This window comes from Dreissena polymorpha, chromosome 14, assembly GCF_020536995.1.
Source record: "Dreissena polymorpha isolate Duluth1 chromosome 14, UMN_Dpol_1.0, whole genome shotgun sequence".
Taxonomy (NCBI): domain Eukaryota; kingdom Metazoa; phylum Mollusca; class Bivalvia; order Myida; family Dreissenidae; genus Dreissena; species Dreissena polymorpha.
In genome coordinates this window covers 11,579,925-11,813,107 of record NC_068368.1, presented here as the reverse complement: position 1 = coordinate 11,813,107, position 233,183 = coordinate 11,579,925, and the positions used below count along the sequence as shown (strand labels likewise).

Sequence of the window (233,183 nt, the reverse complement as noted above, 5' to 3'; positions counted from 1 at the left end):
GAGAATTAAATGGCATTTGTGAACTCAGAGTTCTATTAATTAAGCTCGATTGGTCATTGTCGGCTCGGGTACTACTTAAATGCTCCCCGGGTACTCTTATGTATACTTAAATGTACCCCGGGTACGGAAAATTTACTGAAACGTACCCGGTAATTCTTACGCTAAATTGGTCGTTGTCGGCTTTTTTCTCAAATTAATTATGTTCATATTTATGTCAATATTCTGTTAAATGACTTTTGTATTATCGAAACTCCAACTCAAAAAGCATGTTGAGGCAGGTTTTGTTCAAAGAAAATTGTGTTCCCTATTCCGTAGCGCATTTTAAGACATCGGATTTTTGGCGGGAATAAAACATGGGTACATTCTAATTGGCCGGGTATATTTTCCGTAGCCGTGGTACATTTAATCTAGTGTACTTAGGACTATCCAGTGTACATTTAAGTAGTACCCGAGTCGACAATGACCAAGCGAGCATTAATTAACGTGTTTAATGGTTGATTTTAAGCGAAATAAAAGGAAAACTCATATAATACGTAGGTACAGCAACGCTTACCTATTTTTTCAACCAATGCTTGTTGCATTCAAATAATAACGGCTGTATTTATGACTTTAAATGATTTTAAACTTGTCTAGCCAGTGACCTATACAAACAAATGTTGTCTAGCTTTTTCTGGACTAAGTCTGTTCAGACCTTTCATGTACTTAAAATCTTATGTAATTTTTGGCATTGATGTCACATCTCTGTAAAAAGAAACGTGTAAATATAGATAAAAGGTATATTGTTGGAGCAGCGAATTTCGTAATGTTCAATAATCTTATTTTTCCACATTGATCTTATCTTCAAATTCAATTTCTTCTCCTCAAGACATTTTAAATAATTTAAAATCCTTATATTGTTTCAAAAGAACCAAACAATAAACTTCAAATGATTGAGAACATGTCTATGGGTTGTTTTTTCTAAAGCTTAACGTCTGAAATTTGTTTTTTGGTTGATTCAATTGAATTGTTTTGCACCAATATTGTTTTTTGTAAAGCATTTTAATATTGTGTATGACGAAAAAGCGCACACAGTGATTACCCAATTTATTTTAAAAGACATCACACAGACTTTCGTCCATAAATAAGATAGCCTCATCATCATATTATTGATGAAACATATTTTCCCGTCAAAAAGAATTCCCGCCATTCTGTCAAGCCAATGTTTACATCTCGTAAACTCACGTTTATCTCCAAATTCGATCACGTGTCCCACAAACAGCAAGGAGATTTAATATGGCCGACTTTGTTCGAAATAACAATACAGATTCCACATTTTATTGATTTAAAGTTGTCCATTAAACTTAAAGATGGGTTTAACCAAGGAGGAAGCGTACGAATTTCTGGAATTACCAGCTGGTATGGCAGTATTTTGCATTGATACAACTGCAGATACAGATTGAAATCATTTTTTTAATCAACTTCGTGAGTTAAAATTCTAAACATGCCAAATTGAAGTCGTCAGCAAATTATTGTTTGATCTACGGTAACAGTTGACATGACGAAGTTCTGAACTTGATAAAGCTGTTTATTATTTTCAAGATTTGTTTACGTACAGTTTTTTGTATTGTCGTTTTATTGTGTGTTTTAATAGTGTTTCAGCTTGGGCTTGAAAAGGATAGTTCGCTCTTTGAGGTCTTCTTGAATGCTTTGAGCTGGTATGATAACTTTTGTACAGCTTGATGTTCTTCCTGGTGAAGATTAAAACCATGTAAAACAAAATATAGCGTATGTATATCTATAAAATCGAGTTAAATAGACATAATGCATCGAAAAAACAAATTAATTTACCTGTTACCATCGACACCAATTTACATGTCTTTTGTGGAGAGATGCTCAAAACAATTTTTTTGTAAATACTCTATCAAACCAGGGCTTGACACTAATTTTTTTTTTAACTAGCCCATTCGGGCTAGTGACTGCACAACCTACTAGCCCTGACCAATCTTTCATGTGCCCTGACCCAAGTATAATCAAAATCTTTATATTTATCATTCAACTTGTATTTTCTTGCGCGTGGAGATGCACGATTATGATTCAATCATTCTTATTAGCTTGCCTTACTAATGCTAATGAATTCAATATTCATCTACTTAAGACATCTATTTGTAATCTTTACGCCATTTCGGGAGAAATTTCCTTGTTTTTTAGGGAGGCTGTTTTCAGAGAAAAACCAAGGTATTGTCATAGCCTGCTCGTCGTCCGCCGTCTGCCAGAGTCGTGCTAAAACCTTTACATTGGCTCTAAAATCAAAGTGCTTCCACCTACAACTTTGAAACTTCATATGTAGATGCACCTTGATGTGTTCTACACGCCACACCTATTTTGGGTCACTAGGTCAAAGGTGAAGGTCACTGTGACCTCTTAAAAAAAAATTCTGACAAGCTTTCGCAGCCGAGCTTGGCACCGGCGGTGTTCTTGGTTTTTTCCTCATACTTTCTCTTACTTTCCTCCTTCCCGTTTCTTTTCTTATCCGAGGAACCCCCATCCCCACCCGTAAAGCCGAACTTAAACAACGACGTGAACGTTAAAACCTTTTTTACGTAGATTGCCGTGGTTGCCGTCTGACAACAAATGGTAGGTGAATCTTAGGTTTTGCAAAATAACGTGTTACGGTAGTCATAACAATTGTACAGGGTTAACTCTCTACTATAAGCCCGGATCGACCATTAATATTAGTTTTGCTAATTGAATTGCGATAAAAAGATTGTCAAAACACTTCTAATCGATTAAACAAACTAAAATTATTTAAAATTGATAAATAACTAATAATTTTATAGTAACTTTGTGTTAATGTCGAATTTTATGCCTTCATCCATCCCGGTTAAAAATAGGAACTGACGTGTTTTACCAGGAAAACCGCCAGGGATTTTCTGAATTGTCGGCCTCTTTTTGATTGCAATCAGGGGGTTCCAAATCTATTTAGAGTTACGATCCGTTTGTTGTCTCCGACTTCACTCTGGGATTTAATTGTCATCTGATCATACTGTATTAAGATTTTTGTATCTTTGAGAAGCTTATTTAAAACGCAGTTTATTGATATAGAACACATAATTACGCCCAAAATACACACGACCGGTCGGGCATGTTCCTGGGACATTGGCTAGCCCGGACCTAGGTACAGGCAGTGAATGTTGTTCGGACGTGCCTTAGTGTTAAGCCCTGCAAACCAAAAGCAAACGTTTTGAATTTACAATTCAATTAACATGCCAGACATCCCAATCTTGGTGTGAAAGGCCTGCTTTTGAATAGTTGCAATAATTCAACTCTCAGCTTTATAACTCAAAGGGTTGCTGAGAGTAACAATGTGCTGTCTATTGTCATAAGTTGCCAAAATTGATCACCACTGCAAAGTCTAAGGAACACTGATACTTCAAAAACTGATCAACATTTACCTGTCTAAAACACAAAGTCATGCAAATGGAACTATTAAAGCAAGAATAAAAACTGCTTTTTCATTAGCTCACCTGAGCACAAAGTGCTCATGGTGAGCTTTTGTGATCGCCTTTTGTCCGTCGTCCGTCGTCAACATTTTGCCTTGTGAACACTCGAGAGGCCACATTTATTGTCTGATCTTCATGAAACTTGGTCAGAACATTTGTCCCATTGATACCTCGACTGAGTTTGAAACTGGGTCAAGCTGGGTCAAAAACTAGGTCACTAGGTCAAAAAAAGAAAAACCTTGTGAACACTGTAGAAGTCACATTTGATGCCCAGTCTTTGTGTAACTTTGTCAAAATGTTTGTCTAAGTGATATGTTGGTTTAGTTCAAAAATGGTTCCGGTTCCTTGAAGAACATGGCCGCCAGGGGCGGGGCAGTATTCCTTATATGGCTATAGAGAAACCTTGTGAACACTCTAGAAGTCACAATTTTTGTCCAATCATCATGAAACTTGGTCAAAACATTGGTTTCATTGATATCTAGGACGAGTTTGAAAATTGGCCAGATCGGTGAAAAAACATGGCCGCCAGGGGGCGGGGCAGTTTTCTCTATATGTATATAGTGAAAACATGTGAACACTCTAGAAGTCACATTTTTGGTCCAATCTTCATGAAATTTGGTCAGAACATGTGTTTTCTGGATATGACGGTTGAGTTCCAAAATGGTCCAGATCGGTGGAAAAACATGGCCGCTATATGTATATAGTGAAAACATGTTAACAGTGAAGTTCATAATGTTAAAGAAAGATAACCTGTACATACTTTCTAATAGTTAACTCCCTTGTATAAACCTGGGACTTCTTTCATAAAATGTGGTGTACATAAAGACAGTAGTTTGCATGCAATTTAATAAACCTATGTCATAAAATAACTGTACATGTACTAATGCACTGAAGAGCCTTATCTTTGATCTTTACTGATAAGCCAAGTTAACCTACTGGTGTATTTAGCAGACTACTGTGCTATGAAACTGTTTCCATGGCAACCTTGTTATTTGGCATTTTCTAAATTAGAAAGACTCTTGATTGAAATAACTTATAAATTCTTCTTATTTTTTACATTTGAGTCACTGGAGTTTTCCACTCTCCATAAATTGTGTTCTTATATTAAGTTAGACTTATTTTATAAACTAAATTTTTGAAGCAACTTCTAGACTAACAGTAACTAATATTTATATCAGTTTTTTTGACAGATAGTGAATTTCTTTTAACATTCATTAAGGTATTTGCTGTATTTGTTCATTTTTAAAGATGCATAGATTCTTTAGACTAAAGTTAGTTATTTTCATTAAAGCTGCTTTGATTTTCACTTATAGATTAATTCTTTGAGTGTATTCAGGCGTATCTGACCAGGGCTTGACACTAACTTTTTTTACCTACTGTCCCAAAGGACCACCAGCTTTCAGAAATTACTGGTCCTGCAAGATATAAAGTGGTCCGACAATTTTTGTATGTTATTTTACCTAAATTTCAAGCTTCTCTTCATTAGTTTTAGGTTTTTTAGGCGGAGGTTCAACCAACCCCGGAATGATTGCGATAACTTGTAATCTTGAAAATACGCACGTTTACTCTCTGGCAATATCAAAACATTATTCGGCGCCCTCCAGTGTAAATTCGCACGGTAAATAAAGTATCTTCTGATGGTACTAAGATCGATAAAATGCTGATTATTGCTGCTTTTTCAAAATAATAAATACCATTTTTTTCATTTCTCGATCCAAACGCTTTGAATGTTATGTTAATTTGTGTATTGATCACGGCAAAGTCCAGAGACATTTGTGGAACGCAAATCGATTTTTTTATCCAACAACATGTTTTTGTTATCCGGGCATCTAGAAAAATTGGAATTTCCAATATGTTGCTATTTTTATCCTGGTCTCGAGTCGGCCCATAAAATAATGATGAAATTATCGGTTTATTATGAACATATAAAGTTGTTTTATTGATTAAAACGGCTTTCCACCAGTATTTCACAATAAGCTGGCCAGGATTTTAACTGGTCCGACGGATCAACCAATTTCTAGTTTCACTGGTTCTCCCTTTTTTTTACTGACCCCGGGTCAACCGACCACCGTTATTGTCGAGCCCTGCTGACTGGATGCCTTTAGTAAATTGAATTACAACCAGTAAGTGTGTTAGAAATAAGCGTTCTTTATTCGTTCGATAAGCGTTCGATAAATATTTCCGTATTGTATAAGTGCTCACAAAGTTACATAACTCGTAACCGTCCCGTGACCAGTTCACTTGCGTAAGCGAACGAGACCGCACTACCACAGTTGTTTATAGTAAAACATTGTGAATACTTTTAGTCACATTTTAAGTTCAATCTGAATGACTCTTGCTGATCTTTACACATGGTGACAATCTTTATATGCATAATATTTTTTGCTCATGGTGAACTTTTGTGATCACCTTTTGTCAATTGTCTGTCTTCCGTTGTGCGTCATGAATATTTTCCTTGTTAACACTGTAGAGGCCACATTTATTGTTGGATCTTCATGAAACTTTGTCAGAAGATTTGTCCCAATAATATCTTGGACGAGTTCAAAAATGGTTTCAGTCTGTTGAAAAACATTTCCACCATGGGGCAATTTGTTGTTCATTCTTCATGAAACTTGGTTAGAACATTTGTTCTATTGATATCTTGGGCTGCAAAGAACAGGTCATTTCTTTATATCTCAGGTGAGCGACTTTGGGCCTTTCAGGCCCTCTTGTTTACTTTGTTATTTTTTCTTACACTCTATCCACCATTATTGGAAAACTGTCGTAATGTTGCCAACAAAAGTGTCGCTATCTGTGAGGTTGTAGCACACCAATCTTGTGCACATTGTGATATTTGATGTAACCTAAGTCGGTTAATATACACTGTTCCAAATTTCAAAAGTAAAATGTCAGCAACAAAAGTGTTTTGAAACTGTTGTGTTGTTTAGGTTGCATGAAAAGGATAATGTCAGTTGGCTGCAATTCAGGTAAATTAAATGTGTTTTTGAAGTTTATTCATCAATTTCCTTAAATGGTAAAGAACGATGTCTGTTACGTGATGCGCACGGAATCTCTGCTCTTAACTGCGATTATGTTCATTAAGGGGTGCATATGGACTCACAGAGCCGGCAAAGCAAAAATTATCAAAGGCTCTAGTAGCACATTTATATGGACTTTCTGGGGTCTCGATCTGCAATTTTTGGGGCTGAAATTCGGCCCCATTCCCCCTGTCAAAAAGTATATTTTTTCCCCCATTTCAGATGAAAATTCCCCCTTGGATCAGAAAAAAATTCTTAGTGCTGTGATACCTTTCCACGCACCTGCTTTAACTGGGACCCGTTTCTGATTCAATAACATGTGGTTTAAAATACAGAATAAACGAAAATAGCTGAAAGGCCAGTGATTATTTCGGGAACCAAAGCTTATACTTGCATACATTTGCATACAGTCTTTTTTAGCTCACCTGAGCAAAACGTGCTCATGGTGAGCTTTTGTGATCGCCTTTGTCTGTCGTGCATCGTCAATATTTGCCTTGTTAATCTCTAGACAGGGCAATTTACTCCTTTGCAGATTCATTTTCATGTTTAATGTGCATTAATTTAAGAATTGATAGTGTTTTAAGGTACATTCATTTTCATATTATTTGTAACCTTTTGTATGCTTATTTAGATTACAATATTTTGCAAACAAATGATTTTTGACTTTCAAAGAAAAACCTCTGTTGTTCAGGTATCAACAGTGCTGTTCTATATACATTATATTAATGATAACTAATTATTTTCATACACTTTTTCATCTAAATGAAAGAACATCTTTTTAGCTCACCTGAGCACAACGTGCTTATGGTGAGCTTTTGTGATCGCCTTTTGTCCGTCGTGCGTCGTCCCTCTTCAATATTTTGCCTTGTGAACACTCTAGAGGCCACATTTATTGTCTAATCTTCATGAAATGTGGTCAGAAGATTTGTCCCATTGATACCTCGACTGAGTTCGAAACTGGGTCATGCTGGGTCAAAAACTAGATCACTAGGTAAAAAAAAAGAAAAACCTTGTGAACACTGTAGAAATCACATTTGATGTCCAATCTTCATTTAACTTTGTCAAAATGTTTGTCCATATGATATGTTGTTTGAGTTCAAAAATGGTTCCGGTCCGTTGAAAAACATGGCCGCCAGGGGGGGGGCAGTATTCCTTATATGGCTATAGAGAAACCTTGTTAACACTCTAGAAGTCACAATTTTCGCCCAATCATCATGAAACTTGGTCAAAACATTGGTTTCATTGATATCTCGGCCGAGATCGAAAATGGTCCAGATCGGTGAAAAAACATGGCCACCAGGGGGCGAGGCATTTTTGCCTTGTATGGCTATATAGGGCTATAGTAAACACTCTAGAGGCCACATTTATTGTCCAATCTTCATAAAACTTGGTCAGAAGATTCATCCCAATAATATCTTGGAAGAGTTCAAAAATGATGCCGGTTGGTTGAAAAACATGACCACCAGGGGGCGGGGTATTTTTCCTTAAATGGCTATAGTAAAACCTTGTTAACACTCTAGAGTCCACATTTATTTTCCGATCTTCATGAAACTTGGTCAGAAGATTTGTCCCAATAAAATCTTGTTATCTCAGGTGAGAGACTTTGGGTCTTTCAGGCTCTCTTGTTTTTTTTGGGATGGGGAACTTTTAGCTGAAAAAGGGGGAAAAAGTATACTTTTTTCATGGGGGAAGTAAAAAGTGCAAAACGAGGGCCCTGAATGGTGTGAACAGTATACATATATTTCTCAATTTCATTGATAAACATTGAAACATTTTTGATTTATGAATAAGAGTTTTTAAGACAGTTTCAATGTTTTTAAGTTTTAAACTGTATTGACAGTAAGAAGATAATACAAACCAATAAATGGTGTCAAAGGTATATATTTTGTGTTCACATATTAATTGGTGGAAAATCCTCCTTTTTAAACAAACAACGCTAATTTTCACAATTAAATTCGCTATTCAAGCTCCCTCAGGCTTAATTTACCATCATTAAACATGTTCATTTACATGTAATCAAAACGTGAGCCTGCCCTTCTCGAAATAAAATACGCTTTTTAACAAAATACACTTTAAGAAGTGCATTTATTCTGCGCTTTCTCCAAAAAAGTGTATTTTTTCTGCGTCTTTCGTTTTAAAAGTACACTTAAGTGCATTAAAGTGTATTTTTCGAAATTAGAGCGCGTTTTTTCATAATCTTTTGAATTGCCAAGTGTATTTTTTCTGTACTTTTATATGATTGAGTGCGTCTTTTCAATGGAAGTGTATTTTTAACTATATCTTTTCCAAGACAGTGTGTCTTTTCAATTTAAGCGTATTTAAGTGTATTAATAAGTGTATCTTTTCTGGGTCTGAACATATTTTATACTTTTCATACATTATATATTAGTAGTAAAAATTTTGTAGTATTTACAAAAACAACACAAATACAAGTGTTATGTATGACATTATCAAATGTTTATTGATTATTTGAAAACATCAAGAAAATAATACTATTCATAATAAATTTTTTAACAACAATGCTTAACAGCTTTAAAAAGCACAAGTTCAACTAAATCAGGCTGTGGGTCACTTATTAAAAATATTGAACGTGTCAAAAATATTATGTGGGCTTCTGGCAAGCCCACATAATATTTTTGACACTTTCAATATTTTTAATATTTAAATTATATTTTCTCAAATTTCTTATACTGATATTTAACCCAAATAAAATTAATATCTACCACATTGTCTACTAAACACATTTTTTAAAGGCAATTTAAATAATATTTATAATAGAATTATAATTTTCTAACACCTTTCAGTATGTCAAATTGAAATATTCACAAATACATATAATATGCTAAGGGTTATGTGCATGTATTGTAATTTGTGATTTCATAAACAATAAACAGATTGTCATTTCTCAGTAATGATATTCAATTTAAGGTCACAAAGAGAAGAATTGTTATCAGTGATGTGTATTATTCCATAAATATTTTGGTGTTGAAATTTGCCTTTATCAGTAGATATCTCAAGCTGACACAACAGATAAAAGATCAGCTCTCCCCCAATTAAATCAAATATGCATCATAAACACTAATCTCTTATCAGTGATGCAGCAATGCCTAACAAAGGGGTGCATATCATCTGCATACTTTTGATTGGTTGATAGTTTTTGTTTTGAAAACAAGCCACTTTTGATTGGTTTAGGACACAGGAAGTAAATTTGTTTAAACAAGCAGGTGTCAGCAACTGATAATGAGCTACATTTTTAGACATGATTTAGCAAATTAAGATTTTAAATTGTACTTGTAGTGTCAAATGTCTTGAAATACTGTCAGCATGAAGTATTGTGTGATGAAAACAAAGTGTATTTACTACAATGTAGTAAATCAAAGGAGGTCCAAAGTGGCTGGATACTGAAGAACAGTTGTAACAGGTTTGTATTTTTATTTCTGCATCCCTTTTTTAATTAAGTTCATTGAATTAATTATGATCATTATCATGTTTATGTATTGTCTCTGGTATAAGGATAAGTAAATGCATTGTAATTTTAAGGAAAACTAACACCAATTGAAACAAAAATAGATAAATATACAAATTAAAAAGTGTTAATGTTGTGTACAGTGAATTTTTATGGCTGTGTTTTATGGTTATTGTCATCTTAAACTTTATTTATAGCTAAGTCTGGTCATTACTGAATGGACTTCTTTCCCTCATATTTCAATGAGAACTTTTATATTTTGATTTTAAAGGTAAAACTCTTGCCCCAAGGAAAGAATGTGCATTATCACCTGCTAAAAAAGGAAGAAACAGGGGGATACTGACTGATGTATGGACTTTAACACCAGGTTTTTACCCTTCAAGAGTTGGCCAACTAGAGTGAAGCAGGAGAGTGGGCTGTGCTTGACTAAGAAAAGCTGGATTTGTTGAGAGGTAAAACTATACAGGTTATTGCATTTAAAATGCATCACACTTCCAGCCAGTCCAGACAGCCAAATGAGACCATGCATCTTAGTTCATTTTCAAACTGTATTGTCTACAAAACGCTATTTCTTTGATGATAAGAGTTAAGTCACATGTGATCACAGGATTAAAAAATTGCAAAAATAAACAAACAAAAACAACAAGCAAACAAACTTGCATTGATTTAAATTTCTAATTATAATCGCAACAAGATTACCATTACAGCAATATTTCATAGTTAAGTGAAACAAAAACCTTACAATTTAACAAGTATGAAGAATGCATCGCCCTTTTGATAGTGTGTGATATCATGTTTATCTTTTGCAGATCAATACGCATTCAAGATCCTTAAGAAGAGAAGGACACAAGCAACATCAGTGGTAGATGTCACTCCAGCCCCTGCTTTTCCGGTCTCGCCTGCTGCTTTCCAGGTCCCTCCAGCTGCCAAGATCAGGTCTAGGCACTGGCTGCCATCCAGGTCCCCCTGGCGGTTGCGGTCGTGTTCTCAAATGGCTGCTGTACTGGACTACTGGTCCCACCACCATATTCGGTCAAGGTCTCTCCAAATGCTGAAGTCCAGGTTCCTCCGGCCACTGCGGTTCAGGTACCCCCAACAGCTGTGACCTAGTTCCTTGCAGCAGCTGCGATCTAAATATATTGACCCACTGCGGAACACTGCGGTTAATCGTTTTTTCCATACAATCTTCCACAAATGCCTCATTTTATAATGAAGTGTACAATTCTTATGTTCATATTTGTTTGTGTTATAAAGATGATTTTCCTGCACATTGTGTTTTTTTCCCTTAAAACTGCATGGGGCTATTACTTTTTTTACTGAAACATATCAGCACAAAATTGTAAAAGACTTTAACATACTTTAATACAAAAAAAGTGTTTAAACCCACAGGAAACCACCTTGCCAAAAACCCACAAAAACTTACTGAGCAGGTTATTGTTTGCCAAAACCTAGCGAGTGTGCGTTTCATTGTCCATATGCTTATAAATTTAATAATTAGAATGAATTATCTTTAATGTATTTTTTTTAGATATATAAACTCAAGAAACTTACATAATTTTTGCGCCACATTACAAGTTTATTTGAATTTGTGTCACTCCTAAGATTTTCCCACGGCCTCCGAATGTCTCTCTTACCCTCTGAAAGTGTTTGTGTTTAGAAATTATTTATAACGTTATTTTTAATAAATAAATCTATTTCAGACTATAAAATACTGTTCTAGCTGTTGATATGTCCCCTTTATAGTTAAAACTGAGATTACTTGTGAGTAAATAGTTGTAAATGGTTGTATATATTTCCAAGTTTGGAAAGTTATGTAGATCTCAAATGTGCTTTCATGTCCATAGTGCTTATATATTTAATACCGTAAATTTGCGGCCATAAGTCGACCTAAAAACGCTTCCAAAATTGACTTTAAAAGTCAACTCGACTTATGGATGAGGTACTAAATAAAAATTAAAAACAACATATTTCTGTGCCGTTTTTTTTAAAGTAATAAATCTCCGAAGCGGAGGAATGATGACTGTTTACGGTAAGGCCGACTCGTCTTTTACTTGAATGTCCGCCGATAACAAAATACTGCATGTTTACATTGGTTTTTAATTCATTAATCTTCGTAATAAGTCCAGATAAAAACATGTAAAAATAACTTCGAAAATATTAAACATTTGTGACGTACGGTAAAGTGGCGAAATGTATACATACGTAACATAGCAATCGTCCGTTGTCTGCTAAGAACTGCTGACACTAGTACCCATTTAAAGTTAATCCGTGTAAATACAAACTGTCAACAGGTGCAGGTGTCTTTATGCCACCAATTATCGCTTCTCGGCCTTTTGACAAAGATCCAAGTGTAAAGTGTAGTGTTGGCATCCTTTTGATCATTTGTTTTTTTTTTTTGAATCAGAGTTTATTTACAGGTCCTACCGGCCTCTTCACGAGGTCTTTGAGGTTCGACCTGTTGATCATTTGTTTTTATTGCGTCACGCCTAAAATAGTTATCTGTTAATGATATGCACAACGGTTCTGCTACAAACTACTTCTGACCAATCAAAAATAATTACTATATCGTTGGATACGCCTTTAACCAATCGCTATTGTTCAACTTCACATGGTATATTTTTTGATTGGATGAAGGTGTGGTTTCGTTGATTTATTCACAACTGTCCCACAATTTATGCATAATCGTTTCGTAAATAAATAGATCTTATCTGAGTGAAGATTTCATGCATTGTTTGATTATAATAATATTACGCACTCACCCTGGATTATTAAAAAGTGTAATTGGACATATTAAATACACAATTACTTTCGATTAGCTGCTTAGTATTATTACAGGGTAGATAAGACGTTTTTCCAGAATGCAGGTAATATTCCTCGGGTATCTCGTGATTTACGAATATGTATATAACAGTCGAATAGGGAGCGATGCGAGTGTTGGTAAATTTACGTGTTTCATGCATAATGGCGAAAGCGTTTTTGATTATTTGAGAGCAAGTTACAATTATTTTGACCATATAATGAATTTTTGCGTTCAATATTTTCACGAATTTTCACATCAATAGCACTAACATTTGAATACAAATATATCTGCTCATAATATAAACGCTGAAAGTTATTACGTTAAATGGGAAACTTATTTTGATTTGTGAAATATATATTAAGTTCGAAATAATCAATGATATGTTATTATGATTTTGAACAATAAAATATATTTTTCGTGATAATAATTAATTGAAACGTTGAATGTTTCGTTTTAAATATATTCTTATTATTAATATCCAAAAAAATGTCAACGGCCAGTGCAAAAGCCCTCAGAACCATGACTAAAACGTCACTTAAACATGTCTGAGATATTGAGGAAATTTACCCCCCGACTTATGGCAGAGTCAAGGCAAAAAACCATTTTTTTTAGCCACATTATACCCCTCGACTTATGGCCGAGGTAGACTTATGGCCGCGAATGTACGGTAATAAGAACGAATTATCTTTGATGTCATTTTAGGTTTTTTCATATAAACTCGAAAAACTTACATAATTTGTGCGCCACATTACAAGTTTGGCAAGAAAAAATCTTTAACAATATTAAAAACCATGTGAGGATTGAGAAAGATTTAAAAAAAACTATTTTGCTATTTGACAATTTGGTAAGCCTACATGTATGTCTTTGTCTTTCAACATATTTTATTTGCCATTGTTATTTATTGTGATATTGTTTGAAGAAATTGTATATTGACATGTTTTTTTTCAATGCATTCTTTGTATGGAACAATGTAAACCAAAAAGTATAGGGACAGGGGGAAGCAGTTGCAGAGGAAAGCGGAAAAGCTTTTAAGCACCCATAGAATGGCCTTAACTACTTGTTTAGTTTAAAATGATTTATGTGAATAAATGTGTTTATTTCAAAGTTTATTTGCTGTTGTTCTCTCAGATCATATTTAAACCGGCCACTTTTCATATCCAAATGAATGTTTTTTTAATAGACATTTTCAAAGATACACTTAGGTGCACTTTATACACTAAAAATACACTTGAGCGTTTTTTTTTCTTCAAAAAAATACACTAGAGCGTATTTAAAAAAAAAATACACTTGAGCGTATTTTTTTCCCCAAATTTTTCAAAAAATACACTAGAGCGTATTTTTTTCAAAAAATACACAAGAGCGTATTTAAGTGTATTTTTTCATGTTTTCCTAAGTAAATTAAAACGCTTAAAATACGCTTCAAGTGTACTTTTTGGGGAACAAAAAAAAGGTAAGCGAATTAATACACTTAAATACACTTAAGCGTATTAATTCACTTAAAAACACTAAAGTACACTTTAAAATACACACAAAAGTGCATTTATACACTCAAAAAGTGTATTATTTGAACAGAAAAATGCACTTGTTTAGTTAAATGCGCTTTAAAGCGCATGTTATTGGCACCATATTTTTTTCAGCAAAAAATACGGTGCCAATAACATGCGCTTTAATGCGCATTAAAAGCGCATTTAATGCGCATTAAATACGCATTTAGTGCACTTTTTCGAGAAGGGTGGTATGGACATTACCAGAATTGTGATTTAGTTACATATACTCTGAGATCATGCATTCAGCTGCAACACATATAACAATACACCAGTATCTACCTGCTTTAATGTGCTACCTGTCATGTAAAAGACTTCCATAGAAACAAGTACAATGTATTCAACGCTTTGCTTTAGTAAGTACATGTAAATGTATAAGAAAATGTGTTTTTTCTACAGTTGACAAGAAGATATGTGCATTCCTGTTATTTGCATGCAAAGAATTGGCAGAAAAAAACATCTACAAACTGCAGCAGATGACATATGTAACAAACAACAAAATTTAAATATTCATGCCTTTTTCTGCCTATCTCACGGGTCTGATAGTTGGACCCATTCCCAATGCCAAATATGCATATTTTTTCCCAATTCTCCAAAAAAAATAATCCCAATTTAAATTTTTTTTTTTTTTTTTTTTTTTTTAAAGAAGTGTCTTATGACATATGATTATTAGACTCTATATCTCAATTTTCTTTTTTAAACAACCTACAAAATAGATAACCATAATTTATATGATTGTTATCCAAAATGACTGGAAAACCCCCTGCCCAAATAAGGCTTTTGTTGATGAAAATTCTTCCCAATTTGGAAGATTTCGCGACTCGAAAAATCCCAATTTTGCTAGGTACTTTTCCCCAAAATAGACAGAAAAAGGCCTGATATTAAACACCTGTTATGCAGCAAACTAATATTAAATACATGGAGCTTAATAAAATAAAGTTGATGTATATCTCAAAAACATTTACACAGTAATGATTTTATGTAGTGACAAAGTTACAGTTGGGGGTATCGGTGTGGTGTGCACACATTTCTTGTTGTATTCAGCAATTTCAAATGATAAAATAATGTAACTAATTTCACTATATTACCAAAAACATGACTTCTGTTTAAATGCCAATCAAGAGAAAAGTCTTCCTAAAATTCGATCCTTGGCTGACCCCTGACATGCAATCTTTATAAAGATAAACCCATTTATGCCTAGGCTCCGTGTCTCTCGAAGCAGCGCAGACCCTCATCATTTTATTGGGGGCGCCAAAAAAAAAAAGAATAATTTTCATTTTTTTTCATTTTCGTTCATATAAGATGTAATATCAAGCAAACGAAGCATATATATACATGTATTTCTTATTAAAAGCTTTAGTAGCATTCCATTTTAGTACCCCCCTACCCCCCAAAAAATAAAAATAAAATCTCTACCTACCGACCCTGTTGTTTTTTTCCAAGGAGACCAGAAACGGACCTATTTTTATGCCTCCCTTCGAAGAAGAGGGGGTATATTGTTTTGCACATGTCGGTCCGTCCGTCCACCAGATGGTTTTAGGATGATAACTCAAGAACGCTTAGGCCTAGGATCATGAAACTTCATAGGTACATTGATCATGACTGGCAGATGACCCCTATTGATTTTCAGGTCACTAGCTAGGTCAAAGGTCAAGGTCACAGTGACTCGAAATAGTAAAATGGTTTCCTAATGATAACTCAAGAATGCTTAGGCCTAGGATCATGAAACTTCATAGGTACATTGATCATGACTGGCAGATGACTCCAATTGATTTTCAGGTCACTAGGTCAAAGGTCAAGGTCACAGTGACTCGAAACAGTAAAATGGTTTCCAGATGATAACTCAAAAATGCTTATGCCTAGGATCATGAAACTTCATAGGAACATTGATCATGACTGGCAGATGACCCCTATTGATTTTCAGGTCACTAGGTCAAAAGTCAAGGTCACAGTGACTCGAAACAGTAAAATGGTTTCCGGATGATAACTCAAGAACGCTTACGCCTAGGAGCATGAAGCTTCATAAGTACATTGATAATGACTGGCAGATGAACCCTATTGATTTTCAGGTCACTAGGTCAAGGTCAATGTCACAGTGACTCAAAATAGTAAAATGGTTTCCGGATGATAACTGAAGAATGCTTACGCCTAGGATCATGAAACTTCATAGGTATATTGATCATGACTTGCAGATGACCCCTATTAATTTTCAGGTCACTAGGTCAAAGGTCAAGGTCACAGTGACTAGAAACAGTAAAACAGTTTCCGGATGATAATTCAAGAATAATTAGGCCTAGGATCATGAAACTTCATAGGTACATTGATCATGACTGGCAGAGGACCCCTATTGATTTTCAGGTCACTTGGTCAAAGGTCAAGGTCACAGTGACAAAAAACGTATTCACACAATGGCTGCCACTACAACTGACAGCCCATATGGGGGGCATGCATGTTTTACAAACAGCCCTTGTTTATTTTGGCCCTAGTGGACTCTCCCATCGTTCTAAATTGGATCAATTTATTTCCAAACTAAGGGATGTTAAGTATATTTATTTCTATATTTATAATATTTCTTACAGAAATTCCTTTAAGCAAACAGCGGAGACCCTGATGAAACGCTGCATATGTGGCGTCTCATCTGGGTCTATGCTGTTTGCCATGGCCTTTTTTCTAGACGCTAGGCATAAATGGTTTAAAGTTTGACTTTGGGGCAGCGATTCCTTTAGTTCATTCATGTAGCTGGAGCAGTGTTTCAAAGTCTGGGTCCAAATTCATTATTGATAGGTAGCCTTAAAGGGCTGGGATGTGGGCATGAGAGGAACAAATTCAATGGTAGGGCTGCATTACCAGGTGGGGCATCAGAACAGGGCTTAACATTTATGGTAGTCCAATAGTACAACCAACCATAATATTGTTCCAGAAAAGTAAACCAAAAATCTTCTTGTCCGACAGGACAATTGAAAATGTGCAAGGTCTTCTCTTTCTCTAATAAACTAGGTTTAACAAATCCAGTACTTGATGTTAACATTTAATCCTGATCCTGATTGTCACCATTAGTTCCCTTATAGTTTATTTAGAAAAAACATTCTGGCTTGAGGTATATTTTAGTCAGGTTAAAAAAATTGTTAGCTGGAAGTGTTTGTTATAATAAATTAATATTTTGTATGCACAATAACTGGCTGATAAACTTCTCATGCCCCTATAGGAAATATAATATAAGTGTAACCGGGATTTCAATGGATTGTCAATACCATGAGTCAAATGACCCCATAATGCATGACATTTTCAGGGCTCAGATGAAATTTTCAGGGGTCAAAATAATGCAGCACAGTGTTATTGTGTTTGTGCATACTAGTTAAATTCTCTGCAAATGTTTCTATGAATGCATTTTAGTCACATACAATGCAATTTCACACAATTTCTATTGTATTAAAATCAATTATTGAATTAGCTTTATTGACACATCTGCATCCAAATGATGCAAGGCAGATTATTTGCAGGAGTCAACAGTGAGGAAATTGCAAAATGATTGCATCAAAAAGCAGGATTCTGCTTCATATGAAATCCCTGGTGTAATCAATAATGCTTTAATTTTTAAATTGATAGTTTAAAATGTTATGGTTTTTGTTAAATAAATTATACTGAAAGCTTTAGGGACAACACAAGGAAACTCTATAAGTTGTGCTATGCTACATGTACAATACACATGTTGTAAAATAAGCATGAAATTGCTTAGAATGTCAATCTACAAATGACTACAAATATTAAATTACATTTTAAGGTCGGGACAAACAACATTTTGGTGAGGACAAGTGAAATTTAAGAACACTAGTATGACAAACCGATTTAAAAGATAATGTCAATCCATAGGGAAAAATAATGGGCAGGCTGAGCAACCCGAAATAGCTGTTAGGGTGCACCACCCTGCTAATTTATTCTAGATCTCTTCCTTAAGGATGATCAAAGGATATGTGCTCAGTGTAGTGTACAGATGAGCTATGGGTACATGGAGCTTTCTGCATGTGCTTAAAGTGTCAAACCAGGTTATCCTGTGCAGTCTAACACTTTTCACTTTTATTGAATTTCATTGAAAGGAAGACTTTCCTAAATGATTCTCTGTGAAAAGGGGGCTTAATGCATGTGTGTAAACTGCGCAGGCTAATCAAGGACAACACTTTCCGCTTTTATGGTATTTTTCGTTTACAGGTAGTCTTTTCTAAGCAAAATTCCAGTCTATGCGGAAAGTGTTGTCATTAGCCTGTGCGGACTGCACAGTCTAATCTGGGATGAAGCTGCATGCACATGCATTAAGCCCTATAATTTCCTCACAGCCGGGGTCATATGAGTTCATAGGATTGCATGTGTAAGAGAGTCATGAAAGTGTAGATAACCTAAATACAGACACCTTATCAGTGGTAGAAGTGATAAAACTAATTGCCATAGCTGGCTAGAACATCTGATGTACCAGAACATTGAAAATGGAAGGTGGTATTAAATTACATTGTTTTTTGTGTTTTATATGTTTTGTGACAAGAAAATGAGTGAAAAACATGCTGGTTAAATTTTCTATTAATTTTTGAAGAATTATCAGATAATAAAACAATTCAGTTGTTTAAAATTTGAGTGTTAAAATACGTTCATAAAAATGCTGTTTAAAAATTGTGTTAATTTTCAGAAATTTTATAACATTAATAAAACTAAAATGACAGGTGGGATTTTTTACTTCTTTCAGCAGATTTCTTCCCCTTTAATGTCAAATTTATTCAACAAATAATTGTTAACTTGACTGGTCTGTGGAAATAGAGTTTAGTTGAACCTTTTAAGGGGGCAGGGCATTTTACTCCTCGGACATAGTTCATAAATCACACCTCTGTTAAATGCCATGTATATCACAATTATGAGTTTTAAAATATGTGTGCATTGATTAAATACTGGGTCAAAATTATGTTATTTAGTATACTATTATTTTTGTATAAACTGTACAAACAAAACTGTTTACATTAAGGTAACTTAGTAAATTTCTGGTGTTCCTTTGGCGTAATGACTAATATTCCTATTGGAGAATTGATTTAAATAGTGACAATATATGTTAATTCTGAACACTTGTGAATAAATATTGAAATTCTACCATAATAAATATATAGGTATATTTTTTAGACATGAAACAGTACTCTATATGAACAAGCTCCAATTGCCGAGGTCAACACCTCTAGTTATTTTGCTCCTTTTTTTTTATCGAAGCTTCTAGTGTCTCCTTTTTGGACAAGTTGGGTAGGACATATCCACAACCCTGTGTTTTCATCGCCATTTGTTTGTAATTTACTATTCTAGTGCGTGTTTCAGTGGTTGAGGGTTATTGTCTGTTTGCAGGTGTGGACCAGGACTCAATACGGACCAGCTACAAGAGACTGGCCCTCAAGTGGCACCCGGACAAACACAGCGGCTCTCAAGATGCCCTCACAGTTAGTTTATTTATTCATTCTTCAAATTGTGCTCCTGGGGTCAAATCTAAAATTTGAGTGGGGTAGAGCTTTCTTTGCATCGTGGTCTGTTCGGCCTATATCAGCGTGAAGAATGTCCTCTGGTAACTTGATATGGACCCCTTCAAGGCATGGGTTTCGGCACTATACATTTGTACCAAGCCAGTGGGGGCTCCACAGGCAGTACACAATCAGAAAAAAGTTGTTATTGTTGATTATCATAAGAGTGGAAAGGATTGCAATGTTGTTAAGTGGTTTTTGGCCCAGTGTCTTTTGCAGTGGTTTGTTTTCTGACTTCCTTGCTGTAGGAGACTTGCCGTCCTAGGCTTCTGAGCATCTCCTGCCCTTGGTTTTTCAGTCTGTTTTATCCTTCTCATACCTCTTAAGACTCCTAGAGAGGTGGCTGATATTTCTCTGTCCTCTACTGCTCAATCTGTCCAGCTTCGGAAACCCTGTCAGGAGTTTATACTCCTGCTGGCATAGCTCTCTAGGTCATAGAGGCAGTCTAACAATCAATTATAGACCTTGAGGTTAAAGTTGTTAAAGGCTTCATTTTCAACTCTATGGAACTGATGAGCAGCAAACAGATGAGTTACTGGCAGGCTGTTCTGGTTTTATGCTGTTTGAATATTTTCACTTCCCTTTTGAGTGGAAAAGGTTTCAAACCAAACTTCTAGAAATGGAGTCATAGACCTGGGCCTTGTCTTTTATTTAAAGATGTTTTACCAAATTTACTTTCTACTGAATGTAATTATACCACCTGAGGTTCTGAAGACCCAGTTTACCGTGTGAAAACTAGAAGTCATATTTTACCACCTAGTCGTCATTAAACCTGTTCTAATGTGTTCTTCTCCTTGTTCTTATTTGTCATTTGCTGATTGCTTGAATCATTACCTTAACAACGTAAAACCCACTTAAAACAGTTCAGTTCAGGTGAGCGACATAGGGCCTTGCTCCCTCTTGTATTTAATTATATTAACTACTGATGTTTGCTTTTTAATTTCTAATTACATTACATATGTTATTTTCTTCAGAAATTCAAGTTGATCAGCAAAAGTTACAAGAGACTGACAACTGGTGAAAACACAGACAACATGACCTTGGTATGCCTGGCGTTACATTCTTAGTTAACTGATTGGCACCAAATTAGCCACGTTTTGGGAAATCTGGGCTTAATGCATGTGCATCAAGTGTCGTCCCAGATTAGCCTGTGCAGCCTGTGCAATATGCACTGGCTAATCTGGGACAACACTGTCTGCTTTTATGGAATTTTTCGTCTTTTACGTTTCTTCTTAATGAAAATCTTCTTAATCTGTAACACGTGTCGATATCCATTCTCTTAAAAAATTAATTGTAATTATGTTTATTAGTTTGTGTTAGCAAATTTTTCAAATCAGGCCTGTTAATTTAGTTTTCAATCGCAATTGACGTGTTTTATTTATTTCCCTATGCACCATAATCGAGTCAGATTTCCAAAGCTTACATGCAGAAATTAAAATTTCAAATCAGAAAGTGTTATCGTTAAATGAGCGAATTCGGGTATTGGAATTGTCTAAGAGTAAAAGTGCACGTAACATCGCGAATGAGTTTGGAGTCGGAAAAACCCAATTTAATAAATTTAACAATAAGAAAAAACAAATAAAACACATTTTAGGTAAAACATTATTTATTTGTTTTATTTTTATTTAAATTTATTTGATTACAAAAGTGGAAATAATTGTGTCAAAAGGTGATAATCCTACATCTGGATTTAAAATGAAAGGTCCGCATTTTCTTTCCAAATGGCCTTTTTTTATTAAAAGACCATTTTATTAAGAGACCACTTTTGGTTACTCCCTTAAGTGGTCTCTAAATACAAGATTGACTGTATACTACTACACCCTGGGAAGTCAGTTTTAAATTTTAAGTTTTCATAATTAGGAATGTGGGTAACATTAATTGAATTTGAAATCAAGACTGGTAGTCAAACCTGCCATTTTATTTTAATACTTTATCATTACTAGGTAAAAATAAACACATGTGTGAAAAGAAGGATATTGTTTTAACTCGTCATTATGTAGGGTAAATACGGTTGATTTTGCCACTTAAGACAGAGCCTTACAGCTTCCCATGATCAATTGATCTTGGTCCGGCTAGCTACATTGGTAGAGTGTAGGACAAGAGCGCCAATTCTTTCCCACGTCTGGTCACATTACTCCGGTGGAATTGGTCATGTAATCCTTTTTTCCGCCATTGTTCCCAGACTTTAAATTCAAGTAGGGCAGTTGTAAGTTACTTGCATAAGTATGTGCTATAGAACTGGACGGGCAGTTACCCAGGAAAATGTGGGTTTGTTTACGAACGGCCGTGATATCACTGAATTAGTGTTTAAAAATACAAAAAAAACTTTTTAAAAAGCACCAGTTATTAAAAATGACTCGATACTTTTGTTTTACAGGACAACATGTTGGCCCAGTTTGAGGAAGTGTTCATGACTCGTCATGTCAGTAAGTATCTCACTGTTGTTTATGACCCGTCATGTCAGTATCTGACTGCTGTTCATGACCCGTCATGTCAGTATCTGACTGCTGTTCATGACCCGTCATGTCAGTATCTGACTGCTGTTCATGACCGGTCATGACAGTAAGTATCTCACTGTTGTTCATGACTCGTCATGTCAGTATCTGACTGCTGTTCATGACCCGTCATGTCAGTATCTGACTGCTGTTCATGACCCGTCATGACAGTAAGTATCTCACTGTTATTCATAACCCGTCATGTCAGTATCTGACTGCTGTTCATGACCGGTCATGACAGTAAGTATCTCACTGTTGTTCATGACTCGTCATGTCAGTATCTGACTGCTGTTCATGACCTGTCATGTCAGTATCTGACTGCTGTTCATGACCCGTCATGACAGTAAGTATCTCACTGTTATTCATAACCGGTCATGTCAGTATCTGACTGCTGTTCATGACCGGTCATGACAGTAAGTATCTCACTGTTGTTCATGACTCGTCATGTCAGTATCTGACTGCTGTTCATGACCCATCATGTCAGTATCTGACTGCTGTTCATGACCCGTCATGACAGTAAGTATCTCACTGTTATTCATAACCCGTCATGTCAGTATCTGACTGCTGTTCATGACCCGTCATGACAGTAAGTATCTCACTGTTGTTCATGACTCGTCATGTCAGTATCTGACTGCTGTTCATGACCCGTCATGTCAGTATCTGACTGCTGTTCATGACCCGTCATGACAGTAAGTATCTCACTGTTATTCATAACCGGTCATGTCAGTATCTGACTGCTGTTCATGACCCGTCATGACAGTAAGTGTCTCACTGTTATTCATAACCCGTCATGTCAGTATCTGACTGCTGTTCATGACCCGTCATGACAGTAAGTATCTCACTGTTGTTCATGACTCGTCATGTCAGTATCTGACTGCTGTTCATGACCCGTCATGTCAGTATCTGACTGCTGTTCATGACCCGTCATGACAGTAAGTATCTCACTGTTATTCATGACCCGTCATGTCAATAAGTATCTCACTTTTGGATGAGTTGTGTTTATAACTTGCTGAGAAATAGTGAATAGGGTGTCCGTTGTCAATGTTTTTTGGGGGGGTCAAATTGGGGGCTAACATTGTGTTGAGAGGCAGCTTCAACTATCACCATGGGGATTACTTGACCCTGTCAACCAGCATAAATCAGAACAGCCTGCGAATAAATTGCAGTTAGTTTAATGCTGTTTTCTGCTTATAAGTATCTAAGGTTTGGAAAGGAAGCCTTTAAATCTTGAATCAAGTAATAAAGTCCATTAATTTAATTTTATTTTCTAAGTGTGAATCTGAGCGGGAAAGGGTGAAGGCAGGTAGGAATGTATATATATATCTTTATGACACAGTCAATACTGTAAAACATTATGAAGCAAATTCAGTTAACATTTTTCTTTAACGCCAATTGCCTATTTGAGTCACTTGTTTCTGGAAAAAGTGGGCCGTATGCATTTGTGAAAAGTGATGTCCTGTATTAGCCTGTGCAGTCTGTACAGGTTATTCAGGGCCAACACTTTCGGCTTTTATTATATTTTAATGCCCCCGAACGAGGGCATATAGTGATCGCACTGTCCGTTTGTCTGTCCGTCTGTCTGTCCATCACACTTTGCGTTAAGGTTTCGAAAAATGCTCATAACATCTATGTCACTTCAGATGTAACCTTCATATTTGGTATGCATGTGTATATGGACAAGTCCTTTCCGTACGCTCAACAATTTTGACCCCTTTGACCTTGACCTTGAACTTAAGGTCCGCGTTTAGGTTTTGAAATCTGCGTTTAGGTTTCGAAATATGCTCATAACTTCTATCAAAGCGTTTATAGGGGGCATATGTCATCCTATGGTTACAGCTCTTGTTTATAGGGGGCATATGTCATCCTGTGGTGACAGCTCTTGTTTATAGGGGGCATATGTCATCCTATGGTGACAGCTCTTGTTTATAGGGGGCATATGTCATCCTATGGTGACAGCTCTTGTTTATAGGGGGCATATGTCATCCTATGGTGACAGCTCTTGTTTATAGGGGGCATATGTCATCCTATGGTGACAGCTCTTGTTTATAGGGGGCATATGTCATCCTATGGTGACAGCTCTTGTTTATAGGGGGCATATGTCATCCTATGGTGACAGCTCTTGTTTATAGGGGGCATATGTCATCCTATGGTGACAGCTCTTGTTTATAGGGGGCATATGTCATCCTATGGTGACAGCTCTTGTTTATAGGGGGCATATGTCATCCTATGGTGACAGCTCTTGTTTATAGGGGGCATATGTCATCCTATGGTGACAGCTCTTGTTTATAGGGGGCATATGTCATCCTATGGTGACAGCTCTTGTTTATATGGGGCATATGTCTTCCTATGGTGACAGCTCTTGTTTATAGGGGGCATATGTCATCCTATGGTGACAGCTCTTGTTTATAGGGGGCATATGTCATCCTATGGTGACAGCTCTTGTTTATAGGGGGCATATGTCATCCTATGGTGACAGCTCTTGTTTATAGGGGGCATATGTCTTCCTATGGTGACAGCTTTTGTTTATAAGGGGCATATGTCATCCTATGGTGACAGCTCTTGTTTATAGGGGGCATATGTCATCCTATAGTGACAGCTCTTGTTTATAGGGGGCATATGTCATCCTATGGTGACAGCTCTTGTTTATAGGGGGCATATGTCATCCTATGGTGACAGCTCTTGTTTATAGGGGGCATATGTCATCCTATGGTGACAGCTCTTGTTTATAGGGGGCATATGTCATCCTATGGTGACAGCTCTTGTTTATAGGGGGCATATGTCATCCTATGGTGACAGCTCTTGTTTATAGGGGGCATATGTCATCCTATGGTGACAGCTCTTGTTTATAGGGGGCATATGTCATCCTATGGTGACAGCTCTTGTTTATAGGGGGCATATGTCATCCTATGGTGACAGCTCTTGTTTATAGGGGGCATATGTCATCCTATGGTGACAGCTCTTGTTTATAGGGGGCATATGTCATCCTATGGTGACAGCTCTTGTTTATAGGGGGCATATGTCATCCTATGGTGACAGCTCTTGTTTATAGGGGGCATATGTCATCCTATGGTGACAGCTCTTGTTTATAGGGGGCATATGTCATCCTATGGTGACAGCTCTTGTTTATAGGGGGCATATGTCATCCTATGGTGACAGCTCTTGTTTATAGGGGGCATATATCATCCTATGGTGACAGCTCTTGTTTATAGGGGGCATATGTCATCCTATGGTGACAGCTCTTGTTTATAGGGGGCATATGTCATCCTATGGTGACAGCTCTTGTTTATAGGGGGCATATGTCATCCTGTGGTGACAGCTCTTGTTTATAGGGGGCATATGTCATCCTATGGTGACAGCTCTTGTTTTGGTTAAAGGAAGCCTCTTCTTAACAAAAATCCAGTTATGGCGGACTGCATAGGATTATGTTGGACAACGCATTACACACATGCTTTCATGCCCTGGTTTCCCAGTGCTCATTGAATTTTTTGCGTTTTTATGTCCCCCACTATAGTAGTGGGGGACATATTGTTTTTGCCCTGTCTGTTGGTCTGTTGGTTGGTTGGTCTGTTGGTTGGTTGGTTTGCGCCAACCTTAACATTTTGCAATAACTTTTGCTACTAGTATATTGAATATAGCAACTTGATATTTGGCATGCATGTGTATCTCATGGAGCTGCACAATTTGAGTGGTGAAAGGTCAAGGTCATCCTTCAAGGTCAGAGGTCAAATATATGTGGCTCAAATCGCTTATTTTATGACTACTTTTGCAATATTGAAGATAGCAACTTGATATTTGGCATGCATATGTATCTCATGGAGCTGCACAATTTGAGTGGTGAAAGGTCAAGGTCATCCTTCAAGGTCAAATATATGGGTCAAAATTGCTCATGTAATGTCACTTCTGCAATATTGAAGCTAGCAATTTTATATTTGAAATGCATGTGTATCTCATGGAGCTGCACATTTTGAGTGGTGAAGGGTCAAGGTCAAGGTCATCCTTCAAGGTCAAACATCATATAGGGGGACATTGTGTTTCACAAACGCATCTTGTTTTTTTTTAAGATTCCTTCAACGGCTCAGGCTACGATTCATCAGACGATGACGATGATGACGACGATGATTTAGATGAGGATACACACTACTCGAATCTCTTTCCGGATAAAATCAAGCTGAAACAAGATCAAAAGAAAGCCAGGGTTGGAATGGATGTCACTGACAAATTGCTTTCAGCAGAGGTTTGTTGGCCATCATTGGTTTAATGATTTGAACTTGTAATTCTTTCATCAATTTTAAACTCGACTATTATATATGAAATTTATATAGTGGAGCTATCCTTCTCACCCCGGCCTCGGCGTTAGCGTGATCATGAGCGTGAGCATGCAAATGTTAAAGTTTGCGTACTACCCCAAATATTTCCTATGTCCCTTGACATATTGCTTTCATATTTTGCATACTTCTTTACCAACATGACCCCAACCTATAAACAAGAGCAGACAACTGTATCAAGCATTTTGTAAGAATTATGGCCCTTTTTATGTCCCCCACTATAGTAGTGGGGGACATATTGTTTTTGCCCTGTCTGTTGGTTGGTCTGTTGGTTGGTTGGTTGGTTGGTCTGTTTGCGCCAACTTTAACATTGTGCAATAACTTTTGCTATATTGAATATAGCAACTTGATATTTGGCATGCATGTATATCTCATGGAGCTGCACATTTTGAGTGATGAAAGGTCAAGGTCATCCTTCAAGGCCAGAGGTCAAATATATGTGGCCAAAATCGCTCATTTTATGAATACTTTTGCAATATTGAAGATAGCAACTTGATATTTGGCATGCATGTGTATCTCATGGAGCTGCACATTTTGAGTGGTGAAAGGTCAAGGTCATCCTTCAAGGTCAGAGGTCAAATATATGTGGCCCAAATCGCTTATTTTATGAATACTTTTGCAATAATGAAGATAGCAACTAGATATTTGGCATGCATGTGTATCTCATGGAGCTGCACATTTTGAGTGGTGAAATGTCAAGGTCAAGGTCATCCTTCAAGGTCAGAGGTCAAATATATGTGGCCCAAAGCGCTTATTTTATGAATACTTTTGCAATATTGAAGATAGCAACTTGATATTTGAGATGCATGTGTATCTCATGGAGCTGCACATTTTGAGTGGTGAAGGGTCAAAGTCAAGGTCATCTTTCAAGGTCAAATGTCATATAGGGGGACATTGTGTTTCACAAACACATCTTGTTCCACTTAGAATATGCATATTATTGATAACTCTATGTTAAAGTTTGCGTACCACCTCAAATATTTTCAATGTCCCTTGACATATTTCTTTTATATTTTGCATGCTTCTTTACCTTCATGACCCCAACCTATAAACAAGAGCAGACAACTGTATCAAGCATTTTGTAAGAATTATGGCCCTATTTTGTCTAAGTAACTGAATATTTTGTTAAATTTTGTGTTTAGATCCACTTGACTTCTAAAGTATCAAAGCTATTGCTTTCAAACTTCAAATATTTTCTAACTATCATGAGGGTACTGTACCTTCCAAGCTCAATATGACCTTGACCTTTGAATGACCTTGACTCTCGAGGTCAAACTATTAAATTTTGCTAAAATTGCCATAACTTCTTTATTTATGATTAGATTTGATTGATACTTTGACAAAACAACTCTTACCTGACATACCACAATAGAATGCACCCAAACCATCCCCCACGCCCCCTTCCCCCCCCCCCCCCCCCCCAATTTTTTTTTTTTTAAAGATCATCTTATAAATGACCACCACACCCTAACACTATCCCCCCCCCCAACCATCCCCCCAATTTTTTTTTTGAAACATGGTTAAAAAACACAAATATTTATTTATATTATTTTAATTTTGAAATACCGTCCAACCATCCCACCCTAGAATCCCCCCCCCTGAAAAATAAATATTTTTTTTTTCTTGCATTTTTTTTTGCATTTTTGGAAGATAATGTCATAAATGACCACACCTCCACACAATACACCCCTCTCCTCTCCACCACTCCCTCCTTTGTGATTGAAATTGAGATAGGTCCCTTCACCTTTAAAAATAAAAATAGATGAGCGGTCTGCACCCGAAAGGCGGTGCTCTTGTTGTTATTCTTGAGTTGACCCTGGAAATGTTATTTCTGGTTTGTTTGTTTCAGGACAGAAGAAAAAACGCAGAAGAGCTTATCACAGAAGAAGAGAAGGAGAAGCGAAAAGCCGAGAAAAGAAGGGCAAAGAAAAAGGTACTTGACAGGGTTCGCACAGACCTTGAAAAGTGCTTGAAAATCAAGGTTTATCTTGAAAAGTGCTTAAAAACGATCTGGAGTGCTTAAAAGTGCTTATTTTCAACCATAGCCTTGAAAAGTGCTTAGAAAGTGCTTGAATTTGGCTGGAAAAGTGCTTGAAAAACGGATAAAAATATTTAATATCCGTGTGTCGGAAGTCATAGTTTTTTTCACGATTTATGACAGTTCCGATCTGTTCATACGGGCAGGTACTGGATAGGTACGGGTTGGTACGGGTTTTAGAACGTAAGGGAGGCAACTACTACTAATCTTCCGCCAATTGGTCTACTTCGGTTTTTGTTGTATGCATTATGGTATTACGGTGATGACAAATTGAAATATGTAGGCAAATAAGTGCATTTTTCAGAAAGGGTGGCTTTTGAAGTACCCTTGGGTTGTTGACAATGCCGATTCTAAAGTCTAAGCATCTTTAAAGAACGCAGAACAGGTAACGAGATCGACAGTATGGGTGAATCGGCGTTGAAAAGCCACCTAAAATGCAGTTTGTCTGTGAAGCAAATTCATTCTGTTAACCCAATTCATTCAGACGTACTGCAAAAGACAAAAAAGTTGCACTTGACTGATTGTCAAATAAATTAGATGATACTGTGAAGAAACTGCAATCTGTTTACATGAGTGCAGACTCTCAGTCTGAACATACACAGTACACTATTGCATCTATAACAGATTTTACATGTACATGTGTACCTGCTGTAGAAAATTACTTGATAAGTATAATTTTTACAAGCCTCAATTAATACATGGCATTTTATATTGCCGTTGCGAGATTCTGTACATTTGTAGTTTTCTATTTTTACTTCAGAATTAATTTGTATCAGATGCATAATTGTCTTTAAAATTTTGTAGCAGCTATATTATACCACTGGAATATATGTTATGAACATTTAGAATACATAATGATATTCAATACAAATAACAGGGTTTTTTGGTATGTGTAATGCCTTGGTCAATTACTTTATCATAATGAAATATCTTACTTTTGATTCACATAGAATGTTAGGCAAGAAGAGACCAGTTTAGCGAAAATATTGTCAGTATTGGGCACAGAATAATATACAGTTTTCAGTAGGTCGGACTAAAAAAGTGCTTGAATTTGGTTTTTTTCCCTTAAAAAGTGCTTAAAAAGTGCTTGAATTTCATTGGAGAAAATCTGTATGAACCCTGCTTAACTTCTAGGGATGCAAAAATGAACCTTGCTCTAGGAAAACTTCTGCTTAATGCATTAGCATAATTGCTGTCCCAGGTCAGCCTGTGCAGTTCACACAGGCTCACCAGGGACAACACTTTCTGCTTAAACTAGAATTTTGCTAAGAAGAAACTTCCATAACAAAAATTCACTTGAAGTGGAAAGTGTTGTCCTTGATTATCCTTTGATTATCCTTTGAGACTGCTGCTTAGGCTCATGTATGACAACAGTTTATGCACATGCATTAACTCTTTGCATGCTGGGAAATTTGTCGTCTGCTAAAATGTCGTCTGCTGAATTTCTAAAATTTTCTTCGATTTTTTTCAAAGAATACTATCAGAATAGCAAACAGTTTGGATCCTGATGAGACGCCACGTTCTGTGGCGTCTCATCTGGATCCAAACTGTTTGTAAAGGCCTTTAAAATTCGGTTCCTGCACTGAAAGGGTTAACTCTTTTCCACGCAGAAGCTAAGTGAAAATGGCTTTTGCAACCAGCATTAAACCAGAGCAGCCTGCGAATAACTCGCAGTCTGTCCAGGTTTTTGTTTGCTGTGACTACAAATTCGTCAAAATACGTATCTAAAGGGTAATGGGTTTAAGTCCAGTTTTTCCAATTGCGGCTCCTAGGGAATAAAAATATGAAAAATCATTTTTGAAAAGTGGCCACTGTATTTGGCAAGTTGTAAAGTGTGAATAACAGTACAATATCAAGAAATAAAGTTGAAGAAAAAATATCTTCCCTGGAACTGTGGAAATAAAATCTAGTGCAACCGCTGCGCAATGCATGCTGTATATATATTTGTAGCTAAGTATAAATGCTATGTTAGTAACACCTGTGTTTTTTAAATTATCATTAGAAACGCTTTATTATTTAACAAGATTGTTTTAAAAAATTTCCTATTCAAGAGCTGAATTTGGCTGTTTAAACATAATATATGCACTCTTTCTTTTATGTATGGCATTTTTTTGTATAGTCGTCGTTTTGTCCTAAATGTGAACTAGTCCTGTTAAATTTCATAGAAACAACAACAACACATTTAAATGCTTTGTGTGTTTTGTAGAGACGGCGAGAGAAGAAGAAACAAGAGAAGCAGGACACAGATCAGGTAGAAGGGATTGTAAGTCTGAGGAAGAGAGAACTAAATACTATACAAAAATATTTCAGCCGCATCATGCAAAAATGGGTCTAATGCCATGTGTGGCCAGTGTAGCTCCTGACCAGCCTGTTGCCCAGTCTGAGTCAGGAGCTGCTCAGTCTGCTTTTCAGTTACGCAAAGTTTTTTTGTCGCACGAGCTGACATGATAGCTGTCATGATTACACAATTGCTGGGGATGGTCTAGAGCTACTGCGGCAATATATGGCATAAAACCCATTTTCGCACAAAGCTGGTCATGTGATGATTTGAAAAATGGAAAATGTTTTCATATTATTTTTGCCATTTGGCTGTTCTCCAAAATAAGACTGTAAATGACCACATTTAGGGTGAGAACATTTCTTATTTATCCTATAAAATATTTGAAATTTGAAGCATTTGAACATAATACCGGTACTGTAAATTTGGCTACCGTTATTTTAAGCTAGAGGAAGATCTGTTATATCTTGATTGTGTTATTTGAATGCATACATGTATATAAATTTGATGAACTTTTTTACAAATGTAAGTTTCTGCAAACAACAATTTTTTACTGGGAATAATTCTGACATTAAAATCATAAAAACAGCTTTTAACCCTTCCCTTTCCCACTCAGAAGCAAAGTGAATATGGCTATATGCAAACAGCATAAAACCAGATTAGCCTGCGAGTAGCTCACAGTTTGTTCAGGTTTTATACTGTTTGCTGCTCATCAGTACTTAAATTTAACTTTCTAAATATGTGTAAGAATAAGTATCTAAGTGGTAGAGGGTTAAATAATGAATTTGAGCTGCACATTGTGAAGACTGTGCTTAATGCCCAGTCCTCACATGCTATCAATGAACAACACTCTCTTTTTAAATCGATTTTTTCATTGAAATAAAACTCTTCTAAATAAAACTTAAGTCTTTGCAGATAGTTTCATCCCAGACTTCACAGGCTAAACTTTGACAGCACTTTACCCAAATGCATTTGCCCTTTCTTACCTAGAAGCAAAGTGAAAATGGCTATAGGCAAACAGCATAAAACCAAAACAGCCTTCAAGTAACGTGCAGTTTGATCAGGTTTTATGCTCATCAGTAGCTAAGGGTTGGAAATGAAGCCTTTAAAACTTGAATTTAGTAAAAAAAGGTATTCAATTAAATGAAACTTTCTATGGGACTACAAATGCATAAAAAACCCGTATCTAAATGGTAAAGGGTTAAATACGTATCTAAGTGGTAAAGGATTAAATACGTATCTAAGTGGTAAGGGGTTAAATACGTATCTAAGTGGTAAAGGGTTAAATACGTATCTAAGTGGTAAAGGGTTAAATACGTATCTAAGTGGTAAAGGGTTAAATACATATCTAAGTGGTAAATGGTTAAATACGTATCTAAGTGGTAAAGGGTTTAATACGTATCTAAGTGGTAAAGGGTTAAATATGTATCTAAGTGGCAAATGGTTAAATATGTATCTAAGTGGCAAAGGGTTAAATATGTATCTAAGTGGTAAAGGGTTAAATACGTATCTAAGTGGTAAAGGGTTAAATACGTATCTAAGTGGTAAAGGGTTAAATACGTATCTAAGTGGTAAACTGTTAAATACGTATCTAAGTGACAAAGGGTTAAATATGTATCTAAGTGGTAAAGGGTTAAATATGTATCTAAGTGGTAAAGGGTTAAATACGTATCTAAGTGGTAAAGGGTTAAATACGTATCTAAGTGGTAAAGGGTTAAATACGTATCTAAGTGGCAAAGGGTTAAATATGTATCTTAGTGGCAAAGGGTTAAATATGTATCTAAGTGGTAAAGGGTTAAATATGTATCTAAGTGGTAAAGGGTTAAATACGTATCTAAGTGGTAAAGGGTTTAGCCAGATTTTCCCAGAGCGAGGCTCATTGTAATTTTGACTCTTGCAAAATGAACAAGTTTCAATCACAGCTTCAGTTTGATAAAACTGTTTTATTCATGCCTATTTTTGCTGTTTCTAGGATGACAAAAAGCCAGGAAAACCGAAAACTAAAGACTTAAATCCGACTTCTGACAAGTCTAAAAAGATGGACCACAGGTATGGTGTATTGATTGAAGAGACTTTGAATGGAGAAGGAAAATAGATTATTTTCAAATGTGCTCATACTTTGACCTTCAACTGTTTACCACTCAGTAGCAAAGTAAAACCAGTGTTCTCCTAAAGCACCGGCAGCTTGCAATTTTGCAGGTTACCTTCTATCTAGATGTCGACTACTTTCCCCAAAATATCAATTGAAATGGTGCAAATGCACCTGTTTTATTTCTTAGTCGCCGGCTACTTTGAAAATATAACTTGCTTCTGAAAATTTTCTGGAGAACACTGATTATTCAGAACAGCCTGCGAGCAACTCGCAGTCTGTACAGGTTTTATGCTATTTGCTGCTCATCACTATCTAAGGGTTGGAAATGAAGCCTTTATAATTTGAATTTAGTAAGAAAGGTCTTAAATTAAATTTAACTTTCTAAGGGACAGCAAATGCGTAAACATATGTATCTAAGTGGTAAAGGGTTAAAGTTTGTTGGCCTTATCAGTAGCCAAATTAGCAAATTGCTACTGAAATCTCAAATTGGATACTAAATTTTTGTCCCCTACGGGTGAAACCAGAGGGACTTATGGTTTGCGCTCTGTGTGTTAGTCTGAGAGTCTGTAAGTCCGTCACACTTTTCTGGATCCTGCAATAACTTAAAAAGTTCTTGAAACATGAACAGATGGCAATATGGAAATTATGCTTGTCATTTCATTTTGTTCCTACGTCAAGAATTCTGGTTGCTATGGCAACAAATAGACTAGAAATATTGCTGAAAATGGTGGATCCTGCTATATATATTGATATTTTTTCATGAAACTTGAAACCTGGATTGATGGCAATATGGAGATTATGCACGTCATTTCATTTGGTTTTTATGTCAAAATTTCTGGTTGCTATGGCAACAAATAGACTAGAAATATTGCTGAAATGGTGGAGTTTCATTGGTAGGGGACTTGTATTGCTTGGCAATAGTCTTGTTTATAATTATTTGTAAATAAGCAGATTTTTACCCTTGCTGAGCAAACATTCAAAGTAACCTGAAATTTGGCTACTTATTAATGTATCTTTGCACCAACCTAGTTTAAAGTTTTGTTATTGACATTAAAGCTAATAAAAATGTAAAGCCTGAAGTAGATGTGAGAGACTCAATTTATTAAGTCGAAGCTCTGAATTAAACCTTTATTGAATGAGAGCTTTCATAGTATCTTAAAATTGTTGTAAGAACAAAGAAAATAATTCACATAAATGGTTTTAATAACAGTTGTTCATGTTATTAGAGCAACTGATAAAGAAAATAAAATATGGAAAAGAAAGCAAAACATGCAATTATACTTAACTTAAATGCATTAGACTGCACCAAATATGAGGGTAGACAGCGCTTTTGCTCTTGCTGTATTAATGAAGTGAAAATCTTTGTCAATTAAAAAGTTGTTGTTATTTACAGGGGAGATGCATCCACTTCCTCAGATGAAACGGTGAGTAACTCTGGGGGGTCCAAATTGGCAGCGTGGGGGTCCAAGTGGGCAAGGGTGGGCGTCCGAGTGGGCAGGGTGGGTGTATGAGTGGGCAGGGTGTGGGTCCGAGTGGGCAGGGTGGGGGTCCGAGTGGACAGGGTGGGTGTCCGAGTGGACAGGGTGGGGGTCCGAGTGGGCAGGGTGGGGGTCCAAGTGGGTGTCCGAGTGGACAGGGTGGGAGTCCGAGTGGGCAGGGTGGGCGTCCGAGTGGGCAGGGTGGGGTCCAAGCGGGCGTCCGAGTGGGCAGGGTGGGGGTGCAAGTTGGCAGGGTTGGGGTCCAAGTGGGCAGGGTGAGTGTCCAAGTGGGCAGGATGGGCGTCCAAGTGGGAAGGGTGGGGGTCCAAGTAGGCAGGGTGTGGGTCCAAGTGGGCAGGGTGGGGGTCCGAGTAGGAAGGGTGGGGGTCCAAGTGGGCAGGGCGGGCGTCAGAGTAGGCAGGGTGGGGGTCCAAGTGGACAGGGTTGGGGTCCAAGTGGGCAGGGTGTGGGTCCAAGTGGGCAGGGTGGAGGTCCAAGTGGGCAGGGTGTGGGTCCAAGTGGGCAGGGTGGAGATACAAGTGGGCAGGGTATGGGTCCAAGTGGACAGGATGGATGTCTAAGTGGCCTGGGTGTGGGTCCAAGTGGACAGGGTGGAGGTCCAAGAGGGCAGGGTGTGGGTTCAAGTGGACAGGGTGGAGGTCCAAGTGGGCAGGGTGTGGGTCCAAGTGGGCAAGATGGAGATCCAAGTGGGCAGGGTGTGGGTCCAAGTGGACAGGGTGGAGGTCCAAGTGGGCAGGGTGGAGGTCCAAGTGGACAGGGTGGAGGTCCAAGTGGGCAGGGTGGAGGTCCAAGTGGACAGGGTGTGGGTCCAAGTGGGCAGGGTGGAGGTCCAAGTGGACAGGGTGGGGGTCCGAGTGGGAATGGTGTGGGTCCAAGTGGGTAGGGAGGAAGTCCAATTGGGCAGGGTGGAGGTCCAAGTGGACTGGGTGGAGTTCCAAGTGGGCAGGGTGGAGGTCCAACTGGGCAGGGAGTGGGTCCAAGTGCTGGGTGTGGATCCAAGTAGACTGGGTGGGGGTCCAAGTAGGAAGGGTGGGAGTCTGAGTGGGCAGGGTGTGGGTCCAAATGGGCAGGGTGTGGATCCAAGTGGACAGGGTGGTGGTCCAAGTAGGAAGGGTGGGGTCCGAGTGGGCAGGGTGTGGGTCCAAGTGGGCAGGGTGTGGATCCAAGTGGACAGGGTGGGGGTCCAAGTAGGAAGGGTGGGGGTCCGAGTGGGCAGGGTGTGGGTCCGAGTGGGCAGGGTGTGGATCCAAGTGGGAAGGGTGGGGGTCCGAGTAGGAAGGGTGTGAGTCCACATGGGCAGGGTGGGGTCCGAGTAGGAAGGGTGGAGATCCAAGTGGGCAGGGTGGGGGTCCGAGTAGGAAGGATGGAGATCTAAGCGGGAAGGGTGGGGGTCCAAGTGGGCAGGATGTGGATCCAAGTAGGAAGGGTGGGGGTCCAAGTGGGCAGGGTGTGGATCCAAGTAGGAAGGGTGTGGATCCAAGTGGGCAGGGTGTGGATCCAAGTAGGAAGGGTGGGGGTCCAAGTGGGCAGGGTATGGATCCAAGTAGGAAGGGTGGGGGTCCGAGTGGGAAGGGTGGGGGTCCGAGTGGGAAGGGTGGGGGTCCAAGTGGTCAGGGTCCAAGTGGGCAGGTCGGAGGTCCAAGTGGGAAAGGTGGGGGTCCAAGTGGGCAGGGTGGAGGTCCAAGTGGGCAAGGTGGGGGTCCAAGTGGGCAGGGTGGAGGTTCAAGTGGGCAAGGTGCAGGCCCAAGTAGGCAGGGTGGAGGTACAAGTGGGCAAGGTGCAATTCCAAGCCGGAAGTGGGAATCCAAGCAGGAAAGGTTGAAGTCCATGAGGGCATGGTGGGGGTCCAAGCATGCAGGAAATGGGTGGCAGGGTCCTGCACCCAGCGGAACCACTGACTTACATGTTGAGCTATATTGGTAGTGGTATCATCATGATCATGATGATTTTGGTTATAATGCTGCAACTACCATTGATAATAGTGATGTGGTGGTGTTGATTTTTTAAGTGTCTTCAATAAATGTTTACAAAATATTGAAACGCGTTATTACTACAAAATGTTAGAAATAGTATATGAAGAGAGAACATATGAACCTATTTTCAAATAGAGAATAAACTCCTTAATTCACACTGTCTACATGGGAAGGCGAAGCCATGATTCATTATTAATGTCATTTATGCACGTTTACCTGAATGTAAAATTTTCATTAGAGAATCCTGCATATGAACCAGAGCTCTGGAAAAACTAGATGTTATGCACGTGGGTAAAGTGTCTTCTTAGATAAGCAGTCTGCCAGGCTAATCACAGACCACATTTTCTGCTTTTATGGAATTTGTTTTGAAAGGAAGTATCTTTTACGCAAAATCCTAGTCTTTGGGGTCTTTATCGTTCCTGATAAGCCTGTGCAGTTTGCTTTAGGCACATGCATAATGCCCAGTTTGAGTAAAGTAGCAGCTTAAAGCATGAATATAAAAGTCAGGAAGACAAATCCACCTGTCTGAAAGTTATATCAACAGTACCGTAATTACTCTATGTTTTCGGACACTTAAAAATAATAAATTTTTTTCGTGTCCGAAAACTTAGAGTAGAAAATTGAAGTGTCCGAAAATAGCGTCAATTGTATCAACGACTACCGGTAATAGCACGCGCTGGTAAAATACCATGCCGTATAGTATAAATTACAGTTACATATGTTTGCATTGCATTTTAAATACTTTTAAATGTTTAATTTATTTGACAGAAAGTTACTACAAGGTTGTAGTTTGACCAACGAGTTCAAAGATGAGCATGTGATGTACCGATACTATTTTATTAGCTCATCTATTTTTTGAAAAAAAATTATGAGCTATTGTCATCACCTTGGCGTCGGCGTCGGCGTCAGGTTAAGTTTTGCGTTTAGGTCCACTTTTCTCAGAAAGTATCAATGCTATTGCATTCAAACTTGGTACACTTACTTACTATCATGAGGGGACTGGGCAGGCAAAGTAAGATAACTCTGGCGTGCATTTTGACTGAATTATGTGCCCTTTTTATACTTAGAAAATTGAAAATTTTGGTTAAGTTTTGCGTTTAGGTCCACTTTTTTCAGAAAGTATCAATGCTATTGCATTCAAACTTGGTACACTTACTTACTATCATGAGGGGACTGGGCAGGCAAAGTTAGATAACTCTGGCATGCATTTTGACAGAATTATGTGCCCTTTTTATACTTAGAAAATTGAAAATTTTGGTTAAGTTTTGTGTTAAGGTCCATTTTATTCCTTAAGTATCAAAGCTATTGCTTTCATACTTGAAACACTTACTAACTATCATAAGGGGACTGTGCAGGCAAAGTAATGTAACTCTGACTAGCATTTTGACAGAATTATGTGCCCTTTTTATACTTGGAAAATTGAAAATTTGGTTATGTTTTGTGTTTAGGTCCACTTTATTCCTACAGTATCAAAGCTATTGCTTTCATACTTGCAACACTTATTAACTATCGTAAGGGGACTGTGCAGGCAAAGTTATGTAACTCTGACTGGCATTTGGACGGAATTATGGGCCCTTTATACTTAGAAAATTGAAAGTTTGGTTAAGTTTTGTGTTTTGGTCCACTTTACCCCTAAAGTATCATAGATATTGCTTTCATACTTGGAACACTCGCAAACTATCATAAGGGTACAGTAAAAGGACAAGTTGCATAACTCTGGATGTCATTTTTACGGAATTATGGCCCTTTTTTGACTTAGTAACTTTGAATATATGGTTAAATTTTGTGTTTCGATCCCCTTTACTTCTTAAGTATCAAGGCTATTGCTTTCAAACTTCAAATACTTGCATGCTATCATGAGGTTACTGTACCTGGCAAGTTGTATTTTACCTTGACCTTTGAATGACCTTAAATTATTAAATTTTGCTAAAATTGCCATAACTTCTTTATTTATGATTAGATTGATTGATACTTTGACAAAACTACTCTTACCTGACATACCACAATAGACTCCACCCAAACCATCGCCCGTGCCCCCCCCCCCCCCCCCCCCCCCCCGAACCCCCCCCCCCCTTTTTTTTTTTTTTTTTAAAGATTATCTTACAAATGACCACCACACCCTCACACTATACCCCCCACCCCACCCCACCCCCTCCCCCAATTTTTTTTTTAAACGGTTAAAAAACAAAACTATTTATTTTGATTATTTTATGTTTGAAATACCGTCCAACCAAGAATCCCCCCCACCCCCCCTCCCCCCATCCCCCCACCCGAATCCCCCCCCCCCCCCCCTAATTTTTTTTTTTTTTTTTTCAAAATCATCTCACAAATTACCACCACACCCTCACACTATACCCCCCCCCCCACCTCACCCCCCCCCCCAATTTTTTTTTTAAACGGTTAAACAACACAAATATTTATTTTTATTATTTTATGTTTGAAATACCGTCCAACCATCGCACCCAAGAATCCCCCCCCCCACCCCCCCCCACCCCCCGAATTTATTTTTTTTTCCTTTTTTTCGCATTTTTGGAAGATAATGTAATAAATGTCCACACCCCCACACAATGCACCCCTCTTCACTCCACCCCTCCCTCCTTTGTGATTGAAAATGAGAGTCCCTTCACCTTTAAAAAGAAAATAGATGAGCGGTCTGCACCCGCAAGGCGGTGCTCTTGTTATAGTTATTTTACTGAGAAGGGGTAGTACCATTGCTGAATTTGCAGTAGATAATTGAACTGTTGATTGGCACTGCCCCTGGTAATTGTCATTATAACGCTCATGCTATTGGGCGAAACCATTGTTTTATACCGGTTTGCAATGTAATTTACCCAATAACGCAAATGTAATGGTCTGTTACCCTCAGGCATGCACCTGCCATGTTTTATGATGTTAATCTGGTTGTAAAACCCCATGATGGAAGAGTCATTAGATATCGAAAACAGGACCGAAATTTGGTAAAAAGGCGCTGTAAAATATACTGTCCGAAAACTTAGAGACATTAATTATGGACGAAAACTCGTGTGTCCGAAAATTAATAGTCACGAAAAATAATTATTTTTCCTTAAAAAAGGGGTGTCTTAAGAGTGTCCGAAAACATAGAGTAATTACGGTATCTTATTTCAGAGCTTTGACCCGAACTCAGCATTCTTTACTAAGGTGGTCAACAAGAGCAAGAAATCACCCATAGTCGAACCTCACGCCGGTAGAAAGAAGGACAAAAGTGATGAGGAATCTGAGGAATTGGATCCAAAGACTTTACGCTCAAGACAGTTAGCAAGTATGTTCATTTAACCATTTACCTCTTAGATACGTATTTGACCCTTTACCACTTAGATATGTATTTAACCCTTTACCACTTACATATGTATTTAAACCTTAACCACTTAGATACGTATTAAAGATCATTTTTAGTCCCTTAGAAAATTAATTAATTAAATTTAATTAAAGACCTTTCTCACTAGATTCAAGTTTTAATGTCTGCAGCACTTGTTTTTCCAGTAAAAGGTAACGAGATGGCTCATCATGAACATTACACAGCTGCAATAGAACTATTCAGTGAAGCAATACGCTTAGACCCAAAAGATTTTAGGTAAGTCCCTTACAAGGTTTGTTGGTTGGTCTGAAACTTGCAACATTTCAAATGTAGTCATCTACATATTTCTGGATGAAGTACCCTGAAACTTGAGACTTTTCTTTCATGGACATGGCTGCTTTGGTTGTGACAAAGCTGTGTGGGGCTATTTGTGGCGTGGGGTTATTGGGGTTGTAGAGTCATTTGGGGTGTGGGTTTGTTTGTGGAATGGGTTATTTGGGAAGTGGGGTTATTTGGAGTGTGAGGTTATTTGGGGTGTGAGGTTATTTGGAGTGTGGGGTTATTTGGAGTGTGAGGTTATTTGGAGTGTGGGGTTATTTGGGGTGTGGGACTACTTGAGGTGTGGGGTTATTTGGAGTGTGGGGTTATTGGAGTGTGAGGTTATTTGGAGTGTGGGTTATTTGGAGTGTGAGGTTATTTGGAGTGTGGTGTTATTTGGAGTGTGGGGTTATTTGGGGTGTGGGACTACTTGAGGTGTGGGACTACTTGAGGTGTGGGGTTATTTGGAGTGTGAGGTTATTTGGAGTGTGGGGTTATTTGGAGTGTGAGGTTATTTGGAGTGTGAGGTTATTTGGAGTGTGGGGTTATTTGGAGTGTGGGGTTATTTGGAGTGTGAGGTTATTTAGGGTGTGGGGTTATTTGGAGTGTGGGGTTATTTGGGGTGTGGGGTTATTTGGAGTGTGAGGTTATTTGGGTTGTGGGGTTATTTGGAGTGTGAGGTTATTTTGATTGTGGGGTTATTTGGGGTGTGGGACTACATGAGATGTGGGGTTATTTGGGGTGTTGGGGTTATTTGGGATGTAGAATTATTTGGGGTGTGGGGTTATTTGCGGTTTAGGGTTATTTTAGTGGTGGGGTTATTTGGAGTTTGGAGTAATTTGTAATGTGGGGTTATTAAGGGTGTGGTGTTATTTGCGGTGTGGGGTTATTTGCGGTATGGGGTTATTTAGGGTATGGGAATATTTGTGGTGTGGAGTTATTACGGGTGTGGGGTTATTTTTGGCGTGGTGTTATTAGGCGAATATGTGACAAAGCTCTAGTTAATTAAGAAATGTAGAGGTGAATCAATAACCAACATTATAAGTTTCTTCCACACTATGAAATACTGTAAAAACCTAAATGTTTGTTGGCATGAAGTTGTGTGAACATTGATGTATGATTTTAGAGAAAAAAAGAGGAACTTGTGTTCGTCATTTCCCAATGTGTTTTTTGATAAATTTATCGACTTGTCAACCCACAAAATCAACGTTAATTGATGTCCAGTGAATGATAAGGATTCTATAGTACATTTGGCCTGATGAAGATTATGTTATTATAATACAAACACAAACTGAGCATTTTACAGTATGTTCAATAAATTTATTTAATAACAGTATTATTAATAATAACAGCACGAGTTCATTTAAAAATAGCAGTCAGTTGTAAGTCTTGTTGATTGACACCTGCTTAGCAGCCTACCTATGTTGCCACAGTTTGGTAGCTTATGCAGCTTTCTGGTAATCTGAAAGTACAAGAATGGAAATATAATATTAATTGGTAGCACATTAATAATATATATGTGTTCTAGCATTTGACCTACTACATAGCGCCCATAACACAACACAGTCAAATAAAATAAGCATTTGTGTACATCAAATGTCAAATTGATTTTCATGTGCTTAAAAATGTTCTCCTTTTAAGCTCACCTGATTGCTCAGGTGAGCTTTTGTCACCGGTCTTTGTCCGTCGTCCGTCTGTCCGTCCGTCCACATTTGTTCGTAAACACTCTAGAGGCCACATATATTGTCCGATCTTCATGAAACTTGGTCAGAAGATTTGTCCCAATGATATCTCGATCGAGTTCGAAACTGTGTCATGCTGGGTCAAAAACTAGGTCACTAGGTCAAAAAAAAAGAAAAACCTTGTAAACACTATAGAAGTCACATTTCATGCCCAATCTTCATTTTACTTTGTCAAAATGTATGCCTTAATGATATGTTGGTTGAGTTCAAAAGTGGTTCCGGTCCGTTGAAAAATATGGCCGCCAGTGGGCGGGGCAGTTTTCCTTATTTGGCTATAGAGAAACCTTGTAAACACTCTAGAAGTCACAATTTTTGCCAAATCATCATGAAAGTTGGTCAAAACATTGGTTTTATTGATATCTCGGACGAGTTCGAAAATGGTTCAGATCAGTGAAAAAACATGGCCGCCAGTGGGCGGGGCATTTTTCTCTATATGTATATAGTGAAAACATGTGAACACTCTAGAAGTCACATTTTTGGCCCAATTTTCATCAAATTTGGTCAGAACATTTGTTTCCTTGATACAAGAGTTGAGTTCGAAAATGGTTTCGTTCAGTTGAATAACATGGCTGCCGGGGATTCTTATATTTATATAGTAAAAAAAGCTTGTGAACACTCTAGAAGTCACATTATTTGCCCAATCATCATGAAACTTGGTGAAAAGATTGGTTTTATATATATCTCAGATGAGTTCGTGATCGGTCAAAAAACATGGCCGCCAGGGTGGTGGGCAGTTTTCCTTATGTGACTAGAGAGAAACCTGGTGATCGAACACTATAGAAGTCACATTTTTTGCCTAATCATCATGAAACTTAGTCAATACATTGATTTTATTGATTTCTCGGACAATTTGAAAAATGGCTCAGATCCGTGAAACACACTTTTCAGCTCACCTGATTGCTCAGGTGAGGTTTTAGGATTGTTCTTTGTCCATCGTCCGTTCGTTTACATTTGGTTTGTAAACACTCTAGCATTCACATTTCTCAAGCATTCTTTATCAAAGTTGCTGAAAGATCTCAGTCAAGTTTGATAATGAGCAAAATCACATAATAAATGCCATAATTATTGCCCTTAGATTGTCCAAATTTTCATTATGTTATACAAAATCCTTGTAAACCATCTAGAGGTCACAATTTTATTTCTGAATTTATGAATCTTGGTCATATTTATATTTGTAAGCAAAGTTTGATGTTTGGTTAGAGGGGTCAACTCGAAATATAGGTAACCAGGTCAAATCTTACAAAAATAAAAACACTCCATGCGCCAGAGTTTTGGTTCAATAATGATGAAACTTGACCAGGATGTTTGTCTGTACAATATCTAGTTAAAGTTTGACATTTGGTAAAGATTGAATGAACTGACTCTTCTCAGGTGAGCGAACTAGGGCCATCATGGCTCTCTTGTTTAAAACAGTACATCCTGTAGTGAATGAATTGATTAGTTTTTAGGGTATACAGAGATGACACAGCATAGTTTTTGTATTGGAAATCATATTAAAGGAAAAGACATTCTGATAAACAACTGTCTTTGTGTTTTTTTTGTTAGCTTGTGAATGTGTAATGGTTCGTATTTTTGAAGGAGTCTCAACATTATCAGAATCTCAAGTTCACTTTCGTTTTGATGAGTGAAACAGGGATATCATGTCTTATTTATATAGAACCAATACATGTAAAATGTTTAATTATTTCCTATAATTTCACAGATTTTGCTAAAAACAATCGATTCTTACCTTTTTGATTGTCATGGTTGTCAACGTAACAGTCTTGAATTGGCTTCGTAAACTGTGACTAACACCACTTAAACACTGAAAAAATAAGTGAGAAAGGGCATATGCAACCAGGATAAAACCAGATTAGTTTGCAAGTAACTTGTAGTCTGTTCAGGTTTTATGCTGTTTGCTGCTCAACAGTATATTTTCTTTTAGAAATTAGGACTTAAAAAACTTGAATCTAATAAAAAAAGGTTTATTATGCCTCCCTACTTAGAAGAGGGGGTCAATTGTTTTGCTGGATGTCGGTCTGTCGTTTGACTAGTTTTTGTTCCGATCAATAACTCGTCAACTAATTGACCGATTGGCTTGATACTTAACATGTGTATTGGCCTTGGACAGTAGATGACCCCTATGGAAAATGGGTGTCACTAGGTCAGAGGTCAAGGTCACTGACACAATAAGTGTTGATTGTTTCCGATCAATAACTCTTCAACCAATTGACCGATTTGGCTTGATACTTCTCATGTAGATGACCCATTGAAATTCGGGTCACTAGGTCAAAGGTCACTGTCACAATAAGTGTGAAAATTGTTTCTGATCAATAACTTGTCAACAAATTGACAGATTGGCTTGATACTTCCCATGTGCATTGGCCTTGGACAGTAGATGACCCCTATTGAAATTGGCGTCACTAGGTCAAAGGTCAATGTCACTGTCACAATAATTGTGAAAATCGTTTCTGATCAACTTGTCAGCAAATTGACCGATTGGCTTGATAATTCACATGTGCATTTGCCTTGGACAGTAGATGACCCTTATTGAAATTGGGGTCACCAGGTCAAAGCCCTGCTCGGGGGAGCATATGTCTCTGACTGTGGAAGTCTTGTTTAATTTGGTCTTCTAAGGGACTACATATGCACCTTAATGAGAGGGAAAGTGTTAAACAGTGTAGTGTGATTGCTTAATTATTATATGAGTTTATTTCTGCATATTAAATTCATACAGATTGAAATTAATTATTCAATTTATTCAACTAATGTTACAAACATTTTCCTTAATTTTTCAGATTCTTTGGTAACAGATCTTTCTGCTATGACAAAGTTCAACAATACGAAAAGTAAGTTTAATAGTTTGAATCTGTTTATGCTGACACAGGCAAAAATACTTGTTAATCTTTTTGAGCTGTGCTCTGGGAAAACAGGGCTTACTGCATGTTTGTAAAGTGTCATCCCAGACGAGCCTGTGCAATCTGCACACTTTCCGTCTATACTTGATTTTCGTTTAGAACAGCCTACTTTTTATGGAAAAAGCCATTAAAGGGAAGTTTCTTCTCAGATAAGTTGGTAAGGACTGCAATGGCTACCGTATTACTCTAAGCAGTGATTCTTTTTTGTGCAAAATCAGGGCCGGTATCTGGCCCCATTCCCAATGCCTGGAAAGTATATTTTTGCCAAATGGGACCTAAAATTTCCTTGTGGAAGTTTTTTTTGGTTAATATACATTAAGTCTATCTCCCATCCAGCTCTACAAATAACATTAAATTATTTTATAATGAAAACATTTGTTAGCAAAAAAAACAACAACACTAATTTCCCAATTTGTGTCAAAACTGTGATTTTTCCCAATCCAAAGGGACCTGGCCCCATTCCAAAAATGGTGAAAAAAACACTGCTAAGTTTTCAGACTCTCTGAGTTTTTGGACACCCTCTTTTTTAGCAAAAATAAAAAAAAAAATTGGTGAAATTCGAGGCCAGTATATGGCCCCATTCCCAATGTAAAAAAACGTATATATTTTTCCCAAATGGTACTTAAAAATTCCCAATTGAAGATTTCTAAGGATTTTTTTTAGATCTCAACATTGGTTCATCTCCCATCCACCTCTTGATGTTGAACCTTAGCAAATATATTCCTTAAAGAACTTAAATTCTCAATTCTGAAGCATTTGTTTGCAAAATAACAACAACTCATTTCCCAATGCCATGAGTTTTCCCAATCTAAAGGGCCTCAGTCCCATTCCCAAACTGGTGAGAACACACACTGCGTACAAATTGAGTGGACTAATAATTTTGACGACTGTTAGTATGTTTGACATGCTTTGTTTGTATCACAATCTTAAAAAAAAAACACTAAAGTTTATGTCAAGTAATTAAGTTGACTTTTGAAACTCCCATTTCTTTGTTTGAAGACTTAAAGTTTGTATGGTTAATGCTTTTGTATATGTTTCAGAGCATTAAAAGATGCGGAAAAAGCAATATCTTTAGCAAAAGATTGGCCGAAAGGATATTTTAGACAAGGCCGAGCATTAGCTGGTTTAAAAGTAAGTTCTGCCTCACACTATCATCATGGTATTTCATTTGACCGGCGCTCAGCGAAAAAGGCATTTAAGGCATGTGCATAATGTTTCCTCCCATATTAGCCTGTGAAGTCCGCATAATCAGGGACAACACTTTACGCACATGCATTAAACCCTCTTTTCACAGAGTGCTGTCCATTGATCATTACTAAAAGGGTGATACACCATTATCAGTGTGACATTGAGTTTGTTTTCAGTAACGCTTGAATTGAAATTAGCTTTTTTAGCTTACCTGAGCACAACGTGCTCATGGTGAGCTTTTGTGATCGCCTTTTGTCCGTCGTCCGTCTTGAACATTTTGCCTTGTGAACACTCTAGAGGCCACATTTATTGTCCGATCTTCATGAAATTTGTCCCATTGATCCCTCGACTGAGCTCGAAACTGGGTCATGCTGGGTCAAAAATTAGGTCACTAGGTAAAAAAAAGAAAAACCTTGTGAACACTGTAGAAGTCACATTTGATGCCATATCTTCATGTAACTTTGTCTAAATGTTTGTCTTAATGATATGTTGGTTGAGTTCAAAAATGGTTCCGGTCCCAGTGCTCCAGCTAGGCCTAAATCGAAGTGCGCCGCGCCCTGCCCTCCCGAACCTCCGCCCTGCCCCCCCCGAACCCCCGCCCTGCCCCCCCCCCCCCCTCTAAAAAAAAATAATTTTTTTTTTTTTTTTTACATATGATAATTCATAAATCTCTTATTTGATTGTAATTATTTTAATCCTCATTGTAGACATTATATTTGAATGGTTTAATAATAATGGGAATAATACAATTATTTATAACATATAAATTAACATGCAATAGGAAGCATTCCAGAAACACCCGCGCGCTCGAATGTGCCCTTTTCACAAAATTCTGCGCGTCGAAAGTGCCCTTTTGACAATATACTGCACGTCGAAAGTGCCCTTTTGACAAAAAAGCCCCCCTGCCCTTTTCAAATCCTAGCTGGAGCACTGCGGTCCGTTGAAAAACATGGCCGCCAGGGGACGGGGCAGTATTCCTCATATGGCTATAGAGAAACCTTGTGAACACTCTAGGAGTCACAATTTTTGCCCAATCATTGTGAAACTTGGTGGAAACATTGGTTTCATTGATATCTCGGACGAGTTAGAAAATGGTCCAGATAGGTGAAAAAACATTGCCGCCAGGGGGCGGGGCAGTTTTCTCTATATGTATATAATGAAAACATGTGAACACTCTAGAAGTCACATTTTTGGTCCAATCTTCATGAAATTTGGTCAGAACATGTCTTTTCTGGATATGAGAGTTGAGTTTGAAAATGATGCCGGTTGGTTGAAAAACATGGCTGCCAGGGGGCGGGGCATTTTTCCTTATATGGCTATAGTTAAACCTTGTTAACACTCTAGAGTCAACATTTATTTTCCAATCTTCATGAAACTTGCTCAGAAAAAAAAAAATCCAATGATATCTTGGATGAGTTCAAAAATGGTAACCTTTGCTTGAAAAACATGGCTGCCAAGGGGCGGGGCATTTTTCCTTGTATGGCTGTAGTAAAATCTTGTAACACTCTAGAGGCCACATTTATTGTCCAATCTTCATGAAACTTGGTCAGAAGATTCATCCTAATAATATCTTTGAAGAGTTTGAAAATGATGCCGGTTGGTTGAAAAACATGGCCACCAGGGGGAAGGGCATTTTTCCTTATATGGCTATGGTAAAACCTTGTTAACATTCTAGAGCCCACATTTATTTTCCGATCTTCATGAAACTTGGTCAGAAGATTTGTCCCAATGATATCTTGGATGAGTTTGAAAATGGTAACCTTTGCTTGAAAAACATGGCTGCCAAGGGGCTGGGCATTTTTCCTTATATGGCTGTATATGACTATAGTAAAATCTTGTTAACACTCTAGAGGCCACATTTATTGTCCAATCTTCATGAAACTTGGTCAGAAGATTCATCCCAATAATATCTTCGAAGAGTTAAAAAATGATGCCCTTTGGTTGAAAAACATGGCCTCCAGGGGGCTGGGCATTTTTGCTTATAAGGCTTTAGTAAAACCTTGTTAACACTCTAGAGGCCACATTTATTGTCCAATCTTCATGAAATTTTGTCAGAAGATTGGTCTCAATGATATCTTGGATGAGTTCGAAAATAATTATGTTATCTTGAAAAACATGGCTTCCAAGGGGCCGTTTCATTGAAACTTGGTCAGAAGATTTGTCCCAATAATATCTTGTTATCTCAGGTGAGCGACTTTGGGCCTTTCAGGCCCTCTTGTTTGTTTATTGTTGCATATAAGAATTAGCAGCCACTAATTAGTGTAGATAATTTTGTGAGTTTAAGGGTAATTACTTTTACAGATGGTATACAGGGCTTTTTTCTTTCTGTAGCGCCCCTTCCTAAAAGATAATTTCTTTAAAATGATGCAATTTTCCACATATTGCAAGCTTACATTGGGAAACATTTTCCCCTGTCCCCAGTTTCCGCAGTTTTGCTGATTAATATTTTCCACCAAAATGGAAGGCTAGGCCTGTTCCCCAAATCAAGAAAATACGTCCTGGTATAAATTACATATTTAATTAAAATAAAAATACACTGTGAAATCAGTACTATTCATGGTACATTTATGTTTATGCTTATGTTTATGTTAATGGATTATTATGAGCCCTCTTAACCATGAAATCATATATCCAATAAACATTCAAGTTGAAAGTGTTACATCAGATCTTGTACGCAAATTCACAAATTTAAGATCAAACAAAGATTGTATGTATAGCTAACTTTATTTCAATCAAAATAAACATATCTACAGTATTGCATTCTTTTTCAGATGTTTCCTGATGCTGAACAGGCCTTTACACAAGTTTTAAAACTCGATAAAAATTGTGAGGACGCTGTCAAAGAGTTGTTAGAAGTCCGGTCACATCAAATTATGGTGATTGTTGAGTGTACTCATTATTGAGTCCCCTTCTTTAAAAAATTGGTTTTATGCATTGTCGTTAAGTTTCATCCCAGATTAGCCTGTGTTTAGGCAGAAATTGTCCTTCCTGATTAGCCTCTGCAGACTGTACACAGTTATCTTGGTGACACTTAATACACAATCATTAAATCCATTTTTCCTGAAAAAGGCTCCATTTTACTCATTATGCCCCCCTTCAAAGAAGAGGGGGTATATTGTTTTGCACGTCGGTCGGTCCGTTCGTCGGTAAGTCAGTCATTCAGTCCGTCCACAATGGTTTCCGGATGATAACTCAAGAACACTTAGGCCTAGGATAATGAAACTTCATAGGTACATTGATCATGACTGGCAGATGACCCCTATTGATTTTCAGGTCACTAGGTCAAAGGTCAAGGTCACAGTAACTGGAAATAGTAAAATGGTTTCCTGATGATAACTGAAGAATAATTAGGCCTAGGATCATGAAACTTCATAGGTATATTGATCATGACTGGCAGATGACCCTTATAGATTTTCAGGTCACCAGGTCAAAGGTCAAGGTCACAGTGACAAAAAATGCATTCACACAATGGCTGCCACTACAACTGACAGCCCATATGGGGGGCATGCATGTTTTACAAACAGCCCTTGTTATTGTATATATTGGCTTGCATATTAAGCCATATCATAATAATTTATGTTACCGAATGTAAAAAAAGGTCAAAGATAATATGTTATTCATATTGTGGTCCATGAAGTGTGTACATAGCTATATATACTGAAAAAAATATGATAATTTCTCTAATCACATAATTTGTATGCCCTTCATGGAAGAGGGCGGCATATAGCAGTCACACTTCATGTCTCCCTAGGTGTGCGGAGCTCTGACACAACAATACTGTCTCAGCCATAACTTCACCATATATTGATGGATTTGGAAACAACTTTGCACAAATGTAAAACATCAAAATATGAAGTTTTGCTTATTACAATTGTCTGGTTACTTTAAAGGTCAATGCCACACTTTAAAGGTCATAAGTCAAGTTGGGATATTGGGAACAGCTTTAACATTTCTGTCTCGGCCAAACATGTTACTGCTGCATTCATAGATGGATTTTAAAATAACTGGGCACAGATGTAAAACTGTCATAAGGCAATGTGTTGCATGTAATACTTTTCTTTCTTCTTCAAAGGTCAAGGTCTTTCTTAGAGGTCAAAGGTAATTTTTTGCCCATAAACACCTTGTTTCATCTGTAACTTTGTCATTAATTTTGCACTTTTACAATTACTTATCACTTATGACCATTATGAGCAAACAGAGTGTATGTATTGATTATCTAAACATTGAAGGATTAGGTTTCACTAAGAGGTCAAATTTTGCAGACTGTTCAGACTTCATGCTGTTTTCTTCTCATCAGTTTCTAAGGGTTGGAACTAAGCCTTAAAAACTTTAAATCTATTAAGAATGGTCTTTAATTTAGTTTCATTTTCTAAGGAAGGGTAAACAGGTCAAAATGTTTATCTGAAAAGATTAAAAGCTTAAGTAACCTGTCAGCATATTTGCACAGAAGACTGATTTGCGCTTGTGGCCCCTAATGAGTGAAATGTATTGAACTTGTTTTTCAGGAGATGGGTTTTACCCGGCCCCAAGCTGAGGCTGCTATAAAAAGATACGGCACAGTCCAACAAGCTTTGGACTCATTATTAGCTGGCGTCGGTAAGGCAAAAGGTCTTGAGCGTAATTATTATATTTCATAATATATTGTGTGTTATGTTTTGATTTGTGTTAATTTTTAATTTAGAAGTCCTTAAGTAATTCCCTGGTATAGGAAAATAACAACATTTAAAAGATGCTTGATTATTTGCTTTAGATTGAATTGAAAAGTTTTCAGTTTTCTTGCATCAGAAAGCAGCCTAATGTGACAATTGACATTACTGTTCTCAAGTTTTTTCCTGTTTGCAATTTTAATGTGTAATGCTTGGGCATGCTAATCAGAAAGAAAACTTCCTGCCTAAACTCTATTTTTTACAGAAAATACTTCTTTTTAATAAAAAATAATAATAGAGCAATGTTTCTTTCCTGATAAGCCTGTGCTGACTGCACAGGCAAATCTAGGAAAACACTTTAGGCACATGCTTTTTAAACATATTTCTGGTTTCATTTGCAGCGGAGAATGCGCTTGCCCTTGACCGGGAAGTTTATGTGTCCGATGATGATGAATCTTTTACTCCTGCGGGACTGGGAAATTCTCGGACCCAACTCTCAGACACAAAAATGGAGTAGGTTTTGCTAACCCTTTACCACATTTTGACGTTTTGTAATCCTAATTAAATGGAAGAACATTGATATATTCATATGTTTAAGGCTTCATTTCCAACTATTAGTCACTGATTAGCAGCAAACAGCATAAAACCTGAATAGGCTTTCACTAACATGCAGACTGTTCTGGTTTTATGCTTGTTGCATAAAACCATTTTCCCTTTGCTTGTGAACTTGGAAAGGGCTGCCACAAGATAAGGCCCATTTTACAGTGCCCAAAATTCAGCAAACAAAAGATTTGAAAATAAACTTTTATTGATGTGATTTTGATTAGAATGCGAAGAGTCATACGGTTTGGTAAGTCAACTATAATGTCTTTGAAGACTTTGCATTAAGCTCTTTATATTGAACTGTTCTTCTTTTTTAGTATTTTTGTACTGACAGAACAAACTGCATATGATCTAGGCTCTAGGAAAATGGGGCTTAATGCTTGTGAATAAGGTGTCATTCCAGATAAGCCTAATCAGTGAAAACATTTTGTGCTTTTAAGTTTTTTTTGGTTAGCAAAAATCCAGAAAGTGTTGTCCATGATTAGCCTGTGCAAACTGCACATGTTATTCTTGGACAACACTTTAAGCTGTTGCATTAAGCCCAGTTTTCCCACAATGAGCCACATTTTTTATTAGTTTAAACCTATTTATTTTAGCTTGATTGCATCGAAAGCCAAAGGCTCATTTAAACGCTCTCCAGTCCTGGGCCTAGAACCAGTACTTGGTGTCTTTGGGGGAGAATTAAAGAACGCTCCCACAGTGGGTATCGAACCCATGACCTCCCGGTCGCTAGGGGGACACCATATCCATTACAAAAATTTTATTGACAGGAGTATGCATAACCTATAAACTCTCATTCTATAAAGATATATAAATAATGAAATGGTGTCTGCTTAGCAACCAGGAGGTCAATGGTTCGATACCCACTGTGGTATTGTTCTTTAGATCTCCCCGCAAGACCAGGAAATGGAATCATGAGCGTTTCAATAAGCCTGAGGCTTGGGATGCAAGCAAACTAAACTTAGTAGGTTAAAAATTAAGTAGGGTGGTCAGTGATTTATTTACCTGTGAGTCCTGTGTCCTGGACTAACAAAAACCTCCGAGACTGCTAAGTTTTGAATTATGTGAGCAGGGTTTTACGGGACGCAATATTCTGTGTCAAATACGCATAAAATGCCAGTCAGGACTCGTCATATTTGTAAATTGGCGTCCCATGGGACACACAATCATTTTGACGTATTGGTTCTAGCAATGTCAACAAGAAACTCTGAAAGACAACTGCAATACGTAATTTTCTAGAAGGATGTACGAGTTGTCTCGCTTGTTGATTTATGGACCAATCTTGTTATCACGCACCTGCTGTTACTAGGTGAAAAGTCCCGAATTGAGATTACATTGCGTAAATGTGAGCTATTTATGTCACTTACTGAGGTTACGATAGCTTATTATCTGGCAAGCAAGATTAAACTATAAAAATAAATACAATCTTTAATTTTATAGGTCTGTGTTAAATCTCGGCTATTGTTTACGTAAATAATCGATTACTATCCTTTTAACTAACACAGCCAGCATATTTAGCATACATTCGCTGCTTGTAACTCATATGGCATGCATTTAAATATTCCCTTTTTTTGTCTGCAAAAATGTCAAAACAAGGTGACCTACGAGCATTCTTTCAAACGAGTTCTAAAGATGCAGAATCAGCCAAACAAGTGCAAGGTTCCTGTGGGACTGAAACAATGCCCCCTGCCACTTAAAAGGCTTGAACGTTTTTGCCGGAATGGCTAAATTAGTATCAATGGCTTTCATTCAGAAATGATTTGATGTACTGTGAAACATGCATGTCTACGAAGGTAACATCAAACCCATTTACAGATGTTTTTTCCAATTTTCCATACTTGCCATGAATAAAGGACCATGCACGTGTGAATGACAGGAGTGCTATACTACTTATATATCACTAAGTTATGTTGGGACCCCCATTTTTATTGACAGGACCGCTGAAAATTATTAACTTGAGTCCTAGGGACCCCTAAAATTTGACATGAATGTAAAACCCTGTGTGAGTCCAAAAAAAAACGCATTGAAATTTTTCAAAAATTAATAGCGTTTAATATTTGGACTCATTCTTTCAATTCTGGGACTCACAGATTTGCAATTTATCTAGTCCCAGGATTTAGATGAGTAAATTTGTAAAAATATCACTGGTTACTTGCATAAGTATATGTGCATTACACTTGCATGAAAAGTGGGAGTTAATTGACTGCCATGATATTACTTACAAATATTTTATGCCCCCCCCCCCCCCCCCCCCCCCCTTCGGAGAAGAGGGGGTATATTGCTTTGCTCATGTCGGTCTGTCGGTCCGTCCACCAGGTGGTTGTCAGACGATAACTCAAAAACACTTGGGCCTAGGATCATGAAACTTCATAGGTACATTGATCATGACTCGCAGATGACCCCTATCGATTTTGAGGTCACTAGGTCAAAGGTCAAGGTCACGGTGACCCGAAATAGTAAAATGGTTTTTGAATGATAACTCAAGAACGCATACGCCTAGGATCATGAAACTTCATGGGTAGATTCATCATGACTCGCAGATGACCCCTATTGATTTTGAGGTCACTAGGTCAAAGGTCAAGGTCACTGTGACCCGAAATAGTAAAATGGTTTCCGGATGATAACTCAAGAATGCATACGCCTAGTTGTGAATATAAATTAAATTAAATAATGTCTGTATCTATTGAGCCTTGTTCTTGGAAAACGAGGCTTAATAAAAGTGTGTGTAAAGTGTTATCCCAGATTAGCATGTGCAGTTTGCACAGGCTAATAAGGGATGACACTTACTGCATTAACAAGATTTTGTTTAAAAAAGAAGCTTCCTTATAACAAAAATACAATAAAAAGTGTCATTCCTGATTAGCCTGTGCACAGGCTAATCTGAGATTGCACGTGACACACATGCATTAAGCCTTGTATTCACAGAATGTTGTTCAATGGTTAATTTGTGCATTTCAGCCCTAAAAACCCAGAAGGTCTTACTGCCTTGTGGGTGGGAAATGTTTTACCTGATGTGGGAGATAAAAAACTTCTTCAGTTATTTTCAAGGTAAGTTAGCAGAGATGTATTTTGCCTAAGTTATCATACATATAATATGTAACCCAAGCTGTTTGGTAAGAAATATTTTAGCCTAGCTCTGTGAAAAGGGGTTTCATGCATGTGCGTTAAGTGTCTTTCAGATTAGCAAGTGCAGGCTTCACAGGCTAATCAGGGAAGACGCTTTCCGCTTTTATGATATTTTTCATGTATAGAAAGTCTTAGCAAAAATCTAGTTAAGGTAGAAAGTGCTTATTAGTGATATAAAAGCTTTACAAACATTTTATAATGTTTTTGATTTCAAATAACTATTTTCAATCAACACAAATATTGTTTATTTATTTTTCTAAGTCAGGAGTTTTTTGCTTGTTTAAATATGATGCATACAATCTTTTTTTGATATTTGACAATACAGTCAATCTTGTATTAAGAGACCACTCAAGGGAGTAATCAAAAGTGGTCTCTTAATAGAATGGTCTTTAAATAAAAAAGGCCGTTCTGGAAGAATGCTTACCCTCTATTTTAATCTATATGAAGGATAATCTCTTTTGTCAACAATGATTTTAACTTTTATAATAAAATTAATATAAACACAGTACATAAACAATATTTTACTTATAATGTGTTTTATTTTTTCACTTATTATAAATTATCATTTATTATAAATGAATTGTGTGTACATATTATTTGCAAAAACAACATAAACAAGGTAATATTTTTCGCGTTTTTTTCACCTGACACATAATTTTCCACGTCTTCAAGCACCTAGGCTTTACGCTTAAGAATGTTCTGAATTTGAGTTTAACCGACTCCAAACTCATCTGCAATTTTACGTGCACTTTTACTCTTTGACAATTCCAAAACCCAAATTTTCTTGTTCAACGTTAACACTTTTCGTTTTGACATTTTAATTTCTGCATGTACGCTTAAGGAAATCTGACTCGATTATGATACATACTGAGCTGAAAAAATTAAAACACGTCAATTGAAAACAAACAAACAGACCTGATTGGAAAATTTATTAAGTAAATAACAATGTTATTGGCTAACAAATATCTACTAATTAGCATAATTACACATTGGTAATGTACGGAATTCGACAGATGTTGCCGATTAATAGTTTATTTTCCGCACTTCTCAGGAAATGTTTGTCGCATACAGTGCATTGTTTCTGCACCTGTTATCTATACTCGAGAAAATCGGCGTTGTCTCTTAACGTTCCACATAGTAAACTTTTTAAGTTGTAGGCTGTGCGTAAAACGTTCCTCTATTATTGAACTCAATAAATTGATATGCAGTCTACAACAATACCGGTCAGAACCGGTCAACGAGACAAAGTATAATCATAATGGTTGGTGTGAAAACAAAGCAGCGGTGTAACAGTACATCTTATCGGCTTAGATAAACAATTAACACGGATTTGTCCCTGAAAGATCAATACATTAACCACTTTTACCTCCTAGTGGTCGCATAATTCAATATTTGGACATCAAAATACATAGAAATCAGCGGTCGCTGGTCGCGTAAGACAAAAGTCGCTGAATACAATATCATTATATAGCGAAAAAGCTCCGTGGGATTTCAAAATGGTCGCATAAGACAAAGGTCGCTTAATACAAGTGGTCGCATCCACAAGATTGACTATATATTTATATGGGTATGTGTATAATTGATAAGCATTATTTTCTTTTTCAGATATGGCCATGTAAAAAGTGTACGTTGTTTACCTGAAAAATATTGTGCATTTGTAAATTTTATGACGAAAGAAGCAGCAGGGAAAGCTATGGTTGGTTTACAGGTAAGAAATGCACAAAGTTTCAAATACTGTAAATTTATCATGCTTGCTATGGACTGTTGAATGTTCCACTAAAACAAGACTGTTGATTTTGCAAAATGAATCTGCATTCTATGTTTAGCGTAAACAAGACTGTTTCTTGTGCAAAAATGATCAACATTCTTTTTTTAGCCGGATTTTTTTCGAAAAAATCTCGGCTTATAGATTGATGTTGTCGGGCAGGCGGGGGGGGCGGGCGGGCGGGCGGGGTGGCGGCGTGCTCGAAAATGTTAAAGTTCTTATTTCATGGTATAACTTTGGTATGCTTGGACCTAGAGTCTTCAAACTTGACATGAAGGTTGGCCAGGATTAACAGATGACCACTGGTCATTTCAAGGTCATTCATTTGAAGGTCAAGGTCACTGTGACCTTCAATATAAAAAATGTTAAAGTTGTTATAACTTTGGTATGCTTGGACCTAGAGTCTTGAAACTTGACATGAAGGTTGGCCATAACTAGTTAGTAACCACTGGTCATTTCAAGGTCATTCATTTGAAGGTCAAGGTCACTGTGACCTTGAATGTAAAAATGTTAAAGTTGTTATAACTTTGGTATGCTTGGACCTAGAGTCTTGAAACTTGACATGAAGGTTGGCCAGAACTAGTAAGTAACCACTGGACATTTCAAGGTCATTCATTTGAAGGTCAAGGTCACTGTGACCTTGAATGTAAAAATGTTAAAGTTCTTATTTCATGTTATAACTTTGGTATGCTTGTACCTAGAGTCTTCAAACTTGAAATAAAGATTGGCCAGTACTAGAAGATGACCACTGGTCATTTCAATGTCATTCATTTGAAGGTCAAGGTCACTGTGACCTTAAATGTTAAAATTGTTATAACTTTGGTATGCTTGGACATAGAGTCTTCAAACTTGACATGAAGGTTTGCAAGCACACTTAGATGACCACTGGTCATTTCAAGGTCATTCATTCTAAGGTCAAGGTCACTGTGACCTTGAATGTAAAAATGTTAAAGTTCTTATAACTTTGGTAGGTAAAAATGTTAAAGTTCTTATTCCATGTTATAACTTTGGTATGCTTGTACCTAGAGTCTTCAAACTTGACATAAAGGTTGGCCAGTACTAGAAGATCACCACTGCTCATTTCAATGTCATTCATTTGAAGGTCAAGGTCACTGTGACCTTCAATGTTAAAATGTTAAAATTGTTATAACTTTGGTATGCTTGGACCTAGAATCTCAAACTTGACGTAAAGGTTTGCAAGCACACTTAGATGACCACTGGTCATTTCAAGGTCATTCATTTGAAGGTCGAGGTCACTGTGACCTTGGATGTAAATATGTTAAAGTTGTTAATACTTTGGTATGCTTAGACCTAGAGTCTTCAAACTTGATATGAAGGTTGGCCAGAACTAGTAGATGACCACTGGTCATTTTAAGGTCAAGGTCACCGTGACCTTGAATGTAAAAATGTTAAAAAATAAAAAAATTGAGATCAAACTTTCCTAATTGTCAATTCAAGTTCATATTTGTGACCTTAAATGTTATTGTTGTTCATGTATATGCATGCATTCAAAACATAACACAAGGTTTGCTCATGCCTTGAAAAGTACTTACATTTCATTTTGACCTTTGAACAATATTTCAGTAATTTAAGTATTGCATTGACAAAAACACGAAAGGTACTTTCCTGTCATTTAAATCAAAAATCCGGCTTCAATGCGGTCATCTCCGACCGCGGAACTCTTGTCTTACTTTTAACAGGGCTTCCACTAGCTTTCAAAAGTTGGAAGTCCTGACTTTCAAGCCTTAAATTGTGGCAACCCAGATGATTAAGTTGGAAGTCTCAATTTTTTTCAATGAATACTTTAGTAACCCTACTGTATGTGTCAATACATGTTCCATTTTTATTCCCCAGAAGGGGGGCATATAGTGATCAGACCCTCTGTCTGTCTGTCCATCCGTCCCGCTTTCCGTCACACTTTGCGTTTAGGTTTTGCGTTTAGGTTTGGAAAAATGCTCATAACTTCTATGTCGCTTCAGATGGCAACTTGATATTTGGCATGCCTGTGTATCTCATGGAGCTGCACACTTTGAGTTGTGAAAGGTCAAGGTCATCCTTCAAGTTCTAAGGTCAAAAAAACAAATCCAAGGGAAGTAATAAGCTTCAAAGGGAGATAATTATCTGTACCTGCCAAATGATAAAAAAAATAATCTATAAATCAAAGCTGCAAAGAGGGGGGTTTTGTGTTTCTGACAAACACATCTTTTGTTCTACCATTACTTTATATTGCAATATAATTATTATTTCAATGTTCAAAACCAAAATATGACTAGTATTGACGCTAATGTGTTGAAGAAATATATCAACACAAATGTCCGCCACTTAAAATGTTAGAGTTCAGCTAAAACCTTATAATGAAAACCAAATTCTGTTTTCTCCTCCCACAGGGAGTAGAGTGCGGAGGTCAAAGACTGTTAATCAAATTCCCAGATAATCCTATCACAACTAATGGAAACGACCAACATGGAACCATCACTATACGAAAAAATACCAGCAGTGCTCATAAAAGGTAGGGACAGGCTTAGTGTGTTAGTGTGATACAGGCTGAAGTTAGAAAGTGTGATGAATCATGGATACTGTAAAATCATCAATATTATCTTTTGGACATTAATTTTTTGTTGATTTTGGGAGTTCACCAATCCATGACTTGAACACAAACTAACCGGGAAACGACAGAAACATTTTTTTCCAAATCAAAAATCAATAAATTTACATGTCCACAAAAAAATCATTTGTCGTAAAAAACACAAAACGACCTGCTGACAAGTATACATGATTGTACAGTATAAATGCAAGAGATGAGAGTCTGCTGTGTGATGTTTATTACACCAGTGTTATGTAGTAGAAGTTGGTTACACTGGAATCATCATGAACGTCAGTCCGTTTCTCTGTTCTGAGGCAAAACTTATCTGATATTAAAATTTCCAGCACTATGTAATGGATTGTTCAACATTTTAACTTTAATGGTCATTTCTTTATCAAGTAATGCTTTTGCAATTGGAATTTACTTACCTTAAACATTTGGTCTTTTCAAATTACAATTTTATTTTCATTAAAATTTTTATACAATACAACATGAGGCACTGAGGTGGGTTCATCACTACTGATGCAGGCTCTTGTAATTCAACGTCTAACTGTCTCACAATATAATATTAGCCTCTTTGTGGGAAAACTGGGCTTAATGCATATGCGTAAATTGTAGTCCAAAATAAGCATACGCAGTTCACACTGGCTATTCAGGAATGATACTTTCCTATTTTATGGAATTTTTTTTAGCAAAAAATCCAGTCAAGGAGGAAAGTTTTACCTGTGATAATCCTGTGCAGACTGCACAGTTTTATCTGTGACAACATATTACACACATGCATTAAGCCCTGTTTTCACAGAACATGGCTTATAAATTATTTAATACATAACAGCAAATAGTAACAAGCATGCAGTAGTATGGAGTAGGAAAGGCTTATCAGACAGTGTTAATAAGTAATTAATTTTATCCCACTTTTACAGTGAATTCAGTTGATTAAAGCCCTGTTGATTAAATATCATCTATAATCAATGGCAGGAAATGACGTCAGTATTTCGACGAAATGACGTCATAAATCCAGCGAAATTATCCAGTCAAACTTATTTTGTTTACACAAAAAGGTTAACAAAATAAAAAGTGGGATAAATAGAATAATAGATTAGTGTTGATTATAGATCAGGTTTATCATGCTCGGCAAGAAAACGAAAAAGCACTCACCAAGGCTCGTGCTTTTTGTTTTCTAAGCCTCACATGATAAACCTGATCCATAATCAACACTAACCTATTATTCTCTATATAAATACTTGGCTTGTGGTAAAAACACAGCAGGACTGATAATATTTACTGTTAATAATAAACAAAATATATGAGCTGTGCTCTGTGATAAAGGGGTTTAATGCATGTGCTAAAAGTGTCATCCCAAATGAGCTTGAAGAGATTTTCTTTAAATGAATTATATCATAACAGAGAAAAGTGTCATCCCAGATTAGCATGTGCTGACTGCGCAGGCTTATCCAGGACCACACCTTACGTACATGCACTAAACCCCTTTTTCACAGAGCAGGGCCCATATGATTTTGAACTATAAGTTGTAACATTTTTCAAATAAATTTCTGAAAAATTGTGTGTAGTATCTTGATAAATGCCATCATGAGACTGTTTGGCCTCTTCACCACTTAAGTGCTAAAATAGATGTCTTGATTGGGCCTAGATTGAATTAGGGTTTACCTTAATATGGGGAAATATGGGGTTAACAGTATGGCAAGCTTGTGCAATACAGGCATGTAGACCGGTGGAATTTCTTCTCACCTAGAACTTTGCATATGTAGTTTGGCTGTGTTAGTCAGTTTTTATATATAACTGGAAAAATAACATAATAACTATTGTGCATTTGATTAGATATAATAACCCTGCTTGTTGCTTGTGCACAAATAATATTCACATGTCATGATTTACTAATAGTTATGTGATATAATGTTTGTTATTGTTGGACTATTTGAACAAGAATGCTTGAGATTTATAACATAGTTCTTTATTTCAATGAAAAGTTTACAAAAGGACAGTGGGTTTGTGTCTCGGATATGTTTGAGTGCATTTGATGCATTTGAGTGGTGTTCTGAGAAAACTTGGCATAATGCATGTGTTTAAAGTGTCGTCCCTGATTAGCCTGTGCAGTCCGCACCAGCTTATCAGGGATGACACTTTCTGCTTAAACTTGATTTTTGGTAAGGAGGGACTTCTTTGAAACTATAAATACCATAACAGCGGAAAGTGTTGTCCTTGATTAGCCTGTGCAAACTGCACAGGCTTATCTGGGACGACACTTTACGCACATGCATTAAGCCCAGTTTTTTCAGAACGCGACTCATTTCTTGAATTAGAATGATGGGATATCTGATTCACCCTCGCAGTGAGAAAGTATTAGGCCCTTCTGAGTATTAAGCATCATTCCTGATTAGCATGTTTAAGTCACCAACTAAAGAAGACAATATCCACCATATTGGGATTTTTTTGTTTATAATAAGTTGCCTCTTAGCACACATAAAGAGATCAATCTACATTAACATTCATACATTTACCCATTTTTGTCCTGTCACGTTAGTTCCCTACAGCAGAGTTTAGATAGTGTTTTTTAGTTTTCTTGTTTTAAATAAACCAGTAGTTTCTAGCACAAGTAGAACAAGTAATGAATTTAACCCCCATTGGACCATTTTAGCCTTGTTCTGGGATATGTTGACTTTATGCGTGTGGGTGAAGTGTCATTCCAGATTAGGCTATGCAGTTTGCACAGGCTAATCATAGGGGACACTTCTTGCTTGTATTGAATATTTCATTTATATTTAGTCTCTTTTAAACGAAAATGTATTTTACACAGTAAGTGTCATCCCTGAAAATCCTGTGTGAACGGCACAAATGAATCTTTGACAACACTTTATGTACATGAAATAAGCTCAGGTTTCCCAGAGCTAGTCTCGTCTAATGTATTATTTCCCATGTTTTCTGACGAGTAGATGTTCTATTTGGCAATTTGAGATATTTTTTTATGCAAAAGCTGTGTCATTCATAACAATGCAAAGCCTCACAATATTTAGAGTCCACAACGGCCAACAAAGTAAGTATTATTGCTGTTTTTTTTTTTATAGGATTGCGTAATGTTCATCACTCTAACAGCTCTGTACATTTAATTGTCTTAATAGTTCAGCCAAATAGTGGACCGTGGTATGTATACCTGTGGCTGCATGCTATAAAGGGCTTCCTAATGTTGTCAGTGACTATATGAGCTGTGTTCTGTGAAAAAGGGGTTAAATGAATGTGCGTAGTGTCGTCCCAGATTAGCCTGTGCAGTCTGCACAGGCTTAAAAGGGACAACACTTTCTGTTTATTATGATATTTTCTGTTTAAAGAAAATATTCTCTTAGCAAAAATCTAGTTGAGGCGGAAAGTGTGGTCCCTGATTAGCCTGTGCCGACTGCATAGGCTAATCTTGGACAACTTCACGCACATGCATTAAACCCCTTTATCACAGAGTAAGGCCCATATATTTTGTTATCTCATGCAAGCGAACTGCCCTTTCTAGAACAATCAATAAGGTTTGGGCCTTTTAACTTTCAAACACCCAATCAGTGTCAAGCTTTCTTTCTTTCTCTGTTAATTTTCAGCTGACCAATCAAAGTAAAGCTTACACTTACAGTCACTCTGTCAACCAATCTAGCTTACTGTCTTGCTCATGTTTTTATCTGACCATACCAATATTACTGTATTTCTCTTTGAAATGACAGCTTACTAAAAATGTAAACCATAATATAAGATAAAGCCACAAACATTTAATTGGACCACTTGTGTGAGGAAAGGTCTTCAAATAAATATTACAAAATAACATATCCATTTATTTTCCCTATTTCTCATTCTGATTCGACACTTTTTCATAGTATGTGCACTGGAAATGTAGGATTATGTACCATTTATTGTATTCATTTACATATGGCTTCAGTTTTGTCACTTTTGCTTTATTATACTTATATGTTTTGTTATTTTGTGGTATAAAACATGGCACTTCATGTTGCAGATAAATTATAGCCTTGTTATATATCAACCTCGTTAAGGGAAAACCGGGATTACTGCATGTGCATGATGTGTCGTCTCAGATAAGCCTGTGCAGTTTGTGCAGGCCAATCAGGAACAACACTTTCCACTTTTCCCAAGGCGCGTCTCTGTAGCATAAAACATGAACTCAAAATTGCACTATGCATTGCAGTTAACACAAATGATTGTTTCAATTAAGAAAAGCAATACAAAAGCGGGTCATGCAATGCACAAGTAATACAATTGATAACACAAAAAAAGAGAAACATGATTATATTGTTTTCAATGTTGTCTTTAATTTTGGTGGCAGTAAACATGGAATTGTGATGTTGTAAGACATCCTATTACATTTGTAACTAAATTAAACCAAGTTTCAATAGCTTAAAATACAGGGGCCAATTGACCACTCGCCAGCTGTCAATCAAACTCACGTTAAAATCGATCAGATTTTGTTTATTGCGGCCACATGGTCCGAGAAACAAAGACTGTCAGAGTAATGGAATAAGCTTTATGAAAACACAACTTAGTGGGCGGAGCAATCGCGTATTTGGCAACTGGTCATTTGACATAGTGTTCAATACTGAACTTGAAACTAGTTTTCTATCTAAAGTTGTATGTTTCTTCATTTAAGTAATATGAAATAAACAAAATAGAAATAATTCAGTTTATTTTTATGCCCCCGGATCGAATGATCGGGGGTATATTGTTTTTCGCCTGTCTGTCATTTTGTCGGTCTGTCTGTCTGTCATTCTGTCCCAAAACTTTAACCTTGGTTATAACTTTTGTAATATTGAAGATAGCAACTTGATATTTGACATGCATGTGTATCTCATGGAGCTGCACATTTTGAGTGGTGAAAGGTCAAGGTCATCCTTTAAGGTCAAAGATATGGCTTCAAAGCGGTGCAAAAGGGGGCATTGTGTTTCTGACAAACATATCTATTGTTTAATTGTGCCTTTTGCAAACTTAATAAGAACTTAGAAATTATTAATCCAAGTATCAGTTTTTGTATTTCTTTTGTCATCAGTATGTATTAATAGAAGTCATAGAAATATGTCAGTACATTTGTCCCCTTTTTTAAGAAGTAATATGTGTATGTGGCAAGAAGGAAATCAAACAGTGCCTTTTCACATGTACATACCACATTTGAACGAAGCAAATTATAACACAATGATTCAGTAAACAAAGTATTTTGTGTCTTCTTTACATGCATTATAGGATAAATGAGCAAAATAGAAAATACTCTTTGTATTTTATATTACCTGTGCACGCATTAAAAGAACCTAGCAAAATAGAAAGCCTTCATTGAATTGAACCTGATTGTGGGAAAACTGGGCTAAATGCATGTGCGTAAAGTGTCATTACTCTATGTTTTTATTTCTTCTTGCAGTTTATGCCGAAAGTGTCATCACCAATTAGCCTGTGCAGACACTTTACGCACTTACCCAGTTTCTCAAAACAAGGCTCAATTTTACTTATAACAGTTTGCCGTTTCTCTTCCATAGGCCTATTTTAATTGGTCGTAAACGGCCCTTTTAGCCACTGTTGTAAGTATGTGCATGCAAATCGAGTTATTTTTACTCTGGGACCTGCTTATGGACACTGGGCGGTGGGCGAGGAATTTGGAGGGGGGATATGGTCGTCCATTTACCCTTTTGTGTTTTAAATCATTTGTGCCTCTTCTGGGCAAACTTGGCTAGATGTGTGTCAGTTACGTGTCATCCCAGATAAGTCTGTGCAGTTTGCACAGGCTAATGTGAGACAACACTTTCCAATTTTCCAATGGATTTTTTTCATTCCAAAAAATGTTCTTCTAAATGAAAATCCCATATAGGCAGAAAGTGTCGTCCATGAATAGCCTGTGCTGACTGTACAAGCTAATCTGGGATGACACTTTACGCATGTATTAGGCCCAGTTTTCCCAAAATAAAGCACATTTTGTTGAGACATTTCATTCCCAATTGGTATGTTGTTTTAAAGTATTGGTGCAACAGTTGTGGTTGGTTCTATGTTTTTCTATTGGAACTTGTTTTTCAGGCAAATGTATCCGGATTTGGATCGTCAGGGCCAAGGACCCATATTCACCAACCGATTCTTAGTCTGAAATAAGGAGTTTTCCTCAGATTTTAACCCTTTACCACTAAGATACGTATTTTGAGGCATTTGTTGTTCTTAAGAAAATTACATTTAATATGTTCTAATTCTTAAATATTTGTCTTTGTTCTAAGTCTGTTCTTTATTCTTAAGATTTATTCGCAAGTTAAAGAATTGGTTGGTAAATATTGGCCCAGATTATGATTGCGTGAAAAAAAGTTATATTGACATAAATTAGCTATTGATTTATTTTGGTATAGTACCTAAAATGAGGAGCATTTTTACATCGGTATGATTTTCTGAAAACTGGTATCAGTCTCTTTGGTTGTGTTAGCCACTTACTGATCAGATATGCACTTTGACCCATTAATAGTCCTTTAGAAAATCAAAATTACCCAAATCAGAATAAAGTAAAGACCTTCCTTACAAGATTCAAGTGTTAAATGATTCATTCCCAACCCAACAATACTGCTAAGCAGCAAACAACATAAAATCATAACAGCCTTCAAGTTACTGGCAGGCTGTTCTGTCATAATGCTGGTTTCATTGAAGCATATTTCACTTTGCTTCTAAGGGGGGAAGATATCTTCATAATGCTTTGACCTAAGATGGTGAAACATTGGTATAGTGGTATTTTCTGAGAAAGGAAAGACACCTATTGATTGAAGAACACTTGGTTGAAGGTCCATATCATATGGTCTTGGGTAACAGGAAATTGGTGTTGGCATTATTGTTATAAGAACTTTTGACCTGCAATCATTCTTATTTATTTTGTGTAAATTAAGCAGGAAAATACGACACATTTTTATTTTGAGTTCAACAGGTCAAAGGTCACATCAGATTGTGTCCAGGAATAAGAATCTTGGAGATATCAAGAGAATGCATTGACCTCCAGTCATCTTAACTGGTATGCAGGGTATTGTAGAGGAAGTAGTGACGAGTATTGATTTTAAGGTTATTAGTTTAAAGGTCCAGGTCACAAGGGCTTGTAAGAGGAACATCTTTTCCACACAATAAATTGAGAACACGTTGACGTACGATCATGTTGTGGTTGTTACTTGAATAAATTGAGGTCATCAGAGGTCAAGGTCACAGGTGCATGTATTCGGGAATTTTAGAAATTGGTTCCCATACAAATTGGTTTTCGCATACTATCTAGAGAATTTTTACGATCATATAAATTAGTATGCTGATCATTCTAGACAAAGACTGAACTCTTGATTTTCAGACCTTTAGGGTCAATACAACAGGAATGACTGCTGAAGTTTGGAGGCGTACATGCTTAAAAGCATATCTTGTTTGTGTTGTTATTTTTTGTGGGAGAATGGCTTCATTTCAATGTGGGAGAATGGCTTCATTTCAATTTCTCCGTTCAAAAGTCTGCTTTGGTTTTCCATGCTGGATAAACCAAGTGTTTCTTATGAAACAAACAATTTTGTAATTTATGCTGAGCATTGAAAAAAGTATTGTGAACACCTCTTTTGGTTTGGTACGGTTACATGGTAAATTTACAAACATAAAAACAAATGAAAATATGAAATATTTGTAGAAAATTATTTTATTTGTTTGGTTTTGAACAAATATCAATTGAAATAACAAAATCATTTAGGGATTTAATGATAATTGCTAGCCCCTTTTACTTACTTGTTAAAGTTTGGTATTGTTACATGTTTTCCACTGATGATAACTTGGTAAATTTACATGCATAAAAGAATAATAATTTGATTACCTGTAATATTGGTAGAAATTGATTTTGTGTTTTTTGGTCTTGAACAAACATTAATTGAAATAACAACATAATTTAGTGTTTGAATGATAATTGCTAGCCACTTTTTCTTAGCACATACTTCAGATCTTGAGGTTTTAGGTTCAAGGCAATTCCAAATGTTGACACAACTTTTTGTATTAGTTGTGAAACTTGATTTCATCCAACGATGGAAATGATGATTTTACGTGACTCTCATGTTAAATTGGTTGTTCACAAATCATTTTGAAGTCATTTTTGTGTGAAAATGTTAAATTTGTTGTTCGCATGCCATTATGGAATTATGATAACAGCAATTTAAGTTGAACATGCCCCAAAATAGATGTTTTTTTGTTGTCCATCAATTGTTAACCTAGAATGAGTTCAATATTTCATTGACCTAATTCATTAAACAAACAACAACATAAAAAAAAAAACAATTTAATGTCAGAAATAGGAATTAATGTATAATGAAGTTGAAAAAGATGCCTGAAGGTTGGGTTAACCAGGGACCAGGTGGAGGCATTTTATGTTAGTCGTGTTCTGAGAAAACTGGGCATAATACATGTGCGTAAAGTGTCGTCCCAGATTAGCCTGTGCCGTCCGCACAGGCTAATCAGGGACTACACTTTCCGCTTTTATGACATTTTTCGTTAAAATGAAGTCTCTTCTTAGCAAAAATTAAATTTAGGTGGAAAGTGAAGTCCCTGATAAGACTGTGCGCATTGCACAGGCTAATCTGGGATTACACTTTACGCAGATGCATTAAGCCCATTTTTCCTGGAACAAGGCTCATATAAACATTATAAAGCAGCAGCATCAACTTGTAACACTGTTATATCGATACTTGGAATAAGATATCCAACTTGGAATGGACACCATTTTGGTGATTTTCTTTAAACACTTTTTGTTGCAAGTTTTGAATGCATTTTTAGCTCACCTGATTGCTCAGGTGAGCTTTTGTGACCGGTCTTTGTCCGTCGTATGTCCGTCCGTCCGTTAACATTTGCTCGTAAACACTCTAGAGGCTACATTTCTTGTCCCATCTTCATGAAACATGGTCAGAAGCTTTGTCCCAATGAAATCTCGGCTGAGTTCAAAACTGGGTTGTGCCGGGTCAAAAACTAGGTCACTAGGTAAAAAAAAAGAAAAACCTTGTAAACACTGTAGAAGTCACATTTCATGCCCAATCTTCATGTAACTTTGTCAAAATGTTTGTCTTAATAATATGTTGGTTGAGTTCAAAAGTGGTTCGGATCCGTTGAAAAACATGGCCGCCAGTGGGCGGGGCAGTTTTCCTTATTTGGCTATAGGGAAACTTTGTAAACACTATAGAAGTCACAATTTTTGCCCAATCATCATGAAAGTTGGTCAAAACATTGGTTCAATTGATGTCTTAGACGAGTTCGAAAATGGTCAAGATTGGTGAAAAAACATGGCCGCCAGTGGGCGGGGCATTTTTCTCTATATGTATTTAGTGGAAATTTTCCCTATTTGGCTACAGAGAAACCTTGTAAACACTCTAGAAGTCACAATTTTTGCCCAATCATCATGAAAGTTGGTCAGAACTTTGGTTTTATTGATATCTCGGACAAGTTGGAAAATGGTCGGGATCGGTGAAAAAACATGGCCACCAGTGGGCGGGGCATTTTTCTCTATATGTAGATAGTGAAAACATGCGAACACAGTAGAAGTCACATTTTTGGCCCAATTTTCATGAAATTTGGTCAGAAAATTTGTTTCCTTGACACGAGAGTTGAGTTCAAAAATGGTTCCGGTCAGTTAAATTACATGGCTGCTGGGAGGGGGGCAGTTTGCTCATTATGCCCCCCCCCCCCCTTTCGAAGAAGAGGGGGTATATTGTTTTGCTCATGTCGTTCTGTCCGTCCACCAGATGGTTTACGGATGCTAACTCAAGAGCAATTATGCCAAGGATCATGAAACTTCATAGGTACATTGATCATGACTCGCAGATGACCCCTATTGATTTTCAGGTCACTAGGTCAAAGGTCAAGGTCACGATGACCTGAAATAGTAAAATGGTTTCCGGATGATAACTCAAGAACACTTATGCCTAGGGTCATGAAACTTCATAGATACATTGATTATGATTTGCAGATGACCCCTATTGATTTTCAGGTCACTAGGTCAAGGTCACGGTGACCCAAAGCAGTAAAATGGTTTCCGGATAATTTAAGAACGCTTATGCCTAGGATCATAAAACTTCATAGATACATTGAGCATGACTCGCAGATAACCCATATTGATTTTCAGGTCACTAGGTCAAGGGTCAAGGTCACGATGACCCGAAATAGTAAAATGGTTTCTGGATGATAACTCAAGAACGCTTAGGCCTAGGATCATAAAACTTCATAGGTACATTGATTATAACTCGTAGATGACCCCTATTGATTTTCAGGTCACTAGGTCAAAGGTCAAGGTCACGATGACCCGAAATAGTAAAATGGTTGCCGGATGATTACTCAAGAACACTTAGGCCTAGGACCATGAAACTTCATAGGTACATTGATCATGACTTGTAGATGACCCCTATTGATTATCAGGTCACTAGGTCAAAGGTCAAGGTCACGGTGACCTGAAATAGTAAAATGGTTTCCAGATGATAACTCAAGAACGCTTATGCTTAGGATCATGAAACTTCATAGGTACATTGATCATGGCTCTAAGATGACCCCTATTGATTTTCACGTCACTAGGTCAAAGGTCAAGGTCACAGTGACCTGAAATAATAAAATGGTTTCTGGATGATAACTCAAGAACGCTTATGCCTAGGTTCATGAAACTTCATAGGTATATTGATCATGACTCACAGATGACCCCTATTGATTTTCAGATCACTAGGTCAAAGGTCAAGGTCACAGTGCCAAAAAACGTATTCACACAATGGCTGTCAAGGTCACGGTGACTCAACTTAGAAAAATGGTTTCCGGATGATAACTCAAGAATGCTTACGCCTAGGATCATGAAACTTCATAGGTACATTGATCATGACTCGCAGATGAAATAATGATGAAACTTGACCAGGATGTTTGTCTGGACAATATCTAGGTCAAGTTTGACATTTGGTAAAGATTTAATGAAACGACTCCTCTCAGGTGAGCGAACTAGGGCCATCTTGGCCCTCTTGTTGTATAGTATGTATAACAAGCACCTCTCTGTGCCATTTTCATAAATAGTGATGTTTTTTTTTAACCATTTAACTTTATTGTTAAGCTATGTTTATGAAGGCATGGACATGGTTTCATTGTTAAAGAGTTACAAAAAAATTCCAAATAAACATCCAGTGTTTAATTAAAATCAATTTATATGGTGCTGTCTTATACATACAATCTTGTATTTTACTGATAATTTGTCAAAATTAATGCAAACAACAGGTAAATTAATACAAACAACAAGTAAAGCTGCATGTAAAGCATTGTTGCTAAAGCACAGTTTAATGCAAGTTTGATGTCTTATTCCAAGTTCACATGATAAGTGTGTTTCATTATTAATCACTTCAAGTAAGTTGCAGGCAAGTTATAACCTTTTCATCAAGATTCTGATTTTGTCCATTGCAGCAATGGTACAGTCACCATAGGAACAGCCTTGAAAACAACCAGTCAGCAGTCCAAGGTGTCCGGTCCAGTTAACGGGAATGAGTGTTACTTTTGGCGAACAACCGGTTGTACTTATGGTGATAAGTGTAGAAACTCCCATATACCAGCACATAGAGGAATTGACAAGAAGCCCTGGCAAAAGGACCAATAAGTTTGACCTTGAAATCTGTGACCTTGAAAAAAAGTTTGACCTTAAAAATGTGACCTTGAAAAATGCGACCTTGACAAGGCAAGCATGATTGATATTTTGCTTATTTAACCATTGGTGATCATCAGATCAATATTATCAATATGTTTTATATTAGATGAGGTTGTTTGTTGTTTGTGATTGCACAGAACATCTGGAACCTCTTTAGAGCAAGTTTAATATTTCAGTTGTACTGGCCCTAATGAGAGTGGTAATTAGAGCCTCGATAAGGGAAAACTGATGGGCTTTTTGCATGTTCCTAAGGTGTTGTCCCATATTTAGCCTGTGAAGTCTGCACAGGCTAGTCAGGGACAACACTTTCTATTTTTCTGTAAACTAAGTCTCTTTTTTAATAAAAAAAGCCAGTTTAAGCCAAGTGTCATCTTGCATTAGACTGTGCAGACTGCACAGGTTTATCTTTAAGATACTTTAAGCACATTGATTAAGCCCTTAACAAGGCTCCTGTAGTTGGCTCTGTCATAGTTTTAAAGTTGCATTCTTAAATCATCTTATCTCAATTGGTCTGGTTTAGTTGTAAGTTTTAAAGTTGAATTGCTTACATTTATATCAATATCGCAATAAGTATGGTTATTTTTTACGTTTGAATGATAACAATTCCTGATGTGTGTAGCACAATTCTGCCAACTTCATTATGGTTTAAATGATAATTATCTGATGTAATTTTTTCTTTATGTTTGATACAATGCAAAACAAAGTGATTATCAAAGCTTTACACGTTTTTATGTAAATTTGATTTGATTTCAGTGTTATTGAAAAAGCAAAAAATACATTTTTATCCTGTAACACTGTTTAAATATTAAAAATAAGATTGTTGAAATATGATGTTCAAATATGAATGCGAACATAGCATTATTGTTGCAAATTGTATGTAAACATTGCTTCATCGTTCTCATTCACAATTCATTAATTAAAATTTTAATAGAATATATAATAATTAGGGATGCAACAGGTTACAAAAATCATTAACCGGTTAACCTTTTGCAGTAACCGGTTAGTAACGTGTTAGCCGAAACACCTTAAGTAGTTAAAATGTTAAATAATACATAAACAATGTCATACCGCTTGTACCTGTACTCTCTATAGAAATGAAAGTAATTTGAGATCGCCTGCTTTGATAGCATTTCTGTTTCTTATTAAAATGTATTGTAACATTTATTTTTATAATTTTGTAAATGTTTGCAATACATTGTATTTATTTTTCCTTCGTAAAAGAATATGAGTAAAAAATTACACAATGTTAATTTTCATGTGTCATAAGCTTATTTTGGGTTGGGTCACGTTCACGCCTTATCACTCACAAATGTTGTATTTCTTAGTTTATTCTGTTTTAATTGTATGATTAATGTTTATTTATTAAATTTCTTTAATTATTTACTTTCTTTAATAAAATTTGCATCAGAATGTAGTGGTGGCATCGTGGATGACGTAAATTTTATGATTTTAATTTCTGATAGAACAAATAAGACGTTAACTCAACAGGATTTTAACTACGAATGCAATTCTTGATAAAACTGTTACTTATAAATTCTTATAAATTCTTCATTTTCTTGGGCAATCAGTGTTGGATATTGTTAAACAAATCATAAAAACAATCCATCCAATGTCTCAACTGAATTTTATCGCAAGTTTGATAAACGTGTCTTTTGCGTCTTCGCTAATAGCCCCTCTCCCCGCAGTTCGTTAGTTTAATGTTTGCGAGTGAAACGAAACAGCAGTGCCAATTATCAAAATGTACCCCCTGTTTGTTACCACAAAGGTACTAATTTATTGCTTTATTGCCTTGTTTTTCGACCCGTTATTTACTACCGTTGATGGTACAGCATGTTGTTCTTACTAGTAGCCAGCACAAATTGGCAGTATGTCGTGCGCAAAACGTAAAATTGTACGATTTTGTATTTTGAAAAAGAAAAAAAAAGTATTCCAAGAAAAAAAACATACTAAAATATTTTGTTTAAGGTTAACCTTTTTCCGAAAATGTAACTGGTTAACTGGTCGTTTTGGTTAACCCGTTAACCTCTTGCATCCCTAATTATAATTGTTGATTTATAACTGCTAATCATATTGGGGCCAGATAAGTGAGTGATAAATAGTATCTTGTGTATAAATGTACGAAATTGTCATGGATTGGCTGACAGCAATAAATTGTTTGTTTCTCTTCCTGCGACCAAGGCAAATAAAGGATGTATTTACTTTTTGCGAATTTTAATATATGTGTTTTGTTATATTTGTTTTCATTTTCCAAAGTCATGTTTTTTGTTTGTTGCCAGTAAATAAAATGCCAGTGTTTTTTGGGTACAAGTATGTAACTGGCTACTTTAAAAAAAAAACATTACCAAAGAATATAACAAAACAAATTGACCAGTGACCATGATTGTTTATTGTGTCGATTTTATACATGTGTGCGTAATTACATGCTAAAGGTACATCAATTAACAAATAAAATAGACAACCAGTAAGTGTTTTTATATTGTTAATGGGTTGTGGAGATTTTGTCTCTGTAATGGGGGATGAAACAAACAGTATATTATTTAAGGCCTTTGTGTAATCATTTGTGTTGTCTCATTCAATACAAAATTATGCAATCATTACTATAAGGTGATATATGTGGACTGTTTTTGACAGGAAATATTTTTGATACAAAAAATATATTAATGAATAAACATCATATGTTTTTAAGTGTAAGAGTTAGGCAATGCTTTGGTTTTCAAATGTCTTTTTATGCCCCAGGTAGGGTGGCATATAGCAGTTGAACTGTCATTCCGTCTGTGCGTCCGTCCGAAAACTTTAACATTGCTCATAACTTTTGCAATATTAAAGATAGCAACTTGATATTTGGCATGCATGTGTATCTCATATAGCTGCACATTTTGAGTGGTGAAAGGTCAAGGTCATCCTTCAAGGTCAAAGGTCAAAAAACTAAATCCAAGGGAAGTAAAAAGCTTTAAAGGAAGATAATTTCTATTTTATAGAATTTGAAAGGTACAGATAATTTTCACAAGGGAAGTAATATTTTTTATAGGGATATAATTAAAAAAATATATTTCAAAGCGGCGCAGTAGGGGGCATTGTGTTTCTGACAAACACATCTCTTGTTCTTTTTTGTTCAGTTGACATGAAGAAAATGTACATTTTAAACTGATAATTAATTAAGCACAATGTACTGATGTGAGTGTGTCATATGGATTTGTGTTGTAAAAATGAAAACTGCTAAGACACCATGTTTGTAGGAAATAATCCACACACAAAAATTGTGTCGGAAAATAAGCTTCATTAAAAGGAATACATATAACCATATGTTTATATTGTTTCTAATAACATATTAAGGTTGTACAATTGCTTGTCTGTTTAGAAAAGTGCATATCTTGCACAACATTTATCATCAGGATCTTTTTTTGTTGAATCTCTGATTTTTCATACGGTTGGGCATTTTAGTATGAATTTTGTGCAAGCAAGCTGCAAAGTTAATTGAGATCCTTTCAAAAAACAGTTTTATGTTTAAGAAAGAACATTCTAAAAATGATTTGTTGCAAACATAATTAATGTAATATTTCTTTTGAATCTTGTGTCTACCTAGAAAGTTTTGTTTCTGTGTATTAGAAAAGTAAAGTTATCAGTGAACATTTTAACTCCATGAAAGCAATGTTGTTCCTGACTATTTAAATATTAATAAATAAGGGATAAATAAATTAAAATCCTCTAGCAAAGATAATGAAACTGCTCTTTTGAATATAGGCACTCTGTGAAAAGGTGGTTTAATGCATGTGCGTAAAGTGTCATCCCAGATTAGCCTGTGCAGCAGAGACTTTCTTTAAACAGAAAATATCATTCAAACGGAAAGTGTCTTCCCTGATTAGCCTGTGCAAATTGCACAGACTAATCTGGGACTACACTTTACGCACATGCATTAAACCCCCGTTCCACAGAGCACATCTTATAGGTTATTGGGAAAAGTAGACTTGCATTGAACAGTGTTAAAGCTGTGTGTATGACAACATAAATTAAGACGGTTCAACTTGACAAAGTGATGTGCAGTGTCCATTGAATAGTCAATTGTAAGGTGAGAAAAGGCTATGAACATGCTTTCACAATGTTTTAACCATCAAATAAACCAAATATATTGAACATGTTTTTGTTTTGTTACTAATTTGTAGAATATTGCATTCAAATGACTTGTCCATCTGCATTTTCTCCTATTCTTCAATGACTATATTGCTTGATGGTGAATATTTACTTGCATAGTTAAAATTCACCCTGACATGAAATACCATAATTAAATTTATTTACTGTATATAATAACAGTTTCTGTTGGAATAATATATAATTTGAACCTTACCAGCTTACTCAACTTGTAAAGCACTGGACTTCAAATTCAAGGTCACTGGTTCCATTCCCAGCTCAGCCATATAACTTTGAGGGATTGGTAATAAAAAATATTTGAGCTGCACTCAGAGAAAATTGGGCTTAATGCAAGAGAGTAAACTATTGCCCTAGATAAGCCTGTGCAGTCTTAACAGGCTAATCAGGATCAACACTCTCCTTAAATGGTATGTTTAATATAAAAGTAGCCTTTTCTTAGCGAAATCCAGTTAGGGCGGAAAGTGTCATTCTCGATAAGTCTGTGTGGACTGAACAGGCTAAAAATCAGTGATGACACTTTCACACACTCTTTAATCCTTGTTTAACCCTTTATAACTTAAATAGGTGTTTTGACGCATTTTTAGCGCCTCAGAAACTTTAATTTATGTGAAGACCTTTCTTACTAGATTCAGGTTTTAAATGCTTCATTTTCAACCCTTAGATACTGATGAGCAGCAAACAGCATAAAACCTGAACAGACTGTGAGTTACTCGCAGGCTGTTCTGGTTTTATGCTGTTTGCACATAGCCATTTTCACTTTGCTTCTGAGAGGGAAAGGGTTGACCAGAACAAGGCTCAAATATGATAGGACCATTTTCCTCCAACCTCTGATTTAAGTATATAACTGACTGCTTTGATGTGACTGAAATATTTTCAAATGGCGAGAATAGACAGTCAAGAAAAAACTTATAACATTTAAAGGGGCCTTTTCAAGTTTTGGTAAATTGACAAAATTAAAATAAGTTGTTTCAGATTCGCAAATTTTCGTTATCATGATATTTGTGAGGAAATAGCTATACTGAACATTTACCATGCTCTAAAATATCCATTATATGCATCTTTTGAGGATTTGAAAACCTGAAAATTATAAAGCGTTGCAACGCGAAACAATTGAATAATTTGCAATGTTCTGTTGTTGTCTTCATATTTTGTGAAACTACAAGGATTGCTTATATAAAGTAAAAAATATATCCCCTTATAGCATGAGCATGGATGGCCGAGTTGTCTAAGCGGAAGACTTTTTACTCCAGGGGTTAGTGGTTCGAGCCCAGTTATGGGTTACTTGTTTTTAGCTCACCTGTCACGAAGTGACATGGTGAGCTTATGTGACCGTGTGATATCCATTGTGCGTGCGTGTGTCTGTCAACAATTTGCTTGTGTAAACAGTAGAGGTCACAGTTTTCATCCAATCTTTATGAACTTTGGTCAGAATGTTTATCTTGATGAAATCTGGGTTGGGATTGAATTTGGGTCATCTGGGGTCAAAAACTAGGTCACTAGGTAAGGTAAAATAATAGGAAAACCTTGTGTAGACAATAGAGGTCACAGTTTTCATCCAATCTTTATGAAATTTGGTCAGAATGTTTATCTTGATGAAATCTGGGTTGGGATTGTATTTGGGTTATCTGTGGTCAAAAACTAGGTCGCTAGGTCAAATAAAAGAAAAACCTTGTGCAGACAATAGAGGTCACAATTTTCATCCAATCTGTATGAAATTTGGTCAGAATGTTTATCTTTATGAAATTGGGGTCAAAAACAAGGTCACTAGGTCAAATAATAGAAAAACCGTGTGTAGACAATAGAGGTCACAGTTTTCATCCAATCTTTATGAAATTTGGTCAGAATGTTTATCTTGATGAAATCTGGGTTGGGATTGAATTCGGGTCATCTGGGGTCAAAAACTAGGTCGCTAGGTCAAATAATAGAAAAACCTTGTGTAGACAATAGAGGTCACAGTTTTCATCAAATCTTTATGAAATTCGGTCAGAATGTTTATCTTGATGAAATCTGGGTTGGGATTGTATTTGGGTCATCTGGGGTCAAAAACTAGGTCACTAGGTCAAATAATAGAAAAACCTTTTGTAGACAATAGAGGTCACAGTTTTCATCCAATCTTTATGAAATTTGGTCAGAATGTTTATCTTGATGAAATCTGGGTTAAGATTGTATTTGGATCACCTGGGGTCAAAAACTAGGTCACTTGGTCAAATAATAGAAAAACCTTGTGTTGACAATAGAGGTCACAGTTTTCATCAGATCTTAATGAAATATGTTCAGAATGTTTGTCTTGTTAAAATCTGGATTTGGATTGAATTTGGGTCATCTAGGGTCAAAAACTAGGTCACTGGGTCAAAGTGAAAAAAAATAATTTGTAGACAGTAGAGGTCACAGTTTTCATCCAAACTTAATAAATTTTGGCCAGAAGGTTAATCTTGATGAAATTTGGGTCATCTGGAGTCAAAAACTAGGTCACTAGGTCAAATAATAGAAAAACCTTGTGTAGACAATAGAGATGACAGTTTTCATCCAATCCGTATGAAATTTGGTCAGAATGTTAATCTTGATGAAATCTGGGCTGGGATTGTATTTGGGTCATCTGGGGTCAAAAACTAGGTCACTAGGTCAAATCATAGAAAAACCTTGTGTAGACAATAGAAGTCATAGTTTTCATCTGATCTTAATGAAATATGGTCAGAATATTTATCTTGATAATATATCTGATTTTGGATCGTATATGGGTAATCTTGGATCAAAAATTAGATTACCGGGCCATTTTTAGTAAAACTGTGTAGATGAAAGAGGGCATGGTGTTCATCACGTCTTAATGAAATTTTGTCAGAATGTATTAATAAATGAAATCTGGCTTGGGATTGTATATGGGTCTGATATAATTTAAGATGATGTAGCAAGGTTAGTCAGCGATTCAGGGACATCTTGGTCCTCTTGTTTCTTTTTATACACCAGTTGAAAACGGGACGTATTAAAGTTGAACCCTTGGCAGGCGGCGTCCACAGCAGAGTCTGCTCTATAATATAAATAGTTTGTATCAGATCTTCACCAAACTGGTCAGAAGTATCTAGACAATATCTAGGTCATGTTCGAATATGGGTCATGCCGGGTCAAAAACTAGGTCATGGGGTCACTTAGTGCATTTCAAGGATTTAGCATGGTGTCCACTCTCTTTTTGGAGTAGTTTTCATACGATCTTCACCAAACGTGGTCAGAAGTTGTATCTAGACAATATTTAGGTCATGTTCGAATATGGGTCATGCCGGGTCAAAAACTAGGTCACGGGGTCACTTAGTGCATTTCAAGGATTTAGCATGGTGTCCACTCTCTAATTGAAGTAGTTGTCATCCGATATTCACCAAATATTGTCAGAAGTTGTGTTTAGATGATATCTTGGTCAAATTCAAATATGGGTGATGCCGGGTCAAAAACTAGGTCATGAGGTCACTAATTGCATTCAAGCATATTGCATGGTGTCCGCTCTCTAATTGAATTATTTTTCATACGATCTTCACCAAATTTGGTCAGAAGTTGTGTCTAGATGATAATTATGTAGGTCAAGTTCAAATATGGGTCATGGTAAAGTTATCGAGTTGTCCAAAACCTTCAAACGGGCGTATCTTGTGACAGTTTGGCACTCTTGTTTTGATTTTTTTTACTGGAGATGTTAAGGTCCAATCTTTAATTTATCAATATAAAGCATTAATTACAAACTTCAATACATGCCAAAATCTGTGAAAAGGCCCCTATAAAGAAAACATTACATTTACCAATGCATAGGGTAGGATTATATGGAAGGGAAAGACCGTCAATATTATTTATCACCAGAAATGTTGCACGTGTTGAGTATTCAGCTGATATATTCCATGTTGCAACTATAGATTATACATACATGTCAAATAATATCCGTTCTAATAAACAAGGTTTTATATGTAATGTTTCAATTTTTAACAATGATAAGTTTTAGGGTAGAGACATCTCAAATGTCCATCTTGTGCATTGTCCAATTTAATTTATCAATTAATAAACATTAAATGTTCAAAATGTAAAATATACATTTACTTGTATTTAAAAATCGCAAACATATCGCACTAAACTTTGTCACAACTCTATCGCTTCTATACAAAGGTGAATATACTAAAGTAAACAAATTTGCAACAGTAACTTTAACGAACTGCCAATTTCCACTATGAACATGTAAACACGTCTAGATTGGTTAACGCGTATCTTTACATCTTGCAATGTTACAAGTTTACATTTGCACAGTTGTGAAGTCAGTAATCTATACGCGGTGAAAGCGACAAAATTATTTTTCGTCTTATCCAGGAACCAATGCGTCGCTTACAGGCCGGGAACCATTCAAGAATGGATCCGCTTTTTTGTACTATTGAATACGACTAAGGTTTGCCGTAAAGAGGCTTTACAATAGTAGGTTTTTCTCTATATCCGCCCATGGTCTGTTGGCGATATTTTATACGTATGTTGTCCACGATGCGATCATCATCAGATACTTACATATGCTATCATTATATCCGACAATCCGTTCACTATCAAAACCAGGGAGATACTATAGAGTATTTTTCTTCCCCGCCTAATGCGGAGGAATAAAGTTTTGGCGTCCCCGTCCGTCTGTCTGTCTGTCACACATTTTCAGGGTTATATCTTACAAACTATACGATTTCGGCATGAAACTTCATGGGTGTATAGATATCAATGAGAATAGATGGACTGCACAAGAACACTAACATGACACTTTCTTAAATAAGATTTATCGCCATTTGTTGTTTTTGTATGATGTAACTTTTCAGGCTATATCTTAGGTACTTTACCAATTTAAAAAAAGAAGCTTTATGGGTGTATTAAAAGGACCTTTTCACGTTTGGTAAATTGACGAAATTGAAAAAAATAACAGTAATACTTGTTGTGTAGTATCACTGAACATTTACCATGCGCTAAAATATCCATAATATGCATATTTTGACGATTTAAAAACCTGAAAATTATAAAGCGTTGCAACGCGAAACGATTGAATAACTTACAGAGTTCTGTTGTTGTCGTCATATATTGTGTCACTACGATGATTGCTTATATAAAGTTTAAAATTCACCCTCACTGTGTGAGCACGGATGGACAAATGGTCTAAGTGTTAGACTTTAATTTCATGGGGTCAGTGGTTTGAGCCCAATAAAGATTACTTTTTTTTTCTTCAATTGTATTCTTATTTTTCACTGGAGCTTTTTAGATCCAATGGTTACATTTTTCAATATTAAGCATTTAATGACAAACTTCAATACATGCCCAAATTTGTGAAAAGATCCCTTAAATATCAATAAGGACACATGCCATGTGCTCCAGAACCATAACCCTGCACTTTGTTGAATAAGTGTTATTGCCTTTTTTTCTTTATCACACCTTAACACAACGTGCTCGTCGTAAGCGTTTGCGATCGCCTTTTAATTAAAAGACGTTTAAATATTGTAATCACTTGTAACAGCGTGTATTATATGGCAATTATGAAAATATGCAGTAATGTAAGGAATTTTATTTTGTATAATGAATTTAAAGATTAATTTATTGTATTCCGTACCAAATCGCAGCATTATGTAACAAAACGTCGATAATCTAATTTAAAATATGGAATTATAAAAAAAGACGCATACTGGAGTAATGGCTGCTATCATAATTGTCTTTCTTTGATTAACGATTGCCATTTCGTTTTGTGTACCATTAGTTTTAGCAATAATAAAAAAACTAATGATACATTAACGATATATTTAGTGTCCATCCACAATATTACAATATTGTATACCAAACAGTGCCACTTTTAACAGGCGTTTACACACGGGTTTGACATAATACAATCACACCATTAAGCACTTGAGTTTTGAAGATATATCAAGTTTTGAAATACATTTGCAAATATCTTTAGTGCATAAAAGACAGTTTTCTTGCGTTTTGTGCCGATATCTTAAGGTATAAGTAAAAATCCTTGAATACGTCTGAAATCGTTGAAAAAAAAAATCACGTTGCTTGAAGCATAACCGTATAGTACAAATCGAATTTGGAAAAAGAACTCAGGCATATTAAATAAAGTAATTCTTATGTATGTCAGGTTGACATAAGTAGCATAAAAATCTGTCTTTTATGCACTTGTTGAAATTCTTAAGAAAAATTGTTTTCAAAAGTTATTTGAAATTAAGCACCACTTACCGTCGTTTTACATTTATTAAAATTAAAAGAGAGAACCACACAAAGTCACGTGATCCTGAACGCCTTATATTATATATTCAATCGAGACAAGTGTCGAAATGTCTTTACATCACCATGGTCTGAAAAAAAAGTTCACAATTCACATCCGAAATAAATATACATACACAAAAGTTTAACAACAGTAAATACATTTATCTTTCAGAAAATCCGACACACATGGCAATAAACAATTTGCTTTTCATATAATTAAGACATGCTACGTAATAGCTCTCCGCAAAACTGCCTCTTTTTTATTCACCCCTGATACACATTTTGATTGGTCAATACACAATCAATTACATGTCATGAAATTTGATTTTAAAAAATCCGATTTCAGTTGGACATGAAAGGATCATGCTTATTTATCTTGGTAATGATTACTAGCCTACAAATTACTTTTATTTAGCGATTAGTCAACAAATTGTAACCATACTGATCCCGATTTTCATCCTCTTCATTTTCAGCAGCACCCTGTATCTTTTTTGTGATCCTGGATTTGTTTCTGCTCTAGAGCAATAACATGGTGCATGATCAACGGGGTTTACAGATGATTACACACGGGCTGGACAGAATGAAAACACACCGTTTAGAACGTTATTTTTGCCAATATCTCAAGTTATTGAAATATGTTTGCAAAATTCTTTTGTACATAAAAAAAATATTTTGAAGTTTGTGCCGATAAATTAAAAATTTTGAAACCATTATTGAATACGTCTGAAATTAGTGCCACAATTCCCGTTACGTGCAGCACAACCGTGTTAATCAATGTTGTAAATATTGAATTTTGGCCAAGAACACGGTCCTATTTAATTAAAGCATACTTATGTTTTTCACATTGCCATTAGGCGCATAAAAACTGTTTTTGGTGCACTAGTTGAAATTCTTCAGAAACAATCTTTGAAAAAGTTATTTGCAAAAAGCACTACTTACCCGTGTTTTCACATCCATTAAAAGCCATTTGTGAACCCCATAAAGTCACGTGATCCTGCACCCTGAATAATAATGCTACTATGAGCCTCGATCTTGGAAAACGGCGCTTAATGCATGTGTGTAAAGTGTCGGCCCAGATAAGTATGTGTCGTCCACGCGAGCATAAAGTAATTGTGAAAATAGTTGGTGGCTGGTAGTTTTTTTTATAGCAACGCGGTAAATATATCTACTGAAATTACGCGTGTCGGTGTACAAGCATATTCCTATATTTGGTAATCCAATCATCGGGCCGGGGGCCCGTGTCGTGCTAACCGAATGGTACCTACCGGCATTCTATACATAGATGGTGACGTCACTACGTTATTGTAACCTCTATATTAAGACGCATCACATTCCCCTTGTTTGGGGAATTATGCTTCCGCCAAAGTAGTTCTGCGTAGGAATGAAAAGTTAATAATGAAAGAAAAATCTATTTTTATTGTGTGTTTAAAACGGAACGTTGATTAAAGAAATGTTATTTAATTATGTTTAAATGTGATTTTGAATCTCTGTTAAGACTGATAGCGATTATCAGAAGCACGATTACCTGACCTACTTTTGCTTTCACTTTTCACTCGTAAAAGAAGTGCTACCCACAAATCCTTTCGCGTTAGTACACAGGTCAGTAAGACCGGTGAGTACACAATGACCTACCGGAAGATGTCTGCTTCATTGAAAAAACCTTCGAACGAAATTGTATATGGGCCAATTGCGTTTGCTGAGTTGGAGATATCGGTAAGTTTTAATTGCCATCGTCTTCGAAAACCGTAGTTGGATTCTTAAACGTTACGAAAATTATTTCCCGTCTAGATTCTCCAAGAACCTTCTACGACAAACGCATGGACGTTAATCCCGGGTGCCTACTCTTTTTGCGATTCATTGAAAAGAGAAGCCGTAGGCATTTCCTCGTCAAACAGGCAAAACACATCGATTTGCTTTCAAAAAGTCCACCATGGTACAACTTACACAGGTCTCCACGTCCCTAAATAGGTTGTGATTGTATGTTTCTGTACTTTTGTGGATGATTTAATCCACGCCCGATTTTAAAAATAATGAAAAATGTGTTGAAAATACATATACAATCTACTCGCCCTGAAAAAATATCCTTAAAACTTCAAAACATCCAGTCCTTAGTGCCACCTTGAAAGTTGCATTTTCTCACTTATTGATGGATCGTAAAAAAAAGAGGAGGCGTCCGTGATTAACGGCCGTGAAACATCTCGTAGGCACGTGAGTCCCATTTGTTAGGTGAGAGATTATAAGATATTATACTAATAAATTGCGCGGGTTGTTTTTTGTAAAATGTGTTATGATGTTTTAGCATAATGTAAACTAGTCAACATTGCTAACAGGTTAAATATCGTACAACTTGGCACGCATACATGTATAAATGATCTGATTTTGCAAACAAATGATAGGTAATCACTTGATATTTTCATAGGTTGGAGTATACTTTTCATGCTCTCTGCACCGGTCGAACATTAGGATATATAATGTAATAGTCTTTACAAATCTAATTTTGCACACAATTTGCGATTCGTGCATGGAAGAGACCGGTTACTCACGTTTGTGTTTCGGTTCGTGGTCGTAAAGTTTCGGTTTCACCGTGCTCGTTAGGCGCGGTTTCACTCGAAGACATTGTTAAAAATAGGGTGTCTCTTACTGAAAGTGCACGGCTTGCAAACCGTGGCTCCAAATCTTAATGAAGGTGGTTAAATGTGTGTGCTTTCCGAATTGCACTCCTGACAACCCTTGAGTACGCGAAGGTAACCCTTCCTGCCCGGTATGGTGAACACCAATCAAACTCACATGCGTCGGGAGCGGGACATTCACCCGGATCGCTTAGGTGAGAGGCACGTGTGCCAACCGCGGAGCATAGAAACGTTGTTGTTTTTTTTTTCAATAATATAATATATATTTAATATAATACCGATCGCCGTGGCCTAGTGGATAAGGCGTCTGCCTCAGGATCGGGAGGTCGAAGGTTCGAGCCCTATGGGGAGCGTTTGTCGAAGGATGGATGTTTGTCATGGGACTTGTTCCGATATGGCCGGCTCGTGAGCCGTGAGCGTTAAACATGAATGGTTACCGACTTATCCGCCTGGCGCCTGGCATGGTGATAGGAGTTGGGAGGTACATGGTATACACGCAAAGGTGTCTCATAAGCCAAATTGGCTGGCCCTTTCAATAGGGGTGACACTATAATAAAAAGACCTTTACCTTTTTATACGCCCGTATAAAATACGGGACGTATTATGTGAAACCCCTTGGCGGCGGGCGGGCGGCGGGCGGCGGGCGGGCGGCGGGCGGCGGGCGGCGGGCGGAAGGCATCACTTTGTCCGGACTCTAATTCAAATTGTATTCATCCGATCTTCACCAAACTTGGTCAGCAGTTGCATCTAGTTGATATCTAGGCCAAGTTCGAATATGGGTCATGCCGGGTCAAAAACTAGGTCATAGGGTCAATAAGTGCATTTTCAAAGGGGCCACTTTGTCCGGACTCTATTTCAAATTGTATTCATCCGATCTTCACCAAACTTGGTCAGCAGTTGCATCTAGTTGATATCTAGGCCAAGTTCGAATATGGGTCATGCCGGGTCAAAAACTAGGTCATAGGGTCAATAAGTGCATTTTCAAAGGGGCCACTTTGTCCGGACTCTATTTCAAATTGTATTCATCCGATCTTCACCAAACTTGGTCAGCAGTTGCATCTAGTTGATATATAGGCCAAGTTCGAATATGGGTCATGCCGGGTCAAAAACTAGGTCATAGGGTCAATTAGTGCATTTTCAACGGCGCCACTTTGTCCGGACTCTAATTCAAATTGTATTCATCCGATCTTCACCAAATTTGGTCAGAAGTTGTGTCTAGATGATATGTAGGTCAAGTTCAAATATGGGTCATGCCGGGTCAAAAACTAGGTCACGAGGTTACTTAGTGCATTTCAAGCATTTAGCATGGTGTCCGCTCTCTAATTGAAGTAGTTTTCATCTGATCTTCACCTAATTTGGTCAGAAGTTGTGTCTAGATGATATGTAGGTCAAGTTCGAACATGGGTCATGCCGGGTCAAAAACGAGGTCACATAGTGCATTTCAAGCATTAAGCATGTTGTCCGCTCTTTAATTTTGAAGTAGTTTTCATCTGATCTTCACCAAATTTAGTCAGATGTTACATCTAAGTGATATCTAGGTCAGGTTCAAATATGGGTCATGCCGGGTCAATAACTAGGTCTTGAGGACACTTTCAAGCATTGAGCATGGTGTCCAAAACCTTCGAACGGGCGTATCTTGTGACAGTTTGGCACTCTTGTTATAATTGATAGTTGTTGTGTATACTATTAAAGTCACCTCAGTCCTTTCCTGACAAGTCGGAGTTCGGGTCAGTTCTCTAGATGTATCGCTAAGAACGCGGTGTTTGGCTAGATTATGATACCTACTAAGAACGCCGCCATCTTGGAATTATCTATCAGCGTTCCGTCTCTTCAATATTCTTGAGGCACATATTGCCAGCTCTTAAAACGACCATTTATTCCATTTCAGAATGACAATTTATTTTCGAACATTACAAGCCAAGTTCTGAGAAAAAGACATTGTATCAGTTACAATACTTCCGTCATTTTACGAAAAATACCTTCGTGTGTACTTAATTACGGTTTAATTTTATATTAATTGCAAATCTGCAGAACGTTTTCCTGGAAAAGCACTTTATTGGAATGAAACAATAAATGTATCTAAGTCGACTAATTGTATCTTAGTTTGTCACTAATCATCTGTGAATCAAAATCGATAACTTAAAAAAAAATCGCGAAATCTAAAAATGTAATTGTCAGGTACCTGAATTTCGCTATTTTGAATTTTCAAATTAATATGAGATAGCCGGGTTTGACGCAAACTTTTTTTATAGCAATTCACTGACACAATAGCGACTTTACAAAAATGGCAAGTAACGTAACACATGCAAGTTATATCAATAGTACCTGACGTCCATGATTGACGTCATAAATGAAATTTAGTGATTTGTTATTTGATAACGCAGAAATCGGTTCTTTGAAAATAAAAAATAAATAGTTTTTGTTTACTTGCATATGGCTTTATGCATGTGCGTTAAGACTCGTCTGGATTTTTGTTTATTAAGTGTTATTCCTGTGTTGACTTCACGGGCTAATCTGCCCACTTTACATGCATTAAACACCGGATTACCAGAGCGCCACTCATATTCATTGAGGCACATTACATGAAAGTTTAGGTTGGAACTATTTAAAACTGTTAGGCATCGCATGCTATCGCGCCTATTGAGACCGTTAGATTTTAGGCGGCAAGAGAGGGGGTCAAATTACAGTATTTTGATATTAATCTGCAAATAATTTAGCATAATATTTGAAATTATTTGTATAATTTGAATATAGATTACAAACCACAGAAAGTGTGCTAAAATATCGCGGGCATGTAATATTTTGCGTATGTAACGAAGTCGTTAAATATAACAACAACAACAACACAACAGCAGCGAAGATTTGTTCCTTTCTGATTAAATGAAAATGTAGCGGTCGTAACAGTATGATGAATAGTAACAAAACAAGAAAAACAAAGATACAACTTTCACCTTAGCTTCCGAATGAAAAGGTCGTTCAGTCTCGTAAATAGTAATGATAACGTTAATCAAAACAATAGCATACATAAACGTCTAGCCAATCAGAAATAACATTAACATCAGGCAAGCTCCCTTGATACATATTTCTTATTTTCCGATTGATATAGGATAGTTTGCAATATTTCTCCATTTCTTGTTTCACTTATGTGTACTTTTCTAAAAAAAAAGCTTTTCTTTTTGAAAGCCTTTTAGATTTTAATTCAGTCAGCTGTTCCTTTAACATTTACTTCAGCAGAAACTTCCCGGTATCTTGCCAATAGACTTTCATTGCCGTCGGCGCTCTAGTTAAAGGAAATCTCTTCTTAGAGGAAACCCAGTCTTAGCGAAAAGTGCCGTCCCTGGATAGCCTATTAAATCTGTGGGACGATTCTTAAAGCACATTCAGCTCACAGTGCCCAGACCGGGCCTCTATAGGTAAAGATAGTACAGTGTAATGTTAAAGGGTGACGTTGGGAAATAAGAGCAATCACGATTTTTCAATGCAGTTGTATAGGCCCATAATTATAACGTTAATAGTAATTTTGTTATATATTGTTAGTTTAAAACAATATTTTAAAATACGTGTGTTAACCGCGCTAATAATTAATATGTCATGAATAAACGTTCTTTATTTGTTTGCTAGAAGAAGGCACCCTCTTTTTAAAGGAAACCTGTCTTTTATTTACATACATATTATTGTTATATAAATACTTATATCTTTTATTAAAATTACACAATTTTGTACTAAAGCTACGAACATTAGGAAAAAGTAACGCACCATTAAAGAGTATGCACGCATCATTATTTCGAATAGTCACAAATTAACAGGTTAAAGCGGCGATATCAGATTTTTAAAATTACGGGGCTGATTACAGCGCGTTTTTTACCCAGAATTAATGGCATACATTGAAAATCTGAGTGTTCGTGTTTGCGATCCACCGAGGAAAACTCTGACCGGTCGACCAATCGGAGCCAAAAGACAACCCATCCCAACCAACTTAGATCGGGCAACACCAAATGATGCTAAGGAGAGGACAATTGTGAAAATTAGAGGCTTGTTTTTTAATACCAACGTAATTACTATAAAAGCAGAACCAACTCGTCTTCATATGCATGCATCTCCCTAAATGTCATGGTCCCAACATCATGTCCATGTCGTTCTATCCGAATGATTCTTAATTCGGACGTTCGCTTCATTCAAGAAACCTTCGATCGAAATTTCGTAAGAGACGATTACGTTTGCTGAGTGGGGAATATCGGTAATCATGTTCGTGTTTGAAAGCCGTAGTTGCATTCTGAAACGTTACGGAAATTATTTCCCGTTTAGAGTCTCCAAGAAACTTCAACGACAAACATACATCTCATAGTCACGCGAGGCGCGTTTTGGGGTTATGTTACTTGTTTCACAGAAAAATTGTGTTGTAATTTTCGCGTTAAATTGGCCTTTTCGTGTTTCAGATTCGCAAATTTTCGGTTTAGTTGTGATATTTGTGAGGAAACAGTAATACTGAACATTTACCATGCTCTAAAATAGCCATTATATGCATCTTTTGACGATTTAAAAACCTGAAATTTATAAAGCGTTGCAACGAGAAACGATTGAATAATTTGGAGAGTTCTGTTGCTGTCGTTATATTTTGTGAAACTAGGAGGATTGCTTATAAAGAGTAAAAAATACAGAGTTTAGTGTATGAGCACGGATGGCCGAGTTGTCTTAAGTGTTGACTTTTACTACAGGGGGGCGTTTCATAAACGATCGTACGACAATTTTAATTTACGAGATAATTTTGTAATCTTAATAAGTAGACGAACTAGCTCGCAATGCTTGTCAAATATATACGGCGCTTGCAATGCCAATGTAACTAATTCAAACCTGAAAATTATAAAGCGTTGCAAATCGAAACGATTGACTAATTTAGAAAGTTCTGTTGTTGTCGTTATATTTTGTGATACTAGGATTGCTTATATAAAGTATAAAATACATCACTGATTGTATGAGCACGGATGGCCGAGTGGTCAAAGCGATAGACTTTTACTCCAGTGTTCAGTGGTTCGAGCCCAGTTGAGGGTCAGTTTTTTCTTTCTTTAATTTTAATCTTGTTTTTTTACTGGAGCATTGTAGATCCAATAGTTACATTTATCAATAAAAAGCATTTAATGGCAAATTTCAATAAAAGCCAAAATCTGTGAAAAGGCCCCATTTACACGTTACTACACATACAAAGTATTTTTCTATTTTGCACACATATACATAATTTGATATTTCATTCAATTATTACGTGACATGTTTACTTGAGGTCTATGCAAATTATATTTTATAACACTCCTTAAACAGTAAAATGTGTTCTTATAAGAAGACATTTTTTTTAGAAATCTGAGCCTGCGCGTTGATTACTTTGAATGTAATGTAACGTAATTCAATCCATTGTCGGTTGATTGTTGTCGATTCTTCTTACAATCCGAAACATGCCAGTAGCGCACAGTTCAAAGCTCACTCGGTCTGTTATCGGAGATATTTTACGAGCCGTTTCAAACTAAAAATTGGATCTCAAAAGACGTTGAATTAGGTGCGATTCCGACGGAAAAGTCCGATTTCTCCTGTTTATGTTTACGTTTAAGCCCCAGATTGCGGAAAAGATAGTTGTTTTGCATATAAATCGTATAGCGAGTAATAAACTTTTCAAAAAATTATTGAAATATCTTTTTATCGAAGTTGACATCGAAAACCTTGTCAAAATCGGTTTTGAATCGATAAAATAATACCTAAATGATCATAAAAACATGCAATAGGCGAAAATCATTGTAGCGTGGCGATTTATGCAAATTATTGCTATATTAAGCTTTCGCTAAACATTATTAGCATATGGAAGATAAATACATAGATTTAGCAAAAACGAAGCGTCACAACTCAGTTTCCGTCTGAAACAGATGTTTTTGCATTTTTCTTACCTTCTCTCCGCTAAATAAGCCCGTATCAGCCATTTTGTTTGTTTAGGTTTGAAATAGGTGTCCGTCGAATCATGAGTATTAATTAGGTCGTTTTCGTACTTTATTGTTCTCGACCCAAAATAAAAATCGCTATATTGTTCGTTTTCAACCGATTTCAGTGGATTTTCAGTGATATCATAAAAAAAAACACGTTTTCTTACGATCCAGTCCATATATATTATCGAAGGGTATTACCGGTGTAAGGGTAATTCCGGTGTATTCCGAATATCAAATGTCACACGTGCCATTACGTCACTATCGTGATTTGCATACGCACTGTGTGTATTTCAATTACCGGCATCTGTCAAACCGAAAATTAATAAGAAAATGAGCTTTTTGAGGGTAATTATACGATTTTCATGACACACCAGCTAAAATTTTATAATAAAAACCAACCTTGCATTGAAACTAACTCATTGTTTATCAGTTTTCTTAAGTTAAACATGCTGCTGTCATGGACGCTGATGTTTACAAATACCAACCGGTGTAATGGTAGATTTCTCCTCTAAAATGTGTATACGATAGTACTCGCCCAAACTTCCAGCTTGTTGTTTAATTCAAAATAACACAAACACAAATGAAATATATATTTATTTATTTTTTAACAATAACATGCAGAGATTTACAGGTTTAAAGAAAGATTATTTTTTTTAATACAGCTTCAACTTTCTGGGAGTAAGAGAAAGGGTCAATATGACCCTGGTCTCATTGCTGAGGCATATGGTGCTGTGAAGAACAAAGGCATGTCTGTGTACCGGGCAGCACGTCTCTATGGCATTCCAGAGAGTACTCTTCGTGACCGTACACTTGGACTACAGCCAATCCCCTGCTCATCAGAACCCCTACCAAGACCGGGGCTCCAAACTTTCTGTAGCTGAAGAGGAGCAGTTTGTTTGTCATATCAAGAACATGGCTGAGATAGGTTACGGCTACTCCAGGAGTGAATGAGTGTGTTTAGCCACTGATTTCGCCATCAGCCTTGGGAAGAAGAAAAATTCTGAACCATGTCTTTCAGCTGATTGGTTCAGTGGTTTGAAAAAGAGATGGCCAGACATTCATGTTGCAAAACCGCAAAAGTTGTCTCTAGCCAGGGCTAAGGCCTCTTCTCCTGAGGTACTTCAACACTATTTTTCAGACCTGAAAAATATCATGGAAAAATGTCACCTGACCAATAGGCCCGACTTGATCTGGAGCATTGATGAAACCGGATTATTGCTCGAGCACAGTCCAACAAACATTGTTTGCCAAAAAGGATATACTCCTCAGTCTGTCACCTCTCCTCGTGGCAACACTGTCACCATTCTTGCAGCTGGCAATGCCACTGGGTCCAGGCTCCCCCCATTCTACATCTTCTCTGGCAAAAGGTGGATGGACAGTTTGTTACTGGACACTACTCCTGGCTCAGCTGGCACATTAACTGAATCTGGCTGGTCAAATTCAACTGTCTTCTTGGAATTTTTTGAAACCCATTTTCGAAAGCATGCCCATGTTGGCAAGGAGACCATGCTTATTCTTTTTGATGGTCACAAGTCCCATGTTAATCTCACCGTCACTAAATGGGGAGACGATAACAAGGTTAAATTCTTTGTTCTTCCACCACATACTTCCCATCTGACACAGCCTTTGGATGTTGCTTGTTTCGGACCTTTGAAGAAAGCCTATCACTCTGAATGTCAGTCATTTCTTAGACAAAATCCTGGTCTGAACATTACTCGTTACAACATTGGATCACTTTCTTCCAAAGCATACAACAAGGCCATGACTCCAGAAAATCTTATTTCTTCTTTCCGTAAAACAGGCATCTACCCATTGAATCCCAGTGTCATTCCAGCTGTCAAAACGGCTCCGTCTAAAATTTACTCTGCTAATGAGTGTCTTCATCCTGTTGCTTCCAGCCCTTCCTGTTCTTTTCTTGAAAGCAGAAAAATAAAAACAGCCACATCTAATCCTAGAAAACGAAAAGCTCCAGAAACAATTGTTGGTGACCTTTCAAAATACTCAAATAAACTGAGTGAGCTTCCAAATGTCTCGGTACAATCCAAACATAATCAGCCTGCACCAGAACCCTCAACTTCAAGTTCAATGATTATTCCAACTGATTAAGACTCAGATGAACATGAAGAAAATGATCTCTGCTGCATATGCAAACAATTCCAACCAGAGTCACTACATTTGGACTATGTGTTAGACATTGTTCAGTGGGCTGAGTGTTCCGAATGCCAACACTGGGTGCATCTTAAATATTGCACCAAAGTCAAATGTGTGAGAAGAGGAGCAGATTTCAAATGCCCACACTGCGACCCTTCAACCTTCATTGTAGAATCATAACTGAAAAAAAAAAAACAACATCTAATCAAAATTGTTACATGTTATTCATGATCAAATTATTTTCATTTAATGTTTAAATCTTTGATATTTCATTAAAAAAATGACATACCTGTTATAAGACTTGCAAATTCTGCATTTAAGATGGGCATATCTTCTTTTGACACTTTATATCAGGAGTGAAAATGAATGTGTGACATAAAATAATAGAAGTTTTGACCAGTACTTGTTTATGACTATTTTGTGGAGGTGAAATACACAGTGCACCGGTAATACCCACTTCCTGTAAAATATAGGTCAGCTTATAGTGGCTTGAAAAAACACGACAAATATACTGTATGCTGAGTAAATTCTGTGAAATTTTCATTGAAAAATGTAGAAAAGACATCCACCTACCGGATTGACACGCATATGCAGGTATGTACAAGTTATTTTGAATAATAATACTGTTCTAAATGTTAATACACCGGTAATACCCTTCACCATGATAAATAGCAATGACCGCGAACGTAAATGCACATGAAGTGTCGGTAACACCGTGCTCGTACACTCTGGATAAGCAAACTATTATTTGCATAAATTACGATGGATTCCGGAGATAATCGATATATCGCGATTGCTTGCTCGTAAAGTGTCGGTAACACTCGTAGATATTTTTACAAATAGGACTTTCTCTTACCGAAAGGTCACGGGCCCTGAATTAACTGTGACTCCTAAACTTAGGATGGTAGTATTTGTGTAATTCAAAGTTGATGGGGTCCTTCCGCGCTTGATGTTGCATTCCTTACTGGTTTACGTACTTGTTCTATTATGAAACAGACTATATCTACTACCCTTATTGTGCAATCAACCATAGCTTCCAACAATGTTTACTTGGAACCATATTTCTGATGCTGCAATTTTATATCAAACATCGTAGTGGTCACACGTCTAACGTTGTTTATAGCATTAGATAATAATCAATTGAGTTGACGTTGATAAAAGTCGCATACACAATTATATGCACAATAGCGTATCAATTACAAAACAGTACTTGACTAAGGCCAGCATTGTTTTATTACCTGTTTTACGGGAGCGACCGACCCTATTTTTCGACAAATACAAATAAAAGTCACTTTCGTTTTTTTTTTACATTTCACGCGCCGACCTAGTATTTTATCCAAAACTAGAAAAAAAATTGCGCAGATTTCCGAAAGTGTCGTTTAATTTGTTTATAATACGGGTTGTTTCGTTGTGCCAATTCGACTTGTAAAGCGTCAGCGATTTTCATTGGCTATTGCAGCCAATACCACACGCCAATCGGTGAGTATTTAACAAATGATTTTCATATTGCATTTCCGAAATGGCAGACATTAACATCAACGAGACAAATGTAGCATATTTTAAAATCAAATTAATTAAAAACGGAGCAGAAACAATTTCAATTAGAAAAGATAATCTTTAGAACACCATTGTTGACATCATGCCCATAGTATGTGATACGAAATTCAAAATAATAATGAGTTTTGGCAGATGATGCAGATGTGTCACCATCGATAACTTTCTGTGTGTTAAAAAGGTTTGGGTAGGTTATATAAATATGCGTATTTATTAAAATGCATTTCCTGTAATATTTTTATAGATAAAAATCAACATCCCGAAAATGTCCAAGAAGTACTACTTTACGTTTCTTTATAATGAACATGAGGACTGAACCACAGGTACTTGCATCAATAATCCCTTTTCCCCACTCACCATACATATTCTTTATTTAGAAAAAAAGTATGCAACACAGATTCTAAAGAAAATAACATTGGGTCCCGAAGTTCGTATGTCCGTCAAAGTCACAAGAAAGTTTTATTTATTTTTCTTGACATTTTTTTCAAAAATGAGTTATTATTTAGCCGAAATAAATATGATGTTCTATCAACTGTAAATAATGTTTTCATACTGCAAGATTTGTACTGCAAGGAATGCAAATAAATTTATCACACCTCAGGCTCTGTTGATAAATGTGCTCAGGGCCCTCGTTTGGCCGTTTTTGGGGCCGAAATTCGGCCCCATTCCCACCTTAAAATAGTATACTTTTTTCCCCTATTTCAACTAAAATTGCCCCCTCCAAAACATTTTTTTTATTTTTATACTTTTATACCTATGTTGCCAGCTGGTATCTTGCTATGAACCTTTGATTAAATGTATAGTTATGTAAATTACATTAAAATAGAGCAATATTAAGTGTTGAATGATTGGTGAAAAGATCTTGTAAAATTCCCCTTTTCGCCGAAAACGAAGTGAAATTCCCCCCTCTAAGGGCCCCGGTCCCAATTCCCGTAAGTGTAGCAAGGGCCCTGGTACTCAATCGGCTCTATGTTTTTGTTCCAAGGGTTATTATTATCTTCACATTTATATAGCTCTCTCTGTTTATTATATATCAAAAACATGTTATTGCTGTTTCTCCTTAAAATAATACAGACAACACATTCCATAGAAATTTTCATTTGAACTTAAACTGTGAATAAGAGAGGAACAAAATAATATGTTCAAAAGTTTACACCATTTTATTTTGACAATACTGTGTGTCTTTTACGAAATTTTTAAAATAAAATACTATTTTAAAATATACAATTACATAGTTCAAAGTTCAAAGGTGTGTTCTATATATAATTAATCTTGCGAGTAAATTATATACAGTCAGCAGAGTAATTCTACGAGAACAATTTAAATCCTTGCTACATGTGCTATTTAATTCTTTATACGGCTCTCACTTAAGAAAATGTTCAATGAAATAAATCTAGGTTTCTATGTATATTGTGCCTTTTACCACCATATTAGGTTGGGGCTAATGTGAAGCCAATGGACATGATACAAACCTACCAATATTACCGCCATACAATGTCACATACAAAATAATTATCACCTAATCCATGCCTTTTGAGATAATAATATTGTTTAACTCTTTATTATATAAGTAAATATTACGCATGCTAAACAAGGACGGTTATTTTTACTCCAAATGTATGATTTTATCACACCTAGAAGAAGAAAAAACTAACATGTTACACACCAAATATTGAACCCCTGACCCTTGCGGTGTCTGTGTTTTTAGAGATTATCAAAGACATTAATCTATATAAATCAGTTGATCCCTGAAGCGCAAACAGTTTTGACCACGGAGACATGCTTTAAGGAAACTTAGCAAAGAACCACTATATGGTTGGCGTGCAACGCAACAAACCAAGGGGCGTTGCGGTTTCAGAGAATGATTATATTATTTATATTTATATGCAAAACAGTAACCCCTAGGGAGGGCAAATTTTCTGCCTGATTTGAACAAACTTCAAAGAGAACCTCATAACGATGTTACACACCAAATATTGTAGTCATGCCTCTTGTGTTCACTTTACATATATAAACACTATAACTCTCTTTGAATATAAAATGAAATGCAGCACATATTTTTATAAGTCTATAACTCACGGTTTCTTAAATAAAATATTCACATTTTATGTGCTAGAACTTTCACTACACAAAGTTTGGATCAAGATCAATTCAAGCGCAGTCTGATCAGAATCCAAAGTGTTCGCTTAACATCTTTAGAAGTACTGACTGAATGACAATTTTGTTGAACAGTTTGGATCCTGATCAGACTGCTCTTTTGGAGCCAAAATCGTCGCAATCGCCCTAAGGTCCAATTTCCTGTTATGTGGCTCATTTTTTCTCATGATTGATACAAATTATAATGATATAAAGCAAGTCTGTTGTATATTAAATAGTATTTTTTAGTGTGCATATTCCTTTCATGGATGAAAGTTACAAAGTTGGTCGTTATTTAAAGCTATTAAACAATTTGAAAAGTTTTCAATTCTTTTTTATTTAAGTCAAAAGCATGCTATATTTGTTATAAACATACATATGATTAACACTCAACAAAAGTTTAACGATCACTATATTACACTACACACCTGGCGTGGTTAATGGTCTCTATTGAAGCAATATAGTATAATACATGCGAAAGGTGCTTTTACATATAAATATATATAAAAATATGTTAACTATTATTATAAAAACATTCTACAACAGTGTAATAAGATATATAAAACACTTAAAGGTTAATGCAAGTATAAATAAGGTTAAATTGGCTTAATTTTAAAATTTCAAAAATAAAATAAATAATCAGTTTAGACAGTTTTATTTTTATTTTTTTGGTAGACTGCTCACTTTTCATGATTTTTTTATTATTTATCCCCCCCCCCCGACTCAATTTGTTTGAAAATTTTCTCATAAAACAAATAAAATAAAAATGCTGGCCTTATGCGAAATTTGGGACTAACTATGAATTATGACAGCAAGCACTTTAACTGAACGGCATTCAATTGTGTCGTGGTCTTGTGCCTAGTGGGTCGCCGTAATACTTGTTTCAAAACTAAACGTTGCTTCGCCTTTCTATTTATCAAAGTTGATTGCAAATTGATACAATGTTATTTTTATCTGATTAAGAAGGGTTTTGTTTTCCACCGAAGCCAACCCAGTCCCTTACTAACAAATCGTTACTGGGGTCAGATGTTTAGATAATGTGCTCAGCATACGGTTCTGTTCTAGATTATTATCTGTCCTACTAAGAACGCTGTCATCTTCTAAATAACTGCCATTTTCAGCGGTTCGCCTTTGCAAAATGCTGGAGCCGCATATAACAAAATCTTGTTTTTTTATTGATTTCATTTCAGAATGGCATTTTATTTTTGCACACTACTAGCCCAGTTCCGAGAAAAAGACATTATATCAGTTTCAATACAATACTTCTGGCATTTAATGGACAATATAATCGTGTGTAAATAATTAGGGTTTTATCTTATTTCAATTGTTATCGGCAGAATGTTTTCCTGGAAAAGTACTTATTTGGAATGCAACAATTAGTGTATCTAAGTCGGTTAATTGGGTCTTCGTTCGTTGCTATTCATTTGTAAATCAGAATCGATATTAAGGAAAAAATATCGCATTACAAGTATCTAATATATGAAGGCCAGTTACCAGAATTTCGCGTAATTTTGAATTTTCCAATTAAATTTAGACAAGGAGAAATAAAATAAACTAGTTCCAAGAAATTCGCGCTTTCATTACGATTTAACTTTAAATATATTTTTTAATAAAAGTTCTATAACAAGTGCCTAGCGTTAAGGATTAAACTATTTATAATTTGTTTAAAAGAAATTTAAGGATTTATTTTTTGTTAACCCAGAAATCGGTTATGTGACATTAATATTTGAGATTGTTTATTTAAATGTTTCGCCTTTTCAACAACATTTGAACCTTGTTCTAGAAACACCGGGCTTTATTCATGTGCGTTAAATGTCGTCCCAGATAAGCCTGTGCAGTCAAACTAAACACATGCTCAACAGGGAAATAATTTCTGGCTGCACTAGATTTTCGTTTTGAAGGGACTTCTTCTAAGCGAAAAATCAATTAAGGTGAAAAGTGTCGTACCTGATTAGCATGTGCGGACTGCATTGGCTATTCGGGGGCGACAATTTACGCACATGCATTAAGCCCCGTTTTTGAAGAGGTAATTTTATTCCTGTCGTTTTCCTTTGATCAAACTTTTTGATGAGCTTTTCTAGGTACACAAACTTATCAATTGGCTGATAACTGCCCTCATTGATTCACAGTTATGTTGACAATATTTGTATCTTCTTTCGGCCGTTCACATTTTTTTTTATTTATGCTTCTGTATTGGATTGAACAAATTATGATTCCGAATTTCCGAACTTCGCCAGGCACAAAAACGACAATTTGTTGCATAATCGATGTACCATTTATACATTAGAGAAACGTTTTATGCTTAATCCGAAATGCGTGGGAATCAGGTACTTATTGAACAGCCACTACTCTGTCAATATCCGATACAGCCTAATTAACGTAGAAAAGTGTTCGATACATGCTAACATAGCATTACTTTTAATGAAAGAACGTGGTGTTTATAAATCTGAAAACTTTTCCGTGCATAAGAAATACTTTTGAGTATGATAATACACGAAAGCCTTTCCAGCAAATGAAATACATACGTAACGCGCTCTTGGAAAACGGACCTAAATGCAATTGCATTGATTTTGTCACAGATTAGCATGTGTAGGCGGCGCCGGCTATTCAGGGACGCCACTGTCCGCATAGACTGGGGTATCCTACAGAAGAGACTTTCTTTAAACGAAAAATACCCTATAAGCGGTTTTTATTTTCATAAGTCTAAACAGCCTTAAGGACGATTCGCTAGTGAATGTTGCTCATAGAATCGGACGAGTTCTCCCTGAGGTGAGACCTGAAAGAAAGTGCGTACATCTATAATAGAGTATCGCTGTGAAAAGACATGGCTTAATGCATGTGCATTAAATGTCGTGCCAGATAGCCTGTGCAGTCCGCAAAGGCGATACCGGAACGACACTTTCAGCTTTGATTGTATTTTCGTTTCAATGAAGTATTTTTTAATCGAAATCCGTCTCGGCAGAAAGAGTCGTTCCTGATCAGCATGTGGACTACGCAGGCTAATATTGAACGATTCTTTACGCCCATGCATTAAACCCCGTTTTCTCAGAACGAGTCTCAATAGGCAAAGAAAACAACAGGTAATGTTTAAAGGCGACGCTGTTTAAAATTAGAGATCACGTGGTTTCATTGCACTGGTAGATCTATTGGCCTATAATCAAATCGATAATAGTAATTAAGTTATTCATATTATAATTTTTACTTAGATTTAACAAATACGTTTAAAGCACCACGCTTACTATTAATATTTCTGAAATTAAACTTTATTAATGTGTCATTTTTTTCGACGAAAACACCTCCTTCATAAGAAAAAACTGCTATAATTTTACAGATATGTTTAAATAAATTTGTTTCTAAGTAAAAATTGACAGTTACACAGTTTTGTTCTAAAATAACAAAAAAACGCATGTCGAAACAGCCTGAACGAATCATTTTTACACGAAGTCGAAAAGTGATATCAAAGCAAATGCTTACCGAAACGATATTTTCATCATTATTAACATTAGCCAAAATCTGTGAAAAGGCCCCATTTACACGTTACTACACATACAAAGTATTTTTCTATTTTGCACACATATACATAATTTGATATTTCATTCAATTATTACGTGACATGTTTACTTGAGGTCTATGCAAATTATATTTTATAACACTCCTTAAACAGTAAAATGTGTTCTTATAAGAAGACATTTTTTTTTAGAAATCTGAGCCTGCGCGTTGATTACTTTGAATGTAATGTAACGTAATTCAATCCATTGTCGGTTGATTGTTGTCGATTCTTCTTACAATCCGAAACATGCCAGTAGCGCACAGTTCAAAGCTCACTCGGTCTGTTATCGGAGATATTTTACGAGCCGTTTCAAACTAAAAATTGGATCTCAAAAGACGTTGAATTAGGTGCGATTCCGACGGAAAAGTCCGATTTCTCCTGTTTATGTTTACGTTTAAGCCCCAGATTGCGGAAAAGATAGTTGTTTTGCATATAAATCGTATAGCGAGTAATAAACTTTTCAAAAAATTATTGAAATATCTTTTTATCGAAGTTGACATCGAAAACCTTGTCAAAATCGGTTTTGAATCGATAAAATAATACCTAAATGATCATAAAAACATGCAATAGGCGAAAATCATTGTAGCGTGGCGATTTATGCAAATTATTGCTATATTAAGCTTTCGCTAAACATTATTAGCATATGGAAGATAAATACATAGATTTAGCAAAAACGAAGCGTCACAACTCAGTTTCCGTCTGAAACAGATGTTTTTGCATTTTTTCTTACCTTCTCTCCGCTAAATAAGCCCGTATCAGCCATTTTGTTTGTTTAGGTTTGAAATAGGTGTCCGTCGAATCATGAGTATTAATTAGGTCGTTTTCGTACTTTATTGTTCTCGACCCAAAATAAAAATCGCTATATTGTTCGTTTTCAACCGATTTCAGTGGATTTTCAGTGATATCATAAAAAAAAACACGTTTTCTTACGATCCAGTCCATATATATTATCGAAGGGTATTACCGGTGTAAGGGTAATTCCGGTGTATTCCGAATATCAAATGTCACACGTGCCATTACGTCACTATCGTGATTTGCATACGCACTGTGTGTATTTCAATTACCGGCATCTGTCAAACCGAAAATTAATAAGAAAATGAGCTTTTTGAGGGTAATTATACGATTTTCATGACACACCAGCTAAAATTTTATAATAAAAACCAACCTTGCATTGAAACTAACTCATTGTTTATCAGTTTTCTTAAGTTAAACATGCTGCTGTCATGGACGCTGATGTTTACAAATACCAACCGGTGTAATGGTAGATTTCTCCTCTAAAATGTGTATACGATAGTACTCGCCCAAACTTCCAGCTTGTTGTTTAATTCAAAATAACACAAACACAAATGAAATATATATTTATTTATTTTTTAACAATAACATGCAGAGATTTACAGGTTTAAAGAAAGATTATTTTTTTTAATACAGCTTCAACTTTCTGGGAGTAAGAGAAAGGGTCAATATGACCCTGGTCTCATTGCTGAGGCATATGGTGCTGTGAAGAACAAAGGCATGTCTGTGTACCGGGCAGCACGTCTCTATGGCATTCCAGAGAGTACTCTTCGTGACCGTACACTTGGACTACAGCCAATCCCCTGCTCATCAGAACCCCTACCAAGACCGGGGCTCCAAACTTTCTGTAGCTGAAGAGGAGCAGTTTGTTTGTCATATCAAGAACATGGCTGAGATAGGTTACGGCTACTCCAGGAGTGAATGAGTGTGTTTAGCCACTGATTTCGCCATCAGCCTTGGGAAGAAGAAAAATTCTGAACCATGTCTTTCAGCTGATTGGTTCAGTGGTTTGAAAAAGAGATGGCCAGACATTCATGTTGCAAAACCGCAAAAGTTGTCTCTAGCCAGGGCTAAGGCCTCTTCTCCTGAGGTACTTCAACACTATTTTTCAGACCTGAAAAATATCATGGAAAAATGTCACCTGACCAATAGGCCCGACTTGATCTGGAGCATTGATGAAACCGGATTATTGCTCGAGTACAGTCCAACAAACATTGTTTGCCAAAAAGGATATACTCCTCAGTCTGTCACCTCTCCTCGTGGCAACACTGTCACCATTCTTGCAGCTGGCAATGCCACTGGGTCCAGGCTCCCCCCATTCTACATCTTCTCTGGCAAAAGGTGGATGGACAGTTTGTTACTGGACACTACTCCTGGCTCAGCTGGCACATTAACTGAATCTGGCTGGTCAAATTCAACTGTCTTCTTGGAATTTTTTGAAACCCATTTTCGAAAGCATGCCCATGTTGGCAAGGAGACCATGCTTATTCTTTTTGATGGTCACAAGTCCCATGTTAATCTCACCGTCACTAAATGGGGAGACGATAACAAGGTTAAATTCTTTGTTCTTCCACCACATACTTCCCATCTGACACAGCCTTTGGATGTTGCTTGTTTCGGACCTTTGAAGAAAGCCTATCACTCTGAATGTCAGTCATTTCTTAGACAAAATCCTGGTCTGAACATTACTCGTTACAACATTGGATCACTTTCTTCCAAAGCATACAACAAGGCCATGACTCCAGAAAATCTTATTTCTTCTTTCCGTAAAACAGGCATCTACCCATTGAATCCCAGTGTCATTCCAGCTGTCAAAACGGCTCCGTCTAAAATTTACTCTGCTAATGAGTGTCTTCATCCTGTTGCTTCCAGCCCTTCCTGTTCTTTTCTTGAAAGCAGAAAAATAAAAACAGCCACATCTAATCCTAGAAAACGAAAAGCTCCAGAAACAATTGTTGGTGACCTTTCAAAATACTCAAATAAACTGAGTGAGCTTCCAAATGTCTCGGTACAATCCAAACATAATCAGCCTGCACCAGAACCCTCAACTTCAAGTTCAATGATTATTCCAACTGATTAAGACTCAGATGAACATGAAGAAAATGATCTCTGCTGCATATGCAAACAATTCCAACCAGAGTCACTACATTTGGACTATGTGTTAGACATTGTTCAGTGGGCTGAGTGTTCCGAATGCCAACACTGGGTGCATCTTAAATATTGCACCAAAGTCAAATGTGTGAGAAGAGGAGCAGATTTCAAATGCCCACACTGCGACCCTTCAACCTTCATTGTAGAATCATAACTGAAAAAAAAAAACAACATCTAATCAAAATTGTTACATGTTATTCATGATCAAATTATTTTCATTTAATGTTTAAATCTTTGATATTTCATTAAAAAATGACATACCTGTTATAAGACTTGCAAATTCTGCATTTAAGATGGGCATATCTTCTTTTGACACTTTATATCAGGAGTGAAAATGAATGTGTGACATAAAATAATAGAAGTTTTGACCAGTACTTGTTTATGACTATTTTGTGGAGGTGAAATACACAGTGCACCGGTAATACCCACTTCCTGTAAAATATAGGTCAGCTTATAGTGGCTTGAAAAAACACGACAAATATACTGTATGCTGAGTAAATTCTGTGAAATTTTCATTGAAAAATGTAGAAAAGACATCCACCTACCGGATTGACACGCATATGCAGGTATGTACAAGTTATTTTGAATAATAATACTGTTCTAAATGTTAATACACCGGTAATACCCTTCACCATGATAAATAGCAATGACCGCGAACGTAAATGCACATGAAGTGTCGGTAACACCGTGCTCGTACACTCTGGATAAGCAAACTATTATTTGCATAAATTACGATGGATTCCGGAGATAATCGATTTATCGCGATTGCTTGCTCGTAAAGTGTCGGTAACACTCGTAGATATTTTTACAAATAGGACTTTCTCTTACCGAAAGGTCACGGGCCCTGAATTAACTGTGACTCCAAAACTTAGGATGGTAGTATTTGTGTAATTCAAAGTTGATGGGGTCCTTCCGCGCTTGATGTTGCATTCCTTACTGGTTTACGTACTTGTTCTATTATGAAACAGACTATATCTACTACCCTTATTGTGCAATCGACCATAGCTTCCAACAATGTTTACTTGGAACCATATTTCTGATGCTGCAATTTTATATCAAACATCGTAGTGGTCACACGTCTAACGTTGTTTATAGCATTAGATAATAATCAATTGAGTTGACGTTGATAAAAGTCGCATACACAATTATATGCACAATAGCGTATCAATTACAAAACAGTACTTGACTAAGGCCAGCATTGTTTTATTACCTGTTTTACGGGAGCGACCGACCCTATTTTTCGACAAATACAAATAAAAGTCACTTTCGTTTTTTTTTACATTTCACGCGCCGACCTAGTATTTTATCCAAAACTAGAAAAAAAATTGCGCAGATTTCCGAAAGTGTCGTTTAATTTGTTTATAATACGGGTTGTTTCGTTGTGCCAATTCGACTTGTAAAGCGTCAGCGATTTTCATTGGCTATTGCAGCCAATACCACACGCCAATCGGTGAGTATTTAACAAATGATTTTCATATTGCATTTCCGAAATGGCAGACATTAACATCAACGAGACAAATGTAGCATATTTTAAAATCAAATTAATTAAAAACGGAGCAGAAACAATTTCAATTAGAAAAGATAATCTTTAGAACACCATTGTTGACATCATGCCCATAGTATGTGATACGAAATTCAAAATAATAATGAGTTTTGGCAGATGATGCAGATGTGTCACCATCGATAACTTTCTGTGTGTTAAAAAGGTTTGGGTAGGTTATATAAATATGCGTATTTATTAAAATGCATTTCCTGTAATATTTTTATAGATAAAAATCAACATCCCGAAAATGTCCAAGAAGTACTACTTTACGTTTCTTTATAATGAACATGAGGACTGAACCACAGGTACTTGCATCAATAATCCCTTTTCCCCACTCACCATACATATTCTTTATTTAGAAAAAAAGTATGCAACACAGATTCTAAAGAAAATAACATTGGGTCCCGATGTTCGTATGTCCGTCAAAGTCACAAGAAAGTTTTATTTATTTTTCTTGACATTTTTTTCAAAAATGAGTTATTATTTAGCCGAAATAAATATGATGTTCTATCAACTGTAAATAATGTTTTCATACTGCAAGATTTGTACTGCAAGGAATGCAAATAAATTTATCACACCTCAGGCTCTGTTGATAAATGTGCTCAGGGCCCTCGTTTGGCCGTTTTTGGGGCCGAAATTCGGCCCCATTCCCACCTTAAAATAGTATACTTTTTTCCCCTATTTCAACTAAAATTGCCCCCTCCAAAACATTTTTTTTATTTTTATACTTTTATACCTATGTTGCCAGCTGGTATCTTGCTATGAACCTTTGATTAAATGTATAGTTATGTAAATTACATTAAAATAGAGCAATATTAAGTGTTGAATGATTGGTGAAAAGATCTTGTAAAATTCCCCTTTTCGCCGAAAACGAAGTGAAATTCCCCCCTCTAAGGGCCCCGGTCCCAATTCCCGTAAGTGTAGCAAGGGCCCTGGTACTCAATCGGCTCTATGTTTTTGTTCCAAGGGTTATTATTATCTTCACATTTATATAGCTCTCTCTGTTTATTATATATCAAAAACATGTTATTGCTGTTTCTCCTTAAAATAATACAGACAACACATTCCATAGAAATTTTCATTTGAACTTAAACTGTGAATAAGAGAGGAACAAAATAATATGTTCAAAAGTTTACACCATTTTATTTTGACAATACTGTGTGTCTTTTACGAAATTTTTAAAATAAAATACTATTTTAAAATATACAATTACATAGTTCAAAGTTCAAAGGTGTGTTCTATATATAATTAATCTTGCGAGTAAATTATATACAGTCAGCAGAGTAATTCTACGAGAACAATTTAAATCCTTGCTACATGTGCTATTTAATTCTTTATACGGCTCTCACTTAAGAAAATGTTCAATGAAATAAATCTAGGTTTCTATGTATATTGTGCCTTTTACCACCATATTAGGTTGGGGCTAATGTGAAGCCAATGGACATGATACAAACCTACCAATATTACCGCCATACAATGTCACATACAAAATAATTATCACCTAATCCATGCCTTTTGAGATAATAATATTGTTTAACTCTTTATTATATAAGTAAATATTACGCATGCTAAACAAGGACGGTTATTTTTACTCCAAATGTATGATTTTATCACACCTAGAAGAAGAAAAAACTAACATGTTACACACCAAATATTGAACCCCTGACCCTTGCGGTGTCTGTGTTTTTAGAGATTATCAAAGACATTAATCTATATAAATCAGTTGATCCCTGAAGCGCAAACAGTTTTGACCACGGAGACATGCTTTAAGGAAACTTAGCAAAGAACCACTATATGGTTGGCGTGCAACGCAACAAACCAAGGGGCGTTGCGGTTTCAGAGAATGATTATATTATTTATATTTATATGCAAAACAGTAACCCCTAGGGAGGGCAAATTTTCTGCCTGATTTGAACAAACTTCAAAGAGAACCTCATAACGATGTTACACACCAAATATTGTAGTCATGCCTCTTGTGTTCACTTTACATATATAAACACTATAACTCTCTTTGAATATAAAATGAAATGCAGCACATATTTTTATAAGTCTATAACTCACGGTTTCTTAAATAAAATATTCACATTTTATGTGCTAGAACTTTCACTACACAAAGTTTGGATCAAGATCAATTCAAGCGCAGTCTGATCAGAATCCAAAGTGTTCGCTTAACATCTTTAGAAGTACTGACTGAATGACAATTTTGTTGAACAGTTTGGATCCTGATCAGACTGCTCTTTTGGAGCCAAAATCGTCGCAATCGCCCTAAGGTCCAATTTCCTGTTATGTGGCTCATTTTTTCTCATGATTGATACAAATTATAATGATATAAAGCAAGTCTGTTGTATATTAAATAGTATTTTTTAGTGTGCATATTCCTTTCATGGATGAAAGTTACAAAGTTGGTCGTTATTTAAAGCTATTAAACAATTTGAAAAGTTTTCAATTCTTTTTTATTTAAGTCAAAAGCATGCTATATTTGTTATAAACATACATATGATTAACACTCAACAAAAGTTTAACGATCACTATATTACACTACACACCTGGCGTGGTTAATGGTCTCTATTGAAGCAATATAGTATAATACATGCGAAAGGTGCTTTTACATATAAATATATATAAAAATATGTTAACTATTATTATAAAAACATTCTACAACAGTGTAATAAGATATATAAAACACTTAAAGGTTAATGCAAGTATAAATAAGGTTAAATTGGCTTAATTTTAAAATTTCAAAAATAAAATAAATAATCAGTTTAGACAGTTTTATTTTTATTTTTTTGGTAGACTGCTCACTTTTCATGATTTTTTTATTATTTATCCCCCCCCCCCCGACTCAATTTGTTTGAAAATTTTCTCATAAAACAAATAAAATAAAAATGCTGGCCTTATGCGAAATTTGGGACTAACTATGAATTATGACAGCAAGCACTTTAACTGAACGGCATTCAATTGTGTCGTGGTCTTGTGCCTAGTGGGTCGCCGTAATACTTGTTTCAAAACTAAACGTTGCTTCGCCTTTCTATTTATCAAAGTTGATTGCAAATTGATACAATGTTATTTTTATCTGATTAAGAAGGGTTTTGTTTTCCACCGAAGCCAACCCAGTCCCTTACTAACAAATCGTTACTGGGGTCAGATGTTTAGATAATGTGCTCAGCATACGGTTCTGTTCTAGATTATTATCTGTCCTACTAAGAACGCTGTCATCTTCTAAATAACTGCCATTTTCAGCGGTTCGCCTTTGCAAAATGCTGGAGCCGCATATAACAAAATCTTGTTTTTTTATTGATTTCATTTCAGAATGGCATTTTATTTTTGCACACTACTAGCCCAGTTCCGAGAAAAAGACATTATATCAGTTTCAATACAATACTTCTGGCATTTAATGGACAATATAATCGTGTGTAAATAATTAGGGTTTTATCTTATTTCAATTGTTATCGGCAGAATGTTTTCCTGGAAAAGTACTTATTTGGAATGCAACAATTAGTGTATCTAAGTCGGTTAATTGGGTCTTCGTTCGTTGCTATTCATTTGTAAATCAGAATCGATATTAAGGAAAAAATATCGCATTACAAGTATCTAATATATGAAGGCCAGTTACCAGAATTTCGCGTAATTTTGAATTTTCCAATTAAATTTAGACAAGGAGAAATAAAATAAACTAGTTCCAAGAAATTCGCGCTTTCATTACGATTTAACTTTAAATATATTTTTTAATAAAAGTTCTATAACAAGTGCCTAGCGTTAAGGATTAAACTATTTATAATTTGTTTAAAAGAAATTTAAGGATTTATTTTTTGTTAACCCAGAAATCGGTTATGTGACATTAATATTTGAGATTGTTTATTTAAATGTTTCGCCTTTTCAACAACATTTGAACCTTGTTCTAGAAACACCGGGCTTTATTCATGTGCGTTAAATGTCGTCCCAGATAAGCCTGTGCAGTCAAACTAAACACATGCTCAACAGGGAAATAATTTCTGGCTGCACTAGATTTTCGTTTTGAAGGGACTTCTTCTAAGCGAAAAATCAATTAAGGTGAAAAGTGTCGTACCTGATTAGCATGTGCGGACTGCATTGGCTATTCGGGGGCGACAATTTACGCACATGCATTAAGCCCCGTTTTTGAAGAGGTAATTTTATTCCTGTCGTTTTCCTTTGATCAAACTTTTTGATGAGCTTTTCTAGGTACACAAACTTATCAATTGGCTGATAACTGCCCTCATTGATTCACAGTTATGTTGACAATATTTGTATCTTCTTTCGGCCGTTCACATTTTTTTTTATTTATGCTTCTGTATTGGATTGAACAAATTATGATTCCGAATTTCCGAACTTCGCCAGGCACAAAAACGACAATTTGTTGCATAATCGATGTACCATTTATACATTAGAGAAACGTTTTATGCTTAATCCGAAATGCGTGGGAATCAGGTACTTATTGAACAGCCACTACTCTGTCAATATCCGATACAGCCTAATTAACGTAGAAAAGTGTTCGATACATGCTAACATAGCATTACTTTTAATGAAAGAACGTGGTGTTTATAAATCTGAAAACTTTTCCGTGCATAAGAAATACTTTTGAGTATGATAATACACGAAAGCCTTTCCAGCAAATGAAATACATACGTAACGCGCTCTTGGAAAACGGACCTAAATGCAATTGCATTGATTTTGTCACAGATTAGCATGTGTAGGCGGCGCCGGCTATTCAGGGACGCCACTGTCCGCATAGACTGGGGTATCCTACAGAAGAGACTTTCTTTAAACGAAAAATACCCTATAAGCGGTTTTTATTTTCATAAGTCTAAACAGCCTTAAGGACGATTCGCTAGTGAATGTTGCTCATAGAATCGGACGAGTTCTCCCTGAGGTGAGACCTGAAAGAAAGTGCGTACATCTATAATAGAGTATCGCTGTGAAAAGACATGGCTTAATGCATGTGCATTAAATGTCGTGCCAGATAGCCTGTGCAGTCCGCAAAGGCGATACCGGAACGACACTTTCAGCTTTGATTGTATTTTCGTTTCAATGAAGTATTTTTTAATCGAAATCCGTCTCGGCAGAAAGAGTCGTTCCTGATCAGCATGTGGACTACGCAGGCTAATATTGAACGATTCTTTACGCCCATGCATTAAACCCCGTTTTCTCAGAACGAGTCTCAATAGGCAAAGAAAACAACAGGTAATGTTTAAAGGCGACGCTGTTTAAAATTAGAGATCACGTGGTTTCATTGCACTGGTAGATCTATTGGCCTATAATCAAATCGATAATAGTAATTAAGTTATTCATATTATAATTTTTACTTAGATTTAACAAATACGTTTAAAGCACCACGCTTACTATTAATATTTCTGAAATTAAACTTTATTAATGTGTCATTTTTTTCGACGAAAACACCTCCTTCATAAGAAAAAACTGCTATAATTTTACAGATATGTTTAAATAAATTTGTTTCTAAGTAAAAATTGACAGTTACACAGTTTTGTTCTAAAATAACAAAAAAACGCATGTCGAAACAGCCTGAACGAATCATTTTTACACGAAGTCGAAAAGTGATATCAAAGCAAATGCTTACCGAAACGATATTTTCATCATTATTAACATTAGCCAAAATCTGTGAAAAGGCCCCATTTACACGTTACTACACATACAAAGTATTTTTCTATTTTGCACACATATACATAATTTGATATTTCATTCAATTATTACGTGACATGTTTACTTGAGGTCTATGCAAATTATATTTTATAACACTCCTTAAACAGTAAAATGTGTTCTTATAAGAAGACATTTTTTTTTAGAAATCTGAGCCTGCGCGTTGATTACTTTGAATGTAATGTAACGTAATTCAATCCATTGTCGGTTGATTGTTGTCGATTCTTCTTACAATCCGAAACATGCCAGTAGCGCACAGTTCAAAGCTCACTCGGTCTGTTATCGGAGATATTTTACGAGCCGTTTCAAACTAAAAATTGGATCTCAAAAGACGTTGAATTAGGTGCGATTCCGACGGAAAAGTCCGATTTCTCCTGTTTATGTTTACGTTTAAGCCCCAGATTGCGGAAAAGATAGTTGTTTTGCATATAAATCGTATAGCGAGTAATAAACTTTTCAAAAAATTATTGAAATATCTTTTTATCGAAGTTGACATCGAAAACCTTGTCAAAATCGGTTTTGAATCGATAAAATAATACCTAAATGATCATAAAAACATGCAATAGGCGAAAATCATTGTAGCGTGGCGATTTATGCAAATTATTGCTATATTAAGCTTTCGCTAAACATTATTAGCATATGGAAGATAAATACATAGATTTAGCAAAAACGAAGCGTCACAACTCAGTTTCCGTCTGAAACAGATGTTTTTGCATTTTTTCTTACCTTCTCTCCGCTAAATAAGCCCGTATCAGCCATTTTGTTTGTTTAGGTTTGAAATAGGTGTCCGTCGAATCATGAGTATTAATTAGGTCGTTTTCGTACTTTATTGTTCTCGACCCAAAATAAAAATCGCTATATTGTTCGTTTTCAACCGATTTCAGTGGATTTTCAGTGATATCATAAAAAAAAACACGTTTTCTACGATCCAGTCCATATATATTATCGAAGGGTATTACCGGTTGTAAGGGTAATTCCGGTGTATTCCGAATATCAAATGTCACACGTGCCATTACGTCACTATCGTGATTTGCATACGCACTGTGTGTATTTCAATTACCGGCATCTGTCAAACCGAAAATTAATAAGAAAATGAGCTTTTTGAGGGTAATTATACGATTTTCATGACACACCAGCTAAAATTTTATAATAAAAACCAACCTTGCATTGAAACTAACTCATTGTTTATCAGTTTCTTAAGTTAAACATGCTGCTGTCATGGACGCTGATGTTTACAAATACCACCGGTGTAATGGTAGATTTCTCCTCTAAAATGTGTATACGATAGTACTCGCCCAAACTTCCAGCTTGTTGTTTAATTCAAAATAACACAAACACAAATGAAATATATATTTATTTATTTTTTAACAATAACATGCAGAGATTTACAGGTTTAAAGAAAGATTATTTTTTTTAATACAGCTTCAACTTTCTGGGAGTAAGAGAAAGGGTCAATATGACCCTGGTCTCATTGCTGAGGCATATGGTGCTGTGAAGAACAAAGGCATGTCTGTGTACCGGGCAGCACGTCTCTATGGCATTCCAGAGAGTACTCTTCGTGACCGTACACTTGGACTACAGCCAATCACCTGCTCATCAGAACCCCTACCAAGACCGGGCTCCAAACTTTCTGTAGCTGAAGAGGAGCAGTTTGTTTGTCATATCAAGAACATGGCTGAGATAGGTTACGGCTACTCCAGGAGTGAATGAGTGTGTTTAGCCACTGATTTCGCCATCAGCCTTGGGAAGAAGAAAAATTCTGAACCATGTCTTTCAGCTGAATGGTTCAGTGGTTTGAAAAAGAGATGTCTGTGTTTTTGAGATTATCAAAGACATTGTCTATATAAGGCAGTTTTCCCTGAGGTACTTCAACACATTTTTCAGACCTGGAGACATGGAAAAATGTCACCTGAGCAATAGGCCCACTTGATCTGGTTGGCGTGAAACGCAACAAACCAAGGGCATTGTTTGCAAAAAGGATATATTCAGTTATATTTATATGCAAAACAGTAACCATTAGGGAGGGCAAATTTTCTGCCTGATTTGAACAAACTTCAAAGAGAACCTCATAACGATGTTACTGGACACCAATATTGTCGTCATGCCTCTTGTGTTCACTTTACATATATAAACACTATAACTCTCTTTGAATATAAATGAAATGCAGCACATATTTTTATAAGTCTATAACTCACGGTTCTTAAATAAATATTCACATTTTATGTGCTAGAACTTTCACTACACAAGTTTGGATCAAGATCAATTCAAGCGCAGTCTGATCAGAATCCAAGTGTTCGCTTAACATCTTTAGAAGTACTGACTGAATGACAATTTTGTTGAACAGTTTGGATCCTGATCAGACTGCTCTTTGGAGCCAAATCGTCCGCAATCGCCCTAAGGTCCAATTTCCTGTTATGTGGCTCATTTTTTCTCATGATTGATACAAATTATAATGATATAAAGCAAGTCTGTTGTATATTAAATAGTATTTTTTAGTGTGCATATTCCTTTCATGGATGAAAGTTACAAAGTTGGTCGTATTTAAAGCTATTAAACAATTTGAAAGTTTTTCAATTCTTTTTTATTTAAGTCAAAAGCACTGCTATATTTGTTATAAACATACATATGATTAACACTCAACAAAAGTTTAACGATCACTATATTACACTACACACCTGGCGTGGTTAATGGTCTCTATGAAGCAATATAGTATAATACATGCGAAAGGTGCTTTTACATATAAATATATATAAAATATGTTAACTATTATATAAAAACATTCTACAACAGTGTAATAAGATATATAAAACACTTAAAGGTTATGCAAGTATAAATAAGGTTAAATGGCTTAATTTTAAAATTTCAAAAATAAAATAAATAATCAGTTTAGACAGTTTTTATTTTTATTTTTTTGGTAGACTGCTCACTTTTCATGATTTTTTTTATTATTTATCCCCCCCCCCCCCGACTCAATTTGTTTGAAAATTTTCTCATAAAACAAATAAATAAAAATGCTGGCCTTATGCGAAATTTGGGACTAACTATGAATTATGACAGCAAGCACTTTAACTGAACGGCATTCAATTGTGTCGTGGTCTTGTGCCTAGTGGGTCGCCGTAATACTTGTTTCAAAACTAAACGTTGCTTCGCCTTTCTATTTATCAAAGTTGATTGCAAATTGATACAATGTTATTTTTATCTGATTAAGAAGGGTTTTTGTTTTCCACCGAAGCCAACCCAGTCCCCTTACTAACAAATCGTTACTGGGGTCAGATGTTTAGATAATGTGCTCAGCATACGGTTCTGTTCTAGATTATTATCTGTCCTACTAAGAACGCTGTCATCTTCTAAATAACTGCCATTTTCAGCGGTTCGCCTTTGCAAAATGCTGGAGCCGCATATAACAAAATCTTGTTTTTTTATTGATTCATTTCAGAATGGCATTTTATTTTTGCACACTACTAGCCCAGTTCCGAGAAAAGACATTATATCAGTTTCAATACAATACTTCTGGCATTTAATGGACAATATAATCGTGTGTAAATAATTAGGGTTTTATCTTATTTCAATTGTTATCGGCAGAATGTTTTCCTGGAAAAGTACTTATTTGGAATGCAACAATTAGTGTATCTAAGTCGGTTAATTGGGTCTTCGTTCGTTGCTATTCATTTGTAAATCAGAATCGATATTAAGGAAAAAATATCGCATTACAAGTATCTAATATATGAAGGCCAGGTTACCAGAATTTCGCGTAATTTTGAATTTCCAATTAAATTTAGACAAGGAGAAATAAAATAAACTAGTTCCAAGAAATTCGCGCTTTCATTACGATTTAACTTTAAATATATTTTTTAATTAAAAGTTCTATAACAAGTGCCTAGCGTTAAGGATTAAACTATTTATAATTTGTTTAAAAGAAATTTAAGGATTTATTTTTTGTTAACCCAGAAATCGGTTATGTGACATTAATATTTGAGATTGTTTATTTAAATGTTTCGCCTTTTCAACAACATTTGAACCTTGTTCTAGAAACACCGGGCTTTATTCATGTGCGTTAAATGTCGTCCCAGATAAGCCTGTGCAGTCAAACTAAACACATGCTCAACAGGGAAATAATTTCTGGCTGCACTAGATTTTCGTTTTGAAGGGACTTCTTCTAAGCGAAAAATCAATTAAGGTGAAAAGTGTCGTACCTGATTAGCATGTGCGGACTGCATTGGCTATTCGGGGGCGACAATTTACGCACATGCATTAAGCCCCGTTTTTGAAGAGGTAATTTTATTCCTGTCGTTTTCCTTTGATCAAACTTTTTGATGAGCTTTTCTAGGTACACAAACTTATCAATTGGCTGATAACTGCCCTCATTGATTCACAGTTATGTTGACAATATTTGTATCTTCTTTCGGCCGTTCACATTTTTTTTTATTTATGCTTCTGTATTGGATTGAACAAATTATGATTCCGAATTTCCGAACTTCGCCAGGCACAAAAACGACAATTTGTTGCATAATCGATTGTACCATTTATACATTAGAGAAACGTTTTATGCTTAATCCGAAATGCGTGGGAATCAGGTACTTATTGAACAGCCACTACTCTGTCAATATCCGATACAGCCTAATTAACGTAGAAAAGTGTTCGATACATGCTAACATAGCATTACTTTTAATGAAAGAACGTGGTGTTTATAAATCTGAAAACTTTTCCGTGCATAAGAAATACTTTTGAGTATGATAATACACGAAAGCCTTTCCAGCAAATGAAATACATACGTAACGCGCTCTTGGAAAACGGACCTAAATGCAATTGCATTGATTTTGTCACAGATTAGCATGTGTAGGCGGCGCCGGCTATTCAGGGACGCCACTGTCCGCATAGACTGGGGTATCCTACAGAAGAGACTTTCTTTAAACGAAAAATACCCTATAAGCGGTTTTTATTTTCATAAGTCTAAACAGCCTTAAGGACGATTCGCTAGTGAATGTTGCTCATAGAATCGGACGAGTTCTCCCTGAGGTGAGACCTGAAAGAAAGTGCGTACATCTATAATAGAGTATCGCTGTGAAAAGACATGGCTTAATGCATGTGCATTAAATGTCGTGCCAGATAGCCTGTGCAGTCCGCAAAGGCGATACCGGAACGACACTTTCAGCTTTGATTGTATTTTCGTTTCAATGAAGTATTTTTTAATCGAAATCCGTCTCGGCAGAAAGAGTCGTTCCTGATCAGCATGTGGACTACGCAGGCTAATATTGAACGATTCTTTACGCCCATGCATTAAACCCCGTTTTCTCAGAACGAGTCTCAATAGGCAAAGAAAACAACAGGTAATGTTTAAAGGCGACGCTGTTTAAAATTAGAGATCACGTGGTTTCATTGCACTGGTAGATCTATTGGCCTATAATCAAATCGATAATAGTAATTAAGTTATTCATATTATAATTTTTACTTAGATTTAACAAATACGTTTAAAGCACCACGCTTACTATTAATATTTCTGAAATTAAACTTTATTAATGTGTCATTTTTTTCGACGAAAACACCTCCTTCATAAGAAAAAACTGCTATAATTTTACAGATATGTTTAAATAAATTTGTTTCTAAGTAAAAATTGACAGTTACACAGTTTTGTTCTAAAATAACAAAAAAACGCATGTCGAAACAGCCTGAACGAATCATTTTTACACGAAGTCGAAAAGTGATATCAAAGCAAATGCTTACCGAAACGATATTTTCATCATTATTAACAAGTCGTTTGAAGGTATTGTATGTTATCTAACATTTTCAAACAGACTTGTGCATTATTGGAAAACGTCTCTGTTTCTATATCAGCAACTTGCACCCGAGCTATATTTGAACGCAGGAGTTGTAAATTCTTTCAATAGACATCATATTTTCCTTTCGTCAAGGATTGCATTCGTATAACGAGTCGGCCTCAGTGCATGTATTTTATACCCGCATTAAAAATGACGGCGACATTAAACCAGACTTTCACGTGCGCAGGAACCAACCACGTACCAACGTGGAAGGATTACGTCAAAGCGGGAGTCATCGTCGTGGTCGCAATCGGTATCGTCGTCGGCAACATATTCTCCGTCGTGGTTTTCAACAGCCCAAAAAGCCGCCGGCTGTTTATGAAAAAGGTGCGGATGACGATGAACTCTTTGATCTGCACTGATCTCGGAATGGGTTTGCTCGTGTGTCCGTTCTGTGTCTATTCCGCCCTCTACCACTGTTGGCCGTACGCCGAAACGTTCTGCAGAATCGAGGCTCTGTTCCTATCTGCGCTGTTCCATGAGTCGACCCTGTCGCTCGTGCTTATCGCGCTGGATCGATATTTCTCAGTTCACCATTACCTGCGCTACAACAGCTTTATGACGTCACGGAAATACGTCATCGCTATCTTGGGAACGTGGCTCGCGACATTCAGCGTTTATTCCGTCGTGATTTTCTTCGGAGACCAGTTTTACTTCGACGAGATTGGGATTAACTGTGAACCGTACTATGTCAACAAGAGCGTGTCTATATCAGTGATTGTGATTTTCTACTTTGTACCCGCTTTCCTGTTCATGTACAGCTATGGATCGATATTCACTGCAGCGAACCGGAAGGAGAATATCCGCGTCTATGGCCGACAGAATCGATTAACCGACAGTGTGAGTATTTATTTGTTGACAATTTTTTAGTTGTAGCTCCACTAAGACGGTGAGCTTTTCCTATCGGTCACTGTCCGTCGTCGTCGTACGTCGTCATCTTCAACAATTACTTCAGCAACTTCTTTGCAATCGCTTGACTGATAATTTGTCTTAATTTTACTGGAATTTTCTTGGGGTGCTTGTTATATAACTGTCCTTATATCGTTTGGAAAAAAAAAATCTGATTTATGGGCGGATTTTTTTAAATAAAATCGTATCGTCCTCAAAACAAAACATATAGCGGATATTTGTTGGTTCGGTGGATTATCGATTTTAATTCACGAGTGATCATAGCAAATAATATTTTCACGAGTGGCGTAGTCCAACAAATTTTCTTTTTATTTTATGCTCTTTTTTACAGTTTATACACATTGTTGAAGTGTTTAACTAAAGAATTTCGCTGGGAAATGACGTCATTTCGTAAAAAAATTACGTCATTTAACATAAACAGTAAAATTTTTCGATAATTTTCTATGATAATTTTCATTGTTTGAAACAGTGAAATTATCAGTTTTAATTCACTGATATTTCTCTATAAACCACCGGAAAGCATAAAATAAACAGGATAATGAATAAATGCGTTAAGGAAGGTAATCTTAGTTTTGAACGTATTATACAGTATTGGCCATCGTTGCTTCAAAGGGACCGTTTCAAACTCTAAGGTACAAATGGTCTAAAAATTTTAAGTACAAATCCAGTTCAAATAGCATTTTTGAACAGAAATTTATAGAATCTTATTGAATAGAATGTAATATATTAGTTTTATTTGGATTTTTCTTTTTATCGGTAGCGTAACAATTGTTCTTTCTTTATGCAAAATATGTTATGCTTAACCTTTTTAACAATGATACAGGTTTGTTTGCCAGTTAAACTGGTATGGCTAGTAGTTGTAACAGCTCGTCGGCAAGATATACTGGGTTGCCATCCGTGTATACCAATCTGTCTACCAATTACATAAGTTTGTCTACCATATATACCAAATTGTCTACCAATTTCATAGATTTGTCTACCAGATATACCAATCTGTCTACCAATTACATAAGTTTGTCTACCAAATATACCAATCAGTCTACCAATTTCATAGGTTTGTCTACCAGATATACCAGTCTGTCTACCAATGACATAAGTTTGTCTACCAAATATACCAATCAGTCTACCAATTTCATAGGTTTGTCTACCAGATATACCAGTATGTCTACCAATTACATAAGTTTGTCAACCAAATATACCAATATGTCTACCAATTTCATAGGTTTGTCTACCAGATATACCAATCTGTCTACCACTTTCATAATTTTGTTTACCAAATATACCAATCTGTCTGCCGATGACATAGGTTTGTACACCAGATATTCCAGTCTGTCTGCCAATGTCATCGGTTTGTTTACAATATATACCGATCTGTCTGCCGATGACATAGGTTTGTATACCAGTCTGTCTGCAAATGACATAGGATTGTGTTCAAGATAAACCAATCTGTCAACCAATTGCATAGGTTTGTCTACCTGATATACCAGTTTTTCTTCCGATGACATAGGTTTGTATACCAGATATACCAGTGTGTCTGTCAATTACAAAGTTTTGTATACCAGATAAACCAGTTTGTCTGCCAATTTCATAGGTTTGTCTACCGGGTATACAGGTTTTCTTCCAATAACACCAGTTTGTCTACCGGTTTAACCTGTTTGTCTACATTGAAAACCGGTTTGTCTGACAAGTATCCGATTTGTCTACCAGGTATACCGGTTGATATTACAGACATTAATGGCCGTTTAAGTTTGGATCCTGCGACAGCTCAGAAAGTATTTAAGATGAGATAATGAAACTATCTGTATTCTGATAGAGGACAGAATGAACAAAGTGGACGCTATTTCAGTTTTGGCAGTTTATCTGTCCGTCCTTCCGTCCTTTTCTCAGTCCGGAAAACCATGGATTCTACATTTAGTATTTAAAAAGGTTCTTACGTAAGGTTGAATCAACTTGCTATTTTCATAGAAGGCCATACAGGGAATATGGACGTGATTTAAGTATTTCTTAGGATAACAACTGTGGATGTTTTGGTGACACAATTATTGAAAACAAAAATCGGGAACATGCGCTTCTTCAAAACGTATTAAAGCAAGGTTTATGAAATTCGATATGTGCATAGACGGCCATGTGGTGAATATGCACGTTGCTTCAGTCCAACTCAAAATTGAAGTTGCTATGGTTACAGAAATTATCTACTTTGAAATGATACAAAATTAAACTCTGGATCCTGGCATAAATAAAGGTACCGACGCTAGGTTGATAAAATTATATCAATACAGTTCTTACTCCGAAAACATGTGATATTTTTTCAGTGAAAAATATTTTGTAAAACTGCAATCTGTTTTTGCCATGCGGTTATCGGCTTCTTAAGCGCTTTACCGTTTACTGAAAGGGTCATTAGTTCGAGCCCAGTTGAGGGTTACCTTTTTTATTTCTTTAATTTTTACTGCAGTTATTTAGTTAAAATGTGTACATTTATTAATTTAAAGCATTATATGACAAACTTTAATTCATGTCAAAATCTGTGAATAGGTTACTTACAAAAAAGTTGTCAAAATTTTTATCTCGAAAATATCTAGCTGAAATTTAAAGATATATTACATGAAATGAAAACAATTGTTTGATATCCTGTAGGGATAAAAGTAAATTGACACAGACGAACGTTCAGGAAAAATGCTTATGTGTAAAAACACTACATTAGGTATACATTCGAATCCTAAATGCCCCAAAAAATGGTAGCACTTTAACTTTTTTTATTTATTTCTAAAATTACTTTTTTATGGACGCTGATGCTAATTTGTATGGTAAAAACAACATCAATAAAACTTTTTAGAATTATACTATACAAGTAGCTGTAACATTCCTCAGTTTAAATTCTCTTGAATATAATTGTGTCTTGCTCTGAGAAAACTGGGCTTAATTCATGTGCGTAAAGTGTCGTCCCAGATTAGCCTGTGCAGTCCGCACAGGCTAATCAGGGACGACACTTTCCGCTTTAATGGTATCTTTAGTTTCAAGAAAGTCCCTACTTACCGAAAATAAAGTTTAGGCGGAAAGTGTCGTCCCTGATTAGCCTGTGCGGACTGCACAGGCTAATCTGGGACGACACTTTACGCACATGTATTATGTGCAGTTTTATCAGAACAAGACACAAATTATAATGTGCCTCGTTCTGGGTACATTGGTTGGTCTACATGCTTATTCTTAAAGTGCAATGCCACATTAGCCCTTTGCAATAAGACCCGTTTTCGTAGAACGAGACTCAAATGCACAGTTAGTTCAAAACATAATAATATGACCTTAATGCAGACAGCGATTATGTTATCAGAACATTAATAATGGCTTTTATTTCATTTGTTAGCATGACTTTCATGTCGACATTAGCTACTTTATATCCCTCGTCAATTACTTTTTAATATAACACTTTCGACGACGTAAACAAACGGCACGAAATTGTATCATTGTCGTCATGAACGCTAATTATTTTGATTGCCTAGTTTCTATGTCTTTCCTGCAATTTACCAAGATTGTGTCATATGTCACACGTAACTTATAGATCGTGAAGGGTTTATATAAAACTAATATTCACGGAGAGCATTATAATTGTTCGTGTCAGTATTATATTGAAAGCAACGCGCTTTTTGTTAAAAAATTATGTTTTTAAGCGCATACGTTTCATAAAGAACAAAACACACTACAAGTTTATTTACATCGTTTCTTTAAGAAAATATTTCAACAATTTAATCAGAGAATTTAGTCCAAAAGACATGCAATAATAATTACCTTTATATTTATTAAGTTTCGCTATCAAGTTAACGGATTTTGTGTTTTGCTTGGCGAATCTTTCTATACGAGTATGCCAATTAATCAACACAAGTTTATGCTAATTATATGAGCCTAGATGTGAGAGAACAATGCTTAATGCTTATGCGTTAAGTGTCGTCCAATATTAGCCTGAACAAAATTAGCCTGTGCAATCTAAACGTCCACAATCAGGGACGACACTTTCCGCTTTTACCTGATTTTCGTTTTAACGAGACTTTCTGTAAACGGAAAAGTCGATTATAACGAAATGTGTCGTCCCTTATTAGCATGTGCGCATTGCTCTGAGATACTGTTACGCCCATGAATTATGCCCAATTTTCACAGGACGAGGCTCATATTCCGTATTGGATCAATATACATGTAAGTCAGCCTTTTTAGGTCTTTACCGGCTTAAAATGGTGTTGAGATTAAAGTCGATATAACTTGATGTTCAAAATTTGAGGAAAATATCATGGTCCGTATTTATAAACATTCTTTAGCTATTGTTTTACTGTAAATGGAAAAGAAGTAAAAAAGCGTGTGTTTTTGTTTCGCATACTATGCTTTGGCAAACAAGAAAATTAATCGCTAAAATATTAATACACTTCTGCATTAAATAAAGTGATGTGATGCAGTTTTTAAACGCATATTTGCGTGTGAGAACAGACCTTTTTAAACAAATGAAAATTTTAAGATTTGTCTTAAGTCTCCGCTAGGATTCTTTATAATTACCATCCCGGAAATCGTTCTGAAATTGTATACGGACGAAAAGAGCACATTCAGATATAACCTATTGCGGCCGTCACCAATAAATGATTCATGATAGGTCAAGTTATAGGTTGCAGTAAAGCATCGTCTAGAAGATCAGGGAAATAGTTTCCAGATTTTCCGTCCGGTATCTAATGGGAAAAACTTTTCCCGTTGTGTTTTTCTTCATCATGACATCCAACTTTTCAATGACAAACTGGTCGGAGCGACTTTTAATTCAAAACGAAGAAGCCGTACGCTGGCAGAACAATTTCCTGTAACCATTTCCGCGTTCGTCTCGGTATTCATGTCAATACAAGCGTCCATTGATATATAAAAATTGCTTGATTCCAGATCGTCATATTCGGCAATTTTGCCAAAATGAGTTTTCTTGCTCAACGTTTTCGAATTCAAAACGTACTTATTGTGGCTAATGATTGAAATACATTACTTAGTTATTTTGCCACCGCATTTGTTACCAGATTTACTCATTACGGCAACGTTTTCGAATACAAAAAAATAGTATTGTGCCAATCGGAAATCGAGTACAAGACTTATTAATTGTGTCAATGTATTCGAATACAAGGATCCCTTATTGGATCAACATTTTCGAATACTAGACTAACTTATCGCGCCAAAAGATGAGTGCCACATTTCAATATAATTTCGAGGTATTGATTTAGGATAAACTGTCGTATCTGGACCCAAATTCATCAATCAACTCTTAGACTTGAGTCTAAAAATAAAGAATAGTTTTACTATCAACAATGTCAAAGCTTTGTAATAACGTGTGTCGTACAGTGTAATAAATAGAGAATACATAGTTGGTTCCGAGATGGAGAAAGTTTATCCGGTGAGGATTAGAAAAAGAAAATAGGACGAGCTTTAGCGGATATCAACTAGTTTATTCGACCCTGCTTTATTAGGTTTTCATCACTTTATTGCACGAAGTCTAACGATTTTAATAAAACAAGTAATATTTGCTAACAGGTTTAAGTTTAATATTATTAAAATGAACACTTCTGTTTTGTACAAACTTAGTACATTTATTATACTTTTTTTGCAGTGCTAACGTAGCGTAGTACTAATTGCCACAACGTTGTACGCACAGACACTTATAAATATATATAGACTGACAGGCTGCTTGAGTGACTGACAGACTGCCCGAGCGACCGACCGACTGATCTTTATTTATACTCGGTGTGCGGTTCTTACCATTCACCGAGTCTTCACACTTGGATAATTACCCGATGACTCGTTTGAATGGCTAAAGAAAGCTAGACACTCCATCTTCTTATTAGCGCTCCGCTGCGCCGTTATGACCGTCCGCCGCCTCGCAGCCCCGGACGGTTTTCGAAGCACTTTGTGCATACTCAGTACCGGCGCTCTGGGTGCATTTTGGAAAAGTCACAACCTCGATGTTGTGTATATTTCTTTTGATCTTGCAGTCAAGGATAACCCATGAAAGTGCAAGCATTTATTTCCAATAGGGTCCTTTGGTTTTGCTGAAGAGACAGCAATCAGAAGAGACAGTACTTGGATACAAGAAATCCCTAGTAATTTGCGAATAAATCCCTTGAGTCTTTTACGTGCTCAGTGTATAACACCGATACGCGCGAGAATTACCTGGGTCCATACCAGTACATCTCTGTTGATTATCGTCCCGATCATAGTTCCTCTGTGGGCAACCGCCTTACTGGTCGCGACGCGTACCCTGCGGCTGAAGCAACATGAAACTGTCCTGTTTATACAAAAATCTCACTTAAGACATATTGATAAGGATATTGCAAGATCAACACTTCCATACATTTAAAACAAATCCACACACAACACATATTTTTATCTATGGGAAGGATATACATGTCTTTAAAATATTGTAATAAAAAACGATATATACAAAAATATGTGAATAATAAAGGCTTTTTAAATGGCGAGCAGAGGGCAGTGATCCTTTAAAATATGTGAGCATGTTAACATGACTGACAAAGTCTCATGCGTCCCAGTATTTAGAAGAATATTTTAAATATATATTTAAGACAGATAATGGGTTTACTGAACAAGCATACATTTGTATACAAATATTTAAAATGCATAGCCGATATTTAAATAGAACACAAAGTCAAATGATCTGAAGAACATTATAGTTGGTTCAAGTATCGTGCGTATTTTTTTTATTTGAATGCTACGGAACTGAATAACAAACGGACACACATGCACAATTAATGAAGTACAACACAATCATTTTAGGTTGAGTAGTTGTGAAACATTTCAAATAAAAAAACAAGACATGTGAAAATCTACGTAATATGAACATGGATGAAGAATTAAGAAGAGAAATAGAGGATACTTGTTCATGCCAGTGTGAACATATATTTTCTATGATCACTCGTGAAATAACAAACGATCTTACACTGACATGAACAAATTTTCTGTTTCTTGTATGCTCCTTTTTCAAGAAAATAATAAATAGCTGCTTCCCTTTCGCTGAAAAGTTACCCTTCTCTCCCGTGGCGTGCCTCAATACATTTTAAAACACAAAATGACGCCATTAGTGTGACGAAATTACGTCATTATACCAGCGAAATTCGCCAGTTAAACTCTTTTAAAATGTAAATAAACGGTGAAAAGCAAACAATAACAAGAAAATTTGTTGGATTCGGTGGAATGTCGATTTTAATTCACTCGTGGTCATAGAAAAAATATATATAATTATGAATGTTAATCTAAAAAGGAGTTCCGAAAATGTGTTATTTTCACCGGTGAAAATAACAATTTGTTTATTTTCACTGCTGTTATTTCACTGCAGAAATGTCATATTGTATCAAAGGTATAAAAGAAGCAAGAATCACAGTGAGAGAGATTTCACAGCATGAACATGGACGTTATGAATAACGTGCCAGAAACAATTCAATTTATAGTACGATTCTACAAGCTATGTAAATTAAAATTTATTTTATGCTTTCCTGTGGTTAATAGAGAAATATCAGCGAATTTAAACGAATAATTTTCTGTTTCAAACAGCGAAAGCTCACAAAAAAACTGCGCCACTCGTGAATATATTATTTTCTATGATCACACGCGAATTACGATCGATATTCCACCCAATCCAAAAAATATCCTCTATTTCGTTTATGCTTTCCGTTGTTTGTAGATAAATATCAGTGAATTAAACCTGATAATTCATTGTTTTAAACAGTGAAACTAACTAGTCGAAATTATCGATAATTTTTACTTTTATACTGTGAAATGATGTCATTTTCACGATGTTATGACATCATTATTTCAGCAAAAAATACAAAAATACTCATTTTCAAGCTTAAAATAAAAAAAATTGTTGGATTGGGTGGAATATCGATTATAATTCACGAGAGATCATAGAAAAAAAATATCTAAATTTTATTTTATATGATCAATCGTGAATTAAAATCGATATTCCACCCACTACAACAAATATCCTCTATATTATTCAAATTTTAAAGAGCAAATACATTTGACTGTTACGTAAGACATAAAATGCTTGAAATTGACAAATTATATAAAGAGTATGTCAAAAATTTATCAATATCAAAATATCACAGAATGGAGAATTTATATCAAATTTGAATGGGATGAAACATTTGAAAGTTTGCTAAGCCCGCAACAAGTCGATTTGTTGCACGTAAAAATGTTAATACGAAATCAACAGTGTCATATTTTTAGGTTTGTGCCTGATGTGTCTTGTTTGTCCCGAAACTGATTTTTTTTCACCGAAAAGCTATTTTGCTACACGTTTTGATTAAGCCTATTTTTTACGCCATGGATATTCTATTTGTGTATATGCGTTTTTATCTCGATGTCGAAAATTAGGTTCAACGAATGGACATAACGGAACACCGTATTTTATATATGAACATGTATATGGGAAAACGTGGTTTAATGCATGTGCGTAAAGTATTGCTTAAAATTAGCCCGTGCTGTCCCTATAGGCTAATTAGGGACGAAACATTCCGCCTAAACGGGGTTTTCTTTAAGAAACACTGTCTTTAAACGAAAAATGCCTTAATGCAGAAAGTTTCATTCCAGATTGCACAGGCTAATGTGGCAGGACACTTTGCGCACAAGCATTAAAAAGTTTCATTTCAGATTGCACAGGCTAATGTGGCAGGACACTTTGCGAACAAGCATTAAACCCCGTTTTCTCAGAGCCAGGATCTTATCTTTTTTTTCACAGCGAAACAACGCCGTTTCCCAAATTCTCCGGACGTCCAAGTACCTCGCGGCGATAACAATGGGATTCTTCGTTGCTGTGACGCCATGGACGCTGTGTACGCTGGTCGTCTCGTTGAGTGACGTCACGTTGAACGCGGATCTGGATTTCGTGGTCACGTGGGTTGCCATCAGCAATAGCTTCTGGAATGTCGTCATCTATTGCGTCATGAATAGGAAATTCAGGTGCGAATAATGTGTCATTGGTCTGTCATATGTGTTTCGATATCAATTTAAACAACAGTGTCTGATGACATCGCATGTTCCTTTTTATTTACATGACTTCATGTCATCGTAAGTGAATTATTGCCTATGTTTGGATAATATAAGTTTTTGTTTTACAAATTTAGTTATTTAATTAACTGAACTACCCCGAGGCTACATTACACTAGTCTGTGGTGCAACTAGTAGTCATCGAAAACAAACTTTTGTTCATATAATGTCTAAAATGGGCGTGTTTGCTTTTATAACAGCCTCTCATTGAGAATTTGATAAACCCATAACAATCCATCAGATATATAATTGGCCGATTTAGTATCAAATGCAACTTGTTACGCCGTCTAGAAAATATTTAAGGACACCTACATATTAATGTTAAGGTATTAAATATGTAAAACTTAATTACACGTTATAAAACACGAATGCCGTTTAAATCGCCATTTTATATTGAAGTCATTTCCAATCTCGTATTTCATCAAGGAATATCATAACTCAAGAAGAATTTAATAACTTTGCTAGGATGGACTTTCTAAACGACCAATATATCATTATTTATGACGCACGACCTATTTTTTTGTTTACTGATCCACCGATATCTGAGCCTCGCTCTGTACAAACTGGGCTTTTTTTAATGTGCGTAAAGTATCGTCCCCGACTTGCAGTTCGCACAGGCATATCAGGTACGACACTTTCCGCTTACATGGATTGTTTTATGGAATTCTCATATAAGCCTGCATAGGCTTATCTGCGGACTGCACAGGCTAATCTGGATCGACACTTAACGCGCATGCAATAAGTCCGGTATTCCCATAACGAGGCTATTTTGTTTTCCAGACAGGCTGCAGTGTCACTTACCGGTAAAGGAAGACGCAGGGAAATTTCGTTTCCGGAGCGGATACTAGGCTGTCGGCTGGACTCCAACTCGATGAGTATCGATGTTAACCCAACGGCCCCGTGCGGGCTGTCGCATTCTGTGCTGACTCCGCAAACTACACAGAACTATTTAGGGATGCGGGCGCACCAGTTTGACAGCGAGCTACGCGAACTCGTATCGTCCTCGGAAACTTCTTAGTTTTTCTCACTTTTTATGACAACTCCCTCACGAATAAAATATTTTGGTATACATTGAGCAATGCATATTTCTATCCGTATTGCTTATTCCGTTAAGGGAAAACTGTACGTTAAGCATGTGCGTAATGTGTCGTCCCAGATTAGTCTGTGCAGTCCGCACAGGCTTATCAGGGACGACACTTTCGGCCTTAACTGGATTTTCGTTTAGAGGCGACTTCCTTCTAAAGACAAATTCCATAAAATGGGAAAGTTTCGTCCCTGAATAGCCTGTGCGGACTGCACAGTCTAATCATCGTGTGGGGAAAATGAAGGACGGCGATACAGAAAACTTCCTCCAGTCAGGTCCATTGTGTGCTGCCGACAGAAATTCATCCATTGTAAGGGACGTCCACTCTTTTACATTATCCATCCAGCTTTTGTTCTGGCTGCCTCGACGTCGACCTCCCTCAAGCATGCCCTCGAGAACAGTCTTGCACAGAGAGTCGTGCAGGGTGACGTGTCCAAACCAAGCTAACTTTCGTCGTTTAACGCTCGCCAGTAGTGCTAAAAGTTAAGTTTGAAATACATAACAAATTAATTCATTGACAATTAAATATCCATGGACAACAGCAAACGAATCTTCTGTTTCGACAACTCGTTGCATGGATAAAGGAGATAGGAAGATATTGTTTATCACGAAGGGAACATTTTTCTGCAAAAAGGGAAACATAGGCCAACAAAAAGTGTATATGAATCGATATGTATTTTTCATTCAGAAACGCAGTTATATTTCCTTTATTGTCGTGTATTTTATTAAGCTTATTTGCATTATTAGAAGCATTGTGCTATTTTGTGGACAAAATGCTATGTCGATCCAAATATGTCTGGACTTTTTTTTTTTAGAACGTTGTTATTTTTGTATTATTTAACTAAAACTCTGAATGCGTGCACAACGAACATTACAACTGCCATAGCACATCAAAAGAGAATATGTTAGTATCGTGAATTCTGTATTTTAATAATAAAACTATCTTTTGCATAGCAATACCCTATCATTTTCCTTTAATTACGTTTCCACGAAAATAATGTCTTTGTTTTTGTCATGATAATTATTTCCGCTTGCAAATAATTGCATATTTTCAGTAAACATGACAGAGAAAAAATGTTATGACGTCACGTGAGTATTCTCCTTACGTTGCGTAGACTTAAGTCTCAGATTTAAGAACATTCTTTACATTTATGTATTCAAGAACTCCGTTAAATTGAGTACGTATTTTTGTATTACCATTAACCACCTCTATCTAAAGCATACTTCATGTAGAACAATCGTTAATGACACATTCAACAGTGGAAGCCTGTATATATTCAAACGACGTTTTTTTTCTTGGCTGTAAGTCCATTACATATTCTTAACCCACTTATGCCTAGTGGACTCTCTCATCCTTCTAAATTGGATCAATTTATTTCCAAAGTTAGGGGTGTTAGTATATATATTTCTATATTTAGAATATTTCTTACAGAAATTTCTTTAAGCAAACAGCTTTGACCCTGATTAGACGCCGCATCATGCGGCGTCTCATCTGGGTCTACGCTGTTTGCCAAGGCCTTTTTTCTAGACGCTAGGCACAAATGGGTTAGTTTTAGATATGGTTTGATGAGTACGGGCCATGGAACGTGCTTAGTCATATAAGCTTCTCGTTCTGGGAAAACGTCGGGATAAATACATGTGCGTAAAGCGTCATCCCAGATATGCTTGTGTAGTCCGTGGAGGCTAATCAGGGACGACACTTTCCGTCTAAACTGAATTTTCGTAAAGAAGATTCTTCCTTTTAATATAGAATCCTATAAAAACGCAACACGTCGTCCCTGATAAGCCTGTGCGGACTGCGCAGGCCAATCTGATAGGACAGTTTACGCATGTGCATTAAGGCCCGTTTTCAAGAGCGATGGTATGGTGTTGATGTCCTTAAGTTCCAAAGCGGAATCTGTTATTAAATCAAGAACTGTTCTTCGAGAGTCAACTAACGATAGTGTGTTGTTTATAGAAAAAAACAACGTTTTTATAACATGATTTTGTTAAACGAATTTAGCTTTAAGAAACCACGCTGTTTTGCTTAAATCTGAAGAAGACCGCACGAGATGTTGCAAGTAATTGATTTTTAGTTATCGATACTGCGATTTCTTACAAAGTGTGCATTGTATATAACTGCATTTATATCCGGTACATGTAGACGGACGTATTGCGTTTGATTAGAAAATGTGAATGCGTTCATTAAAGGAATGTGTTGAGCTACGCACGTCGGGAAATTGAAGTTGGTAAGTCGATAACATTATTTTCGTTTACAACATCACATCAACGTACCGAGCATACTCGTTGATATATGGTTGAGAAATAATAATAACAAAAAATATACTTTTTTGGTGGATTATAACTTTTTTTGTATAAATTATGCATGGTGTAGTTCCAGAATGATGTATATACATTATATTAAATTATCCGCGTATTAACCCATTTAAGCCAAGCGTCTAGAAAAAAGGCATTGGCAACAGCGTAGACCCAGATGAGAAGCCGCATGATGCGGCGTCTCATCAGGGTCTGCGCTGTTTGCTTAAAGGAATTTCTGGAAGAAATATTCTATATATAAAAATAAATATTCTAAACATCCCTTATTTTGGAAATAAATTGATCCAATTTAAAAGGATGGGAGAGTCCACAAGGCATAAATGGGTTAATTCTGTATTACTATCCGCCACATCGTCACCAAGAACGTCATAAAGAGTTGTGTATTTATCCAAACATCTGAGTTTATTTAAAAAAAAATTAATGAGCTGAGGAATGGATTAACGGGGCTTCATGCATGTTCGTTAAATGCATTCTCAGATAAGCCTGTGCAGTCCGCACCGGCTAATCAGGGACGATACTGTCCGCTTTTGTTGTTTGTTTTTTTCGTTTAAAGGAAGTCTTTTCTTAGTGACAATTCAGTGTAGGCAAAAAGTGTCGTCCCTAATTAGCATGTACGAACTGCCCTGACTAATCTGGGACGACACTGAATGAACATTCATTAAGCCCCGGTTTTCCAGAGCGAGGCTATATATATGAGCCGCGTTCTGAGAAAACCGGGCTTAATGCATGTGCGTAAAGTGTCGTCCCAGATTAGCCTGTGCAGTCCGCACAGGCTAATCAGGGACGACACTTTCCGCATAAACTTGATTTTCGGTAAGGAGGGACTTTCTTGAAACTAAAAATACCATAAAAGTGGAAAGTGTCGTCCCTGATTAGCCTGTGCGGGATGACACTTTACGCACATGCATTAAGCCCAATCTCAGAACAAGACACATATATATTCTAATTGTGGTGAATGTGAACGGATCCCTTCATTTAAATGGTGAACAGAAAGACTCGGGTATGTTGTAAAGAAGCCTGCATGAACAAGTTGCATTCCATTGATTGTGGAAAGACAAATGATTACGACTTTGCTTTTTTTATTTAGTTTTTTTAAGGCTTTGGATCAAGTACATTACAAGAAAACGTATCTTGTAAGACAATAGCAAACACATAATTATTAAAAAGAAAATCCAAATGTAAAATACAAAATCACATTGCAAACATAAAATTGTCTTTATAAAGTGATTCTGTTGGGTACCAATATTGCAATGCTGTGGACGGAAAATAAATCTATCAGAAATGTATTATTATTACTTGTAAAAAGCATATAAAAGACACAAACTGAAAAAAAGTAAACCGTTTCTCCAAGAAAGACAACTCTTATGTCAGCACATGCGACAGTAGTCACGAGTTGCATACCTTTAAAATCGAGATATTCGTTGATTTTGAGTGTGTGCTTTTAATATTTAGCCACTTTGTTGGTGGAAGAATGATCCAATGGAGTAGGTATTTGATTAATTAATTTGTTTCAAGTAATTTGACATTTTATATTTCCTAGGAAGGAGAAAATGTCTTTAAAAAATCCTCATAATGAGATTCTAAATATTAAGTTACATCAGCGGCAATATAATTTTGTTATTCAAGACGTTCCTCCGTTTAAACATTTTTTTACGCGTGGAGGTATCATTTTACGTGTCTTTTCCCCACCTGTCGAAACCCGCTTTCAGTCTTTAATCAGGCCACTACATATAAAGCTACCAGATATATTTTTCATATCACATCAGCAGAATTTGTTACATCAGTCAATGTTTGGAGGTAGGTCATATTATTATGACTTCACAATAAATTTTATCGTTTCTGGGGTGAGTGGTATAATACAGATTAACAGGCTACTGCATGAACGTTTTGTTATTATCAGACTAGGCACGAATAAAATAAAAACAAGCAAATTCGTTGAATTTATATCCCCCGCAAAATAAATTTTGTGTATGGATGGGTGTAGAACTAAAAGAAAATGTGTAAGTGAAGGGTTGTGCCTTTTGTCAATTTTTTAAAACTCATTTGCACCTGTGATGGGTTTGCAGACAATAAAATGCAGACCACTGCCTGATAACTGAGAACAATTACATCAGGCCATTTTGAGAATCCTGGACAGGCCCGTACCCAGGCCATGGGCCCAGGGGGCCGGGCCCCCCCAGCTGGCTGTCGAACTATGATTTTTTTTAATAATCGGCCCACTGCAATTTTTTCACTCGTGCAAGGGCCCACAGTACACTTTCTCTCAAAACAGAAGAGCAGCTTTGTTTTATCGTCCCAGATAAACAAGAGGATTAACGCTCGCCAATCGAGATAAGCCTCTAGGCAATGTTTTCTTATCGCCTTGTACACACATCCCCGATCAGTCCCCCATTGTGATCATGAATGCTTCATCTATCGATGGTTGATGTAACATGTATTTTGATACGTGCAGCGAATGGAAGCAACTGCTACAGGAGTTCATAGACTATGGTCTGATAATTGCCGACGCAAGTTTTTTTCCTTCTTTGAGAAGGACCAAGACGTATTTTTCCCTTCTAAAAGTTTAATTGTTTTTTTTTTTAAACCTTTCATTGGGAATTTTTAGGTCCCAATATATACTTTTTGCATTTAGAATAGGGCCCTGAATTTGAACCGGAACAAAAACACTGACAAAGGTATTAAAACTGAGTATTTATAATTTTTGAAAGGAAATCACTGAAAAAGACTATGATGAGATAGTTAACATGTTTGTTTAAAAAAAAACAACAGATTCATAAATTTGCCGAGCAACAGATAAGAATTTGGCAGAATTCAGTATTTAAAATAATTGAGTACCGAGAATTGAGTATTATCAACCTATTAATGGCTCATTGGTAAAAAAATGAAAATTGAAACAACAAATCGATCTCATAATCTAAGTTAACCTGATCCAGTGTAGAAAAATATTGTATAATTAAATTATCTCTTTCCTTGAATTTGTTTGAAAACAGTAAAATATGTTAAATTGATTATTTAAGACTTTCATTATTTCCCCCAAAAATTCGGCGTTTCGCGCATTTTTTTCCTCAAAATTGGCAAGGTCTTTCCCAAAAATCAGATTAAAAAAACCCTGTGACTTTATTGATTTGTGAAAAAAATGGTGGAAGCAATACAAGAGTTGATGTGGATAATCGTCAGTTTAAACCTGTAAGTTTCGGAAATCTAAAGCTTTTAATATTGTTGTGAATTCACACCAATGTTTAAAGCTTAAGACTTCCGAAATGTGCTGATTTACTTGTTATATTCCAGTAATTCATATCACAAATACGTTTTTTATAAGCATTAAAATTCACCTTGCAAAGTGCCAAATTAAAAAAAAGTATATATATAGGGAGGGGGGACCCCTCCCAAACCCTCCCCGGTAGGGCCCCCCCAGTAAAAATATCCTGGGTACGGCCCTGATCCATTTTAGTGGGGTAGAATCTTTACCAAATAAGGCATATTTTATCAAAATGTGTTAGTTTGACTTTTGTTCGTGACTTTGACCATGACCCTAGTAACCTGGATCTTAGATTTAACAATCAGCTAGATAATGGAGAACAATTGTGGACAGTTATTACAGAATCCCTTGATGCATATTAAAGGAATGACTAAATAATGAATAATTCATCAAATTTGTGATCTCTGACCTCAATGTTTTGACCTTGACCTTAGCCCCTAGGAGTATGGTTGTTGAATGTGAAGCACCCCTAGATGATCGAGAACAACTATGGCAAGTTTCATGGCTCTGGCTCTTGTGTTAATGGGGATAAAGCTCTAAGCTTATATTAAGGTTCATGTAGAGGCTTCAATTTGAAAAATGTGGGACCCCTAGCACTGAACTCAAATTTTACTAAAGGAAGAGTGCCACATTAAAAATGTATATATATATGCTTTAAAGGATGTTTTTCCTTCACACTGCTACAAATTTTGTACATCAACGTATCATAACATCCACAAAATCAATTAAAATACAAAGCGATTTTAACAATAAAATATACTTTTTTTTTTCAAAAACCTGAATCATGTTTATTCCACGTATTTCGGCGGAAAATTATATAACTAGTGATTAATATCGACATTGACGAGGGCAAGTTACGCTTAAATAGTAAAAAAAGTTTACATATCTAGAAATATCAAAACTCGAACACATGTCATTTCATCACCATGGGGGCAGCCATTTTTAAATTAATAAAATAGAAAGAAACATGCTTAAAACTCACTCATCGTCTAATTGACATTCCAAACGGTTGACGATGACAAATGCATTGGATTGTAATCTTTCCGTTGATGTTTGCAAACTGCACGATCAGACCTCATAAACACTCAAAAGAATAACTATGTAAGAAGCATTTCACCAATGTTTACAATTGTTGTCGAATCACATTACTTATATTATTGCGCATAAAATAGTACGCTTACAGACTGACAGAAAGATCGATACGTAACTCCGTTCAATTCATCACGGTATACTATTATAATGATCATATAAAATAATACATCGCTTTAACAATCTAAAAGTAGAAATAATTATTTTAAACGGATTTTTTTATAACGAAAGTGAAAACAACGGAAGTTGGATGGATATTCTGTGAGATGCACATCGGCTCCAGAAAAACAATACAAATAAACTAAAAAGACGTGTGTGGGACAATTTTCAGCTGGAAAATATTTGAAATAGGGTAAGTGATGATATCTCTACGTGGTCATTTCTGTTATTTAGTGCGATCTCTTGCTGATTAATGTTAATAGTTGTTTTACTAGTTGCCACCCAACTGTCAAAATAAGATATGTGTTTTCTCAGGTATGTGTATACACAGCCCCGGTTTTCTCACTGCAGAAACTGCACGTGGTTTCGACCGATTTGTTTTGCACATTTTTCTACGGAGCACAGCGATGGCCACGCTTTCAAAATGGGTAGAAGGAATCGAAATATAAAATCAATCGGTTTGCCAATTTCTTTATATTCCTTTACAATTTTATATGTCGTCTGCAATATATTTCAATTTGAGATGGTTTAAAATTTGCAATTTGGTTGAGAGGTAAATAACAAAATTGTTAAGCCTTTGAAATAGAATTGTGTCTCTTTTTATCCACCATACCTGGAGTTTTAAAAAGTAGTTACGTTTTATTTATTTTTAGAACTTTGTTTAGGAAATTTATCCAAAAAAGGCAGTTGAATAAAAACTCATTTGTTGTGATATGACAATAATTTTCTGTGAAATGTTGCTAACTTGACCTTGTATATGTATATAACTTTGTATTTATTCAACTTAAGGTAGTTCATATTCTTCCTAACTTTAGATTGAGATTTTGTAAATTAGTGTAAAAATGTATTGGTTTTAAACCAAAATATGAATAAAGCACACAAATATTGAATGTCAAAAATGTGTTTATGTTATTCTATCCGTCTTAAGCTTTAAAATGATATATAGTTTGACCATATTGTACCACATAGAATGAAGAAAAACCAAAGCGAAGTTTTAATGAATTTTATCCCCCCCCCCCCATGAACCTTAAAAAGCTTTTTTATTTCAAGATACAAAGGGCCATAACTCCGTTATTAACATATGGTGTACAATGAAATCCGCCAAAGCACTTCCAAGATATGGCTCCGGACACAAAAAAGCCATTTTTTCAAGACACAAAGGGCCATAACTCCGTTATTTACAGATGGTGTACAATGCCGTTTGGCGTGCATCATCCTCTTATCCATATATACTCATACCGAGTTTCAATGAAATCCACCAAAGCACTTCCAAGATATGGCTCCGGACATGAAAGTGACGGACGGACGGAAAGACGGACGGACGGACAACGCCAAAACAATATCCCTCCGCCTATGGCGAGGGATAATAACGCCTAGGCAAACTTCGCCCATATTTTCCATGTCAATGGCGGAGGGATATTGAATTGGCATTGTACGTCCGTATGTCACTCAGTCATTCCGTCACTGTGTTCATCCGTCTGTCACAAAACATGTCATGGTTATATCTCAGGAACTATATAATATGTCAACATGAAACTTCATGGGTCTATAGATATCAATGAGAAGTACCAAGCACATGAGTAATAACCCTACACTTTCTTAAATAAGAGTTATTGTCTTTTTTGTATGATGTAATTTTTCAGGGCTATATCTCATATGCAATACAAGACTTCACTATGAAAATTCGTGGGTGTGTATAAATCAATTAAAAGCAGTGCCGTGCACAAGACCCATAGCCCTACACATCCTTAAATTATAGCTATTGCCCTTTGTTGTTTTTGAATTGTGTAACGTTTTAATGCAATATCTAAGATACGCTACACTATTTCAATATGAAACTGCATGTTTGTATAGATATCAATGAGGAGGATGGTTATGCATAAAAACAATGACCCTACATTTAAATATTTATTTAGAATTATATTATATATCAAGGGATTTGCACCAATCCATAAACAAAGATTATTTGTCGGGGGATATCAATTTAACAAATTTAATTGTTTTATTCTAAGCATCACATGATTAACAAAAGATCTGACTGTAACCTGTTATTCTCTTCATATCCCATAATTATCCGCCACCACCACATATTTTTAGTTTACTGTTAAAGCTAACCATAATTTGTAACAATGTCTTGATAGAAATACGAAAAGCAAGTGATTTATTAAAGTATCAAATTATTATGAACTCCAGCACTGTATTTTTCATCAGTTATTTTAATCCGTACATACAGCACAGGTTGAATAGGGATTGAAAAACATCATTTTTTCTATACAGAGTTCAACTTCTTTTTTTTTCTTGGTTGAGCTTGACAACATATTGAAGAAAAATAAAATTGTCATTCTTTAGCTGATTATATGATTGTGGTACGCCCGTCATCCTACCAACACAGGCCTAACGGGCGGTCTGAAGATTCCTTTGTCGACCAACACTTCGATCCGAGCATTCCAAAATGTGAATTCCTTAAGCGTGAAGTCAACGCTGACGCCTGTTGACGTTGACGGCTGTTTCCCGATGAAAATGGTGTGCGCGTAGGCTGGAGACGTTGGCCGGTGCGGCGCGGGCGTTCTGCTATAACCAAACAGCACGTTGTTCACGAAGATTTCAATGCCCGTATCGAGACTCCGTGACAGCAAGAAATTGCATAACCAGTCGGCCGGAAGCGCTTCCCGCCCGACGCTCGCGAACCAGGACATGTTGAATGTGGTCAACACAAACTGGAACTTTCCATAGCGGTACAAGATCGCGATGCCGACGCCGTCGGGCGTCTGTCCGCCGCTTGTAAGGATGTACGTGTTCTCCTCGATTTTGTGGAACTGCATGGTGATCTGGAGAGTCAGTCCGAGGGTGGTGCAGGCCGCTGGGTTGAGTAGACAACTGTCCGGAGGTGCGGTTATCATAATCAGGCTGTCAAGCGGTCATACTTTTTCCTACTTTTTCCTACTTTTTCCTACTTTTTCATCAGGATCCTACTTTTTCCTACTTTTTCACCAAATCTTCCTACTATTCCTACTTTTTCAGTTTCAATTTTTTTTAAAGAGTTTATTTAGTATACTTGCAGGATGAATGAATCTATAGCATGACTGTACCTGTTAATGTGCATTCATCTAGATGAGACCTGACAACCCATGCTGACTGTCTGCTAGCACCTCTTCAGGTAAGCATAGATATTGCTTATGTAACTTTTGAAATTATTGACAAAAGGTTATTTTAAAGTGACAATAGTAGTGCCTTGTTTACTTCCTTAGCATTTGTACACTGCAGACTTCACTAACTCACACAGTTCCCAATGATGCAAGAGCTGAGGGAACCCATTGTTTATTCCAGTTTTTTTTGTTTCTATTGACAACAATTTAACCAAACCTTTTGCATGATTACATGATATTGCTGTTTGGAATGTAGAGATATAGAGATGCATGTATTGTATGAGTGGTTATGTAATTTGAAATTTATTATGCTCCCATCCAAAAAATTGGGGGGGGGGAGCATATAGTCGCCGCTTCGTCTGTTTGTTTGTCTGTACCAATTTTTGTCCGGGCTATTTCTCAGCAACTAATGGCTGGAATTCAATGAAACTTAGTGGGAAGCTTCACTACCAAAAGAGATGTGCATGTTATCAGCTTGTTCTTGTCGGATGATTTTTCACAGAGTTATGTCCCTTTGATACTTTCCATTTACTGTACATATAGGGTAATTATTGTCTGCATTATTTCTCAGCGACTAAAAACTGGAATTCAATGAAGCTTTATGGGAAGCTTCACTGCCAATATGAGATTCACATACTATTAACTGGTCCTGGTCTGATGATTCATTACAAAGTTATGCCCCAAAGATGAATCCTTTTAATTTTTAATATGGTGCAATTTTAGGACAAAACGCTTTCGGGGAGCATCACCCGTCTCCATTCGTTTCTTGTTACACAAGTTATTTGGAAAAGATAAAAATGGTGCTTTGCCAAGTTTTTTATCATTTACAAATAATTAATGTAATAAATTCCGCATTACATGTCAACGAATTGATGTTCTATTGATAGCATAGGTACATCATGTCGATAAATTAAAGATAAATGCACAGAGCCTAAATGCCCTGATATATTTTCTGATGATGCCATAGCTAGTGAGGTAACTTCAAGGTGTTATAGCGTGCTATTAAAAATATTAAACAGCATTATTACACTCCTGGGACATCATCAATGATGTAAAAACCATTATTTGAAACTGGAATAAACAATGTAGTGCAACTGTTTTATTGACCAATCAATGATGTCATAAAAGATGTCAGGTGATAAGGTCCTATCTCCAGTTGCATAATCTGCTCTGCAATGACCAGTCATTTTGAATGTAACTTAAAGTAATTATAACTGCACCCTAATGTTTAAAGGTTTCAAAATGTAGCTGTAGCAGAGCATTGACACTGGTTTATATACTAGTACTAATCTTGTACAACAAGTTGGTGTATCACTAAATAAATTTGGTCTTCTGCTTAAGGATATAACATGCACAATACATTACCATTTTTATATCCATACACAGAAGATCTCTAATCACTTATTTGATGATACACCAACATGAACCGCATCTAATTTAACTTCTTTAACAGGGTAGCTTTGCTTAAAGCTTAATTATCATAGATAAACTATAAGAGCTAAAATGCCTAGTGGGAAAACAAAGTTTAACCCTTCATGGATGGAGAAGTTGGACAATAGTGGAAAAACACTTGGATCGTGGTGCAAGAGAGATACCGGCAATGAGTTTGCAGGATATTGTAATGTCTGCATGAAGTCAATCTCGTGTAGTAATTCTGGTGCTAATCAACTGATAAGTCATGCAGATAGACAAAAACACAAGGAAAACATGAAACACATGAATGATAATTCACAAAAGCGTTTTTTTGGAAGTGCTCCAAAGCCAAGCACCTCTCAGGGTGGTGGGGATAAATCTATCTGTATGCAAGTACATCCATCACACAAGGAACAGGTACAAAAGGCTGAAATCCTTTGGGCGCTTAAGGTAGCTTCAAGTGGGTACCCATACAGAACATGTGATGGCACTCCTGCTCTATTTCAAGCAATGTTTCCTGGACCTGTGTCAAAAGATTTTTCCATGAGTAGGTCCAAGATCTCGTATATGCTATCAGACGGACTGAAACCATATTTCAGGAAGGAAATCTCCACTTCAATAAAGGCAACATCTTGTATGTACAGCTTACAGTATGATGAAACAGGAAATGCTCAGGGAAAAAAGCAGTGCGATGTTTTAATTAGGTTTTGGAATGAGAAGACAGGAGAGGTTTGCACAATGTTTTTGAAGAGTATCATGTTTGGTCATGCGAAAGGTAAAGATGTTGGGCAAGCACTAATTGATGCTCTTGTAGAAGAGCCAGAAATCCCTGTTGGTAACCTGATATCATTAGGAAGTGATGGACCTAATGTTAATAAGACTGTCTGGAACTACATCAATGACTACAAGAAATCGGAGGGATTAAAGGAAATAGTTGAATTCATGCCTTGCTCTGTGCATGTGGTGCATAACGCTTTTCGGAAAGGGTTAGATGCTTTTGGAGAAAATGCAGAAGAACTTGCTTGTGACCTCTTTCAGTGGTTCAAATCCCACACCTGTCAACGGGAGGATTACAGTCTGACTCTTGAGGACCTTGCAATGGACGATGATCTCTTTATTCGTCATGTGCAGTGCAGGTGGCTGACACTGCTGCCAGCTCTTATTAAAGTGGAGAACCAGTGGGATGCGATCAGGAAATTCTTTTTAAAGGATTTACCAAGAATAAGTAAAGATTCCAGGACTGATAAAATGTTACAGAAAAACGCAAGGTACCAGCGCATTGGTCAGAAAATAAAGTCCAAAGGTACTCTTTTGGAAGTTCAGTTTCTTATAAGTGTAGGACCACTCTTTAATCGTTTCCTTACCATGTTCCAGAAGCAGGAACCACTTATTCATTTGCTTTACTCTGAAAGCAGAGACATTTTGCAGACATTTCTGAATAGGTTCATAAAGCATGACCTAGTTGCAAGTGCAAAAGGATCACAAATCTGCTCCATTGATGTCAGAGATTTGAAGAATTGCCTAGATTTGCATGACATTGAAATTGGTGCTGAAGCTCTAAAAACTCTCAAGACGCTGGACTCTGGTAGACAGAAGGAAGTGTTGATGGATGTAAGGAGTTTCTATCAGGAAGTAGCAGCATACCTTGCCCAAAAGCTACCGATCAAAATGCCAGTAGTGAAGAATGCTCAGTGCCTGCATCCTGAGGTCCGTGAACAGGAGTTGGCTTTCAAATATATGAAGAAGCTTTCCACACTGATACCCTGTCTATCAGATAATGAAGTACCATTGGTGCATGATGAATGGAAAATAATGATGTCAGAGAATGTTCCAGAAGAAAAGATATATAACGAGGAAGGTGAACTTCGAAGAATAGATCAGTACTGGAACTACATATTCAGTCAGAAAAATATGAATGGGAAGCTCAAATACCCAAACGTGAAGAAACTGGTTGCATCATGCTTATGCCTTTGCCATGGAAATGCTGATGTTGAGCGTAGCTTATCAATTAACAATAAGTTGCTGACAGAAGAAAGAACGAAATTATCAGAGGAGTCATTGAATGGCCTTCGACTGACTAGGGATGCTGTTTCTATGTATGGTGGAAAAGAACTTGATGTGCCTATTACAAAGGATATGCAGTTGTATGTGAAACAGGCCTATAGTAAATACTCGGCTCGAATGGAAGAAGAGAGGATGGAGACAGAACTAACATTAAAAAGGAAAATGGACCTGAAGAAAAAGAGGGAAAGTGATGAGAAGCTTTTAAAGGAAAATGAAGAAAGGAAAAGGAAAATAAATGAAAAGGAGGAAGAAGTGAAACAAGATGAGGCCCAGCTGAATGACAGGTTTGCAAAAGCTACTGACGTGTTTGAGGAAGCAAATAAGAGGTTGGCCACAGCAATAAAAAACAAAGATTTTTCTGTGATGAATGTTGCACAAGGATTGCTTGAAGTTGCGAAGGCAGACTTAGACAAGGTCAAAGTATCAATGGAAAAATGCAGAGAGCAAAGATCAGAAATTGATAGAAAGAGAAGGAAGCTGATAGATAGTTATCAGAGCAAGCAAAAGTCATTAGTGGGCAAAAGTGACCAGAATGAGTGAAATACTAACAACTTTGGTGGATGGCTTTTAGTGACAGATTTATGGTGTTGGTATTTAGTCTGTAATAATTAACCATGTATTGCTTATAGATCTGTTTAGGCATGATAACTTGTTTTATAATACATAGGCAAAATGCTTTATTTCTTGCAAACTACGTAGTTACATGTATGCTTACAAGTATGCCTTAGAAGTCTGCAGTGTACAAAAGCATGGCAACTTATTATCCTATATCTACTTTTAGAGAATTGTCATTTTCTGTTGGAATCTGAATCTTGCATGATTGTTTTTTAATTGGATAAAGATTACAAGTCTGAGAAGTCTGCAGTGTACAAAAGCATGGCAACTTATCCTATATCTACTTTTAGAGAATTGTCATTTTCTGTTGGAACCTCAATCTTGTCATTATTGTTTTTTAATTGGATTACTTGAGTAAATTGTCATAATATAATACTAAATTTTGTTTGTATCTGTGTCTTTAATCAATAAAAAAAATTTTAGGTTGCCAGTGACAGTTTGATATGGGTGTTGGGCCTCAACCAGATGCAGTGCACAATGTCATGTATAGTGAGTACAGAAATACTGTGTTATCATGGCTCTGGTAAGACTTATGTATTCCTACTTTTTAGGAAAAAGTTCCTACTTTTTCCTACTTTTTTCCTACTTTTTTTGCAAAAGTAGTTCCTATTTTTTCCTACTTTTTGAACAAAGGTCACTTGACAGCCTGCATAATGTAAGACCCGGAATTGCTCAGGTGGACGCCAACGTTATGAATGGGCCGCGTGCCGTGTACAGTGAGGTTGTAGTCGACGCCGATCACGACAGCGGCGTGGTTGATGTTTAAGAGGTTCCAGCCGTAGCTCGGTATTTTCGCCGGCGTTTGGGTTGTTGTTGTTGGTTGTGGTGGTGATTTTGTTGTTGTTGTTGTTAACTGTAGTGTTGATGTTGACGATGGAAGTGCTGTTGTTGAGTGTATATTTGGTGTCATAGATGTTGTTGTTGCTGCTGCTGTTGTTGTTGTTGTTGTTGATGTCGTCGTGGATGTTTGAGGCGCTACAAGGTATAAACACAATTACAAATAGTACACGTAATAGTTTGGCGTAAAAGCGACTGTTGTTTTTATCGAATTTGATTATTTCATCTATTGCCATAAATCTAACCATAAAGTGTTTAAAAATGGAGTGGAGACAGTTTCACATATCAAAGTCAATTTTCCATAACCCTAAAACTATTTAATGCAAAACGGTTAATAATAACTATTTGCGTTATTCTATTTAGAGGCCATCAAAACAGACCGTCATCACGTTTGAATTGTCAGAATAAAAAATTCTCTTACATTTGGAATGTTAAAAAGAACGTAATAAGAAAAGTCAAATGTTTACCGTTTTAAATATTAAGTCCACCATTCATTCTTTAATCTTTTTCTTACTGATATGAGCAAATTGGATCAATTTATTTCCAAACTTAGGGATGTCTAGTATATTTATTTCTATATTTAAAATATTTCTTACAGAAATTTATTTAAGGAAACAGCGCAGACCCAGATAAGACGCCGCATCATGCGGCGTCTCATCTGGGTCTACGCTGTTTGCCAATGCCTTTTTCTAGACGTTAGGCATAAATGGGTTTATATTTCGTTTACAAACTTAATACTATTAACCACCACTGAATACATGGCATCTCATATTAAGAGCCTTTTCAGAGTTCGGATGCGTAGTGGAAATCGTGTCCGCCTAGCGATATGAGGTCCCCGCTTTCGATCCCAAGCCTGTACGCGTTTTAAGGTTCTACGCTAGTAACCGGCCATAGTGTCTTAATCAACCAAATATTTCTATGTAATCGAGCTTAATAAAAAAAAACACTTTAAGCCTTAGATATAGTCTATGTAGACATAATATAGATGACCTGCATATGCGCCGATGCTGTCTACTTACGTGCACGTGATGTCGATGCTGCAGTTGTCGTATCCGGTGCTTAAATTAGAAGAACAGATCGCCTATTAAACAGAAATTTTATTTATCTTTAAAATATTATTACAAAGCCTGTAAAAATAACGAAAAGGTACTTTTAAGCTAAGATCACCTCACATATGTGACACCCCCTGTTGTTTAAGATTAAAATACAATCTGACAAAAATATATTTATATTTATATGGCCTTTGTGTCTTTTTGGCGTGATAAGGTATTACATAATAACTCACAAGGGAGACTATTCATATCGCACATGGGAGACAACTCCTCAATGCTTATAATTAATCACTCACAAGAGGACATGAGAGATCGCAGTGATGATTTAAGCATTATAACAACGGCAAACGAAATATATATATTTAAGTATCTCAACATAGTGACTGCCATTTGCATTTATCTCATATTTATTAATTTCACCACTTTGAATGAATTAATAAAATTGACTTATTTATGTTACTGCACGGAAAAGAGAGAGGGTCTGAAACAGAAAACAATTACGATTAAATTGATACTAACCTGGTTTAATACCGGCGTTGACCAGCATCGTCCTATCAAAGTTCCAGGAAATGATGCCCGTGACCATCATGTTGACATTGACTGCGAACTGCCCGTGACTGCAGGCGATAGCTAGAGGCAGAGAGGTGGAGCCTCCGCTAGGGTTGGGTCTACCATTGGTCCCCAAGGAATGTTCGTTCACCAGAAGTTCCACACCCAAGCGCGGGTTCCAGGTGATCTCGAAGTGTTGCCAGACATTTAGAGCAGGTGTGTAGGTCACAACTAGCGTCCAGGTGAACGTAGACGAACTGACGATATAGTAGAGGTGGTTCTGAGAGTAATACAGTGCCACGCCCTTATGACCAGGCAGGTTCCCGCCGCTTGACACTATGTACGTGTTGTCCAGAAGTGACTTAAAGCTTACGTCCATGGCGAACGTGAAACCGGAAAGGCAGAGGTCGATGTCGGTGATACACGACGCCGAGGTGGCGGAGACGTTCATCTTAATGCAAACGTTGGTTCCCTGGATGGTCAGAACTGGTTCCGGTTTTCCGGGAACCGCAGTTAAGTTGACATTTCCTTGCACGGCGAAGCTGATTGAGGGAACGGCCGTGATGACAGTGTTGTTGGTGATGTTGACGAACGACAGCTTAGTAGCCACAATCTGGTTTGCTGTGGTGTGAGTAAGGGTAATGATATGAGTCATGTTCAGAGAAAACAGGGCTTAATGCTTTTGCCTTAAGTGTCATCCCAGATTAGCCTGTGCAGTCCGCACAGGCTTATCAGGAACGACACTTTCCGCCTAAACTTGATTTTCGGTAAGGAGGGACTTCCTTGAAACTAAAAATACCATAAAAGCGGAAAGTGTCGTCCCTGCTAAGCCTGTGTGGAATACACAAGCTAACTGGGATGACACTTTACGCACATGCATTAAGCCCAGTTTTCTCAGAACGCGGCTCATTTTTTTTACTATGTATAACGTAGACTACTAGTGTTTCTCAAAAATGCTGTAAACGTATGAAAGAAAATTAACACACTCATTTACATGACCAAAAAACATAATAAAGAGTAGACAAATTGGGCTTGCAATGTTCTTAACCACTGATAAAAGCCAGTAAGACGGTCTCTGACTGTTTATATAATACAGGCATGATAATAAATTTGACTAACTACAAAATATGCACCGTATGAAATCTGGGATTCATAATGAACCGCTCGTGAAAACACGTATAACGCCGCGGATGAGGCATTGTGCAAACTCACGTGTCTGACCGCACTGTGTCCCGAAGTATCCTGTCGGACATTTGCAGACGTTCTGGCCGATGCACGTGCCGTTGTTCTTGCACCAGTTGGCCGTGCACATCGCTTGTAACGGAAACAGGGCGATATTATTTTCATGCCATATGTATGGCTATCAAACATTTAATGTGTGTTTGGCACATCGGCTTGATTGTTTTTATTTATTACAAAGTTGCAACGTAAGATGCAAGATAACATTGGTCTACGAATCAACACGGACATCGTAGTGGTCATTTTTCTAAATCACATGTTGAAAAGAACGATATAACTTTTAAAACGTATACGTGTCTTAAGTTTTTAAATGGACTTATTCACAGATTTTCAAGATTTAGAATTTTATGCGTAACGTTATACACATATAATAATAGTAATACACATATTTTCCAAATTATCGATGAGTAATTTACTGATTTTGAATAATACCTCAGTGATTGGTAATAAACAAATCAATATTTTACAGTTTTCTTAGTCAGAGACGTTATTTAGTTTGTTTAAATATCATGTACCATGGTGTACCGGGTACACTTGTGCTTGGATCCATGACATGTTGCCATTTTGTCAAACAATGACACGTTTTTTCAAGTTATGGAGAGAAATAGAAAATAAGCATCCACGTGTTGCAAGGCGAACGCTTACATCGAACCAAATGGGTTTACTGTAATGTATTTACAAAAAGGATGCCTCCTTCATTGATGTAGTTTAAGATTATGACTTCCATTTGAGTCATCATTTCGCAGCGTATTCGATTGATAATCAAACAGTAAATATATAACACGACTGAAAGATAAGTACCAGCACTTTCAGTCAGTGTCTTATTTCACAAGTAAAAGCGGTGAAATTATTTACTCGGAATGAACTAAACGGTTGACCAGTTAGTGCAATGTGACCTAAATGGTTTATCAACTGGTGTAATGTGACCTAAAGGCTTGACAAATAAGTGCAGTGTTACCAAACTATTTGAATTATTAGTACATTGTTACCTAAAGGGCTTACTTGAATGTGACCTTAATGGTTGACCAATGACCTAAATGGCTGACCAATAAGTGCAATGTGACTTAATGGTTGACCAATTAGTTCAGTGTGACCTAAAGGGTGGATCAATCAGTGAAGTGTGACCTAAAGAGTTGATCAATTACCGCCCTAAATGGCAAAACGAGTTAATAAATGAGTGCAGAGAATTTATTGCGTGCGATACATGTACAGTTGTATGCATGTACCTGTCGGATCACAGCCTTGAAGTTCCAGTTTGAAGCAAGCTCTGATTTCCTGACTCACTGAGACTATCCTGATTGTGTCGGTTACTATCACGGGATTGGTGCTCACTGTGGAATAGTGCGTCCTATTTAGAGCCGGAATGTTCTGAAAAAGATACATGCTATGGACCACGAAACAAACAAACAGCTGTATATTCAGTAAAGTACATACAATAAAATAGAATAGACGAACACACTAATCAGGCATAATGCTAGAATTCTGTGTTTGCAATTCAAAATTTCATGATGTGACAACCCCCTTTTTTCTAAAGAATTAATGTTTAAATGAATAAAATAATATGAAGCCAATATATGTTAAAGATTATGTTATGTTATACCAACTCTTTGTTAAAATCACTCCAGAATATACTAAGTCATTGATCAAGGGCTATCACTCAATAATTCTTGCAGCGGTTTTGTGAATTGAAAAAAATGTGTCAAGATACAATGCGCATAAACATTATAATGGCGTGTTGTGAGGATCGGACGAAATTGGTTGGACTTCAAAGAGAGGGCCCGGCTAAAATGACCAACTTCCGGAAATGTCATTTGTATCGAATACACTATCCAGGTTGTTTATCGAATTTTGTCTAGAAAATATAGTTTCAAATACTAGTATGTTCATGAATTGGAGTGAAACTTTTAAAGCGGAAAAGAAAACTGAAAACTATAGATCGTCTATAAGGCAACACGAACTTAGATAGAAACATAATCTGCAATTTTCGAGCGGATATAGAATGGACACAAAACAAGTAGTGATAGAAAATTGTTTTGCACGAATACAAATATAAAAATAATAATGATTACGTCGGCAAAAGTCCGCAGACTTCTCGTAGAGTCAACTGGTGCGATGTACTGAAGATTGAACTCTCGCATGAACATTCTTTCTGGATCACTCTGAAGGCGTGTTAGAAAGCCGAATTCAAACACACTGACGGCCGTCGGCTTGTCTAGCGTGATTTGCACCCAGGGTGACTGGTCTGTCTGGGTCGGACACCAGCCGTCTTCAAGGGAACGAACATACATTGTACTAATTAATTTATTAGGCAAACAAAGAGAAAACTGTTTTATAAATATTCGTCTGCCACTCAAATGAATCCAGCGGCCACCAAAGAACTAACTGATATTCGGCCAGACTCACCTGTGCCCAGCTTCTCTTTTGGATGGTTTGGATCTTGCGAGGAGACCAGGATGTTTGAGGCCGGGATCCTTCCGTCCGCCAGACCCAGCTTCTGTGGGGAGCACTCTGAGGTCAAGAAATAGAACGTGAGTTAGAGAATCAACACCATGTAAAGAACAATATAATAAAGAACATAATTATTAGGGTTAAACAATATATCGTGTTGTCAAAACGCTTCTCATATAAATAAACCGGTAACAGACCAACATTTTAATGTCAAGTGTCCTTCCGTTATTGTTCCTCGTCTTCCCACTCAGTCTTTACTCTATTCATGCTCTATTTTTCATATATCTAAACAATCTTCACTTCGCTCACACTTCAATTTTAAAACGTTTTATCTATTGCCTTAACTGGTTACATGTGCTTACTTCTTAAACGCTCTAAGGACATCTATGGAGAATAATTTATATAAGTTTTCAGTAACTTGTTTTCTTATCCATTATTGTATGAATGTATTTCACATGTCATGCTCAAATTGTCATTATCATAAAAAACTACTGCTTAAACCAACTAAGAAAATGAGTTCCAGTAATAATTTAAAAATATGCATGTACGAACATATATTTTGGTGGTTCATTACCAAGGTTCACAATAAAACCGTGAACGATAATGATTTTATATTTACCCAGGCACTGGAAATAGCACACGGCTGTATAACTAAATAGATTCATTTCGACAAACAACACTAGGCAAATCGAACGGCGGATCGATCTTTGTTCGTTCACTTGTTACTTTAGTGGCAAAATAATCCTCACGGCAGGCTTGGAACTTTTTGTGTGTGTGTGTGTAACATTCGTAATATGTAAATTCTAACATACGTTTCAATTCGCAGTTCATCCCCTCCCATCCTGTTTGGCATGCGCAGTGACCCTCATACTGACAGATACCGTTGTTCTGGCAACCTCCCGGGCACAGCTCTAAAAATGTGTATATCTTTGCATGAATATCAACAAATAACTTTCGTCGAAGTTGAAACATATATCGCTTAAACACAATTCCCACAATACGATTCGCTCTTACCGAACTGACGTATGCATCTGCTTTAGAAATCAGAAAAACATCGTGTGTGTGTGATTTTGATTTGTAGATTTAATCAAGATATTTGATTTATACCGCTTTGATTTTAATCATGAAAAATGAACAATTTATCTTTTTCGTCAAGTCCCAATGAAGGTGACGGACTCCTTTTTTTAAATTAAAGAAGTAAACACAGTTCAAAATCTAACCCTTGTTTTTTAGCATTGCATTCACCAGAGATCCTTTCTAAGTCCTGTACTTTACTGGTCCACTTAATGACGCATCCCTTGGTCAAAGTGTATATTTAGCTCTTTATGCGTTAATATGCTTCTATAACTTTTATGGTCCATCTTTCAACGATTTGATTAACCAAGTATTATAATAAGAAAAGAAATTTATCATAGAATATACCACATATAGTTCGTATTGGCGAAAATAGTGGATTTTGTACAGATTAAAATGTTCCTTATGATATAAACTTTTTGCTCCAGTTTGTTATCAATTTGTATAAATAAACTTACAAAACAATTTGCACTAATAGTATTTTTTTAATGCAAGCAGTTTTCTTTATGTACACAGAAATCAACTTTTAATTTGATTTTAATTGCAATTCACTTTAACAAAATAATTCCACACTAAAGTGCATTTATTGTGGTAAATAAATTATGATACGGAAATTAGAAGCGACCGTTTACCATCGAGTGGACATCCGATCAGTTCAAGCTTCATACAGGCTTGGGGTCCCTGATGTGACAAGACTTCAAACCTCAGCTGCGTGACTGCGATGCCTTGACTGAAACCCATCTGACTGTACGATAGACTGGCATTGAGTTCCATAGTCTGTAAACACAAACATTAACATTATACGTCGTGGTTTATTACTCTTCCGCGTCAGAGTATTACACAATTGATGAGTGTGTCGTTTTTAACAATGGAAAAACGAAGTGAGGTATCATGAAAAACTTTATATAATACACGGTATAGTTGACAGGGTGTATGCACATAGTTACGTCAAACCAACATCCAGTATGGTGATTTTTGCTTACGTCTAGTGGAAGCGTCTCATCACATGTTGGCGCAAATTTAAACTGTACCACGGATTTTCCATTTTACAACGCGCAAAAGCAGACAATTAAGCAGCGACACCTGTGCACACGATGAGACAAGACTTACAAGCTGACCGCCTGGAACCGGAAATTCCTGAATCTGATTCCCGCCATTCGGGATGTACTGCACGTGCACGCGTTTGGAGTAACTGATCGGGTTCAAAGGATATATGATAATGCCCTTGATTCCATATCCGTTCCGGAAGTGAACATTGAGTTGCGCTTTATTCGCTCCGGTATTGGCACACCATCCCCCTTTTGAAACAAAATAAAGGGATATAGTATTTGAATATTCTCTCGTACATAGGCCCGCCTAATGTGGTGAATGAAATACATATTTAGTTACTTATAAAGTAATTTCCCATATATAGATCTTCCCGGATTAATGCACAAGTATCTATGATGCGCAGTGCAAAATAAATTGGTAGATAAAGTAAATAACGTTAATTTTAATACAAGTTGAATATCAAGCTTGTTATTTGTACTAGAAATTAAAATGACATTAGGTGGGTGCACTGTTTAAGGTGAAAAACGTTTGGTTTACCTGCAAACACTTGAGACGCAGGCTGTGTCGGCGACTGTGAGGTGGCGTCGATGTCATTCTGAAGGTTAAGGACTCCAGCAGACGACACTTGAGTTGTACAACCTGAAAATAGCAGACGACACTTGAGTTGTACAGCCTGAAAATAGCAGACGACCCTTGATTGGAACAGCCTGATAATAGTTCGTTGGTAAGCAAATGTATGAGCTAAATTGACAAGAAAATTACCGCAATATTCGGGACATGCTGAAGGACGAAATAGTTCGACATTGGCGATATACAACATTAGGCTACCCGGTTATCCATTTGTAAAACATGTGAAATGTCGCACAATTTGAGTTATGTGTATGCTGTAGCATTCGTTTGAAAACCATTCTTACAATATAGCCCTAACATACATTATAAAAGCAAGCACATTTACGTGTGGATACTAGAAAGTTGCGAAAGTATCCCTATATTCGTATTGTCAGTAAACGGTATCAACGTGTGATACCATTCATACCCTTAGCCAGAGGGTGGGGTGGGGGGGGGGGTAGCGTTTGGTGCCTTCGCATCCACATTTTTTTTATCAGTAACTGAGCATAGTCAATGAAAGTGAATTTTCATATAAAATGCTCTATAACTTCAGTCTCTAAATACAGATAAAAAGTCACCAGAATGCAGGATTTTACGTTCCTTTTTCAAAATTTTCTAGGGGAAGGACCTCCAAACCCCCGATTGCAGGAGGGGGACAGCCTCTCCCGCACCTACCCCCTTCGCCACTTCGTTGCTCAAAAACAATCGTTGATGGGAAAATTCGCACCCCCTTTTCAAATCCGTGGCCACGGGCCTGCCATTAGATACATGTACCTACCATGTTAAACATTAAATGTCCCTGTAAAAATAGACGCGTCGTGTAGTGTTTTGCCGTGCAAAGCTTACATGTAAAGAATCCAAACTCCTCGCATGTGTTACCTATCTATGCTGGTTTACTGCATTTACAAGTGAAAACGGCAAAATCTTAAAGGATTTTCTTTTATTAATTTTTGCTCATGAGATGAACATTAGTGACATTTTCTAGAAAAAAACATCTACACTTTGTATAAAAAATATATGGTTTACTGTAAAAATAAAATTGAAAAAAAAAACATATTGGTACATCAAAAGAATCGACAATCATCAAGTGGTGCAAAATAGCGACATGGATTTGATACAAGATATGTTCGGATGCTCAAACCAGCCTAATCTGTGCGCAAAAGGTGCTTTAGAATTAACATTTTTAGATATTGCCATGGACCGTACTAACAACCATTCGACCAACTGACCGACTAACAGCTTCACAGCGATATATTCTAGTTCTTCAAAGGGGCGGGAAAGGAGTTAAAAATCTTATCTGAAAATTTTGCACTGACGTCTGCATTAAAACTTGAGCAATTACTTTGGTCATTAGATAACTACAAAAATGACTGGCCATGACAATGCAACTCGCTTGGAGATCTTATCAAGTCACACTATATAACAATTGCTTACAGAAAACGGTGAAGCTTTTAATTATCATAGATGCGCTACAAGATGTAGAGTCATTGGGGAGAAAACAATGTGTGGAATGTGCATCATCACTTTATCTGCAATCACCGCCGGTTACATGCTACTCAATGTGTGATAATTGTCCAGGTGTTACATCCGGAGAAAATTGAAAACTTTAATTGCACTTTGTACATACTTATGCGTTTGATTATCTCAAGTCCATGTCTGATTGTGTGTCACCCCGCAGTGAATACAAACAAAAGCCATTTTAAAGAGCAGGTACGCGGAAAATAATGAATGCAATTTAAAATGGCGACAGTTGTAATGAAAATACGTGATCAATTGATAGCAAAAATTAGTTTGGTTATTGTGACCAAGCTCATTTATTTATCTTCTAAACGGGTGTGCTATCTTTAAAATAACTCATCCCCCAAGTAAGCATTAATGGCATTCTTCGAAAGACACAATTTTCATTCAATTTATTTGTATGAACTGTCAAAGCCAATACAATGGCGGACTACTACAGCGCTGACATTATCGCTACCATTTGCACTATTTCTTGTTTACATTCATATCCACCAGGCCTGGTGGGTTCAATCACACTCGCTTGTTAACGAGGCGCGTTAAAAGTGTAAAACGACGATCTGTCTCTGCGATGGCGAAACCCGGGAAACGCTTAATTCCGAAATCTCTCTGTACATAAATGACGAATTGGCGCAAAGATCACACTGTGGCAGAACCAAAAGAAAGGTCGCCCAGAAAGCCTCTGGGGCTTCAAGATTGAGATAGCCATAGTCATTTACACCCATTAATAAGTAGGTTCCTCTCGATTTTGAAATAATAGCTGTCACTGGTTTAAGCTCTGCCCGATATTAAATTTTACTGCGTTTCTTGAAATTACATAACGTTGCTACGCAGTACTGCTTGTTTTAAAACCAAAGACAATTTTATATTATAACTGAGCCAATGTAGTTTCTAAAACGCACCACAGCGTGTTATCACTTGTTTGAAATATTTTATATGACAAGACAATTAAATAATTGTGTTATAATGCATTCGTAAAAATGCAAATTATCGCATTATTCGAAATATAAATGCACATTATCGCATTATTCGAAATATATTTATATATTTCGAATAATGCGATAATTTGCATTTTTACGAATGCATTATAACATATATATATGATTAAACATTCGACCTTAACTTCACTTGTAATCTTTGTTCTAAACCTGTTCTTACTAACTATCTAGACATAACGGTTGTGATAAAGACGAGCACATATTCGCAAGATGTGTATACACTCATCGCCGACTGCCCATATCTTTCTATTGCCAATAATTGGTGTTACGTATAAATCCAGGGGATAACTGTCATGCTATCAATAAAGTCATTGCCCTATCTGGTAGACGTTTCGTGTAGTGATTTGCCCTCCACTACCCCTGCCAATCGTCCGCTACAATGCAACCAATCTTTCTGACACGTCCTCTTCTTAGTGGTTTCTTTATCATGCGGGTTCATGGAACCCACATTATATCAAATCATCATCACGGAAAATCCATCCCGATGTTCATTCCTCGACAATTTGTTTATTTCATTTGAAAGACAGTTGTCTGCTGGAGGTTTAATAAGCGTCGCTGACTTCATTAATGCCATTTGCATATTTGAATTACGGAAATTGCAGAACGTCACAGTAACTAATGGTTCTGAACGTAATGTAACCAATCTGTTTGGTACTCTATTATTTTTTCAGGACGTGGTTCTTACGTTGAAAAACATTTATTGTTAACTCTTCCTGCTGATGTTATTACTTTCATTATTCATCTAAACGCTCGAGCTATACTACTAACCCTTTTGTCTGCGTCCCCGTAAAGCTCTGGTTAAGAACGCACATAATCTTCATATCACTTTTCCTACTACACGTATTTAATTGAAACTTCACGCATTCCTCGGGATCATCATATAAGGATACTGATCTATGCTTATAACCTATGAACTGCAATTAAACAGGAGCTTGCCCATTTGTACTTGAATCAAATCTGGTTAACGTTTGCATTTAACAATTGAATATCTTTATATCTACTACAGATATTCAATTAAATATATATGTATGTCTTAGTGGTCTTTATATATTGTTACTGATTAAGGGCCAGAACTCTGAAATGAAATTCAGTAGAATAATGCCCCTTTTATTCTTATAAAATTGAGGTCAAGGTTCGTGTTTGCTAATCAGTAACTTTAGTTTATATTTACATTATGTAGTTGACATTGACAAAACCTTAACGAAACTTTGGAATCGAAAGCTTGAATGGAGACCGTGCAATTTGGGCTATTTGGATCAAGTGTATTATATTACATTTAGATAAAGAATTTCTTTTAAATAACCTTCGTTTGAATGGAGATATTTTTACAAATGTTTGGTTGTTGACAGGTCACATGCGGATCAAGCATAAAATTGCGCAAAGGTCATGCTTAATTCAAATATGAAAACGGATTTTATGCTATAACTTAGTTTGGATGGATATATTTTGCTGTATTTGTTTGAAAAATTGGGAACATGCAGGCCTAGCCGGGGATTGCATTGGGCCAGTCGGTTCAATATCACTGTTACTAAAAATAAACAAAAATGTCTCCACCAAAAAAGTTAAATTTTTTCTGCGGTACTTTGCTTTTCTATGGTTTGTACCATCACGTACACCTTGTTATCATGGAATTGCATTTGAGCAAGTCAGGTAAAAGTGAAGGTCACTGTTAACCTAAATGTTTAAAAATTTACTTTTCCTTAGATAGAGTATGCGTGGACATGCTTGTGGTAGGTGGCTTGTATTTACACCTTGCAAAGCTGTTTCAATTTAAATATTTTTGCTGGTAAAACAAAATCTTGTTTGAATCCTCTAGTATTTTCTTGTTGGAATCTTAATTTTTATGTTTAATTTTGCATATAGTTAACCATATAACTATAACAGATTTTCAGCATATGTATTCCCATTTATTTTATCAGGTTACTCACTAAATATGTACATACAACTATACAAGCGGACTATTTAAGTCGAGTGGGCTGTTTTGGAATGCTCTTTGGAAAGCTCTTGTTTTCTTCACAAACAGTAAATACATCAAGAACAAACAAATCACAGCAAATTCAAGTAATAAGCGTAAATAAACCAAACTGATGTTGCACTGTTCTGGCAAGAAGGCTTTCTTAAATGTGTTGAGTGAAAGGAGAACAAAATGCTGAAACAAGAAAAGTCTTGTGAATTGCAAGCATTACCAAAAATTCCAAAAATGACTTGTAAACCGATGATAATTTTTTTTAAGAAAAACAACAACACAGAAAAAATATTTTAGACGTAAATTCACTAACCATTAGCTTCCGCAAACGGCACGGTAACGCTCAATAGCAACAATAAACGTATCATCGTCAACTGACGTGACTGCATGACGGAAACTTAAAAACGTCCTCTCACTTCTTTGCGAAACCTTAAACACACCCAGATAAACATACGCTCTTAGTAAACATCTATCCGGATAACAGCCGCAAAACTTCATCTACAGATATGTTTACCCAAAGATAGAGCAGAAATACAAAGTGATTCAAACATGTTTATCGTGTTGTTTTACTTCCGTTTTCGGAAACGTGCGATTATCAGAAATATTCTAACAGCATTTATAAATGATCCAAATGTCTCAACTAAATTTCTTAGTATATGTACTTATGGAAATAACATTTACGCGTTGCTTACTGATTTGAATGTAGATAATAATGCACCGCTCTTGCGTCCTGCTCTTTACGAAGAAGAGGCTTTGCCAATGTCCGCTTGTACGTCCCGTGAGTGCTTGAGCCCTAGTGAGCAATGTCGGACCGTATTTGGTACAAAAACGAATATGGTACAAGTTTGTACCATATTCGGCCGAATATGGTACAACTGTCTAATTGTACCATATACGTATCTGCAGTTTTGGGGTAAAATGCCTGACCGAATATGGTACAAACTTGTACCATATTCGGATGAAAAATGTACCACATTCGTTCCGAATATGATACACACTCATCATCGTAATCATCATCATCATCATCATCATCGTTATCTCATCATCATCATCATCATCATCATCATCATCATCGTTATCTCATCATCATCATCATCATCATCATCATCATCATCATCATCATCATCACATCAATTATCAACACCCCAATGATCATCATCGTTGTTATCTTTACCAACACCACCATCATCATCACCATCAAAACCAACATCATCATATCCATTATCATGATCGTAATGGTGATCACAAAAGTTTTTTTTGTGATGATAATGACAGCGATGTTTTCGGTCGATAATGAGGATGTTGTGATGATGATGACGACGATGAGAATATCATCATCATCATCGGCCAATAAACATCGCCATCATCATCATCACAAATATTTTGTTATCATCATCATCATTATCATCATCGTCGGCCGATAAACATCGCCGTCATCATCATCTAAAAACTTATCATCATCATTATAACCATCATCATCGTCCGATAAACATCGCTGTCATCATCATCCCAAAACGTTTGTTATCATCATCATCATCATCATTATCATCATCATCATCATCATCACCACAATCATCAAACCCCAATCATCATAACCACTGTCATCATCATCACCACCACCATCATCATCACAATTTTTTTACCATCATCATCATCACAAATGTTTTGTCATCATCATCATCACATATTCATTTTACATTTTGTATTTTATCATTTGTTTCATTCAAGAGATTCAACAAACTTGTACTTTTTTCATTTATTGGTATACTGACAGGATTTTTCAAAGTAATATTGAAGAACATAGAACAGCATTTAAATTTTAATCCAACTGTAGCATTTTGACAAGACATAATATACATATATACATTCATTTTAGTAGCAGCCAAAATATCCCAAATGTGCTTCGTAAAAAGTTACCAGTAAATGAGCAAATGATAACAAATTTCCGGTAGAAGAACATAATCATCAATCACAAAAATAACATAACAGGTTTCCAAACACCGATATACATGTATATTTCACCTGTAATGTCTGTACATGACATCTATGATATCATACCAACCGATTCCACTAACACGCAAACGCAGCCATGCGTTTGCCCATTTTGGCCCCTTGATGATTTCTTTTATTGCCGAAATAAGACCGCTGTTTCTGCCCGCTCTTGTTAATAGGAAACGAACGCTAACAGGATTTCTGTTACTAGTATCTAGTCCAATATCCGGCCGAATGTAAATTCTAGGTGTTTGCAAACTCATTGACCTTATTAAATCTCTAAAGGGTTTGCCGACCTTCGCCAACACAAACTGGATTGACGGGTTTGATTGTATGCAGAACTTAAAAATTTCAACTTGAATGTGAAGTGGTAACATCAGAAATGGAAAAGTCGTTCGCTTCTGTGCCCTCCTATTGTTTATCATATCTTGAAGCTCTTTCAGGGCTGAACACACAGAGACGTCACCGTTGTCGCCAGTCACCGTTGTCGCCGGAGTCACCGTTGTCGCCAGACGCAGCGTTGTCGCCGGAGTCACCGTTGTCGCCGGAGTCACCGTTGTCGCTGGAGTCACCGTTGTCGCCGGAGTCACCGTTGTCGCAAGAGTCACCGTTGTCGCCAGACGCAGCGTTGTCGCCAGATGCAGTGTTGTCGCCAGACGCAGCGTTGTCGCCGGAGTCACCGTTGTCGCCAGACGCAGCGTTGTCGCCGGAGTCACCGTTGTCGCCGGAGTCACCGTTGTCGCTGGAGTCACCGTTGTCGCCGGAGTCACCGTTGTCGCAAGAGTCACCGTTGTCGCCAGACGCAGCGTTGTCGCCAGATGCAGTGTTGTCGCCAGACGCAGCGGTGTCGCCGGAGTCACCGTTGTCGCCAGAGTCACCGTTGTCGCCAGACGCAGCGTTGTCGCCTGACGCAGCGTTGTCGCCAGACGCAGCGCTGTCGCCAGAGTCACCGTTGTCATACGACTGTTCTAAGCGTGATATTATGTCCTTGTACACGCGTTGATTGATACGGATACTAACGTAATGCATGCCAAATCCTTCTGGGAAATACCCCAATGCAATTGTTCCAACATCACCATCGAACTTTCCATCTGCTGACACAATTGATGAGTGTTCTAGTCCTCGGGTAGAAACTACCAGGCACTGCAAATTATATTCTCTCATAAGTGCAATGAGCGTGAGGTTGTCGCCGTATGGCCCATTCTTAGACATATTCTTAACGTATTCATCAAATGTTTCATCATAGACAAAAGTTTCATAGAAATATCTGTTTTCTACAATGTGATGGACTGCTTCCTTACGTAAAGCATCTACGTCTTTGTATATACCAATTTTACCAAGTTGATGCGATATAGCAGCAAATTGACAATTTCCATCCGGATTTGGGTCCATGGCAATATTCACCCCATCCAACAACTGCAGATTTTCATGGTGTGTTAAAACATGATAGTACTTAGTTCTGTGATTTTGTTTCTCTGAGCGGTTCTGTTTTAATGAATGTTTTTTAATTTTTCGTTGTTTCTCTAACGCAACAGTTAGGCTAGTCATGTTTTCGACCCCAACCGATTTGCTTACGAATCCAAGTTCGGGTTTGTTCGGTACTTGAAATGACACGATATAAACACCATTTCGTTTTACTTTTTCTACCTTGCCTTCGATAACATATCTTTTGGTTGGCACCCTGGATTTTCGAAAGGGATAGCGAATTAATACTGTCTCTCCTACTTTGTACTTGCTTGGGGAAGTTGCGTTTTTCAACAGCGACCTGTAAGCCTTTTTATTTGCTCGCCGTATGGTTTTCTTTATTTCACGAGAACTATGACGTTCTTTGGTAAAAACATGACTTCTTTCGTAGTAGGCTTCAAAGGGCGTGAGACCCCCAAGAACTCGTTTGAAACTTGTGTTTATGGCATAGGCTAAATCTTGAAGCCCTTCGACCCAGTTAAATCCACGTTTACTTTTTGTTGCAAATAGAATCTTGGCCTTTATAACACTGTTTGACCTTTCACACTTGCCCTGTGATTGAGGATGATACGGCCTACTATTGATCATTTTGATGTTGTACTTGTTCAACAAAAGTTTCATACTAGGGCCTTTAAATTCCAGTCCGTTGTCACATTGGATGATGTCAGGGGCAAGGTTAACCATCAACACGTCCTCTAATGCCTTTGCAACTTCACGCGAACTCTTCGTTTTCAGGGGTTTTGGCATAACGTACCTAGAATAAACGTCCACGACTTGTAGAATATAACTGTATGTGGACCCCTTGTAGCTAACACTTTGATTTTTCATGTTAATTATGTCAATCTGCCATCTTTTGCCTGGTTCCTCTTCTGTAATTGTCTTTGGCTTTGGCTTGTTTGTAAATCTCGGATACTTCTCATGGTAATACTTGCTATTGTACAGTATTTCAAGGATAGCTTGTTCCGAGAACCCCGTGTAATTTACTTTCAGTTTGTTGTAAATAACCCTTGCTCCACATCCTTTGTTTTCCATGAACATCTTCTCAACAAATCTAGGAAGATCTTCTTTCACAAGGACTTGCTTTCCGCCACACAATAAAGAACCCCGGTCACCAAGCTCGAAGTCCTTACGTTTTCTAATCATGGCCAAACAATTATTCTCTTCAGGTGTCCGTTTCTTCACAGGGACATCGAACGATCCGTTTAAACATCTGACAATAATGTCGTACTTCGACCTGGGCAAGCACCCTAATTGCTTCCTTTTTCTCCTAATTGCTTCCTTCATCTGAAATAATATAATAAGTTATTATACATTTATACTTCATTAGTTAATAGAGCTTGTATTGAACACCGCGTGTCGAAAACGAATGTCTCACGACATGAGCTGAGCTAAAATCACTCGTCTGATAGCTCCGCTAAAATTTACAATCCGAACTTCCGGGCAATATGCGCAATAAAAGTAGCAAGTACTTCATGTAAAGTTTCATTGAAATCCAACCGAATTCAAATTCAGGGGAAAAATAGCGGGCAAACTTATGGCGGTCAACGGACAAACGGTCTGTAGAAACCAATGCTACGTGGATGGAAGGGATATAAAGAAGGGGCCCTGGGGGCCTAGGTCGCTCACCAGAAGTCACGACTAGGCAGGGTTCGAAGGTCAAAGACCTATAAACTCCATAAAATTTAAAATGTTCAAATCTACAGATTACAGGAGCTCGATCTGATTTTGGTGGAAAATACACTTTCGAAAAAATGACTGTAGCTTAAATATTTTAGCAGTTTAGGAGTTACGCACCCGGAAGGAATGCCACGGACAATTGGATAGACGGACGGACAACTGCAAATGCACTCTGAGGGGGGGGGGGGGGGCATAAAACATAAAAATCAATGCATGTTAAAACATCAATGCATATTAAGACAACTGAAAATTAAAATTATGTACAGTGCTTACTGTCAAGAATTCTTTTGAAGTTTGAAGAAAGTTTGGATTTCAATTCTTTCTAGTCGAAAATCACAACTTTTCTTGCCGACCGCCAAGTCAAATATGGTTACTGACTTCTGAGTAAGACTCGTGTGCAAAATTCCCGCCTTTTTAAAGCGGCACGTTATCAAAGAAAAAATCGGAAACTTCAAAGCTTTGTCGGCTTCTCAGCAATATGACGTCGGAACGACAAATCAACTTTACAAAGTAATGTTTAGGAATACAGTCACACCTGTCTAAAGCAGCCAGTCAAACATCCTTATTTTTGGAGAGATATATTCATTTAAAAGAGCTCAAAATCTCTTAAATCGGATTTTGGTGAAAATACACTTTCGAAAAAAAAAGTTTTAAAAATTTGAAAATTGCTATTGATGATCTCCACGAAAGTATCTGGCCCGCCCGGGAATCATCCCAGGCCGCCTGCGTGCCAATCTGACGCGCAACCGACTGAGCTAGCCGGCGAAACAGTTACACAACCAGCAAAATCCATGTAAAGTGTGGTTAGGTTAGCTGTTTCTGTTACTGCTAGTTACGACGACGACGACGACGACGACGACGACGACGACGACGACGACGATGATGATGATGATGATGATGATGATGATGATGATGATGATGATGATGATGATGATGATACTTTTGTCACTTCCAATATTAGGTTAATACAATGTATTTGAGTTTGAAAAAAAGTTTACACATCGGCAGACTATTTCATTTATTAAGAAATACATAATTTATGTACCATATACGTAGGCCATTTTCATTTTTATGAGTTTTTTTGGTATGTACCAAATACGTTTTGGCGAGCATAGAAAAACTTATTCCAACCGAATATGGTACAATGTTTGTACCATATTCGGTCGAAAATTGTACCATCTTCGGTCCGAGTATGGTACATTTGTACCATATTCGGCCGAATATGGTACAAATGTACCATATTCGTTTTTGTACCAAATACGGTCCGACAGAGCAAGTACGAACGGCAATTTCCTTCGTCAAGCACTTGCCACACATGAGCAACGCTATGTGACATTCCGAGGCGCGCAAAACCTGTGTAACTTTCTTTAAAGTCAAGGTCATATTTACATGTCTTAGGTCAAATATATGGACATTTAACAGCTTGTCTGGTCTTTAACGTTATAATTTATCAGGCAATGTAAAATTATTTGCCGTAATTATTAACGTGACTCGCACGCGTTGTCCCCAGCTTAAAGGTCAATAAACACTAAAAAGGTCATCGGATAAAAATGGGAATCTAACATTTGTATGTGTTCAAACATGTCTTAAGGTGGCAAACTTATCTGTTATCACATGTAATATTATTCTAGTTTTGCATTATGCTTACTTTGTGGAAATTAATTTAATTAACTTCTTTTAAAGATTGTGCAAACAATATCTATTTATGATTATTGAAACAATATCTATTTTATGATTATTGCTTTACGGTTACATTCTGAAGAATTCAAACAAGTGCAAAAGGTCTGATAAGACCTTTATCAGAGGGGGTAATCACGTAATAGTCAATATGGCGACGTCCATGCCGAGGCAGGTATTTTTCGCCGTTTTATGACCTTTATTACTTGTTTTAATTTTTTAAATACCCCTCACTTTCCAGCCACATCAGCAAAAAAGTCACTAGAATTTATTTGGTTTAAATATTCGCTATAGATCTCGACTTAACTCGCTGCAAAATTTCTTAGCGGGATGACATAATTACACTCCAATCAGATAATTTGCGGAGAATAAAGTCGAGATTTAAAGCGAATTTTAATACGAAATAAATGCTAAGCAGCTTCGTTTACTTTGTATTGTCGCAATAGTACTATCGCATTGTCGCCACCGTATTGTAGCACTGTCGTCATCGAATTATCGCAGTATTGCATTGTCGCCATCGTACTATCGCACTGTCGCCATCGTATTGTCTCACTGTCGTCATCGTAATATCGCATTGTCGCCGTCGTATTGTCGCACTGTCGTCATCGTATTATCTCATTGTCGCCATCGTACTATCGCACTGTCCCCATCGTATCATCGCACTGTCGTCATCGTATTATCACACTATCGCATTGTCGTCATCGTATCATCGCACTATCGCCATCGTACTTTCGCACTGTCTCCATCGTATTGTCGCACTGTCGTCATCGTATTATCGCACTATCGCATTGTCGCCATCGTACTATGCACTGTCGCCATCGTATTGTCACACTGTCGTTATCGTACCATCTCATTGTCGACATCGTACTATGGCGTTGTCCTATTGTCGTCATCGTACTATCGCATTGTCTCCATCGTACTATCGCATTGTCGCCATCGTACTTTCGCATTGTCGCTATCGTACTATCGCACTATTGCATTGTTGCCCTCTGGATTTTAATGTGTTACCACGATGGCCCTAACGGTATTCCGTAACAGTTATATATCTGTGTATTTTTCAGGTTTCGTTCTTGATACCAATTGTTATAAATAAAATCCGACTATCTTCGACCATTTGTCTACCAAAAAAACTCCTGATCAGCAGACGATTTATTGCACCTGTAAAGACTGATGGTCGACCTCATTTCAAGTTACTCCTTGCGAGATATGTTCTTCTGATTTATGTTTAGCTTACAGACCTTAAAGGGGCCTTTTCACAGATTTTGGCATTTTTTTAACTTATTCATTAAATGCTTTATATTGATAAATGTAAACATTGGATCGTAAAAGCTCCAGTAAAAAATCAAGAAAAAATTTAAAAAAAGGAAAAGAACATTGCCCGGAGCAGGTTTCGAACCAGTGACCCCTGGAGTCCTGCCAGAGTCCTGAAGTAAAAACGCTCTAGCCTACTAAGCTATTCCGCCGAGTACACATTCTGGACGTATTTTATACCTTATATAAGCAATCATCGTAGTTTCACAAAATTTAACGACAAAAACAGAACTCTCCAAATTATTCAATCGTTTCGCGTTGCAACGCTTTATAATTTTTAGGTTTTAAAATCGTCAAAAGATGCATATAATGGCTATATTAGAGCATGGTTAATGTTCAGTATTACTGTTTCCTCACAAATATCATAACTAAAACGAAAACTTACGAATCTGAAACAACTTTTTTCAATTTTGTCAATTTACCAAAGCGTGAAAAGATCCCTTTAAATGGGCCTTTTCACAGATTTGGGCATGTATTGAAGTATGTCATTAAATGATTTATATTGATAAATGTAAACATTGGATCAAAAAAGCTCCAGTAAAAAAAAACGAGAATAAAATTAAACAAAGCAAAAAATGTTACCCTCAACTGGGCTCGAACCACTGATCCTTGAAGTAAGTCTTTTGCTTAGACCACTCGGCCATCTGTGCTCATACAATTAGTGATGTATTTTATACTTTATATAAGCAATCCTCGTAGTATCACAAAATATGACGACAACAACAGAACTATCCAAATTATCAATCGTTTCGCGTTGCAACGCTTTATAATTGTCAGGTTTTTAAATCGACAAAAGATGCATATTATGGATATTTTAGAGCATGGTAAATGTTCAGTATTACTGTTTCCTCACAAATATCATAACTACAACGAAAATTTGCGAATCTGAAACAATTTTGTTTTTAATTTTGTCAAAACGTGGAAATGCCCCTTTAGTTTGCGCATGTTCCATATTAACTTGAAGGAATTCAGGGAAAAAAACGAGTGCCGATTTTCGAGATGACACGATAAGCGTATTTGTCGCGGAGGATATCTGCAATATGGTTTGAAGACTTCAAAACAGTGTTTAAGTACATCACCGATATGGTTTTATTATTTTACGTTTGAGAACCTTGTGAAATTGGGCATGAAGTACATCCCACACATTTTAAAAATATACTTCGGCCATGTAAGTGGATATGAGTATATCTTGACGCCGTATAACTCACAATCTCGTCTAACGTTTTTTAGCGGAGACCTTCGATTCAAACCATAAATTTATGCAACACATTTCATCTTCGATATTGTTCAGTATACGTACATTTATTAACATAGTAATTGCATTATTTGTAAGTTTGCCCGTGAAGGATAACTATAGTTTATTGTTTCGTATGGCGCTTTCTACAAACCGTGCAATGCCCCTTTAATTGAACCGGTCTCTTGGTAAACCTTCATTACTTCATGTGCGTTAAGTATTGGCTTAGATAAGCCTGTGCAGCCCAAACAAGCGAATCAGGGACGAAGGGAATTGTCCTTTTAAATGAAGTCTGTTTTAAACAAAAATCAGTCTAGGCGTAAAGTGTCGTCTCTGATTAGCCTGTGCGGATTGCAAAGGCTAATCTAGGACGATACTTGACGCACGTGGATTGAGCCTGGTTTTCCACGAGATCTCAATAACTTTTGAGTAAAATAAAGTAAATATTATATTACTATAAACTTTTAACAACACACACAACTGAAAGAGACAAAAACAGTTGACAAATGTTTTGCGATGTTTATTTCTGAATAAAGCAATACAGTAAATACACACAAAAATACTACGCGTCATAAATAACAATAAAACGCGCTCCGGAAAAATGAAGCTAAATGCATGTGCGTGAAGTGTCGTCCCAGATTAGCATCTGCAGTCCACACAGGCTTATCAGGGAGGCACTTTCTCGTTATACTGGAATTTCGCTAAGATGAGACTTTCTTTAAACGAACAATACAATAAAAGCGGAAAGTGTCGTCCCTGACTATCCTGTGCGGACGTCACAGGCTTATCAAGGATGACACTTTGATGAAATAAGCCCCGGTTTATTCAGAGCGCGACTAATATGGAATTGTCTAGTACTGGAATGCACCTAATCTAGAAACGATGACATCATGTATACACTAAAGTGCAAAGCGAGACATACAGGCCTATTTCCTTCAATACCATCAAACGAATATTATACTATTAAAATATGGTAAATTGTATAACACAGATTTTTCCTATATATTGACGGTATATTCTAGCACGATAACGCAACAAATTACTTGACATACATAAAAAACAATCCGAATGAAAATGGTATGCAATATTATACACTATATAGTTTAAATGACATTCAGACGAATATTTTCAGTAAATTATGTTATTGCCAACTTATTTTTTATGGAAATCATTATCCACATTAAACACGACTTATATTAAGTTATATGCGAACAAAACATGAACTAATGTGATTCATACTGAAAATATTTAAAGTTGTTTTTCAATAAAGGCCCTTGACAACTACCCGGTACGCATTGTTTTTAAAAGTATATCTTAACATATAATAGTAACACTAAATATCATAAGAAGGCCAAATAAAAAGATTGCTCCGTTTCTGGTCCTTGGATGCCCATCATGGACACGACATTGATCTTTCAGTTAAAATCAGTGGAAACGACATCGACTTCTATCTTTAGATGCGTGGACAAAATCGTAACCTTTCACTGAGAATCCATTAAAATTTGACATTTCACTACGTGTCCATAAAAATGACATTGACCTTTTACCACAGTGGCCAACTCTTCTTGTTTCCGCGGAGACTTGATTTAGCCTTTGACGTGTCGTCTGGACAAAGTTGGTCCTGAAGTATAAATATATTGTTCACTTGACGTGAAAATTACAGTAACATCTAAATATATTTAACAAGGCCGAAAATCATGGGCACCACCTCTTTTTGTACATGAAAACGGTACTGCCGTGGTGGCGCTTAGGACCGGACGTTTTACAAATACACATTCTACAAGATGAGTAAGTTAAAAAAAAAATAAATTATTATAACGTTTTCGTTTTAAATCGGGAAATGTAGTGCGATAGAGCGGAGATTATTTTATCCCAACATGTACAGAAACATACAATAACAACCCATTTGGGAACGCGAGGACCTTTTAAACTTTTCACATGATGGATTTAAAACAAAAGCAAATCAATGGGTTGTTTCTGTGTGATGTATATTGGTTCATCCAAATTATCGCTAGCTAAATCAAACGATTGCTTTCGGCAAGTTGCTGCATTCACAAAATATTGGCTTCTTGACGATCATAGGGCGCCAATGATTATGGGCTTACAACAGGAGGTTGCGCCAAAGATTAGGCGCTTAGAACAGGGGGTGGCGCCAATGCTTAGGCGCAAAGAACAGGAGGTGACGCAAACGATTCGGCATTAAGAACAGAAGGTTGCGCCAATGATTAGGCGCTTAGAACATGATCTGGCGCCAATGATTAGGCGCTAAGACAGGAGGTGGCGCCAATGATTCGGCCCTGACAACAGGAGGTGGCGCAAATGATTAGGCACTAAGAACAATAGGTGGCGCCAATGCATAGCTTAAACTATTATAAAATGACCCAATTTAGGTAACGCTTTCTACGTTTTTTGGTTTCTATGAATTACATTTGATGAACGTGATGAACGGCCCTGTTACAATGCAAGGTTGAGAAACAACATACATAAAATTATATTAACTTTTTTCTGCGTTTTAAAAATATTTTATTTTAAATTATAGCAAAAACAATATGATTTATTGAAATGCTAATCTACACAAATGATGGTACTTGTGTTAAATATGGTTAGACAAAATGTTTGGAAAAGTATATCAATTTCACTTTAACATAGGATTTTTAATGATCATTTTTTTCACATATATTTTAGGAGTGACTATTCCATATATCACATGTTTAAGGAGAGGCTATTTAACAAATCTTTTAGGAGAACATATTTCACACGAATTTAAAAAAAAATGGGAATGGTCTTAAATCTTCTGTATCGCTCAAATGTTCGATTAAACATAACTTCACATACTTGCATACACAAGATGCACTTTCATGCAAGTATGGAACAAACGAGGATGCACACAGATTGAACAAAGTGAACATACCTTCGGTACACCCATGCATCAGATCCATGCTTTCGAAAGCTGGGTTTTAGAACATATGCATGAACTATAACGAATATGCTGCGTATCCTGCTGCTGCTACTTCGAGTATCATTCCTGTCTGAGCTCAAAGTAAATAACAGCCACAACGATGACAACAATAACAAAAACATCCTACAATTACTACTGCTGCTCCTGATACAACAACAAAACCATCAACACAACAACAACAACTACTACTACGACTTACGGCTTCTACTTCTAATACTACTACAATCATTTCAACGTAAATCTTCATAGCACTACTACAACAACTACAACTGTTGTTGCTGTCGCTGACAATGCCACCATTACCATATCTGCTTCTTCAGTCGTGGCTACCAATACATCTTTTTAATACACATTTTAATACACACTAACAATCTTTTACATGCCCCAGTATTATAGTGGACAGAAAGAAGTAACAATATCAAAATACATACATTTGTGTTCTTTAATTATGTTAATGACCTATCAAAAATTTTGACATACATAAATACTAGTGAAACATAATAAGAACATGTAATAATGGCTATGCATACACTGTGTATACATTGTTGTACATATAAACTAAGCAAAAAATCTGAATTCATAAATAAACAAGAGATGTGTTTGTTAAAAAACACAATGCCCCCTACTGCTCTGCTTTGAAGCCATATATTTGACCTTTTACCTTGAAGGCTGACCTTGACCTTGAACTTTCACCACGCAAAATGTGCAGCTCCATGAGATACACATGCATGCCAAATATAAAGTTGCGATCTTCAATAGTGCAAAAGTTATGTGCAACGTTAAAGTTTTCGGACGGACGCACAGATGGACAGTTCAACTGCTAGATGCCATCCTACCAGGTACATCTTGATCTATTGTAACATGACTGAAATTTTCATACTTGAAAAACATTATTATTCGCGGGACATTAGTTTTCCTCGATTTCGTAAGGTGACAGATCCGCTAATTTAACACAAACACATACAATTATAACAGCAAATTCCTCCTATTTTGTTCTTAAAAGGATTTTTTAAATCACTGCAGAATAAAATCAGAGACAATACTTTCCAACTAAATTAGATTTTGCAGAGATTATTTTGAAACTAGCACTACTATAAAGAGGAAAGTGTTGTCCCTGATAAGCCTGTATGGACTGCACTGGCTGATTTAGGACACCACTTTTTGCACATATTTAAAGTCGCATTTTCTCATATCTATATTAGATACAAAAGATTATTGCTTAACCTTTGATTGCAGAATACAGTGCAAACATATTAAAATATATTAAAAACAGAGTACATGTATATATACAAACACAGAAGTTAAAGCTTTAGACATGAGTAACATAGTATGAGCATAACTGAAAAAATGATCAAGACATACCTAAGTGAAACGTAGTAAAAGACAAAAACAAAACAGGAATTTATAACAAAAAAGCTGATATATTTTTCTAGTTTGCAAGTTATAAGTCTTTTTTTAAATGGTCATAGTTGGCAGAAACACATTGGAATGTTTTAAAAGTACTAACTCAACTACACAAGCAAGAGGGCCTAAAAGGCTCAAAGTTGCTCACCTGATACACAAAGGAAATGACCTGTTCTGTTCAGCCAAAGATATCATTAAAACAAATGTTTTGACCAAGTTTCAGGAAGAGCGATCTATAATTGTAACTTAAAGAGTGTTAACAAGGTTTTACTATAGCCGTTTAGGAAAAATGCTCCGCCCCCTAGAAGCCATGTGTTTCAACAGAACCATTTTCAAACTCATCGAAGATATCATCAAAACAATTGTCTGACTAAGTTTCATGGAGATTGGACAATGAATGTGAGTTTATAAGTGTTAACAAGGTTTTGCTTTAGCAATATAAGGAAAAATTGAACCCACTCCTGGTGGCCATGTTATTCAACCAACAGGAACCATTTTTGATCTCATCCGTGACATCATTAGAACAAATGTTCTGACCAAATTTAATAAAGATTGGTCTATAAATGTGAATTGTAGGTTTAACAAGATTTTACTAGAGCCATATGAGAAAAATTCTAGAGTGTTAACAAGGCAAATGTTGACGCCACACCACGCACAACGGACAAAAGGCGATATCACAAAAGCTCACCATGAGCACATTGTGCTCAGATGGGCTATAAAGGGCCATAGTTCTGCCACAACTAGTTGCAGTCAAAATTCCTTTCTAACAGTCTACATATAAAGGTTATTCAACTTTGATACACCAAGTGCAATCTCTTAAAGGCTTCCACTGCCATTGTGCATAAAATAACTTTGGAGTAATAAAGTATATGCAAAATGGTCAAGGTACAAAACTTATTTTGTCAGCTGGTAGCCCTTGCAGGGCGAGTGGCTTTAAACAGATTTGTATTACCGGTATATTATTATAGTACTTACCAGTAGCTTATTTAACAAGATATGTGTTTGTCAGAAACACTTTGTCCCCTTTTGCGCCGCTTTAAAGCTATATATTTGACCTTTGACCTTGAATGATGACCTTGACCTTTCACCACTCAGAATGTGCAGCTCCATGTGATACACATGCATGCCAAATATGAAGTTGCTATCTTCAATATTACAAAAGTTATGGCAAAATGTTAAAGTTGGAGCAAACAAACACACAAACAAACCAACAGACAGGGCAAAACAGGGCAAAGACAATATGTCTTCCACTATAGTGGTGGGGGACATAAAAAGTTCAATGTTGTACATTGGTTAATTGGAAATTCATGTACAGCATGATACACAGTATATTGTTTTTCTTAAATGTGCATATGTGGTTTATACATAAAATGGCTTTGATAAAATTGGATTTTACATGAAATGGCACTGTTGTTTTTATCAAAGTCTGCAACAACAAGAGGGTCATGATAGCTCTGAAACACTCAGCTGAGTTCAGGGTAAACCAATTGCAACAATTTGACCTGGTGACCTAGTTTTGGGTCATACATTTCTTTGAATAACTTCTTGTAAAACATACAATTTTTACAGAGTTTCAACAATTGAGTCATAAATGTGGCCTATATGATGAAAACAAGGTTTTTCTAAGCTTGATCAGGTGACCCAGTTTTGCCGCATTAGAACTCGTAGAGATTAACATTCTGACAAAAGTTTGTCAAGATTGCGTGGACAGGGAGTAGTACCGTACCTAAGTTTGATTTTCCTCAGATTTGACCTACCAAAGTTTGTTTTTCCTCAGATTTGACCAAGTTTTGGACGTAAATGACCTAGATTCAAACTTGGCACAGATTTTGTCAAGATAAACATTTTGACTTGGCTTCATAAATATTTATTAATTAATGTATCCTCTTTATAAAAACAATAGGATTTGACCTTTACACAACACTTTTGATCACACTTGACCCATAATCACATATTCAAAATGAGGCTTAATTTTCAAGATAAACATTCTAATAAAATTTCATCAAGATTGAGTCACAAAATTGGCCTTTTTAAAGAAAACAAGGTTTTCTTAGATTTGACCAGGTGACATAGATTTTGGAAACGGGTGATATAGATTCAAACTCAGACAAGATATTTATTGTCAAAATAAACATTCTGCCCAAGATTCTTCAACATTGATACTAAAATGTGGCTTTTAGAGGATCACGAAGTGTTTCTTAGATTTGATCTGGTAACCCAGATTTTTTTGTAACAAGTGACACAAGATTGGAACCCTGTCTAGATGTTGTCAATATAAACATTCTGACAAACTTTCATAAAGATTGAGTCATAAATGCGGCTTATAGAAAGGTTATAATGCATTCTATTCTAAAAATTTGACCTCTTGATTTAGTTTTTGGATGAACATGACCCAGATTTGAACTTGACCTATTAATTGTAAAGAAAACAAGCTTTGTTTGTGTAACACTATGTCCCCCATATATTTGACCTTTGACCTTGAAGGATGACCTTGAACTTCCACCACTCAAAATGTGCAGCTTTATAAGAACACCGCTTTGAAATATTTTTTTTTGACCTTTGACTTTGAAAGATGACCTTGACCTTGAAGGATGACCTTGACCTTAAACTTCCACCACTCAAAATGTGCAGCTTCATGATAACGCCGCTTTGAATTATTTTTTTTGGACCTTTGACCTTGAAGGATGACCTTGACCTTGAAGAATGACCTTGACTTAGAACTTCCACCACTCAAAATGTGCAGCTTCATGAGAACACCGCTTTGATTTTTTTTTTTTGACCTTGAAGGATGACCTTGACCTTGAACTTCCACCACTCAAAATGTGCAGCTTCAATATAATGCCCCTTCGAATTTATATATATATTTTTTTGACCTTTGACCTTGAAGGATGACCTTGACCTTGAAGAATGACATTGACCTTGAACTTCCACCACTCAAAATGTGAAGCTTCATAAGAACGCAGCTTTGAGATTTTTATAAATTTTTTGACCTTTAACTTGAACTTCCACCACTCAAAATGTGCAGCTCCATGAGATACATATGCATGCCAAATATCAAGTTGCTATCTTCAATATTTAAAAATGTGTTTGTCAGAAACACTATGACCCCATCTGCACCGCTTTGATTTTGTTTGTTTGTTTGACCTTTGACCTTGAAGGATGACCTTGACATTTCACCACTCAAAATGTGCGGCTCCCTGAGATACACATGCATACCAAATATCAAGTTGGTATCTTCAATATTGCCAAAGTATTCATAAAATGAGCAATTTTGGCCACATATATTTGACCTCTGACCTCGAAGGATGACCTTGACCTTTCACCACTCAAAATGTGCTGCTCCATGAGAAACACATGCATGCCAAATATCAAGTTGGTATCTTCAATATTGCCAAGGTGTTCATAAAATGAGCGATTTTGGCCACATATTTGACCTCTGACCTTGAAGGACGACCTTGACCTTGACCTTTCACCACTCAAAATGTGCAGCTCCATGAGATACACACGCATGCCAAATATCAAGTTGCTATCTTCAATATTGCAAAAGTATTCATAAAATGAGCGATTTTGGCCACATATATTTGACCTCTGACTTGCAGGATGACCTTGACCTTTCACCACTTAAAATGTGCAGCTCCATGAGATACACATGCATGCCAAATATCAAGTTACTAGCTTTAATATTGCAAGTGTACATTTAAAGAGCGATTTTGACCCATATATTTGACCTTTGACCTTGAAGGATGACCTTGACCTTTCACCACTCAAAATGTGCGGCTCCATGAGATACACATGCATGCTTAATATCAAGTTGGTATCTTCAATATTGCCAAGGTGTTCATAAAATGAGCGATTTTGGCCACATATATTTGACCTCTGACCTTGAATGACGACCTTGACCTTGACCTTTCACCACTCAAAATGTGCGGCTCCGTGAGATACACATGCATGCCAAATATCAAGTTGCTATCTTCAATATTGCAAAAGTATTCATAAAATGAGCGATTTTGGCCACATATATTTGACCTCTGACCTTGCAGGATGACCTTGACCTTTCACCACTCAAAATGTGCGGCTCCATGAGATACACATGCATGCCAAATATCAAGTTGCTATCTTGAATATTGAAAAAGTTATTGCAAATGTTAAAGTCAGAGCAAACAGACCAACAGACCAACGTACAGACCAACAGACAGGGCAAAAACAATATGTCCCCCACTATAGTGGGTGGGGGACATAAAAAAACATCCCATGTTTCAACTTAACTTATTCATAAATGAGGCACTTAAGTTTTTCTAAGATTTTACACAGGGACCTATTATGTCGACAAACATGACCCAGATTTAAACTCAGCCTAGATATTTTTATGCTTAACATTCTGAGCAAGTTTCATCAAGATTGGACTGAAAATAAACCAAGTAGTGCAATTAAGGGCTAACAGTTGATAACACACAATTCAGGAAATAGGCTGATCACAATAGCTAAAAAATACTGCATTTAAAACTAAACAAAGATGAGAAGATACAATAAATATGATTAATCCTAATACAATTATACATATAAACTTTTGGGCATAATCTTTGGTAAAAATGTTTTTGTTTTTTTAAAGCAACCTGCTAACAGATCAATTCATTTGATAAAAATTAGCAAATAAATAAAATTAAAATGCATATAGAGGATCACAATAACTCCCTACATACAGTAACATTGAAAACACTGCTATTTTGCAAATAAGAAAACCATCAGTTGATATCACTAACAAAATAAACATACTTGTAATGCAAATACTAAGAAAAATATGGTTCTCTATTCTGTTCTTTTTGTTTAAATGATAGACCGCTTGATCGCTTTTATGGATTTTTAAATACATCCTTACAAGATTTTATTATTTTTTAATCAGTGAATGTGTAAGGTGGTAGCATTTTAATTCTTAAACAGGTCCTAATGCCGGTGTTTTATGGAATGCATGTGCATAAAGAGGCTTCCCAAGATAGCTTGTTCAGCCTTCACATGCTCATCAGAGACAACAAGAGGCTTCCCAAGATAGCCTGTTCAGCCTTCACATGCTCATTAGAGACAACATTCCCAAGATAGCCTGTGCAGCCTTCACATGCTCATTAGAGACAACATTCCCAAGATAGCCTGTGCAGCCTTCACATGCTCATTAGAGACAACATTCCCAAGATAGCTTGTTCAGCCTTCACATGCTCATCAGAGACAACATTTGCAATTTAATGGATGTCTTTTCTAAAAAAAAATCCAGTCTAGGCAGGAAGCAAAGTCCCTGCAAGGCTATGCAGACTGCAAAGGCTAAACTGGTATGACACTTAATGCATATTCACTTAATGCATGTTCACTAAATATTGTTCTGGTTGTAATACTTACTTATTTAAGCTATTGTTCTTATTAAAATATGTAAATTTTAGAAATTGCATGGCACACCCCAGTATTCAAAATGTCCATAAATCTTAAATTTATTTATATTGTTTTTTTATGTTAATTTGTTTATTTGTACATTATTTCATAATGCCTTATGTTTGAGAGGCTAATCAGGGATGGCACTTCCCCTAAACTTGATTCTAAAAGGAGACTTCCTTTAAAAGACAAATACCATTAACACAGAAAGTCTTGCCCCTTGTCATCCTGTAAGATGAATAAGACATTGAATTTCTTTCAACCTGAACCATACCTATGCTCCATCGGGCAATACCCATTATATCGTTAAGGTACAGAGTAAAGACCCTTAGTTCCCAATGCCTTTCTTTTTTTTAAATTTCATTTGTTGTTTAATTTCTACATAATTTCAGATATAAAAAAGCCCATAATTATCATTATGTTGCACAAGGGTACCCACGGTTCAGAAATTCAGACACAATGGTTCCCTAGGTTTAGATATTTAAAACACAAGGTTACCCTAGGTTTAACAATTCATGCACATGGGTACCCTAGGTTTGACAATTCAAGCACATGGGTACCCTAGGTTTGACAATTATAGCACATGGGTACCATAGAGTTGACAATTCAAGCACATGGGTACCATAGAGTTGACAATTCAAGCAAATGGGTACAATAGAGTTAACAATTCAAGCACATGGGGAACATAGAGTTGGCAATTCAAGCACATGGGTACCATAGAATTTGAAATTCAGACACATGGGTACCCTTGGTTTGAAAATTCTGGCAAAAAGTGGCATTCCTCATAAAGGCCTGAGGGAAAAGCTCGATGACTATTCAGGGCACAATGCACAATGCTCTATGTCACAAGCCACTATGATTGCAATATGAAGGTCAAAGTTCATGTTCATGCAAATATTTTACATCGAGCAGGTCAAAGTTAATGTTCATATTGAAAAGATACGAATTCAATGACATATCAAACTGCCATGCTGTAGGTCAAAAAGTAAAAGGTAAAATAAAATATAAGTAAGTTACTTGTCAACTTTCAAGGTCATATGGTTAAATTTTTTAACACTGGATTGTTAAGTTCAATGTCACACATAAAATAAAAACAATAGAGTTCAAAGACAATGGTTGTGCCAAATGTTAACATGCTGAAGGTCATCTCACTGTTCACATGCAGGTCAAATTTCAAGGTCACACCACTGTAATCATGCTGGGAGTTCAAAGTTTCAGGTCATACCCAGACGGCCCGGCTAGGCTTTGTGGCCTCTTGAGAGGGGGTTCTCATGTGAACAGCTTCTGTTGGCACTCTTTGGGGACTCAAAGCGCTGTTGTTCTACAAAATACAGACAAATTAACATTTTAATGTTTGCTTCTGTAACTATGGTTCAAAATGTAGATTATTCAAAGAATAGGAGCAAACCTCCGGGAAAATGGGGCTTAATGCTGAGCGTAGTGTCGTCACAGATTAGCCTGTGCAGTCTTGAATTGACCGCTGAGACTGAAATTTTGTTTACAAGAGACTTCCTTTAAATTAAAAAATTCCATTTGAGCAGAAAGTGCGCAGTCTGCACAGGCTTTAAAAGTCTTTAGGGACAACACGCTACACACATGAATTTAGCCCCGTTTCCTCAAAGCAAGACCAATTTACAAAGCAATTAAAAGTTGGCTTTTTTAACCCTTTCCCACATATTGGCAAAGTGAAAATGGCTATGTGCAAACAACATAAAACCAGGTTCAGGTTTTATGCTGTTTGCTGCTCATCAGTATGTAAGGATTGGAAATAAAGCCTTTAAAAGTTGTATATAATAGTAAGATATGTATCTAAGGGGTAAAGGGTTAATTGTGCCCTATATTACTAGGTATTTGGTTTTGTCCGAAGACATGTTGCGAGATAAATGACGACATAACAGTAATTTTGTTGGATATTTGTTATCAATTTAGAAAATTCATGTATACATTTAACCCTATGCCAGTACGAAAACAAATGTTATCATCATATTTAAACATTTCATTTATATATTCTTTACATTCTTATCTTCCAGCTTCGTTCTGAAAAATTTGGGCACAATTAATGTGCCTAAAGTGTCCTGTCAGATACGCCTGAGCAGTCTGCCCAGTCTAATCAGGGACAATCTTTTTCAATTTTGTGGTGTTTTTCGTTTAAAAGAAGTTTCTTCTTAGAAAAAAATCCAGTTTGGGTGGAAGTGTTGCCTCTGATTAGCCTATGTGGCCTGCGCAGGCTAATCTAGCACAAAACTTTAACCCTTTCTCCATCATGCAGAAGCAAAGTGAAAATGGCTTTTGCAACCAGCATAAATAATATGTGCTGTTTGCACATAGACAATTTCACTTTGCCAATAAGTGGGAAAAGTTAAATGCATGAAAAAATGGAACTTTGCTAAATCTTTTTAAGAACTTATCAGCCTTTTGTTAGTAAGAAACCAATAATTAATACTGAATATTAATACACAGATATTATAGCACAAACCATTTGTGAACTGGATTTTAAAATAAAATAGTAAATTATAGTATAGATCATCAATATTAACATAGTACTGACCTTAATGCATGAATATATTAAAATACTGTTACAATGAATATATTTTTTTCTGTACTGGGACCAATTTTACTCGCTTGAAGCCTCTGTTGCCAGGTACACTGTTATATCATTAAATTATCTAAAAAAAACATGCCAGACTTGAATGCAACAAGAGCTGCATTTGTGGAACACAATCAGTGAATCAGTTCCTGAGTTATTGATCAGAAAAGATTTTACACTGAGTGTGACAGTGACCTTGACCTTTGACCTAGTGACCACAATATCAACAATTGCCATCTTCTATACAACGCCAATGCACATGGTGAGTATCAAGCTAATCGGTCCCTCTGTTCACAAGTTATTGATTGGAAACAATTTTCACTTCTTAGTGTGAAACTTACCTTGACCTTTGACCAAGTGACTCCAATTTCAATAGGGGCCATCTACTGGCAAAGGCCAATTCACATGGGAAGTATCAAGCCAATTGGTCAATCAATTCACAAGTTATTGATGGGAAACAAACTGGTCTACCAACAGACGGACCGCCCGACTTCCAGCAAAACAATATCCCCCCTCTTCTTTGAAAGAGGGCATCAAAGTAGATAACAATTCAAGAATATGATTTATGCTATTTGTATGATGAGTGTCTACCCAACCATCCTTTCCCTGCATAAATATAAACAATTAAACAGGCAATAATATGTGAAAAGACATGGTGACCAAGTCCAAAAACAAGGTGAGCACAAATTAGTTTTCTTTTTGATGACCATTCATACATAAGAAATCAATGAGGTGGAAACGTGAATTAACATGGTTACACCATTAAAAAGGCCAACAATAAAAAATGTTTTGTTTCTGGTGACAGAGCAAACAAGCTGGGTTGGTTTTTAGAAAGTTAAGTTACTCATTTATTTGTCAAGTTTTGTAGTAAACATTAAAGTACTTAAAGTCACTATCACGCTCACCAATACATACGGCTACTGTATTATGCAATATAAAAACATTCGACAACAAGTAGTACCATACAATGGTTAATTACAATAGGAAGACCCTAAAAACAAGTAACATTGATGTAAAAACGTTATTCCACGATGTAATCTACTTTCGCTTCCGAGTCAGGATCGGATTCATTCGGGTTGCGTTCATTTGCATAATTTATACAAGCCATTTTCGCATTCGCTAAGTTCCAGTTACCCACAATTCATTTTGATTTCACAGAATGATTATTCATGAGAGCTACGTCATGCTTCCGACGCTTACCGTATCCAATCTCGTGTTTGCCCGTAAATGTTCGGATATTTCACGGGAGATATAAATGGAATTATTTGTGGCCACAAAAAAATAAAAACAAGCATTTTTTATCTCGTTAAATCAATTCTACCAGACAACATCTAACGTTGAAATTTTGCATTTTGCTAAAAGGAACATTGATTTTTTTATGGGTTAGCTTTATTTAACGAAATATTCGATATTTTTGAGCGTGATTGTTACTTTAAGTTAAAATGTCATTAAATGGACTGATATTGTTAAAAAGTAACAAGTCAAATAAGTTTTATGTGTCAAAACAATTTCATCCAAATGGTATGTTGGATTTCAACAAATAAGCATTGGTGAACAAAAATAGAGTTTTTTTGCGAAAATTCACTTTAATTTTCTGTTGTTTTAAATAAGTTGAAAAAGTATATCTGGTAAAGAAGCAGAAATTGATTCTTTACATACTGAAATAGGTTAACAAGAAAAGCGTCTATCAGGTCACCAGAAACATCAGTTTTTTAGGTTAAACAGTGCACTGAAATTAGGCCACACAATTTGTATCTTTTGTTTAGCGCCCTCAATAATTTGTTTATCTACCAACCAAGCAGGAAAAAAACTCATCAGTTGTTAAAATTTTCCTTTCTCAACATATTCATTTACGAAAAAAAAACACTTATTTTATGTAGTAAATAATGTTCAACTTTTGAAACTTTTTGAACAGAATATCTAAACAGTGTAAATTTACTAGTTGCAGACTTTTTAGACAATAATTGTACAAAAAAAACAACAACAAGAAATGTGTTCATCAGTAACACAATGTCCCCTACTGCGCCGCTTTGAAATAAAATTTCTGTGTATCATTTGGCAGGTATAGAAATCATCTCCCTTTAAAGCATATTACTTCCCTTGGATTTTGTCCAATCCAACCAGGGAGGGGGGGGGGGGTCTGTAGACAGTCAAAAATGACCAAGTCAGACATTACTGACAACCAAGGCCTGTGGTTTATCAAAGACATCAAAGCCAAAGGACATAAGTCCACAGGTATGTAATGAACCCTATGATTCACAAATTAGTGCAGGAAAGAAATGATAATTATATCATTAAAAAACAAGAGTGCCAAACTGTCACAAGATACGCCCGTTTTAAGACTTTGGACAACTTGATAACTTTACCATGACCCATATTTGAACTTGACCTACATATCATCTAGACACAACTTCTGACCAAAGTTGGTGAAGATCTGATGAAAACTACTTCAATTAGAGAGCAGACACCATGCTAAATGCTTGAAATGCACTACGGGACCTCGTGACCTAGTTTTTAACCTGGCAAGACCCATATTTGAACTTGACCTACATGTAGATATTGTCTAGACACAACTTCTGACCAAAGTTGGTGAAGATCGGATGAAAACTACTTCAATTAGAGAGCACTTGCTAAATGCTTGAAATGGTTTAAGTGACCCTGTGACCTAGTTTTTGACCTGGAATGACCCATATTCCAACTTGACCTAAATACTGTCTAGATACAAATTCTGACTAAGTTTGGTGAAGATTGGATGAAAACTACTTCAATTAGAGAGTGGACACCATGCTAAATGCTTGAAATGCACTAAGTGACCCTGTGACCTAGTTTTTGACCCAGCATGACCCATATTCGAACTTGACCTAGATATTGTCTAGATACAACTTCTGACCAAGTTTGGTGAAGATCGGATGAATACAATTTGAATTAGAGTCCGGACAAAGTGGCGCCGTTGAAAATGCACTAATTGACCCTATGACCTAGTTTTTGACCCGGCATGACCCATATTCGAACTTGGCCTATATATCAACTAGATGCAACTGCTGACCAAGTTTGGTGAAGATCAGATGAATACAATTTGAAATAGAGTCCGGACAAAGTGGCCCCTTTGAAAATGCACTTATTGACCCTATGACCTAGTTTTTGACCCGGCATGACCCATATTCGAACTTGGCCTAGATATCAACTAGATGCAACTGCTGACCAAGTTTGGTGAAGATCGGATGAATACAATTTGAATTAGAGTCCGGACAAAGTGATGCCTTCCGCCCGCCGCCCGCCCGCCGCCCGCCGCCCGCCCGCCGCCAAGGGGTTTCACATAATACGTCCCGTATTTATACGGGCGTATAAAAATCACAAATCAATAATTTGAGTTATAAATAATCAAAATAAAAAATCTGTACAGTAACTGTGAAAAGAACCTAAATTCTTGGTAAGGAAATATATAATCTGAGATTTATAATTATATAAATTACTTCCCTTGAAAATAATTGTCTCTAAGAAATCTCTATTTTTAGTAGCAAATAATTAAAAGACACTACCGTGACTATAGATTCACCACTCAAAATGTGCATTTCCATGAGATACACATGCATGCCAAATATCAAGTTGCTATGTTTAATATTGAACAATTATCTCCCTTTAAAGCTTATTACTTCCCTTGAATTTGTATTTTTGACCTTGGACCTTGAATGATGACCTTGACCTTTTCCCATGATGTGTTTGTCAGAAACACAATGCCGCCTACTGCGCCGCTTTGATTTATTTAACAAAAATATATAATTTGGCAGGTCAGATAATTATGTCCATTAAAAGCTTATTACTTCCCTTGGATTTGTTTTTTCGACCCCGTGACCTAGTTTTTGACCCGGCATGACCCATATTCGAACTTGACCTAGATATTGTCTAGATACAAATTCTGACCAAGTTTGGTAAAGATCGGATGAAAACTATTTGAATTAGAGAGCGGACACGAAAAGTGCGACAGACTGACAGACAGACAGACAGACTGACTGAGGAACAGTGCGAAAACTATATACCCCCTTTCGGAGGCATAAAAATATATACTTTTTTATATATTCAATAAATTATTTTAATATACAATTTAAAACAAGGGCTGTCTGTAAAACATGCATGCCCTCCATATGGGCTGTCTGTTGTAGTGGCAGCCATTGTGTGAATACGTTTTTGTCACTGTGCCCTTGACCTTTGACCTAGTGACCTGAAAATTAATAGGGGTCATTTGCAAGTAATGATCAATGTACCTATGAAGTGTCATGATCCTAGGCAAAAGCGTTCTTGAGTTATCATCCCGAAACAATTTTACTGTTTCGGGTCACCGTGACCTTGACCTTTGACCTAGTGACCTGAAAATCAATATGGGTCATCTGCGAGTCATGATCAATGTACCTATGAAGTTTCATGATCCTAGGCGTAAGCGTTCTTGAGTTATCATCCGGAAATCATTTAACTATTTCGGGTCACCGTGACCTTGACCTTTGACCTAAAAATCAATAGGGGTTATCTGCGAGTCATGATCAATCTACCCATGAAGTTTCATGATCCTAGGCATATGTGTTCTTGAATTATCATCTGAAAACCATTTTACTATTTTGGGTCACCTTGACCTTTGACCTACTGACCTCAAAATCAATAGGGGGTCATCTGCCAGTCATGATCTATCTACCTATGAAGTTTCATGATCCTAGGTGTATGCGTTCTTGAGTTATCATCCGGAAACCATTTTACTATTTCGGGTCACCGTGACCTTGACCTTTGACCTAGTGACCTCAAAATCTAAAGGGGTCATCTGCAAGTCATGATCAATCTACCTATGAAGTTTCATGATCCTAGGCATATGCGTTCTTGAGTTATCATCCGGAAACCATTTTACTATTTTGGGTCATCATGACCTTGACCTTTGACCTACTGACTTCAAAATCAATAGGGGTCATCTGCGAGTCATGATCTATCTACCTATGAAGTTTCATGATCCCAGGCCTAAGCATTCTTGAGTTATCATCCGGAAACCACCTGGTGGACGGACCGACAGACATGTGCAAAGCAATATACCCCCTCTTCTTCGAAGGGGGGCATAATGATTGTTGTTGACATTAATGTTTTCAAAAAAAGGAGGCTAAGCACAGAATAAAATTGATGTGACCTACAGACATACAAAAACAATGGTACATGCCCAGGAATAATGAGGTGCAAAGATTCTTGGATTACTTACTCCGTCAACTTATTGATGAACAGACGGCCCTGTGTAAAATAAGATGAACCACTTTAATGATGCTTAACATATTTGTTTTGTTGTTGCTGTGTTGTTTTTTTTTTGCTGGGGTCTGGGGGGGGGGCTTTTACAGCAATTATATAACCTATAGTCTGTTAGTTACAGATATATATATTCCATTTTAATTTCCAGCAACAATATCTATTCATACAACACACGGACACTTATTTGGTACATAAACATGTGTTGAATTCCTTTTTCCCACAAAAAACAAAAACTAGCAATTTTGTATCCTGTTAATTCTATGCTACCAGACCACATCTATCTTTGAAATTTTGGCTATTGTATAAGAAACACTGTTGTTCACTTCATTTTTTGAAATATTGTACGAAATATTTGTTGATTTTGAGGGTTTGTGCTTTTAACGATTCATACTTGCCTTTTATCAAACTGTGTCCTGATCTGGAGCTACCAGCATTAGTATTTTAGCTTGGCTCTGGGAAAACTAGTGCATGTGCATTGCATAGTGTCATCTCAAGATAAGCCTGTGCAAAGTGCACAGGCTTATCAAGAAAATACTTTTAGCCGTAACTGGATTTTTGTAAAAAACTAACTCCTTTGAAATGAAAAATAAAATAAAAACCAATAAAGTTGTCCCTTATTAGCCTTTGCAAACTGCGCATGCTAATATGAGATAAAACTTTACGCACATGATTAAGCCCAGTTTTCTCATAGTCTCATTTGCTTCAAGCTTTTGACATTATACATGAAAAGTCTTGGATACAACAAATTTATGACAATATAAAATATTAAGAGTAAAATAGTTGTAGCCAAGAGCAAGTTGATGTTAAAACTACTAAGTTTAAGAAGCGTACAGTAATACACAGTAAATTAAAATTAATATTTTGGCTGTGCTCTGTGAAAAGGGGGTTTAGTGCATGTGTGTACAATGTCTTCACAGATTAGCATGTGCAGTCTGCACAGGCTAATAAAGGACATAATTTTCCACCTAAACTCATACAAAATATCACAAAAGCGGAAAGTATCCTCTTTGGTAAGTCTCTGCTGACTGCACAGGCTTATCTGGCATGTCATTTTACACACATGCATTAAACCCCCTTTTCACAGAGCATGGCTCATATAGTTAGGAAAACATACAGTGCAGTCTGGTAAGCAGCTTGCCTGGCTGCTATGAATTCAGATCAGGCAAGGTTTTTCCTCATAAATGCAACCATGTCAGACCCTGACCAGACTGCGCAGACTGGGTTGGAGCTATGCTCACCATATACATCATTAGACCCATTTTTGCATTCGGAAACTCATATGAGCCGCGTTCTGAGAAAACTGGGCATAATGCATGGGCGTAAAGTGTCATCCCAGATTAGCCTGTGCAGTCCCCACAGGCTAATCAGGGACAACACTTTCCGCCTAAATTTGATTTTCGGCAAGGAGGGACTTCCTTGAAACTTAAAATACCATAAAAGCGGAAAGTGTCGTCCCTGATTAGCCTGTGCAGACTGCACAGGCTAATCTGGGACGTAACTTTACCCACATGCATTAAGCCCAATTTTTTCAGAACAAGACACATATGTTCTAATGACAAATGCCAAACAAAAACACGTTTATCCGTAATATAATTTTATGGGTTAAAATAATTTATCAGGATAAATAAACTAGAATATCATATACATACAAAAAAAAGTATGTTTAAAATTCATTAGCTATTACTATTCAAAAACAAATAGCTTAAACGATATCCAAACCAGATTTTTTTACATGCAACAAATATTTCTAAAATTAAAAATGTTAGAACTTTTCCTTGAAGCTTTAATATTAGATGTTAACAAAGAGTTTATATTATTTCATTACCTTTATTTACCATGGTTTTACATCTTTAAAATAATAATACTGTCATTTAAAATGCATGACAGTCAAACACATTTTTTATACAAAACATTTAATGCACAATATTGCATCCAATGTAAATTAAACAAGCGATTTGTTTGTGAAACACTATGTCCCCATATATATGACCTTCGACCTTGAAGGATGACCTTGACCTTTCACCACTCAAAATGTGCAGCTCCATGAGATACACATGCATGCCAAATATCAAGTTGCTAGCTTTAATATTGCAAGTGTACATTTAATGAGCGATTTTGACCCATATATTTGACCTTTGACCTTGGAGGATGACCTTGACCTTGAGCTTTCACCACTCAAAATGTGTAGCTCCATGAGATACACATGCATGCCAAATATGAAGTTGCTATCTTCAATATTGCAAAAGTTATGGCAAATGTTAAAGTTGGGGCAAACAAGCAAACCAACAAACAAACCATCAGACAGGGCAAAAACAATATGTCCCCCACTATAGTGGTGGGGGACATAAAAATTCTTCTGATAATGATCTATAATAACAGTGATGTTTATAGAATGGTAATATAAGTTACCCAGCTTTTTACATAACCTGTACCGTGTGTTTTGGGGTTTGTAAATTATGTTGGGCCAACGCGTCGCATCAGCTCACGTTTCACCATATAAATTTTCTACCATGATCCCTGTACACTAACACTGTATCATGCAATGCTGGGTCGGTACCAACTCATGTTTACCCTTTCTCATTCAGAAGCAAATTGAAAATGTGCCAACAGCATAAAACCAGAACAGCCTGCGAGTAACTTGCACAGTCTGTTCAGGTTTTATGCTGTTTGCTACTCATCAGAAACTAATGGTTAAAACTGAAGCCTTTGCAATTTGAATCTAGAAAGAAAACTCATTATTCAATTAAACTTTCTAAGGGACTACAAATGCTTGTAAATATGTATCTAAGAGATAAAGGGTTAAACATTTATCTTACCAATAACCATTCATTCCCCAACATCAACATAATAACAGGAAAAGTTCATAAGGAAAAATGCTAGCTATCAAGTATTTTATGATTCCATCATTTTCACTTTCATATCACGTAACTTACCTGAAGCAAAAGCTACTGAGCCAATATGTAAAAATAAGTGGTCATCATGTGACCTGATGGCTTAGCCAATGAAAAACAAGTATTTTGTAAGAGGTATATACTGAGGGATTTTTATTGACAGGGGTGTGATTTAAGAACCACCTCAAAGGAGGAAAATGCCTTATCCCCCTACAGGGTTCAAGTAATCACTTCATTTGTGTTTAGAGACAGCAAAGTTAATAACCTTTTTGTAAAAAACCTTTGACATAGAAAGGTTGGAAATCATCTGATTGAAGAGACATCACAAACCTGATTGATGATGCAATGGGATTATAAGCAATGCCCACTTATGTAGGTTAACCCTTTCTCACTCAGAAGCAAAGTGAAAATGGCTATGTGCAAACAGCATAAAACCAGAACAGCATGTGGGTAATTCGCAGTTTGTTCAGGTTTTATGCTGTTTGCTGCTCATCAGTATCTAAGGGTTTGAAATGAAGTCTTTAAAACTTGAATCTAGTAAGAAAGGTCCATAATTAAAATAATTTTCTCAGGGACTGCAAAAGCGTGAAAATACATATCTAAGTGGTAAAGGGTTAATAGAAGTGCATACTTACGTAGGTTAAAGTTTGTAAAACCCTGTTAACAATGTACGGATGAATAACAAGTCAACACTTATCGCTTGATTTACAAAATATAATTATACTGTGAATCAAATAACCTTGACCTTATGAAAAGATAAACATTTATGAGATTTAGACCGATTTTTTTCTGCTGCAGTGGACATATAAATGATATGTCACACTCACTAGGTGATTATGAAGAAGTGCCCGCCTCAAAACAAGCAATATGAACAAGGCCTTTTTCTTAAACAATTTCTAGTACTTTCTCTTCCCATGAAACACATTCAGTAATAAAATAAACTGATAATATAAGAATAGTGTCCAATCAATTATATCCATATGCATGAAATTTTTGGTTTTGTTTGACATGGTAACTCCTGTATTTATGATTTTGGAAGAACAATATTTTGTGCCTGCCATTTTCCCGTGTGTTAGTGGAAATTTACTTGATTGGCCAGCCCAAAAATTAGCAAAACAATATTTTCCTATGAGTAAATTCATACTACAGTACTTTAAGTATGTGCAACATCATCAGCAGTTTTCGGAAGTTGTTCGCACATTCACGCATCAAAATGATGTTGTGAAGTGAGCTTCAAATTGAAAGTCAAAATTGAGCACAAGTGTTAAATTTTGGTATCTTCTTCATATGTTGGTGCCAGATACAATAATTCTACGCTCAATCTTACACTCAATTGTCACTATTGATATCAAGGTTTATTCGTAAAAAGATTCCATCTTGCACAAAAAATATAAGCACATAATGACAACTAAGAGCTGAATGTTGTCACAGTAATGGGAAGAGATCACAAGGAATTTCAGAAAAGTGTGAACAACTTTAAAAATAAACATCTATTTGAAAAATGGGCTTAATGCTTGTACATAAATGATTGTTCCAGATTAGCCTGTGCAGTCAGCACAGGCTTATCAGGGATGACACTTTCCTCTTTTACGGTATATTTCCCACAAAGACAGTCTCTTCTGCCCAAAAATCTTGTTAAGTGTTGCCCTGATTAGCCTGTGCAAACTGCACAGGCTAATGTGAGACACCACTTTACGCACATCATGACATGCATTAAGCCCTTTTTTCACAGTGCCTGGCTCATTTGAAACTCACTGAATCCTGGCCCATGTTGTCAATGCAGTGATTTAAAGTGTGGATCCACTCTGTACATTCTGTTGGCGTCTCACACTGCAATGAAATCAAGCATACTTAGATAGGGGTCCTTTGCTTAACAAATAGCTGCCCTCTGTATAAAGGTGTTTAATGCATGTGAGTAAAGTGTCATCCCGGATTAGCCTGTGCAGTCACAAAGGTTAATCAGGGACGAGATGTTCCGCTTTTATTGAATCTTTTGTTTAAAGGAAGACTGTTCTTGGCGAAAATCCAGTTTAGGCGGAAAGTGTTTCCCTGATAAGCCTGTGCAGACTGCATAGACTAATCTGGGACGAAACTTTACCCACATGCAGTTAACCCCTTTTTTACAGAGCAACGCTTAACTCTTTATTGAAAGGCGCTTATTTCTTAAGTAGTCTAAATAAAAGGGGGCATACTACTTGAAAGTCTTTCTTTAAATAGACTATTTGAGACTATAGTCTTAAATTAGGTCCTTCACTTAAGATGTCTTTATTAAAAGGGCTAATTACTAAAGATGTCATTATTAGCGGAGTATAGAACTAAAGGGTCTTCTACTAAAGTTGTCTTTATTAACGGGGTCTATTACTAAAGATATCTTTTTAAAAGGGGTATCATCCTTAAAAGTAAATTACTAAAGGTGTTTGTATTAACACTTTACCAATTAGATACGTTTTTTATGCATTTTTAGTCCCTTAGAAAGTTACATTTACCATTCTTACTGAATGGAAGTTTAAAAGGATTCATTTCCCATCCTTAAATACTGATGGGCAGCAAACAGCATAAAATCTGAACAGACTGTGAGTTACTTGCAGGCTGTTCTGGTTTTATGCTGTTTGCAAAAGCCATTTTCAATTTGCTTCTTGTGGGAGTAAGAGTTAAAGGGTCCCTGTCATAAAGATGTCTTCATTAAAGGGACATAGTACTGAAGGGTCCAATACTTAAGGATGTCTTCATCAAAGGGGCCAGTGTTTTTTTCACCATTTTGGGAATGGGGCTGGGTCCCTTTGGATTGAGAAAAATCTTGTTTTGACTTAAATTGGAAAATAAATGCTTTTTGGGTATGAAATGCTTAAAACTTAGAATAAGTGATTTTAATATTACATTTACTAAAACTCAAATTATAAAGCTTGATTGGATACCGGTATTTACTAAATGTGGACACTTATAAAAACTTTTTTTTGAAACCTTCAATTAGAAATTTTTAGGTTCCAATTAGGAAAAATATATACTTTTTTATATTGGGGAAAGGGTCATTTTATAGGCCCAAAATATGAATGAAACAAGAGGGCCTGAAAGGCCCAAAGTCGCTCACCGGAGATAAAAAGAAATGACCTGTTCTTTGCAGCCCAAGATATCAATGGAACAAATGTTCTAACCAAGTATCATAAAGAATGAACAACAAATGGCCCCTTGGCGGCCATGTTTTTTTTTAACAGACCTGAACCATTTTTTAGCTCTTCCAAGATATGTCCAAATTTCATGAAGATTGGGAAAAAATGTGTCTTCTAGACTGTTCACATGTTGTCACTATATACATATAAAGAAAACTGCCCCACTCCCTGGCGGCCATGTTTTTTCACTGATCATGACTTTTTTCAAACTTGTCCGAGACATCCACATAACTAACTGTTATGACAATATTTCATGATGATTAGGCAAAACATGTGACTTCTAGAGTGTTCACAAGTTTTTTTACTATATAAATATAAGGAAAAAGACCCCCCCCCCCCCCTGGCGGCCATATTTTTTTTAACGATCCAAACCATTATCGAACTCAACTGTCCTATCCAGGTGTGGTAGTGCAGTCTCCTTCGCCTACGCAAATGAACCGGTCACAGGGCGGTTACAAGTTATGTAACTTTGTGAGCACTTATGTAATGCAGAAATATTTATTTGACAACTCTTATTTCCGGTCAGGATGACTATACTGACTGGTTGTAATTCAATTAACTAAAGGCGTTCAGTCAGGGACTCCTAAATACACTCAAAGAATTTATTTAGAAGTGAAAGCCAAGGCAGCTTTAACAAAAATAACTAATTTTTATTCCAAGAACTCGGAAAATGAAGAACAATGACAGAAAATTAAGAACAGGTACAAGCCAAGTCTAAAGAATCTAAGTATCATTACAAAAATGAACAACATACAGCAAATACCTTAATGAATGTAAAAAGAAGTTCAAAATCTGTTTAAAAAACTGATATAAATATAAGTAACTGTTAGTCTAGAAAGTGCTTCAAAAATCTAGTTTACAAAATAGGTCTAATTTAAATTAAAGAACAATATTTATAGAGATTAGGAAACTTCAGTGAATGAAATGTTAAAATAAGAAAAATTTACTAAAGTTATTGAAATAGAATATAGTCTTTATAATTTAGAAAACGCCAAATAGAAATAATTTAAATAATAAGAATAATTTAGAAAATAATGCCAAAATGTCTTGATGCTGGTGTTAAAAATAATTTAGAGTTTAATTATTTCAAAATTCCAACCTTTTTCAAGAGCTGTTAACTTTTCAAGAAAGCATCAAGAGGTGTTTAAAGCAGTCAAAACAGCTTATTTTATACAGTTCAGAAGAGATCAATGGCAGAGTAGTCAATTTTCCCTCAGAACAGTGCATTTATCAATGATCAATATCCTCCCAAATTCCAGAGCAGAACTAAAAATAGATTACTGAACCAGGTTACACAAGGGAGATAAATACTGCATAAATACTGCAAAATCAAGTACATGTTGTCTGTCTTTCAGTTATCTCTTAGTTGAAAGGCTTACCATAAGTGTTAATGACTAAAACAGTAATGTTAACTATGAAAATTTTGCGTTATGAAAAATTACATAATACAGTTAATGTCACATTATATTGACATAATAAAACCAAACTTTACTACACAGGAAACCAATGTTCTGACCAAATTTCATGAAGATTGAGCAGTTAACAAGATTTTACTATAGCCATATAAGGAAAAATGCCCCGCCCCTTGGCAGCCATGTTTTTCAAGCCAAGGTTACCATTTTTTAACTCATCCAAGATATCATTGGGACAAATCATCTGAGCAAGTTTCATGAAGATCGGAAAATAAATGTGGCCTCTAGAGTGTTAACAAGGTTTTACTATAGCCATATAAGGAAAAATGTCCCGCACCTTGGCGGCCATGTTTTTCAACCAACCTGACATCATTTTCGAACTCAGTCCAAGATATCATTGGGATAAATCTTCTGACCAAGTTTCATGAGGATCGGACAATAAATGTGGCTTCTAGAGTGTAAACAAGATTTTACTTGAGCCATATAAAGCCATATAAGGAAAAATGCCCCACCCCTTGGCAGCCATGTTTTTCAACAAACATAACCATTTTGGAACTCATCCAAGATATCATTGAGACCAATCTTCTGATTAAATTTCATGAAGATTGACAATAAATGTGGCCTCTAGAGAGTTAACAAGTCAAATGTTGACACCGCACAACGCACGACACACAACGGACAAAAGGCGATCACAAAAGCTCACCATGAGCACGTTGTGCTCAGGTGAGCTAAAAACAACTGGGGGCATGTAACTAAACATGTCTTTATCATTGGGATCTGGAACTGTGTATTTATTTAAGGGGCAAAATAGCCCTAGTCCTTAAAGTATCTTCATTTAAGGGGCAAGCATTAGAGGTGTCATTATTTAAGGTTCTTAATCTTAAAGGTGTCATTTTAAAATGTCAGTTCTATAAAATAATCTAAAATTTGTTCAATATCACACTTCTGATCATAATTAAGTTTGTTTAAATAAAGCTTCATACAGATTCGAAAAAAAAATTGATTGAAAATTATTTATCGGCTAATCAACCACAAAATCTAGGTCTGATAAAAAAAAAAAACAATTCTAGAGACATATACAAATGGGCTGTGCCCTGTGAAAAAGGGGTTTAAGTCATGTGCGTAAAGTATTGTCCCAGATTAGCCTGTGCAGTTCACACATGCAAATCAGGAATGACACTTTCTGCATTTATATTTTTTTCTGTTAGAAGAAAGTCTCTTCTTAGCAAACATCCAATTTAGGGAAAATTGTCGTCCCTGATTAGCCTGTGCAGACAACACTTTACCCACATGCATTAAACCCCATTTTCAAAGAGTATGGCTCAAATAAACTGTTGTATTGCAGTCTTGTACCATACCTGAACGTAATAAGTTCTGTCCTCTGTCACAATTTCAAATAGATTCTGTCTGTGATGGTGTGTGCTATAAATAGACATAACATAAGAAGACTATTGCCAAGCAATATAGTCCCCTACTGGCTCCACCATTGTCAGAAATTCTACCATTGTCAGATTATTTTTTTAACTGTTGCCATAGCAACCAGAATTTTTGTTGTAGGAACAAAATGAAATCACGTGCATAATGTCCATATTGCCATCTATCCATGTTTCAAGTTTCATGAAAAAATATTACGAACCTTTAAAGTTATCGCAGGATCAGGAAAACCACCATTTTCAGCAGTATTTCTAGTCAATTTGTTGCCAAAGCCACCAGAATTTTTATGTAGGAACAAAATGAAATGACATGCATAATGACCATATTGCCATCTATCCATGTTTCAAGTTTCATGAAAAAATATTAAGAACTTAGTTATCGCAGGATCCAGAAAAGTGTGACTGGCTGACAGACAGACAGACAGAGAGCAAACCATAAGTCCCCTCCGATGAAACTGGTAGGGGAAAATAAGGTCAAATTGAGCACATACGAAAACTGGTTCTGATGCAGGATTGTTAAGTGTCCCTCTGTTTAAAGAAAGTCTCTTATAAATAAAAATCAGGTCTAGGCAGAAAAGTTCATCCCTGAATAGCCTGTGCAGAACGCACAAGCTTATCTGGTTTGAAATTCTATGCACATGCATTGTGTGACAGACTGACAGTGCAAAAACTATATACCCCCTTTTCTTTGAAAGGGGGCATTAAAATGACGGTCAAAAGTCTTTAATAACAGGAATTTTGTTTCTTGGTACATTCTAAATGTAATGAAAATTGCACTGGCATCTAAAAACGTACCTAAACTTAAAAAACATATTTAGTATCTCTAGTACATTTTTATTTTAATTCTTTTGAAGTGTGGTTTTGGAAAATAAGTGAATCAAAATGATGCAAGAAGTTCATTTACTTCAGCCAAAAATGAGAAAAATGCAATTTGTTTCCGCTTGAATTGCATTCCATGATTTATTCGCACTGACATGCATTTGTAAGCAACTGTTTGTAAACATTTGTTCTTTTGTGTAAATTGGGGCGTAATATTCTTTCAACAAGCCTGGAAAGGCAGAAATAGAGACTGATATAAACTATCAAAAGATAAAGCAATCATTTTTTAAATGTATATAACATTTACTTAAGTTATCACATCTAAGCTGTGGAACATTTGACTGAATCCCTACTGAGGCCATTAAAATAAATAAAGAAATAACAAGAGATGTGTTTGTCAGAAACACAATGCCCTCCACTGCACAGCTTTGATTTTTAATTGTTTTTTAATCATTTGGCAGGTACAGATAATTATCTCCCTTTAAAGATTATTACTTCCCTTGGATTTGTTTTTTTGACCTTTGACCTTGAAGGATGACCTTGACCTATTACCACTCAAAATGTGCAGCTTCATGAGATACACATGCATGCCAAATATCAAGTTGCTATCTGAAGCAACATAGAAGTTATGAGCATTTTTCGAAACCTAAACGCAAAGTGTGACGGACAGACAGACTGACAGACGGACAGACAGACAGACAGACAGACAGATTGTCAGTCTGATCACTATATGCCCTCCTTTGGGGGCATAAAAAGCATCATAATTTTTCATCTGCCAACTAAATAGTAGGCAGTGCTTTCTAAATAGCTTAATTAATACAAGGCACTACTTTCTGCTTACTTAATAATAGTCAAGGCTTTATGCTTACTTAATAATAGGCATTTTTTTATGCTTATTTAATAATAGATAGTGATTTTCTAATAGCTGACTTAATGCTATGCAGTGCTTTCAAAATAGCTTACTTAATAATAGGCAATGCTTTCTACTTACTTAGCAAGAGCTTTCTCCATAGGATGACATATGCCCCTGATAAACGCTTTGATAGAAATTATGATCATTTTTCGAAACCTAAACGCATTTTTCGAACCTTAACGCGGACCCTAAGGTCAAGGTCACAGGGTCAAAATTTGTGTTTGTATGGAAAGGCCTTGTCCATATGCACATGCGTACCAAATATGAATGTTACATCTATAGCGACATTGAAGTTATGAGCATTTTTCGAAACCTAACCGCAAAGTGTGACGGACAGACAGACAGACGGACAGACAGACGGACAGTACAATCACTATATGCCCTCCTTAGGGGGGATAATTATAGGCAATGCTTTCTACTTACTTAATAATAGGCAAGGCTTTATGCTTACTTTATTATAGGCAGTGCTTTCCAAATATCTTACTTTATAATACAATAATGCTTTCCCTATAGCTTATTCAAAAATAGGCAATTCTTTATGCTTACTTAACAATAGACAATACTTTATGCTTACTTTATAACAGGAATTGCTTTCCTAATATCTGTTAATGGTATTCTTTTGATTGGTAATCTCTCCTGGAATGGAAATTCAATGTTGTTAAAATATTAGATATGAATAATTCACCCCAAGCTTTTATCATACCAGTCTTTATATGGGTAACAAGGTATATTCACGTGAGGTCTTATCATCATCACAAAACTAGTCTGTTTTTTCCCCAAATGAAGTCCTACAAAACCAAACTATTGATTTGACTTAGATGTTTTTGGGAAAAAAGAAATAAAGAGACCAATTAATTTTTTACCAAAAAACAATTTTACTAATATGCATTTGTTCAGAACATTAGTATTTTATTGTAATTTTATCATTAACTCTTCATATTTGATCAATTTAGCAACCTAAGTTTTTCCCAAATAAGATGAATTTATACTAAAATTTGCAGTTTCTCTGCAACAGACATCATATTTGTAAAATGAATTCTTTTTACCAAAAAACAATTTTACTAATATGCATTTGTTCAGAACATTTTTATTTTATTGTAATTTTATCATTAACTCTTCATACTTTATCAATTTAGCAACCTAAATTTTTTCCTAAAAGGGTCAATTTTCACTAAAATTTGCAATTTCTATGGAACAGAGATCAATTTTGTAAAATGAATATTGCCATGGCATAGTGTAAAATGAATATTGCCATGGCATAGTGGGTATGGTGTTCACCTAGCGACGAGGATGCCACTGCTTTGATCCCCACTGTTGGGGGGTTTCTTTAGATCTCCCTGAAAAGATGCCAAGTGCTGGTTCTACTCAGGTAACTGACTCGAGAGTGTTTCAATGAGCCTATGGCTTGTAATGTAATCAAGCTTAAATAAATAGGATTAAAACTCAATGTTGACATGAAGCCCTGACGCTTGTCTTCAGGGTGTATGAGTGGAGGGGGTTCTTAAACATATATGGGCCATGCTCTGTGAAAAGGGGGTTTAATGAATGTGCATAAAGTGTTTTCCCAGATCAGCCTGTGCAGTCTGCACAGGCTATTCAGGGATGACACTTTCTAACTTAACTTGACTTTGCTAAAAAGAGACTTTCTTTAAACGGAATATATCATTAAAGTGTAAAGTGTGTCCCTGATAAGCCTGTGCGGACTGCGCAGGGTAATCTGGGACACCACTTTACGCACATGCATTAGAACCCTTTTTGACAGAGCACAACCCATATATCATTCATTCATAAATCATGGTGGAGTGAAACACATATACCATAAACTTACCTTTTCATTTTTGAAGTAAGAAAATCCAGTTTCATCCAATACAAAGAAACGTCTCTTCCAATTCTTCCTCTTAAAATAAATGAAAGTTGCTTTGAGAAAATGGGGTTTTATGCAAATACTTAACCCTTTTCCACTCAGATAGGTATTTTGACGGAAATGTAGTCCCCCTAAGAAAGTTACATTTAATTCATTTCCAACCCTTAGTTACTGATGAGCAGCAAACAGCATAAAACCTGAACAGACTGCGAGTAACTTGGTTGTTCTGATTTTATGCTATTTACACATAGACATTTTCAATTCGCTTCTGAGTGGGAAAGGATTAATTGACTATGAAGCATGATTCTCTGTAGCATGTAGCAAATGGATAATCAGTGACTTCAGTAGACAATGTTCACAGCATATGGCAGTAAAAATACATATTATAAAACAGATTAATAAATAAAGGATATCAATTTCTCCTTCTTATCACTTACCAGAACACACTTCGGTAAACTGGGAAATATGTTATGCTTTATAGCATACCATGATTCAAGGTCGCCATGGAATAGTAGATACAGTGTCCGCCTAGTAACCGGTAGGTCACAGGTACTATGGCGGCTGTGGGATCGTTCGTTAGATCTTCCTAAAAGACACCAAATACTAGTTCTCCCCAGGAAACAGACTTTAAGGCATTTTAATAAGCCTTTGGCTTTTGATTTACCTGTATATGGTGAAAATGCTTGCCTTCGATACTCAAAACATACCTAATAAGAGATGTGGCACTTTGAAAAAAAAATCTTTGATTATATCCCTTTAAAAAATACTACTTCCCTTGTGAAAATGATGTGTACCTGCCAAATGATATAAAATAGAAATTATCTCCCTTAAAGCTTGTTACTTCGCTTGGATTTTGTTTTTTGACCTTTGACCTTGAAGGATGACCTTGACCTTTCACCACTCAAAATGTGCAGCTCCATGAGTTACACATGCATGCCAAATATCAAGTTGCTATCTTCAATATTGCAAAAGTTATGGCCAATTTTAAAGTTTTCGGACAGACCCACAGACTGACAGACAGACAGACAGATAGACTGACATTTCAACTGCTACATGTATATGCCATCCTAGAGGGGGCATAAAAAGTATGAGACTATCAAGCATACCAATGCGCCTTGTTTCGTGGCATACCCCGACTTAATTGACTGCAATGACAACGCTGGCATCTGTGTTTCTGGTGTGTCTCTTCCACCATCTGAACTCTACAATAACAATAATTAATCAGATGTGATAAGCTGTGTTCTGGAAAAAAATGGACCTATTTCCTTGGCCTAAAGTTTATTCTCAGGCTTATGAGGGATGACACTTCCCACTTATTTTTTTTCATTTTTTTTTAAATCTCTTCTGAAAGCAAATCTAGTCTAGATGGGAATGGTCGTCCCTGACACTGCTGTCTGAACTGTATTGTTGCTGATAAGAGACTTTCTTTGAACAACAATTACTATACAAGTGGAAAGCGTCGTCCCAGGTAAGCTTATGCAGACTGCACAGACTCATTTGGAACGACACTTTACACACATGCATAGTGCAAGGTTTTTCTGGAATGACACTTAACACACATTCATAGTGCCAGGTTTTTCTGGGATAACACTTAAAACACATGCATAGTGCCCGTTTTTTTAGGACGACACTGTACATATCTATAGTGCCAGGTTGTTCTGGGACGCCACTTTACACACATGCATAGTGCCAGGTTTTCTGGGACGCCACTTTACACACATGCATAGCGCCAGGCCAGGTTTTTCTTATACACTTTACACACATGCATAGTGCCAGATTTTTCTGGAACAACACTTTACACAAATGCATAGGGCAAGGTGGTCTGGGACGACACCTTACACACACGCATAGTGCCAGGTTGTTCTGGGACACTTTACACACATGCATAGAGCAAGGTTTTCTGGGACACTTTACACACATGCATAGTGCCAGATTTTTCTGGGACAACTCTTTACACACATGCATAGAGCAAGGTTTTCTTGGACACTTTATACACTTGCATAGTGCCAGGTTGTTCTGGGACACTTTACACACATGCATAGTGCCAGGTTGTTCTGGGACACTTTATACACATTTGCTTAGTGCCAGGTTGTTCTGGGACACTTTACACACATGCATAGTGCCAGGTTGTTCTGGGACAAGGCTCAGAAAATAAAAGTATTATTTGATGCTAAGAGTTACAAGCAGTAGGCACAGCAAATGGTTAATAAATACAACTAAATTACTTTTGAACTGTGGTAAAATTTCAAGCTTGTTTGAGCCAACCGTTAAAAAATCATAATAAATAAGAAACACTTGCATAAATGGAAAAATACAGTAGAAAAAGTATACAATCAAACAGAGTGACGTACCTCGACAGTGCTCCGTTGTATAACGCCCCCAGCCACTTCATTCCTGGTGTTTGGCGGCGCGAGTTCTATGTGCTTGGCCTCACTTACCTGCAAAAACTCATTATGATCAATAGAAATTATAAATATATCATGATAAATCATACAGCTAAATTGATCATCATTTATCACACCCCTTTGTAACAATGCATGTAAGGGTAAAAAAGGAACTAATTAGATTAATCACACTCATATAAAGATCATGACTTTGATGAACAAACATCAATGATACAAAAGTTGATTTTCCCAATATTGACTTAACACTTATCTGTATTAATATAATATTTATCTCTGGTCCAAAGTTTAACACAGTTGTTTCAGCAAGTAAGAAACAAGATCCATTCATCATAACACACAACGTAAAATATGTCATATACAAAATGGTTGTATAAATACTTGATAATATGACTTGAGACTGAGATAAAAATAATGTGAAAATAACAGTACAATTATATAGCAAAATGCATGAGTCACTTGAGTGGTGTCAAATTACATGTACAATTAAAAGCCTATAATTAACCAAAACAATGTGAATTTGATGTTAATCTAAAACAAGAGCACCGCATAACGGGTGCCAAGCTCGGCTGCAAAAGCTTGTCAGATTTTTATTTTTTTAGAATTCACAGAGACCTTTACCTTTGACCTAGTGACCCAACAAGAGATGTGTTTGTCAGAAACACAATGCCCCCTACTGTGCCACTTTGAAATAAAATTTCTATTTATCATTTGGCAGGTATAAACATCATCTCCCTGTAAAGCTTTATTACTTCCCTTGGATTTTGTCCAATCCAACCAGGGGGGGGGGGAGGTCTGTAGACAGTCAAAAATGACCAAGTCAGACATCACTGACAACCAAGGCCTGTGGTTTATCAAAGAGATCATAGCCAGAGTTCATCATGTATAAATGGACATAAGTCCACTGGTATTTAATGAAAACTAGCATTCGCAAATTAGAACAGGTAAAAAATGATAATTATATCAAGAGATGTGTTCGTCAGAAACACAATGCCCCCTATTGCGCCGCTTTAAAATAAAATTGTATTCTATTTATCATTTGGCAGGTATAAACATCATCTCCCTTTAAAGCTTATTACTTCCCTTGAATTTTGTCCAATCCAACCGGGAGGGGGGGGGGGGTCTCACAGTCAATTATGACAATGTCAGACATCACTGACAACCAAGGCCTGTGGATTCAAAGAGATCATAGCCAGAGTTGATCATGTATCTATGGATATCATTTAATAAGAGGGCCTGAAAGGCCCAAAGTCGCTCACCTGATATTCAAAGGAACTGACCTGTTCTGTGCATCCCAAGATGTCATTAGAAAAATATGTTCTTACCAACTTTCATGACTAAAGAACACCCTGGCAGCCACGTTTTTCAACAGACCAGAACCATTTTCATACGATATCATAAGATATCATTAAAACAAATATACTGACAACGTTTCATGAAGATTCATAAGTCCATATAAGGAAAAATGCCCCGCCCATTGGTGGCCATGTTTTTCAAGCAACTGAAACCACTTTCAAACTTGTCCAAAATATCATTGGGACAAATCTTCTGACAAAGTTTCATGATGATCATACAATAAACATGGCCTCTAGAGTGTTAACAAGGTTTAACTATAGCTATATAAGGAAAAATGCCACGCCCTCTTGGCGGACATGTTTTTCCACCAACCGTAACCATTTTCGAACTCATCCAAGATATCATTTGGACAAATCATCTGACCAAGTTTCATGATGATCGGACAATAAATGTGGCCTCTAGAGTGTTAACAAGGTTTTACTAAAGCATGATATATAGCCATATTAGAAAAAATGCCCCGCTTCCTGGTGGCCATGTTTTTTAAGCAACAGAAACCATTTTCGAACTCATACAAGATATCATTAGGACAAATCTTCTGACAAAGTTTCATGAAGATCGGAAAATAAATGTGGCCTCTAGAGTGTTAACAAGGTTTTACTATAGCCATATAAGGAAAAATGCCCCGCCCCCTGGCAGCCATGTTTTTCAACTTACCAGCATCATTTTTGAACTCATCCAAGATATCATTGAGACCAATCTTCTTACCAAATTTCATGAAGAATGGACAATAAATGTGGCCTCTAGAGTGTTCACAAGGTTTTACTATAGCCATATATAGCCATATAAGGAAAAATGCCCGCCCCTTGGCAGCCATGTTTTTCAAGCAAACGTAACCATTTTCGAACTCACCCAAGATATCATTGAGAACACTCTTTTGACTTTTGCAGCTTCATGAGGTACACATGCATGCCAAATATCAAGTTGCTATCTTCAATATTGAAAAAGTTATGGCCAATGTTAAAGTTTTCGGACGGACAGACACCATATATTTGACATTTTACCTTAAAGGATGACCTTGACCTTCACCTTTCACCACTCAAAATGTTCAGCTCCATGAGATACACATGCTTGCCAAATATCAAGTTGCTACAGTGTCCGACAAATCCATTGCCCCAAGCCCGGGGGCTACCGAAATTTTTCATCGGGCTACTGAAATTTTCTAGCTGACGCCCGCCGGGCTACTATAAATCTATAAGAGCGGTAGCCCGTTTTATTGACAGACATACGTAGAATTTTCCTTGGTACATTTACATTTACGTACACGGTGCCTGTACTGTAACATTAATTAACGATATTGACTGTGTACATCAGACTACTTGCTGTATTATGTATATGTATGTATACATATTATGTATATGTAAATGAAGAAATAAAATAAAGATGAAAACCTGCCTCTTATCATTTAGTAGGAAAATTTTATGGGCTACCAAATATTTTTATTGGTAGCCCAGTGGGCTACCTGAAAAATAAGAAATTTGTCGGACACTGGTTGCTATCTTCAATAGTAAAAAAGTTATGGCCAATGTAAAAGTTTTTTCGGACGGGCTGACAGACTGACATACACGCATACTGATATACTGACTGACGGACAGTTCAACTGCTATATGCCACCCTACCGGGGGCATAAAAAACTTTGACAAATCAATCATTTGAGTTATAAATAATCAAAATAAGAAATCTGTACAGTAACTGTGAAAAGAACTTCAATTCTTGGTAAGGAAATATATAATATGAGATTTATAATTATATAAATTATTTCCCTTGAAAATAATTGTGTCAAACAAATCTCTATTTTTAGTAGCAAATAATTAAAAGCCACTACCGTGACTGTGATTGACCACTCCAAATGTGCAGCTCTATGAGATACACATGCATGCCAAATATATAAAGTGGCTATGTTCAATATTGAATAATTTTCTCCCTTTTTAAAGCTTATTACTTCCCTTAAATTTGTATTTTTTAATGTAGACCGTAAAGGATGACTTTGACCTTGACCTTTTACCACAATGTGTTTGTTAGCAACCCAATGCCGCCTACTGCGCCGCTTTGCTTTATTTAACCAAAAATATATATGTGGGCAGGTCAGATAACTATGTCCATTTAAAGCTTATTACTTTCCTTGACTTTGTTTTTTCCACCCTAGACCTTGAAGGATGATGTTCACCTTGAAATTTTACCACTCAAAATGTGCAACTCCATGAGATACACATGCATGCCAAATATCAAGGTGCTATGTTCAATATTTAAAAAGTTATGGCCAATGCTAAGGTTATAGCACGACGCCTACGGCGTACGTCAGACGACAGGCTGGCTATGACAATAGCTCGGGTTTTCTCCGAAAACAGCCTCGCTTAAAATTAATATCCTTTAGAGATGAAAAGTTAAAATTTAATATAGTCAGTTACAGTGATAAAGTTAAAGCTGGGCAAGCAGTTAATTACCAACCAGTTTTATGCAGATGACAGTTGCAAAAAAGGGGTTACTCATTCTTGCAGTAAATCAGTAACATAGTAAATACACATAGGAAAGAATCATCCATTGCTATATTTATCAATTATAAAAACAAATGTGCTGGCATATTGGATAGTGTCCATTTAGCTATAATATCCCTTTTTGATCCCCACTGGAACCTAGCTTGAGTTCTCAAAATCATCTTTAAAGAATATCTATGATTTAAAAAGAGCACCAAATAAGCCTCTTTGATTTGGGGCTGAATTAGCCTGTATCCAAATCGAGCCATGTTTGTGGCTGATGTTGAATGAGCCTGCTAGTACTAAACTCTGAAGACTCACAGTATTAGTTCTACCAAGGAAACAGTCTCGAGTGTATAAATAAGCATAAGACTTTTAGTGCAATCTAACAAAAAGTGAAATAAATAATTATTTGTTTAAATAAACGTTCTGGCTTTCTGCACCATTATTTACTTCACCTGTATACAAGTTCCCTTCCAACTGTGGTTGTTAGAGAACTAAGCATCATAACTATGAAACACTAGTATTTTGCATATTGCAATGTTCCACAGCAATGATGCTGATGATAATTCAGCACAATGATTAATGATTAATCATTACGTAATTCCAATTTTACAAGAAATTCCACTACCAGTTCAATTGCTTCGAAGAAAAATGAAAACAACACTTTTTCACTGTATAACTGCACCACATACAATGAATTTCTCAATTTTTCGCAATTTAAATCCTCTTCTGCTGTTGTTTTTTAAACATTTTCTCTGACATTTAAAAATTAGAAAAATGAAAAAGAAGTTCAAACAACGACGACCATTTTACCATTTGTGCCTAGTGTCTAGAAAAAAGGCCTTGACAAACAGCGTAGACTCAGATGAGACGCCGCATGATGTGGCGTCTCATCAGGGTCTTCGCTGTTTGCTCAAAGGAATTTTTGTAAGAAATATTCTAAAAATAGAAATAAATATACTAGACATCGCTAATTTTGAATAATAAATTGACCCAATTCAGAAGGATGGGAGAGTCCACTAGGCATAAATGGGTCAAACCAGAGATTGATTTATGGAATAAATCATCTGCTGATCCGTAGTTGGGTTTTCTTTAATTTCATTATCTTAGGGTTACAAAGGGATGAAATGCGTATCTAAGCCGTGAAGAGTGAATAATAAGTTACAAACCCTTATTTTAGAAGCTTCATTGAGAGCGTCAATCCATTTGTTCATGTCTGCTTCACTTGATGCCTGTATAAACATCTGGTCTCCAGAATGGGTGATATCTGTAAAATGCATGAGACTCTCTTGACAAATGAGTCTTGTTCTGTGAAAATGGGGTTTAAAGCATGTGAGTAAAGTGTCGTCCAAGATTAGCCTGTGGAGTTCGCACTGGCTAATCAGAGACGACACTTTCAGCTTTTATGATATTTTCTGTTTAAAAAAAGTCTCTTCTTAGCAAAAATCTAGTTTAGGTGGAAAGTGTCGTCTCTGATTAGCCTGTGTACACTGCGCAGGCTAATCTGAGATGACACTTTACACACATGCATTATGCCCAGTTTTCTCAGAACACGACACAAATATTGAGCCACATTCTGGGCATAATGGGCTCAATGCATGTGCTTAACCCTTTACCACTTAGATACATATTTGACGCTTTTGTAGTCCCTTAGAAAGTTACATTAAATGTAATACCTTGCTTACTAGATCCAAGTGTTAAAGGTTTCAGTTCCAACCCTTAGATACTGATGAGCAGCAAACAGCATAAAACCTGAACAGACTGCGAGTTACTCGCAGGCTGTTCTGGTTTTATGCTGTTTGCACATAGGCATTTTCACTTTGATTCTGAGTGGGAAAGGCTTAAAGCATTGTCTCAGATTAGCCTGTGCAGTCCACACAAGCTTATCAGGAATTACCTTTCTGCTTAAATAGAATTTTTCATTTAAAGGAAGTTTCTTCTAACAGAAAATACAGTTTAGGCGGAAAGTGTCATCGCTGATTAGCCTGCGCAGACTGCACAGGCTAATCTGGAACAATGCTTTACAAAAACACACAAAGCCCAATTTCTTCAAAGCTTGTAACGAATCTTTCTCTTGTTCTGTCACTTTAAAACATTCTCTTTCTTTCCTCTTTTCTCAAAGAGACATAGAGCTTTACATGAAGAACTCAAAAACTACAATTTATAATACAATTATAACATATTGTCAATCGCATGTAAGCATAATATTTTTTGTCAAAATTTCTTTATATTGTTCATTTTTAGGCGATTTAATGGAAGTTGTTCACAATATTATTAATGATCATGCTGTAACAGTCATGACATCATTTCATGAACACATAGTCTCCTTTTGTTGAAGATTCATTTATATCTTTTTGATTGCTCCAAATCTACCAACATAGCAGGAAAAACAAACATGCATATTTCCTAAAGACGCTAAGTACTGGTTCATCTACAGGGTGGCATTGCAATTCAGTGTGTTAAAATAAAGAAGGTAAATTTGCTTTCTTAAATAGTTCCAATCGTACTTAAATAAATGAGTTTCAATAAATTAAATCTTACAACAAAGCAGGAAAAAAAGAAACAAGAGCTGTCTCCATTGGAAGACATATGCCCCCAAAAAACGCTTTTTCGAAACCTTAACGCAGATTTTGAAACCTAAAAGTGGAAGTTCAAGTTCAAGGTCAAAGGGGTCAATATTTGTGTGCCTATGAAAAGGCCTTGTCCATATACACATACAAACCAAAAATGAAAGTTACATCTGAAGCGACATAGAAGTCATGAGCATTTTCGAAACCTTAACGCAAAAGTGCGACGGACAGACAGACTGACGGACAGACAGACGGACAGTGCGACTGTTATATGCCACCCTACCGAGGGCATAAAAAGTTAAGTTTTGATATAGGACAATAACAATCCAACATGCACTTCTTCGTAACATAAGGAAAAAACTCAATTTTTCTATGATTCAAGGGCCGTAACTCAGGAGTGTCTTAGTCAATTTGGCTGATTATCGAACTTGACCTAGATCTTATGACCTTACACATGATTATGAAGTGTGCGGGAGATCCTATGACATATGCTCGAGTAATTGAGCTGAAACAAGAAAAACGCAATTTTTTTATGATTCAAGGGCCGTTACTGAGGAGGGTCTGGGGCAATTTGGCTGATAATAAAACTTGACCTAGATTTTATTTCCTAACACATTTTATGAAGTGTGGCGAAGATCCTATGACATTTGCTCGAGTTATAGAGCGAAGAGAGAAAAAAACAAATTTTATGAAGATTCAAGGGCCGTAACTCAGGAGTGTCTTGGTCAAATTGGCTGATTATCGAACTTGGCCTAGATGTTATTGCCTTACACATGTTCATGAAGTTTGGTGAAGATCTTAAAACAATTGCTCCAGTTATTGAGCTGAAACGAGAAAAAACACAATTTTTCGATGATTTAAGGGCCGTAACTCAGGAGTGTCTGGGTCAATTTGGCCTATTATCAAACTTGACCTAGATGTAATTGCCTTACACATTTTCATGAAGTGTGGCAAAGATCCTTATAATGAAATTTGCTCGAGTTATTGAGCAGAAACAAGAAAAAACAAATTTTATGATGATTCAAGGACCGTAACTCAGGAGTGTCTGGGTCAATTTTGCCGATTATCAAACTTGACCTAGATGTTATTGCCTTACACATTTTCATGAAGTTTGGTGAAGATCTGATGACAATTGCTCGAGTTATTGAGCGGAAACAAGAAAAAAAACAATTTTACGATGATTCAAGGGCCGTAACTCAAGAGTGTCTGGGTCAAATTGGCTGATTATCGAACTTGACCTAGATGTTATTGCCTTACACATTGTCATGAAGTTTGGTGAAGATCTGATGACAATTGCTTGCCTTATTGAGCGGAAACTAATCCGGACAGACTAACTAACTAACTAATTGACTGACTGACGGTGCGATTTTAATATGCCCCCAGAACCTATGTTCTGGGGGCATAAAAATAATTATTGTAATACTCACAGAAGCAGTTACCACCCTTAGGTCGTAGCTTTCTTGCATCGCTCACCTAAAAAGGGTTGTTAAAATATTAATACAAGCAACATTTTTTGAAAACTGGGTCTAATGCATGTGCGTAAAGTGTTGTACTAGATTAGACTGCACATGCTAGTCAGGGAGGACACTTTCTACCTACGACGTACGATACCACCATATGATATTAGATATTAAATCTTCAACACCAAATCTATGGGCTATGCCATTTCAGATGAGAAGTTTGCACTATATATGTATATACGTAAAATCAAAACAAGTAAACCCCAGGGTGCCAATAATTGATGAGGATCAGTGTTCTGCAAATAAATCTGAGCAGCCAGTAATATTTTCAAAGAAGCCAGCAACTAAGAACTGACACAGTCATTTTTTGCACTGTTTAGAATTTATATTTTGAGGAAAAGTAGCCGGCGAAAAGATTTTTAGTAACCAGTGAAATTGCTGACTGCTGGTGCTTCGGCAGAAAACTGATCGTTATAAATTGTTACACACCAAATGTTAGACTTCTGACCCTTGCGGTATCAGAGAGGAAGAATTATAAGTTATTTACTTGATCAGTCTATATAAATCATGAAACCCCCTAGGGTGAGGCCAGTTTTTCTATCAAGGAGATGATGTGAAGAAATAAGACTTTGTTGCTTAATTAGAGACATTGTTGAAATATATCTTTTATTAATTCTATTTTTAGAATCTGGCACCTATATATGTAACAGACTGCAAAGATTTGAACAACTTTGAAAAAGAATCAACAAGGGATCATTCCTGTGATGTTCTGTTCAGCTATTCAAGAGGATTAGTCGTTAGAAGAACAAAGGTTATGGAGTCATTTACTGACAGTCAACATCAACACCCTATCCTTAAACAGTGCTCTAGCTTGGCCTAAATGGAAGGGCTCCTCGCCCTGCCTTTCCGAAGCCCCGTCCTGCCCTTCCCATGCTCCACCCTGCCCTATTATCATATAAAAAAAATGTTTTAAAGACATACATGTATAATAATTTATAAATCTCTTGTTACCTTGTAATAAATTAATTCCTTATTGTAGACATTTAATTGGCATTGTTTAATAATAATGAAAATAATATATAATAATATAAAAACAGGGGGCATTCCAGATACGACCAAGCGCTCAAAAGAGCCCTTTTGAAAAATTGTACGCATTGAAAGTGCCATTTTGACAAAAAAGGTCCCTGCCCTTTTCAAATCCTAGCTGGAGCACTGCTTAAAGCACCCCATGAGCATTAAATAACCAATTTCACACATGAAAGTAACATAAAAGAGGATTTCAAATGTTCAAAATGTTTTCTTTATCATGCTCAACATAACGTCATAAGAAGTATTTATTATGCTTGTTCAGATAAATTTATTGAATGATAAATATGATAAATGGTTTTTAATCTACATTCAAGTATCATTCAAATAAAATATATGGTATCAACATTTTTACTTTATTAGGCTTTGTCAATAACAACAAAGTGGTGTTTTTTCACCATTTTGGGAATGGGGCGGGATGCCTTTGGATTTGGAAATATTGCGTCTTTTTGACGACATTTGGGAAATTAATGTTGTTGATTTTATGCTTACAAATACTTACAAATTTATAACAAAAGTTATTTCAAATGTTCAACAAGCTGGATTTGGAGATGAATGACATGTTTACACTTACAAAAAATATTCTTTTTTGGAAACCTTCAATTGGGAATTTTTAGGTCCCATTAACCCCTACCGGACCCAAATTATAATATAAAAAACACCGCAAAGTATGCATGTGTATATCATAAAAGTCATTTACCTTTGATATCACATTGAAATCTATTTCCAACAGAGGATCATTAGATGTCTTTGGCAAATGCTGAAAAATATGCAAAAAGTCACATACATGTACCTAAGAACAACAGTCAGTCCAGGGAAATTACCAAATAGGTTGTTATAGACTTTTGACATCTGGTCTCAGATGACTGATTTTTAGATGGTTTGCAAGTTTGCAGTATGGCAAGATCATTCTCCCACCCACTAGTTTGCGCAGAGTGTGACGTAAACAAAGGCTCGTTGTCAACGTAAAAGTATAATAACATAAGTTATTTCTATTAAATTATACAAATTTACATATGATAAATGGATTTAAATGTTAAATTTCTACTGTTAAACTTTAATTAATCAGTGATGATATTGTTGCTCACTACTGCCTCAAGATCGCTGTTCACAGGTGAAATACTGCTTTCAGAGTAAACTATACTAGCCGTTGGTCACAATGACAAGGTGACTGTTATACTCAGGTGTAATAAAGAATGATTTTCATTAGGCGGAATCTAGACTTACAGCTGCAGTCAGGTAAAGGCTGTTCTCAATTAACTGCTAAGTTTGGAGTGTATATGTGTCTTGTTCTGAGAAAAATGGGCATAATGCATGTGGGTAAAGTGTCGTCCCTGATTAGCCTGTGCAGACTTTCCGCTTAAACTAGATTTTCGGTAAAAAGGGACATCCTTTAAACGAAAAATACTATTAAAACGGAAAGTGCCCTCTCCGACTGCACAGGCTAATCTGGGACGACACTTTCCGTACATGTATTATGCCCATTTTTCACAGAACAAGACACATATCTGTGTGAGTATGATGATGAATGTAGACAAAAAGCTTACCTGAGGATCATCAATGTAGATGCATACTTTACTCTCTGCAAGGTTAAGCTGGAAATATCTCTCCTCTTGAAATTTCCCTTTCTGGTCCTCAACCTTCATAACGCCACACAAAGTTGCCAAGTCCGCCATTATTTAGTAACATTTACATAGTCTCAGAAGGAAGATCTCTGAAATAAAAAACAACACATAAGCCTTGCTCAGGGAACACTGGGCATTATGCATGTGGATGAAGTGTCGTCCCAGATTAGCCTGTCCAGTCATGATAAGAGACTAACCAGGGACGACACTTTCAGGTTTCATTGTATTTTTCTTTTAAAGGAAGTCTCTTCTAAGGGAAAATCCAGTTTAGGTGAAGTGTCGTGCCTAAATAGCCCTGAAACCAGACTTTATGCAGGTGCATTTAACCGCATTTTCCAAGAGCAGGGCTCGTAAATGTATTTAAAATGTGTTGTTAAAATAAGGAAAACAAGCATTATATCACTATTCAATAGAATATTGAAATATTTGGGGTTTTTTAATTGCAACCTTGAAGGTTTCATTTTCAACATGCTCAAGTCTGAGAGAATCGCACCACCTATGTGACATGAAGGACTTTCAACAACATTCAAAAACAAACAAATTCATTGAATTGATATCCCCAGCCAATATGCTTTTGGACACAAAAGTGTTATATTTGACACTTAAAAAAGGCATTGTCCAAGATACAAAGGGCCATAACTCTGTTATTAACAGAAGGTGTACAATGCCATTTGGCGTGCATCATCATCTTATGCATATATATACTCATGCCAAGTTTCAATGAAATCTGCCAAAGCACTTCCAAGATATGGCTCTGGACGGACGGAAAGACGGACTGACGGATGGATGGACAACGCCAAAACAATATCCCTCCGCCTATGGCAGAAGATAACTATAACTTCAATGCCTCCAATTTTGGAAGTTCTGCTCAGAGTATTGAGCAGTTTCTACAGTGTTAAACTATCTCAACATGTACAGTACAATTATTTCAGCATTTATCAATAAATATGAGCTACACTTAGGAAAAGTTGATAAAATTAAAGGTGATTGTAAATTTAAAGCTGACATGACAAGGATGAGAAACAGGGCTTTTTATCCTTTTTTAGCGAGGGCCTTATAATATACCCAGTTCCCCAATAGAAAGGCCGCTTCAACTTAGGTAATTTCTTTAAAATGATGAAATTTTGCTCAAATTTCAAGCTGACTTTGTCAATAATTGTTCTGCAGAACAGAAGGCCAGACCAAATCAAGAAAAAAGCCCTGTCGATAGTTTAGGAAATACACAGAATGGCGTGCCAGAACAGACATGGAGACAAATCTGAAGAAACCTGGTCATAAGGAATGATATCCCACACTACCATTAGTGTTTTTCCCAGGCCATTTTAGCGTGGCCAAAAGCCACGCCGCCCTCCCGGATCGCCACGCTGCCCTTTTCAAAGACAAATTTCACCACGCGCCCTTTTTGTCAAAGGCAAATTTCGCCACGCGCCTTTATCGATAACATCTTTATTGCCTTACGATCTAACTTGGTCCGCAAAATCAGCTTCCTTGATTGTCTGTGACGCTCCGACTGGGCTTGATTTACTCGAGAGACGTCAACGTCTAATCGACTATATTTAATTGAGCAGATTTAATCTATAACAGTGCTCGATTTATAGGTAGGTCTTACTGACTGCTCCAAAGCTGTGAATAAGTAATGCGTGAATAACCCCGTGTCAGTATCAATCGATAATGCCGGAGGCTATGTTATATCAAGCGCGTTTTTCGCTCGGCAATGTGTATTACTCCACGATATAATCATTACTTCGGAGACTTTTGATGAAAAACTCGATGTTATTCTCGTGGCAATTGTGCTTTGCATACATTATTCAGTTATATCAAAACATATATTTTTACGCATAATTACATTTAAATTCACAAACAAATTTATTCTTTATCGTTTTCGTCTTTAAGATAATTAGATCTAATTATTGAAATAGTTACTGAGACGTATACTAATTTAACAAAATGCGAATCGCGTATACGATTTAACGTTGCTATGCGCACCTGTCGCTTACATCATTTGACATTTTATCAACATGGCGGACTATACAAAATTAAATTGTGACTCGGCAAAAATGGAAAATAACGTCGTAAACGATCGAATTAACAATGGAGATTACACATTAAGAAGGAATTAATGAAATGTCTGTGATAATCAACGATGCATAAAATGTTTTAGATAGCAACAACATTATTTATTTCTTTGTAATCTACTCAGTGGATGTATGTCATGGAAACAAGTGTTTGCATATTGTTAGCGATCAATTTACTTGCAATGTTATTTTAAACATCTGTCGAGATTATTGTTAGAAAATGGGATAAGACAAACATGGTTTCATTTATATGTTAGTGGATCTGTGTATAATCAGATTCATATGCATATATTGCTTTATTATGTTTGTCGTGCTGTACAGTTTATTGAAACAGCATGGAACTTAAATGTACACTGCAAGGTAAATATATTAATATGAATCATATTAAGTTAAATACATCTATTACCATTAAATGTGCTTGTTTATATGTTATTTTTTCCACAACTGCTTCTGATGCGATTACATGTTTCCCCGTAATTCAGGTATTCAGGGAACGTTTTTGCCCTTTTTTGCCTAAACTGCGCGCTAAAATGCCCTTTTTGAAAGTATTGCGCCATGCCCCTTTGCCCTCCTGGGAAAAACACTATACCATATACATACAATGGCCTGGCTTGATTTATTTTATTAAAATCAAATCATCGGCATGGGAAAACAAAGCAAAATACGATGTTCAGAGTTTAATATTATCGCGGGAAACTGACAATACTGTATAAAATTCTAGTCTGTGCCAGAAGTTATTACGATAATTCACGTAAATTGTACAAGTTTTACCATAAAATAACTGTTATTGTTGTTAATGACAGTTGTTTAATCGCATCAGGAAGTAAATATTTTTTTCATCCACCATTGTTGGAGGTGGATTGTAACCTATTACCGGCTACACGCAACTATTTTTTTTATTGAAGTTCTTCTTCTGGTACATTCTCCTAGCAGAGTTGTCGTTCGTTCCTCACCATACAATGCAATGAACCGCAGTGTAAGAGAGTGCTTCTGGTACAGTACTCCTTCTAAAAAGAAGATTTTGTGCCGATGCCTATTAGTTAAGGGGTGAAAACGGTGCAAAAGTTGCTCAGTTGTGTATTAGTTTAAAATTATTTATATTGTAAGTGTTTACAGGAGGATAAGGGGAGCAATGGCACTCTGTACAACTATGCAGACGACAATACACTGTCTTTTATTACACCAGATTTTGATTTATTGATAAGTATTCTACAAAGTGAGGGTAAAATTCTTATTGACTGGTTTTCTGTTAATTGTATGGAATCAAATCCTGACAAATTTCAGGCGCTAGTCGTTGGAAAAAAACACATGATAAAACTCCTAATTTTGAAATAGATAATAACATTATTTCTTGTGACGATGTTGTAAAATTGTTAGGTGTTGATATTGATTACAATCTATCGTTCAATACTCACATCCAAATAATTGGAAAACGCTGCTCAACAACTTAATGTTCTAAAGAGAATTGTTCGTAATCTGAATAAACTTAGACTTACAATATTTCACACTTTCATCTTGTCAAATTTTAATTTTTGTCCTCTGTCATGGCATTTCTGTACAAAGATTAACACCCAGAAAATAGAGAAAATTCAAGAGAGAGCTTTGAGATTTGTTTATGATGATTATGCTTGTAACTATGAAGATTTGTAAAATAGAGCCAATTTACCACCTCTACACATTCGAAGATTAAGAACCATGGCAAATGAAACTTTTAAAATTGTAAATAAAATATGTCCACCTGTTCTGCATTACTTAGTTGAAAGAAGAAATAATAATTATATTTTAAGATTCTCAAATATATTGCAGGTTCCATCCGTAAAGTCAGAACACTATGGTAGGAGAAGTTTCAGGTAGGCAGCCCCAGTCCTGTGGAACTCGCTGCCTGACGAATTCAGACAAGCAGGCTCCTTCAGTCAATTTAAAACCTTGATCTCAGGTTGAATGGAAAGAATTGTAACTGCTCAGGGTGCAATCAGACTTAGCTGTCCATATCTTCGTTCCAACTTATCAGGTAGCGAGTCTGCAGACTGGGACTGCTGACCTGACATGTTTTCTAGTTATGCTTTCTTTTGCTTATTACTTTGCATATTATTTTGCTTATTATTTTGCTTTGTCTTTTGTCATGTTCTGCTTATTTGGCTAGACTTGTCTTATTTGCTGTAAATATATATCTCATATATATATATAAACTACTAAATGCTTATAAGCCTCTTTGCCATGCATGCTTATTATATTTTTTAAATTGATTTAATTAATGCGTAGGCCTAGGGCTTAGATTAGCATAAATCTCTCAGTTTTATGTTTTATTTCTTGTCACTTCCTTTTGCCTGACAAATGCTTTGCAAGTTATGCCATATTGCCTAAAGTATTAATGCTTGTATTAACTATGCTTAAATTATTTTACTGTCTCGTTTAACAGCTGCTTTTAATATGTTATTATCTGAGATGCGTTCCCTATTTTTTTATTTTTTTAATTATTTATCTATTAAAACTGTTTTTAATTTATTTGTAGGCGTATGGTCTTTATTTGCATAAATCTCTCAGTTTTTGTGTTTTATGTGTAGTTACTTCCCTTTGCTTGACAAATGCTTTGCCATGTTTGCCATGTATGCCATTATGCACTTTTGTATAAATGCTTGTCTTAACCATGTTTAAATTACCTTACTGTCTCTCTTAACAGCTGCTTTTTAATATGTTATTATTATACATTTGTTAATAATGTCGGTTTAAAAGCTAAGTATAGCTTATGTTATATGTTATGTACTCTTGCCGACTTTAAATAAAATTTACTTGACTTCACTTGACTTGACTTAGCAATGACGGCCACAGGAGTAATTAAGGGTTTTGAATACTTCTACTGTTGCTGCCTCATGTATGTGTGGAGGTAGTGAATTCCATTGTATTACTGATCTTGGGTAGAATGAGAATTTATAAGTCTTTTGAAGTTTGTATGTGTCTAAAACTATGGTTACTGCTGAGTCTGGATCGGCGGTCGACAGGAACAAGGAGATTATCTGGAGGAGTGATGGCAACTATGTGGTGGATAATTTTATATTACATGATAAGACGAAATTTTGTTCTGAGTGTTTCAAGAGTGGACCAATTAAGGATGTCTATCATAATGGTTACTGAACTGGCGTGTTGGTATCTGTTTGTTACGAATCTGGCCGCACGTCTTTGTACTTTTTCCAGTTGATTTATTTGAGCTTGTGTACGTTGGTCCCTGACACTGGAGGTATATTCTAGTTTAGGCATAACTGTTGCTTTGTAAGCATGAACTTTAATTTTTGATGAGCTAATTTTTAGGTTGCGGCGAAGGAATCATAGTGCCTGATTTGCACTTTTAGTGGTTGAGTTAATATGTTTATCCCATTTGAGGTTACTCGATCTGAAATGTGAGACCTAGATATTTGGTATGATTTACCTTTTCACCGATGTGATCATGTAATTTATATAGGAAGATTACAGGGTTTCTTTTTTGAGTTAACTTAAATAGCCACTTAGAGGTTCTGAGCGTAGGAAAGGTTGTCGATATTTTTGAAGATGATGCTATCATTTGTAAGTCTAACTTTGCTATGTTTAATATAATAAGCGAAGTCATTTATATAGATCAGAAATAGGATGGGCCTCAAGACAATGCCCTGTGGGAATCCGGGGATTACAGGTACCTTGTCTGACATGGTTCCCTCCAGGACAAAACTCTGGGTTCTATAGGAAGTCAGATACCCAAAAGAAAGCATATTAATTAATTCCATTGTAGTTTAGTTTGTATAAGAGGTGCTGGTGGGGTACTTTATCGAATGCTTAAGCAAAACCCATAATAATGATGTCAGTTTGCATACCTTAATTATTTGATCGTGTTAGACCTGTTTTAGAGGAATGCTATCAGTTGTGTTTCACAAGAACTGGATGTCTTATTATTTTTATCCAGGTGGGACATAATAGAGCTAGCGATGCCATGTTCAAGTATTTTACAGCAAATGCATATAAGTGATATGGGTCTGTAAATTTTAGGATTATGTCTGTTTCTTTTTCTATAGACTGGGAATACATTTGCATGCTTCCAATCAGATTGGATTTTTCCAAATGACAGTGACTGTTTAAAGATTAGAATCAGAATTTGGGATATAACTGTACTGCATTCTTTAGTACTCTACATTGTATTTTATCTGGACCTGAGGCTTTATGGATTTTAAGGTTTTAAAATTGTTATGTAATTCCATTTTTTGTGATGTTGATGTCTGGCATGGATGGATGAGGGCTGGGACCTTTGTCAGGAATCGCTTCAGAGGTGATCGGTGTGAAGGCATCTTGGAATTGTCTGTTGAGGATATGAGCTTTATTTTATGGTTCCGATTTAAGGACACCATTTTCTCTAAGAGGAGTTATGCTCTGGCTTTCAGTTTTTTAGTTTTGATATATGAGAAATTATGAATTTTAGAGTGTGATGGGTTATCTTGTTTTGAAATTGGGATGTCAAAGATAATGTTTTCAATGAATTGCAAATATGCCTGGCGCTGCTCTTTTTGAATTTGGCTTTTTTTGAGTTTTTTAAGTTTATTGCTTTTACAGTTTTGTTGTTTAGATTTAAGATATTTGCGTTTATATGTGTTCATTTTTGTTTTTAGTTCTTTAGATGCCAATGAACTTTTTTGTTTTTTTATTAGTTAAGTTGGATTGCATCAAGTACATCTGGGTTTTTTTGACAGTGAAACCAGTAAGAACTCATAAGTCCTTTGACTTTAGCCCAAAACGTAAGGAGGCTTAAAGATCAGTTTTCAAGTCAAAAGACATAAGTCGTCATATACATTTCGCTTTGACTAGTGAGACATAGGAGTCATACCCCAGTCAGGAGTCAACCCAAAGTAATGAGGATTTTCGCCGTTTTCGAGACAACGCACAATGTCTTCCGGGAACCAGAGGTGGGTGGATAGGACCTACATGGAGCAACTTGAGCTCGACCTCAGTCAGGAAACTCAACAGGAAGCTGTTCTGGATAAACAACGTATAAACCTGACTACTAGACAATAGAAACCAAGGAGCATGTGGGTCAAGGAATCATACAATAAACTATGGCAACTTCTTAACGAGGGACAGGAACATTTCATAGAAGCATACCGGTACATGCAAGGACCAAAGGACCCGAAGCTTCAAACCATCACCACCATATTCTACTCGGTTGCAACGGAACGGGTTGAACTATAGGAAGCAAAGGCACTCACGGAGCCCCCAAGACACTCCAGACGGCAAACCCGCATGGGGCAACTGAGCCGAGAACTCCGACAGTTAACGCGACGATACAGAGTGAGTACATTGCTGGAACGTCTCGGTATATCTCAATTACGGGATACAGCTCACACTCAGCTGAAATCTCTGCGGAAAGCGAAAAATATGAAGAGGAAGGCAAGGGACAGGACCAAGAAGACGTTGGCGTTTACGACTAACCCATAAACGTTTGCTCGTTAACTACTAGACTAGGAGCGGTAAGGAGTCATCGAAACTCAGTTGAAGACGTAGAAAGATACCTCCACGTGACGCATTCCGACGCTAGTAAAAACGACTCTCTATGAAGCTGTGATCGCCAAGTACCAGCAGCATCCCCATAGATTGAACTCATTACATCAGAGCCAATATCGGGAGAAGTAAAGGGCGTCATGAAAAAGGTAAGATTTGAATCTACTCCTGGACCTTATGCCTTCCAGTACAAAGTGTACAAGATGTGCCCTCGTCGACTAAAGAAGTTATGAAGACTCCTGAAGGTTGTATGGAGGAAAGGCGAAGTACCAGCAGCCTGGAAGGAAGCAGAAGAAATTTTCACAACCATGGACAAACGAACTGCAAGAACATCGACAGTTCAGGACCATTTCACTATTAAACGTGGAAGGGAAAACTTTCTTCGCTATCCTCGCCAGAAGACGAACGACCTGCAAGGCAACAAGTATATCAACACCTCTGTTCAGAACGAAGCCATTCCCGTTTGCTCAGGCTGTGTAGAACACACCAGCGCGATCAACGACCTGATACGAGAATCAAAGGCAAGTAAGAAGGACCTCAATGTCGTCTGGCTCGACCTCGCCAATAAATATGATTCCGTCAGTCAGAAATTGATTAACACTGCGCTTCATCACTACCACGTTCCATCCAATACCCAGAGAATTACCACGAGCTGCTTGGATGTTATCAAACTCCGGTTCTCTGTAGGTGACCTACTGACAGACTGGCAGAAGTTGAAGAAAGGAATTGACACCGGATGCAGAGTTTCTTTGGTACTCTTCATCATTGAATTAATCTTCAGATCAATGCAGCCCTCAGAGAGACACGCGGGCAAAAGACGGAATCAGGATCTACCAGCCATTTAGTCGAGGCTTCATGGATGACCTCACTCTCACTTCTACTACCCAGGTACAGGCGAGATGGATGTTGACTGCCCTGACAGACGCCGCATTGGCCAGGGTGAAATTCAAGGCAGCAAAGTCCAGATCTCTTATCATCAAGAAGGGCAAACCGAAATATAGATTCACCATCAAAGTATAGCACGAGGATACAACATCGATACTGAAGAGCCCTATCCAATGTCTTTGGAAATGGTTTGACACAGGCCTACATGCTAGTGACAATGTCAGAAAGATTGAAACACATGTAGATGAGGGACTGAAGAAGATAAACCACAGCAACCTTCATGGGAAGTTAAAAGCCTGGCAATACCAGCATGCATTACTACCAAGGATAATCTGGCCAATGGTGCTCAGTAATAGAAGCCTTAGAGATAAATACCAGTAGACACCTAAGGAAGTGGCTAGGAATACATCCCTGTTTCTTCAGCGTATGTCTGTTCGGAGAGAACTACAAGCTTCAATTCGAGCTGTCCTCACTGGTTGACGAATTTAATATAGCAAAGACGAGACTGGTCGTCACCCTAAAAGACTCCCCAGATGAGCAGATCCGAGAAGCATTATTGTTATCCGCACTGGCAGCAAATGGTCGGCTACAGAGACTGTCAGTCAAGCTGACAATTCGCTCAAGCACAGAGACATTGAATGCTGTCGGACGTCAGGGGATTGGAGCGACATATACACTTCTGTGGAGCCAAGCAGAAAAGAAAGAGAGGTGCGCAATTAACCAGGCAGAGGTAAGTATGCCAAAATAAAACAAAAGACACGCTAGAGCGTTAGAAATGGGAACACAGGGAGCATGGACAACATTGAATACACTTGACAGGATATTGATCTGGGACGACATCTGACTTTCCTTCCTCCTTAGGTCAGTCCATGACCTCCTACCACACCACCCCCGAAAACCTCTCAATATCTGAAATCCTATTGAAATGTAAAATAATGTAAAAAAAAAATTAAACATCTTTTGCACCGTTCATTATTTCATATTTTGGTTTTTAATAAAAATACAGTTACAGTTGTGTTCTGCAATCAACAAAATGTGTTATGTAATGCTGTTTATTTCCTCATGGTGGTACCTTAGAGCTCATATTTTAACCCAAAATACACTTTTTAGTGAAAAAATAATGTCGTTCATTGACTATCATCTATTTTTGCCGAGTCTAAAGCAAACTGTATTGGATTGCATAGTTATGGTTCTTTTACACAGACTTGGGTATTGTGTTATTCAATTAAATACTGATATACTAATTAATATTAAGTTCAGCGCATTATAATAAGAGGTTTAGTTAGCTCAGTTGTATGTACATGCGTTCTCTGTCTTTGAGCTGATTTAATACATGTAACAATTGTATTAATCAAAATTAACATTGCGTATGTGCCATTTACCAATCTGTGTAATGGAAAGCGCATATCATTTCAATAAGTTTGGTAGTTTTCCAACAATTATTAATCCTCGATAACGGGGATTTTAAGAATACTAAATATTGAAACTGCCACTCACTTTTATCAAAAACGTAAATTTTACAAGAAGGTAATAATAGAACAACAGATAGATAATTACTCGTGATGTTAGTGTTTGCTTTAAGACGTTTTATTTGTCGCAGTGCATCTGTTTAAATATAGAACCTGTTTATTGTTGAGGCATACTTTTGCTTTATTTTGTTTTTTGTCCATATTGTCATGTAAATATTGTACTGCCGGCCTCTGGAGTTGGTTTGGCCAAAATTGATATATTTTGACATTTTTTTTATATCCAATATGTATGTATTATTGCCAATAAAATAAATAAACATGCAACGAAGAAAAACACCGCTTAAAATTGTTTAATAAATAAAATGTATTAATTGTACTTGAAACCACAAGCTAACTAACTCATGGAAACACTAACACATTCTCACTCAAAGCAAATATTCAGCCAGCTGTTAAGATACATAAACATATTTTCAAGTAACCTCGGTTATCAGAAAACTGAAATGCTAATTTTAAGTTTTATCTTTAAAAATCAGATGAAGCATCTATCTTTGAACTTCTCACTATTTGAACTCTGTGTAGCCTTAAAAACATGCACTGTAACATCGATATCAACAAAACATATGGTTTAAGGAAGGTTCGATTTCTTGCTGTTTTGAAAAATATTTTATTTATATCCTGGCGCTAAGGTTGCCTACTCGAACTACCATAGGATAAACTGGACTTCCAGCTCGTTGTCCTATATCAGACATTGACAACTACCCTTCTTAAATCAGAAAAATGGGTATAATTGTCGTAGAAATGATTTCATGACTTATATCCACACAATATATCTTTCCGGGCCTGGGAGGGAACCGGCATTTTCTTCAGCTTACATGTTCACACTTACTTTTAGGGTAATATTGAGAACGAAATTAGATACATTGTGTGCTAAAAAGGGACAATGTCCAGACAGGCTAGCAAAGTAAGCGAAGTGCTGGATTGTTTATTCCCAGTTTCTTGAATCCAAGCCTAATCCAGCCACGTAACGTGTGCGTGGATAGGTTCTAAAGGTAATTATACGATAAGTCTCGTCTCATCATCTGATTCAAGTAGGGAATGGTAGATATTGACATAAGCATGTTAAATAAGTATTGTTTCAACGCTTAGCTTGCCCATATACATTTGCGAGCGGGTAACGGATGGCTATGAAAAAAATGCTTAACACTGTAAACAATTCATTACGCCACTTTGTCTTATGCTTATGAATATTATAGTGTATGAGCCGCGCTCTGTGGACAGAGGGTTTAATGCATGGGGGTGAACAGAGGGTTTAATGCATGGAGGTGAACAGAGGGTTTAATGCATGGAGGTGGAGTGTCGTCGCTCTGTGGACAGAGGGTTTACTGCATGGAGGTGAAGTGTCGTCGCACTGTGGACAGAGTGTTTAATGCATGGAGGTGAAGTGTCGTCGCTCTGTGGACAGAGGGTTTAATGCATGGAGGTGAACAGAGGTTTTAATGCATGGAGGTGGACAGAGGGTTTAATGCATTGAGGTGAACAGAGGGTTTAATGCATGGAGGTGGACAGAGGGTTTAATGCATGGAGGTGAACAGAGGGTTTAATGCATGGAGGTGGACAGAGGGTTTAATGCATGGAGGTGAACAGAAGGTTTAATGCATGGAGGTGGACAGAGGGTTTAATGCATGGAGGTGAACAGAGGGTTTAATGCATGGAGGTGAACAGAGGGTTTCATGCATGGAGGTGGACAGAGGGTTTAATGCATGGAGGTGGACAGAGGGTTTAGTGCATGGAGGTGGACAGAGGGTTTAATGCATGGAGGTGGGTGGACAGAGGGTTTGATGCATGGAGGTGGACAGAGGGTTTAATGCATGGAGGTGGACAGAGGGTTTAATGCATGGAGGTGGACAGAGGGTTTAATGCATGAAGGTGGACAGAAGGTTTAATGCATGGAGGTGGACAGAGGGTTTAATGCATGGAGGTGGACAGAGGGTTTAATGCATGGAGATGGACAGAGGGTTTAATGCATGGAGGTGGACAGAGGGTTTAATGCATGGAGGTGGTTAGAGGGTTTAATGCATGGAGGTGGACAGAGGGTTTAAAGCATGGAGATGGACAGAGGGTTTAATGCATGGAGGTGGACAGAGGGTTTAATGCATGGAGGTGGACAGAGGGTTTAATGCATGGAGGTGGACAGAGGGTTTAATGCATGGAGGTGGACAGAGGGTTTAATGCATGGAGGTGGACAGAGGGTTTAATGCATGAAGGTGGACAGAAGGTTTAATGCATGGAGGTGGTTAGAGGGTTTAATGCATGGAGGTGGACAGAGGGTTTAATGCATGGAGATGGACAGAGAGTTTAATGCATGGAGGTGGACAGAGGGTTTAATGCATGGAGGTGGAAAGAGGGTTTAATGCATGGAGGTGGACAGAGGGTTTAATGCATAGAGGTGGACAGAGGGTTTAATGCATGGAGGTGGACAGAGGGTTTAATGCATGGAGGTGGACAGAGGGTTTAATGCATGAAGGTGGACAGAGGGTTTAATGCATGGAGGTGGACAGAGGGTTTAATGCATGGAGATGGACAGAGGGTTTAATGCATGGAGATGGACAGAGGGTTTAATGCATGGAGGTGGACAGAGGGTTTAATGCATGGAGGTGGTTAGAGGGTTTAATGCATGGAGGTGGACACCGGGTTTAATGCATGGAGGTGGACAGAGGGTTTAATGCATGGGGGTGCACAGAGGGTTTAATGCATGGAGGTGGACAGAGGGTTTAATGCATGGAGGTGGACAGAGGGTTTAATGCATGGAGGTTGACAGAGGGTTTAATGCATGGAGATGGACAGAGGGTTTAATGCATGGAGGTGGACAGAGGGTTCAATGCATGGAGGTGGACAGAGGGTTTAATGCATGGAGGTGGACAGAGGGTTTAATGCATGGAGGTGGACAGAGGGTTTAATGCATAGAGGTGGACAGAGGGTTTAATGCATGGAGGTGGACAGAGGGTTTAATGCATGGAGGTGGACAGAGGGTTTAATGCATGGAGGTGGACAGAGGGTTTAATGCATGGAGGTGGACAGAGGGTTTAATGCATGGAGGTGGACAGAGGGTTTAATGCATGGAGGTGGGCAGAGGGTTTAATGCATGGAGGTGGACAGAGGGTTTAATGCATGGAGATGGACAGAGGGTTAAATGCATGGAGGTGGACAGAGGGTTTAATGCATGGAGGTGGACAGAGGGTTTAATGCATGGAGGTGAAGTGTCGTCGCAGAGAAGCCTGTGCGGACTACAACACTTTCTGCCTCAACAGTTTATTTGCTAAGAAGAGACTTTCTTTTAAAGAAAAATAAAATGCTAAAACTGTTGTCCCTGATTAGCATGTGCTGACTGAACATGCTCATCTGGGACGACAATTTACGCATAATTATGCCTTAAACCTTTTTTTTTCACAGAGTACTTCCCATATCTATAATTTCATAAATGTTATCCAATAGACTCTTCATGGGCGTAAGAAAGTCAAATTATTAGTGAAACTTCATTAGATAGAAGTAGTAAACATGAGATACTTTTAGTATTAAAAACGAAATAACAATTTTTTTTAATCATTAATAAATATATTAACATAAATCTTTACATATTTAGTATTATATTTATGTTAATTGTTTAGTTCTATTTTGTTTTTATTATATTTTCCAACATATAAGTTGATATATTAAATTGCTTAAACTCTTCTTAAGAAAGCATACATTCAAAGCTTTATCATCATGTTCATTAGTTTATTAAACAAAAAATGTAACCTGCATGAACATATGACTGTGGCACGGAAATGATTGGCATAATTAGAGTCAGCATTCGTTTTGCCACATACTGAACTAGAGGTCAATAGTTAATCAAGTGGCGGCAGATTTCACTAGGATCGATATATAATGCTCGACCTTCATTTCACCTTAACATTTCAAATTTTCACTTTGACTTATCTTTCAACTTTCAACTCCTTTATCGGCAGCATACGATAGTATCTACACTATGGTATTGTAACAGTTTGTGAGAAAATATGTCCCCGAAGAATGTTCGGTGTATGTTAAAGGTGAAAAGGTAAAATGTAAGTATATTTAGTTTGAATGGTTCCATAGGTCGTTGAACGAGCAAGGCTAATTTTTTGGTAACTTCTTTCTCAGAAATGGCGTAATTCATTTTATTAAATATCTCTGTAGGTTCGATGTTGTAATTCTAATTAAAACAATATCAGAACTGGGGGCTATTTTATACTAAGAAAGTTACATATCCACTAAATAGGAAGACATACTTGATTAACCTGTGCGGCCTTCACAGGCTTATCTGAGACGACACTTTGCGGACGTGCATTAAACCCCCTCTTCTCTGAGCGCAGCTCATATGCTCTTTCTAAGCATCATTAAGGTTTTTGGAAAGCTAGTTTCTCAGGAATGGCGAAGGTGATTTCATTTAAACGTTCAAGATGTATTTGACAAAATAAATCGACCCCATAGGCCAAGTATGGTTACTCTAGTTTTAAATGTGTCAAAAGAAAAATCACGTTAATTCCTAGAATTTCGAATGTATTTTAAGTATACACGTGTTAGTTTTAAGATATGCTAGTTTCTCAGAAAATGCTTGAGGTTTATAAGTCAAACATTTATTCACTATATTATAATTATCCCATAGATTTATAGCTTAAGCTTGAGCTTTGTCAAAGGACATTTTTACAGTGGTCAGTGGATGTTGTGAAGGTCGAGGTTATTCATAGTAAATATAGACAAAGGGTTTCTGCCAAATAATACAAGACTACATTAAAGGGATCTTTTCACGTTTTGGTAAATTGACAAAATTTTAAACAATTGTTTCAGCTTCGCAAATTTTAGTTGTAGTTATTATATTTGTGAGGACACAGTCATACTGAACATTTACCAGAATATGCTCTTAAATATCCATTGTATGCATCTTTTTACTATTATTTTTTTTAATTCTTTCTTTAATTTTATTCCTTTTTTTACTACAGCTTTTTTATCTCCAATGTTTACATTTATCATATAAAACATTTAAAGACAAACTTCAATGCACGCCAAAATATGTGAAAAGGCCCTTTTAAGCTATTGAAATGATATTTAATATATAACTGCCTTATATCCAGACCTTGTTGTGGTACGCCTGATGCCAGGGTACTGTACGTCAAACTATAAAACAAATCGATTCTGCTATAATCTCAAAAACACATGAAACTATTGTCATGAAACGGCAAACACAGACGTATTCCACCAAAACTTATTTAAGACATTTAAGATTAAATATGGGGTCGAAGTAAGTGTAACTTAATATTGATTAATATTTATAAATGGTTTCCACACAGTAAATACGAATTCGAGCTATGATATTAAAACAATGAACATTAGATCAAGCATGTGGTTTGTTGAATCGAGGGCAAGAAAACTGATATGAGATATTAAAAACTTATTTGTTCTGAAGGATTTGAAAATGACTGGAGCTTTTTGTATAAAAACTTGATACATAGATTCAATGCTTCCAAGAATTGCACATGGTATTGATGTAATCAAGGTCGAAGTCTCTGTAACTTTATATATTAAAACGGTGTTCATTTAACCTTTCGAAAATGAATTGAGTTATCGTGATGCCAGACTACAAACATTGGATAATACTTCTTCTTTGTTTGCTCGTTAGGAACACTTTGCCAAGATCAACAGTCAACGTCATTGTTCTTGCATACAGAAAAATGGTTTCTGCTGAAAACCAAAGCTGATGTGTCGCATATTTTGTATATGAGAAACATACTAAATGACTTGATACCTGAATTTACTTAACCTACTACACATATTGTTTGGTTAAAGAAACAAACACAGAGACTCCGAAAAGAACAAGGGCATTCAAGTAAGCTCTCCTCCGACAGCTCTTGTTCAAAAATGCATGTTTGACTTAAGTCGAGCGTAATTTACATTACTTACGAAAACTTAATGCTGCTATAGGGCTAAAACTTCATTACCGGTAAGTAATCATAAAAAATTCTCATCATTCAGTTTGCAGGAATTATCTTTATTATAATATACCTTTATGTATTAACATCGTCCAATCCGCTGTCGCCCTTTATATTATCCGACTTACCAGTCCAATATTCCACCGTATTTAACGAACCTGCATTGAATGCGTTGCAAGATGTGTACACATTGCTTATTATGCTTATAGATCCACGACTTAGCAGTTCAGTTGTATGCTCATTAAAATATTAAAATGTATCATTGTAGTGCACAGAAAGCTGTCAAATAACCAAATAGTATTATTAAAAGCAATACAATAACCGTAATATATGCTTTTATATTACTTTGTCAACTTGCTATGGTAGCACTACTTACACACAATTGTATGTATAGTGAACCGTTTCCGTCATTTTTCAACAATACACTGGGTAACTGTGTTTTGAGTGTATGCAACTATAAGACTATTGTCTGAATGTTTTTATTCGGTATTTTTCATATCAAGGACACCAGTTTCAATATTGTTGTGTAAATTGTGTCCAACCTGCCGCTTCTGGTAAAATAAAGGAACAAATGAGTGTCGCCATTACAACAAGAAAAGACAAGAAATAGTATTTTAAGATTTGTTTTTCTAATCTGTACAATTTTTACACACAAAACAAACAAACAACAACACAACAAACCCCATATCTTTTTAGCAATTAAACCACATTTTCCATTTTTGGCCATTTGTAAGTATTGTCACTTCTGTAGCAACAAGCAACACCTGTTCCAGTGCGTTGGTAGATGACCGGTGAGCGACACTGGCCAGGAAGCGATATCAGAAATATGTTAATGAATAAATGGCAAGATACATACAATTAACCTTAAGTTTGAACAGCTTGTGTTTTCCAGTTCACGTGACGGACATTCCATGTTTGATCCAATGGGAAATCACACCTATATAAGTGGACACGTTCCACATGCTCAGCACTTCGGACCGACGAATCGGTCGTCTTACAGCGAAGAAAGGACCGGCGGCAAACATCGTGTAAGTGTTCTCTCTTTCATGTTCGTATTTAATTTATATTTCAGCCTTAGTATTATTGCTTTTCGTACAACCTTTTTTTACTATTTTATATATTTTCTGAGAATATATGTATTCGTTTGTTAAGAAGATCTGTTGACTGGTATTTAAAAAATCAATTTTTAATTTCTTTGAATCTGATAATTGTTGTAAAAAATATTTTAATTAAGTTATTTGTCTATCTTTTGCTTGTGATTGTTATTTGCTATTGTTATTTTTAATAAGAGCTGTCGGAGGACAGCTCACTTAAATGCGCTTGTTCTGTTAGGAGTCTCTGTGTTTGTTTTCTGGACCAATCAACGTGTATATAGGTTAAGAACGTATGTGTGTGTCAATTAGTGATTGTTTCATTAGTATATTTGATTACATTTCTTGATACGACTTCGTGATGTAGTCCTTAGAATGTCGGTGATATTTGTTCATGAGTTTAACTTCTTTAATGTATAACTTATTTCTGATAAACACCTGTCTGTGTTATAAGTATTACATGTTAGAGTCTTGCTGCTGTACTAAGGTTTTTGTTTTCATTTGTAAACACTCGATTCTTGATAGAACATATTTTTTTTAAATACTGGTACTAGCAGTAGTAGTAACGGTTAAAGAAGATTTATTAATTATTTTATACTTACATCAGAATTGTCAGTTTTTATACCCATTTTGGTTGCCTTTTCTTTTGGAGCTGCTATTTGTTTAAACAGACTTAAGTTTGTGTTAAAAGCCAAACTTAAGTGCCAAATGTTTGTATGTAGTGATTAAAAAAATAGTTGTGTTAATTGCACATGCTTTTTTCTGCTGAATCTTACTTACATAGCTTAGATTAAAAAAGTGTTTTGTTTGTCTGAAATAAAATATGTGTGAAGCCAGATTTGTGTGCTTTAAAAAAATGTTTTTATTAAATTTATGGACATTGTTTAATTTTCATGGTATTGGTAAGTGTTTGTAGCATTGCTAGAATTTATTAAAGTTATATTTGAAGAAGTAGTGGTAGTTGTGGTAATAGTGACGTCTTAAAAGTAGTAGCAGAATCAGTTGTAGTAGCATGAGCAGAAGCTGACATATCCTGTCATATTTAAATTTTCTGTGCACATAATTGTATTATAACTTTATTTAATCCATTTATGCTTAGTGGCCCTCCAATCCTTCTAAATTGGACCAATTTATTTCTAAAATAAGGGATGTCTTATATATTTATTTCTATATTTAGAATAATTCTTACATAAATTCCTTTAAGCAAACAGCGCAGACCCTGATGAGACGCCACATCATGCGGCGTTTCATTTGGGTATACGCTGTTTGCAAAGGACTTTTTTCTAGACGCTGGGCATAAAAGGGTTAAATTAGTATCAGCAGTAGTTATAACCGTAGCACAGCTACATATGTGAAGTTACTTTTAATCATTTGTCAGTATATTTGATTGTATTAAATGAAAACGTAATTAAATATACAAAAACACAACACAATAAGCGTATGGCCACGATTAGCATTGGCCTAACAACGGAATACTTCATTTTAATATGAATTAACACTTTTATTTCAATATTATTTCAATACGCATTTTAATTGGTATGTATTTCAATGAAGAGGTTTGACATTGTTTTCACTTTAATGGGCATATCGACTTATTACACCGTATTTAATTCAAATACGATGAGCGCACAAAAAAGTGCATAGTAAATGGTTTCTTGACAAATATGTCTCATCTTCATAAACCCTAATGAAAATATATATTTCTATGAAATTATACGTTGATCCCGATGTTTCGCCGTCGTATATATGTTGCATTAACAAATCCTTCTTTAGAGTTTACCAGATAAATATATCTTGTAAAGATCGAACATGGATTGCTTTATTACATGCCTATCTGAACAGGGACATGTCTTTTAAATTAATTCATATTTATTCAGTAAATTAAATCTGTTGCTAAGATACATAACCCATTATGTTTGACTGTAGATATTCAAGACGGGGTTACTTCGTTCATTCGTTCTGTTATTAAAATAATACTGTTTTATGTTTGAATATAGTGACAAGAAAATGGGGTTTCCTCGTTCATTCGTTCTACTGACCTGTCTCGTCTCGGGATATCTCGCCATGCCTGAGATGTTGCTAGATGCTTCAATCAATGAAACGCGAAGCGTTACCACCGGTGATCGTAGAACCTGGTCAGTATAACATTTTCAGTCATTTAAAAAAGTATTTATTGATTCAGAAAATTCATTTATTTATTTTTCATTCATCCAATCATGTATCCATCCATTCTCTATTTTATTTATTCTCTCGTTTATTCACCCTTTAATTCATTCCTTAATTAATTCGTTTGTTAACTCATTTATGCCTAGTGGACTCTCCCATCCTTCTAAATTGGATCAATTTATTTCCAAAATTCGGGATGCTTTATGCATGTGCGCAAAGTGTTAAACTAGATTATCATGTGCAGTCCGCACAGACACATCAGGAACGACACTTTTTGTTCCTTCGGAAGTGTTTGTTTGGATGAAGTATCTTCTAAGCGAAAATCAAGTTTAGGCGAACTGCACAGGATTATCATTTGGACACTTTAGCACATGCATTAGGCCCAGTTTGCACATATATTACTGGATTACATAATTATACCAGAGAACATAACACAATTAAATTGTGTTATATTAATTGAGTCTCTTGCACTCATGTGCAGGTTTATTTTTTCAAAAATGATATTTTTAAAGAAGTGATTTTTAACCGTTTTTAAACAGAAGTAAAAGCACTTTTAATTAATGAACGTTCGAACGAACGAATTGTGATGGTGTAAATGAATTAATAAACGAATTAATATAAAACAGAATTGAAGAATGAATAAACGAGATACGAAAGAAAATAGATAATTAATCAAATGCTGGATACATTTTTGAAAGTGGTCTCAAAGGCGGAAAGGGTAGCTCCAGACTAACAGTATGCGCATGCGCAGGCTGGTTTGGCGCTCCTCTGTCCGCATACGGCATATGGGCCATTTTCGCATGACGCGGTTCAATTCTTCTAATTATTTTCATATATATTAAACCATCCATGCATTCAATTAATTTCTTCTTCTCTTATTTCATTTAATCATCCATTTATATATTATTAGTGATAATATGGACAAAGGTGCCATTTTGGAACATTTTTAAAAGTTATCTTCTAAAACAAGTGACGAAGAAGAAGACATCAACGAATAAGTAACTTATGAGATAAATGTAAACATTCATTAATATTATACCAAGAAATGAGAAAAGTCGATTTGAATTATCTGACTACCTTAACATAATCAAAAATTTAATTTAAGTAAAACATTAAAGTTAACACTGGCGTCCCATACGTTAAAAATTGAATCTGGGAGACGTATTAATAATCCTAAAAACGAACGATAAGGTTGTATATGTAGCTCGAATTATATCGAGGACGAGTATGATTTTGTAATTGTATGTCATCGACCATGAATGCATAAAATTATAATTTTGTTAACAAATACTGAAATTACTAATCTCGCGAAATATTGTAAAATGCTTTCCAAACGGAAACTAAGGCATTGAATACAACGTGGATTTATAAAATGGCCTTAGTGCATGTTTAACAAATTTCTACACATATGTATAATACTATTTGGGTCACTTTTGTATTGCTATATTGTCAGCTTTGTATATAACGATAAACTGGAATCATTCCAATTATTTAATTAAATTACTAATTTATCAATTCATACCTTAATATTTAATTAATTAAGTAACTTTTTCATTATTAGTTAATTAAATAATTATATCATGTTTTGATACATTCATAATAATGAATAGATTAATTCATGTATTTAAATAATGTATTAAATTATTCATTTTTCATTCATTGATTCATTCATTATTGTATTCAATTATTCGTCACACATCCACTTACATCCCAATTCCTTTCCTCATTTATGCATTCGATTATAAATTTATTAACTTATTTATTCACTCATTAAAAGTTCATTTTTCGCACATCAATTTACTTATAATTCGGTCCTTTATAAATTTGATCACATTCAGTCACGTTTATCTTCTTTCCAGAACCGTCACCACTGATACAATCGGATGATTCAAAATTACGAAGAGAGGTAGAGCGATCGGCTGGTTACGAGGCAGGTTACGAAGCGGGACAACCGAATAACAACCCAGCCTGCAATCCGCCAGGCCCAACACCTGGTCCATGTCCGACGATAGAAGTAAGCGTCATGATTGACGCAACCGTCTGGGACTTGTACGTAGCTTTTTCTCAGAGTTGATTCTTACCCTACGCGCTAAAATGTGAAACGCGCTCTCGGGTAAGAGGGATACATGCATGTGCGTAAAGTGTCGTCACCTATAAGCCTGTTTAGTCCGCGTAAAGTGTCGTCACCTATAAGCCTGTTCAGTCCGCAAAGGCCTATTGGGGACTATACATTTCGCTTAAACTGGGTTTTTGCTTAGGAAAGGCAAACTTAAAACAAAAAAAATCAAAAAAGTGGAAAGTGTCGTCCCTGATTAGTTTGTCAGTCCGCACATGCTTGTATGGGACGATACGTAACGCACATGCATTAACCCCACTTTTAACAGGGCGATGTTTTTATAAAGATTGATTCATTCCGGCAGTCCGCACTGTAGTTGTCCTGTTTATTTTGCAATCGTACACTGTAAATACCACGTGTTCACCATGAAAAAATGACGTGAAATTATTCGCCCCTTTGAACAATTTCAAGGTCAATGCCACACTTAAGGCTATGCCTGTTAAATAACTAAAAGCATTCTTGACACCATGTTTTACATGTTGCAAACATCCATCTAGTTATGATATTTTAGTAAACCCCTAAAATAATGTCCTTTTGTTATATTTTAGCTATAAAAAGCTGTTTCCAAATTTGAGTGATACCCAAATCGAGGAGAAAATCAAAAACCACTACCGGAGGGTTTACGCCGAGGTGAAGACATTTTCAATTGATTTCGATGTTTAATCACGTTTACTTTTAATCGCTCTGGTAAAACTACGCTTAATACAAACAACTCTTTCTGCCTTAACTTAATTTTCGCTAAGAATTTACGAAAAATTCCATTGCCATGGAAGGTGTCGTCCCTGATTAGAATGTGTGGACTGCGCAGGCTAATATGTAATGACACTTTTCGAACATGCATTAAGTCCAATTTTACAGAACGCGGCTAATTTCAGGGGTGTTCATACACAATTATATTTTCATAGGCTGTTCACATATCTAGTTTTCCGTGATCACAAATGAAATTAAATAAAATAGTGTTATGTAAACAAAATGTTTATTTCTATTTCATACCTTTAATTCACTGCTTTTTACATTTTGACACTGCGTTTTGCTTTAAAAAAAAGTTGTGTGGGACATCAGAGGTCACGATATAGTATTAAATAATTGATGATAATGCAGGTTGTTGTTTATTACTTGTTACTTCTTAAAAATAATTATGAAATATAACTGCTTTTAAAGATACTAATAAGCATACTAATAGGCATTGCAAACCGCGTATAACAACTGATGAATAGAGAATATATAGTTATAGCCGAGATACAGAAAGTATATCCGATGAGGAAAATGAAAAAAAACACGAGCCGTGATCTGTGAAAAGGGTGTTTAATGCATGTGCGTAAAGCATCGTGCCAGATTAGCCTGTGCAGTCCACACAAGCCAATCAGGGACGACACTTTCCGCCAATCAGGGACGAAACTTTCCGCCTAGACTTAATTTGAGCTAGGAAGAGACTTTCCTTTAACGAAAAATTTCATAAAAGCGGAAAGTGTCGTCCCTGATAAGCCTGTGCGGACTGCACAGGCTAATCTTGTTCGACACTTTACGCACATGCAGTAAACCTTTTCACAGCGTACGGCCGAACTATAGTGTGATATTGTTAACCGAGGATAGATATTGGTGATAATTGAGGGTAATATTAAAAAGTACTTGAATGTGATAGTATTACAACAGTTGATAACATAAAATAATTGCTTATGATCATTGATGATTACGGTTTATAACAAATGGACATATTTGCGTTTCAGTGCAACCTGAGACTTTCCCACTGGATGAAATACCGCGACTTCCTTTATGACAAGAAGGATGCACCTTGTACAGTGAACTGTCTCCGAGTCTTCCCGAAAATATTCATTATCCAGAAGGTATGTCCATCGTTTCCACTTTGATCCTTAATACTTGTCTTTCTCTTTTGTACGGGTTAGTCTTACAGATAACTCCATTTTGGTGACGGAAGTTGACCCTTTTCCACTCATCAACAAAGTAAAAATGCGTTTGAGCGAACAGCATAAAACCAGAACAGCCTGCGCAGTCTGTTCATGTTGTATGCTGTTTGCTGCTCATCGGTATCAAAGGGTTGAAAAGAAGTCTTAAAATTTGAATTTAGTTAGAAAGGTCTTTAATTAATGTAACTCTCTAAGTGACTACAAATGCATCTAAATACGTACGTATCTAAGTGGTAAAGGATTATATAGTCTTTTGATTATTAACCCTTTACCACTGATATAGGTATTTTGAAAATGAAGTCTGCCTTGACAGACCAATATTCAAAACTGACAAAACTATACGAATATCTACTTGAATGTTTTTCGTTCGAATTGTTGAAACGCTATTTAATTTTGCGCAAATGTTTCTTATTAATTAAAAAACTAAATAATATTTCATATGTAAAAAAAAATTATGTACTAAGAGACAGTGTTTCACCAAATGCTACAAAAATACATTGATGGAAATCGACCATATGGTGCCGTTTAACTTGTACAGCTTAAAAACTGAATAAACAGTTCAGAGTTAGTTGCAACACGTTCTTAAGTGACAAAAGTAGGCCTAAACCGTAACAGTTTGTTGGTTATTAAAACTATCGATTTTAGACTTGTTTAAACATGACCAAAGAAAAAATTGACAGAGGTGTGATTACACCTTTAGCTATTATAGCTGAGAAATTTTCAATAAATTAATACATTCTTATCAAGTATTTCTTGATTAAAATGTGTTGCTTGTTTAACTTTTTTGGTTTCATGTGCAAATCAAACGTTTCTAGCAGTTGTTAATAATTAGAGCGCACAACATTTAAATGCATATACATTTAATAAACAAATTTTGGGCATTTGGAGTCAAAATGTCTCATAAGTACGATGAAGTAACCACAATCGTATAAATATTCGAATAATAGTTTAAATGAAGATGATAATGAATATTTATTTGAGTATTGTATGAAATCCGGAGCTAAAGGTAAAATGTGATAAAAATGGCATTTTTTTCGTGACTGATTTGAAATTGTGTTATGATAATTAAATTATGATGAATTACTAGAATCTTTGAGCATCTTTTGAACATCGATGATTCACACAAGGATGTTCATCTTTATGTGCGTCAGAAATTTAGTCATTTTTATTATTGTCTATTAAAATATATGTTTTAAGCAGCTGACACTTCTTGTATGCATATTCATGCTCTTGTGCCTATCGCATAAGCTGTTCATATGATGACCTTTCTGGGAAATGATTGTAAGAACAATTCCTTGACCAAATGTAAACTGGCCGGGAGTTCTGGATTGTGAAATGAGAGGCGCTCTTTTCAAACGGACCTGAAAGGGGCCTTTTTTACGTTTTGGTAAATTGCCAAATTAAAAAAAGTTTTAGATTCGCAAATGTTCGTTGTAGTTATGATATTAGTGAGAGGAAACAGTAATACTGAAGATGTATCATGCTCTAAAATATCCATTATATGCATATTTTGACGATTTAAAAACGTAAAAATTATATAGCGTTGCGACGCAAAACGATTGCATAATTTAAAGAGTTCTGTTGTTGTCGTTATATTTCGTGACACTAAAAGGATTGCTTATATAAAGTATAAACTACATCACTTATTGTATGAGCGCGGATGGCCGAGTGGTTTAAGCGAGGGCTTTTACTCAGTGGTTCGCGCCAAGTTGTGGTTGTTTTTTTTTTCTTTTATTTTATTCTAGTTTTTTTTACTGGAGATTTTTAGATCCAAAGTTTACATTTATCAATAGACAGCGATAAATGACAAAATTAAATTCATGCCTTAATCTGTGAAAAGGGCCCTTTAATGCATGCGCGTCTAGTGCAGTTCCAGATAAGTGTGTTCAGTCTACACACAATTATCAGGGACGACAATTTCCGCGTTTTTGTTTTCCGTTTAAAAGAATTCTCTTCTTAGCGAAAATATAGTTTAGGCGGAAAGTGTTTAACCCTTTCAGTGCGGGAACCGAATTTTAAAGGCCTTTGCAAACAGTTTGGATCCAGATGAGACGCCACAGAACGTGGCGTCTCATCAGGATCCAAACTGTTTGCTATTCTGATAGTATTCTTTGAAAAAAAATAGAAGAAAATGCTAATTTTAGAAATTCTGCAGACGACATTTTAGCAGACGACAAATTTCCCAGCATGCAAAGGGTTTAAAGCCCCGTTTTCCAAGAGCGCGGCAGCATATATGATGTAATTTTTAATTTACCAACACTGAATATGAGCTGTTGGTTTGTTTATTCCAGAACATCAGTTATGACTGGTCGACACCCTACCAGCAGGGTAACCACTACTACATTTATGACACTAACCAGTGTAACAATGCAAGGCCCGCAGGAGTGGACGTGGCCCATTGTTGGACAAGGTTTCTGAAGCTTTTGTTGAACACTATTTATTTTATTTATTTTTAATATAATTATATATTTTTTTATTTGAGATCGAGTGCTAAATTGCAACAAACAATATCGTGCGTGCCGACAAAGCACAATCTTTCAGGTCAGCCCATAGATGCCCGTAAATTAATCATGAAGTGCACACCCGAGTATGTTCTATAAATATTTCCAGCACATGGTGTCTTAGGGGGAGATCGAAATAACGTTCAACCGGTGGAGATCGAACCCATGTCTTCCCGATTTCTGGGAGGACATCATCTCCATTACGCTACGGCGATTGTGCGTTCTAACAGTGTTGTCATGAATAAATGGTCTGACGTTTGAGAATTAGGGCAATGTCAAAGGTCAATACCACGCTAAGAGGTCAAAAGTCAAATTAGATCATAAAACATTTTTTTAACAAAAGTGGAGTTTTGAAATAATTTATTTGTTTTTTGTGTGGATGTATTCCCCAGGGTGAGATTTCCAAAATGTGCTTTTTTTAATTGCAGGTACGACATAATTGTCAAAGAGCCCGATAATCTATATTACAACTACCACAAGAGTGAGTAAGAAATAAGTTGCGCTTTAGTAAAATAGGGAATCATGCATTAGCGAAAAGTGTCGTCCAGGATTAGCCTGTGTAGTCCGCACAGACAAAACAGGGACGACACATTCCGCTTTGATGATTATTTTCGTTTACTGAAAGAACATTCTTAGCAAAAATCAAGTTAAGACGGAAAGTGCAGTTCCTGATTAGCCTAAGCAGACTGCTAAGGCTAATCTGGGACGACACTTAACGCTTAAGCACCTTGGACGACACTTAACGCTTAAGCACCTGGGACGACACTTAACGCTTAAGCACCTTGGACGACACTTATCGCTTAAGCACCTGGGACGACACTTAACGCTTAAGCACCTGGGACGACACTTAACGCTTAAGCACCTGGGACGACACTTAACGCTTAAGCACCAAGTCATGTTTTCACTTTGCGCGACTCAAATGCATAACTAGATCTATAATTAAATCTACGTTGGATAGATTTTAATCTTATTGAATACAACGTTCATGTTAAAAGGCATTTTCTACACGTTTCAACGAATATCATTCACCTTTGTTTTTCATTTTTCCTTATGATAGAAAGTCAGACATGTGCAATGTGTGCCTTTATTTAAAAACGATACATACGTTCTATCCATATTCAATTTAGATCAATATATATATATGACGACATGCGGTGTCGAGTTTTCAACTCGTTTTGTGCACAGTTAATTGGAAAGACTTGCAACACCCAGCGCCGCTCAGGGAAAACGGGTTAAGGATTTTACGGAAAGTTTCGTCCCATATTAGCATATGCAATCCACTTAGGCTAAACAGAGACGACACATTCAACGTTAATGGTATTTTTCGTTTAGCATGTGCGGACTGAAAGTGCCCTCCAGATAACCATGTGCAGCAGCACAAACCTTAATGGATGGTTGGAGAGACTTTCATTAAACAAATAGTACCGTAAACGCAGAAATTGTCGTCCCTGATTAGCCTGTACAGATTTCACATATAACTGGTTTTGTTTTGTCTGTTCATAGCTGCTGGATGGAAAGACTGTATGTACCACCCAATGGACCGCTCATATGATGGAGGCGCAGGCAGACGCCGAGGACCTGGCGCTTTGCCACGCCGTGCTGCACTCGTGAGTGTTGCCCCCATGTTGCCCATATTCACTAACCAATTATTACACTTAATAATACAGATTAGCCGTGAGTGTTCCTGTCAAAGTTTGCTTGGCATCATTTGCCTCCAATTTATTGAAATAAAGTGTCGCGTTTATGAAAAA

The 233,183-nt window shown here is 36.4% G+C and overlaps 4 protein-coding genes and 1 long non-coding RNA gene across 23 annotated transcripts; 3 read left to right on the top strand and 2 right to left on the bottom strand.

Moving 5' to 3' along the window:
* The first annotated feature begins 1,251 nt into the window (after positions 1 to 1,251).
* On the top strand, positions 1,252 to 74,539 carry LOC127857608 (nucleolin-like). Of its 9 annotated transcripts, XR_008038521.1 has the most exons (22): positions 1,252 to 1,395; positions 19,677 to 19,768; positions 20,821 to 20,889; positions 22,224 to 22,272; positions 26,403 to 26,575; positions 28,516 to 28,599; positions 30,911 to 30,967; positions 32,955 to 33,031; positions 34,468 to 34,498; positions 39,673 to 39,826; positions 40,048 to 40,138; positions 44,700 to 44,750; positions 45,860 to 45,950; positions 48,779 to 48,883; positions 50,513 to 50,615; positions 51,055 to 51,166; positions 54,215 to 54,304; positions 55,988 to 56,090; positions 58,535 to 58,656; positions 61,869 to 61,890; positions 64,260 to 64,301; positions 70,171 to 70,227. XR_008038521.1 is itself a non-coding variant. In XM_052394088.1 (21 exons), the coding sequence occupies exons 1-20, from the start codon at positions 1,347 to 1,349 to the stop codon at positions 64,291 to 64,293; spliced, it is 1,737 nt and encodes a 578-aa protein (XP_052250048.1). In that variant the 5' UTR covers positions 1,252 to 1,346; the 3' UTR covers positions 64,294 to 64,301; positions 70,171 to 70,317. The 9 variants fall into 9 exon arrangements, 8 of the variants coding, with proteins under 8 accessions (XP_052250048.1, XP_052250050.1, XP_052250049.1 ...); XM_052394088.1 differs by lacking the exon at positions 61,869 to 61,890 and having other exon boundaries at positions 70,171 to 70,317; XM_052394090.1 differs by lacking the exon at positions 64,260 to 64,301 and having other exon boundaries at positions 70,171 to 70,317.
* On the top strand, positions 9,693 to 11,230 carry LOC127857609 (uncharacterized). The gene is made up of 3 exons (XR_008038522.1): positions 9,693 to 9,917; positions 10,234 to 10,414; positions 10,772 to 11,230. It is a non-coding gene; the product is annotated as an uncharacterized LOC127857609 (long non-coding RNA).
* Positions 74,540 to 92,009: 17,470 nt separating the features above from the next.
* LOC127858968 (uncharacterized) lies at positions 92,010 to 125,809 on the top strand. 2 transcript variants are annotated; one of them, XM_052396351.1, is made up of 3 exons: positions 92,010 to 92,141; positions 124,433 to 124,653; positions 125,521 to 125,809. In XM_052396351.1, exons 1-3 carry the CDS (start codon positions 92,136 to 92,138, stop codon positions 125,756 to 125,758), a joined length of 465 nt encoding a protein of 154 aa, XP_052252311.1. In that variant the 5' UTR covers positions 92,010 to 92,135; the 3' UTR covers positions 125,759 to 125,809. The 2 variants fall into 2 exon arrangements, with proteins under 2 accessions (XP_052252311.1, XP_052252310.1); XM_052396350.1 differs by lacking the exon at positions 92,010 to 92,141 and adding an exon at positions 102,165 to 102,296.
* Positions 125,810 to 134,542: 8,733 nt separating this feature from the next.
* Positions 134,543 to 153,753, bottom strand: LOC127858394 (mucin-5AC-like). The gene is made up of 13 exons (XM_052395514.1): positions 153,536 to 153,753; positions 148,672 to 148,773; positions 148,195 to 148,382; positions 147,717 to 147,861; positions 146,823 to 146,921; positions 145,966 to 146,070; positions 145,632 to 145,828; positions 144,789 to 144,930; positions 143,536 to 143,637; positions 142,294 to 142,944; positions 141,742 to 141,780; positions 140,541 to 140,860; positions 134,543 to 135,550 (listed from the first exon to the last, which is right to left on the bottom strand). Exons 1-13 carry the CDS (start codon positions 153,609 to 153,611, stop codon positions 135,023 to 135,025), a joined length of 2,694 nt encoding a protein of 897 aa, XP_052251474.1. The 5' UTR covers positions 153,612 to 153,753; the 3' UTR covers positions 134,543 to 135,022.
* Positions 153,754 to 163,119: 9,366 nt separating this feature from the next.
* LOC127857714 (pleckstrin homology domain-containing family A member 1-like) lies at positions 163,120 to 208,658 on the bottom strand. 10 transcript variants are annotated; one of them, XR_008038575.1, is made up of 14 exons: positions 208,535 to 208,658; positions 205,611 to 205,777; positions 204,764 to 204,823; positions 202,945 to 202,990; positions 200,117 to 200,214; positions 195,067 to 195,153; positions 193,822 to 193,917; positions 192,680 to 192,748; positions 191,426 to 191,487; positions 189,045 to 189,108; positions 184,863 to 184,937; positions 180,173 to 180,201; positions 173,581 to 173,676; positions 163,120 to 164,198 (listed from the first exon to the last, which is right to left on the bottom strand). XR_008038575.1 is itself a non-coding variant. In XM_052394376.1 (14 exons), exons 2-13 carry the CDS (start codon positions 205,737 to 205,739, stop codon positions 173,594 to 173,596), a joined length of 891 nt encoding a protein of 296 aa, XP_052250336.1. In that variant the 5' UTR covers positions 205,740 to 205,777; positions 208,535 to 208,658; the 3' UTR covers positions 163,120 to 164,198; positions 173,581 to 173,593. The 10 variants fall into 10 exon arrangements, 5 of the variants coding, with proteins under 5 accessions (XP_052250336.1, XP_052250334.1, XP_052250339.1 ...); XM_052394376.1 differs by lacking the exon at positions 180,173 to 180,201 and adding an exon at positions 183,743 to 183,764; XR_008038571.1 differs by lacking the exons at positions 163,120 to 164,198; positions 180,173 to 180,201 and adding exons at positions 165,965 to 169,648; positions 183,743 to 183,764 and having other exon boundaries at positions 169,734 to 173,676.
* Positions 208,659 to 233,183: the final 24,525 nt, after the last annotated feature.

Bases quoted from the DNA above. Each gene is read 5' to 3' on its own strand.
- LOC127857608 (XM_052394083.1), top strand. From the start codon at position 1,347: ATGGGTTTAACCAAGGAGGAAGCGTACGAATTTCTGGAATTACCAGCT. The intron at 19,769-20,820 runs GTTAGTTTATTT...TATTTTCTTCAG, and splicing joins GCTCTCAAGATGCCCTCACA to AAATTCAAGTTGATCAGCAA. The intron at 40,139-44,699 runs GTAAGTCCCTTA...TTAATTTTTCAG, and splicing joins TTAGACCCAAAAGATTTTAG to ATTCTTTGGTAACAGATCTT.
- LOC127858968 (XM_052396351.1), top strand. The intron at 124,654-125,520 runs GTGCGAATAATG...TTTGTTTTCCAG, and splicing joins GTCATGAATAGGAAATTCAG to ACAGGCTGCAGTGTCACTTA.
- LOC127858394 (XM_052395514.1), bottom strand. From the start codon at position 153,611: ATGCAGTCACGTCAGTTGACGATGATACGTTTATTGTTGCTATTGAGC. The intron at 148,383-148,671 runs GTAAACCAAACG...TTGTTTCAAAAG, and splicing joins TGCGTCTCAAGTGTTTGCAG to GGGGATGGTGTGCCAATACC. The intron at 142,945-143,535 runs GTGAGTTTGCAC...CTCACACCACAG, and splicing joins GACACAGTGCGGTCAGACAC to CAAACCAGATTGTGGCTACT.
- LOC127857714 (XM_052394374.1), bottom strand. From the start codon at position 205,739: ATGGCGGACTTGGCAACTTTGTGTGGCGTTATGAAGGTTGAGGACCAG. The intron at 202,991-204,763 runs GTAAATGACTTT...AACCCTTTTTAG, and splicing joins ATTTCAATGTGATATCAAAG to GTGAGCGATGCAAGAAAGCT. The intron at 189,109-191,425 runs GTAAGCATAAAG...GTCTATTTATAG, and splicing joins AAAGCAATTCCTGTTATAAA to CACACACCATCACAGACAGA.